Raw genomic sequence first — 288,358 nt, forward strand, 5'->3', positions numbered from 1 at the left:
TCTTTAATTTCTCTTTCATGTCTCTTTGTCTTTTGTGGAGATGCCGGCGTTGGACTGGGGTAAACACAGTAAGAAGTTTAACAACACCAGGTTAAAGTCCAACAGGTTTATTTGTGTGGCTTTTGCTACCAAATAAACCTGTTGGACTTTAACCTGGTGTTGTTAAACTTCTTTCTTTGTCTTTTGCCATTATTACTTCCTTAATCACTTTGCTCACTTTAAAGATCATTCTTTTCTTGTGTAAGAAGTAATATATTTTTATGCCACCTTTTATTTTCTTGTTGTACTTCCCCTTACAAGACGTTTCAATCCCATGCAGCATCTTCCAGTTCTGGCAAGGCTCTTCAGACCTGAGAGCAAACTTTAACCCAACCCATTTCTGCACAGATGCTTGTCTGACCTGCTGTTTCCAGCATTTTCTGTTTTCCTTTCAGATTCCAGGATCCTTTTTGTTTTGCAGTGAAGATTGGTGCAATCCCTGTTTGTTTTTTACAGGACCAAACCATCAACTAATGTTACTCTTCTCAACTTGTAGTCATCAGTAGAGATATATAGAGATATACAGCATCAATATCTAACTCCACTTTATCCTCCTCTCTTCCAGAAGATTGAAACATCTCCAATGTTGATGGAATTGCTAGAATGATGTGAATGAGCCTTGATGATGCAGACGAGTAACAGTGTGTGTGTGTGATTAATTATTCATTATAGACTGGGTTGGGTGGGGGGGCGATCGGAACGAATCGGCGGAGCTGCTGGTTGTTCCGCCGGACGGATTAAAGGGTCGGGCAGGAAACGGAGTTTTCCGCTGAGGAGCGTTTGGATTATCGATCGGAGATTGTTTTCTGTTTCTGAAAGGAAAGGGGGCTTGTTATCGATGCGCAGGGGTTTCAGGTATTGATCGTGATTAGCGGGACCGCTCCACACCAGTGTAAATGGATGTAATGATGATCGATGATAACGGTGTGACTGAGTGAGCCTCTCGCCTGCGGGATGGCGCCTGTCACAGGGTGGGCCTGGGCCAGGGGGAGGGGGCCTCTCACCTGTCCAGCCTCCCTCCCTCTCTCATTCCAATCATCGTCCTGTTGGAGTTGGGTCGCTGCATTCTTGCTGAGTCCCGAGTCCTTCATGTTTTGTTTGCTTCCGATTCATGAATGGACATACCTTATAATCATAGAATCCCCCAACGGTGCGGAAGGAGGCCATTCGGCCCATCGAGTCTGCACAATCCCACCCAGGGCCCTATCCCCGCAACCCCACATAGTTACCCTGCTAATCCCTCCAACCTACACATCCCAGGATGCTGTGGGTCAATTTAGCACGGCCAGTGCACCTAACCCGCACATCTTTCGGACTGTGGGAGGAAACCGGAGCACCTGGAGAAAACCCAGGCAGCTCCTAATCAGTCCCAGTTTTTAAAAAAAATCACCCTTTCATGTTTTATATGCCTGTGGAAGACTTTTTGGAATCCCCCTTTTTCTCTCCATTTCAGGATCACAGAATCATAGAAACCCTACAGTGCAAAAAGAGGCCATCTGGCCCATCGAGTCTGCACTGACCACAATCCCACCCAGGCCCTACCCCCACATCCCTACACATTTACCTGCTAATCCCTCTAACCTACACATCTCAGGACACTAAGGGGCAATTTTAGCATGGCCAATCAACCTAAACTGCACATCTTTGGACTGTGGGAGGAAACCCACGCAGATACGAGGAGAATGTGCAAACTCCACACAAACAGTGACTCAAGCTGGGAATCAAACCCAGGTCCCTGGAGCTGTGAAGCAGCAGTGCTAACCACTCTGCTACCGTGCCGCCCAACCACTGTGCTACCGTGCCACCCAAGGATGCTGTGGCTTTGGTTGCCTTACCTTTCCCCTTTGTGGGAATGTATCACGACTGTACCTGAACTATCTCCTCTTTCAAAGCCTTAATTTGATTCCATCTAATCTCTTACTATTTATTACTCTATCAAGAAGAAGAAAGATCAAAGAACAGGAACAGGCCCATCGGCCCACCAAGCCTGCATTGATACATGAGGCTTTTCTAAACTAAAGAACTTTTGCCCCTATACGGTCCATGTCCCTCTATTCCCTGCCTATTCATGTATCTGTCAAAATGCCTCTTAAATGTTGCTATTGTATCTGCATCAACCACTTCCTCTGGCAGCACGTTCCAGGCACTTACCACCCTCTGTGTTTAAACAAAAAAAGAAGTGCCGCTCAGATGTCCTTTAAACTTTTCACCCTTTTACCTTAAACCTATGTCCCCTAGTAATTGACATTTCTACCCTGAGAAAAAGACTCCAACTATCCATGCCTTTCATAATTTTGTAAACTTCTGTCAAGTCACCCCTCACAGCCTCTGACATTCAAGTGAAAACAAACCAAGTTTGTCCACTCTCTCCTCCATAAGTAATACTCTCCAAACCAGGCAAGATCCTGGTAAACCTTTTCAGTACCCTCTCCAAAGCCTCCATGTCCTTCTGGTAGCGTGGCAGCCAGAGCTGTATGCAGTATTCCAAATGTGGCCAAACTAAAGTTCTATACAGTTGCAACATGACTTGTTAATTTTTATACTCTGTGCCCCGCCCAATAAAGGCAAGCATGTCATATGCCTCTTGACCACCTTATCCACTTATGTTGCCACTTTCAGGGAACTGTGGACCTGGACCTAGATCCCTCTGTATGTTAATGTTTCTAAGGGTTCTGCCATTTACTGTATACTTCCCTCCTGCATTTGTCCAGATTAAATTCCATATGCCATTTCTCTACCCAACTCTCCAGCCTATCTATATCCTGCTGTATCCTCTGGCAATCCTCCTCGCTCTCCGCAGCTCCCTCAATCTTTGTGTCATCCACAAACTTACGATTAGACCACCTACATTCTGCTCCAAATCATTTATATATTACAAACAACAGGGGTCCCAGCACTGATCCCTGCGGAACATCACAGATCTCCAGTCAGAAAAATACCCTTCCACCGTTACTCTCTTTTTTATGACCAAGCCAGTTCTGCATTCATCTTACCAGCTCACCGTGGATCCCATGTGCCTTTACCTGCTGTATCAGCCTGCCATGAGGGACTTGTCAAAGGCCTTGCTAAAGTCCATGTCGACACCATCCACTGCCCTCATCCGTCATCTTTGTCACTTCCTCAAAAATCTTAATCAAGGTTGTGAGACGTCCCCCACACAAATTATGCTGCCTATCGCTAATAAGTCCATATTTTTCCAAATTGAGTAAATCCTGTCCCTAAGAATCTTCTCCAGTAATTTCCTTACCACTGATGTAAGCAAGACTCACCGGCCTGTAATTTCCTAGATTATCCCTGTCGCTCTCCTTGAACAAAGGAACCAAATTGGCTATTCTCTAGTCCTCTGGCACCTCTTCTGTGACTAAAGCGGATACAAAGATTTCATACAAGGCCTCAGCAATTTCCTCCCTTGCTCCCTCAGTATTCTGGGATAGATCCCAACAGATCCTGGGGAATTGTCTAATGCTTTTCAAAACACCCAGCATCTTTTTTATATTGACATGCCCTAGAATATCAACATACCCCTCTCTAAACTCACCAGCCACCATGTCCTTCTCCTTTGTGAATACCAATACAAGGTATTCGTTAAGGACCTCCCCCGCTTCCTTTGGCTCCATACATAAGTTATCTCCTTTGTCCTTGAATACAGCATGGATTCATGTCTGCAGCTGTAGAAATTCCTGTTCTGCTAACTATAGAACCCCCCTATCATTATTGCTTTCCCAATCTTCCTGCTGCCACCTTGTACAGCTGAGCCCAGTTGCGTTGCCATGGACTTGGCTCTGCCTACACACCCCAGAGGAACCATCACTTGAGTATTCAGAATTGAATCCTGATCGGAGAACAAGTTGCACTTGGGGGGGGGGGATTCCTGCACTATCTGCCTCATCCCCTCAATTGTCCATTGGCCACTTATTCCCTCTCTGCCTGCTGCAGGGTGACCACATCCAAAAACGTACTGTTCATGTAGTTCTCAGCATCACGGTGTGACACCAACTAGTGCTGATGTACTTGTTTAGCTGACGATACTTCTTGCACATGTAGTTGTCCAGGACATGAGAAGCGTTCTGGAATTCCCATGTGTTATAGGATGTGCATTCCGGAGGACTGAGGTTTCCCGCCATGCCTCCATTTGTTGACAAATCATGAGGAACGAACATAGACCCAGGATTGTCATAGTTTACACAAAGGGATAAGTTGGAGGAAACATTTTGACTCAATGCATTGCACAAGCAATGTGGAGTCACAGACTGCATTATTTAAAAGTAAACTGAATAAGAGAATGTAGAAGGATAAGGGTGGGGAAGGGATTAGAGTAGAAGGCCAGTTAATGAAGAGCTAGCAGCAGCATAGGCAAAATAGCAATAAACACTAATGAAAGGTCTTTTTAAAGATCACCAGTCAGCCTTCCATCTGCTCTGTCCCTAAACTCCTTCAACTATCTGCTCCTCAATACCAAACTCTCTGAAAAGCCGATCACTTACTTGCTGCTCTCTCTCTAACTCCTGCCGACTCCCTGTTGCTGCTTCTATCTGTTGGTCTCTGGCACTGTTTTTCCTTCGGGCTCACTATCTCTGACTTCCGCTGATTGTCTATTTTACCTGTTGATCTATGGATTGTTCTCCCTCAGGCTTGCTGTCTCTGACTAACCGCTGCCACTTTTATCTGTTGGTCTCAGATATTGTTTATCTCCCAAGCTTGTTTGTCCACTGACTTCCCGCTGTCTATTTTATCTATCGGTTTCCAGCACTGTGTTCTCTCAGGGTCTCTCCCTGACCTTTCCCTTCAGAGAAGAACTTTGGGTTTATTTTAAATAAAATGTTAATTTGAAGTGCTGTACTGTAATCTATAAACTGGAAGGTTGGCAAAAAAACAGCAACAACCTGAATTTAGAAGGAAATTCTTCAATATTGTGTATGCAATGTATTTCATTTGGTCTGTTTTTCTTCCCCTGAAGTTCCAGGATTTAAGATGGCAGAGACAGGAGAAGTAAATCCAATGTTTCTGCAGCAACTGCTGGAGTTGGGTATCTCTGAAGAGAAAGCCAAGGAGGTGGGTGAAAAGATTTATAGAATTTACAGCACAGGAAAAGGCTATTTTGCCTATGCTGCTGCTAGGCTCTTCAGTAACTGACTTTCTAATCTAATCCCTTCCCCGCCCTCATCCTTCTACATTCTTTCTTTTTAAATACTTGTTCAGTTTACTTTTAAATAATGTAGTCTATGACTCAACATTGATTGTGCAATGCATTGAGTCAAAATATTTCCTCCAACTTATCCCTTTGTGTAAACTATGACAATCCTGCCTCCTGATTTGCCAATCAATCAAAACTAACTTTCTCTATATATCCTCACAAACTTCTTTTAGATCCCTTTGGCTTCACAATGATAGTGATTATTTTTTGCATTTTGATCATCAGGCTTTTGTTCATCCGCTCTAACATCTCCACCTGTGACTCAGTGTCATATTTTGCTTTATTAAAGTTTTTTTTGTTAAAGTTTTATTTATTAGTGTCACAAGTAAGGCTTACATTAACACTGCAATGAAGTTACTGTGAAAATCCCCTAGTCGCCACACTCCCGCGCCTGTTCAGGTACACTAAGGGAGAATTTAGCTTGGCCAATGCACCTAACCAGCACTTCTTTCAGACTGTGGGAGGAAACCGGAGCACTCTGAGGAAACCCACGCAGACACGGGGAGAACATGCAGACTCCACACAGACAGGGACCCAAGGCTGGAATTGAACCTGGGTCCATGACGCTGTGAGGCAGCAGTGCTAACCACCGTGCCGCCACTAAGCTGTTGTGTAGTGTCTTGGGATGTTCTATTATGTCAAAAGCATTATAGAAATACCCATTGCTGTTTTAAAGCCTTCCATCTTAACTATGAACGTTTCATTTTGATAAACTTTGTACTCTTTTATTTTCAGGGTTCTAATGTCTATTCTATCGTGGAGTGTCCAGAATATTTTCAATCCTCTCACTGTATCCTAATTAATGTCAATGACAAGTTAGTTATCGCCTCCTTTATTTTCATGTTCTGTGTCGTGATTTAAAAGCTCCACAATCACTGTGCTTTGTCCTGTCTTCTTTCATTTGTAATTTTCAAATTGCGTTGTAGATGTATTTTCGGCTAACCTTGTTTTGAAGGCCACCTATTGAGTTTGACAAAATCATCATGATGACGCTGTTGATACCTGAAGTAACCAAACTAGTTTCACATTTTGGTTATCCATTTTCTATATAACATCATTTTTTAATGTAATCAGTAAGGTTTTGTTCAGTAAAATAATCTGGATTTAGTGTCCCGCAGTTTTTTTTGGCATGGTGGCACTGCTGCCTCACAGTGCCAGGGACCCGGGTTCGATTCCCGGCTTGGGTCACTGTCTTTGTGGAGTCTGCACATTCTCCCCATGTCTGTGTGGGTTTCCTCCCACAGTCTGAAAGATGTGCTGGTTAGGGTGCATTGACCCGAACAGGCGCCGAAGTGTGGTGACTAGGGGAATTTCACAGTAACTTCATTGCAGTGTTAATGTAAGTCTTAATTGTGACACTAATAAATAAACCTTTACTTTATTTAAATGAGTTTTCATCTATTCTCACTTGAGTTGTTTGACAAAGAGGAAGGGAGAGAGTTATATCCCGGGGTGAATGAAAATGCTCACCCTATGTTATCTTGACCCTCATTAGGGCTAGCCAATTAATAAGTTATACTAACCGAATCAGTGAAGTCTTAGCACCCAGAATATGGTGGCTGGAGAAAGACGCAAGAGAAGAATGGCAAGAAAATACTACTGTTGTGTTGGCTAGAGGAGCAGAATAATTGTGTGATGTTGTCACTTTTGTGAGAGTTGAAAGCATCATAGAATCCTACACTACAGAAGGAGGCCATTTGGCCCATTGAGTCTGCACCGACCACAATCCCACACTGGTCCTATCCCCATACATTTACTCTGGCTAGTCCCCCCGACATTAAGGGGCAATTTAGCATGGCCAATTCACCTAACCCGCACATCTTTGGACTGTGGGAGGAAATCCACGGGGAGAATGTGCAAACTCCACACAGACAGTGACCCAAGCCAGGAATCGAACCCGGGTCCCTAGCACTGTGAGGCAGCAGTGCTAACCACTGTGCCACAATGCCGCCGAAAGGGATGAGATTGTTTTTCTTATTTCTTTCTGATCAGGATGAGTGAAAGAGGGTTTATGAGTTTCAGCATGGTTCCGTTTTGCAATCTTGCCTTTTGAGTTAGAAGTTTTTGGCTTCAAAGGTGCTCCCTGATTTAGGTGCATTATCTGGACTGACTTTCCAATGCAGCACTAAGGAAGTTCTGCATCGTTGGATGTGTCATCTCACACATGAAACATTAAATCAAGGCCCTGTCAGTCAGATCAAGTGGGTGTAAAGATCCCACGGCTTTGTTCAAAGAACAACATGGAAGTTTCTCCCACTATCTTGGCCAACATTTCTTCCTCTACCAACACTGCAGACTAATTGGCCATTCATCTCTTTGTGGAACTGTACAATTGGGCTGCTCTATTAATAATGTTAACTCCACTTCAAAAATAATTAATTGGCTGTGAAGCACTTGGGGTTGCCCTGAGGGTGCAGTAAGGTGCTATATAAATGACAACTCTTTATTTCAATAAAACTGTTTAATTGATTTCCTTCTCTCCCATCCAGCCAAGTGGCCGACCGTTGTTTAGTTAAGTTGGTTTGATAGTTTTGGAGGAATGTCGTGCGTGGACAGAATTTCTAGTATTTCTGCAGCACTGTAGTTTTATGGTTGATCAAAGTGGTTCTTTATATAATCTTAACCCCATCATGAAACTGTTTTGTGTGCTCATTGTGTCTGCGATGCTGAGATTTTTCTTTGTGGCATAGTAGCTAATTTTGTCTCCTCTCTTCTTGCTCACAGGCTTTGATTAAAACTGGGAATCAGTCCAGCGATTCTGCTGCTCTGTTTTACTTCAGTGAACTTGAAGTAAGGACTATATTTATGATGTTTCTCACAAAAGCATTGACCAGAGATAAGTCTGTGCAGCAAGTAAAAACATATAAATTCATGCTTTTTTAAAACATGCTAAATGTTATTTTCCCATCTAAGAACAAATGGATGAGCTTTGGCATATTTTAACTTGAGCCATTCCCAGCATGGAAAACATTTTTTAACACTCTATACTGATCCAGCGTTCACACTCGCGGATTTCTTAGAATCAGTGCGCTGCGGCCTCAGCCTTGTATGCTAGTGGAGGAACCAAAGCAAGGGACAACTACCAGATCAGCTCTCAGAGAATGGGATCACTGTTAATACAGTCCCATTGCAGCGAGTGCCTGAGCCAGCAGCATAAAAGATGTGGGAAATCAAGCAAGTACATTCATGCAAAAAGAGCCGATCCTAAAAGAGTTTAAATTGGTGCTCAAAGCCCAAATGTTTGGTTTTGAAATGTGAATGGACAGCAAGTTTAATGTGCTTAAACTGTGAAATTGGCAGTCATTGTCATAGTGTAATTGTCTTTATGGGGATTATTTGGAGCAGAAAGGGTCGAGGAACAAAAAAACAATGCGGAACAGCAATCCTAATTCAAAGCAACATTTTAGAAACCTTTAATGAAACTATTTTGTGATTTTAAAAAAAAAAGAATGATCAAAAACTAAACAGCCTTTGGTGGTGCAACCATTCTTTTATTCTAAAGCCTGTGTTCCCATTGGAAAGGTGAATTATATTTGGTTCCATTGATACTTGTGTTTGATATGCATGATATCCCTTTCTGAAGTTCTCTGCTATCCTCTTCATTTCATGCCGTAATATTAATTGCTGTTTCACATTTGCTGCTACTGAGGTATTCTAACCAGTGGGAGGTTCTGAGAGCTTCTACCCTGCTTGTGTAAATGCTGAGTCTCAAGCGAGTTCCGCAGCTACATGCATTACATTCCAGCACAGACTGAGACCTATTTACCTTTGCCGTTGGATTTTGTTTCATGTGACTTTAATCTGGGCTTTTCCATGATTTTTAGACTGTTTTCTGATTTCACCTCCACCAACCCACCACGTGAAGTCTCCCAGTCACTTGTTGAAGATTGTTTGCGTATGACACTCCTAATTTTTCCGTTTACAGTCTTTTATGACACCCATTGTGTTCCCGTTCCCTGTTCCACCTCAATTGGAACATACAATACAGATTAAGACAAATAAATGTCTGACTTGCTCTTACAAATTTGGATCTGAGCCCCAGGTGTCATGCCAGGTTCAGTGACGTTGGTCTTCCGCCATCAGTGAATGTTATGCTTCTGACTTGCCTCCTATCAGTTCTACAATAGTGTGATCTGAGGGAATAATTGTGATGCCACCAAGTGCCCTTGTGTACTACTCCAGCTTTCTGACAAACAGACTGATTTAATGGTTTATTGCAACAAACCCAAATATGAACCATTAAGCTGATTTATTTCGCAAGCAGCAAGTGAATGTAGAGGGTAGTTGAAAAAATCCTATTTTTCTTCAACTTAATTTCAGTCCCTCCTGGTGACCATGAGACATAGGAGCAGAAATAGGCCATTCAGCCCAATTAATCAACTCCTTTATTCTTCCTACCAAAGTGCATAACCTCACATTTCCTATATTATATTCCATCTGCCAAGTTCTTGCCCATTCATCTAACCTGTCTATATCTCTGTGTAGACTCTTTGGGGAGAATTTTCCCATCTGGTGGGCAGGGGGGGTGGCGGATCATGCAGCGGTCAGTTGACCTCGGGCGGGATTTTCTGGTTTGGGGGTGAGCGCAGCCGGAACATCCCGCCCTTTGTGTCATCCTCACCACTTGCCTTCCCACTTATTTTTGTGTGACAGAAAATAATAATAAATGATCACACGGTCCTATAGATAGTAGACTAAGTAGCACTTCCTTTTCACAGAATCACAGGATACTACAGTGCAGAAGAGGCCCTTCGGCCCATCAAGTCTTCACTGACACATGAAAGGCCCTGACCTGCCCACGTAATCCTACTTGCCAGCAGTTGGCCCATAGCCTTGAATGTTACGGTGTGTCAAGTACACATCCAGGTACTTTTTAAAGGATGTGAGGCATCCCGCCTCCACCACTCTCCCAGGCAGTGCATTCCAGACGGTCACCACCCTCTGGGTAAAAAGGTTTTTCCTCAAATCCCCCCTAAACCTCCCACCCCTCACTTTTGGCCAACCCTTTCACTTGCTTGGCACAAAATTTGCTGTTGACTCTTTCCTGAGTCTTTTTCTTTTAGATTTCACTAGCTGATCAAGAACATGTCCCAAACAAAATCAACCTTTGACCCCAAGCTCCCTTGGTCTCTCAACCAACCAGCCACAGAGTCTGGTGACCTCTTGGATGTGAGACTCGGCTGGATCCCCATACTGTGAAATCTGTCTTGTGTGGAAATGTCTACCAGAAATGGAGTCATGATTTATCTGTTGCCCACATTATTGAGGATAACAGCTTCAGTAACTGGCTCATTTTATCTGAGACAGCTATTCAAACTGCTTCAGCCTATCCTTCAGTAACAAGGTAGAGTTTCTTTGCCAACTAATACTTAATCTCCCCAATATGACTTCATATTAACATATTGTTACAGTCAAAACAAAATATTCCTTTTAGTTCAAGTTGTCAACAATCTCTAATTGTGATAATTTCACTGCTCGTGGAAAATGAAAGCCAAGATTAGCAATACTGATTTTCTTTTTCCCATTTTAATTTTCAGATGTTTTCTGGATTCGAGGTTGGTGAGTCTGTGAGCTGTGTATATAAGATGGTGTTCGTGGTGAACATGGAATTGACTATGGGAATTGGAAAGGTACAGAACTCTTTACCGTCTCATCCCAAAAGAAAGGCATAGTCCACGTTAACATGAACCCTTGGTTAATGTTCCGAAACGGAAAATCTTAAAAGATGTAGATGTTTTGAATGTAAATTTTAAAATATCTTCAATCCTTGAGAGGACATCTCGGAAATTAACATCGGATTCTGCTCACCTGGGAATCAAAGTGACAGATGTGATGCTTGATCCATTGTATTTGCCACACATATTGTCTAGGGAATGTGAGTCTGGCTGCAAATGAAATGGAACTCTTATCTGTAGTCAACTCACAGACAAAACGCTGGCCATTCGAGGTTAGAAGAATTACATTCTGGTTGAAATAAAAGATTTTGAACCATTTTATTTATTAGATAGAATTTGAATACCAGCCTGATTTAATACGTTTTTACGATGTGGAATTGTGATTGTGTTGAATAATTTCTGTCACCATATCTCCTTGTGAAACTCTTTTTTTTTTCCTATCGAAAGATGAAGTTACCCTTTAGCAAAGCTTAAAAAAGCCTGAATGGATTTTTAAAATTTTCCTCTCCCATTTTGTTTTCTCCATTTTTTTTTTTAATCCACTGGACACTATCAAAGTTGAAAAGAAACTCAATGCTGAAATACAAATGCATCTATAAAGAGATGATGCACTAATGTTTTGCTTGAAATCCTTGTCATAGTTTGTAGTCATTTATCAGGTTGGGAAGATGACCTGCTATTCCAGTCAAACCTTCCAGTAGACATTCAGGAATGCACATGACCAACTTCCTCCCGGGAGCACTACCTTCAAGATATCTTTGTAGACTTCTACGTCATCAAGAAGGCATGTGGAATCCTTGCCTTTAATAGCCGAAGCATAGAATACAAGAGCAGGGAAGTCATGCTGGAACTGTATAAAACGCTGCTTAGGCCACAACTGGAATACTGTGTGCTGTTATAGGAAGGGTGTGAATGAACTGGAAAGAGTGCAGAGGAGATTTACCAGGATGCTGCCTGGGCTGGAGGGTCTGAGCTATGAGGAAAGATTGGATAAGATGGGGCTGTTTTCCTTGGAGCAGTGAAGTTTGAGAGGGGAACTGATAGAGGTGGATATGATTATATGGGACATAGATAAGGTGGATAGGACACCCAGGGGATGTAGATTTAAGGTAAGAGGTAGAAGGCGAAGAGGGGAATTGAGGAGAAACCGATTCATGCAGAGAGTGGCGGGAGTCTGGAACTCACTGCCTGAAAGGGTGGTTGAGTCAGAAACTCTTGTAACATTTAAGAAGTATTTAGGTATTCACTTCTGCTGCCATAACCTACAGGGTGACGGACCAAGTGCTGGAAAATGGGATTAGTTTAGTAAGATCTTTGTTGACCATGTGGACATGATGGGCCAAATGGCGGCCTCCTGTGCTGTGGACATCTATGAATCACAGTTTTTGTTCCATTTTAATGAAAATAGAGGGATTGTACAGCTGTGCACCAAATGTATTATTACTGTTTTCAGAATGACGTGTGATACATCCATTTAATAAAAATGTTGCTTTAGTTTATGTACATTTAAATTATATTTTTAAAATTTCCAAACTCCCAAAGGGTGAATATAATTGAGGTGAAAATGGATAAAGCTGGCATCAGATGTCTCAGCTTTTAAATAATTGTATACTGTTTTTGAAAGAAACATTGATTTCTTCCTATTTGAAATTGTAGGGAATGTGGTATTTGCATATTTTTGACGAATGGTCAAAAGATGGGATGGAACTAAATGGCACAAAATTTAGGAAGAAATTTCACAGAAAAAACACACAGGCTTGGTTTTGGACTCCCAAAATTTGAAAATCTATAGTATTAGATTTAAATTTTAATAATGATTGTTGCGAGTAACCATGTTAAATACTGAACAGAAATAAGGCACAACCCATCCTTCTAACAATGCAGCTGTCTAGATACAGTAATGGTTAGTGAATGCTGTCGTGTGGAGTGACACTGTTGGCTTTATGTTAAAGTGAATGAATTATGGGCCTTTGTGAAATAGTTTATTCCGACCACAATGTTTGGCTACTTCCTTGACCAAAGTGAATTGAAAGCTCGCATTGCTGAGATAAGGAACCCACCTACATGAAAAGATTTGCTCTACGGTTTACACAGTAACAGTTTCTGGCAAGTATTCAAGGCCACGTGATCATGTTTTGGAGTTTTAAAACTGGTTGGATGGCTTCGATCATCTATTCTGCTGATAAGTAATATAGATTAAGAATATAAAAACAGAAAATGCTGGAAGGATCTGTGGAGAAACACAATTAACGTTTCGAGTCCATGTGACCTTTCTGCAGAACTACAAACAAAAAGTTTATGTTTTTATTTCCTATTTCCAGCATCTGCAGTATTTTGCTTTCATTTTAGAGCAAGAACATCTTTGCTCTGAGGTTAGCGAACAGTTGGATTATTTTTTTTGTTCCCTGGGTACGGACAATGCTGGCAAAGTTTCATTTATTGCCCAACCCTAGTTCCCCTGAATGCCACAGTGCTTGTGATGGTGGTACTCCCACAATGATGATAGATAGGATGCAGTAAACCGGAACTGGTTAGGGTCCCTGATTACTGTGCAGGAACTGATGCTAAAGCTGCACCATTGTGGACATCTGGTGAAGGTGGCATTGTTTCCTCATGGTCTGGTAAAACTATGTAGGCTCATGCATAAATAATAACACTTGTTGTTATTTCTTATTGCCGCTGGTCAAAGTCCTAACAATTGTGGGAGTACCTTCACCACATGGATTGTGGCGATTCAGAAGCACGCACCACTATGTTTTCAAGGGCATTTAGGGATTTGCTGATAAACGTTGGCCCTGAAAGCAACATGCACTCCCTGAATACTCATTCTAAAATAACTTCTGAAGGACAACTACTGTCATGAATTGGGGTGCTGAGAAAATGTTGGAGGCAAGAGGAGAAGATTAGTTAAAAACATAAGCTTTTTGGCCCGAAAGGTAATTAATTGGTTAGAATTCTAAGCTTGTTTTCAATCTAGGCCAATCTCATGGAACTGGTTCACTCAAGGTGTGTATAATTCTGCAGGTTGCTGCACAGGTGGCCCATGCTGCTGTGGGCTTGTATCAGATGATGTTGGAGGAGTCAGACAATTGGCAACAGATGTTGACAACCTGGGACAATGATGGGTGAGTAGTGCTGAAAACGAATACAGGCCTGTGTCACAAATAAATGGGTGGAAATTACTCCTTGTCCCTAATTGCTCACCGTAGGAGCAATTTACCTAGTGCCACTCACCCATGGCCCTGAACTTTCTTCCTCTTCAGATAATAATCCAGTTCCTTAACTTTAATTGTTTTGATGAATCATTAACTAGAATTGTGCTGCCAGGTTTCTCGAGAGTTTCAATCAGGATGCAAAGAACAAAATTTGTTTGTAAAGTGAAATGTACGCTTGTTGTTTGGGATGCACAAAATATTACTAACTTTTAAGGCCTGGTTTACAGTAAATTTAAATGGGGACCCCCCTCCACTGTTAACATTCGTCCTTGTTTGTCACTAGAGGGCGCTTTGAAATAATGGAAACCAAATTTTGCAATACAGTACCAGGAAAAGGCAGATGGCAGGCATCAGTCTCAATTGTTGATGGGAACCTGACTGTAGTCAAGTCAAACCTCCATGCCATATTGTGTACAATTTTTAAATTAAGTTCATATTATAGCATAAATGTGTTTCTTGTGGCCTTTTTCATAAGGTGATTACTAAATTCAGCACCTTGTTATGACTGATTTCCAGGGACAATGAGCTGGCAACCTTGCATTGTGATCTGTAGCATTACAGCTGCTGTTCCTTGCCAGTCCAGAGAGAAGCAGTTGTTTTTCCCTTCCCCGTTTGTAATTTTGAGCATAGCTATATTTCAGTGACCTGTTAACTGTCTCAAACTGAAGAGATGTTATTGCTATATTGTAATTTTCTTTGCTTGCGAGGAAGGAAATCTGATTTACTAACACTATGATATGTTGATATCACAGCATCAACCACACAAATATAGCTTGCTTTCTAGCAATGGGAGTGATGCGTGAGTGGGACATGAGGTTATTGAAAAATAGGAGATCTGACTTTCTCCATAGAGGCCTAATAAAATTGCATTGTCAGACATTATACATGTCGAAACCATGTTCCTGAAATTTCACTAGTGTTGTTAATTTATGCAGAATTGGCAGAATTGTTTTTCTTCTGAAAGAGGAATTTTACTCCAATTGTTATTGAAATAAATACTGCTAAAGTATCTTTATGTTTTTGAGAGATGCCCTGGAGCTGCAGAAAACAAAAAATTAACCTCGCACTTGTCTTGCTGGGCTTGTTTATATCCTAATTGCTCGATAGTAAATTGAGACAAATGTGAGCAGTATAACATCTGGGAACTTAGAACTTTTATTTTCTACTTGAGGTTTTTCTTTACGCTCAAGTGATGTTTATTCTTTCCATGGATGGCTATATAAGCCAGAATTTGAATTTTGTTTTGCTGTAAGCTCTGTGTATAAAATGAACGAGTGACAACATAAAGTAAAGTTTATTTATTAGTCACAAGGCTTACATTAACACTGCAATGAAGTTACTGTGAAATTCCCCTTGTTGCCACACTCCAGTGCCTGTTCGGGTCAATGCACCTAACCAGCATGTCTTTCAGATTGTGGGAGGAAACCAGAGCACGCGGAGGAAGCCCACGCAGACACGGGGAGAACGTGCACACTCCGCACAAAGTGACCCAAGCTGGGAATCAAACTCTGGTCTCTGGCACTGTGAGGCAACAGTGTTAACCACTGTGCCACCGTGCTGCCCTATAAAAAAGGAGCTTGACACTGGCCAAAAGGCCCAGGACACGCTGCCACGCTTGGCCCTCGCCAAAAGGCCAAGGATGCGCTGCCATGCTTGAACTTAGCCAAATGGCTGAGATGCGATCTGACGTATTGGCTTTAGTATTACTGAAAATAGTAGGAAAAGAGCAAAGGTATAGAAGTGACTATCATTGCATCTGGACAAAATTTATTTTTCCTTTCCAGGTCACTTCCTTTCAAGGCTGTGGGCCAAATGCTGGCAAGTGGGATTATGTGGGCAGATCAGGACCTTTCATGCATTGGTGCAGACTCGATGGGCCAAAGGGCCTCTTCCGCACTGTAGGATTCTGTGATTCTTGCTTTTAGCTCCTTGTATAAATTTGTTCTGTTTTTTCAGAGGTAAGAAGATTGTGTTGAAGGGGCAGAATGCTGAACACATCTTGGAGTTACAAGAACAGGCTTGTCGACTGAAGCTGCCAAACTATCTAGTAGTGGATGCTGGAAAGACCCAGGTAAACAATATTGCTTCTTTCATTGGGTTATACACTAAACCTTCTCCCCACTTGGAGTCATAAATATTAACTTTAGGGTTATACACAGAAATTTCTTAGTGCAGTTATTCTGTCAGTTCTAATTCATAATGCGGAATGTTTCCATGTGCTAGTGGCTCTCCATGTCACCCAAGTGGCTATTCTAGATGTATGGGTTTGGACAGGGAACGTTGGATGCCGACTTAACCATAGGTTGCAAAAGAGCTCAGCTCCAGTCTAAACATAAAGTATCCAGAGGGTCATCAGCAATTAAGTAGGATCTATGGCTTGCCGCTCTTAAATTCTGGGAAATTAGATACTAAATGCGGGGCTGCACAACAAATAACTACTTCAGTATAAACCTGGAACTTTGCTGATCACTGTATCTCCGTACTGCATCACACACTGCATTTACACACTGATCAATCACTGTAGACACCGACTACTGAACCAGACAGACCCCAATAAATTTTAAATTTGATTACCAGCCTTGTATTGGAATAATGGGTTTCAACTAGGATGGCTGTTACATATGGTACAAATATCATAGGATTCGAAGAGGAATTCAGCAAGAGTTATTTTGGCTATCCTACAACCTCTGCTCAAGTTTGCTTCTGTAGTCCGAGTAAGTCCAGAGTTAAGGCTCAGCTGTGACATTATTTTCTCTGCCAGTGAAAAGGTTTGCTGATACTTACTATCTAGGCAAATATAAAAAATGGTCACTCTGGTGAGGTACCAGAGAGATTCGGGACACTAAAATCCTAGTTTATTTGGGAAGGGAGAAAATTGTAAGTAGAAAGCATTTTTAGCACCTTGGTATGAACCTACAATTAATAATGTTCTTGTTTTCTCAAAGCAGATTGCAGCTGGATCACACACAGTCCTAGCAATTATGGGTGAGGAGACACTAGTCAATCAGGTTACTGGAAATCTTCAGCTCTTGTGACACAAGCAACCAGTATTGGCTTTTATAAAGGAGTTAACTGTTGGAAGCAGTAATGAACTAAAATATACAGTATGATATGCACTGGATGCCTACTGGGTATAAACATACCAAATTTGTGCTGACATACAATTGTATTTCTGATTTTAAGTATTTTTATTACTGCTGTGTTTGCTTCAAAGTTCAAAGGTTAAAATGCTACCTCCCCAACAACATGGTAACGACTATTAGTTTAATGATAATCTCTGTGTCTGGGTGTGCATCAGTCCTTGACAAGACGTCCAATGGAATGCCACATGGGGCCAAGGCACATTTGTAAGTGATGGAGAAGAAACTGACTGGGATTGTCCTTTAACAATAGTCAATAACAGATTAATGACACAGCTTTCCAGTCGTCTGGATATATGATCTTCATGATCCCTTCATGCTGGAACTGGATGCATTATGAGCAGTGGTCCAACGATGTGTGAGAAGAAATGAATTATATAAAATGACCCAAATGAATGGCTTTCTCCCAAAATATAGACACTTGAGTCCAAATTCTGCTTATCTGGGAGCGTAAGCAAGGAATGCAGTGTTTATTGACCAATGGCTATATACTCTAGTCCAGTTATTACACAAATTAGCTGTGCCATTCAGGTCAGATTCTTAAATTCTGCCATGAGATATTATCTGGTGAGGTTGGCCAAGAATTGAATGTATGAAATCAGATTAGAGCTGAGGCCGTTGTTTGATACTGACAAGTTCAATAATATAACTTTGTATTAGATTTATTTCTTTGAAACTGTACGTACTTGACAAAGTGTAAGTTACAAATTAAAGCCTATTTGAGTGGTTTTACTTTATTAACCTGTACTTTGTTCTGATGGGGAAGACACTGACAAGAGATAAGAATGCAGGCAATGCCATATTATAACCTGTTTTACACATTTGCTTATCACAAATCATTGGGGCAGAGATTGGATTATGTGTCAGTTTTTTGAAATTTTAGGCAAAATTTCCAACTGCACTGGTCCAAGCAGCTGTGCTCCAACCCAGTGGGGTTAAGTTGCAACTTTGGGAGCAGTTACAAGTCATCCATCATTTTCATAACTTTGAGACTGGTAAAGTACTAATCTAAATACTTTGAAACTATTTTGGAATCCCACTCAGATCAAATAACAGAAAAAGGATGATCTTGGTAATGACTTGTCACTTTGTAGCAGTAGTATCCATTGCGTGATTAAGTACTGATTTAAAGGAGAGATTCCATGACAAAGTAAAACTGCTTTAGGAGCTTGCCTGCAGTTTCTCACAGCCAGATCTCAATTTTGTCACTGCAGCTAAGATAAATCAGTGAGTAAAATATGAAATTAAATGGCTTCATCTAGTAAAATGAATAAAAAATTGTGAATAATTAATTCAAGCTATGTTGCTAGAAGTGACTAAAACATCTACTTACCTCGGTTAGAAAATTGTGTAGCATCGTTGGGAAGAAAATGCAAGTGAGGGGAGAGTTTGTGGTATTTTTACCTTAAGTTTGGATCAAGAAGGAAGTCCTTGTTGCAAACAAGAGCTTTATGACTGAATAATGTAAAGCTCTCTGTACTCTGATACTTTTATCTTTGATGCAGTATGTGACTGTTTAGTACTATAAGGGAACAAGTACTGGCAAGAATTTAAACCTAGGACTGGCTGGTGTGAACTGGTCTTGCACCTGGAATTGCATTTACTTGTGTTTATGCAATAGCTGTGGTGTACTGTACCTTTTGTTAGTGGCGATTTCTCTTGCCTAGCTATTGTACGTTATCAAGAGTAATACTTCTACCACAAATAATGTTTCTAATGGAAACAATATCAGTGGAAGGATCTGCTGGCCATGTCTATTCATGTTTGGGCAGTCTTCTGTGACTCACTCAAAGCTCTAAAGCTCAGTTGCCATGGTACTATTGTGGAGTTCAGACTCAGCTATTGTGCTCCAGTGTCATGCAAAGCTCGACAATGTGAAGCTGGCAAAACTGGTTGCACTGTGTGCTGCAGTCCTAACACTTATTGCACCTTCGGACTCTTCTCGCAATCATATTGAGAGACTGGAACAGAGAACCATTCTTTTTTTCTGCAGATGAGAATGGGGTGGGCATGGAGGTGAAATCTGATAGTCCAGATAACACCCTGCATTTCCAGAATCCCAAGAGTGGAGTATCTTCCTATTCCTTGCAGTTTGATGCACCTACAAAGAAGGGAGATGAGAATCTTAGCATTAAATTTTATTTGGCTGTACACATTTAAATAGATATTGTATGTCTACTTTTCATTAAGTCTGCAAAACCAATTTCTGAGAGAATTGATAAAACAGTACTCGGAGAAATTCCAAATATGTAGCGTTGTTTGAAAAACACTGCAGCAAGAAACGACCCATAGAAAAAAAAACATAAGTAGAGAGGATAGAATGGTTAACTATAGAATCAACTTTTTTTTAGATGTAGCATATTCCAATCGTTATTAATTGATTTGCTACATAATCATTGCTTTATTATTTAAAAGTCACATAGCCAGGAAATTGCAAAACACATTGCAACATCAGGGAGTGGTAAGAACGGAATTTGATTTTCCCATTCTCAGCCTTTAGAACGTATTGGTTAGGACATCAGCCAAAAACTCGGATTTCAAGCTTGCAATACCCAAACTATTCCATGTTCCATAGTGTGTCAGGAAACCTATGCCTCAAGAGGGTGTAAATGCGAACTGAACAAACGCTGAACAGCAAATACTCATGTCTGATATACACTTTCAGTTCCTTATGAACAAACGTTTGGTGTGAAACTAGATAGAAAGCATAATGGTAAGTTTTTAAAAAAACACATTTATTATGAGTCAGAGGTTTACAGCATAGAAACAGGCCCTTCGGCCCAACTTGTCTATGCCGCCCTTTTTTTAAACCCCGAAGCTAGTCCTAATTGCATTTAGAGTCATAGAGGTTATTAGCTAAAATCTATAAATGGTTTTATTGAAAATAGTCATTTAGGGCACAGGAGACTATTTGCCTCATCAAGAAAACATTTTGCATTAAAATATTTTTACATGTGATTCGATCGGCTATTCTGGCTTTTGAGTCTCCTGCCTCAGCTTTGGTCGGCATTGCTTCACCAATATTACCGCAGTGAAGTTATATTTTGCCAAGAGAATTCCATGTTTTTGAAGTCATTGGGTCAGATGAATTACAAAACGTGTGAAAGAACTTCCTGATAATTTTTGGTGCCAATTTCTGTAGCATCATGGGGCCTGTCTGCAACTATTTTTTTACACTGTGGAACAGTCGTATCTATTATGTTTTCCAGTACTCAAGACAGCAAATGATTACTGGAAATAGAATGATACACCAATGCATTGGGAACATTAATTTGTAAAAGACAACAGTGAGTTCATTGCAACAGTAAATTCCCCTTTGAAGTCTGCTACTGTCTGGGGAATACACTGGTGTAGTTATATGCCATTCTAGAGAGGCAAGTGGGACTTTAAACATACACTCAATTTTCAGTGAACATCTATTTCTCCTCAGAATTGGATCTATAGCTCATTTAAATGGTTAAACGAAATTATTTATTTTCCTTTAAGATTCCGTAAAATCAAATTACCGTTTTGATACTATATTATTCTAATCAAGCCTACAGTACGTAAATGTTGTGGGATATCATGACAGGTTAGCCCATTTGCTCAGTATGGTGTGACTACTATAAAATCTTCTTTCCCCAGGGGCTCAAGTTGTCTAGATAATAAAAGCAGTAAATTCTAGAAACACTCAGCAGGACTGGCAGCAGCTGGAGCGCATCTTTCATTAGCACTTCCTCTCTGTGAAGGATGGGGGCCAGGTAAGTTGCCAGCCACTGATTAAAAAATATTCCTCCTGTAAGAAAAACTTACACTGAAAGATCATAGACCAGAAACATTAACTTTCTCGCTCCACAGATGCTGCTAAGCATTTCCAGCACTCATTTTGCTTTTGTACTTTGACAATAATTTGGTAACCGGGATTGTTCTGAGCCTAAGAACTTTAAATTTGAAGTTTATTAGTATCACATTAACACTGCAATGAAGTTACTGTGAAAATCCCCTGGTCGTCACACTCTGGTGCTTGTTCAGGTACAGAGGGAGAATTTAGTATGCCCAATGCGCCTAACCACATTTTTTTGGACTGTGGGCGGAAACCCATGTAGACACAGGGAGAACATGCACCCTACACACAGCCTTAGAGTAACTGTTTTCCGAAATAACTTGGTTTCCAACTATTGGACTGCATCTTCCGGATTTGAAAGCTTGTTGCTCAATCTAGTTTAAAAGCAAGGTATAGTTCCTAAATCCTGGAGGTTTCTGCTCCTTTTGCTACGAATGGGGTCAGCCAGCCATCCATCCAACCAACAGCTCATGTCAAGTCATGTATTCTTCCTGTAGCAAAACGCACAACCAGTATTGAAAAAAAAAATCCTGAGGTGACAAATAAGGAGTGAACCTGAACTCAGTCTAATGGAATAATCTTCTCGGGAGGCTATCAAACGCATCCCCCCCCCCTCCCTAATTTCTACCTTTATACGCGCCAAATATCTTTCCCAATTTATTATTTTGCTAACCCCGTCCTTTTATTATGCAGTAGGTCGAATAATAGGAGAGTACATATATTGAATGCGTGCCAGAGAACTTGAGGCTAGACCCAGTGGATTTTCAGAAAAGTGACAAAGAATCAATCACGTAAACGGAAGGCTGACTGAAGAGCATGTTTTTTTGGCAGAGGAGGGGGAAGGGAGGTTGCTGGAAGCCTGGCTTTGGGTGTTTTTTTTTGGGGGGGGGGGGGGGAAAGGGAGGTTGTTGGCAGCCGGGCTTTTGGGTGTTGGTCAAAAATTAGATCACTCGATGAATGAACCAAGCGGACATGACGAACTTCTGGAACCTTCTCTCTTCCACCTCCCCTCCCCCACTAACCTCAATGAAAGAGAAAAAGAAACCACCCAAGTTTGACCCTTTTTTTTTAACAAAAAAGGTTACGGACTAAAATAATCCAACACGGGGGGGGGGGGGGGGGGAACCCTACAGACCAGATAGGAACAGTGGTAGTGGCTCAGGCTCCTTCTCGAAAGATCGACTTGAGGTGGGGCGCCCGCCATTTTGTCCGGGGAAAATAAAGAGATTAAAAAACATTCCACCCGCGCTTATCAACCGACTTCTCGACGCTAATCCAACATAATATGCATGATTTCAGAGGTGCATTTTCTTTTAATCGAACCATTTCAGTACCATGCAATAAAAAAAGCCAACAAAAGCGCCATGAAATCTACGGTCCGCGCTACCCACAAAGCGACATCGATCAGGTTTTTTATTTTATTTTTTTCTCTCAAAAAAAGTTTGACAATCCACAACAAGTAAAAGCGCTCAAAAAATTCCGTCGGTGACTTGAGAGAGGAAAAAAACAAGGTTTTGTTTCGGTTACGGAAAAATCCAGCAGACAGACGTGTCGTTAACCATGTCCTTCCCGCCGCACTCCCTCGCCGTCTCTGTGTCCCGGCTCAAGCTTCCACACCATCCCATCGCTCGAGCGAGCTGCACCTCCCCCCCTCCCTCCCTCCCTCGGAGAAAAGACAGGCGTGGCCTGATTGACAGGCCGGCTCCCCTTTGACTGACGTTTCGGTCGGCCAATCGGAGCGGGAGAGAGGGGACGATTGATTTCGAATGTTCCAATGGAGGAGGAAGGGGGCGGGACTCGTCTGGGTCTGAAAGCTCCGCCCCCCTCCCCGCCACACACACACACACACACACACTCTTGGGTGGGGGGGGGAAAGGGGAAGCTAACCCCGCCCACCATGACCAGCCCCTGCGCCTCCATACACACACACACACTCACTCTCCCTGGAGGCGCGGGGGGGGGGATGGGATGCTAGCCCCGCCCACCGCGGCCAACCCGTGCGCGCGGGCATGGTGGACCCCGTGTCTTTTGTCAGGGCGGCCCGCCATTTCCCAGCGTCTTGGAGGTGGGGGGGAGGGGCAGCAGCGGCGGCGGAGGAGGAGACGCTCAGACAGTGGGGCCAGTGCTGCTGAGTAGGAGACGGCCCAGCTGCAAACAGAGTCAATTGTCACCCTTATAACCAATGTTTACCTGAGGTGAAGAAAAGTCCCAAAATAACAACAAAACCTTACCCTGCCTGTCTTCCCATCGGGCCACCTTTTTTTTTGGAAACTCTATTTGGTAATTCGTGAGCTTTATCAACAAACTCCCCTTTTCTCCCAGCACAATCTCCCCACCCCCCCCCGCATCCTTTTGCATTTCCCCACCCCTTGCAACGTCAGGCTCGGTCGGTGTGCTCAGGAAAGCCCCAGGCTCTGTTTTAGGCCTGGTTTGATTTTTTTGAGGAAAAAAAATAAGCAACACAAAAAAATAAACACACAAGAAAAGAGTGGGAGTGAAAAAAAAGGATCACTAGAAGAGGGGAGAAGGCAGCCCTATTCAGAAACGATTATTGAGAGAAAAACCGGTGAGTTTTCCTGTTTATAATCGGGTTGCCAGGGAGTTTTGATGGTTTTATTGGTGTTGGTGATGGTGTTTACATGATGAACACTGCGCACTTTGAAAACCTGGGATCATTTATAAACCGATTTTCAAGCATCCTTTTTCCATATGCACCTTTGGATAATTGCATTTGAGAGATGAGCAAGTAGGCAGATACGTGGGATTTCTGTAGACTTCTTCCACCTCATGTAACTTGTTCATCTCTGGCATTTTCTTCATTAGAATAACATGACAAGGAAAAAAGCCAGAGAGGTTGGGCCCCATGGTAGCACTGCAGCTGGGAGGCATTATCCAATCCTTGAGTTGGTGCTCAGCTATTTCTCTCTCCTTCAAAAAATCATCTGCATTCAACGTACTTGATTACCATAATGCTAAAAAAGCCTAAGCACTATATTATCAAAGTATTATGATGCAAATATATATACAGAATTAGCTAAGCATTTTTCAACACATTGGATCATCATGAAAACATATTTCTTAAGTTATGTTGTGTCACAGTCATTAGAAAATGAGATGGAATCTTTTGGATTTTGCTATTCTATAATGCCCAAATAAGATTCTGGCATACAATTGTTGGTCTCCAGCTTGCAAAATCAGTGATGCCCCAGTAGGAAAGTGGCAGTTATGAAGATTTCCGCTCGTAGGTTTTGTTGTGTTTGGGGCATCTATAGGAATCGATTATTATTGATTGTTTTGAAGGTATTAAGCAAAATATTTTTTTACGGAAAATCTTGGTGAAAAAATGTAGCTCAAGAGGACTTGGCCTCTACCACATGGTCCAGGGATGAATTGTGTTGTAGATGATGTTGTTTGCTTTAGTCTGCCTAGGTTAAATTTCATCGTAGAGCTTCACTATGAATTCAAAGTTAGTTTTCACTGGGATTCATCACAGGCTTTAAGAAGCCATATTGGGACGATAGCACATATGTTTGGTTGTGGAGAAAATGAAAGTGCTTTCGTTAAGCTAGGCGGATGAGATCTCAGATCATAAATTCATAGCCTGAGTTTTAATGGAATTGAAATGTTTTAATATTTAATACCAGAACATTTTCTGTTTATTCGTCCAACTTCTAAAACTTATAACATTATGTTTTAGTTAGTCAAACACCCTTTATTTTTGTTTATCACTATAAGTTTGGGAATGATTAACCCTTTAAAACTAAAAAAAACTTCGCCCGAGAATCATAGTAACATTATAAATGTAATTTATGACGTGATGGTAGCCCTATACCTTCCTTTATACCTATGTTTCTATGAGGCTTCACAATAAATTGCTGTAAATTCAACGCTTCACCGCATCACCAGGAAGCCAGATCTTGTGTCTTAAAAGAACGATCTCCAGACCAATAAGCCAGATTGCCAGCCCAACTTTGTATCTAAAATACTGCTTTAAACACAGATCTTGTTTTAAGTAGTGAACTGCATAATAACTTCATTTTCTTCCCGTGTAAAATAATCCTGATAATCCATACCCCTAAACTCTGACCCAGTTATTTACCCTTAAATCTGCACAGAGGTAACTTGTGCTGTGGGTGTGTGTGTGTGTGAGCGAGAAGGGGTGGGGGAAGGGTTGGTAGTCTGCTCTTACTGTGTGTTGGTTTTGTCTGAAGGTTTTTTAAGGTTGGTCTTCGAATGGTTATTTGAAAGTTATTTGATTTTAATATCGAATTTTTGGAAATTCTTTCAGTAATAATCGAAAGGTAAGAATGTGGATTAACACGAGAGGTTTAACGTGGAACCGTGCTTATTTTTACAGTGAATATCATCAAGATCTGTCAAAGATTTCGATTAATTGTTTTTTGTGCATTAACTTCCAAAGCTATATCTGATGTATTGTTTTATTTAAAGTAATTTAATCCATATTAGCGGTCGGGAATGCATAAAATCGATAATCAGGTCTTTGCGTTTAATCACAGAATTCAAAAAGACAGAAAACAGGTTAGTGTTGTGATCTTATGGTAGAACTAGTTTTAAGTTCGGGAGAATCCTGCTTTGTACTGGGACAAGCTTGCTAAATTCGGCGTTAGCGGAAATTGAGTCTGAGGCTTTGAAGTTGGGGCAAGGCCCGGTATGTCTGGGAAGCCAGGAGTGCACTTCAGGGGCCTCAGTCAGATATTTGGCGCGGAACAGTCGATACAACACTTGGATTGGTCTTCTGTTTCCTTGGATAAGGGGGGTAAAAGTGGTTTTGTTGCGTTTATTTTGCTATATAGAGGTCAGTGGTGAATTCTCCCATATTGTATTTTTAATGAGAAAGGGGGGAGGGGTAGAGCGACCACGTACTGCATACTGAAATAGAAATGCTCCCTACATTGAATAAAATAATTTGCCTGCTTCTGGTGCATTTTAACTGTCTTAGAACTATATTGAAGTTTTAAGATGACTAAACTGAAACTGGTGATTAATTTTCATAAGGACGAGTCCGAGAATTCCTGTACAAGGGGAGTGGGGGAGGGGACTGATTTTTAAATCCAGCTTCATCAGTCCCAGCTCTTCGATAGATCCAAACACTGGCTTTATCAATAATGTTTTTATTTGCTGATTGAAGATTTTGAGAAGGGGGGATTTTAAAGACGTAAATGATTCATACTTTTGGAGTTAAATGATCTTTTTAAAATAGCTACTCTGTGGTTTGCACTCTAAGGCTCTTCCAACCTGGGTTGTGAAGCCAGAAGCTTTCAATCCGAGCAAGATTACGAGATTTAGTAATAAGGTTCCTGTTCGATACGAGCAATGGTACAGATCGTTCAGAGTCCCTAATGGATCAAATGCTAATATCAATCATTAGTTGTCCCACATTTATGATTTGGATAAATGATTTACGTTTTGGTCAGAATTATTACAAACCTCGCTGTTCATTCACTTCATGATTTTTTTTCCAAAAATGTTGAGTGTTCGTGAAATTTTAGCCCTTTTGATCCTGAACCAAGTTTAAAAAATGAATTTGGAAGGTAGATTTGGGTCTGATATGACTCAGTTAGATACTGTAAGCTTTAAAATTATAGATTGCACATGTTAACATTTTGCAAACCAGCGATTGATCATTTATTAGTGATGTATTACATTATGGAAGATGAGAAAGTGCAAAAGAGACTCCAGTGAATGGCTTTGTGGCTACGGGACAATCCCTGTAGTTACTTCAATTGTGTTGCAGTTTAGGATGTGGGGGAGGGGAAGCAGCGCCTGTGTAGAATGCCACTTCATTGATACACTGTAGTGAAGGTTGCGATGCATTTCTTCCAGTCACGGGTTGAATTTGCTCTCGGGACTAAAATATTTTGGCAGATTTGCATAGTTTAGGCAATGTTTTACAGTGGTCGGAAATCGATTTGAATGTGTAATTAATCACTATTGGTGAAATATTTTGAATGTGTTTCTGATCACATTTCCTTTGTGGGTTGTTAACGCTTAAAGTGAACGTGTGACGTGTCTATATATATATATATATATACACACACACACTAAATAAAATGTAATATATTTTAACAAAGTTCCACAAGTAAATAGCTGCGTGGAGGAAACTGGCTAATGCCTTCAGTGAAATTTGATCTTGCATGAAGTTCCCAAGAATATTAATGAACAGGCAGATGGTCGAGCTGTATTCGTCTGAGCGAAGACTTTGTTTGAATTTTGGGCACGCCAATAAAAAATGTTGCATCTCCCGAACATCAAACCTCAAAGAAAAATACATCTTCGCCATTTCAATGTGGAACAATGCAGTAAAATGGCACAGTGCAAATTAAACGTTAGGTTTTTTTTGTTTAACTTTAGTGAGCAGACTGACGCATTGGACCTGAGGAAGTGGCTTTATGCATTTTGGGGGATGCGATTCGCAGATCAAGGCAGATTGCATAGCAGATATATTCTGAACGAAAAGCATTTCAATTTTATGCAAAAAGGGCAAGAGATTATAATGGGTCATCGTTTTAAAACGATAGGCTACCAGATACATATGTTTTTGTGGGGCAACGATTCATTATCGGTAGCGGCCTACATCAAGCCTGGGGCTGGACTGGTGGATTACCCCAGATTGGGTTACGCGGATGTTGGCTATCGAAGCTTATACAGTTTGCGCCAATATTTCCATTAAGAGAACAGTTAAATGTTATAGATTTTGTTTGAAATCAGCATTATACAAGCTGATTATAGTGTTAAAGATCTTGCCTTTTATGATTAAGTTTTGTAAAGGTTTCATTATAGACTAAACATTGAAGAGTGAGAGCTGGATATTACACAACATCATTGTACTGTAATAAACCCTGGTAGGCCTTTTGTGAAAATGGCTGCTGTTGCCTGTGATCTGGCTGCATAGGTGGTTTCTCTGTCCTGCAGCTGGCCTTCATTAAGTAAAGGACTCTGCTAAGAACCCTTTGTTTTTTTACTTGCATGGTTGTATGGTATTCTTGAAATAAAATATGTAGATTTAGGAGGAAAAGTCTCCTCGTTGTGAAGTTTTTTAAATTTAGTATTGGTCAAGAAACTCAATATTACCTTGTACCTTATTAATTGTATTTTATTGGAAATGTAATGGAGGTTGAGGAGTTACGTGCTGCAAGTGCTTTCATTCTTCTAAGTGTGAATATTGTGTGCAAATCCAAACAGTAGTTACTCTGAGATTCGAAATAGTGAAGCCTTTTGTCTTGCATGGAACGGAGTTTGGTGGAGGGTAAGGGAGGGGGTATAAAACAAATGGAAATTGAATATTCTGAAATTATACTGCAGTGTTATCCCCACAGCTGGCTCTTAATTGCTTTTACATATTGTAATAACTGAAATTGCAGCAAAAGGATCATTACCATTGTGGATCGTTTTTCCTTATGCGTGGAGCATTTCCGATTGACTGCTAATTGAATGGATAAAGTCTGGGGCGCAGTTTGAAAGGCTAGCAGCGTTTGCTCAGAGGCAGGACCAGTACCTCCACAACTAATATGTAACCTAAACACAAGGCAGCCATTTTCCTAATTTCAAATCACAAAAGATCACTGCGAGATTACCTTTTTATTGCAAATAAGACGCACACTCTATAGAAACTTTGTATAATTTTAATTGTAGGATTAAGCTTAAAAAAGGTATTGCAAGTAAATTATTGACTATTGCGCTTAATAAAGATGATGGCACTCATGGAAATGTTTCTAATGGGAAATAATGTTGACTCCCTGGGCAATAGTTTGAGAAATGACTTTGTAATGGGTTGAAAGACATTTCGTATGAGTTTAGTCTTGTATCATGGCGTGCTGACAGACCGCAGTTGTTGTAACGTTAGGTAATTGGTTCAAGTTGCATTTCCTTCATTTCTCTACATGCATTCATGGCGAGATATGCGAACGAAGTTCTTTGGCCCCGTTTTCTTCAGGAGTTGGAGTGATTGCAGTACGGATTACCCCTTTAGCAAGCAATGGACAGCTTGCCTTTTATTTTACACGTTTCAATAAACGTAAAAAGAAAGCAATAATCTTCCATAGCGAAATCATTGATTTCATTTTCTGATTAGGGGATTCTGGCAGATAATTTTGAAATATATCTTGTTTAAACATGGGTTCGACTGATACTGGCAGACCGGAAATCGTTGTTGGAACACTTGGAAGGCTTACTCCACGTATTCAAATAAGATCCGCAAACCTCTCCTTTTTTGGAGAACTTTATACCCGACCATGTTTGTCTCGGTCAGACGTTTCGGGGCCCATCTGTTGCAAAGTGTATAAGAGTATCTTTAAAATCGCAGTCTTTATAAAAAGTCGCTCCCTGGCTGCCCTGTTGCAGCTGGGAGAGTCATTTTAAGGTTTGTTGTTGTCAGAGGTGCGTGTGTGTGTCGCCTATGGCGGATTGCCCGCCACCACCCACCATCCGTGCTTGTCCAATATATTTGTTAGAAATACCTTACCCGATGTGTCTCAGGCATTTTGAGAAACGAAGCTGACACGGTCAGAAGGGAGAGGAGGAGGAAGAGAAAACTCCTCCATTTCCAAGGCCTGCTAAATTAAATCGGCATGTCTCGAATATCACTGGCTGCTATCCTATAATGTATCTAATTAGCTACAAGAGTAGGGAGATATTCAAAGGACAACAGGGGGAAAAGCTCTGGGCAGCCATGAATCAGGGACGCCATTTTTGACAGGGAAGTGTGCACGTACCCAGAATAGTTACAAAAAAATAAAATCCGGTCTGACATTTTTTTAAAGAAAGAGTGGGGGAGGGGAGGAGAGTGGGTGGTGGTGAACGCTGTTCATGCTTTGGATTTGCCAGTGCGATTGCAAGTCTAATGTGACATTGCAACCAAGGCAAGGAATGCAGGGCGTGCGATTGCTCAAACAGCCTGTGCCTGGAGGTGGATTAATGTGCTCCAAGAGATTGCATCATCCCCGCTCCCACTGGGGCCTCTCAAACCTTTTCCAGCTGTAAAGTAGCCAAAAATAAACCAATTATGAAACTGCACAAACACAGGCTGCTGATTCTATTGTAAGCGTTCTTGCAGCACGTAACAATGCATAAAGAAGTCGTTGCAGTCAGTGGTGCCCCCCATGACTTATTATTTTTATCCATTTTTCTTTTAAGAAGCCATCACTTTAAATAGTGGTCAGATTTATCTGCATATAAAATATTTGCCAGGAACCAATTAAAGATATACCGAGGTATCACTTGTGTGTAATTCACCCTGATGCAGTTAGGCTGAGTGCGCATTCACACGCTATCTATCGAAGTCGAAGGGAATCGCTCCAGTTTGGAGAGACAATGCTTTTGTCTCTTGCACTTCCCAAACACAGGCTGACTTGGTGGAGAATCATTAACACACTGACAGCATAATGTTAGCGTGGTGACGTTCCGACACATGCGCACACCAGCAGTTAATTTTGTTACCATTAAAAGTATTTCTTAAATCCTTCCTGAGAGGGAGTGAGTAACAATGTGTGGGTGGGGGAGGGGAGATATTTTTTAAAAAATCCTTTGCATGCCTTGAAATGCAGAAAACCATATTTAAGCAGTATGGTTTGACATCGTCTGAAGCCCCAAGTATGGGGATTGTTGTCATTGACTCCAGGGCCTTTTCAGCGTGGAAACCACTTAAAGCATGCCGTTGTGAGTACATCCTGAAAGGGTGCAGCAAAGTGTTAAAAATAAAATGAATTCCTAAAAAAAATGTTTCCACCTCTGCCGTTGTGCACCATCCGCACTGCTAAAATGAGTAGCAGTTGGGATGATTTCAGGCCCCTCGAGTTGCAGTGTAAATGAATACTGTGAGATGGGAGGAGTCCACCTCGAATCATCCTGTATTTAATTTTTTTTCTGTTCCCCTGTTGTAGAATGTGCTAAGTTTGGATTCTAACACGGAAGAGGTTTAGGTGCTTAAGGGTGTTTATTTAACAACTAGTTTATTTACAGTACATAGTGGGTCACAAGGAAGGTACATCTCCCATCCAGGCTGCCTGTCTGCTAACTAGAGTGTCTAGCATATTACTGCCTGATGTCATTGCACGGTAAGGAGTCTTAACAACACCAGGTTAAAGTCCAACAGGCTTATTTGGTAGCAAAGGCCACTAGCTTTCGGAGCGCTGCTCCTTCGTCAGGTGAGTGGGAGATCTGCTCAAGATCTCCCACTTACCTGACGAAGGAGCAGCGCTCCGAAAGCTAGTGGCGTTTGCTACCAAATAAACCTGTTGGACTTTAACCTGGTGTTGTTAGACTCCTTACTGTGCTTACCCCAGTCCAACGCCGGCATCTCCACATGATGTCATTGCAACATCCTTATGTACCTCAGATTAGCATAGCCATTCAGTTAACCGTTTCTACTACATCTTCCCCCCCCCAAAAAAAAATATTTTAGAACTATTTACATTACATTTGTCACAATCTTTACAGTGCCTAAGGAATCATTTATCTAATCGGGTCTGCACTGGTTCTCCAAAAGAGCATTATATCTAGTCCCACCCCCCTGTCTTATCCCCGTAAACTTGCACATTATTTTCAAATAGCAACTCAATTCCCTTTTGAGTACTTCGATCAAACCTACCTCCTCTCAGAAAGTCTGTTCCAGACTCCAACCACCCTCTGGGTGAAAAAATCATTCCTCCCATCACTTTTACTCCTTTTGCCAATTATTTTGAATTTGTGCCCTCCAGCTCTTGACACACTCTTGAGAGGGAACAGTTTCTCACTATTTAATGAATTCATGCTGGCTTTCCTTAATTATCCAGCACTTATTTAAGTGGCTATTAATTTTGCCTCAAATTATAGTTTCCAGAAGTTTCCCTACCACTGAAGTCAAGCTGACTGGTCTGCAGTTGCTGGCTTTATCTTTGCACCCCTTTTTGCACAAGGGTGTAGAACATTTGCAATTCTTCAGTCCTCTGGCACCACATGTATCTAAGGAAGACTGGAGAATTATCACTAGAGCCTCTGCAATTTCCACCTCCACTTCCTCAGTACGCTTGGCTGCATCTCAGCCGGTCCTGGTACCTTGTCTATTTTAAGTAAAGAAGGCCTTTCTAACACCACCTTCTCCAATTGTAAATTGTTCAAGTATACCAGTTAGCTCCGCTCTTACTTTGGCCTGGGTGGCATTTTCTTCCTTTGTAAAGCCAGATGTAAAATACCTGTTTAATATCTCTGCTGTATCTCCTCCCTCCATATGCAAGTCCCCTTTTTTTAAATCACAAATTGGCCCTACTGTTTTATACCCTTTTATTATTTATATACTCATGGAAGACTTTGGAATTCCCTTTTATGTTAGTTGTTTTTGAATCATTTACACTAACCCCCTCCCCCATTCTGCAGCTCTAGGTTGAGTCTCAGGGGCACCATCACCATTCTTCCCAAGTGTTCCCTGGTGACTGCTCCACGGGGTCGGAGATCTGGCATTGGGTTCTGGGGTGGACCAACATGTCTAGTATTTTGAGTGTCTTCAGTCCACATCTCATGCAAGTTGGAACCTTGCGGTCTGGTGGGTGTGAAGGTGATGAGGGCTTGTCTGTTTCTTTGGACTGTCATGATGTGGAGATGCCGGCGTTGGACTGGGGTGAACACAGTAAGAAGTCTCACAACACCAGGTTAAAGTCCAACAGGTTTATTTGGTAGCAAATAAAATAAGCTTTCGGAGCGCTGCTCCTTCATCAGATGGAGTGGAAATGTGCTCTCAAACAGTGTCTCTGTGCACTGTTTGAGAGCACATTTCCATTCCATCTGACGAAGGAGCAGCGCTCCGAAAGCTTATGGTACTTGCTACCAAATAAACCTGTTGGACTTTAACCTGGTGTTGTGAGACTTCTTACTCTTTGGACTGTACCAATGGTATCTGGACCAAATACCAGTGTGGGTGCTCTGCACTAGTGAGAATGATGCCTTCGGTCTTTTGGTCCCTGATCCAAATTTGCTTGCCTAGACTTAAAGGTGGCAGAGCTTTCACTTTTTGTCTGGTATTGTACCATTGGTTTGTTTTTACCTGAGGTTTAATTCCTTCACTTGTGCTGTGTTATGGCCAGTGAAGGTGATGTGAAGCTGCAGGCTCAAAAGCAATAGAGGGTATAGCACCCTCCTAGGTATGAACTGGTTCCCTGGAAGCAGAGAAATATATTTGTTTTTCAACTTCTCCAGCCCTTGAAGTTTCACATCACGTCTTCCAACAGTGATATCTGTAAGATTCTGAGGCTTGGAAACAGGAAGGGTAGTGACTGTTGTTGCACTGCTGACATTGCTGCCTGTTTCCAGTAACGCTGTTGCCGAGATGCCTGACAAAATATCGTGCCAACCCGGAATTGTGGTTGTCTTGGACTGTGTGTGTTCGTCATATGGCACCAACAATGGACTGCTACCATGTTGTATAATGCGCTAAGTCTGGATTATAACAAGGAAGAGCTGTGGGTGTATCAGGGTATTTACTTGAAAATTAATTAATTTATGCTGTCTAAAGTATGTATGTAGTGGGTCACAGGAAAGGCACATCTCCCCTCGGAACTGCCTGTCTGCTGCCTGGAGCTTATAGCACATGGCTGCCTGATGTTGGTGCTACATCATCATGTACATCATAGATTAGTATATTGATTCTCTTCTCCCAGTGGAAGTATTTTACCCTCTTGCTAATTGTCTTTCAGTGTTTTCAACAATTTCCATTATTGCAGTTGTGGAAACTGGAAAAATTGTACAACTATGTCCACGTAAAAATCACTTGCTTGTTTTTAATCAAAAATCTTGCAGTATGGTATATGGTAAACCTGTATCAACTGCTGGTTTGCTGCCAGCAGAACTATTGTGTCCAGTTCTGGGCGCCACACTTTAAGAAGCATGTGAAAACATTAGAGAGGGTGCAGAAAAGTTTCACAAGAATGGTTTCAGGGATGAGCAACTTCAGTTGGGTAGATAGATTGGGAGAGGATGTTCAAAATCATACAGGAACTGGACAGAGTGAATAGGGAGAAACTGTTCCAATGGTGAAGGGTTCAGAGCTAGAGGACATAAATTTAAAGTGATTGGCAAAAGAAGCAATGGTAGCATGAGGAAAAATGTTTACCCAGTGAGAGGTTAGGATCCGGGCAACACTTACATGGTGGATGCAAATTTCAATCAAGGCCTCCAAAAGAGATTTAGCCAATTATCTGAAGATAAAAGAATTGCAGGACCACAGGAAAAAAGGGGTGGGGGGAATGGGACTGGGTGAATTTGGCGGGGACACTCACACCCAAATGACGACCTCCTGTGCTGCAACTATTCTATGATAATAGATTGGCAAAGTTGAAAAGAAAGTAAGATAAGAAAATAAATTTGGGTCTTGTTTGCAACACTCAGCCTAGGTTTCAAAATCTGTACTTTGTAGCTGTAAGGAAGACAGACCAACACAAGAAAGTTCATTGATTTGAGGATCTGGAAAGGAATGAATCTGTGGTAATGTTGGGATATGTCTTGATTGCAAAATATAACTCGGAGAAAGAACGAGAACCTATTGCACTATTGAAGCTTCAAAGGAATGAGAGAGAAAGGATATACTGGCACTGGAGGGGTGCAGAGGAGATTCACTAGGTTGATTCCAGAGTTGAGAGGGTTGGCTTATAAGGAGAGATTGAGTAGATTGGGGCTGTACTCATTGGAATTCAGAAGAATGAGGGGAGATCTTATAGAAACATATAAGATTATGAACAGAATAGATAAGATAGAAGCAGAGAAGTTGGTTCCACTGGCAGGTAAAACTAGAACTGGGGGGGGGGCATTGACTCAAAATAAGGGGGAGCTGATTTAGGACTGAGTTGAGGAGGAACTTCTTCACCCAAAGGGTTGTGAATCTGTGGAATTCCCTGCCCAGTGAAGCAGTTGAGGCTACCTCATTGAATGTTTTTACGGCAAGGATAGATAAATTTTTGAACAGTAAAGGAATTAAGGGTTATGGTGAGGGGACGGGTAAGTGGAGCTGATTCCACAAAAAGATCAGCCATGATCTTATCGAATAGTGGAGCAGGCTCGAGGGGCCAGATAGCCTACTCCTGCTCCTAGTTCTTATGTTCTTATGAGAGAGGGAATTTCAATGGGGCACTGGTCATCGAATTTAAAAAAGGCAAAGATTTTGACAGAGGTTAGAAGCTAGAAATGGGAGAAGGATAATCTGTTAGAAGCTGATTTCTACTTACTCCCTTTCCATGAACATGAGATAGATGTTGCAATAGTTTCCAGACCCTGCTGGAGTAATATTCAGCAGTTGTTCTGTGGCTCCATATTGCATTCAAAGTTAATATATTTTGGAATTATTGTGGTTAAAGTTAGTTTCAGAATTTAAAAAGCTCTGTATTTTTATGTATTACTCATGTCATTCCTGGTGATGTATGTTATTTGGGCATTGCTGTAACTTTAAGAAAATGTATCACTACATCGAATGGACTAAGATGCTTCAAGCTTTATACTTCAATTCAGCATTGAAGTTTTGTTTGTTAGGAGGCAAAATAATAATTGGGCTGAACCCTGTTCCAGTTTCATCAGCTGTGAACACAAGAATGCATGAAAACGTAATAAATTGGAGCGGGTATAGACTACACGGTCCATTGAACCTGCTCCTCCATTCATTGAGATCATGGTTGATCTTGGGCTTCAGCTCCATTTCCCCACCCACCTCCCATTAGAACATACAAAATAGGAGGAGAAGCAGGCCACTCGGGGCCCTCGATCTTGCTCTGCTCTTCAATAAGATCATGGCTAATCTGGTTGTGTTTCAAATTACATCCTCATCTGTCCCCAAGGGAATTGATCTACCTCCACCTTAAAAGTATTGAATGATTCTATCTCCCCCACCTTCTGAGGCAGAGAGTTTCAAATTCACAAAACCCTCAGAGAAAAAAAAACTGCCCATCTCTGTCCTAAAAGGGCAGCCCCTAAATTTAAAATATTGCTCTCTGGCCCTGGACTCATCCACTAGAGTCATCCTTTCCATTGTCCACCTTGTCAATGCCATTCAGGATACTTCAATTAAGTCACTCCTGGCTCTTTAAAATTCCAGTGGAAACAAGCGCAGTCAGTCTAACGTTTCCTGAAAAGACAACCTGCTCATTCCAGGTATCCATCTCGTAAATCTCCCCTCCGAGACATTTACATCCTCAAATATGGAGACCAAAATATACACACAACATTCGCGATTTGATCTCACCAATGCCCTATATAACTGAAACATAACATCCTACTTTTATGTTCAATTCTTCATATTCCCCATTTTCCTTAATTCCCTGAGAAACCAAAACAGTCTGCCCCCTAAGGTAAAACATTTCAAAGACCACAACCCTTTGAGTGAAGTAATTCTCCTCATCTCTGTCCGAAATAATCATCCCCTTATCTGTGGGACTGTGCCCCATGTTTTAGATTCCCAAAAAACAAAAACAATTTCTTAGCTTCCACCCTTTTAAGCCTCTTGAGAACTTTGTAGATTTTGATGAGATTGCCTCTCATTCTTCTAAATTCCAGAGAATATAAGCCCAATTTACTCAACCTCTCATCATAAGAGAACCCCTAGATCCTAGAGACCAATTTTGTGAATCTTCGCAGTACCACCCCAATGCAAGCATATCCTTTCTTAAATGTGTAAAATAAAACTGCACACAGGACTTTCGATGCGGCCTCACCAAAAGCCTGTGCAACTGTAGCAAGACTTCTTTTTTCTTGTACTTCAATCCCCTTGTAATAAGGGCAGCATGCCATTTGCCTTCCTAATTGGTTGCTGCACCTTCATCTAACATTCTGCGTTCCTTTTACCAGCACACCCAAATCTCTAAACATCAACACTTAGAATTTTCTCACCTTTTAAAAAATATTCTGCATTTTTTTCTTGTCACCAAAGTGAATACTTCATATTTCCTCCTGTTGTACTCCATCTGCAGTCTTGATACCCAATCATTTAACCTATCTATATCTCTTTGCAGCCTCTTTGTGTCCTCCCCACAGCTTATCTTTCCACTTAGCTTGGTATCATCAGCAAACTTGGATACATTATTCTCTGTCTCTTCATCTAAGTCATAATATAGATTGTAAATAGCTGAGGCCCAGCACTGATCCTTGCGGCACTCCACTAATCACTGTTTGGCAACTTGAAAAAGCCCAGTAAATGTGCCCGGTCTCTGTTTTTTACCGGTTCATCAATTCATTAGTTATTACACTCAACTCTGTGGCGGTATGTGTGGATTTAAAAGTAGTAAACTTCTGAACACAAAACATCTTTTTATATTCTATTTTTCATAGAAAATGTTTTAAATGTGTTGGATACAGTTTGATAGGTCTGCAGAAGTCTTTGTAGACAAACATAGATTAACTGTAAGATTCGTAGAATGATTTAGAAATATACAGTAAAGGTTACAAGCTGTCTGTATGCTTGCTGATACACAAGTCTCTGTCCAACACTTGACTGATGCTGGATGTGGGTCATAATTCTCTTTCATCACTGTTTAGGTACTGCACTTAATACCACAAGAAAATACAGCTGTTAAATTACCTCTCTTCAAACAAATTGTTCCATTGGTTGCTGTCAAGAGAACTCTGGAGCACCAACTGAAAGTCTTTATTCTATTTGTTTGTGCCATGTGATGTACAGGTCTTGTGCAATCTGAAGATAAATCTGATTGACTCGCTGAGGCTATCCACTTAGAAATTGCCATTGTGGGGTCCTGAGGTTTGCTGCCTGTACTTCATCCAGTACACTTCAGATTGCAGCTGGCTACATAAGACATTTCTGATATTAGCGTGGACTCACATAGTAGAAAAGCAGCTTGAAATTTCAACCCACAGCCTTGCTGAGAAGACCTGTTCATTATATCATAGAATCTGTACAGTGCAGAAGGAGGCCATTTGAGTCTGCACCAACTCTCCGGAAGAGCATCTTACCCAGGCCCAACCTCCTGCCCCATCTCCATAACCCCATAATCATCCAACCAACACATTTTTGGGCACTGTAAGAGGCAACTTAGCACGGCCAATTCACCTAACCCTGTACATTTTTGGACTGTGAGAAGAAACCGGAGCACCTGGAGGAAATTCCACACAGACATGGGGAGAATGTGCAAACTCCACACAGATAGTCCACCCAATGCTGGAATTGAACCTGTGTCCCTGACGCTATGAGGCAGCAGTGCTAACCACTGTGCCTCCATGCCACCCATGTACTATATGTATGTATAAAAATTGGATTTTTGCCAGGTTTAGTGAATTCAGTAACTTTGCGTTGCAGTTGCTGTGGTATATGTGAGATCAGATATTAGCTACACAAATAGTTTTCTGAAGTCCATATAAATGTAGTTACAGTGAAATCGCAATGAGCTTAACTCAGATGACACAAAATTTGGTTATTTCAAAGTCGTCAATGATTCCAGCTGACAGAACAGCAAATCCAATGATTTGTCAGCTCCACACTGGTAACTCCGGATTATCCAAACTTGTCTAAGGTTGTCATTGACCGTGTCGATCAATCAGGGTGGAGTCAGACCACACAAGCTCAAAATCCTGGAGTGCTGGGCAAGACATTTGACATCAATATATGTCAAAGGACGTGCAAAGCCTTCAAGTATGGCTAAATCAGAAATTGGCTCCATTAAGAAAAAGGGGGAGTAGGCTGAGGCCGACAGTCTAATGAGGAGGCACTTTTCACTCATCTGTGGGCATGGAAATTTCAGTAGAGAGAACCATGGAAACTTATGAGGAGGTAGACGATGCCGTATGCTGCAGGACAGGAAAGATAGATGATGTAATTGTAGGTGCAGTGCATTCTTCAACTGTGACGTCAGAGGAGGCCGATGACCCTGATGAGTCCACAAATGCCTGAGCAGAAGAAGTTTTTCCAGAGTTAACTGCTGACATTTTTCAATGCAAAGCTTTGTTTTTTGACAAGGTCAGGCCATTGTAAGGCATGAACAAATTGAATAAAGACTCTTTTGCACATTTACCGCTTTACTATGTTTTGGCATTTAAACCTGTTGTTTTTGACATAGACCACGTTTGTGGGCATATTGGATTACATAGAGATACATTCATATGGGAATGAGGCCTCCTTGGCTATCAGGAAGCTCCGCTTAACATGAGTTTGTGGACGGATCCTCGAGAATTTGATTCATTCTGAGTTATTTTATGATAGGTGTGTAGTTGTGTGGCGCTAGAGGAAACTGTGGGGTTAATGGATAAATCAAGAATTTTCCTTGTCCTCCACGTGATGGTTAACCCTGGATTTGAACATATGCAGATAGGGACAGAGTTCTGCTATTGATGCTGTATAAAATAATATTGCAGCCCCACGTCATTAACCAATAGTATTCTTTACTCACATTTTCAACTAAAAAAGATTGTTGATGCGTAGGAACTAAAGATTTTGTATTTTTCGACACAAACTGGGTACTTTGCTCCTCCATCCACTCTTCAATTTTGAAGAGGTCCACCACCTTGGTCATGTCTCTCCTGATTATTTTAGATGATGGAGTTGCCATAGAAGGCTATCTTTTATTACCTGGTTAACTTTGTATTGAGTTCAGTAGAACCACTTGTTACATAGCGAGCCATTTGGCCCAAGTCCATGCATGTACTTAAGCTCCTTGAACAATTGAAACCTCCTCCCATCTGTCCTCATCCAAATCTACCATTGTAACTCAACAATTTATTTACTTCTCCCTCATTTGCATGTCTAGCTTCCCCAGTTATACTATTTGCTTCAACCACTCCCTGTACGTTGCAGCTTGCTAAACCATATTAGTTAATTCCATCATTGGTTGTAGGTATTGGGGAACATTGAGGTTCAGTGACAAAGAGGTTCCAACTCTTATTTGTTTTTTTTCAGCAACATCTGCCATTATTAGTTTATTATTTACCAAACCAAGGAGCTGCATGTGTGTAACAGAAGTTATCTTGTTACCATTGTTGGGAGCAGAGACCTGACAAAACTGAAGGTGTACAGAATTTTGTAACCTCGCCTTAGGAGGTGATTAATTATTTTACAAATTTTTAAGAGCTTGCCGCTCTTTACAATGAATACTTCACAATTTCTACAATCCAATCTGCTGTAGTAGTCACTATATCACATCAGTTTGTTGAATTTTTTTTGATCTTGTTAATTTTAAATCAGTTTCATTCCCAAAATGTCAAATAGTTGTGTATAAAGTAAAAGCAGCATAAATAGAAATCTTATGCAACATTATTCTGACTAAAATTTTTCAAATTTTGTGTTGTTGAAAGCTTAATCCTACCTTTAACATTCAGATGAGGAAAGACCCAGTGTTTTATTACCACTGTGCTTATATCAGAGTTTCAGGTGAACAGCAAGTGTACAATTTCATTTGACCATCTTCATATGGTGTTAAGTAACACAATTGGAAACAAATCAAAATATCAGATTGGATACTTATTTCTTGTTTTCTCTTTCCCTCTTCCCCCAGTTAATATATTACAATGCACATATTAGGAAGAGTTTAGGGAAGTGTCTGGTGTTAATACACATCCTTTCAGTGTTTAGCGTGTAAGATAATTTCTGTAGTGAAGGATCATCCCAATGGTATGTTCTCCCTTGTAGGGAGTATGTCTGTGAGCATTTACCAGGAATCTGAATTTCACCAGGATTTACTTTGCCAAACTGTCTTTCGACCAGCTGCTGGATTGCTGCAGCAATCATCATTTCTAAAAATAGGGTCACATACTCTGCCTGAGAGAGGATGCTTTGGGTTTCATTTTATTTTGCTGGTAAATGGAAACATTACTTTGTGGAAGGCACTGAAGTTCCCAAAGTAAAATGTGAATGGATTGTTCACTATATATTGTTTAGCTGCGGTCTTAAATATTATTTTACCCTTCTTTAAATATTGGGATCGGTTGATATGTTTTAAATTCTGCTTGGGCCTCAGTTCAGTATGAATTTTTTCTTCAAATTTTAGATATGATTTCTCCCTTCCCCTTTAAAATATATATTACCCTCTTCACATCACCATCGGTACAATTGGGTGTGTGGCAAACAAAATATAGTGTGAAATCTGTGTCTCTGGGGTGTTGCTTTAAACTATCTGCTGGAGATGTAGGAGAGTGGAAAGGATTTGTTTTGGTGCCTAGTGAGGATTAGGTGTAGCATGGCCTGGCATTTTGCTTTGTGGGACATTGCTTAGCATCAAGTTAATGCCTTGATCAAATTCACCTAACAAGTAAATGACTGACCATTAATTTGAAGTGCACAATATTGCTTTGAGTATGGAAAACTGAAAGTGATCTCTGGCTACCTGTAGCATGGCTGGTATCTGTTAAAATGAATGAATTTCATTCATTGTTAAGAAAGTCATTGTGAGTAGGTTGGTCACACATGTCCAATGCAAAGTCGCGAGTTTTTCAATAAAATAATATGTACCAGTTGTGCTTTTACTCCTGCCCTAATGGTTAGCAAACTGTTGGAAAATAATGTTTTATGGAATTGCCTTGGTTGATTAAACTACTTCTTATTGACATTTTTTTCTGAAGGGTATGACCTGTTCATTTTCCATTTGTATCAATTGCCTGGGCGGCACGATGGCATAATGGTTAGCATTGCTGCCTCACAGCACAGGGACCCGGGTTCGATTCCCAGCTTGGGTCACTGTCTATTGGAATTTACACGTTCTTCCCGTGTCTGCTTGGTTAGGTGCATTGGCCATGCTAAATTCTCCCCCAGTGTACCCGAACAAGTGCTGGAGTGTGGCCACTAAGGGATTTTCACAGTAACTTCATTGCATGTAAGCCTACTTGTGACACTAATAAATAAACTTTAAAAAGAATTGACCGATTTCAGATATTGTTTATTGAATAGATGCACATACATACACACACAACACAACTCTTAAGAGAAATTTATAATTGCTTTGAGAAATTTTCACTAAAGAGTTTAAAGTACCAGAAGTTTAGAGTAGCAAAAACAAACCTGTGGCTCATAAAAGTAAAATCTTTGTTCTCTTTGGAATGGGTCAATTTCGGGAGCTCCCATTTCCAAAAGCATCAACAGTCATGCCATTTCATATTAAGCTTGAAATCCTGAATAAGATCTCTATGAGGATGCCTTCAAAAGTAAAATAAGCAGCCTTCTTTAATTAAGATGGGAATGCAGCCAGTCACAATCAAAAATTGAATAAATTGGTTTAAATCATATAATATGGGCCACATCAGTTAATTTGTTCTATTCTTGGGGTGGGGAGGGAAAGTAGAAGAATTGGTATGGTGATGAGTTTGTTTTTCATACTGAGGAAGCTACGGTTGGCAGTACAATACAGACATTTATTTCATGCAAGCAAAAATGCATACCAGTGGTATCCATTTGGGTACAATTATCATTCTGTAACAGGTATATAGACTTGCTATATAATTCCAGTTATCTGAGAGAATAGTCATCAGCTGGATGCAAAGTGCATAGACCACCAAGTAGTTTAGGAAGTGGGCATAGTTCAGTGATGCATGACTTGGTTTGCTTTTGTCCTCACGGACATTTGTTATCATCACAAAGGCTCCCTATGTGAAGATTTGACACAGATTGTCCTTGTCCAGTTCAAAGTTTTTTTCAAAGTGTCCCATCTACAACTTAGTTTATGGCCTGAAGTGTCAGAGAAGATAGGTTATTTATATGCCTATCTTTTATCCATTCTTCACACTGGTCAGTTAGCAAGGAAAAGTCTAAAGAGTCAGTCAATAAGGAAAAGTCTAAAGAATTAAGAAATGTTGGCCATACTGGATGTCTTGAGGAGAGACACGCTATTGGTGAGTGTATTCACCCAGTTTTGCCAATGCATTTCAACGATTAAAAACATGGAGACATTTCCAATTCATATTCTGGAATACATAATCTAAAAGATTTTCCTAGTTCTGTACATTCGCTGCTCAGCATTAAATGTTGAACTTCATGTTGCGGTAGAAAAATGTTTATTTCAATTTCTAAGGCTTTTTGCAATTCGAGACTGCTTAGATGCTGAGTCTGAGGGGTCACATATAAAGTCTCAAACAGGGGCTATATGGTAGTGGGGATTGGTTGTGCTGTAATCAGGAGTACAACTATGACTGACCTTTTCTGAGGTCAGTTGTAATGATGGCTGGAATCAGATGTATTCTATCAACACTGGTTGACTTGTCAAAGTGACCATTCTTAATATGGGATCCTAGAGCATCAATGTCAGCAGGTTATACAGCTCGTTGATCATTGTGGCAAGGCCTGCTCGAACTTCACTTGTCCACATGCAAATTTTGATCTGGAGTCAGAAGATTAATCAAAAATTTGACCAATTACCTGCTCCCTAACTAGGGAACTTGACCATTTTTCTGCTCCCTGACTGGGAGGGGTACAGCTCTGTTCTATTGTCATAGAGCCATTTCTGGCACAGAAGGAGGCCAGTTGATCTATTGAGTCCATCCATGCTGGTTGTATGAAACAATTCAGTCAGTCCTGTTCCCCTGCTGTACCCTGGGAACCCGTTAAGCTTTTTTTTTCAACTACCCATCCAATTTCCTTTTGAAATCATTGACTGTCTCTTAGCCTCGTGGGCAGTGAGTTCCAGACCATTACCACTATCCAATAAAAAGTTCATGGTCACAGTCCTCCTGCATCTCTTGCCCAAAATCTTTAATATCTTTACCCAAGTCTTTGTACCATCAATTAAAGGAAACAGCTTTTCCTTATCTACCTTATCCAAACCTGTCATACCCTTGTGTATCTCAATCAAATCTCCCCTCAATTTCCTATGCTCCGAGAACAACGCCAGCTTCAGCCTAACTTTGAAGCCAAAATTCCCCATCCCTGGAATCAGTCAAGTAAATCTCTTGAACAATTGCACAAGAACCCTTGTATTCTTCCTAAAGTGTAATAACTAGAATTGAATACACTGCTCTAGTTGTAACCTAACCAGAACTTTATATAAAGGTTCAGCATAACTTCTGTGCTTTTTTACTCGATGCGTTTTTTATGAAGCCCAAGATCCCATGTGCTTTGTTAGCCACTCTCTCAGTATGGCCTGCCAACTTCAAAGATCAGTGCGCATGCACCCACAGGTCCCTCTTTTCCTACAGTAGGGAAACAAATGACATCGGCAAAGCGTACCATGTGACTCAAATATTCCCAGATGCTTCATGTGCAACAAATCATTATGATGTTAAACCAAGGTGCTGTTTGTCTGTCTAAAATGTACCATAGCAATTATTTTGAGTAGTGCAGGGAATTTTTGTATTTCCCTGGCTAACATTCATTGCACAACTGTCAATGCTCAAACAGAATAGCTGGTCATTTGTTTCATTTGTGAGGCCTTCCTGTGCTGGAGATGATTGCCACATTCCACAGTGAAAGCGTTTCAAAAATGATCCTGTAGCATGGACTGTATTGGGGTCACGATGAATGCTTATGAGAGCAGTTATGTTTGATTGTGGGGAGTAGAGAGTACTGAGTGGGATACCCCTGGGTACAATGTTGGGACAAGTATCATTTCTAATTAATGTAAATGACTTGGATTGATCTGATTGGATTTACTATTGTCACATGTATTGGTATACAATGAAAAGTATTGTTTCTTGCTTGCCATATAGACAAAGCACACCATTCATAGAGTACATTGGGGAGAAGAAAAGGAGAGGTGCAGAATGTAGTGTTACAGTCATAGCTAGGGTGTAGAGAAAGATCAACTTAATATAAGGTAGGTTCATTCAGAAGTCTGATGGCAGCAGGGAAGAAGCTGTTCTTGAGTCGCATGGTTTGTGATCTCAGACTTTTGTATCTTTTTCCCGATGGAAGAAGGTGGAAGAAAGGATGTCCGGGGTGCGCGGAGTCCTTGACTTTGCTGGCTGTGTAGACAGAGTCAGTGATTGGAAGGCTGGTTTGCGTGATGGACTGGGCTACATTCACAGTCCTTTGTAGTTTCTTGTGGTCTTGGTTAGAGCAGGAGCTGTGTTACATCCAGAAAGGATGCTTTCTACGGTGCATCTGTAAAAATTGCTGAGTCAAACTTTATGAAAATTGGTCAAATTTGCAGCAGGTACCAAACAAGAACATGTTGTGGTTTTAGAGAAGACAGCTCATAAAATGAAGTATCAGTTGAATACAATATATAAATCAACAACAATGGCAGACAAGCATCACATAACTTCATTGCAGTTAATGCAAGTCTACTTGTGACATGAATAAAATAAACTTAAACTAGAAAGCAAAAATGGGAGAAACACATACTTAGTGATTGATGTTGAGCTAACTATGGAACAGAGATACCTAGAAGACTAAGATATAGGCAAAACTATACTTTGAGCTTAGTGGTGAGAGACTGCATTCAAAAAAGTACTTCACTGGCTGTAAAGTGCTTCGAGAGGTCCTGTGGTTGTGAAAGGTGCAAAACAAATGAAGTTTCCCTTATATAAGGGTGACGTTTCAGCTCCAAGGATTGTGCATTGAAGAGCCATGAAGTTGAACCCTATTGTCAGTGATTGACTTAATCAACACCTCTAAAGCAGATTATTTGGTCATTAAGACATTACTGCTTTTGGGAGCTTGCTGTGCACAAATTGGCTGTCGCATTTCTGACATTACAACACTTCAAAAGTACTTCATTGGCTGTTAGTTGTTTTAGAATATCCTGAGGTCATGAAAGCTGTAAATACAAAGTCTTCTTTCACTTGAGACCATGAATGGCGCTATTTAAATGTAAATCTGTTCTACTTTTATCTTGCTTACTTTGTAGTGAAATGACTACTGTCGAATAGATGGCACACCAACATTGTGCACAATGATTCCATAAAGAGCAATGAGATGTAGTTCAGTTCACCTGTTTTTGGTGGTGCTGGTTGAGCGAAGAATATTGACAATGCTAGGGAGACCACCTCATCTTTGAATAGTACTGTGGAATCGTTAGCATTCCCAGAACTGACACATGGGCCCTATATATTGTGCCTCATACAGAGGATAATGCCCTTGAGTACAGTGCTCAGTCTAAACTGCATGAAGTGTCAACCCAATCTACATGCTCAAATTCAGCAAGGGCGATAAATAAGCTTTGCCCCTTGTGAGATAAACAGTACATAGATTAAACCTATAACCTGTTCTGGAGAAGGGTCATTTAGACTCGAAACATTAACTCTGTTCCTCTCTCAACAGATGCTGCCAGACCTGCTGAGTTTATCTAGTTTTTCTGTTTTTATAACCTATAACCTCTCTTGTTGGTAGTCTGGAGCTGCTCGTTGTCTGTACCAGCAGATTCCTGGGGAGGTCCCTGTTGATTTTAATAATTGTTTAAATATTATTGTTAGGTACTGATGAAAACTGTCAGGGCGGTGAATCATTAATGATAATCAGGGATGATTCAGCACCAACCATGCATCTCATTCAACATTCTTTACATAGGATCACATAGAATCCCTGGTGCAGAAGGAATGATTGGGCCCATCAAGCTTGCACCAACAACAAGCCCACCAGGCCCTATCCCCGCAATCCCACGTGTTTACCCGTCTTATCTCCCTGACACTAAGGGGCAATTTAGCGTGACCAATCCGCCTAACCTGCACATCTTTGGAGTGTGGGAGGAAACCGGAACACCCAAAGGAAACCCATGCAGACACGGGGAGAATATGCAAACTCAGAACAGACAGTGACCTAAGCCGGGAATCGAACCCGGGTCCCTGGCGCTGTGAGACAGCAGTGCTAAGCACTGCGCCACCGTGCCACCCCTGTTAGGTGAAGAATTTTTCTCAGAGAGGGTGTTTTCCGATGCTAAAGCCTTCAGATGTCGAGCAAGATGCACGATTTAACCCAAAGCACCCAGGGAACATTGCACTTTCGAAATAGAAAAATGACTTGCATGTATCTCGAGCCTTTCACAACCTCGACATCCTAATCTGTTTTCCATCCAATCAGGTTCTTTTTGGCACGAGTCACCAATGAGAAATGTGGCAGCCAATTTGTATACACCAGACTGTCACAAACAGCATTGTGATAATGTGATAAAGCATCCCTGAAGAGGTCAAACATTCAATTCATAGTCCCTGTCCTGCGACTGACCAAAATGGAGAAGGTTCATTTGGAAGGCTCCAAACATATTGAGAGACTTAGGGCGGCATTTTATGGCCGCGTTCGCCCTGAAACCGGAAAATCCCGCCCGAGGTCAACGGACCTTTCCGTGCTCTGCCCCTCACCTGGTCCGATTCCCATAGTGGACGGAATGGGAAAATTTACCCCTTAGTCGGGAATAAGCAGGATTGAAGTTGAGGCTTTGGAAAGAACACACTAACCTCTAAAAACTCAACTGCCATACCCTTCAAGTACCTCCTTCCCTGCATATGGCAGAGTCTGCAGATTGTGCAGTGGGTTTATCAGCCATTTCAGAAGCCATTGAATAGGAATGAAAGCAGTTTATTCATGATCCTGGGAGACTGCCTAAGAATGACCAGATAATTTGTTCTTCAGTGGTGTTGATTGAGAAATAAATATTGGCCAGGATAGTGGAGGGAACTTGCCTGCTCTCCTTCAGAATAGCACCAATGGACCTTTGATGTCCACCTTGGAAAGCAGATGGTTTAATATTGCGTCAGAAAAACAGCATCTCTCTTGGCACTGTCTGGAGTTTCAGCCTAGACTTTGTGATCCAATCTCTGTTGTGGGACTTGAACCCACAGCCTTGTGATTCAGGAACAAGAGTACGACTGACTGAACTATGGTTGACACCTAAAAATACGCAATCCTTTTCACAGAGTTGCTACAGACATTGTTGATCTATTATTACCAAATTAGACTATCCAAGTAGCTGATACGTTTCTGCAATAGGGCAAACTGTACATTTGAAATTGAATTTTCATGAGTAGTTGTCCTTAAGTGAGTACATTATATTACTGATATCGTGAAATAAGATTTTCGCAGGTAAAGGGAAGACTTCTTGTGGCCAAAGTGGCACCAATACATTTTCAGAGTTTGTGTTCAAATGGCAAATGGTTCTTTATATTGCTCAATTCTGTAGTCAATTTTATTAATTCCAAATTACCCCCTGAATTAATGTGAAAAAAGCCCATAAACCAGTTTAATTTGAATATAGTGACTTAAATGTTTTCTTTGGTTACTCTTGGAGAAATTTACCATATGTGGGTGATTGGGATCATAGCAGGATAGTCAGTTAAATGGGCGTGACTATGGTCCAGTCACAGGTAACTGCATTTAGAGTGATCAGTGATAGACATGTTTGGCTTCACTAGTTGTACTGCAATAAAATGTACAAAAAAAAGTCTTAATATCTGTACCGGTTGGTGGAGGAGAGAATAATAGTTGTTAATGGTGGTTCAGTTTTGGACCTCATGTTGTGGAAAATTCTGAGTGCTGAAGTGGGAGCACCAGTTTCTTTTGGGCGGCATGGTGGCACAGTGGTTAGCACTGCTGTCTCACAGCGCTAGGGATCTGGGTTCGAATCCGGCTTGGTTCACTGTTTGCGGAATTGGCACGTTCTCCTGTGTCTCTGTGGTTTTCCTCTGGGTGCTCTGGTTTCCTCCTACAGTCCAAAAGACTTGCTGGTTAGGTGCATTGACCAGGCTAAATTCTCCCTCAGTGTATCCGAACAGGCACCAGAGTGTGGCAACTAGGGGATTTTCACAGTAACTTCATTGCAGCGTTAATGTAAGCTTACTTGTGACACTGATGAATAAACTTCAAACTTGCTTTTCACCTAGCAGCATACTAATTATGCATTCTGAGATTTGCTGTGGAACCATGGGAGCAATAAGCACAGGACCCTAGACAAAAGAAACACTCGGGGCATTTTACAGCTGAGATGAGTGTTTGAAAGCAAAGTAATCATCTTCAAACAGGAATTTGCCATAGCTAACTATTTGAGAAATGTACTGAATGCTATCTGTATTTAATTTTCTACTAAATTATAGAACTTGCACAATTTCATCACTTGTCTTAAACTATTGAAAAACTAATCTTTCAATGAGAATATTCCAAATTCATTGATCCAGCAGAAACTTCTAAGTTGTAGTTTCCCAACAGGCATAACATAAGGAAAATAATTTGGTTCTGGTAAGCTCTTGGGAGCATTCTGAAAATGGATCATTAAACTGTATTTTGCATTAACTCCCAGGCTGCGATGGCAACTGCTTCCCATGAAGCTGATTACACTAGTTCCAATTATCAAATTCAGTCAGAAAGCTACTCAGTTTTAGGTTTCTAAATGTGGCCTGATCAACAATGCTGTCAGCTTCAAGATAACTGCAGCATTAATGTTTTTGGTCACTGCCATTGACCGAGGGTGAAAGTACACACTTTGCAATATTTTCAGGTAGTGTGAATTGTTATTGGCTCTAGTACAGCAAGTTCACACCAGAGTCTTCAGCACTAAAATCTAAGCTGGCATTTTGGTGCAAAACTGGTGGGGGGTGGTGGGGTGGGGTGGGGGTGTGAAAGAGATACACTGTTGGAGATGCTGACTTGAGATGAGGTGTTAAACTGAGGACCTATCCATCCACTCTGGTAAATAGCAAATGTTTTGAAGACAAGCAGGGAAATTGTGTCTATTCTTCTCTCCAATATTCATCCCTCAATCAACATCAGTAAAACAGATTCCCTTGTCATTATCTCATTACTGTTTGTGGGAGCTTGCAGCAGGGACTGCACTTCAGGAGCTATAAAGCACTCAGGGACATCTTGATGTAATGAAATGTGTTATATAAATGCAAGTCTTTTGTTACTTCTAGCAAAGTACTTGTTTCCTTGTACTGCACAGAGAGCCCCACACTGACAACACAGCTTTTTTGAACTATATGGGAGGCATCCAGGATGGTAGGTAAAGGGAATTTCCAGTAACTAAGAACATACTGAGAAAGCAATAGTGTTCTCTAGCTTGGATCAGTGCAGGATACAACTTTGGATAATATTTGAAAATGGGGTCCTGCTATATTAATAAACACTATGAAACAGATGGGTTCAGATCATTTATAAAATTTGCAGCTTAATACAGCCTTATTGGGGATGGGAAAATGAGCTGTAGTCCAGAAGCCAGTGTTGAGTGTAGTGAGGTACTGAGGAGGGTATCAAGGTCGCAGGAGTGTACCGGCAGACAAGAAGGTGGGTTGAAGTGTGTCTACTTCAATGCAAGGAGCACCCGGAATAAGGTAGGTGAACTTGGAGCATGGATTGGTACTTGGGACTACGATGTTGTGGCCATTACGGAGATATGGTTAGAACAGGGACAGGAATGGTTGTTGGAAGTTCTGGAGTATAGATGTTTCAGTAAGAGTAGGGAAGGTGGTAAAAGAGGTGGAGGAGTAGCATTGTTAATCAAGGATAGTTTAACGGCTGCAAAAAGGCAGTTCGAGGGGGATCTGCCTACTGAGGTAATATGGGCTGAAGTTAGAAATAGGAAAGGAGTGGTCATGTTGTTAGGGGTTTTCTATAGGCCCCCAAATTGTAATAGAGATGTGAAGGAAGAAATTGCAAAGCAGATTATGGATAGGTGTGGAGGTCACAGGGTAGTTGTCATGGGTGACTTTAACTTTCCAAATATTGATTGGAACCTTTATAGGTCGAATAGTTCGGATGGGGCAGTTTTTGTACAATGTGTGCAGGAGGGTTTCCTGACACAATATGTGGATAGGCCGACAAGAGGTGGGGCCACATTGGACTTGGTACTGGGTAATGAGCCGGGCCAGGTGTTAGATTTGTTTGGGGGGGAGCACTTTGGAGATAGTGACCACAATTCGGTGTCTTTCGTTATTGCAGTGGAGAGGGATAGGGCCATACAGCAGGGCAAGGTTTATAATTGGGAGAGGAGTAATTATGATGCAATTAGGCAAGAATTAGGGAGCATAAGATGGGAACAGAAACTGTCAGGGAAAGACACAAATGAAAAGTGGAGCTTGTTCAAGGAACAAATACTGCGTGCCCTTGATAGGTATGTCCCTGTCAGGCAGGGAGGAAATGACGGAGTGAAGGAACCATGGTTCACAAAAGAGGTTGAATGTCTTGTGAAGAGGAAAAAGGAAGCATATGTAAGGATGAGAAAACAAGATTCAGTTGGGTCGCTTGAGGGTTACAAGGTAGCAAGGAATGAGCTAAAAAAAAGGGCTTAGGAGAGCTAGCATGAGAAATCCTTGGCGGGTCGGATCAAGGAAAACCCCAAGGCTTTTTACTCTTATGTGAGAAATAAAAGAATGACCAGGGTGAGGTTAGGGCCGGTCCAGGATAGTAGTGGGAACTTGTGCATGGAGTCAGAAGAGATAGGAGAGGTGATGAATGAATATGTTTCTTCAGTGTTCACCAAGGAGAGGGGCCATGTTTTTGAGGATGAGAGTGTGATACAGGCTGATAGGCTGGAGGAGGTAGATGTTCTGAGGGAAGATGTATTAGCAATTTTGAAAAACCTGAGGGTCGATAAGTCCCCTGGGCCAGATGGGATATATCCTAGGATTCTTTGGGAGGCAAGGGACGAGATTGTAGAGCCTTTGGTTTTGATCTTTGGGTCCTCACTGTCCACGGGGATAGTGCCAGAGGACTGGAGAGTGGCGAATGTTGTTCCTCTGTTCAAGAAAGGAAATAGGAATGACCCTGGTAATTATAGGCCAGTTAGTCTTACTTCGGTGGTCGGTAAGTTAATGGAAAAGGTCCTGAGGGATAGGATTTATGACCATTTGGAAAGATGCAGCTTAATCCAGGATAGTCAACACGGATTCGTGAAGGGTAAGCTTGCCTCACAAATTTGATTGAATTCTTTGAGGAGGTAACTAAGTGTGTAGATGAAGATAGAGCAGTTGATGTCATATACATGGATTTTAGTAAGGCGTTTGATAAGGTTCCCCATGTTCGGCTCATGAAGAAAGTAAGGAGGTGTGGGATAGAGGGAAATTTGGTCGATTGGATAAGTAACTGGCTATCTTATAGAAGACAGAGGGTGGTGGTGGATGGGAAATTTTCAGACTGGAGACCAGTTACCAGCGGTGTACCACAGGGATCAGTGCTGGGTCCTCTGCTATTTGTGATTTTTATCAATGATAAAATGATAAAATTAATGATAAATGGGCGGCACGGTAGCACAGTGGTTAGCACTGCTGCTTCACAGCTCCAGGGACCTGGTTTCGATTCCCAGCTTGGGTCACTGTCTGTGTGGAGTTTGCACATTCTCCTTGTGGCTGCGAGGGTTTCCTCCGGGTGCTCCGGTTTCCTCCCACAGTCCAAAAATATGCGGGTTAGGTTGATTGGCCATGCTAAAATTGCCCTTGGTGTCCTGAGATGCGTAGGTTAGAGGGACTAGCGGGTAAATATGTCGGGATATGGGGGTAGGGCCTGGGTGGGATTGTGGTCGGTGCAGGCTTGATGGGCCAAATGGCCTCTTTCTGCACTGTAGGGTTTCTATGATTTCTATGACTTGGAGGAGGGGGCTGAAGGGTGGGTAAAGGGTGGTAAATTTGCTGATGACACCAAGATTGGTGGAGTAGTGGATGAGGTGGAGGGCTGTTGTAGACTGCAAAGAGACATTGATAGGATGCAGAGCTGGGCCGAAAAATGGCAGATGGAGTTTAACCCTGATAAGTGCGAGGTGATTCATTTTGGTAGGACAAATTTGAATGTGGATTACAGGGTCAACGGCAGGGTTCTGAGGAATGTGGAGGAACAGAGAGATCTTGGGGTTCATATCCACAGATCTCTGAAGGTTGCCACTCAAGTGGATAGAGCCGTGAAGAAGGCCAATAGTGTGTTAGCGTTTATTAACAGGGGGTTTGAGTTTAAGAGCCATAGGGTTATGCTGCAACTGTACAGGACCTTGGTGAGACCACATTTGGAATATTGTGTGCAGTTCTGGTCACCTCACTATAATGATGTGGAAGCATTGAAGAGAGTGCGGAGGAGATTTACCAGGATGCTGCCTGGTTTGGAGGGTAGGTCTTATGAGGAAAGGTTGAGGGAGCTAGGGCTTTTCTCTTTGGAGCGGAGGAGGTTTATAAGATGATGAAGGGGATAGATAGAGTGGACGTTCAGATACTATTTCCTCGGATGGAAGTAGCTGTTACTAGGGGGCATAACTATAAGGTTCATGGTGGGAGATATAGGAGGGATGTCCGAGGTAGGTTCTTCACTCAGAGAGTGGTTGGGGTGTGGAATGGACTGCCTGCTGTGAGAGTGGAGTCGGACACTTTAGGAACTTTCAAGCGGTTATTGGATAGGCACATGGAGCACACCAGGATGATAGCTTGATCTTGGTTTCGGACAAAGCTCGGCACAACATCGAGGGCCGAAGGGCCTGTACTGTGCTGTACTGTCCTATGTTCTATTGGATGGAGAAAGCTTGGTTTTGGGGCCTATATTTCTAAGCATTAGTTGGTTTGTCTGGATTCTTCACAGATGGGGAATCAGATATAATTGTGATTTATGTTTTGATTGTTTGGCTCTTGGAAGCACAGCTGAACCAAACTTTGCTTTCTTCCTCCAGGGGCAGAAACTCGCTGGCATATGGTAAGGTTTCAACTCTCAAGAGTTAACAATTCAATGTCTTGGTGTTAGGCCTACAGCTATATCGCTGTTATTGTGTGGAATGTCATCTATTTATTGCTATTTAAATAGTATCTTCAAACCAGCAATGTCAGTTTTTCAGAATTTGTGTGCCAATTATTTCAACCTTTATTCCTCCTCAAGTGTGGGATTTGGTCTGTCCCGTATTAGCATTTAGGTTGGTAAAAAGCTAAAAGGTTATTCTTTCGCAAATTCCCATCTGGGGTTTGAACCTTGCTGTGAACAAGGTAATGTGTAAATGACCTATGTTTTCTTGCAAAAAGACAATTGTCCCGTTAACACTCATATCCACACATAAAATTATTGAACTTTATGGCTACCTTATCTTGGTTGGCTTGTCTTGGGTAACCTGTTATATTGGAAATAATATCAGAGTTTAATTTATCCCAAGGTCACACTCATGAAATTCCGTTGCTACACATGTTTCCTATTGAGAAGATGCAGGCAGGGCATTTTAGCTTTCTTCATAGAACAGTCTTAAGGAATTATTTGCTTTTTAACCTAACCCATCAGTAAATAAAGGTTAGTGTATTGGGTAATAGGATTCTTGCTAGCAAGGAATAGTAGAAAAGTTAAGAGGCCATTTTAACAACTTCAGGAGCCTATATTCAGCTGGGGATTTCTAGCATAAAATGATACAAGTATGGCAGCTACCTGGAATACCACAGGGCTTTTACTGTCTTGATTTCACAACTTTGGCTGACAAGTACTTCAGTGTTACAAAACTGCAAACTGGTCAGCACAACCATCTTCAGTATCCCAATCCAGATTCTGCATTGCCCTGTTACAGGCTTGTTTCTGGGTCAAATTAAGATAAATGTTAGATTACCTACTGTTGCCTGTGGCCTGTCCTATTTCCACTCCTCGAGGGCCTCTCAATTCCTTTTAGATCTTATGCTGTACTTAAAACTTCAGATTGATGGAGAGATTATTGATGGGCAGACTGAAACTAGGGGGAACAGCTTTAAGAATAAGAGGTCTCCCTTTTAAGATGGAGATGAGGATTTTTTTCTCTCTCTCAGTGGGTTGTTAATATGTGGAATTCTCTTCCCCAGAAAGTGGTGGGGGCTGGGTCATTGAATTTATTCAAAGCGAGTTAAATTATTTTTTGATAGACAAAGGAGTCAGGGGCTATGGGGGGCAAACAAGGAAATGGAATTGCAACCATAAGTAGATCAGCTACGATCTTATCGAATGGTAGAGCCGGATTGAAGGGCCAAATGGTCTATCCCTGCTCTTAGGTTTGTTGGTTAAAGGTGCCTGTCCTTATTCGATAACTCTAGTTTCTCATTTAGAAACTGAAGTTGCATAAATAATATTAATTTGGTGCATAACCTGGGATCCCAGGACCTTGGGCAGTGTGTGTGATGTTATCAGATTTCTGTCCAGCATCAAAACTACTTCAGAAAATGTTGGAAAATCTCAGCAGGTCCAACAGCATCTGTGGAGAGAGAACAGAGCTAATGTTGCAAGTCTGGATGAACCTTTGAAATATTAGCTCTGTTCTCTCTCCACAGATGCTGTCAGACTTGCTGAGATTTTCCAGGATTTCTGTTTTTGTTTCAGATTCCAGCATCCACAGTAATTTGCTTTTATCAAAACTATTTATTTGACTAAAACAGATGTTATTTTTGTTGCTGTTTTCAGTGTAAAAATAGGCATTTTCTGGAATGATAGCAATGTTTCCTTTGGTTAGTTGACATTGTGATAGGGCAGAACATCTTCAGGAGTGTCAATATTGACAAGATTGGCAAAAACAAAAGTTTTGAAATCATTCATCTGAAGATAATAGAACCACTTCTATCTAATTAATAAAACAATAGTAGTTCGAGTTAGTGTAGTTGAGAGGAATGTTTGTGGTGTACCTTCTCTGGTGAGGCAAAAAATACCGCATTAGTCATCTGACCTTCATTTGTGGATTTGTACTGCTATCCAAGGCATAGCCACTCTTGCCATCGACCTATCTTCTGTGGTCACCTTTTGTAGCTATTGTCATGATAATGATTCAATTCAGAACTAATACATTTTATCTGTTGAATGAGTTCCTACTGCTGATTATTTCCTGCTAATCTGTAGCAGTGATTGTGAAGTGTCAGCTGATGAATGCTGGTAAGATAGAAACATACCAGGAGAGGTCTTTCTCTACCATTGTGTTGTGGCTTCTACCTGACTTGAACTGTTTGTTAAAATGGACTAACCTACACACACATTTTTGTAAAATCAAAACATTGGCTCTATTCTCTCTCCACACATGTTGTTAGACCTGTTGAGATTTTCCAGCATTTTCTGTTTTTGTTTTACATATTTTTGTATGTGTTCAGCATATGCACTGATTAGGTTACTGAACTGAAACTATAATGTTTTGGCGGCTGATATTCACGCTTCAAACTTGTAGAAAAGCTGTAGAGTTGGGATGTGGTTAAGGGTAGTTTTATTTATGGAATGCATTATAATTGACCAAGGAACAGAATAAAATATTTAAAATTTGTGACAATTTGCACTGTTTTAGCTTTAAATTGCACCTCGGGTAAAAATAGTATTTGAGTTTAAGCTATCCAATTTAATGTAGACTTTAAGGCATGCATCTAAAAATGGTTTAGAATTCCTGGGCGCTTATGTTTGTAGGAAATTGTTATCTGATACCTAATTCAGGCAAGCTATGTAGTGCTCAAGTAAATTGTTGTTGGAAGGCTGACCAGCCTGTTCGGCTTATTAAACTTCGTCAGCATGCCACGAGAGCTGCGATTGTTCCAATTTGCTAAACCACTAGCTTGATGGGTACAGCGATCTTGTGTAGACAAGAGAGTGAAGCTTACAATGCTGTGTGCCATCGCCTCAACTGGTTTAAAGGGTAGCCTGTTGCTTTCCATGTGTTTAGACACCTAGGTGATCAGAAGAAAAGTATCTAAGTCATATTATGCTGGATACTCGTCAGGAACAAGTAAATTTCTTGAGTAGCTTTTAATGCAACTTACTTAACTGGAAACATTTATGTGCTATTTGCATTGCGCACACATTGCTATTTCTAGAAGTTTAATCAGATTTTTATTTACTTGCGGGACTAAAAATATTTATGAATGGGGATCTCATTTACTGCAGTGTTTTTTTTAAACTGCATTAATATAATGCATTGCTCATTCTCAGGACAACTCGAAGCACTTTATAGCCAGTGAATATCCAGTCAGTCTTTATCCTTTTCCGCTATCCACGTCCATTTCTCTCAAGTGCCCAACTTTCTTTTGAAATTATTGATGGTCTCCATTTCTGCCACCCTGCTAGGCAGAACGTTCCAGGTCATGACCACCTGCTGTGTTCAAAAAAAATTCTTCCTGACATAGCCCCTGCATCTCTTGCGCGAAACGTTAAAACTGTGTCCCCAATCCAGATTTATAGTGCAAAATAATTATGACCAAAATTTAAATTCTCTGTCTGAAGCCATTATGTTGATTAGAGGATGAAAACGTGGGCTTATATAATGGGTATCAAGGATCAAGTCTCTGAACTATACCACTCCATTTTCCATACCATAAATCACTGCAGTTATGCTTGTGAATGTGAAAGCCATTTTGCGAGGAAGAAGGAGGAGAGGGAATTTGAACTACATTTTGCAATTTTAAAGGGGATACAGGAACAGAGAGCTGGGGCTCATAAACACAAACTGTTGGAAATGCTGAACAAGTTGCTAAAAACTCCTCTGCATTATAAATAGTGGCACAGACTATAAAAACAAGGAAGTTGTGCTAAACCTGTATAAATCACTGGTTAGACCTTAGCTGGAGTATTATGTTCAGTTCTGGGCACCATGCTTTGGGAAGGCTTTGGAGAAGATGCAGAGAAGATTGAATAGAATGGGTTCCAGGAATGAAGGACTTCAGTTTTATTGAAATACTGGTGAAGGTGGGGTTGTTCTGCTTAGAGCTGAGAGATTAAAGAGTTTTTAATAGAGGCTTTGTTTGGAAATAGAATCCCCTTGTTTACCACATGGGTGAATGGTTAACACCCCAAATGTCCGAGCAACACCAGGCATACCTAAAAATGAAGTGTCAACCTGGTGAAGCTACAACACAGGAGTACTTGCATGCCAAACAGCATAAGCAGCAAGTAACAGGCAGAGCTAAGCGATCCCACAACCAACGAATCAGATCCAAGATCTGCAGTCCTGTTACATCCAGCCGTGAACGGTGGTGGATAATTAAACAACTCACTGGAGGAGGAGGCTCCACAAGTATCCCCATCCTCAATGATGGAGGAGCCCAGCAAATCAGTGTAAAAGATAAGCCTGAAGCAATCTTCAGCCAGAAGTGCTGAGTGGATGATGCATCTCGGCTTCCTCCAGTGGTCCCCAGCACCACATATGTCAGTCTTCAGTCATTTGATTCACTCCATGTGCTGAAAGCACTGAATGCTGCAAAAGCTATGGGCTCTGACAATATTCTGGCAATGGAACTGAAGCCTTGTGCTCCAGAACTTGCCATACCCCAAGCCACGCTGTTCCAGTATAGTTACAACACTGACATTTACCCGGCAATATGGAAAATTGCCCAGGTATGTCCTTTACACAAAAAGCAGGTCTAATTCAACTGGGCCAATTACCACCCCATCGATCTACTCTGATCATCAGCAAAGGGGTCTTCAATAGCGCCATCAAGTGGTACTTATTCAGTAATAATCTGTTCATGGACACTTAGTTTGGGTTCCGCAAGGGTCACTCGCCCCTTGATCTCATTACAGCCTTGGTTCAAACATGGACAAACGAGCTGAACGCCAGAGGTGAGGTGAGAGTGATTGCCCTTGACGTCAAGGCAGCATTTGACTGAGTAGCGCATCAAGGAGCCCTAGCAAAACTGGAGTTAATGGGAATCAGGGGGAAAACCCTCTGCTGGTTGGAGTCATACCTGGCACAAAGGAAGATGATTGAGGTCAATCATCTCAGCTCCAGGACGTCACTGCAGGAGTTCCTCAGGGTAGTGTCCTAGGCCCAACCATCTTCAGCTGCTTCATCAATGAACTTCCTTCCATCATAAGATCAGAAGTAGGGATGTTCACTGATGACTGCACAATGTTTAGTGCCATTCGCAACTCCTCAGATATTGAAGGCATGTCCAAATGCAGCAAGACCTGGACAATATCCAGGCTTGGGCTGATAAGTGGCAAGTAACATTTGTGCCACACAAGTGCCAGACAATGACCACCTCCAACAAGACAGGATCTAACCATTGTCCCTTGACATTCAATGGCATCACCATCACTGAATCCCCTATTATCGACACCCTGAGGGCTACAGTTGATCAGAAACTGAACTGGACTAGACATATGAATACCGTGGCTAAAAGCAGGTCCTGCAGTGAGTAACTCACCTCCTGACTCCCCAAAGACTGTCCATCATTTTACAAGGCACAAGTCCAGAGTGTAATGGAATACTCTCCAGTTGCTTGGATGAATGCAGCTCCAACAACATTGAAGAAGCTCGACACCATCCAGGACAAAGCAGCTCACTTGATTGTTACCCCTTCCACAAACATTCAATCCCTCCACCACTGATGAACGGTGGCAGCCATATGTACCATCTACAAGTTGCACTGCAGGAACTCAACAATTCTCCTGAGACAGCACCTTCCAAGCCCACGACCACTACCATCTGGAAGGACAAAGGCAGCAGACACATGGGAACAGCACCATCTGAAAGTTTCCCTCCTAGCCAATCACCATCCTGATTTGGAAATATATTACCTTTCCTTCACTGTTGCTGGGTTGAAATTCTGGAACTCCTTCCCTAACAGCCTTGTATGTACCTACACCCCAGGGACTGCAGTGATTTAAGAAAGCAGCTCATCACCTCCTTCTCAAGGGCAACTGGGGGTGGGCAATAAATGCTGGGCCGACCAGTGATGCCCACAGCCTGTAATGCATTCTTAAAAAGGGGGCTTGAGGCTATAATCTTCCAACTCAGTTACAAGTGTTACCATTGTAGTCAGGCTGACCGGCATTTGTAGTTTAGGTGAGGTGTTAAATTGAGTGCCATAGGATGTAACAATCGTGTGATACAATCTGAAGAAAAGCAGGGAGTATTCTGTTCTGGGCAACCCAACATCATAAACAGATTATCTGGCCGTTATCACATTGTTGTTTGTGGATCATATTAGGTGCAATTTGACTGTTTTATAACAGTGAGCACATTTTAAGAGTATCAAACCTTTTGGGTATATTAAGTTCATGGAGGTGTTGTAAAGTCCAGAAATCACTTGGTGAAGGATAATACTGGAGTCTGTCTTTACTTCATATTTAGAGTGAAATATTACAAGCTGATATCTCCCAAATCAATCTCACATATTTTCAGTAAATGCCTCCTTACTGTATATGAAGTCAAGTGAAACCCCAATTTATTCTTCCATGGGATGTGGGTGTCACTGACAAAACCAGCATTTGGTGCCCGTTGCTAATTGCCCTTGAACTGAGTGGCTTGCTAGGCCATTTTAGAGGGTAGTTAAGAGTCAACCACATTGCTGGAGTCACATGCAGACCAGATCAGGTATGGACCGCAGATTATTTCCTTAAAGGGTATTAGTGAGGATGATGGGTTTTTAATACCAGTCAGTGATAGCTGTCATGGTTACCATTATTGACACTTTTTTTTAATATTCCAGATTAAAAAAAAAAAGTATTTAAATTCCACCAGCTACCAGAGTGAGATTTGAACCCATGTTCCTGAGCTTGGGTCTTTCCATTCCAAAACCAATTACAATAAATCTAAAAAACTGAGGGAAAAATTAAAGGGGCAACTCCTTAAAGGGATGTGGCCTTAAATAAAAATACTCCAGTGATATTACCACTATGCCACCATCTGCCCCCTAGGCAGTGGTTAGCACTGCTGTCGCACAGCGCCAGTGAACCGGGTTCGATTCCCGGCTCGGGTCACTGTCTGTGTGGAGTTTGCATGTTCTCCCTGTGTCTGCATGGGTTTCCTCCGGGTGTTCCTTCCGCCTGTATATCATAGAATCTCTACAGTGCAGAAGAGGCCATTCAGACAGAGTATCTTTATCATGGATAATCCATCCAGTATATACATCTTTCCTCCCACACTCCAAAGATGTGCGGGTTAGGTGGATTGGCCATGCTAAATTGCCCCTTTGTGTTAGGGGGACTGGCTAGGGTAAATGCGTGGGGTTACGGGGATAGGGCCTGGGTGAGATTGTGGTTGGTGCAGACTCAATGGGCTGAATGGCCTCCTGCACTGGAGGATTCTATGAGCTTAGGACACTAGAGGGCAACTTAACATGGCCAATCCACCTACTTTGCACATCTTTGGATATAATTAGACACAATTGATGGATAATTAATAGAAGGTGCTGAAACATAGAAGCCATTACCCTTTTCCCATCCATCTCTTTCCTCTCTCTCCTGCACCAGGGAATTGCAGAAACATGGGGTTTTGCTCAAGAGGTTCAATGGTTTCTTAAGGTTAATGATCAAATATTTTATAAATGTCTCAATAAAATCATTTGTTAGCTACGTTAACAGGAAGCAAAACACATCTCCATTTTTGCATTTTCAAAGTACCTTTAGGCTATATGGTCACTGATCGTTTTAAAAATTATTAAGTCTCATTAATTTGACAGGATCTGAACTTGATCGCCAGGAACTTTTACCTGTTAGAACTGACAGGAGCTGAGTCAATTTTTCAAAAATAAAATTTACCCTTTGGCAAGTTGACATCGCCATGATTAAGCATGCTCATTCTTAATATATAGGAGTATTAATGGCACTGTTGGCATACCAATACATCACATGGACTGTAGCAGTTCAAGGTGGCAGCTCACCACCACCTTCTCAAGGACCATTAGGGATGGACAATAAATGCTGGCCTAGCCAGTGATGCCCACATCCCATGAATGAATAAATAAAAAGGGTTGAAATAGCAGTGTATCATTAATAGCATCCCTGCAGTTTGGACATAGAGCATTCAATACTCATTACTTTGAGGAAAACCACAACACAAAATCAAATGTTGTACACAATAGTCTAAAAATATCTGATTAGTGAATATGAACAGGCAAATTATTCCCATGTTTAACTGACACAAATGATTGATTCTGTTCCAGGTTGCATTTTCCTTCCCACCGCTTTCTCAGTATGAACCAGACTTTATGAAAATGTTTCCAACCCATAGGTGAGGTTAAAACCCTTCATCCTATCTATCACCAAGACTCCCACAACATTGCTACTTCCAATACTTCAGCCCCTCCATGCCTCCAAAAATAACTGCACTTAATTTCATTAAAGTCCTCCTTTATGACCTTTCATGTTCTATTCTCTGTGTATCAAATTCTTGTTAAGTTCTGCTGGCTCTTGGCTTCATGTCCTAGAACGCATCAAATTCAAAACTCTGATCTTCAGATCCATCGTGGCCTTGTCCTATGGAATCTTGTATTCTTCATGGTAAATTCAGTTCTCCTGTGCTGCAGACTGTGACGATTTGTGCATTCCCCCCATCCGCTCACCGCATCTGTAGTGGCAAAATCTTTGGCCTCCTTGACTCTATGGAATTTCTTGCACAAACCTCTCTCGCCTGCTCTTCCCTCTTTAAAAAACCTTCTCAAAAAACATTTCCTTGAACGAGCTTTCCTTGCACCCCTTCTGAATCTTTCATTCCACTCCACAGCTTATTCTGTTTACCTTGATCTTTGTAAAGTGCTTGGCATAGCTCGTATATTAATAGCATTAGATTATTCACATACTATCTGTTCTGAAACAATGACGGGACACAGTCTCGGTAATACATTTCCATAGATGTGTGGGTTAGGTGGATTGGCCATGCTAAATTGCCCTTTTGTGTCAGGGGGACTAGCTAGGGTAAATGCATGGGGTTATGGGGATAGGGCCTGGGTGGGATTATGTCCGGTGCAGACTCGATTGTACCAATGGCGGCCTCCTGCACTGTAGGATTCTATGATTCTATGACATTACAAAAGTACCATATCATATTGTTCAGTGGGGTAAAAATGATTGCAGAAGATCTATTCTTGTTTGTGGCATTTGGGGCTTGGAGCTGGAACCCTCTTTCCTTTAATTTTTTGTCATCCTGAGACTAATGACATTGGTGTCCAAAAAAATTACAATTCAACGGGTCACCATTTTGGACCCTTGGCCAAATTACCATTTTTAAATGCAAGCCTAGGTGGTGATTGTTGGAAGGCTATTTAGTTACTTGATTTGATTTATTATTGTCACATGTATTATTAGTATACAGTGAAAAGTATTGTTTCTTGTACGCTATACAGACAAAGCATTCTGTACATACGGAGGGAAAGGAGAGAGTGCAGAATGTAGTATTATAGTCATAGCTAGGGTGTAGAGAAAGATCAACTTAATGCGAGGTAGGTCCATTCAAAAGTCTGATGGCAGCAGGGAAGAAGCTGTTTTTGAGTCGGTTGGTACGTGTCCTCAGACTTTTGTATCTTTTTCCCGATGGAAGAAGGTGGAAGAGAGTATGTCCGGGTTGCGGGGGCTCTTGATTATGTTGGCTGCTTTTCCGAGGCAGTGGGAAGTGTAGACAGTGTCAATGGATGAGAGGCTGGTTTGAGTGATGGACTGGGCTTCGTTCACGACCCCTTGTAGTTTATTGCGGTTATAGAACGGGAGCCATACCAAGCTGTGTTATAACCAGAAAGAATGCTTCCTATGGTGCATCTGTAGAAGTTGGTTAGAGTTGTAGCGGACATGCCAAATTTCCTTAGTCTCCTGAGAAAGTAGAGGCGTTTGTGGGCTTTTCTTAACTATAGCATCTGTATGGAGGGACCAGGACAGGTTGTTGGTGATCTGGACACCTAAAAACCTGAAGCTCTTGACCATTTCTACTTCGCTCCCATTGATGTAAACAGGAGTATGCCATCCTCTACGCTTCCTGAAGTTGATGACTATCTCCTTTTTGTTGACATTGAGGGAGAGATTATTGTCGTTGCTCCAGTTCACCAGATTCTCTATCTCTTTACTGTACTGTGTCTCATTGTTTGAGATCCGACCCCCAATAGTGGTATAATCAACTTGAAAATCGAGTTGGAGGAGAATTTGGCCATTTAGGCAAAGGTATATAAGAAGTATCTTAAGGGGCTAAGGACACAGCCTTGCAGAGCACTGTTGTTGAGGATGATCGCAGAGGAGGTGTTGTTGCCTATTCTTACTGATTGTGGCCTGTGGGTTAGGAAGTTCAGAATCCAGTTGCAGAGGGAGGAGCCGAGCCCCAGACCACATAGTTTGGAGATGAGTCTCGTGGAAATAATGGTGTTAAAGGCTGAGCTGTAGTCTATGAATAGGAGTCTGACATAGGTGTCCTTGTTATCTAGGTGTTCCAGGGTTGAGTGTAGGGTCAGGGAGATGGCGTCTGCTGTGGACCTGTTCCGGCAATAGGTGGATTGTAGTGGACCCAGGCAGTCTGGGAGGCAGGAATTGATTCGTGCCTTGACTAACCTTTTGAAGCACTTCATACTGATGGATGTCAGAGCCACTGGACGATAGTCAGTAAGGCACGCTGCCTGGCCTTTCTTTGCTCCCGGGATGATGGTGTCTTCATGAAGCAAGTAGGGACCTCAGATTGGTGTAAAGAGAGGTTGAAGATGTCTGCGAATACCCCCACCAGCTGGTCTGCGCTGGACCTGGGTACCCCATCATGGCCTGTTGCTTTCTGTGGGTTGACTTTACCGGGGCATAACAATTGAATGTAATCCTGTCACTGCTTTATTTCTTATGTACATGTGTATTTTCCAATATGGATTGTGATTATCTGCTAGGAGAATCACTCCGAGAGTGCTGAGCTCAATACGCACCCTTACTGACCATCATATTTGAAATGGTCAAACTCTGCACAGTTTCAGTTGAACCTGAAGCTTTGAGGTTGCATGGCCTAGTTATAGTCTACATGTACCAAATAGCCTACCAAGAATTTCTTTGCTGGGTTCTAACAAAACAAATTTTGGGCTCCATTGCTTTTGAGCTGAAAGCAGTGAAGTTTAAAGTTCCATCAAATTGCAAAGGGACTACCTTAAAGAAGTTAAAGCTTCTTGTAACATTTATGAGCTACTAAACGTAATGATTCCATGTGCAGTTTGAGAGCAGGATCTAGTGGTGGAACTTCATACACATCAATGTTTCCATTTTGAATGAGCGTCACTCTTCACCTTTCACTTTATGACTGGGCTGTTTTGTAAGGCAATCTTTATAACCATATAGGGATAGTAAATGGTATCTTTGATGGTACCTTCTCTTTGAGCATTGTCCCAGTTAAAATTATCACTAAGCTATTTGGTTGTGTGTTAATACAGTAGCTAATCTTCAATGATGGTACATTATTGATTTGACAAAGTAATTTATCATTTTATGGTCCTGATCCAAGACAGTTCATAACCTTGATGTCCTATTTGGCCCTCAGCTTCTAACTCAAGATCCTCTCCATTGTCAGTACCCGCTATGCCCACTTTTCTAACATCTCCTTAGTCCCCTCAGCTCATCTGCTGAATCCATGTCTGTGCCTTTGTTACCTCTGGACTTGACTATTCCAGTGCTCCACTGGCTGGATTCCCAGCTTCCACTCATCATAAACGAACTCATCCTTAATTCTGCAACTAGTATCCTAACTCACAACAAGTCCTGTTGATCTATGACCTCTGTGCTCACTGACCTATTTTGCACCTGCTTCAGCAACACCTCAAAGTTTAAACTTGTCATCCTTGTTTTCAAATCCCTCTATGTCTTGCCCGCTCCCCATTTCTGTAACCTTCCTTTGCCCTTCAAACTTTGTAAATGTCCACACTCCTCCAATTCTGCCATCTATAGCATCTCTGGTTATCTTTGTTCCAGTAATTATGGCTATGCCTTCAAGTGCTTATATTTTAAGCTCTGAATTCCCTGCCTATTCCTATGAACCGGGGTCACAGTCTGAGGATTTGGGGTAGACCATTTAGGACAGAGATGAGGAGACATTTCTTCACCCAAAGAGTGATGAGCCTGTGGAATTCATTCCCACAGGATGTAGTTGATGCCAAAACATTGAATGTATTCAAGAGGCGACTGGATATAGCACTTGGGGCGAATGGGATCAAAGGTTATGGGGAGAAAGCAGGATTCGACTATTGAGTTGGACGATCAGCCATGATCGTGATAGATGGCAGAGCAGGCTCGAAGGGCCAAATGGCCTCCACCTGATCCTATCTTCTATGTTTGCTTTCCACTTCTCTACCTGTTTTTCTCCTCATTTAAGACATGTCTATGTATGTGGCTCAAATTTTGGTGTCAAATTTTGTTTCATAAAGCTCCTGTGAAGCACCTTGAGGTGCTTTACTATGTTAGAGGTGCTACATAAATGCAAGTTGTTGTTGGTATTTTGTGGTGGTGTGGGAGTGAGTGGAGGAGAACATTAACTAAGTGGTCCTGTTCTGCTGGAGGAACAGGTGGTTGGTTGTGTTTTTGTGGTTATAATGATCAAAATGCTAGGTTAACGATTGATGTCTATTGGAATAGAGGAGTTCCCAAAGGATTTTGAGACTATATTGCCATTCTCTGTTTTTGGCTCACATACTGAAACTGTTGCTTGGATACTGCTATTCTTTGCCTCAGTTCCATTCAATCTGTATTTTGTTGCACTTTCATTCCAATGTTGCTCAGTTCATTACATAATAGGCGCTCTTTCTTCTTATTCAGCCATTAAACATTTAGAATAGATTCTTTTCCCAACTGCCGTCATTCCGTTTTAATATTCTGACATTGCCCCACCGTCATCATTACCCTGCCACAGTCTTTATGAAGTGTACCTGAAGGGAAATTCTAAGTTTCTACTGTCAATTTATCTGTATCTCGGTCTGCGGCAGAGAGACCTCAAAGTACTTTCTGCTGAGCTGCTCCTTTGACCTGTGTATCACTGCTTGTAACAGTGGACCTGAAAAGAGCTTGCTGTTGAACTGTGCCTTCCTCATCTGTATCATTATGCCTGCATAATTCCATACTATGCATATTAAATAAGGAATTTGCTTGAAAATGTTACTCCTACAACAGTGATGTAGAGCAATATTTTGATATTGAATGTCAAGGCTTGTGGATTTTAAAATCAATGTACTGCAGTAGGATCTGGACCAGAAGCAGCAGCTGTTGTTTTGTCACAATCGTACGTGATGAGCATAAGGTTCGTAGATTAGATCTGAGATTAAAAGGGGCTGTGTAAATGAGAGCCATAAAGATCAACCCCTCTATAAACTGGTGCTAGTCCAGTGTGCGTGTTAGAGACAACATTTAGAAGCGTGTGCACATAGTCAGAAAATTGTTAACTTGGTAAGAAAGCGGTAGGTGATATCATTTACAAATTTATCAAACAGGTTTCAGAATTGAATAACCAGATCGATGCCTCCAGCTCCTCTTCCTGTCATAGTTTGATCAGCCCATGGAGGCTCCTCTGTTCGCCCCACTTGAAGGCTGTCAATCACTTCCGTAGCAGAAGTAGTGATAGTGAAGCATTTTTCTGGAGGCTTATTTGTACTCTTGCTGGATTTCCGACAGTCTTTGATAAACTGTTCAGTGCGCTAGTTCAGTCGTGCCCCACCTGGTTATGTTTCCTGTTATGGTTTACTGTCTCTGTACCATGTTTTGCCACCTGATTCTCAATGCAGATTGTTGTGCTTGATATTTCAGTATTTTGTTCTTTTATGACTATAAAAATGTTAGTTTTGCCAGAACATGGAGCAGGAGTTGGCTATTTGGCCCCGCATGCCTATCCCGCCATTCAATAAGATCAAGGCTGATCTGATCTCAACTCCACTTTCCTGTCTGCCCTTTGCTCCCTTGTTAATTAAAAATCGATTTAACTCGGCCTTCAATGTATTCAGCGTACTAGACTCCACGGCTCCCTGGGGAAGAGAATTCCACAGACTAACAACCTTCTGAGAGAAAGAAAAATCTCCTTATTTCAGTCTTAAATGGGAGACTCCTAATTTTTAAACTGTGTCCCTTAGTTCTCGTCTCGCCTATAAAGGGAAACATCCTCTCAGCATCCAACCTATTAAGACCCCTTCGGATTCATATGTTTCGATAAGATCGCCTCCCATTCTTTTCAACTTCAGTGGATACATACTCAACCCCTTCAGCCTAAGAAACAGTCAAGTGAGCCTTCTCTGAACTGCTTCTTATGTATTCATTCGTGGGACATGGGTGTCGCTGGCTGGCCAGAATTTCTTTGCCCATCCCTAGTTGCCCTTGGAGGGCAGTTGAGAGTCAACCACACTGCTGTGACTCTGGAGTCACATGTAGGCCAGGCCAGGTAAGAAAGGCAGGTTTCCTTCCCTGATGGACATTAGTGAACCAGGTGGGTTCTTCCGACAATTGACAATGGTTTCATGGTCACCAGTAGATTCCTAATTCCGGGTATTTTTTATTGAATTCAAATTCCACCATCTGCCATGGCGGGATTCGAACCCAGATCCTCAGAATATTAACTGAGTTTCTGAGTTAATGGTCCAGTGACAATACCACTAGGCCATCGCCTCCCTTCTGATGCAGTTATATCCTTAAGTAAGGAAACCAAAGTACTCCAGATGTGGTCTTAACAATTTCTATTTTCTGATTCAACAAAATATATATTTGAAGAGATTAAGCCAAAGGGAATAAGTACTTAAAATTAAGATTAATATAAAAACTGAATGTCATCCTGTCTTTTGGATAAGGAATAATAGAATGGTCCCAAAACAGGAGGAGACCATTCAGCCTGTTGCTGAGCAAGAGCAGCTCAAATGACTCGGTCAGAATCTTTTTATTTGCCTTGTGTTAAGAAGCACATAGCCTTCTGTGTCTCACATCCAACGGCGACATCTCCACATCTCACTTTGCAACACATTTCATCCAACTATTGCAAAAGAAGTGAAGGATTTTTCAATTTCTTACAAATCCTTCCTTGATTGCTCATTCTATAAACTATTCAATATCTTTGTGCAGATCCTGTGAGAAGCAGATTGTTGTTATCTCCAAAATGAAAGTTTGCCCTGGTGGATAATGCTTTTGTCATTCAGTAACCCTCTCTGTAACCCAAAGACACTGATGCAAATACTGAAGCTTCTGCTGTCATCAGCTTGCTGAACACAAACTAGAGATTTTGGGGTCTTCCTGATGTGTGTGACCACGAAAGTCAGTGATGAATTTATCTGTTGAACTTTGTTGGATGATCTGATCCTGTGCTTCTTTCACCTGAAGTGACCCTCAGGACATTCTGAGCTACATTTTGGAATGGCTGGAATTCTCCAACCTCACTCGCCGCTGAGATTCTCCGGTCCTGCTGCTGTGAATGGAGCTTTGGCTGAGTGGCGAATTTTCTCTTCTCGCTGGCAGCAGTGGCAGTACAAGACCAGAGAATTCTGGCCAATAGCTTTGGTCTTCTCCATAATCAGTGGAGGAAATTCCTGCTCATCCAATACTGAATGTTTTGACAATCACACATGTGCTTGCTGAATTGCATTGGCTCCCAGTCAAGTCATGCCTTGATTTTACGGTCAGACTGCAGAAGGAATGTATAGCCTGCATCAATTTCCAGAAAACCACCCATCACAATTCGGAACTGACCAGACTTGTCCTTGCTAACCTGATAGTTGAAGAAACATTTATTTCAAGCTTGGGAGTGAAGAGAACATTTAACTTGATGCTTGTAGAATCCTAACCCATATATGGTTTCAATTTGTAGTTGTAATGTATTTGAAGTTAGGGTATCAAGTCCTCCATCTTTGGATGTGACCTTGGGCATTGGCTATGTTTGTTCACAAAAGAACAATTCATGCATAAGAACATAAGAACTAGGATCTGTGCACATGGATCTTAAATGAACCTCTAGTTTTCTGGCCAATTCATAACCTCATGGCTGTGATAGAAGATTCTTGAGATGGTAGCTTTCTGTGCATGTTTTTAATGAAGCAGTCAATATTTTTTAGTGATTTTAGTACCTATCATTAGAATTGCCTCGGATTGAAGAAGTGCCATTGTGACAATGCTCTTTTCAAAGTGGGTTTAAGAATGAAATTCTGGGTCTGTCTGCTGTTTGTAGCTGTCAAATTTTAAAAGGAACAAGAATTGGATACTAAACTCTTAACTTAGAAGGTCCTGACCCATTGCCTCCACAGCGTTGCTCTATCACTACGCAGTGTGTGTGTGTGGTGCAGTTCGGTTCACTTAAAAACCTTTCTGACATCAGGAAATAGCTGTTCCTGTATAGGAAATTATGGATATGAACCTGAGTTATGTTACATGGAAATATTCAGTGCATCACCAGACCTGGAAAGATGAAAGCATGTATTAAAGAAGTGCAGTGTACATTGCCAAGTTTAGTTGGAAACTTTAGCTGTCTTTTTCTTTTTGGTCAGGATTCTATTGATCCAGATTCATATGGCACAGAAAGAGACCATTTGGCCCCTTCTCTCTCTGCCAGCTCTTTGAAAGATCATCCAATTAGTCCTCACTGCTATTTGATCAAAAGTACAGTCATGAATTATTAAACAAAATATATGTTTGTAAATGTTATTGTTAAACTCACCCCACCAAATGGTGTCCTGTGGATCAGGCTTTGTTAGTTTCTGTATGAAACATGGAGGGGTTACCACTCCAACTTGCTATTAGACAGATGGAAAAAAAAGACTTGGCTGAATCATTTATATGTCTGCAGTTCAGAGGAGTGCTGAAAATGAATCTGACAGTTGTAAGGATTTGTCTGTCAGTGTTTTCCTATATTTTTGTGTGGGTTCTCACCAATAGAGTATTGGTTGTGCTGTTTCTGACTAAAGCTTGGTGCTATATCCATGTATGAGGGTTTCAACAGCAGATGAACTGAAGGGAGGCAGAGTCGGAGCATGCTACAGAGCAGAACTAGGTGGGTCTTAGTGGTAGTATGGGTTTATAGTTGGAAGCTCATCTTAGTGTCAAATATGGCATCCAGGTTGCACAGTTTAGTTCAGCCTCAAATAGTTGCCATGGAGCAAGATGAAGCCAGTGGCTGGGGAACGGAGTTTGTGGAGAGCACCAAACACAATAGGATTCTCCGGTCCCACTGCAGTGAATGGAGTTTTGGCTGAATGCCAAATTCTCTGTTCTCGTAGGCAGCAGTGGCAGGGCTTACAAGATCAGAGAATTCTGGCCAATAGCTTTGGTCTTCCCCATATTTAGTGGAGGAAATTCCTGCTGGTCCACATTATTGAACTTCTGACAATCACACTTGACTTCCATGCCTTGATTTTAAAATTCTCACTCTTATTTTTAACTCTCACCATGGCTTCACTCCTTCCCCATTTCTGTGATTTCCTCCAGCCCAATAACCCTTTCAGGTATCTGTTTCTCAAACTCTGGTCTCTTGAGCATAACCAGTTTTAGTTGGTCTGCCATCTGCCATCATCTGCCAAGGCCGTAAGATCCAAAATTCCTCTCTCCCTTTCCTTCCTCCTTTAAGATGCTCCTTAAAACTGACCTTTTTCATTAAGCTTTTGGTCATCTGCTCTTTTATCTCGCGATGTGGCTCAGTGTCAAATTTTGTCCTTTGACACTCCTACAAAGCAGCTCTATAAGTTTTATTTTACTAAAGGTGTAAGTATGAGTTGTTATAATTTATTAAGGGCATTGGTCCCCAATAGTAAAGCGAAGTCTCATTTTTCTTGACTTATTTGTAGACGAGAAGCTGTGGATAATTAAATTTTCTGGGTAATTGAGCAGAAACTAGATAATGAATGCACCTGTGCATCCACGTAGGTGGGAAGTTGATCAGTCTGCTCACAGATTTACAGGCCAGGAGATGGAAAATAGAACTCCTTCAGATGTGACAAGTATGACAGCTTGCACTGCAAAATAAATGAAACAGCTGCTGCTTTGGTTTTTTTCTGCTCACATCAGCTTGGAAGATTCCACTTCCTATTGATTATAAGGTGGCTGAGTTTGTAGTGCTCTTTACCTGAAACCAAAAATTTCTGTGAAATGAAGCGACAAAAATAATTTTGATCAGTTGTTTTCATTGATTAAATAAAACATTCTATAGAAGGGCATGTGGTACAAGTGTAGTGTCATTTTTTTAATGCAGTTGAGAAAAGTGTGCATTGTTTTGACTGAATTAAACCCATATCCTTCTAAAGAGCATAAATTGATTTTGTTTACTTTGCTATTTGCAAGTGATTAGGCTAATGTCCTCTCTCAACTAGGCTGGTTTCGTTGGTCTCCATCCTCCCCCAGGACAATATACAGTGACAGATGTGCTGGTGAGTTGGTTGTGTTGGTTTCTGTCAACATAGAGATGCAATAAGTGGACGGGATGTATGGGTAGAACCTTGAAGGCTATGCTACTATTTAATCGAGGCAAAATGATGGATCTGGGCATGTTCCCGGAATGGCTCCAGTCTGAGAGTTAGTTGTAAGCATTATCCAAACTGTTGAACTCCATCACTTGCATTTTGACTTGCTGTCATGTGTTCTATACATTATTCCATACCATGTAGATAATTAAATGTTGTAATTTTATGCCATTCAATGTGATAGTGGTTGGTTCAAACAAAATTAATTCTTTAAATATGTAGAATGTATTTTTGAACTAAAAATGGTGCTTCCTGTAAATTTGGAGGGGTTATTTCCCTGCTCGTCTTTAGTGCATCCCTTTCCCCAACAACATGCAGGGATTTAAAATCTGTACTTCCTCATTCTCCCAACTGAGAGGGATTGCAGGCAACTATTCACACAGCTTTGTAATTAATTGCTAGATGGTGTGCGAGAGAATTTAAGGTGCAATCTCCTTTTCCACCACCTTTCTCCCTTACTGTTTTCTGATTACCTCACTGAAGGATTGAGAGCCTATGTGGGGAGTTGAAGTCATAAACTTGAGTTAAGGTTACAGCCTCAGGCCCCCAAATCTTGGAACATGTTGGCCGATAGCCACGCCACAAGACCCCTAAGCATTTTACCAGTGTCTATAGAGTACTGCTGTTATTTTTTTTACCATCTGTAACTGATGTTGCAGCTTCCTCTAGTGGCAGAAATATGTAGTATTTCTTATTCAATTGACTTCCCATCTGTCAACACTTTTGCAGATTGTTTCTGTAGGTGCTTTCCCTGGACCAGTGGAATTGCAAGTTCTATTTTTCAGTTACCTGCTAATACGCTTAATAAACAGCAGCTCATTTCAATTATGTTTTCCAGACAGTATACTTTGCCTACCAAACAGCAGTGACTACATTTCAAAATAACTCATTGGTTGTGAAGCGTTTTGGGATGTTCAGAGGACATGAGAGGCAATATGTAAATTAAAATTCTTTTTTTTCTTTGCCTAGCTATTAAAAGAGTTAAGTCTGCATGACTACAGTACTGTTACTGATCCTGCAATAGCTTCTCTTAACCTACGCACACTGTTACATCTGGAGACCTTCCAGGATCTATCTTTGCACTTGCTCCGCTCCCGCCTCAATTGCTCATCTGCATTTTGTTCGTCGGCAACATCATCCAAAAACTCATCAACACCTCTCTTGACAAGTCCACTGCCTCTGCTCTTGTCTGACATCTAGTATCAGATAAGCAGACATTTATTCCAGTTAAATATTGGGAAGATCACAGCCATCATCATCAGCCTGTAGGCCCGCCATAAGATCTATTCACTAGCCGCCAGTTCCACCCACCTCTCTGGTCACTATCAGAGGTGGCACAAAACTGTTACAACTCCCTATTTGATCCAGACTTGAGCTCTGACATGCTCTTCACCAGTCCCGTCTACTTTCCTGTCTCGGCAATTCTATTCCTAAAACTCCTAAGCATGCTTTTGTTAACTCCAGACTCGAGTGTTCTCGTATTGTCCCAGTTGGTCACCAATCTTCCATGATCTTGAGCTTATCAAAAACTCTGTTGCCCATATCCTAACTCATTCATCAATCAACCCCTGTAATCACTGACCTACATTGGTTCCTGGTCTGTAAGTACCTTGATTTTAACCATCTCACTCTTTTGTTCAAGTCTTTCCTTGGTCCCGCCCCTCCGTATCTCCGTGACCTCTTAGAGCTGTACAATCCTCCAAGAACTCTGTTCCTTCATTTCTGGCCTATTATGCATCCTGAACTTCCTTTGCCGCACTGTTAACAGCTGCGTAGGGCCAAAACTCTGGAATTCCCTCTCTAAACCTCTATATATCTCTTTCTCTTCTCTAAGACACTCCTTAAAACCTACCCTTTAAGCAAGCAATTGGCCATCTCACTTGACACTCTGTCAAATTTCTTTGTGAGTATCCTTATATGAAGCACCTTGGGACATTTCACTATGATAAAGGTATATAAATGCAAGATGTGATTTGTTGTGTGATGTGAGTTGATCAATGAAAATTTGACCAATTAGCATTCAGCTTCCCAATATTTAAATTAATGTATATTAAAAACAAACTATACCATATTAGGGAAGTATTTGATTCTGAGGAGGCAGCTTAGAAAGTACAAAATTTATTGGACTAAATAAATAAGATGGCTGAAACAGTGGGGAAATTTTATTACAGTGTAAAGTGCAGAAAAAAGGATGAAATAAATAAGGGAAAAATAATTTGTGTTTATGTGGCTTGTGTTCAGGATCCCACAAAACATTTCGCATCTAATTATTTACCTTCCAAGTGTTGCAGCATCCCATTTACTCATGGCAAGCTCCAGTGTATAGAAAAATAGATGAATTATGCATTAATTAATATTTTTAATGGTTTTGGTTGTGGCAAGAAATGTTGACCAGGACACTCAGACCTCTCTGGTTTTCTTTAAATAGTACCACAAGTATTTTTTTTGCACTGATGCAAACAGACAGGTGTACTCCATGAGTAGTGTTGAAGTAGCTGAGGATTAAGTTAAAAGACATTCAAGGGTCTTCATCGAATGGATGCTCACCACAATCAGTCACTCCAGTACATTATGAGGAACAACATTCAAAACACAAACTGGAATGTTGAAGTATATAAAACAATCGGAGTAGTAGACCAATCAATGAAATAATATTTGATTTTCTGCTCAGCTACACTTTGCTGCACCATCCCCATATCCTTTGATTCCCACCCATTTCCAAAAATCTATTGATCTCTCTCTTGAACATACTCGATGCCTGAGCATCCCCATCTCTACTCAAAGATTCACACCCCTTTGAATGAAGAAATAGGTCCTCATCTCAGCCCTACATGACTGATCCCTTATTCTGAGACTGTGACCCCTAGTTGTAGATTGTCCAGCTGGGGAAAACACCATAGCAACATCTATCCTGTTAAGCCCCTTTCAGCATTTTATATACTTCAGTGCAATCAACTCTTATTCTTCTAAACTCTAGGGAATAGAGGCCTAGTCTATGCAATCCCCTCATCATAGGTGTCAATTAGGTAGCCTTTGCTGCACTCTATCAAAGGCAAGTATGTGCTTCCTGAAGTAAAAGAGACTAAAACTGTATCCAGTACTCCAGGTGTAGTCTTGCAGGAAATCTTATTTACTCTTGTACTCCAATTCTTTTGTAATAAATGTGAACATGCCATGTGTTAAAACTATAAAATGCTCCGGCATGCCTTGAATATTGCATTGAGTTCTGGTCACACATTGAAAGACATTCAAGTCACGGAGACGTTTTAGAGAAGATTAAAGACATTTTGAGCATGAACCTGATCCCTAAGGGGTCAGGGGTGGTGGGGGGTGGGGGAGGGTGGTGAGGAATGGCATTTTAGCCTTGAAAGAGATGCCTGAGAAGGTGACCTGACAGTCATAGCAAAAATAGCATAGAAAAGGCAAATCTGGAAAATTGCCACAAACCTAAAGCATGAGAGTTGGACAGGGAAGGACAAGTTCAAACTAGTAAAAAGCAAATTTCAGATTTTGTGAAGGAGTTCATGACATCAAAGTATGATCAACACATAAGAGTTATCAAAGCAAAAATCTTTGAATCTTTTGAGAAGTTATGTCAAGATCCAAAGATGTGTGGATTAGGTTGATTGGACATGCTAAATTAACCCTTAGTGTCCCAGGATGTGATAGGTTAGAGGGATTAGCAGGGTAACTAAGCGGGGATAGACCCGAGGTGGGATTATTGTCGGTGCAGACTCGATGGGCCAAATGGCCTCCTTCTGCACTGCAGGGTTTCTATGATTTTATGATAATAAGAACTTGCACACTCTTTCTGGTTAGAGTGGTTACGTTTCTTGACTTAAATAAGGAAAATAATGATGTAAAATGAATTGAATTTTTTTATCACGAACGTGAAAATTTAATCAATTGTGTATATTTGTGCATACACTTGTGTTGAGTAGAGAAATTGGAGAACTTCATGTTTCTTGAGCTGTTTTCTGCTTAGACTGTATTTGGTCACCACAGTTGCCTCATAATACAGTTATTGGGGTAACATCATTCAATTGTCAGATACTCCTGGCTTTAAATACTTCATTAGTCTAGAAAGATCTTTAATGCATCACAAAGTACCACGTTTGGCCATTTAACAGCATATAAGAAAATTGTGTGGGATTATTTTGAGGGAATGATCGGTGAAAAATTTAATTTGCTCCGTTTGCATCAAGTTAAAGTCTATAACTTGACATTTGTGCCACGAACACTGTTGGAACTTGCACAACCATTTGATTTGTTTCTAAAATTTTAGATAACACATTGTTCAGGGTGTCTTAGCAACAGAAAACTGTATATAAAACAATAAAACCTGCTCCGTACAGTAGTCCAATTTGATATATTGAGCATTGTTGATAGACAAGCCATTGTAACCACTGTTATGTTACTACATCAGTTTTGGTGTTTCTCAGTGCACCAGCTAACAGTAGAACACGCACTATCTGTGATGCTGTCTGTGTAAGAGAACTGGACAAACTCTTCTTGCTCCAAAATTTATATTTAGATTTTCAAAAAGCCTTTGTAAATCAGCTATAAAAATGTGAGAGCTGAAAAATGGAGTGCTACAATGTGACTGTATATGCTGTTTGTAATTAATGTTGTAGTTCTGTTCTGTGTCATTGTTATTTTGCTCAAAAATGCTAGTTGGCGTTAACTTGCACACCTCACTGTACAGTGCCTGAATAACATGACTGAGAATTTGATCTGTGTAAAATCTTTAATTTATATTAATTTTACTTTGTTTTCAATCTCCCTCTCTTTTGCAGTTTCCCTCATGTCCATGATCTACACACAACACTGTGGCTGCTGGGCCTCGGTGTGGTCAGGCACTGTGCTTCGGACTCCGTGATAAACACAACTTGGTGTTGGACGTCATGAGCATAGTAATTCCACTGGGAGTTACTACACCAGATACTTCATACTCTGATATGGCTGCTGGTTCAGAGTGAGTACTATACAGACATCAGAGGATGCTAGTTTTGGTGGGGTGGGTGGTTTGAAGGGGATGGTGGGGAACTTCATTTTTTTGTTGTGAGGGAAGAGATGAATATTTGCCAATGGGCGTGCTTTAAAGCAGTATCCTCAGACAGGCCCTACAGTAGCACTATATTTAACACCCTGAAGAACATATTGTGGGACTTTAAACTGGAATATTTCTTTTCATGCAGACCCAAATGTTTTCTGTAACCACCATGATGTTTTACTTGTGTTGTATCATGTAAATCAAATAATTTGTAATACGTTATTTGATTTCTCTTAACTTCTGCTTTTCCCCATTGACCAATCTTCTCCCCACAACCCAAAACAGCCTTTCCTGCTTAACTTATGTAGTTTCTATTTATCTGAATATTTACCTATTTAAAGATATTGACAAGTTGGCAGCTGAATAACACAGCCATGCTTTAGGCCCAGGACTATCTGTTAGCAACACTACAATAAGTCAACCAGTATATATTAGAAGTAATAGTGCAAACATGCAATATACTATCCAGAACCAACTCTGCTCTCACCAGCCTTCCCTCCTGGCCTCAACTCCAAGAGCAGCTCTGTCTGCTGCAGATGCTGGACTTCGGCATCCCCTAATGACAGGAACCTAACCTCTAACATTGCTATTTCAACTGGAACTTTTTGTCCACCTCAACATCCTACTTCATCCAAGCGGTGCACTCCATTCCCGAGCCCGATTTCCTGCTTAGTTGCATAAACCGTTTCCCCATGTCCCAGTCCTTGTCCAACTAATTCACATGCTGACCCATATCTTGGGTTTCTCTTTAATTAAAACAAATAAGATCTACTAGTATACATTTCTTTACAGCTAAATTGAATGTACAGTACCTTTTTATTCACTATAAAGGAAGATTGGCAGTTAGAATCTGAGGTTGTAACATATTGGTTTGGGGGGGTAGGAGGAACGGTATGTAGTAATCAGCGAGAGGTTTCCTTGCCCATGTTTGACCTGATGTCATGAGACTTCCTGTGTCGATGTTGAGGACTCCAGGGCCATTCCCAACTGGCTGCGTACCACTGTGCCGTCAGCTCTGCTGGGTCTGTCCTGCTGGTGGACAGGACATCCCCAGGGTTGGTGATGGTGATGTCCGGTATATTATCTGTAAGTTATGATTCCCTGAGTATGACAATGTCAGGCTTTTGCTTGACCAGTCCATGAGACAGCTCTCCCAATATTGGCACAAACATCCAGTTGTTAGTGAGGAGGACATTGCAGGGCCATCAGGGCTGAGTTTGCCATTGTTGTTTCCAGTACCTGGTTTGATGGCAGGATGTCCATTCAGTTTCATTCCTTATTGATTTTAGTGGTTTGTTACAACTGAGTGGCATTTAAGAGTCAACCACATTGCTCTGGGTCTGGACCATATAGGCCAGACCATGTAAGGATGGCAGATTCACTTCCCTAAAGCACATTAGTGAACCAAATGGGTTTCTACGCCGATCATCTTTGGATTATTAGTCAGGTGAAAATACCACTATGCCACTGCCTCCCCATAGTGATGGAAAGAGCTATCAACAATGTTAGCAAGTGGCACATGCTCAGCAATAACGAGCTCACTGATGCTCAGTTGGGGTTCCCTAGGGCCGTTTGGCTTCTAACTTCATTACAGCGTTGGTTCAAACCTGGAAAAAGAGCTGAACTCTAGAGGTGAGGCAAAAGTGACTGCTTTTGACATCAAGGCAGCATTTGATCGAGTGTGGCATCAAGGAGCCTGAACAAAACTGGAATCAGTGGGAATTGGGGAAAACTCTCTGCTGGTTAGAATCATACCGAGCACAAAAGAAAATGTTTATGGTTGTCGGAGGTTAATCACCTAAGTTCCAGGGCATTGCTGCAGGAGTTCCTCAGGGTAGCGTCCTAGGTACAACCATCTGCAGCTGCTTCATCAATAAACTTCCTTCCATCATGAGGTCAGAAGTAGGGAAGTTTGCTGATGATTGCACAATTTTCAGCACCATTCCTGACTCCTCAGATACTGAAGCAGTCTATTTTCAAATGCAGCAAGACCTGGGCAATATCCAGGCTGTGGCTGACAAGTGGCAAGCAAGTAACATTCACGCCACACCAGTGGCAGGCAATCTAAACAAGAGAGAATCTAACCACCGTCCCATGATGTTCAATGACATTGCCATCACTGAATCGCCCACTATCAACATACCATTGACCAGAAACTGAACTGGACTGACCATAGAAATACTGTGACTACAAGAGCAGGTCAGAAGCCAGAAATCTTGCAGCGAGTAATTCACCTCCTGACTCCACAAAGCCTCTCCACCACCTACAAGGCTCAAGTCAGGAGTGTGATGGAATACTCTGCACTTGCCTGGATGAGTGCAGCTCCAACAACACTCAAGAAGCTCAACAGCATCCAGGACAAAGCAGCCTGCTTGATTGGCACCCCATCCACAAACTTTCACTCCCTTCACCACTGACGCACAGTGGCAGCAGTGTATACCATCTGCAAGATGCAAGGCAGGAACTCATCAAAGCTCCTGAAACAGCACCTTCCAAACCCACGAACACTTACCATCTAAAAGGACAAGGGCAGCAGACACATGGGAATACCACCATCTGGAAATTCCCCTCCAAGCCACTCACCATCCTGACTTGGAAGTATATCGCCATTCTTTCACTGTCACTGGGTCAGAATCTCGGAACTCCCTCCTAACAGCACTGTGAGTGTACCTACACCACATGGACTGTAGCGGTTCAAGAATGCAACTGGGTAGCTAACCACAAGGTGTCATGATGGCACAGTGGTTAGCACTGCTGCCTCACAGCACCAGGGACCTGGGTTCGATTCCCAGCTTGGGTCACTGTCTGTGCGGAGTCTGCACGCACTCCCCATGTGGGTTTCCTCCGGGTGTTCCGGTTTCCTCCCACAGTCCGAAAGACGTGCTGGTTAGGTGGATTGGCCATGCTAAGTTTTCCCTCAGCGTACCCGAACAGTCGCTGGAGTGCGGCGACCAGGGGATTTTCACAGTAACTTCATTGCAATGTTAATGTAAGCCTACTTGTGACAATAATAAATAAACTTTAAATATCACCTCCTCTCGGGGAATTAGGGATGGGCAATAAATGCTGACCCAGCCAGTAATGTCCACCCCTATGAATGAATAAAGGAAAAGTAATATAACTGTTCAAAACTAGATGCTGTACTTAAATCTATGAAAAACATCTGTACATCTGAACCTTTTCCTCATCTTTCATCTTTTATATTCAGCTTTTGTGTGAACAGAAGGTTTTTGAACACACATTCTTTCCTTCAAAAATTATAGGTTGCATCGGTAATTAATGCACTTTTCCCTGTGCAACCTGAATCTGAAAATAACCCAACTGATGGGATTTAAATATGCAAGCTGTAAAGGTCCTTTCTGATAGGAAGCAGTAATGACCAACAGCAAAAAGTTTGAATTGCACAAAAAGATCCACAGCTTGTCAGCAGTGGTTAGCACTGCTGCCTCACAGTGCCAGGGACCCAGGTTCTATTCTGATCTCTGGTGACTGCCTGTGTGGAGTTTACATGTTCTCCCCATGTCTGCTTGGGTTTCCTCCGGGTGCTCCGGTTTCCTCCCACAGTCCGAAGATGTGTGGGTTAGGTTGATTGGCCATGCCAAATCTCCCCTTGGTGTCAGAGGATTAGCAGGGTAAATATGTGGAGTTACGAGGATAGGGCCTGGGTGGGATTGTTGTGGGTGTAGGCTCGATGGGCGGAATGGCCTCCTGCACTCTTGGGATTCTGTGATTCTTGTCTTGGAAAAACTCTCCCACCAAACAGAACCAAAATAAAAATTCTCATCATCTTGTCAACTGTTTTGAATTTCCTCTAGGTAGAAAATGAAAACTTGGCTGTTGATCACCTTGTATTGAAACAATTTGGTATGGCTGTTTTAGGTGGGAGAGAATATTGCCTATATTTACAATAACTGAAGTCTGTGTTTCTTCTCAGCTTCGTTTTTCCCCCAATGGTCCTGACTAAATCCAGTTTAATAAATACAAACAGCGCTCAGATATTGGTGGGTATGGCACATCTTCTTGTATTCACCGTGGCAAACTCTGTACCTGAAGCAATGATCATTTTATCCCCTATTAATATTGGTTGTATTCAAATATATTATCTAGTGCTTCAAAGAAAGGAGTGGCTGTTCTCACTGCAAAGTAAATATGCCAGGATCTTGTTTAAATTGGGGGAAATAGTTTTAACTTGAATCAGTACTGAAGATACAAAAGATACAAAAGTCTGAGGTCACGTACCAACCAACTCAAGAACAGCTTCTTCTCTGCTGCTGTCAGAATGGACTTGCCTTGCATTAAGTTGATTTTTCTCTACATCCTAGCTATGACTGTAATACTACATTCTGCACTCTCTCGTTTCCTTCTCTATGAACGGTATGTTTTGTCTGTACAGCGCACAAGAAACAATAGTTTTCACTGTATGTTAATACATGTGACAATAATAAATCAAATCAAAAAGTTTAGATTTACTTTTAATCAGGGACTTGGACTAAATTGGTATAAGGTGTCCAATTACAGTCAGTGTCAAGTGCTTGTATGTGAGAGATTTATAAGAATGGTATTCTGGCTACATTGTTCAGCAGTCAGTCTCATGTGGCTTCAGTGTTTTGTATTTGGGGTGAATAGTGGTGTTTGTATTTGGGGTACCGATTTGACAATCTTGGTTTGCTAGTACTCAGTTAGTTTGTACTCTGTGACCCAAGAGTTGCTTGGCCAGGCTTGTTATTTTGCCTTTGCGTGCAAAACCTTGGCAGAGTTCCTGACTCTCATCTGGTGCCCTTTCATCTGGAGAGCAGTGTTTGAAATCTCAGTTTTTGGATTTTTCCTTGCGTATGTGCATCATCCAAAAATGTTTTCTGGAAACTTTTCAGTGAATTTTATGTTGACTGTTATTGTGTTGTGCAACTTATAGAATCACAAGATCTTTAGAGCACAGAAGAAGACCATTTGATACGTTGTTTCTGTGCTGGCTCTCTGAAGGAGCAATTCACTTATTCCCTTCTCCCTGTTGCCCTGCGCATTAGAAACATGGGAAATAGGAACACGAGTATGTCATTTGGTCCTTCGGGCCTGCTCCGCCATTCAGTATGATCATGGCTGATCCTCCATCTCAATGGCCATACTCCCGCTCTCTTCCCATATCGTTAATGTCTTTCGTGTCTAGAAATCTATTTCCTTCTTAAATATATTCAGTGACTTGGCCTCAGTTATCTGTGGTAGAGAATTGCACAGGTTCACCACCCTTTAAGTAAGAAATTTATCCTCCTCCCTCTCCTAAATGGTCTATCCTATTTCCTGAGATTGTGACCCCCATGTTCTAGACCCTCCAGCCAGAGGGAACAACATTTCTGCTTCTGGTCTGTCCATCCTTATCAGAAGTTTATAAATTTCAATGAGATTCCCCCCCTCATTCTTCTAAATTCCAGTGAATACTGGAAAAGACGGTAGGCTTAGTCGACTCAAATCTCTCCTCATTCAACAATTCTGCCATCTCAGGAAAGTCTGGTGAACCTTCACTGCACTGCCTCTATGGCAAGTATATCCTTTCTTAGGTAAGGAGTCCAAAACTGCAGAGTACTCCAGGTGTGGTCTCACCAAGGCCCTGTACGGTTGCAGTAAGACATCCTTCTTCTGTACTCAAATCCTCTTGCAATGTTTTTCAGATAATCATCCAATTCCCTCTTGAATGTCTCGATTGAATTTGTCTCCACCATACTCCCAGGCAGTGCATTCCAGATGCTAACCACGCACTGTGTGAAAACGGTTTTCCTCATGTCACCATTGCTTCTTTTGTCAATTTCCTTAAATCTGCAATCTTAACTCTTGTATACAAATATCTGCTTTTATGTTTGAAAGAAGAATCCCATATTTTTTCACGGGGCTGATGGAATAGAATTTACAAGAATATTTACTTTGTGGTGGTATGTCGTTTGCGTAAGTAGACCCTGTGACAATGTACATGAAATAATAGGAAGCAAGTTTGCAACATTTATTTGAACTGTTAATTATTGCTCCCTTTTGATGGTGCTCCTCAGTCTGCTTTGAGGCATGCTATACAGTAGGTACATGAGAGGGCCTATTACCAGGTCAGAAACTGTGCTACTGTAGAACAATACATTGGAATGTGCTCGAGTTCAGCTTCAGGGACCTGTCGTCTTTTCTGTATTTACCTGCCTGAGTCCTAAAAGCACTCTGTGGGGACAATAGCAGTTCTTGAGGAAATCTTGTGAGAGGGAGAAACATAAGATTGGGATCGGCTCAAACAACAGCCTGGAGTGGGAGAGGAAGACTGGGGAGGGGGGGGGGGGGGGGAGGGGGGGGGGGGGGGGGGGGAGGGGGGGGGGGGAGGGGGGGGGGGGCGGGTTGCCTGCTTGCTGCTTCATTTTAGAGAATCAGCTGGTGTGCATTAGTCAGGCTGAGTAATAGCTTTGGACTCCAGGAATTGACACAAGAGAATTTTGGCTGTTAATTCCACCTGATTAATTATGCCAGGCTTGGGTCTTGTCCGTTAATTCCCTGCCACGGGGGAATCTACCAGTTCTTTGTTGATGACAACAAACCTCATTTAAATATCAGTATCTGCATGGCTGTAATAATTAAATGCTCGGCACTTGATGGACTGTTGCACATCTGCACAGGTTAGATAGAACAGTGCCTGAGACTCTTCTAAACTTTGGAGAGTACAAGCTCAACTTATTCAGCCTCCCATCATAAGGCAGTTCTCTCATCCAGCAACTAATCTAGTGAAGTTTTGCTGTACTGCCTCCAATGACTCCATGAATCCTTATCTTCTATATTAACCGTTTGTGTGGCACTATATTGAAAACCTTTTGGAAGTCCAAGTATGCCACAGCTACTGGCTCCCCTTTATCTATTCTGCTAGCTGCATCCTCAAAAATCAAATAAAGTTGTCAGATACGATTTCCCTTCATAAAATCCAGGTTAACTGTCTGATCATACTATGCTTTCCTAAGTGCATTGGTTAAGATCCCCTTAATAGATTCCAGTAATTTTGTAACAATTTGATGTCAGGCCTGTAATTTCATGTTTTCTTTATTTTTCCTTTCTTGAATAGCAGTGTGACATTTGCTAACTTTGCTATTCATTGAGATTGTTCTAAAATCAAGGGAATTTTGGAAACCATAACCAGTGCATCCACTATCTATCTCTGCAGCTACCTCTTTTGAAATCCTAGGATGTATGCCATGAGGCGTTGGGGATTAGTTGGCATTTTAATTTCCTAAGCTTCTTATAGAATTTCTACAGTGCAGAAGGAAGCCATTTGGCCTATCAAGCTTGCACCGACAACAATCCCACCCAGACTCTATCCCCATAATTCCATATATTTACCCTGCTAATCCCTTTGACACTAAGGGTCAATTTAATATGGCCAATCAATCTAATCCACACACCTTTGGAGTGTGGGAGGAAACCGGAGCACCCGGAGGAAACCCACGCAGACGGGGGTGGGGGTGGGGAGAAGAACATGCAAACTCCACACAGACAGTGACCCAAGGCCGGAATTGAACCTGGGTCCCTGGCATTGTGAGGCAGCAGTGCTAATCACTGTGCCACTGATATTAATTACTTTAGGTTTGTCACTTTAATTCACCCCTTGGTTATCCTTAGTACTGGTACGCGATTGTGTCTTCCACTGTGAAGACAGACACAAAATATTTGTCAAAATCTCACCATTTCCATATTCCCCATGACAATGTCTTCTGCCTGCTTCGAAGTTACCAATGTTACTTTGGCTATGTTTTTCCTTTTTATCCGCTTATGAAAACAGATTGTAAAAGTTTTTACATTCTTGACTAGATTACTCCTGTTCTACCTTTTCCCTTTCAATGGACTTTTTGGTGACCCGTTGCTGGTTTCTAAAACTTTTCAATCATTAAACTTACAAACAGCTCATCAGGACCATGCCTGGCTTCTGTGGTGCTAATCAGTCAAACCCATTCCTATCCCAGTAGCACTGCAAGTTATTTTTCTTCAAGTTGCTTACTTTGCAACTTATTCTTCGCAACATTGTGAGCCTCTTTCATGATGATCTTTTGTTCTTTTAATGGAACGTATTTTTGTTGAACATTTTGGGTCATTTCTTCAAATGTTTCCCGCTGTTTGCTTATCTCCATATCTTTTAGTTTATTCAATCAGCCTTAACCAGTTCTCCCCTAATATATGCATATGGCCTTTTCTAAATTTAAGATACTTGTTTTTGACTGTAATGTGCCTCTTTCAAACTTAATATGGAATTCAGTTGTATGAAGAACCTCAATGTTTTGTTTGCTTTAATGTTCTTACTTTCTAAGAATTATTTAACCTTAATTCTCCTGCCAAAATGCTCCACCAGGCACCTATCAATAATGAAACTTGTTTCCCATCTTCATGCTTATTCTGCAAGATTGTTAACACTTTATTATAATTTATTGTAATCTTCATCGGTCCCAATTTGGTGTTTGTTGCAAATTTTGAAATTGTACCTGTTTCTTGAGCCCAAATTATTTTTGCAAATGACGAACGATATTAGCCCTAACATTGATACCTGTGTAACACCACCACGGCGATGGTCAAGAGCTTCAAGTTTCACCAACAACCTATCCTGATCCCTCTGTGCCGACACTATAGTTAAGAAAGTCCACCAATGTCTCTACTTTCTCAGAAGGCTAAGGAAATTCAGCATGTCCACTACGACTCTCACCAATTTTTACAGATGCACCATCGAAAGCATCCTTTCCAGATGTATCACAACTTGGTATGGCTCCTGTTCTGACCCAAGACTGCAAGAAACTACAAAGGGTTGTGAACGTAGCCCAGCCCATCACGCAAAACAGCCTCCCATCTATTGACTCCCGCTGCCAGGGGAAAGGAGCCAGCATAATCAAGGAGCCCATGCACCCCGGACATACTCTCTTCCACCTTCTTCTGTCGGAAAAAGATTCAAAAGCCTGACAACATGTACCAACCGACTTGAACAGATTCTCCCCTGCTGCCATCAGACTTTTGAATGGTTCTGTCATATATTAAGCTGATCTTTCTCTTCACACTACTGTATCTGCAACACTATTCTGCACCTTATCATTTCCTTCTCCCCTATGTACTCTGGATGGCATGTTTTGTCTGTACAGCATGCAAGAAACAGTACTTTTCAATGTATCCCAATACGTGTGACAATAATAAATAAAATTGAATCAAATTCCACCTTTGGCCATCCTGATTAACCATCTGTAATCTCAAGCCTTTTTTGCTACTTATTCCCTGGCTCCATGTGCTCTGAACATAGTCATGAATCTGCTAGGCAATATCTTAGTGAGGAACTTTTGAAAATAAGCCCTAATTGAAGGCCTCTTGAACATCCAAGTATATTACATGTACTATTTACTATTTACTCTTTCTGATACTACCTCGTAGATTCGATAAAATTGGTCATGTATGATCTTACCTTTTGAAATCTGTGCTATTTTGTATTATATTATATATTGTAATTTTAAAATTGACTGGTAAGGCAGCAATCATTATTGACCAATGAAAACCCTGTACATTTTTGTATTTAGTCGTTCAAGGGATGTGGGCGTCACAGGCTAGGTCAGCATGTGCCTGAGCACCAGTGCCCCAGAGGCTTAGCCTTTCATGCCAGCTCACTGCTGACAGCTGTTGTCTCCCGGATCAAGATCTTCCCAGTGGGACAGGTGAGCATGCATTGCCAGTAACCATCAAGATGCCTGTCATTGGAGGGCCATCTTCCAGTTTTCTGCCTCTCCCTCAAGTTGTGTGCCCCCTTCTTCTGCAAGGAGAATTATGAATGGAAGTAGTAGATTGTGTCGTGAGAAGAGCAATATTTGTGGAGGATGGCGGTGAGGAATAAGTATGACATGGCACAAGATGAGAATGAGGATTGGCTGTCAAGATGGTGATTGTAGGATGTTCCTAGAAAGAATGGAATGAGTACAGTTGCAGGGTGTGTAGTTCTGAGGAGTGCCAGGAGAACGCTGAGCAAGTCAGAGGGGATCTGGCACCTGTAAGTGTTATGCTACTCACCATTCCCACTTCCCTGAGGTCCTTGATCCACTTGTGCACTGTTTGCAGGCTGGAGGGTCTATACTCCTGTTGATTTCCTTGGCCTCTTCATGCACATTTACTCGGTTTGAGACTTGCTCCCATCCTTGGGGGAATATAAGCTCACTTCAGTCTTTCAGATCCTGCAGCAGGGCCTCCAGAGAAGAATGAGGTTCCCAGGAAGGTCGGGAGCATGGGGATAGCCTTTCCAGTACCCCCTCCCTGTGGTTCCTGCAACCTCAGGAATCCATATGCAGTTCAGCCATTCTGGACTTTTCAATGGGGAATGTTTCCTTTGACAGATTTGGTGTTTCACCCAAGCCAACTATCCACCCTCGCTGATTGGGCAGGAAACCTGGAAGCAGAAAGCTAATGCTGGCGTTCAGTTAAAGAGCCATGATTAAGCCCACAGCAGATTCCAGCGGGTTCCTGACCTGCCATATGTTCCTCTGTTTCAACTGGGACTATCGTTTGAAAACTCTGCCCTTTGAGTTTGTATTTTGTGAGATTTGATACTGGAGTTTAGATCGATTTGTGTTGGTGAGTATCTGCTTCTGTAACTAATACTTTGCTGAAGACAAGTCCATTAGGCAGACACGCTGGTTGTTATTACAACATCAATTGCCCAGATAAGACCCAGAGCTTCCTGTTTTCACTATTTCTATAACAAGTCTTTTGACAAATCGTGTTAGATAAGATCCTATTATTGGGTTTGGCAACCTTGTGACTGGAGCTTCTTTTTTTGACAATTTCTGTAAATTAGTGTGATACAGAACTAAATCAAATTTTACACTTTTCTCTCCCTACTGTGCCTGCCAATGAAAGCCAGATCAAGGGCAAGGGGGAACAGGCAAGAAAGTGGAATTGAGACCAGGATAAGATCAGCCATGATCATGTTAAATGGCGGAGCGGGGTCAAGAGCTGGATTGCCCACTCCCGTCCCGAATTCCTATGTTCCTATAACTGGGCTTTTTACTTTCCTGGAGTTTTCATGCATTCTTGATCATGGAACTAGATTCTCACAAGATGTTGGTGACATCAGTGGGATGGTGGGATGATATTAACCTATGAATTTAACAAGTGTTCACCATTCAAAGACTCGATAAGAATTGAGAAGCAGCATGAATGGTGCAACAAGGGAAAGTAAAGAAGTAAGATTTTCACAGTAACTTCATTGCAGTGTTAATGTAAGCCTGCTTGTGACTAATAAATAAACTTTAACTAAACCAGCACCACTTGAAATTTCAGAAAGAACTTGCATTGATGTAGTTCCAGTCAGGACATCACGTCACAACCAGCCATTAAGGTGTTTTTTTTTAAACTCCATCCTTTTGTATAGCGTGCAAGAAACAATACTTTTCGTTGTATATTAACTAATACATGCGACAGTAATAAATCAAATCAAATCAAACTTTAAAGTTACAAAGCCAATACTCAGACAGAGTGGACCTGGCGAACCCAAATCCATTCCTTACTTGCTCCAAAATACAAATTCAAAATCCAATTGAATCCAACTCATGGTCCCCACAAGAGAGATAAATAAGATCCAAGCTGACAAGATGAGGCATTGCACCCCATGTTGGGCTTGATCTTAGCCCAGGGTCTGAGAAATTGCTGTAATTTTACTGGAGACGGGGCAAAACATTTGTGCACAACAAGGTCTCAGACAGCACTGCTACAGGTGAATTTACATTGTTTTAGTGAGATAGATTGAGGGCTAAATATCATTCGGGACACTGAACTCCCCTATTCGTTTTCAAATGTGCCACTGGATATTGTACTTCCACCTGAGAGGTCAGGCCAGATCTTTAACATCTCAAATGCTGTACCTCCGACAGTGCAGCTTTCCCCCAGTACTGCAGTGGAATGAGCTGCGATTTTATGTTCATGTCCTGGAGTGGCACTTGACCCACAACCATCTCCCTGATTCTTTAAGACGCAAGGATGTGCGTGAAGAAATACTGAATAATCATTTTCCTTCAACCCTGTTTAGAATAACATAATGCTTAGTTTATGGACGGCACAGTGGTTAGCACTGCTGCCTCACAGCGCCAGGGACCCAGTTTCAATTCTGGCCTCGGGTGACTGTGTGGAGTTTGCACCTTCTCCCTGTGCCCGCATGGGTTTCCTCCGGGTGCTCCGGTTTACTTCCACAGTTCAAAGATTTGCGGGTTAGGTTCATTGGCCATGCTAAATAGCTTGTTGTCAGGGAGATTAGTGGGGTAAATACGTAGAGTTACGGGAATAGGGCCTGGTTGGGATTGTTGTTGGTGCAGACTCGATGGACCGAATGCTCTCCTTCTGCCCTGTATGGATTCTATGAATTCACATGAAACAAAACCTTCATAACCCTGTGTCATTCTCAGATGTCTTAATTTGCCAAATTGCCCTGCCCTGTTCTACTGCACCTGATGATACAGGCTAATAAATGAGTTGCTGCCACCTACTGGCAGAGTGAAAGAGACATCATTTGAATAGAAGACCAGTATTCTTAATTTCCAGATTTATCTGATATTTCTGCCCAGTACCTGTAAAGATGAGTTAGCTGGTTTATGGGTAAACAACCTGGCTGATTGTGACCTGAATCTGACTAGCAGTACACTGTTCTGATTAGAGAAGCCCTGTTTGTGAACAGAATTCCCACTCACCTGAAGAAGGGGCTTAAGGCTCCGAAAGCTTGTGGCTTTTGCTACCAAATAAACCTGTTGGACTTTAACCTGGTCTTGTTAAACTTCTTACTCTGATTAGAGAATAGCATGAACGGGGAATTTCACAGTAACTACATTGCAGTGTTAATGTAAGCCTTACTTGTGACTAATAAATAAACTTTTTTAAAAAAAAGAATGGTCAGAAAACATGGAATGTCCACATTTCAAGAGTCTTAAGTTGGATATGTAAACTGTAGGAAATAGATTAATGCAGTGTGTTTTTTTATGAAGTGCTGTACTTAACTTTGGTCTTTCTTCTGTACAGTCCCTGGCGAAAAGAATGATTAACTCCCTAAATAGCCAGGAGAATAAATGCCTAGGGCTTAAGATGGATGAGGCAAGATCAAAGGGTTTGTCTTGGCTGAGTTTGCATTTAGGAGACAGTCACTTTTTAGACAATGCATTTTTGTAAAGACTTCTTCCCTATTTGAAATACCTCACCTGGGGAAATTGGGAACCTGCCACATGGGCAATCACAGACACATGAGGAAATAATTCAGAGGGCATGAGGGAAGGTTAAGCCTATACTCTCCTGACAGTTAGAAGTCAGCCTCGTAGGAGGAACCTTTTGCTAAAGTCTCCCATGAAGGCCTCAATTAACCTGTTGAATAGGCCTGGTAGGCAACATTGAACTTCATGTTTTACATGTCAAAGCTTTACATAGATCCCATGTTCAAGGCAGATACCTACCATATTTTTATATATAATGGGGAAATCTGAGTTTTGATGCAACAAAATTGAGGAATTACTGGAGGCTGGGAATGAGAACACTCGCCTAAATCCAGCACTCAGTGTTATCAAGCAGGGCTGCAATCAGTCGCTGCTAAATTTCCACACATCCTTTGGCCAGTCCATCTGTCAGCATGGTATGATATCAGTTCAGATTATAGTTAGCAGCAATTTGTATTTACATAGTGCCGTTAACACAGTAAAATGTCATGAGGCGCATCATATAGAGTGGTGCCTTAATGGAGGAGAGAGGGGCAAAAATGTTTAGGGTGGCGATCCCAAATCTTGGGGCCTTGCCTTCTAAAGGTATGACTGCCAATGGATGGCAAAATGAAATTGTGAGTACTGAAGAGACCAAAGTTAGAAGAATGCAAAATTTTTGCAGGACGTTACTGGAGAAGGAGGTGCAAGATCATGTGTGCAGTTCTGCTCATCATATTACAGGAGGGGCATAATTGCTCCAGAGAGAGTACAGAGGAGGTTTGCAAGAATGTTGCCAGGACTTGAAAATTGCAGCTCTGAGGAAAGATTGGATAGGCTAGTTCCTTAGAACAGAGGAGACTGAGGGCTGAGCTAATTGAGTTATACAAACTTATGAGGGAATTAGATAGGGTGGACAGGAAAGACCTGTTTCCCCGAGCCGAGGGGTCAATTACCAGAGGGCATAGATTTAAGGTAGTTGTTAGAAGGATGAGAGGGGACATGAGGAAAATACTTTTCACCAAGGGAGTGGTGGGTATCTGGAATTCACCGTCTGAACCGGTGGTTGAGACTGAAATGCTCAACTCACTTCAGCACTTCGGGATCTGCAGCCGAATTGCTGTAACTTGCAAGCTTACGGACCGGATGTTGGAAAGTGGGACTAAAATGAGCAGCTTGTTTCTTTTTCTCTGATTCTTATGGCAGACACTATGGGCCGAATGACTTATATAACTTTTTATAATTTTTACATGGTTCTATGGAGTGGTTTTTAACACAAGAATGAGAATTTAAAATCTATGGGTTACTTGATCAGGATCCAAGGTGGTTAGCAAGCACAGAGACGATGAGTGAAAGGCAGATAGTGCAGGTCAGGATACAGGCAACAGACCTTTGGATGAGTTCAAGTTTGTGGAATCTGGAGTGAACAGAAACATTCAGCAGTAGATGGGATGAAACAGCTGCAAAGATGGGCAAGATTAAGGAAACTGAAACAGGCAGTCTTGGTGAAGCAGAGATTATGGGATGTTGCTCAGGGTCAAATAGGATTGACAAGATTGTAAAGTTTTTTTTCAGAATTAGACCGTAGTCAGGGAGGGGGTATGGAATTGTTGGCTTGGGAGCAACGTTTGGGATGGGTGGAGAGGGTCAGTGAAAGACATTTTCTGTCTCTTTGTTTGGGTAAACATTTGGTTATCCAATTATGGATGTCAGGTAAGCAGCGTAGCAAATTAGATGCAGTGGAGTGAGCAAGAGAAATGTTGACTGGGATAGAGCTCGTGTTGTCAAACATATGTGGAACCCCATGATGTGCTTTCGGATGCTGCCTCCTGGTGGGGGTATGGTACTAGGGGGGGGGCGGGGGGCAGCATGTAGACAAGAAATAGGATTAAGACATCAGTGTATTCATCTGGATAGGTAAATACTAGGAAGTCCTGTAATGATGCTTAAACTTGACGTTTAAGCTTAAACTTCTCCAAATATCCTTGCCTGCGTAGCTGGAGGGAAGGGGATTATTGAACATTGGTCGGAATTTTACCACCCAGCCCGCCCACGGGAATTGGAGCGGGCGAGGGGCAGACAATGGGAAGATCCGTTGACCTCGGTTGGCATTTTACGTTTTCGGAATGAGCGATGCCGTAAAATCCCGCCCATTGTGTTTTGACATATTTTGCCTAACATCTTGGACTTGGATAAAGTGGGGTCCGATACAGGGGAGAGGATAGGGAGTGACTTCGTATCAGATGAACATAAACTCTATCTGATTCCAGCATCTGCAGTATTTTGCCTTTATAAACTCTATCTGTATGTATTATTCAGTAGATTATTTTGGAGACCATTTAACTGAGTGAATGATTTCCGCAAATGTCAGATAGGTAAAAAGCCTAGCCTCCTGCTCAGTTCTTGTGAACTTGCACTTAATAGATTTGAGCTGTCGACTTCTGCTTTGATGTGCTGCAACTCGTGTATGTGCAGAATTTGTGCTCTACTCTTGGGATTCATATCGTAATGTGCAGAGGGAGGGAAAGAGGTTTGTTTTCTGTTTAAATTAGTTTGCTTTTAGTGGTAGTTACTAATGGGTCGCACATTCAACATGCAGAAGCAGCAGCTTTCCAGTGTTACTGTTTTCTCTAATCTGAGTTGTGGGGTGAATGAGAATTAAAAGCATGTGAAAAGGTTCATTGAAACATGACATCATAATCAGGGAGAAAAATGCCACATTTTATTTTGTTGTTGGTGACCTCTGCTGGTGTGATATAGAATAGAATTTTCCCAGTATTTGGCATTGTGGAGGAGTACTCTTGTTTCTGCCTTATTGTGCACTTAACAGGAGAGGGGAGAGTGATGCCACTGTACCTTTAAGAAATATATATTTTAAAAATCATGGTCTCTGCAGTTTGTAAGTCAGCCTTCGTTGCAGCACTCGCTGCCTGCTTTTATTGCTGCTTAAATGGTTTGAATGGGGTTTTGTTTACTTTTACTCTGGGTCTAATGGACTTTCTGGGAGTTTATGACCTTTTGAATTGTTTGGGGAAGAATGATTGACAGGTCAGGTGACAAGAGTTCTTACTTTCAGTTTTGGGCTGCCGGTGTTTTACTTCAGGCTGGATGCAGTGTTCTGTCTCTCTCTCTCTGATGTTTTGGGGAGGAGTTCTGGCTTCAAGTTTGTCTGTGTGTGTCAAGAAAGCTGCAGAATCCAACTAAGGGACCAAGTTCCAGCATCACGTGAGCATTCTTATTTTCAGTGCTAAACCTGTGGTAGGTGTTTGTTTACAGGATTTGTTTGGTTGGAACAGTATTAGCTGTGAAGGTTTATACAATGTCATGTTTTCTTTCTCTTTGTAATTGGCATTAGTTATTGTTATATGTCAGCTGTACTTTTAAATAAACTTTGTTTGATAAAAGCTCCCTAGTGGGTCATTTGAATCATACCTGAAGTGAAGCATCTCATGCTTACCCTAGCCAAATTCAAAGTGCAAAACTTATGATCCAGGCGGAATTCATAAAACACTTTGAAGTTTCTGACCTGGATTATAACAGGAGTATTGAAAGTCTATAATAATATTTGACTGTCAGCCTCCTCCCCATTGCAGTGAAAATGTGTGTATTTTTATAGTTCCCATCAAAACCTCAGGATGTCAGAAAGCACTTTAAAGTCATTAAAGTATTTGAAGTGTCGTCATTGTTGTAGGAAAACTATGGCAATGAAACAGATACCCTGTTATTAGCAATGTTAGTTGAGTGATCAATATTGACCAGGAGACAGAGGAGAGCTTCCCTGTTTTTCCTTGAATAGTGCTATGGATTAATTTCACATGCACCTAAATTAAGTTTTCTTTAATGTCTCATTTACAAGATGGCATATCTGATGCACTGAGGTGTGAGTCCAGATCGTTCTCAAGTCTACAACCTTTGAATGCTAACACCGAGGCAGGAGAAATATTTTAACATATAAGTAAGGGGTACAGTAGCATAGTGGTTATGTTACTGGACTAGTAAGCCAGAAGCCTGAGCTAATGATCAGAAGATGAGTTCAAATCCCACCACAACAGCTGGGAAATTTAAATTAATTGAATCCAATCAGTTTTGAATTTAAAAAAACTAGTCACAACATTAGTGTGTGGTAAGATAAAACCCATTTGGTTCACTAATGTCCTTTAGGGAAGGAAATCTGCCATTCTTACCCAGTCTGACCCACACCGGTGGTTGACTCTGAGCTATTGTCTGAAATTGCCTAGAAACCCGCTCAGTTGTATTCAAGAAGGCGACTTAACCACCACCTCGAGGGCAGTCAGGCGTGGAAAATAAGTGCCAGTCTTATTAGCTGGGGGAAAACTCCATTTGATGTCCATAGGATTAAGTATTGGTAAGAAAAATGAAACTTCATGAGAATTGTAAGCAAATGATTTTTTGATTTTTTTTTTGTAGCCCAGAGTCGGTGGAAGCTAGTCCTGCAGTTGCTGAGAAGAACAGCTACCCAAATCACAACTATGGGAGCGCACAACATCACGGGTATAGAGGTCTGCCATATGCAGTAAGTATACAAGTTCTATTTCACTCAACACTATATATATCCTGTCTGGTTGTGCTAACAGGTTGTAATTGATTCGATAAAAAGAAAAAAAAATTGCAGATGCATGAAAGGACATCGCTTCTCAAACAGCCAGGTGAGTATTTATGTTCCAGAGCTCGACGTGTGAAGTAGTTAATCCTAGTTGGACAAGATTAAGGGGTGTGAATTGGGGAAAGGTAGTAAATGAGATTATAAAGTACTTAAAAGGGAGGAAATGAGGAGTAGGAATTAAGGGGAAATGAGGAGTAGGAGTTAAGGGGAGCATCTCAGACTGGTTAGTATTGCGTCGCAGTGTCCCACAGGATTCTGCTTTGTTTAAGTTCATTTAATAGTGTAACAAGTCTGATCGAAGACAGAGGGTGGTGGTGGATGGAAAATTTTCGGACTGGAGGCAGGTTGCTAGCGGAGTGCCACAGGGATCAGTGCTTGGTCCTCTGCTCTTTGTGATTTTTATTAATGACTTAGAGGAGGGGGCTGAAGGGTGGATCAGTAAATTTGCTGATGACACCAAGATTGGTGGAGTAGTGGATGAGGTGGAGAGCTGTTGTAGGCTGCAAAGAGACATAGATAGGATGCAAAGCTGGGCTGAAAAATGGCAAATGGAGTTTAACCCTGATAAATGTGATGTGATTCATTTTGGTAGGACTAATTTAAATGTGGATTACAGGGTCAAAGGTAGGGTTCTGAAGACTGTGGAGGAACAGAGAGATCTTGGGGTCCATATCCACAGATCTCTAAAGGTTGCCACTCAAGTGGATAGAGCTGTGAAGAAGGCCTATAGTGTGTTAGCTTTTATTAACAGGGGGTTGGAGTTTAAGAGCCGTGGGGTTATGCTGCAACTGTACAGGACCTTGGTGAGACCACATTTGGAATATTGTGTGCAGTTCTGGTCACCTCACTATAAGAAGGATGTGGAAGTGCTGGAAAGAGTGCAGAGGAGATTTACCAGGATGTTGCCTGGTTTGGAGGGTAGGTCTTATGAGGAAAGGTTGAGGGAGCTAGGGCTGTTCTCTTTGGAGCGGAGGAGGCTGAGGGGAGACTTAATAGAGGTTTATAAAATGATGAAGGGGATAGATAGAGTGGACGTTCAAAGACTATTTCCTCGGGTGGATGGAGCTATTACAAGGGGGCATAACTATAGGGTTCATGGTGGGAGATATAGGAAGGATATCAGAGGTAGGTTCTTTACGCAGAGAGTGGTTGGGGTGTGGAATGGACTGCCTGCAGTGATAGTGGAGTCAGACACTTTAGGAACATTTAAGCGGTTATTGGATAGGCACATGGAGCACACCAGGATGATAGGGAGTGGGATAGCTTGATCTTGGTTTCAGATAAAGCTCGGCACAACATCATGGGCCGAAGGGCCTGTTCTGTGCTGTACTGTTCTATGTTCTAAGTAGGCTTACATTAACATTGCAATGAAGTTACGGTGAAAATTCCCTCGTCCCCACACTCCGGCGCCTGTTCGGGTACACTGAGGGAGAATTTAACATGGCCAATGCACCTAAGCAGCATGTCTTTCAGACTGTGGGAAGAAACCAGAGTACCCGGAGGAAACCCACGCAGACATGGGGAGAACATGCAGACTCCGCACAGACAGTGACCCAAGCCGGGAATCGAACCCGGGTCCCTGGTGCTATGAGGCAGCAGTGCCAACCACTGTGCCACCAGGCTGCCCTACTTCTGGCTACTGTGTAGATCAATGATTTGGATAGGGACAGAGAAAGTGGAGTATTTAAATTAGAGAATGCTACTGAAGTTGGGGACATTATAAGTAATTTTGCAGATCAATGTAAATTGCAAGGGGGTATTTATAAAGTGAAATGGGCAAAAAAAGGTGTCTGATCAAGTTCAGTGCAAAATGGTACGTTTTGATAAAAGAAAAATGATAATTATACTTTGAATGGGAGGAAAGCTGAATGACATGGAGAAGCAAAAGGATTTAGCAGGTTCAGGTTCACAAATGGACACAGTCATTAAAAGAAGTATAGCAGTATATCGGCATCATAATGGAGGTTTATGTTATAAAAGTTGAGATGTTAATAGTGAGTCAATATAAGACTGCATACAGCCATTTTATGATTCTGTGAAAACTTAGGAAGACTAGTTGAAGTCGTGCAGTTTTGGGCTTCACACGGGAAGAATTAACGAGGAAATGACTCAGATTCACCAGGATGCTGTTGTGGAAAAGAAAATATAACGACAGATTGATCAGCTGGGGTTGCTTTCATTAGAATGGTGGAGATTATGAAGTGATTTGATAGAAGTTCTTAAAACTATGAAGGAATGGGTGAGCGTAGAAAGAAAGGAAGAGAATTTCCAGTGATTGAGAAGTCTAGAACAAGGGGACGTGGTAATAAGATTAACTGAGAGAGATTTAGGATAGACAGCAGGACAATGTATTTTTACACACAATGGTTACGAGGTTGAGCACCGCGACAGTTAATGTTAGAAGCAAAGGTCAGGTCAGCAATTAAGTTGGAAAGCTGAAATAAAAACAGAAAATGCTGGTAAATCTCAGTGGGTTTAACAGCATCTGTGGAGAGAGAACAGAGCCAGCGTTTCGAGTTTGGATGACGCTTTGTCAGAGCTGTGAGCATCTGCAGTAATTTGCTTTTATCTTACGTCGGAAAACAAAATAAAGGAATATGAAGTCAGAGTGGGTACATGAAATTAGAACTACTGCTTGTGTGAAAGATAAACACCAGAGAGACGGGAACAGGCCATTCAGCCCAAACTATGTTGCATTTTCTATGTAATGCTATGTCACCCTGATGTATTGTCTTCTAAAATTGGAGACAGTCTATAGAGCCCAGTTGACATTCATTTTCTGTGGCCTGAAGGCTAGAGGATGCACACTGGTGAGGTTGATGTTAAATGCGATAGAAATCACGTTTGCCATCCTGCATTACTGTTCTGACCAATCTGGAGCTGCCTCTCTTTTCTATCTTTCCATGTTATCAGGTCTATATTGTGGAATTCCACACTCTTTACAGATGTGAATTTAATACATAATTGCCAAAGCAAATCTTCAACACACTCATAGTCCAAGATCTAGTAAAGAAAATACTCAAATGTGCTGTCAAATTTTCATAGTATGTTGTAATTACTAAAATTCCCATATGTTCTATTGTGAACTTAAATGAGCAACAGCACCACTAATGGCAAGGTGATTAGCTGAACCTTGCAGTCCAGAAAGGTCTGAGGTGCATTTGGGTTCTTAGTCCAGAGAATACGGGTTCAAATCCCAAATGGTAGGTTAAGACTTTTGAAAAGTCTGAAGTAAAAAGCAGCATCCCAACTCTGATGGTTGTCTTGTAGTCTCTGTCAGAGAGTGCAGATTAGGACAGCATTAATGGTTGTAATGGTGCTCCTGGCATGTGCGAATGATCTCTTGAAATTCAACATCAAGGCTCACGGATGTTGGCACTATGGAACTGTACCCCAGCAAGGTGAGGTAACTGGCATGAAGCAAATAAATAAAATAAACCATTTAGCCATATGTGAACACAACTGCTTTCCTGTGAAAATATACAGTACTATAATATTGAAACCTACATTTTAACGCTTCCCATTTATGAACTGCTGTACTGGACACATGCAACCTCAGCAGACCTAGGAAAAGTATTTTAGTAACTTGATTCAAAACTTGTTGAAACTACACATGACTTAACAGTGCTATCCATTAGAATTGTATGTTTACAAAGGACTGTGGCTCTGCCCAGGTGCCAGCTCAAAGTAAATATTTAATTATTTTTATTTTATTTATTTATTAGTCACAAGTTACATTACATTAACACTGCAACGAAGCTACTGTGAAAATTCCCTAGTCACCACATTCCGGTGCCTGTTTGGGTACACTGAGGAAGAATTTAGTATGGCCAAAGCACCTAGCCAGCACGTCTTCCGGACAGCGGGAGAAAACCGGAACACCCGGTGAAAACCCATGCAGACATGGGGAGAACGTGCTCACTCCGCACAGACAGTGACCGGAGCCGGGAATTGAACCTGGGTTCCTGGCGCTGTGAGGCAGCAGGGCTAACCACTGTGCCACCATGCCGCCCAATTAGTATGGGCCCTATGTGCATGGAAACTTTAATGCAAGTGCTAATGTCATGCAACCCAGGAACCAGAGGAACTAAGAACTCAGAGTTGATTTTAAAACTGGAATCGGCTAATAAATCGTGTAACTTTGGGGATGAATAATGACAAATGGTTGAGGAAATTATAGCAGATTAACATTAGGGAGAACAATTGCAGAAACTAAATTAAGGGTCCATCTGTAAAATTATTCAGTCTAAAATACAGCATTGTGATGAATAGTGGTCATGGTTGTATTGGGGATTAACCAAAGACAGATATTTGAATTTTAGTTAACGATAAATTTTATGAAAAGCGAATCTCTATTTAGGTTCGCATCTAAAAACCTGGTTTAATTATTTTGTAATTCAAGATTTACTGCTTCTTTTCCTGAAGAACATACTCAATGAATTTATTGCATTACACCAAATATCTTGCCATTCGAACCAAAGCACAATTGTAATGTTGTAATCACTTAGGAAAGCATCAAAACCTCACACTATCTGTACCCCACACACTTGTTTTTTTTTCAAGAGTACATTAATATAGATACGGTTGAATGAAATACTCAGCATCACAAGTATTTGCACCTTATATTTAATATTTCAAGTCACAGAAGGAAATAACATAAAAGAGCACCATTTGGCCCATTGTGCTTCTGGCAGCTTTTTGAATGGACTTTTCAATTCGTCCTACTCCCTGCTCTTTCCCCATAACCATCAGATAATTTATTTTTCTTTTTAAGTATTTACCCAGTTCCATTTTGCAGAAGAGTAGATGCAACCAACTGGGCCAAGCTGACACTTGAATTGCATCTTATAATCCTTAGTAATAGAAGAATGATCACAGGGAAGTGGCTGTATCTATACTGACATTTATTATATCATCCTGTTTAATGCTAGGTATTCCATGTGTCTTTCAGTAGTTCATTTTGATCTTTGTTTAATGTGTAAATTTTAAGGAACTGTGAGGGGGGGGAAACATCGAGGTGTGTTAGTTGTACCAAGTTGAAGTGTATGAAATCATACCGAATGGAATTGTTGGACATATTTTCTTTGAAATTCACTAAGAAAGTAGACCTTTGTGCTCTCTCCTTAAGTGCATATCCTGCCCCAACCCACCCCATTTCTCGCAGAGGAATTGGTAAAGACGCAGAAAAAGAACAGTATTGCTTGTCTTGTTTTCTGAGCTATTTGGTATGATACATAATAATAAAAGCAAAATACCGCGGCTGCTGGAATCTGAAACAAAAATAGAACCTGCTAGAAACTCTCAGCAGATCTGACAGCATCTGTGGAGAGAGAATAGAGCCAATGGTTTCGAGTCAGGATCTTCCTGACCAGCAAAGAGGCCACATAAATAGTGCAAGATCAGGAATGCACTACAAATTGGAATTTGTAGTCAAAAATCCTAAATAGTTTACTTTCCCGTTTTCATTCCTGCCCCTTATTGGGAAATGAAAATCCAGCCCTCTTACTCTCTACAGATGCTGCCAGATCTGCAAAGTATTCCCAGCTTTTTCTGTTATTGTTAAATTATTTACTTGTCACTGGCTATGTCTATGTAACAATGCTACTGTGCCACAAACAGTTGACTGATTTCTAGTCCACGATGTTTTACATCTTCAGGATCTGTTTTTATTAGTTCCATACTTGGGACAATATTAAGAACATTCTTAATTGCTACTGAAAATATGCTATGCTGCATGGTTTTGATGGCTGCTTTTGTCATGAAACGAAATGCTTTTTACTCGTATCTGAAGATTGTGCTTGCATCTCAAGACCCCAGAATGCTTTGTACCTGATCATGCAGTTTGGTCTTGTTAAAGGAAAGATAGCCGTGGCTCTTAATTTTTTCCAGCTAAAGTGCTATATTCATATAAAGATGAGCCTGTCTCACATTCAAGATCATTTTAATGCTGCATTCCAAACATTTCACCTGTACAATCTGTTAGCTTTTATAACTAGTCAACTCTAGCATACTTGGTAATGAGGCACCTGCAAGTTTTACCACAGGATAATTTCCGACTGGTGAGTTCTCCTCTTGGCTGAGATACTATTTTCAGGAATACTCGGGGAGGAGTTTAAATGTTTTCACATGTCTCTTAGCATCAAATTACAAACAGCCATTGCACTCATTGTTGAGTCATTGCCTACTCTCAGGTGGTATAAGGGAATAGGGGCCCAAATGAGCAGTTCCTTTAAACTTGCCGGGAATGGAAATCTCAAAGGAAAAAATTAAAAACAGGTGCTGTGTTGTAGCTAGAACTGGAAATACTTGGGAATGAAGAGTAATTCAGTCAAGCTGCTTTCAGAGTTGCTGATTGTTAACTGTGTAAAGTGTGGATGTAACTGCCTTCCAAGGGATGGGGTTTGATTGTAATATATTGAACATATCTTCCTATCCAACTTCAGCAGACCAAGACAGAACCTCCTGTACTTTACCATCTAATTTGGAACCACAGAATTCTTCGATTCAAATTGAGGAATGTTTCAAACTAGTCTTCAAAGTGAAGACTAGTTACAGGGAGTGAAATCCTTCCCAACCTCATTGTGTTGGATTATACTGCACTCTGGATAAGATAGCTGACTTTAGGAATGGTTAATGTGAAGTTCTAAGTTTGATAGTTGTTTCTTAAGTGAGTGAGGAAGTGTCAACACACATTGTAAAGAAAATTGCAAATGATTGTATATTGACTAATGTATGCAAATAAGAAGTTGGTTAATATTGTTACTGTAATAAGATTTTTTATTCACTGAAATAAAAAGCCAACTGTTGCAAACTAGTTGTCTCAATGCTTCTTCATGTATTTTTAAATCTGTGTCACTTTACATGTCCTCATGGCCTTTATTATTGTGTTCTAAGGACCACAACTATGGTGCTCCACCTCCTCCAACACCCCCAGCCTCACCACCTCCACAGACCATCATTGCCCGAGTAGAGTTGAATAGACTACGTTGCCAGCGATACGATGATAATTCTGAGGATAGTGAAAGTTCGTCTGAGGATGAGAACATTCCCTGGTGTCATTGTAGTTTAACTCAGGATGGTTTTATTATCGCTTGTGAGAACTGCAGGTATGAAGTGGCACTGAACGTTGGGGTTTTTTTTTGTATGGGTGGGGATAGATCATTGGTTTGGCATAAACTGCATGGTGTTAATTCACTGATGGGACACCTCCCTATAAAGAAGATTATCAGTAAAAGCCAGTTTGACAGCAGTTTCATTAGTGTTTGCAATTAGTTGTTTTACGTTTGCAAACAGTATTCAGCATGATCCATGGAATATGTTCAGGGTTATTTTTGGTTTTAAAAAAATTTTTTTTTAATCCCTAAATTGGAATACTTCTTAATGAAAAACCATAGCAGTACTAAATGGTCATTTTTTTCAATTTACTTTTTCTGGGTAAAATAGGACTAGATATCTGGGCAGTCTGCCCTAATCCTTTGAGAGAAGCTAAATCAATACCGGTTTAAATTCTTCATTACAGGTTTGGTCCTCAGTAATTCATTGTGTTGTAATCTGTGTTGATATTCACAGGGGACTGGATAGGCGGAAGGTCATCAGACTCCAGCGCAGGAAGCAGGAGAATGTGTCTGGTAAGGGGAAGAATTTTGCAGACATTTCTTTCTGTTTTCATTTTATTATTAGCTACAATGGAGTACGATTATGGTGATTTGTCAGTAATGTTAATGTCTTTTCGCTTCTGCTGTATTTGGATTTTTATTTTAAAAGACGGTTAGTAATCTCTAAAAGACTTGCTAGGAAGTATTGCTGGGGCACCATTGTGTGGTAAAAGTTGAGCTAAATCAGTGGATCTTAGCAATAGTGTCAATCCTTTGCACTGCTGAGGGTATTTAACTCTTTCACAATAACACTTAGAATCGTACATTTTATTAAAAAAAACTTGTTCCCATTCCAAGCAATTTTATACAGTTCTGAAGCTTATTGAATATATTCTTTTTTTCCAATATTTAACTGTTGTTCACCTCGAAAGCTTGTTTCTCTGTCACAATTGTTAATCATTCAATTTGGACGACATCACAGATGAGCAAAAATGCATTGATCCAGCCTGTAAACTGTGGCACCTTTCATATGTCAAAAAAAGTTGATAAAGCCTAATGAATAAACGCTCCGCTAAGTGTAGTGTCGCACATGCTACAAGATCTTGAGTTTGAGATCTTCTCCGTATAATTATAACTGATCTCAAGAAGGACAACAGTCGGGGCATTATAGTTGCCCTTGATGTCCTTGAGCAGGAAAGGATTACAAATTAGCCAGTGCTGTTGTAGATATGCATGTGCTCTAAAGTCGGAGTCCATAATGGACATCTGAAGTTAGAGGCAGCAGATTGCAGGATAATTGAAAATAAGGAGCATACCTCTCAATCTGTAAATTGAGGGATACAAATCTAAAACGTATCCAGAGACAATGTATAGCACCAAAATATTCAAGTATTGTAATACATAAATTTTTGTACTGATTGATGGTTTTCAAAAATCCAAAGGTGTTTTTACTTTGAGTGCATTTAATAGGTGAAAAAAAGGAAATTAAACACATGCGATATTTCCTGGGTGCCTCAACTCCTGTAACTTCAAAAGGAAGCATGATGGTTGAAATAGTACCAGGAACAACTTCAAGTTTGGCTAACCCATTTCAATATCGGGAAAGGGTTGAAATGGACTTGTAAAATCAGGAGCAGTTGGATTAAATTGGAACAGTTGAGAGGTATGATCAAGTGATTGACATGAGGGTAATTTTCAGTGAATTCAGATTGACAACATAATTTGCTTTGTTACTCGTGAAATTAGAAGCCCCAGAATTGGAGTGTTGGGCGTATTATCTGTTTATTGCCTTGCCTTCAGTTATTTTGTGTAATAAATCCATAAGATATGTATTCTCCCTTCTACTTTAGGAAGAATAACTCCATTGCTATTAGAGTGAAGGTATAACAGGTTAATGTGCACTTGAGGCCAAAAGCGCAAATTAAAGTTGTCGGAATTAAAAGGGATTCGTACCCAGTGGTTATAGCAAGCCCTTTTTGGGACACATTGGAGATCAACACATTACAATGTCGAGGCATTAATTTACAGTTTTAAACAGATCTATCCATACAATCAAGTTTCTGCCCCTGCCAGAGTCCTGAAACAGCTCTTATAAGAGTCACAAGTAACATCCTATATAATTGTGACAAAGGTAACCTATCCCTCCACATCTTTTTCAACCTATCTGCAGCCTTTGACATGAGTTGACCACACCATTTTCCTTCAACACCACTCCACTATCATCCAGCTGGGTGGAACTGCTCTCGCCTGTTTCTGTTCTTATCTATTTAATTGTAACCAGAGTATCACTTGCAGTGGCTTCTCTTCACACTCCTGCACTGCGACATCTGGTGTCTCCCTGGGTCCTTACCACCCCTCCCCCCCTTCCTATTTCTCAGTTGCATGCAACCCCCTGGAGACATTATCTGACTGCATATTTGACATTCAATACTGGATGAGCAGAAGTTTCCCCAAATTCCATCCCCTAGTCCAAGTATTTTTAATCTTGGTATCGTACATGATCTCGGGTTGAGCCTCTGATCACATAGTTGCACTGTCACGAGGACCTTGTTTTCAAATGCCTCCAAGACTTCATTCCTACCTATTTCAGTAATCTCCTCCAATGGCACAACCCTCCAGAATATCTGCGCACACCTTATTCTGGTCTCTGGAGTATTCCCCGATTATAATAGCTCCATCATTGATAGCCGTGCCTTCAGTTGCGGAGACTCTAAGCTCTGAAACTCCTTCCTTACATCTCTCCAAGTCTCTACCTCATTTTCCTCCTTTAAGATATTCCTTAACACTGAGCCCTTTTATAATGCTCATGTGAAGTGGCTTGGGATGTTTTATTATGTTAAGATGCAATACAAAGTTAAGTAGTTGGTAAGCTACAGGACAGAGTAGCATGTGTAATCTTACTTCTTATTCAGCTTCTTTAGATAAATGGGTGTTAGGCCCATGCCAGCATTATGTCCATTCATACAAACCAATATGTTTTCTCCTTGTTCTTCTGCTCTACTGTTTATTGAAATCCTCATTCATTTATTCTCCAAAGTACCTTATTCCCCAAAGTACCAGTCATCAAAGTACCAGTGGGTGGCATGATGGCACAGTTAGCACTGTTGCCTCACAGCGCCAGGGACCCGAGTTCAATTCCTGTCTGTGCGGAGTCTGCACGTTCTCCCCATGTCTCTGTGGGTTTCCTTCGGGTGCTGTGGTTTCCTCCCACAGTCTGAAAGACATGTTGGTTAGGTGCATTGGCCATGCTAAATTCTCCCTCGGTGCACCCAAACAGGTGCCGGACTGTGGCGATTAGGGGATTTTCACAGTAACTTCATTGCAGTGTTACTGCAAGCCTACTTGTTACAATGTTATGGTTCAGGTCAGAAACTCCAAAGTGTTTTATGAAGCCCGCCTTGATCATGAGTTTTGTATCTTCAATTTGGCTAAGATAAGCATGATAGGCTTCCCTTCAGGTATGATTCAAATGACCCACTAGGGAGCTTTTGTCAAACAAAGTTTATTTAAGAATATAGTCAACATATAAATTTTCTCACATCATGTAATAGGCATAATTGCTCATAACAAATATTCTCAACTCTGCATTTTTCAGCTCTTCACAGTTTGGCTTATATTTACTTTTGCACTTGGTATAACAATTGGCAAACTACAATTTATTCTTATACATATTGTTGCTAAGTACTTGATATTGAAATAGAGAAGAGAAAGCTTATTATATCAGCTTATCAAGGGAACTTTTGCATTTGTGACAGCTGATCCAACTCACTGGTATAATGTCTATCTTGTACTGTTGCTGCACTGTATTACTGAATATTTGGGGGTGAATTTCCTTTGAGTCCCTTCATGTCCGGTTAAGGCAATGAGGCAGACAAATCTCCCAGGAAATTCACTCGATTTACTTAACTCCGTTCTGAGTGAATTCACCTTTTCCCTGAACTCACAGGTGGAGATAGCAGTGCAACTGAGAGCGGGGACGAGGAAGTCTCACCCTCAACAGTGTCATACACCGCAACACAACACACACCCACCAGCATCACGCTCACAGTCAACCGAGTGAAGAGAACAAAGGCAAAGAAGAGAAAGAGAAGCACAGAGAAAGCAAGAAATGCCCCCAAAGCCAAAAAAATAAAGGTAGGTGTTTCAAAAAGAACTTCTGCACATGGAGTGCAAATTCAGAGTTTTGGGAGAGTTTTATTTTTCTAAGGCTTCAAAATAGTTATTACTGCAACTTGAACATTTGAAAATGGAATACATATCTTCAGAGAGCAGCACAAAATGTAATTTTTATATTTACTTGAAGCATAAGTTTTTAAATTGACGTTATGGAAATGTAATGTTGTGGCTAAAACAGAGACCTGGCCAGAGAAGGGCAGGAATGTGTATTAAACATTCTTGGATACAAAGTGTTCAAGAAAGATAGGAAAGGGAGGGAGGGAGGGGTGGCAATATTGATGGAAAAAAACATTGCTGAAGGAAAATGGGATGTCCCAGAGGAGTCAAGGACCAAATCTATTTGACTATAGATAAGGATCAAAAATGGTATACTATTGCTCATTGTAGCCCACAAGCCACCAACGAGTGCTTAAGACGCAGAGGAACAAATTTGCAAGGAAATTATAGTGAATTATGGAGCAGATACAATTGGGAGGGGCTCAAACTATCTGAACGTAGACTGGGATAGTAATGATATGAAGGGCAGGGAGGGGCAAGAGTTCCTAGAGTGAGTTCAGGAAAATTTTCTGCAGGATGTTTTCAGTCGGATGAGAAAGGTTCTTGAGAATGTGGCAGGCCAAGTGGGATCAAGCGTCAGTAGGGGAACATTTAAGGAACAATAATCATTGTGTCATAAGTTTTAGGTTGGCTAATGGAAAAGGACAAGGAGCAATTCAGAGTTAAGAGTAATTAACTGGGGAAAGAGTAATTAACTGGATCTCACCCAAATACATTGGAATCAAAGGTTGGCAGGCTAAATTGTAATTGAAAAATGGCTGCCTTTAAAGAAGAGAGATCTCGGGTGCAGTCGAGGTATATTCCATGAAGGGGAAAGGTAGAGTAAACGAAACCAGAACACCCTGGATGGCAGAAGGTATAGGGATTAAGATGAAGAAGAAAAGTGTGCTCATGAGAGGCGGATAATACAACCGAGAATGAGGTTGAATACAGAAGGTTAAAAGGTTAATCAAAAAAAGCAAAGAAGAGATTCAAAGGTAGTATGAAAAGGGCAGCTAACACAAAAGGGAATCCAACAGCCAATCACAGGCATGGAAGTAGTAAGAGGATGTTAAAAGGAGTGGGACCAAAACATGGAGGCAGGGGGCATGGCTGAGGTAATAAATGAATACTTTCATTGGGGCAAGAGTGGATCTGGGCCAGATAGACTGGAATAAAAGGTTAGCAGAAAAACTAGCTGAACAACGGGCTACCGTCAAAAAATAAATGGTTTGGACACAGTCAAGATACACATTCTCTCAAAAGGGAAAGGTAGGGCAAACAAATCCAGAGCTCTTTAGATGAAAAAGGCAACAGAAATTAAGATAAGGAAGAAAAAAGATATATGTGACAGATGTTTTAAGGGGATACAGGGGCAGAGGGACCTGGGTGTATATGTGCTTAGATCATTGAAGGTGGAAGAACAGGTGGAGAAAGCAGTTAAAGCATATAGCATCCCGAGCTTTATTAGAAACATAGAAAATAAGAGTGGGAGTAGACCATTCAACCCTTTGATCCTGCTTTGCCATTCAATATATCATGGCAGATCCTCGACAGGGTCATTGAGTACAAGAGCAAGGAGGTTATGCCAAACTTATACAAGACACTAGACCTTAACTGGACTATTGTACAGAGCTCTGGGCACCACATTACAGGAATCATGCAAATGCATTGGAGAGAGTGCAGAAGATGTTTACAAGAATGGTACCAGGGATGAGAAACTTCAGTTATGAGGATAGATTGGGACTTTCAGAGAAGAAGGCTAAGAGGAGATTTGATAGAGATGTTCAAAATTCTGAGGGCGCTGGCCAAAGTAAATAGGGAGAAATTGTTCCTGCTTGTAAAAGCACCAAGAACAACAGGACATAAAATTAAAGTGATTGGCTGCCTCCTGCGCTGTAATGATTCTATGAACAGGCCAAGAATGGATCTCACCCAAATACATTGGAATCAAAGGTTGGCAGGCTAAATTGTAATTGAAAAATGGCTGCCTTTAAAGAAGAGAGATCTCGGGTGCAGTCGAGGTATATTCCATGAAGGAGAAAGGTAGAGTAAACGAAACCAGAACACCCTGGATGGCAGAAGGTATAGGAATTAAGATGAAGAAGAAAAGTGTGCTCATGAGAGGCAGATAATACAACCGAGAATGAGGTTGAATACAGAAGGTTAAAAGGTTAATCAAAAAAAGCAAAGAAGAGATTCAAAGGTAGTATGAAAAGGGCAGCTAACACAAAAGGGAATCCAACAGCCAATCACAGGCATGGAAGTAGTAAGAGGGTGTTAAAAGGAGGAGTGGGACCAAAACATGGAGGCAAGGGGCATGGCTGAGGTAATAAATGAATACTTTGTATCTGTCTTTACCAAGGAAGAAGATGCTGGCAGGTCATGTTAATAGAGGATTTAATTCAGATGCTAGAAGGGTTTAGAATTGATAAAAAAGAAGTAATGGATAGACTGTCTGTACTTAAATCTGAGAAGGCAGGAATGGGTGAAATGCATCCGAGAATATTGAGGAAATTGAGAGTGGAAATTGCAGAAGCATTGGCCATAATATTCCAAGGTTCCTTAGACTCAGGGATGGTCCCAACAATTGGAGAATTGCAAAATGTCACACCTTTGTTAAAAAAAAGGTGGAATGTTAACCCTAGCAACCGCAGGCCAGTCTAACCTCAATAGTGAGGAAACATTGAGAAATGATTATTTGGGATAAAATTAGTCCACTTGGGCAAATGTATGTGAGTTAATGAAAGCCAGCACAGATGTATTAAGGGTAAATTGTGTTTAACTAACTTCTTTGATAAGGTTAACGCTGTTGATGTGGTGTGCATGGCTCCTTCAACCGCACCTTCCAAACTCGCAACCTCTACCACCTGACCATTTCTGGGTCAAAATCCTGGAACTCCCTAATATACCTTTGGGTGTTCCCACAGCACATGGACTGCAGCAGTTCAAGAAGGCAGCACACCACCACCTTCTCAAGGGCAATGAGGAATGGACAATAAATGCTGGCATAGCCAGCGATGCCCGTATCCCATGAACAAATAAAGTACATGGATTTCTAAAAGGCATTTGATAAAGAGCAACAAAGTTAGAGCTCATGGAATAAAAGGGACAGTAGAAATATGAATAAATTCAGAGTGACAGAAAGAGAGAGTAATGGTTACTGGATGTATTTGGGACTGGAGGAAGGTTTATAGTGTGGAGTTGCTCAGGGAACAGCATTACGATCTTTGCTCTTTATTATATAGACCTAGATCTTGGTGTGCAAGACATCATTTCCAAAGTTGCTGACAATACAAAACTTGGAAGTATTATGAACTGTGAGGGGGATAGTGTTGAATTTTAAAAGGGACATAGACAGGTTGGTAAAATGGTCCAATAAGTGACAGATGAAATATGAAGTGATTAATTTTGGAAGAACGCAGAGAGACAATATAAACTAAAGGAGCAGGGGGTCCTTTTTTAAAATTCATTCAAGGGATGCAGGTGTCACTGGCTGGGCCAGCATTTGTTGCCCTTCCCTAATTGCTCTTCAACTGGGTGGCTTGCTAGGGCATTTAATAGTTAACTACATTGCGGTGAATCTGGAGTCACATGTAGGCCAGACCATGTAAGGATGGCAGATTTTCTTACCTAAGGGACATCAGTGAATCAGAGTTTTACAACAATCAACAGATTTTTTATTGAATTCAAATTTCACCATCTGCCATGATAGGATTCGACCTGGGTCCCCATAGCATTGCCCTAGGTCTCTGTGTTGTTAGTCTGGTGACAGTACCACTACACCTGGTACTGGAGGGTATAGATATATAAATCATTGAAGTTGGCCTGAAAGTTTGAGTGCGTTTAATAAAGCATACAGCATCCGTGGCTTTATTAATAGGGCATAAGAGTACAAAAACAAGGAAGTTATGTTAAACTTATATAAAACAGAGGCTTGGCCTCAATTGGAGTATTGACTGCATCCAATTCTGGACACCCCACTTCAGGTAGGATATGAAGGCATTAGTGAGAGTGCAGAAAAGATTCACAAGATGGTTCCCGAGATGAGGAACATCAGTTATGTGGATAGATTGGAGACGTTGGGGCAGTTTCCTTGGAGAAGAGAAGCTTGAGAAGAGATTTGATAATGGTATTCAAAATTTATGAGTGGTCTGGATAGTGTGGATAGGGGAAAACGTTTCCTTACTAGTGGAAGAATCAATAGCAAGAGAGTACAGATTTAAGGTAATTGGCAAAAGGAGCAGTGACGACATGAGGAAAACCTTTTCATGCATCGAATGGTTAGGATCTTTAATACATTGCGTGAAAGAGATTCAAGAGAATATTGGATTATTACCTGAAAAGGAAGAATGTGCAGGGTTACGGGGAGAATGCAGGGGAGTGGCACTAGGTGAATTGCTCCTTAGGAGAGCCTGCATAGACACAACAGATGAATGGCCTCCTCCTGTGATTCTGCCTGTAAAGCCCTTGACAGTTCCCAAGGAGATTCCAGGGGATTGGCAAGATTTTGTGCAGCTGGGGCCAAGCCTGCTGTGTTTCACAATTCTGAGTTCTATGTTTTGTTCTATATTTGATGACTGATTAGCATGTAATTTTTGTAACTGTATGCTGACAAAGAAACACGTCTGTAATGATAGCTTTTCCTTTAAAAGTGGAGGCAAGGTGTCTGCTCTGTGTCAGATTTGCAGGGGATTTCCCCCATGTAGCAACATTTGAAAATCCATCACTTACAAAGCAAATTTGGAACATTAAATTTAATAGAAAAGTGCAGGATGCATTGTCAGCAGATTTATCTTGTACCGTGCAGTGGAGAGAAATACCTATTCTAGATTTGCCATAATATATTGTATCTGCATACACTGGGCAGGGAAGATTGGTGGTGTGGGTGGGGGTTTGGGTGGGATGTTATTTTCAGCAGATTTTCCCTGCGGATTGAAGACATGAAAGAAATGATTATTCTGCCTCTTCTCCCAGGTGCCATTGGAGAAAACACAATTCACTGGAGCAAACCAGAAACAAAGCTTTGGTATATAGTTATTTTGTTAAATTCCATTAAGAAGCTGTTTAAGAGAACTTGATTTGTTCACTCTCGATTTTATCTAAAAGTGGCTATGATTATTTCTCCATGAAGGAGCTTGTACCCTATAAATGCAGCTATCTTTATATCTCCATGGCGAGTTTAGTTGGGAGAGGAGTTGAGGCCTAATATGGATGAACTCCCATGAAAACACAGGTTCGTGGTTGATTCCCCAAGGTTTGCTTTTATTTTGAAAAGCATTCCTGGGTTTGAGGGGGTTAAATGACATTGGATAATTAATGAGCACAGGCAGAGCTGATTACGTGGTTCCACAATAACTTTTCTATGATTTTGTTGTTCGCAGGCCTTTCGAGAAGGGTCCAGAAGATCCATGAGGATGAAGGTATGGATTGAGAGGGAGTTTTACAGTGTGAGATTTATTTCACAATGGCTGATCTTGGCTAAGTAAACATTTCTGCTGTAATTTTCAGATTTGGGATTGAGGGCAGGATTTTCCGGGCACGCTCATCCCAAGGCCGGGAAATCCCGCCCGAGGTCAATGGACCTTTGCACGGTCTGTGTCCTGGCCGCTACGATTACCGTGGTGGGCAGGACGGGAAAATTCCACCCAGAATCTCCATTCGAGCTCTCCTGGGCTGGAACTTCCCATTCGCTGCTATTGCACACAATTCTTAAATTGCTGGTTGATCTGTAAATATCTAATTTGCATAGTTTTTATTTTGTTGGCTTCAGATGTAACATCATTTCTTCTAAAATTCCATTTAGCCACTGACAATCCCCTCTGTCCCGAGCTTTGATAGGCCATGACAGTCCTTTGTTGCTTTTTAATTAGATTGAAGCGGTTGTCCAAATCTACAGTGAAGTTCTATTTTGTTTTGGAAAGCTTTCCTAAATGTGAGTTGATCTGTAATTATACTTCTTTTTGTTTCGCAAAAGGTCTATACTCCCATCAATAATTAAACGCATCTTCTTCAGGCTTCACAACTGTGCAAGCTCAGAATCTTCAGTCTTTGTTTCATTTGATAATCAACAGACTTTTAAAGCCTAAAGCTTGGAGGTTAATCATTACTTATTGGTTGACTTTTCTTACTTTATTTTTTTTCTTCAAGCTCTCCCAAAATTGTTTTTTCCATGTATTTTTAATCTGATTTTTTCTGAGCGTTTTTCAACAAAATATTGATAATGTTAGAATGCCCAGTGAGTGGGAAGATCCTGTGCTGCTTGGCTTTTGCCAAGGCAGGTTTTGAGCCAGCCGCTCAGAGATGTATAAAAATGACTTGTCTGCCTGCTTTCTTCCTGTCACTGGGGGCGTTAAGTGAAGTGGGAAGCTTGCCTGAGCTCAGTTGCTTCATTGACTTACGTGGGTGAGATCAGACTGTGGGAATCACAAGTCTGACTTCTAGTTCCTTCACTTTCTTGCGCAGCATTTATTATTGATGCAATCTTGGTTATTGATGCAATGTTCACCCAAGTCCCAAATGTTTGGAGTCTTTAACATGAATGTGTAAATGCAAGCACATCTGCCAAGCACGACAAGATTCAAAATGGAATGATTGATATTGGACAAGAAGATTTATAAATCTTTTTATAAAGGTTTAGCTGTTCCAAACAAAATAATTTATACTCAACATAAACCAGTTCAATTTGGTCATAGCCATTATTTTTAATCTTCTGTCTTGAAATTTGAGGTGCTGAAATAGAAAAAATAAAGAGAAGATTTGATTAAAAAGTTTGGACAGAGTGAACGAAGAACTGTTTCCTCCAGTTAAGGAGTCAGTGAGAAAGGCCTTCGATTTAAAATTGTCATTAAGACAATGAGAAGAGAGATTGGGAAAAAGATATTTATGTAGAGTTTACACAGCTGAAAACTATACCAAAAGGGTAATTGAAGTTGAGATTTGCATTTCCTTCAGAGAAAATTGGATCGAAATTTAATGAAGAGGATGACGTAAGTTTATGAGGAGAGAGAGAGGTAGATAGGCTGTTGGGTTAATTATGGATTATTCTAGCAAAGAGCTGGCAAAGATACAGTGGGAAAGTTGGTATCCACTGTGCTGTAAACTTTGGTGGTTTAACCTCATTCCCTCGGTCAGAAATCAGATCAGTTGAGGCTGGTAGATTTTTCAGTGATAGACCAGGGGCTGGATTCTCCAACCTCCCTTGCAGCTGGGATTCTCCCGTCCCGCTGCAGTGAACGGAGATTTGGCAGGGCATGAATAGCCGGAGAATTCCAGCCTATGTTTCCTTTAGGAAGTATTCCATGTTGTAGAGTGGAAATGTTCACATTGGGATGGGGGAGGAGAATTTAACATTGTCATTTTTCTGAGAAACTCTACTCGCACTTTAAGTGGAGTAATATTCTGGAACCAGATGTAAAAATACTGGGAGAGTTTGAAGGATCTACATTATTCTTGACAATGATGTTTCCATTTGGGAAGCAAACTTAATTTGTTCAATGTTGCTGATTTTTACATTTAGAACTCATTATCAGAAGCTCACGCGTTGGATGAAAATACAGCAGAGGGTTGGGAGAACCGGATACGCCTTTGGACAGATCAGTACGAGGAATCCTTTGCAAATCAATACAGTGCCGATGTACAGAACCTTTTAGAATTATATCGGTTAACCATGAAAGACTCTGTGGGAAAAAATGTGGTGCTGGACACTATTAATAAAACTGAACTGGCCTGTAACAACACAATTCTCGGCTCTCAGATGCAGGTAAGTGCTAACATCTCAATTGTGTTCAACTATATGCAGGTGGATGGTGTCAATGAACACAAATAAGCGAACACTTACTGAGACTTTGGGGTGGTTTTGTTAGAAGGTGTTAGCTTCACTCTAAATAAATGTAAAACAGGAAAGATTGGCTCCAATTGCATCCGTTATCAACAACCTTTCTGGAATAGAACAGTCAGAAGAGTCTTGACTTAAAATGTCTACTGCAAATTCAGGAATATAGTCAAGAGTGGATCTACTAGATAGTCTTCGTGCTGTGCATTTTAACCTGTAATTATGTCTTTAATTTTCTAAAATAAAATGTAGCTATTTAGTCTATTTAAAGTTATTTTTTTCTCAGTTGTAACTTATGTTGTAAAGTCAATTAAACCAGCGGGCTATTCCACATTAGTAGTAAAATAGTAGCCTTATTATCTATGTATTTTTCTTCCTGTTGATAGCTGCAGCTTGGTAAAGTCACAAGAGTTCAGCGGCATCGCAAAATCTTGCGAGCAGCTAGAGACCTAACACCGGACATACTTATTATCGAATACCGTGGCAAAGTGATGCTAAGGCAGCAGTTTGAAGTTAATGGACATTTCTTTAAAAGGTAGGACTGTATTGAGTCTGAGCCTCTGGTTGCCACAATAATGGTAGCTTTTGTGGTTTTGACCTTCCCAAAATGGAGACGCTTTGGAGGGATGTCAAGTCAATTTAAGCTGAAAAAGTAGTTTCTTTCTGAGGTCAAGGGTGAACCACATCCCCACAACTCACCACTCATGTTGATAGCATTATAGTGGCTAATGCACTACCTAGTATGATTTATTCTCTGGCCTGTGTTGATTAATTTTTCAGTAAGAGGAATGGAAATGCATTACACTTAGCTTTAGTACTTTGATTAATTCTGCATCTTGCTCCTGATCTTCATGTGGCTGACACTGTGAATGTGTTGATGCTGGATCAGACTAGAATCATAGAATCCCTGCAGTGCAGAAAGAGGCCAGTTGGCCCAGTGAGCTTGCACTGACAACAATCCCACCCGGACCCATCCCCGTAACCCCACATATTTACCCTGCTAATCTCCCTGACACTAAGGGGCCAAACAACCTAATCCACACATCTTTGGAGTGTGGGAGGAAACTGGAACACCTGGAGGAAACCCATGCAGACACGGGGACATCGTGCAAGCTCCACACAGTTACCCAAAGCCGGAATTTGAACCCAGGTTCCTGGCGTTGTGAGGCAGCAGTGCTAACCACTGTGCCACCGACTGTTTTTTTTCCTGTTCCTCTATAGCCTATGGTTGATATTGTGATAGTGGTTACTCATTAAGACAATTATGGATGCTGGAAATCTGAAATAAGAACAAAAATTGCTGGAAAAACTCAGCAGGTCAAGCAACATCTGTGGAGCGAAATAAAGTTAATGTCTTAGGTTGAGTGACCTTTCATCAGGGTTACTTGACCTGAAACATTAACTTTGTTTTTCCACACAGATGCTAACTGACCTGCTGAGTTTTTCCAACAGTTCCTGGTTTTAATGCATTTATTAAGCGCACATGAAAAAAGGACTAGTGGGAAAATAACTTCCAACTCAGAGTTAAGGAATCTTATTTGTCACCTTTGTGCATTACAGACCCTACCCCTTTGTGCTCTTCTACTCAAAATTCAATGAAGTGGAGATGTGTGTTGATGCTAGAACGTTTGGGAATGATGCACGGTTTATTAGGAGGTCCTGTGCTCCCAATGCGGAGGTCAGTTTTTTCTAATTTTAAGTGTGTTTCTACCAGTTTAATTATATATATTATGATAATTAATTGAAATTATTTTTCAAGAAGTGATTAAAAATTAACTATGCCTATCATGGTGCTGTGATTGTGAAGAAAAATGTTTATTTGCATTGCTATACAAATACCTTCTTAAATATACACATTGTTATGATGTGTTACTGTTTCTTCACAATATTTGCAGGGTGCATTTGCAGGACATCCCTCCAAATATTGAGACATTAAACTATGAGGCAGCCCGATATAAAGATTATTTTGCCCATAATCGATCTACTGAACCCAAATTGAACATATTAAACTTCTAAAATAATAATGTTAGCATTTAATGAATATATTCATTTATTATCTGAATGAATTGAATCCCTAAAACCCATTTATTAAGTTGAGAAAAAATAAGAATTCTTTGACTGAGGGGTACAGGTTGGCTTGACTACTGAGAATGGATGTGTCAATTTACTGGGGCAAATTTGGCTAGAATCAGCACAGAGAATGAACACCTCATACAGTGGTTAAAGTACAGCATCAAGATAACCAATACCAACTTATGTACAATGTTGGCAATTTGCACTCGACCTGACTACACTATACTGTCATGATATCCCGAACAGATGCCAAAAAACCATTCACACGTTTTTCACTAATGTAACTCTGAGAATTTTCTAGTTTATTTGGACAATTGTAGAAGCCTAGACCTTTAAATAGACAGCTTTGACATTTGTATTAGAATGATTAAGTTAAAAATTCTTTGCTGTGGTGTGGAGCAGATTTCCACAGGACTTCCTGACCTAAGCACCTTGCTGTCTTTCCTTGCTTCCCCAAAATGTGAGACAATGAAGCAGCTATGTTGTGTACCTACAAAAATATACCTTTCCCCACTCCTTATTTGGGTTTCCCTCTGCCTCGGAAAAGCAGCCAGCATAATCAAGGACCCCACGCACCCCGAACATACTCTCTTCCACCTTCTTCCATCGGGAAAAAGATACAAAAGTCTGAGATCACTTACCAACTTACTCAAGAACAGCTTCTTCCCTGCTGCCTTCAGACTTTTGAATGGACCTACCTTATATTAAGCTGATCTTTCTCGACACCCTAGCGATGATTGTAACACCCTCTTCTTTCCTTCTCCCCTATGTACTCAATGTATGGTATGCTTTGTTTGCATATTGCTGTATCACTGTATCCCAATACATGTGACAAAAATAAATCAAATCAGATTCTCTTTCTCGGTTCCCCCCTGGAGAACTTGAATAGACTTTGCAAGTGCCACTGTATCTGCTGGAGGAGACAAAAGAATAGGCCACAATTTTCCTCTAGAGTTGAGCTTGTCCCTATGACAGCACAGCCAATTATTTCCTATAAAGGATGTCAACTGATGTAGTAGGAGGTCTGTACTAGTCCATGGGAGTGTTACAGGTTTTGAGCCTGCAGGTCTTTGGTATGGTAATGTTAGTCACATTCATAAGCAATCTGAGTGTTTTGGATTCTTGGCGGTTGCCATATCCCCAGCATCCAATTATGCAGTATCTTGTACAATTGAGCCGAAGGGCCTGTTTCCGTGCTGTCTGCCTCTCTGACTCTAATTCGAGATGAACAATATATGTTGACCTTGCCAGGGACGTCCACTTCCTACAAAAAAAAGTATTTAAAAAAAAAATGTGTCCTGGGGTGTAACAGAAAGAACCTCCAGTGATCCAAACTGATATTGTGGCTTTCACGTTTGATAAAACATGCTTTTGCCAATGTTTCTGATGGCAGACTGAAATCCTGTAGTTAGATGGGGCCCGCTGCAAATTGTTAAGCTATTTTATTTTGCAGACAACAAACCTGAATAATAGATGAAAAACATCTTGGTTTAATTAACTTCAATGGAAGAAAACATTAAGCAAAACAATCTTCTTCAGCAGTCTTGATTAACTTTTCATGAGCAACCTTTGAATGGATCAGCTCAGGGCCTGAGATGAATAAACTTGCACTTTTGCTAAGGCCAGGCTTTCTCCCCAGACCTAATTAGTTGGCTGGCTGACTGCTCCATGTCTCTTTTTCACATCGTTTTGGGTGTTTACAAGAAGTAGGAGGGCAGGACCTGCAATTCCTTCTCCATTCAGTAGGCTGCTCAAGTCGAAACAATTAACCCCACCTTTCGAAAGCATATTCACGGCAGGCACTTTATGCTGAGCTCACACATATAGAAACATCCCCACATTAGGTGCCAATGTTCACTGGAATCTCTAAATCTCAATGTGTACTGTTATGTGTATCTAACCCTTTGACAGCCTCATTTAATTCAGTGTTGGCATTTTTTATCATAAATTGTTCTAAGATTCTGCAGAAACAGCATAATCAGAATGCCAAAATCATCAAAGTAAGATCTTTCCAAATCTGCCGAATTTGGTTGAAGTTAAAAGCAAATTACTGCTGATGCTGGAATCTGAAACCAAAAAAGGAAATGCTGGAAAATCTCAGCGGGTCTGGCAGCATCTGTAAGGAGAGAAAAGAGCTGATGTTTCGAGTCCAGATGACCCTTTTGTTGATTGGTTTTATATCTGTGTCACAGAATAAGCCAAGAAATCTGCTTGTGTTTATATTATACATTCCTCTTTTATTTTTAAAAGAGGGTAATTTCTGAATCCTTTTTCTAAACTCAAAAGCATTCATTCTGTGGCTGTCTTTCCATAGTTTAAGAGGCCATAATTCCTGAATTATCCTTGCTGCTCCTTTCGTTCCTTCCCAATGCATCAGTGTCCTTTCCTCCCAGTAAACATTCCATAAAATCCGAGATGTGCAACATTTCTTTCAATATTAAAATAATATGTTTTGAAATAAATATTTCCTTCACCATTGAAGTTACTCTGATGTCCTCCCCTAACTCTTTCATCCTGCCATTCCTCATTATTTAGGTTTACTTGAAATATAATTTTACTAAGTTGTAAAATACAATAGTTTATAATTTTTGATTGTATATTTTTGCCCCTGCATTTGGGTTCATTTGCTGTAAGATACTGTTCTTAACTAGTGCATGCACAGATTGTACATTTTTTAAATGCTGCAGTCACGTAAGTTTAGTTAGTGTTCCGTTCAGCTAGAATTAGAGCCCTTATTTATATTGTCCTACGTTGGCAACCCTTTGGCACAATTCTGCTAGCTAAAAAAAGACTCTACAAAACCGCGATGGCAGCAAGTGAGATAAATTGGGTTTGACCTATTTAAGAATCATAAAAGAAAAAGAAGCTAGCTACAACTTGCATACTATTTCCCCTAGGTACGGCACATGATCGCTGATGGGATGATCCACCTTTGTATATACGCCATCACAAACATCCCAAAGGACAGTGAGGTGACCATTGGCTTTGACTATGAATACAGCAGCTGGTAAGTCAGATCAGCTTTCTTACAGGAGTTATCAAAGTGCATGATACTATTATTTTCTGAACCAACCACTGTTATAGAACAAAAATTTAGTGGTTACATTTTTGCCTTTTTAGCAGGACGAGCTAATGATGGATGGTGCAAATGGGGGTTCAAGACTACATTATTTAAATCAAATAAGGGAGAGATTGGATTGGTCGGGCAAGGGGTGGGATGGGCAAGGGGTGGGATAGGCAGGACACAAGGCAAGAGGGCGAGGGGAAGGAAAAAGGAAACACTTAGCAGAATCTTCTTTGTGAGGGACAGAGAATTTGCCAGGCTGGAGAAGGACTGGGACAGGGAAGCGTAGACATATAAAAGTCTTTCCGGATGGGGATAACTCTCTAAAGTAGGGGATGTTTTGGTTAAATTGTTAGGGATGGCTCAATGGCCAAAAAAGGGATGCAGGGGATTGGGGTCAGAGAGGTAATGATGATTCTTTGTTGGTACCTGCTGGTCTCGACTGTACTTGCCCTGGACTTCCTCAGATCTACCTGACCATCTAAATTCTGCAAACCTTCCTGGGGCTCGGAATTCTCTCTCGGATGGGAAGTATTCTCGGGCAGGGTGAATATTCATTTGAATATCTGCATGTTCTGACTCGTGCATTTCATTACCTGCGAGCAGCACACCTGTTTTTACACGGTGTAAACTGAATATGTTGAATGTCCGAGGCAGCAGAACAGCTGCTATTTGAGAGCAGGATGAGTTAGCAATCAGAGTTAGTACTTAGTTGGCATCTCCGATTTACACAGGAGCTCTTTTACACCTTCACATGCAAATAGGAGTCGCGTACTCTTCCTGTGCGTTTCACATCTTAGTCAAACTATGCAAATGGGGAAAGCTGGTTGAATATACTGTCTAGTCTTCATTTAATAAAGTTTGTATTATTCACTTCATTGCAGTAAATATAAAGTAGACTGTGCCTGCCACAAGGGGAACCAGAATTGTCCAGTACAGAAACATAACCAGGGATCAATGGAGCCCCCAGTAGGTGCGGAGACACGACGGAGAAAAGCCAGGCGGAAAGAATGGGAGATGGAGTCGGAGCTCAATCAGGCCTCTGATGAAAACAGCAACCAGCAGCAAGAGGAGCCAGCAGAACCCAAAGACGAACCGGAGTTACCTGCACAAAACCCAGCAAGTGACAGTGAGGTATGCATGCACACACATTAATGGAAGACAACTTCCATACTGGAGTTTACTCCAGATACATGTGAAACACGTGATATGTTAATTTATATCTTTGCCTACACGTACCCTGCATCCAAATCATAGAATCCCTACAGTGCAGAAGGAGGCCATTCAGCCCATCGAGTTTACACCGACCACAATCCCACCCAAGTCCCGTAACCACACATATTTACCCTGCTAATTCCCATGACACTAAAGGGCAATTTAGCATGGTCAGTCAACCTAACCCACACATCTTTGGACTGTGGGAGGAAACCAGAGCACCCAGAGGAAACCCACGCAAACACAGGGAGAATGTGCAAACTCCACACACAGTGACCTGAGCCTGGAATTGAGCCCTGTCCCCTGGCGCTGTGAGGCAGCAGGGCTAACCACTGTGCCACCGTGCTGCTCAGTGGTAAACTAAATCATGTTTGCTTTTTTACTTAAATTAAAAGAGCAATGTGAGTAGCCAGGGCAGTATAATGCACCATCAGTGTTCGAAAGAGTGAAAGATATTTTCACATTAAGATAAAATATTTTGAGAAAGAAAAAAAATTAAAAACATTAAAGCAGAATAAATTTGATGTACATAAGTTTTCTAACTGGTTCATGTGCTGAAGCTAATGTTGAGTTACATCAGATTAGGTATTAACTATGTAGTTTCTTCTGGCATTCGATTAATGAGCCAGAAAGTTACAATGCTATCTTTTTATTTCTCATTTATATGTAACCATCTGACACTACAGATTTTAACAGGATTGCTGTCAAAGATTATTTGGCTCCAAGCTCTTGAACATGCACTGGCTATTACACAACCACCAGCTCCTCAAACCCTAACCACTTTCTTTGCATCATACAACGAATGTAGTGAAGGTGGCACAGTGCAAGGAAGTCGGGGAAGCAAGATGCACATATCAGAATTGCGCCAATACTAAAATAACTAGAACTCTTTTTGTTACATTAAGGTCAACACCTTTGTGACATGATTATCACAGAATCCCGTTTCAAAATTGGAACATAATTTGGGGGGCACGGTGGCACAGTGGTTAGCGTGGTTACAGCGCCAGGGACCCTGGTTCAATTCCAGTCTGGGGTGACTGTGTGGAGTTTGCATGTCCTCCCAGTATCTGCGTGGGTTTACTCCAGGTGTTTTGGTTTCCTCTCACACTCCAAAGATGTGCGGGTTAGGTTGATTGGCCATGCTAAATTGACCCTTAGAGACAGGGTGACTAGCAGGGTAAATATGTGGGGTTGCGGCGATGGCGCCTGGGTGGGATTGTTGTTGGTGCAGACTTGGTGGGCCGAATGGCTTCCTTCTGCACTGTAGAGATTCTATGAATAACATTCTCATGTTTTCAGCTTACAATTGTTTTGAACTGAACCAGTTGAGTTGCACTGGCCAATTTACTGCGACTAGGACAATAACATCCTATCAGATGGAGGCATCACATAAATACATTGCTTGTACCAATGATCCACTCAGCTAACGTATATACATAATAAAACTAGATCATAATCCATTTTTATTAATATTAGTTGATGTCCTACTCTCTCCACTGGTCATGGAAGGCTTCAAGTGCATCTGTGAACACTGCATCGTCTCTCTCCAGGATCAGTTGGGCATTACAAGGTTGGAAATGAGAGGCAAGTAGTCTGAGCAAAATTGCCCACAAATCCATAAGGCTGTTCTCCAATCTGCCTGCCCCTTGTGCACCAAAAATCAGGAGCATTGGACTAAAATTCAACTAAAAGCTGGGGAGCGGTCCTCTTAAATAATGAAAGAAGGCCTGCAACTTCTGACATTGCTATTAAACATAAACATTGAGCTCAACAATAGGCAAGGAGTCTGGATATCTGTAAAGTGGACAGCAAGATGCTTTGCCAATCCAAGTCTGGAGGAAAATGAGTGAAAGAAAATAGAGCAAATGCAGCAATAAATGATTGGACAACCCTTCATGCAGAATGGAATTCCCTTTCTGAGAAGGCTGAAGTCGTAAGCCTGATTCCTGAGGAACATTATTCCATTCAAATCGTATAACCCCAAGTGTTTGAGCCTTGGCACTCCTAAGTCAGGGCAGTGTTTAGCACCTGAATGACTTTGATTCTACATCCAGGCAGCTAATACATTCATCCAGTATGTCCGTGAATCTTATGAATTTATTTGAATATCTATTGCCCCAAATGCATCTAAGGATATATTGCACAGCAAGAATCCCCTTCTCTGACAGCCATTGAAGTTGCTAATGCACAAATAGGGATTGTGGGGGAGCAGATCAGATAGAATGGCTGCTACCTCAGCTTCTTCTGCAGGCAGCAAAGTTCTAGACTGTTAGAAAGTTAGAGTAAAATATAGATGTATGGACACCTTTATTTCATGATAAAGCGTTCTCTGTTATAATTCGGGCCGTGCATCTGATGAAAGAAGCCGGCACTATTTTGCTGGAACCTCCGTATTTAGGGTATCTCTACAGGGTCTGACTATGGAAATGTGCAACCCGGGTGTGAACATGCAATTGCCTAACCATTTTCCCTAACTTAGAGACTGAGAACTCATTGCCCCCTTCTTTCCCAGAAGAAGTCAATGAAGTGATCTGGATCTTAGCAATAAATTCAGTGGGAGGGATCAGTGTGACAAACCTCAATATAGTGGTTGCCAGTTGATTTATGACCAGCACCCCATTTGAACTTGCTTGTCAGGGCAACCCTTCTGTATTTTTCCATGACAAAGTAGTAAAACCCTTTAATTTAGAGAAAAATATGTAATATGATGTTCATAGAATCTTAGAATCCTACAGTGTAGAAAGAGGCCATTTGACCTCCTGAGTCTGCACCGTCTACAATCCCACCCAGGCCCTATCCCCATAACCTTATGCATTTACCCTATGCATGACACTAAGGCAATTTAGCACGGCCAATCAACCTAACCCGCACATCTTTGGACTGTGGGAGGAAACCAGAGCACCCAGAGGAAACCCACGCAGACATGGGGAGAATGTGCAAACTCCACTCGGACAGTGACCCAAGCCAGGAATCGAACACGGGTCCCTGGTGCTGTGATGCAGTCGTGCTAACCACTGTGCCACAGTGCTGCCCCTACTATGTTGCAATAACTGTGTTACCCCAATCATAACCTTAATTATATCTTTATGAATTTATTTGAATATCTCTTGCCCCTCATGCAGCTAAAACACAATGGCAGAATTTTCTGCATCATTAGTTGCTGTAACCAACTTTCCCGCACTGCACAGTGTACTGTTCCAATCTGATGCATCAAAAGGTCGCATTTCTATCAAGCAAAGATTGTAAGAAAGCTGCTATCCTTATCCATCATTTTTCAACCCTATTTTGCTCAGTGAGAATTGTTTTTGTTTTACATTTTTTCAGCAACTCCTGTGATATTCCATACCAACTCAAAAAAAAACATTTGCCAAACAATGGGTCTGGATGAAGGCATGTTGCTCGATGTTGAAACACCTTCAGAATGATTGAACTAACATTCAACATTTAGAGCAAATTTTTTTAAAAAATCCAACAATACCAATAGGGGCGGCACGGTAGCACAGTGGTTAGCACTGCTGCCTCACAGCGCCAGGGACCCGGGTTCGATTTCCGGCTTGGGTCACTGTCAGTGTGGAGTTTGCACATTCTCCCCGTGTCTGTGTGGGTTTCCTCCGGGTGCTCCGGTTTCCTCCCACAGTCCAAAGATGTGCGGGTTAGGTGGATTGGCCATGCTAAATTGCCCCTTAGCGTCAGGGGGACTAGCTCGGGTAAATGCATAGGGTAATGGGGTTATGGGGATAGGATATGGGTGGGATTGTGGTCGGTGCAGACTCGATGGGCCGAATGGCCTTCTTCTGCGCTGGAGGGATTCTATGATCCTACCACATATCTGAACAATATTGGGAACACAATATTTATGGATTCAACATCAGAAAAATCAGCAATCTGATTAATTATGCAGAAATTGGTCATATAAATCTGATAATATGTTATTCTAGTGGGCATATGTACCCTGTGGAGGGAAATAGCAAAATCTGTTGTTTTATCCTGAGTGTTAGAGCACACAACACAAGAGTTTGCAACAGAAAGCAGTTTTTCTGGGGTTTGAAAAGAATGCCCAAGTCAATAGCAATACACTATAAAGTTAATCCTCACTTGTCTAAGTGTGAGCAATTACATTGATTTTGTTCATACATCTACCATTGGTGAAAAAAGGAAATAGTTGGCTTCAAGTAAAGCTTAATTTTGCAGGTGGTTGAAATGTTTTATGATGTCACAAGGAAGGGCTGTGACATAAGTGACGTCATTGTGGGCAGTGAAATATTAGTTTATGTTTCACAGGTGGCATTGAGCAACATCATGTCAATGCTGCCATTGTGGTGCTGTCATAGCCATAGTTTTTACATCCAACACTACTCACTGTATTGACTTCTTTTTCTTTAAACAGGAAGGGCCCGGGGAAGGAGAGCGAATAAAAGTAGAAGAAGAAAACGAGGAGTCGGAAATGGATGAACAGCTCCGTGCATTAGCACAAAGTAAACTGGTAAGGGACAGAGTCATAATGTGGAGATGAAGAATCTCTTAGCTGCTAGATGTCATGCACACTGTTAGTATGGACTTAGCAGTCCAATGCAGCAGAACATTGGCCACAGGAAAAATAGGCGTGGGGAGGAAAATAGTGCCCTTGTGTTTTGAAGCTACGTGTGAGGAAAGTGTTGGAAGTAATGATGCTTTCCCAAATATGATAGCCATCACCCATGGGGAAAGAAATGATCAGGGTGCCTGTACAGAGAGATGCATTTGGGAGAGAGAAAAATGGACATGTACAGTGGAGACAGTCATTGAATGGAGGAAGAGGAAAATAGATGTATTTGCAGGGATGAAGCAACTTGTCAATAGGGAAAAACAGCAGGGATTTCAGTTGTGAAAACCAAAGGTGATGATCCATAACGTTGCTGGAAAGGTTTTCTGTGAGGATTGTCCTTTTGAATAGCTTCAGCTGGTTAGCAGAGCAGGTTAATGGGTGGGTGTGTTTTCTCAGCCGAAATAATCTCTGGGGGAAGGGAGTAGAGCACTTGCACAGGGCAGTGCTGTTTGGGAGAGAACCACAAAGTGCCGATAGATGAGGGATCTTACCCTCTTTATATGTTGGTATGCACGAGCAATCTGAGTGTTGGGCAGCTTTAATCGGGCAGTAATGTATATAGATTAAGTATCCATGTTGGCACTGACAATGGGATATGCATTTTACTGTGGTAAGCTGGCTAGATGGTTATTTTTATGAATGGGTCAATTTCAAAATAGATTTTAATACTGGTTGTTAGTGAATTGATCTCAGCTGAGTAAGCAAAAACAGGGCTGTCATCCAAATTGCCACTAATCTACCAAGTAGAACTGATGCTTATTTTTCCAGCTCATTGGAAAACCCAGAACCTTACAACTTGGGCATATAGAGATGATCCTATGAACCCATTTATCTTTTTATTTGTTCTTAACATATGTGCCACACTGGGGCTATATTAATTACCTATTCCTAGTTGCCTTGAGGAAGTGGTCACCTCAGAGACATTAAAAATCGGCCATGTATTGTTAGACTTGAGTTGCGCCCTTTTTCCTAAAGGATGCGACTGTGATGATGCATAAGCTGGTTATTTGTTTCCCCTGATGTTAAACCGTACAAAGCCAGATTTGTTGAATTCGGTTTCACTACTTCTGAACCTTTGAACTCTCAATCTGTGATCTGCAAGTCCAGAACCACACCATCATGCTGCAATACCATGGTTGTATTCAGCAAGCAATGTCATCTCTCCCTGCCTACCCCCTTTTTAATCCCTCACTTGTATTTAACATAATCCAGCCCAACTCTTCTTTATTCATGTTATGTGTGGCTTGCATAATAATTCAGTCCATTCTGCTCTTGCCAATAGAACCTTGAACTGCTGTTAGCATGTAATAACACTTCCTTCTGCTGCATGAATGGATGACACATGATTGTCTGTTTGAGAAGTAAATACATCTTGCCCCTCTGTTATTATACTGTTACATTGCAATCATGTTGTACTGTTCTATGTGATTATGAATTGTCCCAACAGGATCTCATTCTAGTTTCTAGCTGAACTTATCTGCCTAGTTCAGAGGCAATGCAGATGCTAATGCAGATATGGAAAATCCGGAAATACTCAACAGATCAGGAGACAAGCGGTTTTGAAATAGATCTGTCTAGTTGCTGATTTTCTTTCCAGAGAACTCTCTTTCCCAGTTAAGAACATTTTTAAAAAGTTGAGTTTTGATAGTGTAAATAGAGAGAAACTTTTTCCACAGGCAGGAGGGTTGGTAACCAAAGGACATAGGTTTAAGGTAATTGGCAAAAATCCAAGGAGAAGATCATTTTTTTTGCAGCGTGTTATGATTTGGAATGCACCACGTGAAAGGGTCCAGTAGTAACTTTCAAAAGAAAATTGGATGTTTGCTTGTTAAAGAGAAATCTGTAGGATGATGGGGGAAAGAACAAGGAAGTCAAGCTGATTAATTGGCACGGACACAATGAACCTGACCAGCTGCCTTCAGTGCTGTGTGATTCTATGAATTTATTTTCTATTCCTCTCGTAGATTTCCTCGTGCCAGTCATTATTCCCTACAGTGAACCTATGAGTAGCTAACCTATTGTTAAATCTCAACTGATTGCCTCTCCATTCCATCCTTTGGGAAAGCATCTTCTACTGATAGTGTGACTAAAGTTGGAAACTCACCAAATGGGGAATTGCCCTCCAAGGTCTATTCAACTCTATCCTGGCAAAGGTATTAATTAGGTTCAGTAATATCAGGCAGGATAGGTACAGATCATTAAAGCATCATTAGTTCCTTTGTAAACTTGTGTGTTGTATCTAAACCTGAGGAAGATTAACAATCATATCTCAACTCCTGTGTACAGGAGTGATTTGCCTTGGGCAAGCAGCATCTGTTCAATATTGTGTATATGAAGATCTGTTACGTTCCAACAGGGTACATCAGTATATAATAAAATTGGAATGATATACCTTTAAAACTGATGACCATATATGCTGATCTGATACATCCCATAACACAAATAATATATAAAAGATTGATAGTTATTTCTTGGTTAAAAAAAACTCTTCTGTCATTTCACACCATGAAAACTCAGATCCAGTATCACGATTTAAACATCCCTATTGGTCATATAACAGTGCTCTAAAGTTGCACGTTGTTGTGCCAACACAAGATCCAATCTGCATGTCTTAATTCAATAAGCGAAAGTGTACAGAAGGATGTAATGCACAAGGATCGAGCAACTAACTATTGTAGTTTTAATCCCAGTTTATGGTTTATTTGAATGGTACAGTTTTATAAGATATTGTCAACAACCAATGTATTCCCCATATGTTAGGTTAGGGTTTTTAACCAGGCTGATTTGAAATGCCTGTTTGAAGACCATTCCTTTTTTGCATGGTCTTCCTACACTTGACCCTATCACCATTTCCTTTCCCGTCCCCCTTAATAAATACTGCTCTGACCATACAATCTTGTGCTTGTAACCTTTACTGTACATGTCAAGTGAGAAACGTTTGATTTTTTGATGAATTCGAACATGATAGTTTCAAGAGAGCTCATCAAGATCTCAAGAGCTCATCTAGGTTGCAAAATCCAACAGAGAGCCCAGAATTCGATGTCCAGTACAATCTTGTATCTCTTAAAATCTTGAAGTATTGAGAATTTGATCTGGATGGAGAATTTACCAGCTGAGAGCACCAGCATGGACAGAACACAGCGTGCTTGCCACCTGGGAGCGCCGGTGTGGAAGGAACACAACGCGCTTGCCACTTGGGAGCACCAGTGTCGATGGATATGGCGCATTAACCTCTTGAGAACCTGCATGGAAAGAAGAGGGAGCTTTTACTCCTCGGGAGCTTGTCGTGTTTTGGAATTAGCACAGTGTTACTGTTTAAAGTCTGAAATATACCATCCTTTAGGGCAGCTAAACAAAATAAACCCAGCAATTCAGTGGGTGTGCATGCTGTTTCAGGTTGGGAGGGGGAGGAAATATTTTTACCTGCTTTGAGAGTACTTTGTCTTTGTTGCAGCCACGGTAACCAGCATTGATCTAGACAAATGTAGTGGCATAGTGATCGAAAGTAATAACGAAAGGAAAGTAGAAAGAATGCAAAGTATTGCAGCAGTAATCTCGGGTGCTCATGATGGTTCTATCAAGACAAACGGTTTGCCCATTGAGAGGTATGGGAAGAAATAAGTTGTTGAGGGTAAGATTTTGATCCTCTGAGTGGTTTGTTTATGCTTTTTTGTTTTCTTTGACGCTCATTGTTCACAGTCGCGGGAGCAGCGGAAGATGGAAGCCATCATGCAGGTATTTGAGAACTTAGAGAAGAGAAAGAAAAGGCGTGAACAGGTGGTTGAGCGCGGTGCTAGTCAGCCTGGTGTCGATGTCAACCCGGAGACCCCAACCACAGATGTGGAAGAGGTGAAACTGGAGCCTGCAGCAGAAGAACCGCCGCCCAGTGGGGCAAAAACGCCACAGCTTGCCGGGGTAAACACACGGCGAACTTCACAGCTAGGGGTAAGCAGAGAATTTAAATGGCAAGTGGGCAAAGAAGCATGAGAAAAGCTATTAGTGTTGCTGCTGCAACATTGAGCAGAGAAGGTTAGGAATTTCTTGGTGCTAATTGTCTAGTAGTGAAGTTCTGTGCTTCCGTGGGTATGGGTTTTGCTCAGATACCTGCAGTTTGGGAGTGGACAAGGTAACTTTGCTCCATGATTTGTGGTTTGGAGTTTAGCCTATTGAAATTGAAGATGCTTGGTAAGATGATCAGTGGGCTTTGCTTCTCACCTTTTCACCAGAAGTAAGGCAGTAATTTCATCATCAATCTTTCTGCTCCTATTTCGTATGTTCATAATTCGAGAGAATACAGTCCCATACTGAAAGGGAGTGAAACATTTTGCCAAGCTATCATGATGTGACATGTTTCTTGCAACAAATTCTTGAGGGAAAAGGAAATGGTTGAGGAAACACTCCACTTCTCTGTGGAAAAATATATTTCTTCATCTCACATCTTGCACCCACTGCTCGATTTGAGCTGGCACCTGGTGGAAAATGGCCCAATGTCGGCTCACTTCATGGCGTGTGAAGGATGATTGTTTGAAAATTGGCCTACAAAGCGAGGGTATCTGTTTAATTAAAACAAGCATCTAAAATACAATAACTTGGAGAAGTTTGCTACCTGGTTCACCTTCAGGGAAACTTTCTGATTAATGGTTAAAGTGCAATTCCAAACCTTTCAATACCATGTAGGAGAGGCGATGGCCTAGTGGTATTATTGTAGACTATTAATCCATAAACTCAGCTAACGTTCTGGGGAACCGAGTTCGAATCCCTCCACGGCAGATGGTGGAATTTGAATTCAATTAAAAAATATATCTGGAATTAAGAATCTACTGATGGCCATGAAACCATTGTCGATTGTTGGAAAAACCCATCTTGGTTCACTAATGTCCTTTAGGGAAGGAAATCTGCTGTCCTTACCCGGTTTGGCCTACACATGACTCCAGAGCCACAGCAAAGTGGTTACTCTGAACTGCCCTCCAAGGGCAACAAGGGATGGGCAACAAATGCTGTAAGAAGTTTAACAACACCAGGTTAAAGTCCAACAGCTTTATTTGGTAACAAAAGCCTTTGGTGGCTTTTGCTACCAAATAAACCTGTTGGACTTTAACCTGGTGTTGTTAAACTTCTTACTGTGTTTACCCCAGTCCAACGCTGGCATCTCCACATCACAACAAATGCTGGCCAGCCAATGATGCCCATGTCCCACAAATGAATAAAAAAGTGTCAAAAGGATCAAGTAGAGATCTAATTGAGTCATGTTTGTAGCTGGTGATGTTCAGAAACACTTGTCAGGGGCACTATTTAGAAATTAGGGGTATGAGGAGACTTTTTTTCTCTCAGAGGGATGTGTGACTTTGGAACTCTTCCTCAGAAGGTGGTGGAGGCAGGGGCACTGAATATTTTTAAGGTAGAGTAGATTGGTTCTTGCTAGGCAAGGGAATCAAACGTTTTAGGGGGCTGATGGGAATGTGGAATTCGAAACACAACCAAGTCAGCCATGATCTTATTGAATGGTGGAGCAGGCTCTAGAGGCTGAATGGCCTACTTTCTGCTCCTATTTCGTATGATCATAATTCGAGAGAATACAGTCCCAATCCACTACATCTTTCCTAACGGGGCAATACCACTATCTCAGAAATCACACCATGGCACTCCCTCAAAGGCAAGTATGCATATAATTCCAGAATGGTCTACTTGAGGCTTTTTTCCCACCTGTTTGATGCTGTGTCACTACAAAGCTGAAAAAGGAAATCTTTTTATTCAGAGCTTCCATCGCACTGAGGCGGCTCCAGAGCAATCCACATCCAGCATCCTGCTTTGAAAACTCTGCTCACATTGCGACAGCTGTGGCAAAGTACACCTCGACAGCTAAGACAGTGCACAACAACCCAACTGTGTACCAGGTTTTGTTGAAATCCGCCTGTTAGTTATGAGATGCATTGTTTACAGGCAAACAGACTAATGGGCAAAAGCGTTACCTCCGCCCATCCTCCATGAAGGATGTAAAAATGAAAGTTTATTATGCATTGAAGTAATCATTGAGAGTCTTTGTGCTGTAGCTGTTCATCTTGAAAGGCAGCTCAAAAGCAAATTTGATTTTTGACTTTGAGAGCTTACACTGCAGTTGAAAACTTGATTGCGTATTTGTCACTAGTAATGCAGACAAATTATTCTTCAGAATTTATCTTTTCCAATCTGCATACAGGACTTCAAAAAGAAAAAGTTTAAAGTAGCATTTGGTTTGTGCAGTATCCATTAACTGCCACTGGGGGTAGCTGTTGCATGTTTCTGCCGCATGCTGGTTGACGGCAGCTTATAACCTCTGTTCTAGGATTGATTTTGAGTCTCAGCATCTGGGAAGATGGTGCGTTTGATCATTTGCATGGGCAACACCACTACTTCTGCATTAACATACACTCATGGTTGGGGGGGGTGGAATCTAAGTTTACTTGCATCTACTAAAGAAACTGGATAAAATGAAAAGATTTCTTTGTAACATCCGTTGAGACTGACCTACATCTGGGCAAACAACTTGTGAGATTACACAACAAACGACACCAGCTAGGAATCCACCCCCCCGCCCCCCCCACTGGCCCATCCTGAACCGTAAAACCTGTAATAAAAGCAAAATACTGCAGATGGTGGAAACCTGAAATAAGAACAGAAAATGCTGGATAAACTCAGCAGGTCTGGCAACCACCTGTGGAAAGAGAAACACAGATAATGTTTTGAGTCCATATGACCCATCTACACTCTGGACTCGAAACATTAACTCTTGTTTTTCACGCGAGGGTTGTAACGGGATTTGTGGCGGCAAGATTTATTGGATAAACATATGGATGACATTGGAATAGTGTAGATTAGAGGGGCTTTAGATTGGTTTCACTGGTCAGCGCAACATCGAGGGCCGAAGGGCCTGTACTGCGCTGTAATGTTCTATGTTCTATAAGATCTCAGTTTGAGATCTTCCCCAAACTCTCTCTCCCCCCCCCTTGCTGGTGATGTAACCAACGTGTCACCATCAATTTGAATACATTTAAATATTCTTCATGGCATAGCACCATTGCTTCCAGGTTGTCAGCATCTCCCCCCTGCCGGCGGGAATCACTACTTGGTTCCCAGAAATGGAAACCTGCCTTGATGACTACGCCGGGGTCTCGGAAGTGAGTATGGCCCCGGGGTAGTAAGGTTCATGGCTGAGCAGTGCCCTGGTACTGCCAGGTTGGCACTGCCAGGAGCAGGGCCACCAGAGAAACCCATTGGGCAGACCCAAATATTGAGTGGGGGGGGGGGAGGGTTCCTCTTGTCTCCCGAGGGTCCCGATATTTGTGTCCTTTACTTTGCCTTGCTGCAAGAATGCTGGTGCAAAACGCACCCCCCTGCTTCTTTTTGACAAAATGTCAGAAAATCTGAATGAAAATCTTGTGTGTTTCTGGGGAGAAACATGCCAGTTTTCAGTCAGAACCTGACACTTTGCCAATTTTTTAAAAACTTTCCTTCGCCTTCGTGTTCTCCCGGATGAGGGATATTTGAAGTAAAGTTTTAAAGTTTATTTATTGGTGTCACAAGTAAGGTTTACATTAACATTGCAATGAAGTTACTGTGAAATTCCCCTAGTCACCACATTCCGGCGTCTGTTTGGGTCAATGCACCCTGACCAGCACGTCTTTCAGACCGTGGGAGGAAACCGGAGCACCCGGAGGAAACCCACGCAGACACGGGGAGAACGTGCAAATTCCACAAGCCGGGAATCGAACCTGGATTCCTGGCGCTGTGAGGCCCATTTGTGCAAAAGAACTAGTTGATGTGTCCAACACACAGGTTCCTGGTCAGCTGTACTTCTATTCCCATATCATCCATCTTAGACCCTTTTGAATACAATTGTAAACTCCGAGAAAATAATGGGATTTCTGTTCACGTTGATTGTTTTCTTCCCCGATCCCATTTATCTGTGTTAGGTTCAAATCCAAATCACAGAAATGAAGTTACTATTTCTCAGTTGGCTTACACTAAATTAGCATTTGAACTTTGGCCATGTAACACAGTAAATTGAACCGGTTCGGACAAAAGCAGTATAGGGGACATGGAGTCTGAGTTGCTAATTTACTGCAGTGCAATAGGGAAGAAATAAATGAGATGACATGACTTTACCGGACTGCTCTTCGATTGGTGGTGTGGGCCTGGGTAAGGTGCTCTTTCAGAGAGACAGTGTAGACTCGATGGGCTGAATGGCCTCTTTCTGCACTGTAGGGATTCCATGCTTGGCAGTAATTGGTACAATGTCTCGATTCAACAATTTCAATTTTTTAAATGAGATTGATTAGAGGTTAATTTTTGGATTATAGAATGTACACAGTTTACTTGAAGAACCTTTGTTTAATGATCTCACGTCTTTAATATAGGAGCAAGTTCCAGAGAAGCCTGCTAAACCTCCCACATCAAAACCAACAAAGCCCAGACCCAAAAATCGGTTCTCACGCTATCGCTCCAGTTCAGCACAGCGACTACGTCGACAGCGACAAGCAAGCAGCCAGTCAGAACCAGCACCAGTTGTAGCAGTGGAGGAGGGAGCAACAGGGGCTGTTGTGACAGACTCCACATCTACGGAAGGCGTGGCAAGTGTAGGAGCCCCAGGAGTTGAGATTACATCAGGATCTGCAATTGCCTCCCAACCAAATCGAACCAACCTCAAGTACCCTAAAACTAAAAGAGTAAGTGTGCGTGCAAATGGGACCCAGCTGATCTTCCTTCAACTATCGCTGATATGAGAAATCTAAACTGGACTGCTTGATCATGATGTAAGAGACCCCAGAGATTCATGATTTCCAGATATAGAGAAAACTACATTCCCTTATTTCTGACAGTTACACACATTTAAATGAATCGCAAAGCACTGCCACCACCCCCAAAACCAACTGTATTACAACAGCAAATATCTATGATTTGGTTCAAGAACTCTTCATTATGAGCCCAATGAGCCTGGCGTTGAAGAAATTTGGTTACCAAATTGATTTGTGGCAATTATATGGGATTTATCTGAGTGGTATTTATTTAATCATCTGATCAGCATTAATACCTAAGCTCTGTCATAGTGTTTTACTAAGAGTGCAGGCAATTGTCTTTGTGTTGGATGGAGTTTTTGAGGGTTCCGATGGGGTTATTGTTGTAAATTCTCCTTCAACTTTCTTGTGTTTTACCCATGACCCTGGATCCTTGGTGGAGACTATAGTTAACCAGTGGAATCCCAGTCTGGGTGTAAGTTTCCAACCTTCCTGACATTTCCTGGTGGTGAGGTTTACATTAAATGATGTGGCCTCCGTACTGTTATGATGGAAAATGTGTTACCCTTTCTCACCCATAATAAACATTGGTGCCACAGGTTCTTCCTACTTTAAATTCACTTAAACTTTCAGCATTTCTTTAGTCCTAGCTGTGACTGAAGAATCCTTTCATGTTAGTCATTGGAGCTTCCTTTATGTTTCTCAAGATCAGAGTTCCTTTTTTCTGCCTGACACTTGCAACCAAAAACCACTTGTGTTTTTTAACATACTTGAAATTTCCATTGGTTATAGATCAACCCAGAATATATCTTATAGTAAATATCTTTGCCATAAGATAGTTTGAATTGAGCACCACTTGCAGTTTTATCATCTATTTGCACTTAATGGGCTGAATTTTACAGGTAGGTGGAGTGGACGGACTGCTTATCCCCCTGCAAGGAAAATCAGTTCTGAACAGACCAACTTTTAAAAAGCTTTCCCTGCAGCAATAACACGCTGTGGGCAGGCTAAATAGGCTGAGGATTGGACTTCCACCTCTCAGTGGACAGGGTTTTGGAGGACAGGGTAGGGTGGTTCCGATGCAGACAGCTTACCCCTGATCGATGTTCTCGCTCAATGTCCTCCGCTCCCCTTGCTTTTTAAGGCCCTTTTCAAGAATCCCTTTCAAAAATGGCCTTCACACACTGGCCAGCGTTTCATGGCAGTGGAGGAGTTTTATGGGCAGTGAGAATCCAGACAGTGCAGAAGGAGGCCATTTGGCTCATCGGGTCTGTACCAACAGCAATCCCACCCATGCCCTCACCCCATAACCCCACGTTTTTACCCTGCTAATCCCCCTGACACTGAGGGGCAATATAGCATGGCCAATCAGCCTAACCCGCACATCTTTGGAGTGTGGGAGGAAACCCACGCAGACACAGGGAGAACGTGCAGACTCCACACAGATGGCCACCCGAGACCAGAATCGAACCCGGGTCCCTCGTGCTTTGAGGCAGCAGTGCTAACCACTGTGCCACCATGCCGTGGATTGAGGCCCTTAATTGCCAATTAATTGGGTAGTTAAGGCCTCAATAAGCCTAAGGGCGAGCAGCCTAAGGGGTGACTGCTTCCCTCCACATGGGAAACAGGTAAGGGATGGGTGGGAAGGAGGTGGGCTGGACAAATCTATTTTACGTACCCCTTACCGGAAACAGCAACAAGATGCAGAATCCATCCCCGTGTAAATCTCTATCGAGTGAAATCTTACAATTCTTTCTTGCAGGTTACGACAAAAAGTTAAGAAAGTTGATGATCTTAAGGCTAACAGAACTTCCTGCTATTGAACTGGAATCAGATGCTATCAGTGCTTATCAGTTTAAATATAGTGTTGACAGGATTTATGGCAAAATCTGGGCAATCCAGGAACTTAAACATTTGCATGGAATTGCTGTGACTTGCTAACTTTTTCCCATCTTTTGGTTCAGTATTTGGTTACAGAGTGGTTAAATGACAAGATTGAACGATCGGACTGCCCATATGACCGACCATTACGCATCACAACGGATCCTACTGTATTGGCAACAACATTGAACATGCTGCCAGGCCTGAGCCACAGCCCCCACATTTGCACAACCCCTAAACACTACATCCGCTTTGGTTCTCCCTTCACCCCTGAAAGACGAAGACAGAGAGTTGTGTGCGACGGCAACTATGGATCTTGCAAAAAGGTAAGCATGTACGCCATCTTTGCATCTTACACAACTTGGAAACATAGGACGTTCAGGAAGGAGGCCATTTGCCCACTTGTGTCCACACTGGAAACTTAACATGGGACCTGTTGTGCCACATGAATTGTAGTACCAGGGAGCTTTATAAATGTTGGATATGAAGTTAAAATATTAGATGTTAGATTGTAAAACTTTGAAGATTAGCTACTTATAAACTGCTGGCCAGTGGAAAAACACTGTATTCCGGGATCCTTCCTGGCACCACTGAGTATTTGAACCAGTTATCTTGGCCTCCACTTGTCCTGGTAATATGCCTGTTTTGCCAGGGCGAGTCAGTTTTCTACCCTTTTATGGAATTCCAGAGTTGCCATCCGATTTTTCATTGCAATCTTTGCTTCTTCTCCCAGTGCCCAAATTGAGTAAGCAGGTCGTAGTACTTTCTGGTGGAATCTGTCATCCACAGGTCCGGGAGATGTAGGATCACAAATGGGAGAATTCCTCCGATTGTCCGAATCCTTGTAGGTGTTTGGGTGAGCACAAAACGCATGTGGTGACGCATGTCAAGGCCTTTAATGGCTAGTGGGCACCACAGGACAATAGCTGTCCTATTGATGAAGATCGTGCAAGTTAGTCAACATTGTCCACATGTTCATTTAGTTTTGACTGGATTGTATGTTAAGTATCAATGGTAAAAGGCTTGAGAGACTTCACTCAGTTTGTAATATTTTGCTGGGCTATTGCAAATCTATTAATAGAAAATTAACCAGAACTAAATACAGTCATTCACATTATGCAAAATGTTTCATTTTAAAAAAGGAGTTCTCATTTGGTTCAACATTTTTAATTAAGATCTGGTTGGATTTACAGTGATCCATCTTTAAATTTCTTTGCTTGTGAGTTCGAGTTCAAGATTGCCACAACAGGATGGGGAGCTCCCTAAGAAATTGTATTAACTTTTGAAAATTGCAACGTAAAATTAGAGATCCATGGAATAAACGTGGAATCATGTTGCCTTTTTTTGTCGCTGACAGAGTGTTTGACATAATCATAAATCCAGTACTGGTTCATCATACTGCTCATCAGGCCTTGTGAAAAGGCTTGGCATTGTCAGGTTCTGAAGAAATACGTTAACAAATGAATTTGTTTGCCAGCCTGTGTGCTGGAATCTCACCCCTGCCATTTTTGCTTTGTATGTTTATCAGTGATTGGTATAAAGTCATAAGGGGCGATCTTATCAAAAAGATTTTAAGTGCCAAACGAGCATGAAAATGGGAGAGTTCCAGACCCGTTTTTTCGGCGAGAGAAAAAAATCAAATCTTGTGACACTTCGAAAAACAAATGAGGCAAAGTGTGATTCTCGCCAGTAGGGGGACTGGATGGAGTCTATTCATGCCGAGAAGCCAGCTGCTGACTGCTATTGCACATGCTCCTGTTCTCTCCCCGCTCCATCCAACCCCAGGACGATCGCTGCGATCCCTGATTGTGAACTGTGCAGCTCCCTATGCGCTGCCTCCCTACAGACCCCACCCTCTTCAGGTCCCAATCCCTCCCCTTAGGCCCTGACCGGTGGCCACTGCCAGGGTGCCAGGAGGCTGGCACTGCCCAAGGGGCACTAGCCGCCCCTGCCTCCAACCACCCAGGGGGTCTCAATGGCCTGCGGTTGCACAGGCAAGGCCATCACGTCACGTCCCCGTTGGTGGGGGACCACACTTGATTCTCACTGGTGAGGACCTCCTCCGTTAAGGCATGTGAGCCCAAATGATTGCATCCCGGGCTCACTAATCATGTTCAAATAACCTTATAAATACATAAATGACGTGAGGCTGATTATGCTGGCGATTCAGTGCCGGTGTCATCGCGAGACTCACCGGCTCACCAAGCCAATCGACTGGCGTGACGAGCCGGTATGATCGCCCCACAGAGTTTTACAGCACGGAGAGGGGCCCTTCGGCCCATCGTGATATGCTTTCAATTTTATTTATGTTTCTATATGGTGCATGTATCTTAATAATGTCATGTTTGCACAGAAAGTAGTGTGATTAGAAATGCGCAGAATTGTTAATCTATGTTGAATAATTAATCTGTTAATTCTCTTCAGCGGTGGATAAAACAGGCAATGGATGAGGCTATGGTACAAACTCCCCATGAACCAGATAAAGAACAAGAAACGCCACCCTTATACCAAAGCAGTGACAGCAACAACGTTCCTGACATACCTGACAGTGTCATTGCTTCTACAGGTAGGTGGAAAATATAAATATTTTTTCACCATACAGCGCAAAGCCAGTCAGCATACATTCCACACAGTTCAGGCATCTAATTATCAATCTGTCTATCTGCCTGTTGTTGCCAGGAGATATAAGTAAGTACCCAAGGAAGACCTCTTCATGATTTTTCCTTCTTCACCTGCAAGGAAATGGTTGGAATTAAGAACTGAATGGTGGACCAAGGTGTGACCCCAGACCAACATCACAACCATCAAATAGTCATTCTTCATATGCCGATCAGTTATTATTGGCGAGGCTATCTGATTACATTAGGCATTAAAACAGTATGGAGGCGATTCTGCCCAAAAAAATTCTAAGTGTGAAAACGAGTAAATCACGCTGTTTTTTTCAGCAGGTGTTTCAAAATGAATCTCCCACACTGTACACTGCTGAGTGCACTAGTGCGAATCACTCCAAAACTATTTGCGCTGAGCGGGCCACTGTTCATCCTCTTTTAAATATTGCCCACAGTTCTACATGGTCAATATTTTTAATCAGTTGATCTTCCCAGACTCCATCCTGATTGCCTCAAAGTTCAATTTTATTCCCAATCTATTACTTTGGTTTCTATTTGAATATTTCCCGATCATTATCTTAAACATTACTCTATCGTAATCATTACTTCCTAGATGTTCTGTCACACTTAACTTATTTATTTTAGTTCATTTCTCATTACTAGCAGAGCTTATTCTCGTTAGAATTCTTACGTATTAGGTCAGATGGAGTCTTGAATTCACTGTAAATACTCGACTTCCATGATAATTCTGTGTTTGTATCATTTCATATATTTTGCCTACATATTGTTCCTTCCACTTCCTTTTAATTATTTGGTGTTCTGTAGTGTGAGCAGTTCCTTCCTATGTATTGTCTTAATTTAAATGGGTTCTGTGTGGTTATATTTTTCGTGATACTGCCATCCTGTTGTTTCTGATGAACAGTATTATCTCAAAATCCTCCTTTCAACTCCAAATGTAAGAAATCCAGCGATATCTGGATGTGTTGAAGAGTCCATGATAGGTCAGATTGCTAACATGGGATAAACGCAACTAGTCGCTTACACTGAATCGAATGGGTCCTTCTGTTTTTACTAACTTGTCTGAATAATATTCATCCAATTTAAGATTGCTCAAAACATTAAATTAGTTTTATTAAAATATTAATGGGCAGCACGATAGCACAGTGGTTAGCACTGCTGCCTCACAGCTCCAGGGATCTGGGTTCAAATCCCGACTTGGGTCACTGTCTGTGTGGAGTTTGCACGTTCTCCCCATGGCTGCGTGGGTTTCCTCCGGGTGCTCCGGTTTCCTCCCACACTCCAAAGATGTGCAGGTTAGGTGCATTGGCCTTGCTAAATTGCCCCTTAGTGTCCCGGGATGCGTAGGTTAGAGGGATCAGTGGGGTAAATATCTGGGGTTACAGGAGTAGGGCCTAGGTGGGATTGTGGTCAGTGCAGACTTGATGAGCCGAATGGTCTTGTTCTGCACTGTAGGGTTCTATGATTTCTATGTAAAGGGCATCATTTTGAAAATTACTGAGGTCAACTTACAAGAGCAACATTTAAGAAGCATTTGGATAAATACATGGATGGGAAAGGATTAGAGGGGTATGGGCCAAATGGGGGCAGTTAGGACTAGCTGGGAGGGCACCATGGTCAGCATGGACCAGTTGGGTCAAAGGGCCTGTTTCCATGCTGTATTTCTCTATGACTCTATATCTTTGTAAACCTCAATCCAAAATACACTAGAACAGAACAGAGTCTGATTTTGTTTTAATAAGCAGGCAAGTGGCAAGCATGTTAATCTGCATTCTATATATCTGTAAAAATACACTGGATCTTTATAGAAATAACTCAGAACTATTGATAGACCCTGCACTGGGAAAGCAGATTTTGCTGTCTTAAAAAACGTGCACAGGCTACTTAACTTGTTTAAAATGTACCTGTTTGCGGTTTGATTGTCTGATAACTTCTCTGTATTGTAGAGTTGATAACGCCTCTGAAGAAGCGAAAGGCCCGGTATCTGTCAGACGTGAGTGTGGCTGATTTGCCTGGACCTTGTAGTCCACTATCAGCGCCTGCATCTGTCACAGATACGGTTATGTCCAGTCCAACGGTAATGACGCCTTGCACCTTGTTTCCTGGAGAAGAGGAGAAGAAAAATGGATATAACGTAATTTACTCTCCCCTTCACTCCCATGCTGCTAGCCGATGTAATACCCCACTACAGTTTGAGGTAAATATATCTATAAAGGGACTGTCATCTACACTTACGATGCAAATTAATTTTTTGGTGTATCTCAGTAAATAAAACCATTCAACGTTTTAAAAATTCATTCATGAGACATGGATGTCACTGGCTGAGCCAGCATTTGTTGCCCATTCCTAACTGTCCTTGAACAGAGTGGTTTGCTAGGCCACCTCAGGGGACATTTAAGCGTCCACCACATTGCGGTGGCTCTGGAGTCATATGTAGGCCAGACCAGGTAAGGGTAACAGATTTCCTTCCCGGAAGGCCATTAGTGAACCAGATGGGTTTTTACAACAATCAATAATGGGTTCATGGTCATTATTGGATTTATAATTCCAGGTTCTTGTTGAATTCAAATTTCACCATCTGCCAGAGTGGGATTCGAACCCTGGTCCCCAGAGGATTACCTTGGGTCTCTGGATTACTAGTACAGTGACAATATCACTTCACCACTGCCTGTCCTTGTTTGACAGAATTATGCATTTAAAAAAAATAATTGATATGCAAGTAGATGGACCAGGGTTTAATGCGAGCTGAACAAACATACACTTTGGCACCAGCAATACCCACCTCTTTGCTTTCAAAATAGAAGATCTTTAATATATTGATTCTTACTGGGTTTTTTTTATTGGATTGCTCAGGCATGAGAAGAGTTATTTGTTGCATATCATGAAGATTCATTTTGACGTGCAAGTAGTTTCAAAGCCTAGAGACTGTATGCTACATATAGTTATGCAATACATTCATACATGCATGAATGTATTTGTCTTAGAACTGAGCTAGCAGTATGACAGCAAACATTTGTGTTTCGATTTGTGTCTAGGGTGAAGCCTAGCTCATATATACATGCAATTGCGGTAGCACTCCCAAGTGCTTGGGCACTAATAGTGCAAAACAAATGTGTCTTTGTCTTTTAGCTGTGTTCTTATTCTTGACAACAGTAAACACCTGTCTTAATTAATTAACAGTTTAGACACATCTGACAAATGCATTGCAGAGAGGAAAGTTGATCATAAACAACAAAACAACCTTTTGGATTATTTGTCCTAATAGTCAAAATGAATTGAATCAAATAAGGGAGAAAAAAATCAAATGTTTTGCTGCCCTTTATCTTATGATGTGGATCTAAATATAGGAGTTTAACCATTGGAACAGTTTTGAAATACTTTAATGTCAACAAGAATGTCCTGACGATGTTGGAATTTTTAGGTGTTGGACATTAAATTCTAAAACGCACTGGGGGCAGATTTCAATTTTTCTTTATTGATAACATTGGTTTGTAATTTTTTGACAATAGTAAATAACAAATATTCCCCCTGTTGCTTCATTCAGGGGATGGTTCAATCTATAAACTGCATAGATCAATCTGGAAATACTTGGCATTTAAAAGAAACTCAAAATGTTAAGCTGTCGAGACTGTGTGACATGTTTCTAAGATTTAAAAAGCTGCGGTTGCTTTCCCAACAAAATCGCACATCCATGCAGTTCCTTTAGCTGCACATCTGCCATCCCCACCCAAGAAAAAGCTGTGCCCCGTTGTTCAACCAGTGTTCAAAGCTTTACTGACTGACACAGATTAGGCTATTCAAGATGAATGTGAGTTTTCTGAAGTATGAATTCTAAATTGCATCAATAAAAGGAAATGGTGATAGACTAAACCTTCCGTTCACTTTAGTATTGGGAGTATATGACGTTAGCATTACTCTTGCATAATAATACAAACGTTTATATTTTTTGTAATGCGGTTGTTGTACCTTTACTCCATGTATCAGGATCTTTGGAGGTAAACAAGAATTGGGAGTTAGAAGTCAATTTGACAAAACCTGATGTGTGGGCTTGCAATGTATTTCTTCAATTTGATTAATCTTTCAGAATTTCTTCCCCAACCTAGCCCCAATTTACTTTTTGACACGCCATTTGCTCCCACCTGCATGCCTGGTGGTCCAAAGGCATAGCGTCACTTACCTAGTTGATTAATTTACTTCAATGTCTCCCTGTGGGGAGGAAACTCGAAGCTTCATTGGACATGTCTCCAGTTGATGTGACCAAGATCTGGGATGTGGTGTGTGCAGGATTACAGGTGTGAATGGATGTTACTTGCTCTGCTGCTGTTTCAAGTCACATGGCCACCTCAATTACCAGAAGATTTTCAGCCAGCTCCTAATATATATGAGAGAATAATTTTCTATCAATATCTTGACAATCAACATTATAAGCTGGCATATAGAAAAGGAGCAAAGAACAGTTTTTAGTGTAAAGTAATGCTAAACTATACCTTAAAACGGAATTGTTTTATTATTTCAGAAATGTTTCCTCTAATATTAACAGGCTTTTTGATCCACTGTATGATTTTTAGAATTTAAGTTTTCATTTTTGTTCAAATGAACATAACACCTCCCCAATTATAATCTGACATTAAAGCTGTTATGAGCTTTTTTCCTAATTTCTAACCATTACACACTAACTGACATTTCAAATTCTGGAACAGTGGGAAGAGGTCTCTGAGAATATAGTTCAAGATGCAAGGAAGCTGATATGCAGCATATGAAAAATTAAGATAGTTCTCAGTTTGAGTGATCATCTTCTCCATATCCTCGTAGGAAGAAATAATTTCTGCTGAGCAAGTCCTTTCGCATCCTCAGCACAACGCAATGTTTGTGCTACATATCCAATGAATGATTTTTAAGCATAGTCATTGTTTATGCAGGTGAATGTGGGAACCAGTTTGTACACAAAATGTTACAAATGACCATGTTAATCAGTCTCGGTGGTTTTTGTTGAAGCATAGGTGTTGACCTCTGCAGGTGTTGCTTTGAGACCTATTATATCTACCTAAAGAGATGAACACGGTCTTGGTTTTAATGCATCCTCTGAAAGACAACCTATCATTTCCTCAGTCCAATACTGCTTCATACTACACTGCCAGTATTTGCCTGTAGTGGCTTGAACACACCAAGTTCTGACTTGAAGACAAGAATGCTATCCCTGACATGAGCTTGGCTGAAGTGTGGCTGGAGGCCTACGAATTGTGCTGTTCCATTCCTTAGTGCTTTGTAATAAACTAAAGAAGGACTCTGCATCCACAAAGCAATTCTCCTATGTTGAGTTGTAGCCTGTAACTGGAAAATACTCTCAAAAATTAATTGGAAATCATAGGGTCATTATGTTCCTAAACCTTCCCCCTTTTTTAGTAAAGCAAATTGTAACAATCTGTTGGTATGTAAGGCATGATAGAAAATTGGCAGCAAATGTTATTTCCTGATCTCAGTGACAAGGAGCTGTGGCCAGTTATCCTCCCATACTGGATAGACCCTGCCAATTTCAAATGTCTCCCAAGCAATTTGTAACAAATGCCATTGGCAAAAGCTTGAGAATAGAAATGATCCAATTTCTCCCTTTTATCTCTTGAAGAAGTTGATTTCTTGCCAAAATATATTTTCGCTTATGCATCATTCATTTGTGAGCTTTGGCATTACAGTTCTGTTCAGTATATCTAGCAACGAAAGAGGGGAAAACAGTCAGGTTTCCCACCCATGATTGCTTCGCAGTGAGCCAAGAAGTCTGCTAGTACTCACTATCTAGGTTCACACACTACAGTGTGCTCCTGATACAGCATGATCCACCCATGTTCTTAGGAAAAGATTTGCATAAAATGAACCTCAGAATTCATGTCATCAAAATCTTTCAAATTCCATGTAGTAATTAACTTTGCAAGCTGATGTAGAATAGTTAGATTAATTCCCATGTAAAATGTCATTGGCTGTTGATGTGCTCCAAGAATCTCAATTCCAGAAATCAACACAAGACTGTCCTCGGATTTGCCACTAATTGGTACTTGAGTATTTGGTACTTAGAATGTTCAATTTTTAATATTTGGCATATTAAAATTTACAGTCCGGTGGGCACTAATCTGAAGGAGCTACTATCTTCATTAACTAATGTTAAGAGTTGTTTTTTCTAAGCAACGCATAATGAGGAGATGATCACTGCAGGTAGACTTTTTTCTCCTTTAGGATGTCTTTCCTCATTCCGATAGCACAGGTTATGTGTTATCTCTCCACTAATGGCTTTTGATTTCCAGGTTGCCAGTTGTGGCTGTTCCTATTTCTGGCATGAACCACCGAACATGATTTTCCATCAGGTCCCTATTAAGGTTTACTCAATGTGCCTCCAACTTTGTTACAGCCTCTAATTTTAATGACGGTACATAATATATTTATGGTATATGTAACACACACCATGTATATGATAGTTATGTGTGTATTTTTCTGTGAGGATCTAATACAATGCAGACTCAGTTCACAGTTTCATTTTGCTTTGAAAAAGTTTGAGTTAAAAAAAAATCACGGTGTCAAACTTGTGGAGTTTGTATTTTACAACTGGTTTCAGAGAATTTTGGTTTAAACTTTTCTTGACAGTGTAACTCCATTATTTCTATTTGCTGAGTAGACCCTTGATCTTTGTTGATATTTCGATTTTGAAAATTGTTCCATGGGGTATATTTGCTTAGGTTCTCACATGGGCCAACCAAAATACTTTACAAACTTCACCTAATATTCTTGCAGCGTGTGGGTTTTTATCATAAATCAGTTAGTGCTGACAGAACATTTTAAGCTTTATAAATCAAAATGGTCTTCAAAATACTCTTTTGATAGTGCTATGAGGTCAAAATAAAGAGAACATACAAGACCAATTGAACTAGTTTGGAACATTTTGTCTTATTATTATTACTTAAGTTATTGCTATGTTTGTCTGTACAATGTTTGTGTTAATTACCTTTATTCTGCAGTTTGAGAAAGATGAAGCAATGTGTTAGTACCTGGAACATCCTGGCAGGGAGATAGCATTCAATTTCTATAACATGTATATTGGACTAGTATGGATCTTAATATTCAGGTGCACCTCATCTTGAAAACATTATCCCATCCGCTGAAAAGTTTATTGGGGAAGAATGTTGAAGGATCAAATGTTTCTCTGATCTGTGCCTCCTTTTAGAAATTAATTGCATTCTTTAAGGAGCAGAGCTATGTGGATATTAAAAGTTCCAGCCTTTGTCTTTACAATGTTGCCTCTTCCAGTTCCATTTGATATTGCTTCTTGTTTCTTCAAATACTATAAGCATCAATTTGAATTAGTTCTGTACTAATAAAGGGCACACTCTTGAGGCTGGAAAACATTTTGTAAGTGTGTTACTGCATTGCAAAGTGAGCCAGCCAAAACATATCACTAATGGCTGTAAAAAGAATGGTATGATTGAAACGGTAACAGGTCTTATTTTACAGAATATGTTTATAATTGCCTCAGACAACTCAAGATATTAATGAAGGACATTATAGTGATGTCTGAGCCTGAGAAAAATTCTTGGCACTGTGGCTTTCCCAGTGTATAACCGAGCCTGGGAACATATGGCTTTAATCTGGCAATTGTGCACATCCAGCTTCTGACATGCTTGCCACAACAGACTCTATGGGGTCTGCACATTGACACATTGCCATTTTTAATCTTCTAATGCTTCCTCATAGACCAAGAAACACTCCAGTTTAGTTTTGCATTGTCATTTTATTTTAATAAAGCCTAACATTAAGCCACAAGTTATTGTTTTATTCTTGTTGTGCTTTGGTTTACAAACAAACATGGAGAAAAGGGTTTTATTTTGAGCTCTAATGGAAAAGCAGTAAAAATGAAGCAGTATCTTCCTCATTAAGCGGCTGCATGTGGCAGAGATGGGAGAGTTGAACTTGATTACCGATGGCTATTTAAATTTTGTTTTCTACTAAAGCACACACTTGCATGATGATTTGGATGGTGCCATTTTGACCAGCTGCCCTTATTATTTTGCTGAGAGGCTGTTTTCACGGCAGTTGTCTTTATCCCTTGAGCTCTAAATTCTGTCTTTAAGCTTGTGTGTTTGTGCTCAATGCCCTATATGTCAACTCTCGCCATCTTTTTGGTTGCTCCACTATATATAGCAAGTTGCTGCTGTCAAACTATATCTTGGCACAGCAGTGGATCAGCAACTGCAAGTCTACCAACGACTGTGATGTATGGAAGTGAGTATAGAGGATGTGGAGTCAAGCCCTTCAGGCTTGGGCACCAGTCACAACTCTACTTTCGTAACCTCTGAAATGAATTGTTGTTTCTGTAATTCCTTCACCAGGAGGGAAGGTTCAGCTAAGTAAAACTGGCTGATCTTTTTGTTTGGTGAACGGTGTGAGAGTAAGGACTTAATAAGAAATAATATTCATTAATGTTCAGATTTTAAATCATTTTTAACTGATCTAGCGTTTTATTTTTAAATGGGAGTGTTTTAGATTCTAAAAATTGGTCCTTTTTAGAATTTAGCTGTGTAGTGCACATTGCCAAACTGTGCAGTCAGTGGTATAATTATTTGTGCATTTAACATTATCTAGTCATTTGAATTTGTGTAAAATACAATTTTTTTCCCCTCGAGTTTGTTTGTAACTAAATCAGTTTTACAATAAAAGACTGTGGCTTTCTCTTGCTTTTGCTTACCCAACTTGTGAGTAGAGTTCTAATAACATGCTTTTCCCTTCTCTTAGAACATTTCCTCTCCTGAGAGTTCCCCAGTGCATAGGCCTGAGCCGTTTTCACCGGAGGTAGTTATCCCAGTATCTCACTTAGACTAGAAAAGCTGAAATAAGCCCTTGTGACATCTTTCTCTCTCTGTTTTTCTGTGATTCCTACCCAGTCTTTTTACTGCATGATTCTCATTGTGATCCATCCAGTTGAATTTATGCATGTCTGATTTAAGTCGTTAATCTTGCCAAAATTTGATTCAGAATTGAGAATAAAATAGCAAGAATCACCGTTTGGGGGTGGGGGGGGGGAAGAGAGAGAGAGAGAGAGAGTGAGACAAGGTTTGGGGTCACGAATCTGTCTGTGTATCTGTTGAGAAAACAAAGCAAAGCACACAAACCCATCCAAACTTAAAATAGGGATTATGAAACCAGAGTATAAAATAGCTTTTGGCAAAATTATTGTACAAATTGACGAGACATCGCATTTGGTAAGGGCTAGTCAAGCCATTGAAATTGTTACAACATGGTTCTTATCAATACTTCTGGCCTGTTGGATTCATTAGAAGTTTCTCATAAAGATTTATCTCTTGATTCATGCCCTGTTACAGGGGTCTCTTGTACATATTGAACGAAAAATTTGGAATGGAATTTAAAAAACATAATCATTCATTGCTATTGAAAAACTTATGCTGGAACTGTATTCCCTGAAATGACCCTTAGTGTAGGCCAAGTATGGCTGTAGTAGTGCTGATACTGGTGAAATCCACTGCAAACAATTATTTCCACCTCAGTTGAATTTGACTTGTGGAATTATTTATTAAAGCTTCATTAAAACAAATTCTATTTCAATATGTTTTGTCCTGTATCTCCTCCACTCATGGTTGATTAGCTTCACTTGGCTAAGATGAGAGGTCACACGACACCAGGTTATAGTCCAACAGGTTTACTTGAAATCACAAGCTTTTGCAGCGCTGCTCCTTCGTCAGATAAAGGAGCAGCGCTGCAAAAGCTTGTGATTTCAAATAAACCTGTTGGACTATAACCTGGTGTTGTGTGACCTCTCATCCTGTTCACCCCAGTCCAACACCAGCATCTCCACATCACTTGGCTAAGATATCTCATTGATATTTCTCTATATCACAGCGATTTTCAGATGTCATGTGAAAATGACATATGTAGTCATCTACATATTGAATCATCCAGAATCTCAGGACCTTTACACTGCAGATGTCGAGGCTATTCGGCCCATTAAGTCTGCACTGGCTCTCTGAAAGCGCAATCTATATAGTCCCACTCACCTGCCTTATCCCATAAGAATTTCCTGCTTATGTCTCACTATACATAAATATGATTTAATGGTTCATGTAAGAGAAAAGAAATGACCAGGTTTAATTAGAAATATTTTTTAAATGCCCACTCCTGAAATTTAGTTTCCATGTGTTATACAAGTAGGGATATTCCTGATGATTGCCATGATGGGGTTTTATAGCTCCTTTTTGTAAAATGTAGCAGCCTTCTTTCTTGTAATATGATGGTTTGCACCATGGTGGTCAACTCTTTTAACCATCACCTGGTGTGGCTCAGGAACCTGCTGTCTGCCATATTTGCTGCCTAGGAAGATTATGGGCTGAGAAGGCGTACTGTTTGCTGGCCCCTGATTTCTCTGGGCTATCCTCTTGGCCAGCTCTTTCAATGCCCTTCTACACAGTCTGCCTCCAAAGATCATAGCCGTCAGCGACTATCTCCGAGTTCAGTGTCAATTTCTGTTATCTTCATATCTTGCTTGCAGTTGTCCTGTATTGGAGGAATGTACAGAAGGTCTCTGCCCTTCATGGGAACATAGGTCTCATCTTAGGTGAAGAGCAGCAGTAAGCCATTTGGCACTTCAAGTCTGATCCACCATTCAGTGAGATCACGGCTGATCTGGTTGTGATCTCAACTGCACTTTCCTGCCTGACCTCATAACCCGTGATACCCTCATCTATCAAAAATCTGACTCTGCTTTGAATAGACCCAGCCTCCATTGCTCCCTGGGGAAGAGAATTCCTCATACTAACAGCCCTCTGAGAAAAAAGGTTTCTCCTCAACTCAGCCTTAAAAGGGAGGCCTTTTCTTAAACTGCCCTAGTTCTAGTCTCCCCATGAGTGGAAATTTACTCCTGATATCTACCCTGTCAAGTCCTCTGAGAATCTTGAGATCATCTCTGTAAACTCCAATGAGAATAGGCCCAACTTGTTCAACTTTTCTTCATAGGATAAGCCCTTCATCCCAGGAATGAGTCAAGTGAGCTTTCTGTGAACTACTTCTAATGCAATTATATACTTTTTCAAATAAAGAGACCAGAACTGTACAAAGTATTCCGGATGAAATTTTTTCACAGAGGTTTGAGAGTGTCTGGAACGACTAGCCAGAGGTAGTAGTAGAGGTGGTTACACTTTTGTCTTTTTAAAAGCATTTAGACAGTCACATGGGTAAGATTGGTATAGAGGGATATGGGCCAAATGAGGGCAATTGGAACTGGCCTAATGGGGAAAACTGGGCAGCATGGACAAGTTGGGCCAAAGGCCTGTTTCCATGCTGTAAACCACTATGACTATATGGTCTTAGCAATGCCCTGTACAGCTACAGTAAAACTTCCCTACTTTTATATTCCATTCCCCTTGCAATAAACACCAGCATTACATTTGCCTTCCTAATCACTTGTTGTACCTGCATACTAACTTTGTGATTCATGTTCCAAGACCTCTCTGTAACTGAGTTCTGCAATTCTCTTCATTTAAATAATAAGCCACTTTTCCATTCACCCTGTCAAAGTAAACAAGTTCACATTTTCCTACATTATACTTCCTCTGCCAATATCCCTTTGCAGACTCCCTACTTCCTCTTGACAACCTACCTTTGGGCTTACCTTGGTGTCATCAGCAAATTTAGTTACCGTACATTCGCTCCCTTCATCTAAATCATTGGTGTAGATTGTAAATGGTTGGGGCCCAGCACTGATCCGTGTGGCACTTAGCTAATTACAGCTTGCCAACCCAAAAATGACCCATTTATCCCCACTCTCTCCTCCTTGTTAGTTAACCAATCCTTTATCCATGCTAATATGTTAACACCTACATCATGTGCTCTTATTTGGTGCAGTAACCTTTGATGTGGTATCTTATGAAATGCCTTTTCAAAATCGAAGTATATCACGTCTACAGGTCCACCTTTATCCACCTTGCTTGTTATTTCCTCAAAACACTTCACTAAATTAATTAAACATCCGACGTGTTCCTCAGTATGGAATATTAGTGCAGCTTCGTCAACGTGGAGCAACTCCCTGATGAGTACTTGGCACACCTTTGTCTTGGATTGCAGGCGAGCAAAGCTGAACAACTATCTATCAGTTCTGGTATGAAAGTGGATACCCTTTGTAGATGTGTGCCTGCGTGGGTTACCTCTAGGCGCTCTGCTTTCCTCCCACTGTCCAAAGGTGTGAGGGTTAGGTGAATTAGCCATAATAAATGTGTGGGGTTGCGGGGATAGGGCGGAGAGCAAGGCCTGGGTGCGATGCTTTTTTTGGAGAGTTGGTGCAGACTCGATAGGCTGAATGACCTTTCTACGGTAGGGATTCTATGGCTCTCAGTGAAACTGGAGTGTCCTGCCCAGGGCATAAGTCTGGGTAAATGTTACAGAGACCCCGGGTTGCCAAAATGTCAGGGTCCCCCCCCTTGATCTTCCACAATAGGAATGCAAAGCAAATCGTTTGGCAGTAGCTTGGTTGCAAAAAGATGTCACATTTATGCATCTGCCCCCTTTGGGTTCCGCTCCAGGTTTTTTGTCAGGGTTTACTCCCTTATCCTCCAATTCTCCTGATGTATCCACAAGGCTATTCATCCACCGATGGCAGTTTGGTTTGTTCGTGGTAGACATGCCAAATGTGCAAGTCTCTCCCTGTCATTGCCCAGCCTTTCCATCAGAAAATCCTCTGTTGTGCCTCCTCATGGTGACATACAGGAACGAGGTTCCACGTGGTCCCAGACTAAAACTCCAGAGGAACTCGGAGGAGGCTTGGCCTCAGACTTGTAGAATGGCAGTGACATATTACCACCGAAAAGTTGCAGTGGCTTTTAAAATATGAGATATCTAATTATCTTAAAACCTTAATTGCTAACGTTTATAATGAATCTGGTTGAGCAGTCCAAATTCATTAAATGAGTGTTCTATATTTACAGGTTGTCCTCAATTAATATTCCTGTATTTACCCAACAGTAATAGTTCTTGGATTAATTCTGTAGTGCCAGGCCCCTTCACCATCCCAGCCACTTTTGCTCCACAGTACCTTTCTTGGCTGAAGCAGCTTTGGTATAATTTTCCTATCGTACATCGTAGTTGCTTGGCAGCACAGAGCATGTGCCTCGTTTGGTATTTGCTGCTGTCATCCTATAAACTAGTAATATAAATTAAAACCAAGTGGCACATAGTATTCAGGGTCACCCAGAACAACCCCTTTGTGCACTGCTTTAAGCTAGGCAAGTCAAACAGACCTCCAAGAAAGTGAAGTAAATTTACACTGGATAGTAAATGGAATATTACAAAGCTCCGCAAAGCAAAGTGCAGAAAATCTACGTTAATATAGTGAGTTTGAAAATTGATGTGAACAGACTTGAATAGACAAGCAACTGATCCAAAGATCCTCAGAGACCAAGTCCTCTGTTTAGTGTGTTTTTGCTCAGCGCAATTTGTCTATGCTGTTTGTAGATGGAGTACTCCAGCTCCATAAGCCATTTAAACACAGTGACATGACCTTGGTAACACTGACTGAAACTATTAATTTTTCACACGGTTATACCATGCTGCTAAAAATTATCAACCAGGAACAGAATTTGCCTCCATCCATACAGAAATATTTTGGAGTTGAGGATTCAGTAGTAACCTCACCTAATTAAACCCCATTGTTTATTTCCTCCATTCCTGTAGCTTTCACACACAAAAAAAAATGAATGGTTATGTTAAAATATTCCATATAGTGTGATATTCTGCAGTTTTTAAGCAACATTTTCACAATCTGACACTCGAGCAAAGACGCTACTGGTCTCACTTGTGTAGTGATAAATCTGGTACTTAATCTTTGATGCACAGACAGATTCTCTGTTCTTGAAATGGGTGTTAGTTAATTAACATGCTGCTTTGTGAATGAGAATTGGGCTCAGCTGTCTCAATTCTCAGCTGTCACCTACATTAATTGATCTTTTTCTGTGTGTGAGGTGTAACCATTTTGATTGTAAAAGTCAATCCTACTGCCTGCCTAACATTTAAAATGTTAACCATTCACCAACGGATGCAGTGCTTACTGCAGACCAATCATTTTCACAGATGAGACACAAGGGGTTTGTTGCAGAGGGGACAACAATAATGAGTAATAATGAAACAACAGGAGATTTTTGTAGCTGGACTATTTTATACTTTAGGCTGTTACTTGAGAAATAACTGCAAGTCAGGAAAATACATTTTTTTGTTTTTTGAATATAAGATTTAAACATGGTTCAGCAATTTGACTAGCAGCCATTTTCAGGACCTATAACTGGTTTAAAAGTACAGATTCCACATGAAGCGAATTAATTTTTTTTAAGGTGCCTTTATGTTTCGAAATGGCCTAATTTAATCTTGCTCTGTTGATAGTAGAAGACCCAGTTTTTCTTGGCTCTTCGAAGCTGTTGCCACATTCACTGGCTCTGTCCCTACTCAGCACTGGACAAAAATCTGAATAGAGGAGAGTAGTAATGATTGACCAGTATTTGCAGCACTTTCTTGAAATTGGTGCTCCAGTCTGAAGGTGATAAATTACCTGGTGACAAGTGCCTTGCTTCAGCCCCCAGACGCTGAATGAGCAGCAAGGTTCCTGGAAAGTGCATGTTCAACCAGAAAGCTTTCTGTTCTCATGATATATTTCTCATTTGTTTTGAGCACTCTTAACACGTCAGCTCCACCCTAAAAATTATATTGTCACAAATGTTTACATTTTATATTTTTATTTGTATTTGCAAATCTGTTCAGGAACAGTGCATGATTGAGTCCAGTTTCTGAATAAATACTTGGTAAAAGTTGATCTTGATCCGAGGATTGTGTTGCAGTCTCTGTATCGTTTTAAAGTAAGTTACGCGTTCCCAATTCTGCTGAAGAGGTAACAGAACAACCAGTTGTAGAGGTAGTATTAGCTAGTCTCCTTTCCTCCTACCCTTTTGGATTCAAGCTTCTGAAGTAAGTGGCGTAAATGCTGATACTTCCACTGTGTCTGGTACTTGGCTTGAGACCAGGAGACCAAATTAAACCTTGTTGAGCAAGCAGTCAGGGTACTTGCATTCTAGTTGGAAAAGTGTCATATTTGTGCCCAAGGAATGCCAATTCCTCAGATTAGCTTGCATGTGCTGGAGTTAGCTTTGGCAACTGAAGCTAACCGGGCAGCTGCACACTACGTTATTTGAACCTTTTATTTTTATACGTCTGAAGTTCATTTGACTTTGCTTCTGAAGGAAAATTAAGTTAAATCTGGAGGAAACAGCAAAGAATTTTTGTTCTTTGAAGTCCAGGTGCTTCAGTACACACCAGACACAGGTGTTCATAGTTATTTTTAATATAAAATAGTATTCCTTCCCAGTGGACTGATGGTGGCTGCTAGTTAAGTCTAAAGGAATTTGGTTTATGGCAGGGCTTAACATTTTTCTATATGATCTAGCTGTTTTCATCACTCTTAATTTCCCTGTGGAATTCGAGACGTATGTTAAAGTATCGAGGCTACCTTACTTTTAGTACATTGCAGAAATGACAATTTTGAAATAGTGTTCCCTGTTCTTTCAGTAATTCAAAGAGGCACATGGTTGTGAAGCCATGGCTAAGTGGGGTGGGGGACTACTCTAGTCTGAAACATTGACAAGTAGCAATGATGAAATAAAAGATTTAGGGTATCAGAGAGAGATGATTTACAGCTGGGAAAATAAACTCCACTGTGATAGTTGCAGGGTCACGTGCTTTGTACATTCAAGCTCGTGACCTCTTGCTCTGTGTTATGGCTTCTGACAGTCACAAAGCCAGGCTCGGGGTTGAGAATAAATCAGGAGTGATCACTGGAGTGAGGACACAGATGTTTATGTTCTGTAATTAAATGTTACTCCGAGCATTCAGTGACTTAATTGTAACGCTGGGAAGAAAATGTCATTGACTTTGCTGAGTTTCTACCTATCTGTCAGAAACTATAGGCAAAAGCATAGCTGCTATAAAATTAGTAAATTAAATTAAAATTAAATTCTCTCAGTTTTATCATTTGTTGTCCTTAACACTGGTACAAAAATTATCAAGTGATTCAAGGCCCCTGGTATGGGTTGAAATGTTACATTTAAGCAGATGATTATTTCAGTGGATTATTTATCAGTGAAACATAGAAACCCCTTGTGTCTGATTCTGTGAATGACATGCATTAAAACTGCCGTTACACTAACATAATGGAGGTGACTAGCAAAGCATCAAATTACATATTTTCTGAATAAGGAATGTACCGAGGCATTTATATAATTTTTGTGTGATGCTCTTTATCAATGTAGCATTGACAGCATTAAGATGTATTGTATACACAAAGCTTTTCAGAGTGTTTCTAGACGCTAGGTTGGAAAACGATGGAACAAAAGATCCGAGCCTGACGACGGGAGCAGTTGACTGATTGTGCCACTTCTGTTACGACCCCAGCCATCTAAATTTGAAGGCTTCACACTAATTACAATGCAGATCTAGCAGCGCATGCTGGCCCACAACATGCGTATCAGGGGGTTTTCAATTTCAGTATGTTTTAATTTTAAAGGGTTTTGGGTTCTTGCTTAACCAGTTTAGGAAAATGTTTAAGTTTCTTGAGCTAAAAGCCTTGATTTTTTTCAGTGAAATTTGGCTAGCGATTGTGATTCAAAGAAATCAGTGGAAATCTTTTATACATTTAAAATATTTTTATAATTTTCTTTATTTTCACCTTTAAGGGCAGTTTGGATCTGTTCACAGTCATTCAATAATTAGAAGAGGTGGTTCTTACCTCTTAGGGTCACCTCTAAGATTCTTACCCTTAAGGGGATTTTCACAGTAACTTCATTGTGATGTTAATGTAAGCCTACTTGTGACTAATAAACTTTACTCCCATTCTTTACAAAATGTAAAGTTTAAAGGTCCACTGTATAAACGCTACTTTCTTGATAATTAGCCTTTCAGTGAAAAATCTTACTTTTTCTGATGCCCCATGGTAAAGATAGTTATTATTTGAGCACTAATATACAATAGCCTCCTAGATCACCAGATTATCAATTTTTCTCCTGCTATGTTGAAGTCTTATGGCATCTACCAACCTATGTTGATTTTCCTTCTAAAAGCATTGTGTTTGGTGCACAATAATTCGATGCATGGGAGGTGGGCAGCATTCTGATCAGTAAAGCATTGACCCACAGGAATGAATCTAACACCATCAAGTATTATACATCCAAAAAAACATTATCACCGTAAGTTGAAGAACCCCATGACTTTCCTGTTGAATGTTGAGGGTGTGACTGACAGTAGTGCTGGGGTTTTGTTTTTTCGTTTTTCAATAAAAAAAAATACTTCCCTCCAGCTCCGAGTAGTTTCAGAGACTCATTTTGGTGATCTACAGAGTGTAGGCCCAAAACACAATACCCAATCTTTCACTTGTTGCTTTGACATCAGTCTATTTGCTAGTTCAACTGAAGATTCAATTTCAGTTCAAGTATTTTGCAAAGGAGAAGAGAAAGTTTTGTTCAGTTTAATGTGTGCACATATTTGTGTAAATGTTAAATAAAGTAGACATCAACGAGGATGGGGTTTGTGGAATATAGAAAAGTACCATTTTCAAACAGCAAACTCTTAAAGAGCTTTGTCTGGTAGATATTTAATCCAGATGTTGTGGAAGAATTTGGTAGAGTTATGGAGTAGAATGCTGCCTAAAACCACAACTGCCTACATTTAAAATAAAATCTTAAAATACTCAGCACTTTGGTGACGGGTAGAGATGGGCAGTCTCTACTATAAATTTATCCGGAAGTTAGCGAGAGAAATGTTCCAAATCAAGGTGTGTTCAAGATTATAAATGGATTATATACCCAGGCTAAAGATTTAATATGGATTTAACATGTTTCTTTATAATCTATTGATCAGGAACATATTAAAATTACTATGCTGGTATTTAAACAGAAGCAGAGTTCAGTCAACTGTCTCGCGCGAAACTAAAGTTTCTTTTCAATCCCCTCATCAGGCTCTCTCGTTTTAATTGTCACTAACAAATAGTTCCTGCTTCTGTCATTTCAGCCGCCTCTGAGAGCGGATAATGACCAGTCCAGGACTGGCTTCTCAGATATCTCCCTTCATCCTGACCCGGACACTACCACGCTCCGGGTTACAGCGGTCACTGATGGGCCGTTGTCAGACTGTGCTGCTCAACCTCCTTGTTCTGCATTAACATTCCCCAGTGAAACTGAAACTGGGCTTACAGGGAGGAACGGTGATGGTCTCTCATCCTTGAAAAACACAGAACAAACCTTCAGGACAGAGTTTAATTTAATATACGCCTGTTCGCCTTTGAACTCCAATCTCCGAGACCTCACTCCAACACACAGGCTAGAGGGACCATACAGAGGGCTAGAGAACAGAGCCAATTACATCAGCGAGAGGAAATCTTCACATTCAGAGCGAGGATTTGGAGAATCTGTGTACATGAGTCCTTCTGGGGACTCTTGCTTTAACAGGCAAAGCCAAGGACTCTTATCGGAGACACTGCAAGGAGGCATGTCCCCTCAAGCAGACCGGCAGCCTTTGTATTTTGAAGGAAGTACAACACCTCAGCAAAACCCACCACAGAAGAAGAAGGCAAGTAACCAAATTAGTTATGTCTTGATTATTATGCTAAAATGCTATGGATGGTAGTTCACATCAGATCTTTTTTTGTGTGGGGGATATGTTTAAACTAGTTGCAATAGTCATTTCAAGACTGGACCAGAGGGTCTGATGTTTACAAAGGTTAAAAAAGAGAAACTAGATAAATTGAAAAGTAGTTACCTTGCACAGCAAAATTTGTTTTTTTTAGAAGCCTGAAGATTGTAAGAGGAAGGAGACTGAGTGAAGGAGAATTCCAATGTTTTGAGGTACTGGGAAAGAGGAAGTAAATTAGAGTTGGAAATGTTGGACTAAACCTTTTGCGCTCACGAGCCCATGATCTTTGTCCTATTCACTATAAGGTGTGAAAAACCATAGCCCGGCAAGCACAAGTCCTGGTTTTAATGTTGCAATAGAGAGGAAGATTTAATTTCCACTTGTGGAAGAACAAGAGAGTAACATTAGAATCATAGAATCCTACAGTGCAGAAGGAGGCCGCTCGGCCCATCCAGTCTGCTCTGATCACAATCCCACCCAGGCCATATCCTCATAACCTCAGTACCCTATGCATTTACCCTAGCTAGTCCCCTGACACTAAGGGGCAATTTAGTATGGCCAATCCACCTAACCCGCACATCTTTGGACTGTGGGAGGAAACCGGAGCACCCGGAGGAAACCCACGCAGACTCGGGGAGAATGTGCAAACTCCACACAGACAGTGACCCAAGCCGGGAATTGAACCCGGGTCCCTGGCGCTGTGAGGCAGCAGTGCTAACCACTGTGCCACCATGCCGCCCCAAAATAGCATTTTAAAACATTTTACAAAAGAAGCTAAAAGAGAACGGACAAAGTGGTTCTTTATGGCTGATTTTTAAAAAAGCTTTAAGAAACCTCAATGATGTAACTCGTTCATTAAAGTTAAAACGTTCTGAACCACAAGGCATTTCCCACCATACATCAGAGTAAATAACATTATTATTAAGCATGGTAGCGTTGCATGCTTCACCAGCAATGAACATATTTGGGCTTACTGGACAAGTAAGAGAGAAAGCACCTCAATGTGTATTAGTCTGTTAAATCAAACCCTCTTCTTGCTTTGAAATTTAATTCTGAAGGAAGCAACAAAATGTGAAACCTTTTCCATGTAATCAGAGAATCCTATGTGCAGAAGGAGGCCATTCAGCCCATTGAGTCTGCACTGACCATAATCCCACCCAGGCTCTATCCCTATAATCCCATGCATTTACCCTAGCTAGTCCCCCTGACACTCAGAGGTAATTCAGCATGGCCAATCCATCTAACTCGCACATCTTTGGACTGTGGGAGGAAACTGGAGCACCCGGAGGAAACCCACGCAGACACGGGGAGAACGAGCAAACTCCACACAGACAGTGACCCAAATCGGGAATCGAACCCAGGTCCCTGGCGCTGTGAGGCAGCAGTGCTAGCCACTGTGCCACCGTGCCACCCATATTACATATTAAATGCTAAATATTAATGACCATGTAGTAATGGTTGACTTTCAGTAATGACTTGCATATGTACCATTTACTGAATGGCTCTCTTGTATACAGAAGCATATACCAACATGTCTGGTATGAACGGTCATTCATTGTCAATATTCAAATAAGCATTCCTTTTACATTCAAGTGTGAGGTAAAGTAATTTTATCAGATCAAGGTCATTTCTCCTATTTCATCAAGTACCCCACCCCATCCTCACACTTTTCTGCTCTTTCTGCTCCCCATCTGCCCTCTTTAGATCAGCAGATCCATCAAACCTGCCCAAACCTTAATGATGACTGAAGTACCTTGAGTGGACAGTGTGGCCTCAGAGCTGCATTATCGCTTGAGAGAGGCAAGAATAAGTGGTAGGGGTGGGTGAAACCAGGTCAATAAGGAAATCGATAATCTGGAATGTTCCTCTGACCACCTCAAGTGATCGTAACCAGTCTATGAGATCACTTTTTCAGCCAAGTGCTTATGTAAACCTTCCATCTGACTTGATTTCTGCTTCAGTCAACAGCTAGTCCAGCTCACTCTGGCAGAGACAGCCAACATCCACCACACCAGCAGATGCTATAAAAACAGAAAATGTTGGAAATGCTAAACAGGTCTGGCAGCATCTGTGGAGAGAGAAACAGTTAATGTTTCAGGTCTGTGACCTTTCATCTAAACTGAGTATTTCCAGCATTTTCTGTTTTTATTTCAGAGCTTCAGCGCCCACAATATTTTGCTTTTATATTTCAGATGTACCCTATCACAGGGAGGAAGGAGGGAAAGTGAGTATTTCCACAGAAGTAATATTGGGCCAAATCTTGCTGGAAAAATAACCTTGTATTACCAATGCACATCTTAAATGATGTGCAAAAGCCAAATCCATCTCTTTCCCTGGCCACTGAGACTAAACCAGTCCATTCACAAATATTTCGTCCTATTTGACCATGAGGTGAGTTTCCAACCCCATATCTTCTTCATTGCCAAGACCACCTCCTTCTACTTCCATAACATCGCTTGTCGCGATCCCAACTTCAGCTCATCTGTTGCTGAAACCCTGTGCTTACTCCCAGGCCAACTATACTTTGATTTTAAAAATTCTCATCATTGTTTACGAATTCCTCCATGGTGTTGGGCCTCCCTTTCTCTATCTACTTCTAGCCACACAGCCTTCCAAGATTTCCGAGCTTTCCAATTAATTCCAATTTAATTACTCCTCCATTGGTGGTCATGCCTTAACCACCAAAGTCCTAAATTTTGGAATTTCCTCTATCCCTTCAGCTTTCTTTACTGCTTTAACATGCTATCTCTCTGACCACGCTTTGGCTAACCCATCTTAATATCTCCGTACATGTCCCGGTGTCATTTTGTTTGGTAATGGTCCTGTGAAGCACATCTGGATCTTTTACCACGTTGAAGGTGCTATATAAATGCAGTTTGGTTTTATATGCCACAAGAGGCCCTGATCTGACCAGTTTTGGCCCAGTATCTTATCAGCCCTTTATTGTCACGCAATTGATTTATAGCTTTTACCTTAAGTAGAGGAAGAAGGGTAGGGCATACTATGTGATCTAAGAATAAACAACAAATCATGATAATAGCACAGTACATCACACTAAAAAGGAAGAGTATGAGTACCTTTACACGTATGAAAAATAATAAATAATAATTCAGTGACACATATTGTTGTGCACTTTCTCAGGAAGGAGGAATTCACTTAGTATTTTACAGCCTGGAGTACTTAGTGCAAGAATGTGCTATTGCTGGTAAATGCTATGTCTCTTGAAAACATGATGAAGTTATTACAGTCACCCATTCATCTGTCAGGAACTACTTGCCATTCCAGTGGCTATGATACAGTTCTGAATGTACCCAGTAAAGCAACAAAAAAGAATGTGGAATTCTCCTGGAACCGAACCCTTCCATGGCCATCTGAGAATGAATATGTTATTTGTGCTGATTTTGGCTGTTTCAAGGAGAGGAAATTGTAGGGCTACATGATGTTTTTTTATTATATGCTTGCATCTGACAGACTAACCTCCTGGGCCTCATACATGCACCATCTCCAGCTAAATGATACCATCAGACAAGAGATACACATAGAATAGAAGTTCATAGAATCCCTACAGTGCAGAAGGGGGCCATTCGGCCCATCGAGTCTGCACCGACAACAATCCCACGCAAGCCCTATTTCTTTAACCCCACATATTTACCCTGCTAATCCCCCTACACCAGGGTCAATTTAGCATGGCCAATCAACCTAACTCTCACATCTTTGGACTGTGGGAGGAAACCGGAGCACCCGGAGGAAACCCACGCAGACACGGGGAGAATGTACAAACTCTACACAGACAGTGACCCAAGGCCAGAATTGAACCCGGGTCCCTGGCACTGTGAGGCAGCAGTGCTAACCACTGTGCCCCCCCCCCCCCCCCCCCCCCCCTCAAACGTCTTGGAAAAAGATACAGAGAAGATCAATAATGCGTGTCCCCAATTTAAAGGGGATTTGCTGTAAGGAAAGTTCAAGAAGAGTTTGAGCTTTGCAGTCTGGCAGAGGGGTGTAAGGAGAGTCACAGGATCTCTTTAAAATGCAGTAAATATTAAATGAAACAGATTGGGCACATTTATAATATATTTCCGAGTGAGGAATATCGTGCTGAGGGGATGATTGGAAATTCATGAGAAATGCATTTTTAAAATGTCCAGGAAGAACAAGTTTATTGAGAGTGTTTGAAGAACTACACGGGAGCAATGGGACAAATGCCCCCCCCGCACCCCCACCATCCCACTGCTATAATTCCCATGATTCTGTAATTTCCCAGGTAAAGTAAAGGGAGCAAAAACGTTGAGTTTGTTCAGAATATAGCTGGATGCACTTAGTAAGTTGGGATATTAGACAGAGGGGCTTCAATGGACAGAGTGATCTTTTATTGTCTCTGGCTTTTTTATGTTTCTTGTGGCAATATATATCCCCAGGCCATTGTCAGTGCTGCTGAAGACCATTTACTAGCTGCTGCACGAGTGGCCTGGCGTGACTGCCCTTGATTGTTTCCCTTTTCCGTGGGGAATGTTTTTAGCACTCCCAGATCGTAATCGCAGATATCATCAGTAAGTTACTGTGTTGTAAAGTAGGAACTTGAACCTGTACCTTACTAGGTTCACTCAGAATGTGCCAAATGATTTTTTAAATGCACGCTGTGGCATTTGTGGTATGCAAAATAAATTTTAATTTGAGGAAAACTGATCTGTCCTTATAATAGTATCTTATGGTGTGCTTGGTATTATCTCAAAGTGTTTCATGTTTAGGGGATTATTTTGAAGTGCAGGAATTATTAATGCCAGAAAATGGGGTGAGATCTTGAAAACAACAATATAACCAGCCAATCTGTTACTGATGGTAATGGGTTGCAGGAGGATTGTTGGGGAATACATCTCTGGGTAGTGCCAGTAAACCTTCAACATCCACCTGAAGCACCAACATGGACAGCTGGGATCTTGATTTAAAGTTTCATTCAATAAATGGCATCTTTGACAAAGTACAAAGTATCTCAGCACTGCACTGGACTGTCAGCTTTGATCATTCCTGGAATGGGACTTGAACTTCTTCCCACCCTATGCAGAGCCTTCTGATTCAAAGATGAGTGCTAAACCAAGGTGAAATGCATGGGACTCAGACTCTTGATTCTAATGCCTAATGCAGCCTGTAAAGCATGTAATGTTTCCTACACCTAGACATTTAAGATGTTATTCCAGTGGTTGAGATGATGTGCTTAGATATCCAAATAAACCTTTCCCCTACACTGTGGAAATGTGCTTGAAGTTTAAAAAAAGGGATTATTGGGTCTCATCTTGTGTTTGTTTTCAAGGTATCCTTGCTGGAATATCGAAAACGACAGCAGGAGGCAAGAGAAAGTAGCTGCAAATCGGACAGCCTAAGCTCAGATCCTTCCAAAACTCCCAACTCCATGGGCACTCCAACTAGGCGAGGTAGCGATGGCTCTTCTGCACAAACTGCAACCAACGGTGATTCCACTGCCATGTCTCGATCATCACAGAGATCATCATCACCCTCGAGTGGTTTTTCATCACCAGTGCACCCATCAATGCCTCAGGTTGAAGATGTCAGTCCAACGGATTCTGCCAGCTGCAAGAATACAACTCTGTCTACAGCGGCCAGCAACAGAAGCCGAGACAGCATGAGCACGAGGTGGTGAGTAAACTGGTTAACTGAAGTCAACGTTACTGCTATCAGAAGGATGATTTAGTGATTGCATTTTAAATTTGCTAAAGGTCCAAATGAATGCTGGTCTGTAGCTTGTAAAATTTACACATGATCATTTTCTTTATGAGACCATTCCAGTGGAAAATGTGCTTATTTCTCAAGTGCAATTAGCGATGGGCAATAAATGCTGACCTAGCCTGCAACATCCACATCCCATAAAAAAATAATTTTAAAAAAGCATTCGTTTTTTGAGGTTCACTAAATTACTTTTCTAACTCTATTTTTCTCACATCTTCCCCTGAAGACCAGAGTTGGAGTAAAGGTGTCTAACTGCAATTAGAAAGCACCTTGGTGAGATCGCACCTAGAGTAGTGTGTGCAGTTTTGGTCTCCTTGCCATCTAGTGGGTGCAACAAAGATTCACCAGGCTAATTCCTGGGTTGGAGGATTGTCCTGTGAGGAACGATTAGGTAAACGGGGCCTTTATTCTCTGGAGTTTAGAAGAATGGGAAGCGATCTCATTCAAACATACAAAATTCTTACAGGGTTCGACAGTGTACATGCAGGAAGGGACGTTTTCCTCTGACTGGGAGAGGGTCTAGAACCAGGGACATCATCTTAGAATAAGGGGCAGGCCATTTCAGATTGTGATGAGGAATTTCTTCACTCAGAGGGCGATGAATCTTTGGAATTCTCTGCCCTGGGCGTGGATGTGGATGCTCAGTTGTTGAGTATGTTGAAGACCCGAGATCAGTAGATTTCTATATATTAAAAACTTCAAGGGATCTGGGGATTGTGCAGGAGAATGGTATTGAAGTTAGAAGATGAGCCATGATCTCATTGAATGCCAGCACAGGCATGAAAGGCTGAATGGCCTACTCCTATTTATTTTCTTCAGGCAATGACGCAGCATGGTTGAACTTGTCTTTCCTTCGCCAAAGGGCAAAGAGACCAATTAGAATTCTATTTATTCTTAGAGAAACTAACTCAGCACAAATCAGAGATCCAGACTGGAACCTTCTGGCCTGTTATGGTTAAAAAAAATGCGCCATAAAATGTTTGGCTGCAGCTGTAATAATCGCTGTCTCTCCACAGTGCAGGGGGTTAGGGAACTGCTGCTTATAATGAAACGTGACACAGGGTGGAACCATTACCTATATTTTTTTATCTCATTGTTTCCTAAATATGCAGTTTCTAACTCGGTCAGTTTGATTGTTAATGACGAGCACATAAGGGAAGAGATAAAATTAGGTCATAACTAATTTGGAAATGTCTGCACTCATTTTTTTGCACACTAATTCATTTTGGGTTTGTAAGGAGGAGGCCATGACTGACACGCCTACTTTAATTTTTTGAAGAGATGACCAAAGAAGAATGCCTATGGATGTTATTTATATAGATTTCCAGAAGGCCTTTCCTAAAGTCTCTCAAAGTTGAAGCTCATGTAATTGAAGGCAAACTACTGACATGGTTAGGAAATTTGCTGAATGGCAAGAGAATAAACCTGTTGGACTTTAACCTGGTGTTGTTAAACTTCTTACTGTGAATGGCAAGAGACAGAGAGTAGGGGTAATAGGTAGGCACTCTAATTGGCAGAATGCAACTCGTGGTGTCCCTCAAGGATCTATGTTGAGGCCTTGACTATCATATTTATTAATGACTTAGATGAAGGGACAGTAAGTCATATATTCAAGTTTGCCAATAACACAAAAATATATGGCATTATAAGCAGAGTAGATGGAAGCATAAAATTACAAAGATGCTAATAAAGTGAATGAGCAAATGAATTTCAGTCCATCCAAATGTGAGGTCCTCTACTTAGGACCTAAAGAGGGGAGAACAGGGTACTTTCTAAATGGTGAATAGCTAGAAACAGTTGAGGTCCAAAGAGACTTGAAGGTTCAGGTACATAGATGATTAAAATATCATGAATAAGTTCAGAACATAAGCCAAAAGGCTAATGGTACGCTGACCTTTCTATCCAGAGGACTACATTGCAAGGGCATAGATTGTATGCCATAGCTACAGACATACAAAGCCATAGTTCGATCAAACCAGATGTACTGAGGGTAGTTCTGGGCACCACATCATGGTAAGGAAATATTGACCCTTGAGGGAGTCAGCATTGATTTCCCAAAATAATAACTGTGCTCCAAGGGTTAAGTTAGAAGGGAAGATTATGTAAACTTAAGGTTTGATTTGCTGGAGTTTAGAAGATTGTAGGCTGATTGCAATGAAATTTTAAGGATTTTAAGGAACAGATAGGATAGATAGAGAAGCTATTTCCACTGGTTGAGGGTGTATAGGACAAAGGGATACACTCTAAGACTTAAAGCTAGGCCTTTCAGGAGTGAAAATAAGAAATACTTCCTCACAGGGTGGTAGAAGTTTAAAACACCCTTCTACAAACGACAGTTGATGCTAAATCCAATTAATTTTAAATCTGCGACTGATTGATCTTTGTTAAGTAACGGTATTAAGTTAGGGATGTGGGTCAAGGGAAGGGTATATGGAGTTAGATCGCATATCAGCCATGATTTCAACAGTGGCAGAACAGGCTAGGGGCCCCATTGGCCTACTGTTTGTGTTTCTAAAATAAGTTAGATATAATGTTAAACATTTGCTATGAAAAAAGAGCCAGTAATGTATAATCATTCATATTTCCAGCTATTAATTATCCAGTCAATTCATGAGTAGAATATCACACCTCATAGTCACAAAGTACACAGTTCATTCCCAATGAGGTTGATTTGGTTAAGCAGATTAACATTGTCTATTCAGTAAAAGTTTGGATGTAAGACATTCTTTTCCTTCTACATGCCAAGTCACCCCCTTTTGGAATGAGGGGAAAGTCATCACAACATGCAGAATGGCCGGCACGGTGGTACAGTGGTTAGCACTGCTGCCTCATGGCGCCAGAGACCCTAGTCTGATTCCCAGCTTGGGTGACTGTCTGTGTAGAGTCTGCACGTTCTCCCTGTATCTGCATGGGTTTCCTCCGGGTGCTCCGGTTTCCTCCCACAGCCCGAAAGACGTGCTGATTAGGTGCATTGGCCGTGCTAAATTCTCCCTCAGTGTCCCTGAACAGGCACCAGAGTGTGGTGACTAAGGGATTTTCACAGTAACTTCATTGCCGTGTTAATGCAAGCCTACTTGTGACACTAATAAATAAACTTTCAGAATGGGATCAGGTAGCTGGACCTCCAAACAGAGGATAGGGAAAAGGAAAGGAAAATGATTTGGAAAAGAAGCATTTTTTTTTGTGCATGTCCTTTTGCATTTCAGGATGGTTCCTACATCGGTAGAACGATTACGAGAGAATCCGGGCATGTTGGAACGTGTTCTCAGGAGGGCGGAAATTGGAACTATGAAGCGAACAGGAGATGATAGAAGTACATTGGACCGTGTTCTACGGAGAATAGAAACTGGTGCAGTGGACTCTGGCAGGGAGAAGGATGCAGGTGTGAAATGAATGGATTCAAATTCATGTTCTGATATCCCAAAATCTATTTTGGTGGATGAAGGTCAAAACTTGTTCCACACCCGAGTGTTGAACTGCATAGGGCTACACCTTTTTAATTGTGCCTTTGAGTATTTTGCCTCTGCTAAATTATAAAGATTTGTTTTTTTTCCAAAAGCATAGCCACATAATTTGAATTTTATCTTTGCCATCAGTACCAGCACTCCAGCTTGTTAGCATAGGTGAATAAACATCTCCCTGCAGCAAAGCACTGTGATCTCAGTGTATTCACAAGAAATGCCATTAATAGGCTCATGTGAATTCTTCCAAATTAGAATCCCTACTCTAGAGAAGGAGGCCATTCGGCCCATCGAGCCTGTACCGACCACAATCCCACCCAGGCCCTATTCCTGTAACAGCACACGTTTATCCTGCTAATCCCTCACACACTAGGGTCAATTTAGCATGGCCAATCAACCTAACCCGCACATCTTTGGACTGTGGGAGGAAACCGGAGCACCCGGAGGAAACCCACGCAGACAAGGGGAGAATGTGCAAACTCCACGCAGACAGTGACCGAGGCCAGAATTGAACCCTGGCGCTGTGAGGCAGCAGTGCTAACCACCATGCCACCCTTCAGGTTTCCCTAAATGCAAAATTGTGCCAAATTTTGGGAAATTTTGTGCTGTGATTTATGAGCACTGGGTACTTCACAGAATCATAGAAACCCCACAGTGCAGAAAGAGGCCATTTGGCCCATCGCGTCTGCACCGATCACAATCCCACCCTGGCCCCACTCCCATATCCCTACATATTTACCTGCTAATCCCTCTAACCTACGCATCTCAGGACACTAAGGGGCAATTTTAGCATGGCCAGTCAACCAGCACATCTTTGGACTGTGGGAGGAAACCGGAGTACCCGGAGGAAACCCACGTAGACACAAGGATAATGTGCAAACTCCACACAGTGACCCAAGCCGGGAATCAAACCCAGGCCCTGGAGCTGTGAAGCAGCAGTGCTAACCACTGTGCTACCGTGCCGCCCGTACTTGATTGATATCAGCCCAAATGTTGTCACCGAACTTTTAATATTAACTTGTCAGAATAATTGTTGCTGGTTTTGATTACGGGACAAAACTCTCATTGCTCATGAAGGAGCTATTTGTTTTATTTTGTTTCTTTCTTATAAGAGAAGTATAAAATAAATACTTTGGCGAGGAGGCTGTGAACAATATGTTGCCTGGGATTTCTAATCTATTGAAGATCCACGAGCGAGACGGTATGACGTGAGCTGAATGCAGAACTTAATTACTGAGGGGGTTTTGAACCTAGTTCTTAGCACATCTTAGTATCTCTTTTTCTGGGGAGAGGAGGACTAAAAATAATGCTGACCTCTAAAACCCTGCTCACGCTGAGTGGCCACATTGCCACAAATTGAATGAAGCTCTCTGCCGAGGACTTTCTAATTTTATGTAATTGTAAATAATTGATCCTGTCACCCATGCTTCTCAAGTTAACATCCCTGATTGTAAAATCTTTAATGGCAAAACTGCCTTAAGGCTGACCTATTCTATATATAATATTTTTATTCTTTTTTATTTGTTCATGGGATGTGGAAAGTGCCAGCAAGATTAGCATTTATTGATCACTAGATGCCCTGGAGAAGGTGGTGGTGAGCCACCTTCTTGAACTGCCAGTCTGTTTTTATGTTGTTCATTCATGGGATGTAGCAACACTGACAATTATTGACTCTCCTAATTGTCCTTAAGAAGGCGATGTTGGTCGGTACACCCGCAGTGTTGTTAGGGAGAGGGTTCCAGGATGACTTAACACTATTTGGCCTTTCCTTCATAGTTGTTGGGTCAAAGCGCTAGAACTCCCTCTCAAACAGCAATGTGGGTATAGCTACGCAAAGCGTGCCGAGCTCACCATCACCTTCTCAAAGGTGACTAGGGATGGACAGTAAATGCTGATCTTACCAGTGACACACATCCCAAGTGCAATTTTTTTTAAATTGACCTAGCAACAGTGAAAGAAATAACTTCAAGTCAGGTTGATGTATGACTTGGAGAGGAACTTGCAGATAGCGGTGATCCCAGGTGCATGTTGCCCTTGTTCTTCTAGATGATAGAGCCACAAGTTTGTAAAATCCTGTTTTGGTGAATTGCTTTAAAGCATCTTGTAGATGGTATACGCAGCTATCGCTGTATGTCAATGGTGGGGGTGAGTGAATATTTAAGATATTGGATGGGGTGCCAGTCGAGTGGGCTGCTTTGTCCTGGATGTTGTTAAGCTTCTTGAGTGTTGTTGGAGCTGTACTCATCTAGGCAAGTGGTGAATAATCTGTCATACTCCTGACTTATGCCTTGTAGATGGTGGACAGATATTGGGGAGTCAGGAGACGAGTTACTCCAGAATTCTCAGCCTCCGACCTGCTCTTACAACCACAGTATTTATGCGACTTGTCCAGTTTAGTTTCTGGTCAGTGTAACTGTCCCTGCTCAGGAGGTTGATGCTGAGGGATTCAGCTATAGAAATGTCAAGAGGAGATGCTTAGATTCTCTCTCGTAAGTTATAGCTGCCACTTGTGTGATGCAAATGTTAGTTGCCACCTATCAAACTAAGCCTGAATGTTGTCCAAATCTAGTTATTTGTGGGCATGGACTGCATCATTATTCAGGAGATGCAAATAGATCTGAACACTGAATTCATCAGTGAACATCCCCACTTCTTGTCCACGTTTGTCTCAAAGCTGTCATGATATCACGAGCCAAGTGACAGAACTCAAACTAAGCATCAGTGAGCAGATTATTCTTGAGTGGGTGCTGCTTGATAGCGTTGCAGTCAACACCTTCCATCAGCTCACTTATAATTGAGTGTAGACTGAAGAGACGGTGATTGAGCGGATTGGTGTGTTTTGCTTCTTGTGAATGCATCATACCTGGGAATTTAACACTTCATCAGATCGATGCCAGTAGCTATACTGGCGCAGTATGGATAGAGGTGCAGCTGGTTCTGGTGCTTAGGTCTTCAATGTAAATAATATAGAAATTCCAATAGTCCAGAGAAAGTGAGATTGACAATGTGGTGAGCCTGATTCCTTTTGCTGCTGTTTCTGTTTTTGTTGTGCAGCTGAAGGGTGGAATCTCTGCCCCTGTGCACAGCCTGTATTAATTGACTACTCCATTTAAGGTGGATAGCAACTGTGCCGGTGGGGAGATATGCAAAGAAACGGGTGAATGTTAAAATTAATTTCAATTCTTTTGGTGTTGGATTTTGTTGAATGGACCTTTACAGGCCAGCAATTGGCATTTCAGAGCCATGAGTATCACATATGAGTCTGAAGGTGATGCCCGCCATGCCCCACACATAAAGCCAGTAAAGATTGGTATTGTTACAGTGCCCAGAGCACTGTTTCATAAAGCATGGAATGAGAAGGGCATTTGGGTCTTTCAGCAGTTTGTTGTTAACTTGTATGCTTTCTATTGAGACAAACAGTATAATTGTTAGCCCCTTGTGACATTTCTGTTAATAATGCCTTTTCAGATGCTGCAAATGGTGATGGAGCGGAGATACACGGCCCAGCACGCACCAAGGTCTCTCCTATTCATAGTCCGCAGAGATATGGTCACAGTCCCTCCAGATATAATCATCAGGTAAATAAGCCTTTCAATGCTTAACCAATTCTTACAAATTGTGTAATTGAACCAAAAAGGGTTGCAGAATGGAAGGAAGCTACTTAACTCATTGGGGGCGATTTTACCATCGCATTGCGCACGTTTTTGGGTGCGACACAGTAGTAAGGTGGGGCGCAAAGCACTTAGCGCGAACCAGCGCCATTTTACGAGCAGCGAATTTCCAATGCAGTCAGCCTCTCGCCGGAAATGGGCAAGAGGCAGGTTAATGTATTTAAATTTATTTTAATGCTGTTTTACATCTGCTTAGCGAGCCAGGCTCACCCGCCTTTATGACCTCGCCGGGAAAGGTTCTCGGTGGCGAGGAATAGACATGTTCCCCATGAACAGGGAGTAGTCGACTTGGCCTCGCCGGTGGAACTGGAGGCCATTGAGGCCCCCTAGGGAGTCTGAGGGCATGGGGGTGGTGCCCCTTGGGCAGTGCCAGTCTGGCACCTGGGTAATGCCCATCAGGCACCTGGGCAATGCCCACCAGTCAGTGCCAGTAGGGTGGGCAAATGGGGAGGGGCCAGTGGGGGAGGGGCCCCGCTGCCATTCTGCAGGGATCAGTCGGGGGAGGGTCAGAGAGGGAGCCCACTGCCACTCTGCAGGGATCCGTTGGGAGGGAGAGGGAGCCCACTGCCACTCTGCAGGGATCCGTTGGGAGAGGGAGGGAGAGGGAGCCCAGTGTCACTCTGCAGGGATCGGTGGGGGAAGGAAGGAAGAGGGAGTCACTCTGCAGGGATTGGTAAGGGAGGGAGAGGGGGCTTACTGCCACTCTGCAGCGATCCGTGGGGGAGGGCAGCGGGTCCTTGATCGGTGGGGGAGGGCGGGGCCTACAATCGGTCTGGGCAGCGGTGGGGGGTCGGCGGAGTCTATATCTTGGGCCACAGGCCCCCGCAATTGTGGGGGGGGGGGAGCTGCTTCTGGCTCTCTCTTTTCCGTCAGACCCCTGCTACTGCTAATGCGCATGTGCAGCATCAGAGGCCTACACATGCACATTACCTCCCTCTGCAGGCTTTTGGGTGCGCTAAGCCCCGCCTACAGGCTTCTGCAGCGAGCAACAGGCTTGCTCAGAATTTTGCAGGCAGAGTGCGTATGGAAGGCCTGAAAACACGCTTATTGCTGATCCAAAGAAAGCAGCCCACAAAGATCTTGTGATCTCCTTAGTATTGATTTTCCCTTTCCTGATGTCAGTTTCAATTTGATGCCAAGTCAAGGGGCTCTGCAGGCTTGCAATAACAGTGAGCCACATCCGATAGAGTAACCAGGCAATCACACTGAAGCATTCTCACAGACAGCAAGCCAGGACAGAAAATGCACTAAATTTATTTTAATTTTAATTAAAATTTATCAGAGAGGATTAAATTATTTGGACATGCACATTGGATTAAGGCAGAAGCTGAAATATAAACACAAATCATATTAACAAAATTAAAGGAGAAATTTGACATGCCATAAATAAAACTAGTTTTTCAGGAACAGTGATGCTATTCATTAGCACACTGTTTAAAAAACCCGGTTTCCACTTACTAAAAAAAAACTTTTTCAAGGGTTTTTACAGCAAGACTACAAGTGTAAAGGACAAGTTATCGTCAGTTTGGTGGTTTCTACATTGCAGTCACAGGGCCCTTCAATAGTACACAGTATGGATAAGAATAAACTCACTGATAGCAACCTCTGGATTTCCTGGATTAACTGATTTAACGTGTAAACTTCTAAAGTTTCACCAGTATCACCATCATGATCCTGAGGATCCGTGACAGCCCACATAATGTACTCCACATGCATCACAGTGTTTCTTTGCAGTGCCACCTCTGTTTATTCAACGGATTAAGTACTCACCTGATGAAGGGGCAGCACTCCGAAAGCTCGTGCTACCAAATAAACCTGTTGGACTTGCGAGACTTCTTACTGTGCCCACCCCGGTCCAACGCTGGCATCTCCACATCATCTTAACTGATTAAGACAGTGGACAGTGTTGTCATTCTTGCAAGAGTTAAAGTCTGCTTATTCACCTTCACACAAATGTCAATTATAGAATGTGTCATTCAATTAACAATCGCGGCCAGGAAGCTTTAGACCAGATGTTTCTTCAACTCCAGTCTCTGAAATGGGAAAACTCCCTCCCTTATTTACAGGCACACAAGGTAGGCACAAAGGTAGGCACAGAAGTAGACCGTACAACCCATCGAGCCTGCTCCACCATTCAGTATGATCATGGCTGATCTTGAATGTCAACTTCACTTTCTCACCAACTCTTTATCTTCACCTCAGTCCTAATTGATCAACCCCTTATCCCGAGACTGTGCCCCCGTCTCTTAGACTCTCCAGCTAGGGAAAACAGTCTCTCAGGCTACTCTGTCAAGCTCCCTCAGAATCATGTATATTTCAATGTTTCGTGCCTCATTCTTCTAAGTTCCAGATAATAAACGCCCAACAAACTCAGCCTTTCATTTTAAGACAACACTCTGTCCCACTAGATGGGTTCCATAGTGAACCTTAGCTGTAATATCTCCAATGTCACTATATCCTTCGTTAAATATGGAAACCAAAATGGCACAAAGTATTCCAAATGTGGACCAACCATGGGCGGAATTCTTCCATAACCCCGCCAGTGGGTTCAATGGCAGGTGGCAGAGTGGGAATTCGATGGGAGTCCAAAAATCAGTTTCATGGCAGTGTAAATTTACCACCGGATTTTCCACTGGTGCCCGCCTTGGCAGATCGGGAAATCTGCTGGTGGCCAGTGTGAAACTGATTTGCATCCCGCTATTGAGATACAGATGAAGGCCCGACTGAAACCTCCCCCCACATCAATTCTCCATGATATTAGCGGGAAAACGCACCAGACCAGAAGTCGGGACTTACCTGGGGCTGTCTCCGGAGTTCGGGATGGAGGCTGCCAGTGACCCCGAACACCACCGCAGTGGGTGGGGGAGAATATTTATTAAGTGGATCTTCCAGCTTCAGTGCCATCAGGGAGGTCCACCTTCCAGCCTCCAGAGTGTTCCTGGAGAGCCATCTTCTTTCTTCAATTGTGGGTCAGTGATGTTAGACACATATACAATATGGCACCCAGATATGATGGCAGGACTCATGTCATCATGCCTTCTCCGCCACAGAATTTGGTGTTAAACCCCTGGCTGCATAATTAATGAGGTTGAGATAAGATATGGCGTGATTTTCCACCACCATCTTCAGCAGGATACATGCTACGTTCCTGACCCCCATGGGACTTAGACCCAGATAGGAGAATTCCACCCTTTATTTCTGTACTCCAAGCTCCTTTCATTAAAGGCCATCATGCTATTATCTTCCTTGTTGCTTGCTGTACCTGCATGTTAACTTTGTGTTCTTTGTACAAACACGCCTAAAGTCTCTCTCAATATCAATATTTATAAGTTTTACACCTTTTAACAAATATTCTGTTTTTCTTTCCGACTATCAAACTCACACTTCCCCACATAATACCCCATCTGCCGCTATGTTTCCCACTTAATTAACCTGTCTCTAATTCTTTGCAATCTCTCTATGTTCTCCTCACAGCATACATTTGTACAGTCAGCAAACTTGGAGACATTGCTCTATCTCTGTCGAAATCAGTAAAGCTGATATATCACTCCCAACTTCACAATCTTGTGTATTAATCTTTTTAATGATTATCTGTGGCCTTTTGGAAATCCAGGTATACTACATCTACTGGTTCCTCTTTATCTACCCTACTAGTTGCATTCTCAAATACTTTAATAAATTTGTCAAACAGGATTTTCCTTTTTGTAAGACAATGTTGACTTCTAATCATTCCATGCTTTTCTAACTGCATTGTTAAGACTTCAGTAATAATATTACCTTTGTGGTTCTGCTTTTTAATTTAGCCCCTAGCTGCTCATACTCCCTCAGCAAAATCACTTTTTTAGTCCCACTTATTTCATTGGCATGACATGCATCGCGACAACTAGATCCCTCCCACTCCAAGTTTTGATGTGGAGATGCCGGCATTGGACTGGGGTGGGCACTGTAAGAAGTCTCATAGCACCAGGTTAAAGTCCAACAGGGTTATTTGGTATCACGAGCTTTCGGAGCGCTGCTCCTTCATCAGGTGATCCAAGTTTCTACGTTATGTGTTGATCTTGCTTTCCCTTAAATACAGCATCTACACTTAGTAACCCCTCAGCAACATTATAATCATGTTGTTTTCTTTGTGTAACCCAAAGGTGAAGCCCTTAATTCAAGCACTTAGCAGCCAACCCAACCTTCGGGACTCATGCTCTTGGCTGCAGAGAACCATATATATCTCCTTAACTATATTGTCCCGTACAATAATCACACTTTTTTATACTATCCAGTCTTGAATGGCTGCCTGCACCATGATGCTGTGGGTTAGTTTACACATACACCTGCAGTCCCTGCTCTCATGTACACACGCTGCAAGAACCTCTAACATGCTGTACAATCGCAGTGGCTGGGACTCCTCTACAACTACCTTCTAGGTTCCCATACCTGCCTTGCTGGCAGTCAAACCCACATGGATCAAATGAGAAGTACCTCACCGAAGGTGTGAGACTGCCTCCTGGAACAAAATTTCCAGCTAACTTTCTGATGCATTGCAGTGTGGTACTCAGGGCAAATGTGATTGTCATGGATCATGCTCGTATCCACCAGCTTCCATGTACTGCAGCTGCAACACATCAGATGCCTGCCATCTTTATTGTGTCTTATTTAACTAACCAGATTTCAAGTTCAGGAATACCACTCTGCTGTTATCTGTAGCTATATTATGCAGTTTAACTGCTTAAGCTATAATTTTAATGCAATACTTGTATCCTTATATCTCCCCAGTAGTGCTTTAAACTACCCCACCCCTGCCACCCTCCCCTCTCATTTAGAGACAGAAAATATTAAACTCACCACCAACGAACTAATTGCTCACCAAATAAATGCCCTTAAACATTCATCAACTACTGGAAGCAGCACCTCCTTCTCCCTGTGTACTGAATTGCCAAGTTAGCACTTGTTCCTGGTTGTACCCGGGCCTTGTCGTTTCCACTCTCTGCTCCTAGACATTTGTGATTTGCAGAGTAGTGAATTGCATCAAGCATCATACTCCAGTTGTTCCATTTCTACCCAGTGGTTTTCGGTCCTTGGATTCTTGAACAGCCTGTATAAAAGTAATTCCACTGTTTATGGGGCGCCATGGTGGCACAGTGATTAGCACTGTTGCCTCACAGCGCCAGGGACCCAAGTTCGGTTCCCGGCTTGGGTCACTGTCTGTGTGGAGTTTGCACGTTCTCCCTGTGTCTGTGTGGGTTTCCTCCGGGTGCTCCGGTTTCCTCCCACAGTCCAAAGATGTGCGGGTTAGGTGGATTGGCCATGCTAAAAAAATTGCCCCTTAGAGTCCTGAGATGCGTAGGTTAGAGGGATTAGCGGGTAAATATGTGGGGGTAGGGCCTGGGTGGGATTGTGGTCGGTGCAGACTCGATGGGCCGAATGGCCTCCTTCTGCACTGTAGGGTTTCTATGTTCTAGTATCAGGGGGACTAGCTAGGGTAAATGCATGGAGTTATGGGGGTAGGGCTTGGGTGGGATTGTGGTCGTGCAGACTCGATGGGCCGAATGGCCTCCTTCTGCACTGTAGGATTCTATGATCTATGACCTATACTCACAATAGCCCATTTCTTTTCCACTGCAACAAGGATTTTTAATTTTAAAATTATTGAAAAATATACAAAGTGTTTCAAGCAAGGAGTGTGTATTTGAAAATACACTTCATGTTCTGGCATTTCTCAGAGCAATGAATTTCATTATTGTTAGCTCAGGAGAGTCTGTCACTCTGTCTTGACAGGCCTGCCTCGGGTGTCACATTGAAACAGCTTTCCCTTAAATGAATTGTGGCCCTCCTGAAAATTATTGAGGTGGCAGCCAATGCAGTAGCTGACGCAAGTTATTTCTCCTACTTCTGATGCATTAAAATAACTGTTCAAATGCAGTCTAGGAATATATATTTTATGTGGAAGCTACTATTCAGTGATAAGATGAATCTGAACAAAGAATATGAGTGGTTAATGTGACAATCCAAAGGGATGCATTTTCTGTCTAAATGTATGCTTTTAAATTATACACGGAGTAGAATGTGTTGTTACATTTAAAATATTTATAAATATTCTCTAAAATGAATGGATTTTGATCAGCTTTTACAGGCACAGTCTGAAGGGCACCCCTCTGAACCTCATGTACTTCCGCAACAAGGCATGTCCCCCTACAGAACGCACAGCTCCTCGAGTGTTCCCGTGACTCACACACAAGGACACATCTACAGATCTTCATCCCATACCCTGGGGCAAAGTGGATCCCAGAGTCAGCTAGATTCCAGCCTCACGACTGCTCCCCTCTCCACTCTCTACTCAAGCCCAGTTCATTCGGCATCTGTTGATACCTCTGTGGTCCAGTATGTAGGGAATTCTGGATACTATAGTGGTCAGCAGCATTCTGGGAGTGTTTTGCATACATTGAATAGCACTCAACAAAAGACTAATTCTGGAAGTACACCTTCTACAGCTGCTAGCCCACTACAAAGCACCACAAAAAGTATAACAACTGACTCCACTCTTACCCAGAACCTGAGCACCATAAATTCTACTGTTTCACAGACTGCAAGGCCGTCACAGTCGGGTTCATGGACCTTAAGCTCAGCAAATTCGGGGCAACCACTTCACTCTGGAGCGAAGATTACCACAGCATCAAGTTCTCAGCACTACCGAAATTCTGGGATAACCCAGTACCAACCTCCACAGGTCCAAGGTGCAAATGTAAGAACACAATCAAGCACGTACTAGACTATGGAGATACTGTATGATCATGTTGGAGATGTTTACCTGGATGCATAACTCCTCAATGTGTGTCTATATAGGCCACCAGCATATGTACCTATTGTGGCAGAAACAACTTTGAAGTATGGACCTCATGTTCTGGAGATGGTTGGGCCTAAACCAGCATTTACTAGAACCCCCTTCATACTGTACAAAATCCTGTATAAAAACAAAAATAAGAGTTAAGAATTGTGTACCTATTGGTAAGGTACATTTTAAGCTTATAATTCAGATAAATATTGTTTAGGCTTTTTTCCTCCAGTTTATTTTAAATAAACTAGTCATGTGCAGTAAGACTTTTTTTTAAATCAAAAAGAAAGCATTTGTAGCGTCCAAACTATAAGGCACAAGGGAAGGAATGATCGGGTGGGGAGAGTTTCTGTCGACAACCATTCCACGTGCCAGCTTCTGACATGCATACTGTAATATCCTGGAGTAGAAGATTTTATTTATCTAATTTTATATATAACCATTCTAGGCTAGCTATTACCTTACCCACACAGCGGAGTTTAATCCACGGTGCTGCAGAGTTTTTATTTTACACCTGATGCTGTGAGTCCCCTGGTGTTGAGGCGCGGGAGTGGGAAAAAAAATATTGTATTTCAGTGACTGTTACAATCTCAAAAGTTTTTTTTAAAAATTTGAAATCTTAAATTCAGGTGTTTGTTCAACTGAAGGGAGGAGTGGTCTCCATTTTGAAAGATGTAACATGTGACAAATACAAGTTTAAACAAGTGATGCAGTCTTGCTGCATATTGTATAATGAAAGTTTAATACTGTTCTTTTATTCAGAACACTCTGTATATACCACAACTACTTGTTATCCTCAGAGGATTTAGTTGCCTGACTTTGCATTATGTACATTGATATTTTTTTTTTGTGTATAATTTCTCTGCACCTTTTATCCTCCTTATTTTCTTTTTTTTTTCAACAACAGCTTTCAATCTCTCACTGGGCGTCTCCGTGTGCAGTCTTTTTTTTTTCGATGTGCGATGTGCATGAGGCGAGTTTGTTCCTGAATGTCGCTGTTGACTGAGTTGCACATCATTTACAATCAAGGAGAAATTTTAAAAAAAAATAAAAATAAAACGGTAGCCTTGCTTTCTAAACATGTACAGTCAACCCCTCCTGTGGAGTGTACAAAAATAAAACAGTTCATTTCTGCACAATTCTCTCTCCATATTTTTATATCTGCACATGTATTACCTGAGAGCATGGCTGAGATTAGAAACCCAGCGTGTGGAATATTGTTCACGAAACTCTATTCCTGTAACTTTGTTACGTTGTGATCATGATGTGGAGATGCCGGCGTTGGACTGGGGTGGGTGGACACAGTAAGAAGCCTCACAACATCAGCTTAAAGTCCAACAGGTTTATTTGGTATCACGAGCTTTAGGAGCGCTGCTCCTTCATCAGGTGAGTCGCCCGAGGAAGGGGCAGCGCTCCAAAAGCTCATCCTACCAAATAAACATGTTGGACTTTAACCTGGTGTTGTGAGACTTCTTACTGTTACATTATGGTGTCATCCTGCTTCCCTCTTGGAGTGGTAGCAGTAAGTCTGCTGCAGTTTCTACACTTGAGTTTGTGCAACACAGTGCAATATATGTAGTATATCAGCAGCTTGTCCAAATTGAGTGGTTTTGTTTCCACAATCAACTTAAGATGAAGGTGAACTTTTAAAAGAAAGAGAAGTACTTACCCGCGGATCGCTATACGTTTAATTTTTAAAATTAATTTCAGTGATGCTTTGACTGGGGTGTGTTTTATAGATTGAATAATGACATACCGTAATTTGTAGAAACGATTTAAACATAAAATCTTAACTAAATATTGATAAAAGTATTTTGCAGTAGCTTTGCAGACTTGATAGTTTGTTTACATCTAACTTGTGTCTGACATTCTGTGTCCTTGTCACAAATATGTTTGTATGACAATGATTTGGTATGTTACATAGTCTGATCCTATATATTGCAGGTCTCAGTGTAGAGACAAGGTTTATATATGAATTTTTTTGATCAGGGAATTAAAGTCAGTCAAAGTTTCCTTATGAATCGTGAACTTCCATGGATAAGCTGTAGGCAGTCGTATATTTTGCATCATGTGAATTTTGATTCATCATTATTACTAATTTTGTTTTAGATTGAATTTATGTTAATCTACAAATGGTGAAATACTTTCCATGCATATTTGTTCTTCAAAATAAGACAGTGTTGTCATCTCGTGCTTTGGGTTGAATCACAAAGGGAGACAGACCCCTGTTTGAAAAATATATGTCTTTGCACTGTCATTTATATTTAATGATCTCCTTTCCATTGTGTATGAAATGTACCATTTTCCTCTCCCTTTCCTCGCATAATTCTGACTGCAGAAGTGGAAAAGGTTTCTTTTCTCTGTTTCGCACTTTTATCTTTGCTATAAATCAGTGCATTAACGAAAATAATATTGCATTTATACTTAACAAAATGTTTCAAAACTACTTCACATTAACCACCGCAGGAGCTATTTAGTTTCATGGTTAACAGTTGTAGCCATTTTAGGAGCGTAATGTCAGCTAATGTCATTAGCATCTCAGTTTTGACTCACATTTGCTGATTGGTTCAGTTTCAGTTGACAATCTTTCCCTCCAGTCGATGGTAATTCTCAACGTAAACCTTGATTAAACCTCATATACTGTTCCCACTTACCCATACGCATGACAAGTAGCAAAAACTGAACTGTAACATCTTATGACTTTCAAAAGTATGAAAGCTGCTTAAAGCATATGATACGCGCTGGCCTCCAATGGAATGTGACATTGATGAACTAGTATGTCCAGGTGATTCTTCCAGGTTCAGATAGATGTTTGTGCTCCATTTCAGCCAAGAAGCACTTGAACTTTAGCTCAAATAATGAACTAAGTATAAGCGGGGAGCTCCAGGAAAATGCAACAACTGAGCAAAGTTTTACCTCGTAAGATCCTCTGGGGTTCACACCCCCCTCCCCCGCCCCCCCAAGCTCTTCTCAAAATTATTCCAGCGGTAACCGACACTGTTTATGAAGTTTAGAGTAATTTTTACACTGAAAGCAATCATGTTTGACTTTACTACTTTGTTTGACTTCATCCCTGACTATTAAAGCTTTCATTACCATTACTGAGAGGAGAATGTGTCAACTGAGAAACCTCTTGGACCTTTTGTTGAAGAGGGTCTGACTCAAATTGCTGAGTGACAAGGACTGATGGGCACCCATGGTCTCCTTGGCCACGGGAGGGGTGGCACGGTGGCAGGGGCGGCACGGTGTGGTTAACACTGCTGCCTCACAGTGCCAGGGACCCGGGTTCGATTCCCGGCTTGGGTCACCGTCTGTGCGGAGTCTGCATGTTCTCCCCTGTGTCTGCGTGGGTTTCCTCCGGGTGCTCCGGTTTCCACCCGCAGTCCAAAAATGTGCTGGTTAGGTGTGTTGGGCCATGCTAAATTCTCCCTCAGTGTACCCGAACAGGCACCGGAGTGTGGTGATTAGGAGATTTTAACAGTAACTTCATTGCATTATTAGTGTAAGCCTATTTGTGACTAATAATTTAACTTTAACTTTGGAAGTTGAGAATCTGTTAAGCTGTTGAAGACACTTGTTTTCTAACTAAGCAGTGCCTGAAAGTTTTCAGTTAAATATCTGGCTCCTGTTCTCTTCAAAGATGAGGCTACAATTTTGCTATAATTAGCTAAAAAAACAGATTCCCTGTGCAAATTTAAGATACAGAATTAAATTTCCAGAACACCAGTTTGGAGCCTTTTCAAGAATGACACCTGGTTTGGAGGGAGCCCTAACTCGAAGGGGGGGAGGGTTCCAAGAACAGAAGGTTTAAAAAATCAGGGTTATATGAGGGGAGCAGTGACACAGGATAGTGAGGGGGAACTTGACTGTTATGGTGTGACAGGTCAGGGCAGGAAACATAAGCAAAAATATGCAACATAGAAGCAAATCCAGAGTTGGAAACAACTAAAAAAAACTATGTGCTTTATCTGAATGCATGAAGCATTTTTTTTATTCATTCGTGGGACATGGGCGTCGCCAGCATTTATTGTCCATCCTAGTTGCCTGAGGGCAGTTGAGAGTCAACCACATTGATGTGGCTCTGGAGTCACATGTAGGCCAGTCCAAGTAAGGATGGCAGATTTCCTTCCCTCAAGGACATTAGTGAACCAGATGGGACAGATGATTTGCCACAAGATAGATGAGTTGATAGCACAGATTGCAAGATGTGAGTATGATGTATTAGCTATTACAGAAACGTGGTTGCGGGGTGACCAGGGCTGGGTGTTCGACATTCCAAGTATACTTGTTGTGTCCTTGTGTAAAGTGTTTCTTCATAATTTCTTGAGATAATTGGCTGTGTTTTTCCTAGTTGTCCTCTAGCACTTTCCACTGATGCCACTACTGAGGAGACCTGCTGAAGAAGTTCCAGTAACTATAGGGGAGCCATGGTTTTGGACTGGATGTTGAGGTGTCTGCCTCTGGGAGGTCACACTCACACCTTGGTTACTGGCATACTCAATCAGTGTTGTATGTCCCCACGGGATAATGCTAAATTCAGATGAGTTTTGAGTAAGGAAATATCATCTTTATATTTAAAGTTTAGACGGCGACCTCAATGGAGTGCGAGAGTTTGGTGAGCTAATGGAAATTTAAAATATATTTCTAAAAATGTACCATTGTTTGGCTTTAACTGCAAGTACTGATAAATTTGATAAATATCATCCAGGGACCTACGCAGGGAGATAGAAGCTATCAACTGGCAGCAGCTGAAATGGTTAATTGAGGAAATTGGCTTGAACTGGTCTTTGTTGTACCTGGGTTCAGCCAGATCCTTTGTTCAGAACATATAAATTCAGACATTCTTAATGCAGCCAGCATTGGAGTGCAACCTCGACGGAATGTGATAGTTTGATGTGAGGAGGGGAGATATGAGCTATTCCTTTGCCTTGTCTAACTTTATCACCCTGTAGGAATTGTTTCTTGCTTTATTTCAGGGGAAGAAGTGAGCTGTTCAGTGAGTACCTGGTAAGTGGTCAAATTCCATTCTATTCCGAAGGTTTAAAATAGTGCAGCAATTTATGATTAAGATTAATAAATATATAAGATGTAAAATAATTGAATAAACTGATTAAATCACGTAAGTATGGCAGGACAGGTGATATGTCATGGCTGCAGCATGCAAGAGCTTCTGGGTACCAGTATGATCCAAGGCAAGCATGTCTGCAGTAAGTGTCTGCAGCTTGAGAAGTTTTGGCTCAGTCATTGAACAGGAGGCCGAGCTGCAGACACTGTAACACATCCAGAAGGGTGAGAGTTACACGGGCACTTTGTACTAGGAGGTGATCACATCCCTTAGGATAGGGGCTTCTGATTTAGAAGGTTGGCAGTAAAAGGAGGGTGTGACTGGAGCTAAGGCAGGGAAAGGGACCCTAGAGGGCTGGAGTGTCAGCAGCAGCAATTGTCTCAACAGGTTTGAGGTTCAGCTTGTTCGGATGAGATTGGGGACTGCAGGGTGAATAGCTGACTTTGGTACAGGAAGCCATTCAAGTGGGCAGAGAACAAAGGAATGTAGTGGTAATAGGGGACAGACAGTTTGGTGAGGGGGATGGACACTGTTTTCTGCAGCAAAGAGAGAGTCCAGACAGTTGTGTTGCCTGGTTCCGGTGTTTGGGAAATTTGCTCAGGGCTGGAGAGAAACTTGCGATTGGAGGGGGTGGGTCCAGTGGCTGTGTTCCATGTAGGTACCAACAACATTGGCAAGGTGAGTAAGGAGGTTCTGCACAAGCAGTATGAGGAGCTAGACAACAAGTTGAGAAGCAGAAGCTCAAAGGAAATTCTGAATTATTACATGAGCCGTGTGCAAATTGCCATAGGGCAAATGAGATTAGGGGAAATAAACGTGTGGTTCAAACACCAGTGCAGGAAAGGTGGATTCTGGTTCGCGGGGCCATTGGCATCATATTGAGGAATGTGAGATCTGTACCACTGGGTCGGTCTGCATCTGAACCGTGCTGGGGCTGGTGTTCTAGCGAGCCGCTTAACTAGGGAAATAGGGTTTTAAATTTAATAGTGGGGGTAACGGATCAAAGAGAAAAGGCAAGAGAGAAGGGTACTAATATGGGTAATGATAGACAGACTGTGAAAGGAAGGGACAGACAGTGCAATCTTAGAGTAACTCAACAGACAAGGGGAGACACTACAAAAATAAAAGGACAAAACTACCCCGGAAGGGTAGGGGGTTTTAGTTAAATCGGGCACCTCCTGTTCGAAACAAAAGGGTGAACTGATAGCACATTAAAAATTAGTAAGTACAATCTGATAGCCATTACAGAGACATGGCTTTGATATGATTTATTACTGTCACGTATTGGTATACAGTGAAAAGTATTGTTTCTTGTGTGCTAGACAAAGCATACCGCCTGTAGACTTTTGTATCTTTTTCCTGACGGAAGAAGGTGGAAGAGAGAATGTCCGGGGTGGGTGGGGTCCTTGATTATGCCGGCTGCTTTTCTGAGGCAGCAGAAGTGTAGATGGAGTCAATGGATTGGAGGCTGGTTTGCGTGATGGACTGGGCTACATTCACAACCCTTTATAGTTTCTTGTGGTCTTGGTCAGAGCAGGAGCCATACCAAGCTGTGATACAACCCGAAAGAATGCTTTCTATGGTGCATCTGTAAAAATTAGTGAGAGTTGTAGTAGACGTGTCGAATTTCTGTAGCCTGCTGAGAAAGTAGAGGCGTTGGTAGGCTTTCTTAACTATAGTGTTGACGTGGAGGGACCAGGACAGGTTGTTGGTGACTTGGACACCTCGGAACTTGAAGTTCTCAACCATTTCCACTTCATCCTCATTGATGGCTACAGAATTACATAGATTGGGGTCTGAATATTGAAGGACACATAACATTTAGGAAGGACAGGAAGTTAGGAAAAGGTGGAGAAGTGTCTTTGTTAATTAATGATGGTATTAGCAAATTAGAGAGGAATTAGAGACCTAATTTCAGGAAACCAGGATGTAGAAGCGGTTTGAGATGAGAAATGATAAAGGCAAGAAGTCATTTGTGGGAGTGGTATACAGCTCCCCGTATTGTAACTACACGGTAGTACAGAGTATGAAAGAAGAGATAATGGGAGCTTGTCAGAAAGATACAGTGATAACCAAGGGGGCTTAAAATCTACATATAGGCCTTGGATGGCAGGGGCTCAACCCAACCGAGATAATTCTTAGAACAGCACATTCTAGGGCTGACCAGAGAGCGGGCTATAGTAGGCTTGGTATTGTAGAATCATACAATCTTTATGCTACAGAAGGAGGCCATCCGGCCCATCGAGTCTGTACTGACCACAATCCCACCCAGGCCCTATTCCCGTAACCCCACACTTTTACCCTGCTACTCCCTCTGACACTAGGGTCAATTTAGCACGACCAATCAACCTAACCCGCACATCTTTGGACTGTGTGAGGAAACCAGAGCACCCGGAGGAAACGCACGCAGACACGGGAAGAAAGTGCAAACTCCACACAGACAGTGACGCAAGACCGGAATTGAACCCGGGTCCCTGGCGCTGTGAGGCAGCAGTGCTAACCACTGTGCCACCATGCACCCGTAATTATAAAGGCAAAAAATGTAGTTGATAACCTCATACTGAAGGCACAACTACGTGGCAGCGATCATAATATTGAATTTTGCATTCAATTTCAGGGAGGGATGGGGGCATCATAAATATGGGAAATTAAGAGGGCATGAATATGGAGCTAGCTAAAGAGAACTAGCGATACGTCAATAGCGATGCAGTGGCAGACATTTACAGAAATATTACATTCCAATATAGGTATATTCTAATGAGAAAGAAAAATTCCAAGGAGAGAACTCACCATCCATGGTTAACTGGGCGGGTATGTGGGCAGCATGGTGGCACTGCTGCTTCACAGCGCCAGGGACCCAGATTTGATTCCCAGCTTGGATCACTGTCTGTGTGGAGTCTGCATGTTCTCTCCCTATCTGCGTGGGTTTCCTCTGGGTGCTCCGGTTTCCTCCCACAGTCTGGAAGATGTGCTGATTAGGTGCATTGGCCATGCTAAATTCTCACTCAGTGTACCCAAACAGGTGCCGGAGTGTGGCGACTAGGTGATTTTCACAGTGACTCCATTACACTATTAATGTACGCCTACTTGTGACACAAAAACACTTACCACCCATCTTTGGCACAGTGGTTAGCACTGCTGTTTCACAGTGCCAAGGTTCCAGGTTCAATTCCGGCCTTGGGTCACTGTCCGTGTGGAGTTTGCACATTCTCCCCGTGTCTGCCTGGATTTCCTCCGGGTGCTCCGGTTTCCTCCCACACTCCAAAGATGTGCGGGTTATGTTGATTGGCCATGTTAAATTGATCCTAGTATCAGGGGGATTAGCAGAGTAAACGCATGGGGCTACGGGAATAGGGCTTGGGTGAGATTGTGGCTGGTACAGACTCGATGGACCAAAGGGCCTCCTTCCGTACTGCAGGAATTCTATGATTCTATGATCTTTGCATAATTATACAAGTAAGTCAGAAGATTAGGCAAGAACAGCAAAGAGTGACAAAAAGAATAATGAGGGAAAAATAGAGTACAAGAGAAAGGTAGCTAGAAATATGAAGACAGATAGTAAGAGTTTCTATTCATATTTAAACAAGAAAGGAGTTAACAAAGTGAGCTTTGGTCCTATAGAAAGTGCCTTGTGAACTGATAATGGAAAGAAGGGATGAATTGAACAGGTATTTTGCATCAGAATTCACTATGGAGGGTAGAAATAACATCCAAGAAGTAGCTGTAAATCAGGAAATGAAGGGGAAAATCGATCACCAGGAAAGTGTTATTGAGCAAATTATTGGGGCTGTGGGCTGACAAATCCCCGTGTGTGGATGGACTTCATCTTAGGGTTTTGAACGAAGTGGCTTGGGAGATAATTGATGCTTTGGTTCCAAAATTCCCCAGATTCGGGGAAGGTTCCATTGGAAAATGGCAAATCCTTGAAGTCAAAAAGAGAAGGAAGCAAAGCAAGATAGTTAGAAGCTTTTTCCCAGGGTAGAAGAGTCAATTACTAGGGGGCACAGGTTTAAGGTGCGAGGGGCAAGGTTTAAAAGAGATGTACGAGGCAGATTTTTTACACAGAGAGTAGTGGGTGCCTGGAACGCGTTGCCGGGGGAGGTAGTGGAAGCGGATTCGGTCGTGACTTTTAAGGGGCGTCTTGACAAGTACATGAATAGGATGGGAATAGAGGGATATGGTCCCTGGAACAATAGGGGGTTTTAGTTAAGTCGGGCAGCATGGTCGGTTGCAGGCTTGGAGAGCCGAAGGGCTTGTTCCTGTGCTGTAATTTTCTTTGTTCTTTAGTTTCTTGAACAAAGAAGAACAAAGACCAGTTTGCCTAACATCTGTCATGGGGAAAAGGTTAGAAGCGATTGTTAAAGCTGTTATAGCAGGACACTTGGAAAAATTCAAGGCAATCAGGCAGAGTCAACACGGTTTTGTGAGAGGAATGTCAATGTTTAAACAATTTATTGAAATTCTTTGAAGGAGTCAGGTGTGCTGTGGATAAAGGGGAACTGGTAGATGTACTGAGATTTCCAGAAGGCATTTGATAATGTGCCACATCAAAGGTTATTGTGGAAAATAGAAGATTGTAATGTTGGGGGTGGATCAGTTTGCATGGATAAAAGATTAGCTGACAGGAGACAGAGTTGGTATAAATGGGTCTTTTTCTGGTTGGCTGTTGGATGTAACGAGTGGTGTGCCACAGGAATCAGTGCTGGGCTCTCAATTTTTTTACCGTTTATGCCAATGACTTGGATGAAGGGACCAAAGAAATGGTTGCGATATTTGCTGATGATACAAAGATAGAAAAGTAAATTGTGAAGATGACAACAAAGAGGCTACAAAGGGAAATCAATTAAGAGAGTGGACAAAGTTCTGGCAAAAACGAGAATAATGTGGGAAAATGTGAAGGTGTCCTCTTTGGCAAGAAGAATGTAATAGAAACTTATTGGGCGGGATTTTCCGGCCGCGATCGCCCCAAAACTGGAAAATCCCACCCGAGGTTAATGGATTTTTGCATAGTCTGGAAAATTCCCCAATTATCTGGATGGTGAGAGATTGCAGCGCTCTGAGATTCTGAGGAATCTGGGTGTCCTGGTGCGTGAATCACAATACAGGTACAACAAGTAATTAGGAAAGCTAATAGAATACTCTCATTTATTTTGAGGGGAATTGATTGTAAAAGTAGAGAGGTTATACTTTTTTACAGGACACTGGTGGGAACGCATCTGGAACACTACAGTATTGATCTCCTCATTTAAGGAAAGATGTCAGTGCATTGAAACCAATTCAGAGAAGATTTACTAGACTAATACTTGGAAAGGATGAGTTGTCTTGTGAGGAAAGGTTGGTCAGGTTAGACTTGTATCCACTGGAGTTTAGAAGAGGAAGAGATGACTTGATTGAAACCTTTAAGATCCTGAGGGGTCTTGACAGGTTGATGTGGGGAGGATGTTCCTTCATGTGGAAGAATCTAGATTTATGGGTCAGTTTAAAAATAAGGGGTGCTTGTTTAAGACAGAAATGAGGAGAAATCTTTTCTCTGAAGGCCTTGAGTCTTTGACGTTCTCTACCTCAAAAGCCAGTGGAAACTGAGTCTTTAAATACTTTTAAGGATTTTTTATTAAGAAGGGGGTGAAAGGTTATTGGGGCAGATAGGAATGTGGGGTTGAGGTTACAGTCGGATCAGCATGACCTTATTGAATGGGGGAGCAGGCTCAAAGGGCTGAGTGGCCTACTCCTGCTCCTGATGTGTACATATGAATTTCTTTCAAAGATAAATATTCTGTAAAGAAATAACTTGTGAAATAGACCATCCAAGGAGATAAGATGTTATACATTTTTAGAGAGGAAAACATTTTGTAATGGCATGTCCGTTGAAATAATAGAGGGGAAGTGATGTACAAAGTCTGACTTGGAATGCTTACCCTTCTAGACATTATCATGGTTCTAGGGAAATTGAGGGCAGGGATTAGTTCAAGCATATCTACTCATCATCCTGGATAAACATAGTTTCTTTGGGTTTAACTGATTGCCTTAGAAAATCAGAGAGAATCTCCAGATTTTGTTTCCCCTGAAGTTTGCTGCCATCTTTTTTATCTCTTTGCCTCTGTTGGGATTTCCCATTGCTATCAGTTAGAGGGGATATTCTATCATACAATGAATGATCTTTACTCACTTTTTCATCTGTTTGTAATTGTGAGGAAGACCAGAATCTACGTAGTTAATCAAGTGGACTAACATTGGAATTCTTACCCTAAATACCATCAATGACAAAACTCATTCAGCTATTACCCTGCCCTTTGCAGTTCCCTCACCTCTCTCTATCCCCCAACTTTCAGAAAAACTAAAAACCCTTCTCAACTGTCTCATAACTTCTCAATGGCCAATGCTGTATCCTTATTGTAAAGTACTGAAATATCTTGCATATAACCTGCGCAATCTAAATGCAATTTGTTTAAAAATATATCTATTTGGATAGGGCAATAATAAGATGTCAGCGTTCACATTCCTCTTATTAGCTTAAATAACATTCTCTGTCCAACTCTTTCATGTTTGTGAGACTTTGTTCACTTTTAGAAATCTCTTGATTTGAGATTCATATATCACTGAATCCTAATGAGTCAGAAATACTCAGAGAAATACAGTCGATTCTCAAATCCTGGTGTTAAAACTGGAGTCTGAAACAAGGCATTTTTAGAATGCACCACACTTCAATTTCCACTGAATAAAAAACTTACCTAGACAATTCAGCTAGGCACCGCATTGGTGTGGCACCTAATTAGTTAGCCTGCCTCACAGCGCCAGGGACCCGGTTCAATTCCCGGCTTGGGTCACTGTCTGTGTAGAGTCTGCACGTTCTCCCCGTGTCTGTGTGGGCTTCCTCCGGGAGCTCTAGTTTCCTCCCACAGACTGAAAGACGTGCTGGTTAGGTGGACTGGCCATGCTAAATTCTCCCTCAGTGTTCCCAAACAGGGTGCCGGTGTGTGGCGATGAGAGGATTTTCACAGTAACTTCATTGCAGTGTTAACGTAAGACTAATTGTGACACTAATAAATAAACTAAACTTTTTCCACTTATGCACTGGTCTACTCCAGTGCTCAGAGCAACTCTTGATCCCACCTGACTGGGCTTCACCTGAAATCCGGCAAGATCCGAAATCCAGTTTTGACACACTGTCCCTGTAGCCACAATCACCACGATATTTAAATCTGGGGATGCTGAGAAGAATTGCAAGACTGATACTAGCTTCAGGGGAATGATGTAAGAAGGAGGATCAGAAAAGCATGAGCTTTTCAACCTTCAGATGATTTAGAAGTAATGTCTTCGAAGTATAAGGTAGTAAGAAAATTAACATAAATACAAAACCCTACCTCAAATTATATGAGTGCACCAAGACAAGGAAGCACGGGTTAATGGTAATTATTTTTTAAAGAAACGTTGGACTAATATTCGGAAGTTCTTCAGAAAGTAATTATTGTGGATTGAATTTTCAAATTCTGTAAATCGCAGTCTGGTGACACTCCATATCTTGTGGCATTTAAGGTTATAGAACCATACATTGCACAACACAGAAGGAAGGCTTTCAGCTTGTGCTAATTTTTATATTCCATTTCCCTTTCTCCATATCTTAATATTCATTTTCAAATTATCCAATTTATTTTAAATGATTTTATAGTCTGCTTCCATAGTCATTTGCAGTAATGCATTTCATTGCATATTCTAAAAGCATTGTGATTTTTTTTTAAAATCCTCCCCTTCAGCCTTTTAGTAATAATCCTGTCTATGCCCTTTTTACTGTGCCTCCAATCAATGGAAGCAATCTTTCACCATTTATCCTTCTGCAACCTTTCATGATCTTGAAAGCCTTGATTTGATCTCTTCTATTCCAGCGGAGGAAGAAAATAAACATTTACCCATATCTGTAATCTCTAACTCTCGATATTCTATTGAATTTAGACTAGCTTTCCCATGGCTCTAATATCCTTCAAGTAATTGGAACCAGAACAAGTTGCTGCATTACTTCAAAGAGCTCTGCATTTCCTTGTTGGAGTGGAAATTAGTGCCCAAAAGTTGGGTGAGATATTAAATTTTTTAATTTAAGGAAGAGGTGGACTGATTTTAATTAGTAAGGGTTTGAAGGGTGTATGGGCAAAGTTGAGGCAAAGGCGAGATTAGCCATGATCATATTAAATGACGGAGAAGGGTCAAGGGGCTGAATTGCCTATTCCTGCTCCTAGTTCTTATGGATATTATGGAATATCCTCCCTGAAACTTCTCTCACTTCTGTTCTTTGGGAGTGGGTTTAAACTGGGATCGGCAGGGGAACAGGAATGAGGGCAAATTCAGGGAGCAGGAGATGGAGAATTAGTGAGTGACTCTGAAAGACAGAAAGAGCACAGGTTAAACAGTGTACAAACACAGGAATTTGTCAGTGGTAAAAGGTATTTATGTAAATATAAGGAATATAGCAAATAAAGCCAATTAGCTAAGATATACACATGGCAGCAGCAAAAATGGCAGCTCAACATCCCTGGGATATAGAGTTTTCAGGCAGGATAGGGAGGGTGATTAAAAAAAGGTGGGGATGTAGCATTATTGGTTAAAGAATTAATTGCAGCTGTGAGAAGGGATGATGTACCAAATGAAGCATCAAAGGAGGCCATATGAGTTTGGCTCAGAAATAAAAAAGGGGCAGCCACATTTCCAAGAGCGTACTATAGACCCACAAATAATGGAAGGGAGTTGGCCGAGCGGATATGTAGACAGATTTCTGAGTGCCAGAACAATAGGGCAGTAATCGTTGATGACTTCACCTACCCTCATATCAACTGGGGTACGAACAGTGCGAAGGGCAAGGAGGGTGCAAAATTCTTGAACGGCTTTCAAGAGAACTTTATTAGCCACCATCTAAAAGCCCAATGAGAATGGGCACAATTCTAGATTTGGTCTTGGGGAATGAAGCATGGTCAGTGGATGAAGTAGCAGTGGGGTCAATTTTGGAGATAGTGACCAGAATATAGTTAGACTTAGCATCATTATGGAAAATGGCAAACAGGAATAAAAGTTCTAAGTTGGGAAAGGCATATTTTACAAAGCTGAAAGATGAACTGGCAAAAGTGGGCTGGATACAGCTATTAGAATGAAAAACTGTGTCAAATCAGTGGAGGTATTCAAAGGCAAAATTCTGCAGGCACAGTGTAGACATATCCCCACAAATAAAAGGGGTGGCACTGCCAAATCTAGAACCCCCTGGTTACCCAGAAGCATACAGGCCATGATAAAGCAGAAAACAAATGTGTATGACAGTCACAAAGTAGTTAATACTGTGGAAAGCCTAGAGGAGTGTAGAAAGTGCAGGTGTGAAGTTAAAATGAAAATTAGGAAAGCAAAGAGAGGATACAAAATATACTGGCTGTTAAAATCAAAGAAAATCCTAAGATATTTTAGCAATACACCATCAGAGATGCACATAGTAACTTGTGGGTTTATTTGGAAGATGTGGGCAGAGTTCTCAATGAGTACTTTGTCTTGGTTGTTAAGAACCTCACTGATGTTTAATGTGATGGTATTCCAAATCCCAAAAGGGAAACTTGGAACACCCGTTATTTTTCAATTTTGTATAATGTGAAGAAACTCAGTGAGGAAAGTTTCAATTTTGCATTCGTTCAAATAGAAAATGTTTATTAAACTATAAAACACACAAGAAAGACAACCATATAGAACAAAAATTACACTTAACCACAATAATGGCTAAACACACAGTTGACTTAAATTAACCCTGTTGCAAATCTCTCTACTGTTCTTAACTGGACGGCATGGTGGCCCAGTGGTTAGCATTGCTGCCTTGCAGCGCCAGGGACCCGGGTTCAATTCCTGGCTTGGGTCACTGTCTGTGTGGAGACTGTACGTTCTTACCATGTCTGCGTGGGTTTCCTCTGGATGCTCCAGTTTCCTCCCACAGTCCAAAAGACTTGCAGGTTAGGTGTATCGGGCATGCTAAATTCTCCCTCAGCGTACCCGAACAGGCGCTGGAGTTTGGCGACGAGGGGATCTTCATAGTAACTTCATTGCAGTGTTAATGTAGGCCTACTAATAAATAAACTTTAACTCCGAGAATATACCTCCCCAAAACATCCCACGAGCCAAATCCAGCAATAATTACCATGTGACCTGTAACTTTCTTTTGGGAAATTTTCTTCTGGCTTAGAGTAGAAAATGCCTCGGGTTTAAACAGTAGTTTCCATGCAACAACTTGGGGGGAAAAAGCTCAGCTTCCAGTTGGTGTGGCTGTGATCTTTTTCACCCATCAGCTGTTCTCCTCCTACAGGACTAACCCTGTCCCTGGTCTACTATTTATTCCTTTTGATCTTGTCTTATCTGAACAACTTGTCTTAGAAATCCCTTACTAACATTTCTTACATGAGCTCCTCCCTTTTAGCATATAAGTTCATCATTCATTCTTATTTCTCTTTTTGAACTTCTACCTTTTGTATCTTTAACTCCTGCAATTCTATGTCCTATTGTTCTCCACTTCATTTAGGTAAATATCTGTTTATCCTGTTACTATGCTGATCTGCATATCAAAGCCTTCAGCACAGCTGAATCCTTATCAGTTTCCTTTTATCCAATTCTTCCATCTTCATTTTTATCCTAGTTTTTTGACACTGTCTTCACTACAGTGAGGGATAATGTCGTCATTCTAATTTAAGAGGAAGAGTATGAAATATTCAATATGATAAGCATAGTGAGAATGAAGGGACTGCATCCTTGGATGTGGATAAATCACCAGGGCCAGATAGATTGTATCCCACAACGTTGAAGGAAGCAGGGAGGAAATAGTGGATGTGCGGAGGATCATTTCCCAATCCTCACTAAATAGAGGTGAGGTACCAGAGGATAAGAGGTCTGCAAATGTTGTACTATTATTTAAAAAGTGTGCGAGGGATAGGCCAGAAACCAATAGACCAGTCAGTGTGACTTCAGTGGTGAGAAAATTATTGGAAACAATCCTGAGACGCAGGATAAACCGTCACTTATAAAGGCATAAATTGATCAGGGATCGTCAGCATGGTTTTGCTAGCTGAAGATTGTGCATTATTAATTTAATGGATTTTGAGAGAAAGTAACATGGAGGATTGATGAGGGTAGTGCGGTGGATATTGTCTACATGGATTTTAGTAAGGTGTTTGGTCCCACATGGTAGACTGGTCAGAAAAGAGATCTCATGGGATACAGGGATGGTGGCAATTTGGATCCAAAATTGGCTCAGTGACAGGAAACAAAGGGTGATGGATGTTTTTTGTGAATGGAAAATGGTTTCCACTTATGCTCCACACGGCTCAGGGGTTCTTGCTGTTTGTTGTATATATTAATGATTTAGACTTAAATGTGGGAGGCATGATTGGGAAACTTGCGGTTGACACAAACATTGGCCATGCAGTTGCGAGTGAAGAGGATAGCTAAAGGGAATGAAAATTCTAAGTCAACTTTTTTTTAAAAATCACGTTGTCAAATTGAGGACATCTCGTGCCACTTTACTTTAAACGTAGTTCCATATGTAGGCTAACAAGACCACCCAAATAGCAATCAGAATGGTTTTGTGATTGACTCAAGAACAACAAAAGTATTATTTTTGAAAGTTATTTATTAAAAAATCAATAATCTTTCTTTATATTAAATATTTTTGCTAAATTTCACTCCCCATTTAGGAATTTGTCACAGTACCCAAACAATACAAAAGGTTGATAAATTGTATAAAAACATGAGTATATAAAATAGACTACAGGCAGTCCCCGGGTTACGAACGCCCGTACTTGCGTACTGACCTCCATAAAGCCTATTATTTTAAAAAATAGAGTTACATACAATGGTTTGTACTAACGAACGGGCGGACTACATTGCGCGACGTTCAAAACACTGCGCGTTTTCAGCAGTTCATTTCCATTTATTATTATTACTGTATTATTATATTTAAGATGTTTTAGGTAAAATATATACTAAGACAAACATTTGACTAATTGACGCTAGATGTGAACCGTACGTAACTGTTCCGACTTGCATACAAATTCGACTTACAGACAGACTTAAAAACGGAACTCGTTCGTAACCCGGGGACTGCCTGTATAGTACATAACTAATCTAGTTACAGTATAAAACAGTCAATACATGTCTAGTTACTGGAAACATTGAAACCAAAATACATTCCTGCCTGAGCTGCAAACCTGGAATAAAGTAATTCATTATTTCGATACCTTTATTAGGAGTATTTTAAAATTTAATCTAAATTAGACCTGACGATGTATCAAGGCTACAGAATTATTTTGCTACTGGTTGAGCACAACTCAAAACAGGTACCATTTTATGCCCAGTATAAAGAAAGGGGCTGTTTTAGAAAAGGGTTAGTTTAATTTTTAGATGAAAAAATAATCTGCTACAAATCAACCGTAACATTTCATTGTGCAGGAGACTCAGCTGTGTGAGCAGGAGATTCTGCTGTGTGTGGACAAGTTTTTAAACGTTGCAGGGTTGCATCTAATCAGTTTGTTCAGCAACATTTGTCGTGTCCATCTCTGGGATAATAGGTGCAGACTTACTTTACTGAAATCCATTACACTTGAAAGTTCAAAGTAAATAAAACTTTTTTTTTGCCTTATTTCAAAAGCACTCACTGTTTTGTAAACTAACCAGGAGACTTGGAATTGAGTCTACATTTGATCTTCAAATTAATCCCAAAGAAGATTTCTAATAAAAATTTAGAAACGAAGATTGAGAATAAATGAGGAAAATCACTTCACGGTCTGTTCATCTGATAGATCAACATGCACTCAAAGCAGTAGGAATACTGGATGTTCTTTCACGTGGCAGCTTTCCGTACATGCTCAAAAGTGTAGTGATTTGTTTGTTCTATTGATGCATATTGGTTCTGGAACTTAGCACAGAAAATAGCTGACTGAGAGATTAACTTTTTTTGGGGGGGGTGGGAGAGACAGTAAATTATCTCGTGTTTCTTCACCCTGAGCTTCTATATCTTATCATTGAGAGAATGAAATGATAGACAATTACTGAAGCCTTATAACTAACTTTCCAGAATTAGCTGAAATTCAGGTGCATGGTCAACAGAACTACTTCAACCAATTTCCAGATATTTGCAAAGACAATATTTGAATATTCATCTTAATATCATCTGTACAATGCAGTCTCTATCGTCCTTGTCAAATATATTCATATTAACGTTTTTACTTCTGGATCCTATAAAGAATCTTGTCATTTCTTTAATAGTGCACAGCCAAGGATGGGATGGGAGGAGTAAATGCCTGAACTGACTAGGGTTCAGCCAACCCAGCTGTATGCACGGCACTCTTTTTCTGGCTGAGAGCGATACACGATCCGGTAACCACAATCCATCTGGACAGGCTTACATTTCTTAGGCCACGAGGTTGGTCTCATTGGTCTGCACAGAGAGAAAAACAGCCTCTTTAAATGAGTTCTCAATCAATCCATGTATCCTAAATAACATTAAATTAAAAGCAAGATAACAGACTTAAGACAATTGCTGAAATTTGTTTAAAGTTTCACTGATCAAAGAAAATAAGTATTACAACGTCAGTAAGTCTTCATTGTGTTAGCCCGCAATTTAGCTACAAATATATAGTTATCTCTAAAGGGGCGGCACGGTGGTACTGCTGCCTCAGAGCACCAGGGACCCGGGTTCAATTCCAGCCTCGGGTGACTGTGTGGAGTTTGCACATTCTCCCAGTGTTTGTGTGGGTTTCCTCCGGTTTCCTCCCACAGTCCAAAGATGTGCAGCTTAGATTGATTGGCCGTGCTAAATTGTGTTCCATGATGTGTAGATTAGATGGGTAAATACATGGGCGTTACAGGGTTAGGGTCTGGGTGGGATGCTATGTTGGAGACTCAGTGCAGACTCAATGGGCCGAATGGCCTGCTTCTGCACATTAGGGATTTTATGATTCTGTAAGTAGAAAGTAGACACCAAGTGGAGGAAATAACCTTGATTAAAAGGTATGCAAGCCAAGCCATAGCTAGAGAATTGGAGAACTGCACTTCGGGTGAAAGGATTTTTTTGTTTGGTTAGGAAGGAAATTTCAAAGAGTAGGGATGAAAGCTGTGCTTTATTGACAAAACGCCAGAGGGAGGATTGGGCGGAGCTGTAAAATCCTGGCCTACGGCTAAATCTGAGAAAAGAAATGAGAATGGGATTTTCAGCAGTGGGGCTGAGGTGGAAGATGGCTATATATACTGGATGTGGGATGTCAAACTCAGCTTGGAATTGTGCAGTATGCCAACAATAACTAGCTTTGCATCATCCGGTTTAACCCAATTGAGTGGCCTGGGATGGGAATGGAGCAGAGTTTATAGCGAGCGTCAACGATTATAGTGTTGGTCCACAAATCGAATTAAATGTGCAAAGTACGCTTCCAGAATCACTTCTCTGGTCAGCTTTTATATCCAATATTCCAAAAGGTTTTCTCCCTCTGAACATTTGCGTTTAGGAAAATAAAATTCAAGAATGTAAGAAATATTCTAACTGCCACTTCCACAGCTGGAGAGAGAAAGTCAACTCGGGTTCTGGGGATAAAGGCATTACTGGCTGAAATGCATCTGTTGCCTTGAAAGGCTGCCACTTTATTCTTTATCGTGGCTACTTCAGAGAACAGTTAAGAGTCAGCCATGGGACTTGAGCACATCGGCCAGACCAGGTAAGAAATATTGGTTTCTTTCTCTAAAAGGGCATTAAAGAAGCTGTTCGTTTTTTTTAAACAACAGATAAGTTTTTTTTATAAAATAGAATCCCTCCTATGCAGAAGGAGGCCATTTGGCCCATCCAGCCTCCATTGACAACAATCCCACCCAAGGCCCTATCCCTGTAACCCCATATATTTATCCTGCTAATCTCCCTGACACTAAGGGGCAATTTAGCATGGCCAATCAACCTAACCTGTACCTCTTTGGACTGTGGGAGGAAACCCACACAGACATGGGGAGAATGTTTGTGTGAAGTTTGCACAGTCATTCAAGGCCGAAATTGAACCCAGGACCCTGGCGCTGGGAGAAAGCAGTGCTAACCGCTGTGCTACCCTGCTACCCTACTTCATGGTCATTTCATTGATATGTTTTTCAAATTCTCAGACTGCCATTCTCGAGATTACTAAGCCAGTGAGAATCCCTATGCTACCATACCCCACTTCAATATATAGAAGTAGAGATAACTGAACAAATTCAAGTTTGATGTTCTCAGTTTTAATCTTGCATTGCTGTTTGCAGAACTGAATGAAATTGGAAAATATTGGGGGAAAAAAAGACCAAAATGCAGAACTGCCAGGGAATTGGGAAAATTAAAATGGGGAGGGATGTATATGAGGGCGGCATGGTGGTTAGCACTGCTGCCTCACAGCACCAGGGACCCAGTTTCAATTCCTGGCTTGGGTCACTGTCTGTGGAGTCTGCACGTTCTCCCCGTGTCTGCGTGGGTTTCCTCTGTGTGCTCTGGTTTTCTCCCACAGTCCGAAAGATGTGCTGGTTAGGTGCATTGGCCGTGCTAAATTCTCCCTCAGTGTACCCGAACAGGTGCCGGAGTGTGGTGACTAGGGGATTTACACAGTAACTTCATTGCAGCATTAATGCAAGCCTACTTGTGACACAAATAAATATACTTTAAATCTTAAAATATCATTTGGAAAGAAGCTGGGACATTCGAAAATGGAAAAGAACAAAATAGTCAACAAAAGTTAAATACACTCACGTGACACAGAAGTAACCTCCCTCTATACAGTAACACTTGTCACAGCCTCTTTGAAACTTCTGACCTGGTTTGAAAATCTTGTCCTTGTGTTTGCATTTTCCTGCAAGCAGAGAATATTGACGTTAACATTAAAGTTGGTTAATCAACCTGCACTGGTCAAGATTAAACCCATTGAGGAAAAGTTACACAGTATTGGCCTTACCTAGTTGTATATGTTCATAGGTATAGAGTACAAGAGCAAGAGGGTTATGCTGAATTTATATGAGGCACCAGTTGGACTTCAGGTGGAATATTATGCACAGTTCTGGACACCACACTATAGGAAGGATGTAAATGCATTGGAAAAAAGTTTACAAAGGTGGTCCCAGGAATGAAGAACTTCAATTCTGAGGCTCGAATGAAGAGATTGGGACTGTTCTCTTTGGAGAGAAGGAGGCTAAGAAGAGATTTGATGGAGATGTTGAAAATCATGACGTAGCTGGACAGAATAGAGATACTGTTCCCGCTTGTAGAAGGATCGAGACCAAAAGGGCGCTGATTTAGTAATTTGCAAATGTGATGTGCAGATTATTTTCCCCCCACACAGCGAGTGGTTTGGGGTCTGGAATGCACCGCCTGGAAGTGTGGCGGAGGCAGATTCAGTAGAGGCAGTCAAGAGAGCATTACATGAGTATTTGAATAGAAACAATGTGCAAGGGTAGAGGAAAAGGCAGGAGGATGGCACTAAATCATGATGCTCATTTGGAGAGCGGGTGCAGACACGATGGGCCGAATGGCTGCCTTCTGCACCATAACAATTATGTGATTGTTGAGAATGGTTCTCCAGGACCACCCATTTTGCACCCTGCTATAATCCAGGGTGGCAAAGTAAATGTACAGTACAGGAGTAACACAAGTTCAGGTTTTGGAGCACTAACAGCAGTGGTGTTTTCTCCCTGCTATAGACTCCCCCCACCTGGAGAAGTGAGTCTTTATAACTTGGATATTTGCCCTTTTCATTAGGAAAATGGGATAAAACATTTTCCTTGGTTGAATCAGTGTCAGGATAGCTAATTTATTTGGAGTTCACCCCGTGCTGCACAACAACAGGATTCAGCTGGTGTGGGGTGGGTGACATCATAAAGCCTCTTGAGTAACCTTAAGAAGAAGGTGATTCTTCCACATTTTAACAAGTCATTATCACGTGACTAAACACAGGAATACAGCATAGGATTTGACAGCACCTTGCCTTTCTGTCCTCCTCCCAGCACGGATGAAGTGTTAAATTTAAGTTTAAGTTTATTTATTGGTGTCACAAGTAGGCCGACATTAACACTGCAATGAAGTTACTGTGAAAATCCCCAAGTCGCCACACTCCAGTGCCTGTTTGGGTACACTGAGGATGCATTTAGCATGGTCAATGCACCTAACCAGCACGCCTTTCGGATTGAGAGAGGAAACCTATGCAGACACGGAGAGAACGTGTAGACTCCGCACAGACAGTGACCCAAGCCAGGAATTGAACCCGGGCTCTGACGAAGGATCATTTAGACTCGAAACATTGGCTCTACTTTCTCTCCACAGATGCTGTCAGACCTGCTGAGATTTTCCAGCATTTTTCTGGTTTTGTTTCAGATTCCAGCATCCGCAGTAATTTGCGTTTATAACTGAACCCGGGTCCCTGGCGCTGTGAGGCAGCAGTGCTAACCACTGTGTCACCGTGTCGTCCATTCTGCATGTTGTGATGACTTTCCCCTCATTCTTAAAAGGGGTGACTTGGCATGTAGAAGGAAAAAAAATCTTACATCCAAGCTTCTACTGAATAGACAATGTTAATCTGCTCAACCAAATCAACCTAATTGGAGATGAACGGTGTACTTTATGAGGTGTGATATTCTACACATGCTAATCACTGTGGCACAGTGCAGCCTCCAGAGAGGGCTGTGTTGAATGTGTGGAAAACTAGTTGGAATGGTCTAGGGAATTGGAAAAAAAAATCACAATCTCAATATTTTAACTCCCACATTTGCAGAGAGCTGGACCACTCTCATTATGGAAAGTTTGCAATGTGATTGCATTACTGAGCTGAAGAAGGATTTCTGCCTGCCTTCTAGCAGTGAGGCACATTATATTCACATGTGCAAGATCAACATGGTTTCAATCAACCGTGAGATCATTCCCCACTCCGAGTGGAACTCCTCCTATGGGAGCCGTTTCTTAATCGCACCTCATCATTCAGTGAAAGTTGGGTGATTCAAATCCTAATCTTGGCAATGTGAATCAGCACTGAATATACAGCAGCCTGCGGGGCCTCATTCTTACAATTAATTGTGTGTTTTTAAATACAGTCTTACCATGCCACTGTTTTCAGTCCCACTGTCTCTGCACCCACTATTCCTAAACTAAAGATTGTTTACTTCTGAAATGGCAAAGACGTGATTAGAGCAAGCACACACACACACACACACACACACACACTTTAGTGTGGGGTGAAATGGCAAACTAGAAATGACTGAATCTGAAATGAAGGGAATCAGTGCTGAGATGCACAGCATGAGGTGAGTTACTATATTTCAGCCAGTAAGAAGTCTCACAATACCACATCGTCTTGGGTGGCACGGTGGCACAATGGTTAGTTAGCACTGCTGCCTCACAGCGCCAGAGCGCCAGGTTCAATTCCGGCCTCCGTTCACTGTCTGTGCGGAGTTTGCACGTTCTCCCCGTGTCTGCGTTGGTTCGTTCTGGTGCTCTGGTTTCCTCCCACAATCCAAAGATGTACGGGTTAGGTTGATTGGCCATGCTAAATTGCCCCTTAGTGGGATTAGCGCAGGGTAAATATGTGGGGTTACAGGAATAGGGCCTGGGTGGGATTCTGGTTGGTGCAGACTCGATGGGCCGAATGGCCTCCTTCTGCACTGCAGGGATTCTATGATCTATGAGCCGTGAGCTCTAACTTGTCCTTGGAGATGGACAATGCATTTCCTACTTCATTATTTGGAGGTTAAATATATTTGTAATCTCTTGAGTACACGCGTCCAATATTCATAATTTCCAATGTGTACAGTCAGTGTAATTCGATGTGTGTGTTATCTGTGTCTGGCCTCTAACACACATTCCGGTAAAGATAAATCCTCTCACGTTCCTTCGGGGACTAGAGGGGACCTTAATGCACCAATTCCACTCCAATGAGGTGCTCTCAGCTCAAGATACTTTAGTTTTACGGTACAAAGACATGCACTTGTGCTTACTAACCTGACCTGACGAGCAAGACAATGTCTAGACCATCCGTATAGAACCATAGAAATGCCCAGCTCCCAAGGGGTGCAATGTTGATAGAAACTGAGCACACCCATTGCCCGAGATGGGGTCAGCTACGAGATCAACAATGACCCAACAGGCAGGGAAACGTCCTTGTTACACTGGACAAACCTTCCCATCATAAACTCCATACATTCCTCCCGCTCTGTGCTTCAGCCCAAGTCAATACTTCAAGCCTGACAATATACAGAGCTTGCCCCGTGCAATATGCACACACAGCCGCATCTTCCTTACCTAGACCCCGATAGACCGCTGCCTCCGAGTGGCTGGACGCCCAGAGCAGGATTAAGCCCGTGCAGAGCACTGCAAAGACGGCCAGCCGATGCCAGGAAGAGCCTGAGGACAACATGGTGTAGATTCAGCTGAGAGAGACTGGACTGAGCGGCAGGCCAGTGTATCTGGCTTTATATAGAGGCACCTATATGGGGGCAGCCCCCCCCCCCCCCCTTCAAGGTACTCCGATCTCTTGTAAGAATCGGTGCCAGGAAAAGTCATTTCCTCCCTGGTGTGTTTTGCTGGAGCTTGCACTGGCTGCTTTAATAATTGCAAACACGCCCAAGCCTGCAGCTGTCTCCCTCCGCACAGCGCCAGCTTCCCAAAGGCCAAATATTGATTCAGTTTCACATTGCCTGGAATCTGCAACATTTCCCGCCACTGCCAGCCAGAAGCGTCGCCGCCTCCATGGCAACAAGCTCCGCCCCTTCTCCCCAGCAACACAAACAATGAAACCCAGGGACCAATCACCCCTTTGCTCACAGAATTAAGTGGATTGGCCATGCTAACTTGCCCCTTAGTGTCCCAAGATGTGTGGGTTAGGTGGATTGGCCATGCTAACTTGCCCCTTAGTGTCCCAAGATGTGTGGGTTAGGTGGATTGGCCATGCTAACTTGCCCCTTAGTGTCCCAAGATGTGTGGGTTAGGTGGATTGGCCATGCTAACTTGCCCCTTAGTGTCCCAAGATGTGTGGGTTAGGTGGATTGGCCATGCTAACTTGCCCCTTAGTGTCCCAAGATGTGTGGGTTAGGTGGATTGGCCATGCTAACATGCCCCTTAGTGTCCTAAGATGGTTACACGGTTGCCTCACAGCTCCAGGGATCTGGGTTCGATTCCCAGTTTGGGTCACTGTCTGTGTGGAGTTTGCATGCGCTCCCCGGGTCTGCGTGGGTTTCCTCTGGGTGCTCCGGTTTCCTCCCACAGTCCAAAGATGTGCAAGTTAGTTGATTGGCCATGCTAAATTGCCCCTTAGTGTCCCAGAATGTGTATGTTAAAGGGATTAGCAGTGTAAATATGTGGGGTTTTGAGGATAGGGCCTGGGTGGGATTGTTGTTGGTGCAGATTCAGATGGGCTGAATGGCCTCCTTCTGAACTGTAGGCTTTCTATGATTCGATGTACAGGTTTAGGGGTATTAGAGGGGCAAGTGTTAACTGTGACAGGGTTACAGGATAGGGCCTGGGTAAGGTTAAAAACAAGGTGGGTTTGTGCAGACCGGATGGGCTGAATGGCCACCTTGTAGGGATTCTATGAAAGGCACAGGGGGAGGTCATTCAGCCCATCATGTCTGCACTGGCTCTCCGAATGAGCAACTCACCCAGTCCCATTCCCCCGCCTTCTCCCGGTAACCCCGCACATTCCTTCTTTTCAGATAACAGCCTAAATCCCTTTTGAATGCTTCAGTTGAACCTGCCCCCACCATCAATGGCTGCCTGAAAAACTATTTTCTCATATGACATCAGACAGTCAGCATGGCTTTGTGAGTGGAAAATCATGTCTCACAAATTTGATTGAGTATTTTGAAGGGGTAACCAAAAAAGTAGATGAGGGCAGTGCAGTTGATGTTGTCTAGATGGACTTTAGCAAGGCCTTTGACAAGGTACCGCATGGTAGTTGTTGCATAAGGTTAAATCTCACAGGATCCAGGGTGAGGTATCTAAATGGATACAAAATTGGCTTTTTGACAGAATAAGAAGTTTAACAACACCAGGTTAAAGTCCAACAGGTTTATTTGGTAGCAAAAGCCACACAAGTTTTCGGAGCCTTAAGCTTGACAGAAGCCAGAGGGTGGTTGTAGAGGGTTGTTTTTCAAACTGGAGGCCTGTGACCAGTGGTGTGCCTCAGGGATCAGTGCTGGGTCCACTGTTATTCGTTATTTGTCATTTATATTAATGATTTGGATGAGAATATAGGAGGCATGGTTAGTAAGTTTGCAGATGACACCAAGATTGGTGGCATAGTGGACAGTGAAGAAAGTTATCTCCAATTGCAACGGGATCTTGATCAATTGGGCCAGTGGGCTGACGAATGGCAGATGGAGTTTAATTTAGACAAAAGCGAGGTAATGCATTTTGGTAGATTGAACCAGGGCAGGACTTACTCAGTTAATGGTAGGACATTGGGGAGAGTTACAGAACTAAGAGATCTAGGGGTACATGTTCAGAGCTCCTTGAAAGTGGAGTCACAGGTGGACAGAGTGGTGAAGAAGGCATTTGGCATGCTTGGTTTCATCGGTCAGAACATTGAATACAGGAGTTGGGACGTCTTGTTGAAGTTGTACAAGACATTGGTAAGGCCACACTTGGAATACTGTGTGCAGTTCTGGTCACCCTATTATAGAAAGCATATTATTAAACTATAAAGAGTGCAGAAGAGATTTACTAGGATGCTACCGGGACTTGATGGTTTGAGTTATAGGAGAGGCTGGGTAGACTGGGACTTTTTTCTCTGGAGCATAGGAGGCTGAGGGGTGATCTTATAGAGGTCTATAAAATAATGACGGGCACAGATCAGCTAGATAGTCAATATCTTTTCCCAAAGGTAGGGGAGTCTAAAACTAGAGATCATAGGTTTAAGCTGAGAGGGAAGAGATACAAAAGTGTCCAGAGGGGCAATTTTTTCACTCAGAGGATGGAGAGTGACTGGAACAAGCTGCCAGAGGTAGTAGTAGACACGGGTACAATTTTGTCTTTTAAAAAGCATTTGGATAGTTACATGGATAAGATGGGTATAGAGGGTTATGGATCAAATGCAGGCAATTGGGATTAGCTTAGGGGTTTAAAAAAAAGGGCGTCATGGACAAGTTGGGCAGAAGGGCCTGTTTCCATGCTGTAAACCTCTATGACTCTATAACAATTGCTTCTTTTACTAGTTATTTTAAATCGGTGTCCCCCTCCTTCAGGGAGATGATGGTGTAGTGGTATTGTCACTGGATTAGTCATCCAGAAACCCAGTGAAATACCCTGGGGATTCCATGCTAAGTGATAGAATTTGAATTCAATAAAAATCTGGAATTAAAATGATGAAACAATTGTCATTTGTTATAAAAACCCAGCTGGTTCTCTCATGTTCTTCAGGGAAGTATATCTGCCATCCTACATGTGACTCCAGGTCCACAGTAATGTGGTCGACTGTTAAATGGGTTAACAAGTCATTCAGTTCAAGGGAAATTAGGGATGGGCAATAAATACCAGCCTAACCAGCGACACCCACATCCCATGAATGAATTAGAAAAAAACGAGTGGGAATGGCTTCTCTCTCCCTATCTATTCTGACAAGACCTTTCATGATTTTGAATACCTCTATTAAATCTCCTTCAAAAGAACACCAAATTTGCAAATCAGAATAATGTCTGTAATCCCTAATCTTGGTGTCCCTTATACATGAAGCAACAGGTAGCTAATTTAAAAGGGAGTTTAAAAGTCTTCTATCAGTATATAAATAGTAAAAGGAGGAGGAGGCTAAAGTTTATTTATTAGTCACAAGTAAGGCTTACATGAACACTGCAATGAAGTTACTGTGAAATTCCCCTAGTCGCCACAGCTGTTCGGGTCAATGCACTTAACCAGCACGTCTTTCAGACTGTGGGAGGAAACCTGAGCACCCGGAGGAAACCCATGCAGACACGGGGAGAATGTGCAAACTCCACACAGACAGTGACCCAAGCTGGGAATCGAACCCGGGTCCCTGGCGCTGTGAAGCAGCAGTGCTAACCACCCCTTGGGTAAAATCCTAATAGGGGTTCAGGAGCAGAATCTGGTAACATGGTTTCACAGTCGCAGGGAAGTCTTGTTTAATACCTTAAGTACTGTATATTGTCTTTGTGCCTTTACTTGAGGCGCGATATATTTCCATTAGAAACAGTTCAGAAAAGGTTCACTTGGCTGATTCCTGGGATGGAGGGGCTCTCTTATGAGAAATGGTTCAATAGGTTAGGCCCAAACTCATTGAAGTTTAGACAATCTTATTGAAACACACAAGATTCTCGTGGGGCTTGACAGGGTAGATGCTGAGAGGCTGTTTCCCCTCCTGGGGGGAGTCTAGAACCGGGGACAGATTATAAAAATGAAGGGTGTCCTATTTAAGATGAAAACCACTTCCACAGAGAGCAGTGAAGGTGAAGTCATTGAATATATTCAACCCTGAGCTACACAGATTTTTGATCCACAAGGGAGCAGAGGGTAATGGGGGACAGACAAGAAAGTAGAGTTAAAAGAATAATCAGACCTTGAGCTTATTGAATGGCAGAGCAGGGTCAATGGGCCAAATAACCTACTCCTGCTCCTATCTCTAATGATCTTAATAGAATCACAGACTTTGATCAGTCCATTAAAAATATTGTCGTGTCCAGGGAATAATTACCATTTTTTCTCTTCCTCTTTTCCTCTATCTCATTCTTACTGATGCATTGTTTCTGATTGCTTGTATTGTTGGTATTAACCCTTCTTGTCTTGTCTATTGCGGCACAGTTCTGTATGTTAGTGGAGTTTCTGAAGAATTCCGAGTGGCGAGTATTGCATTACATTCCTGACTTTTACCTTGTAGATGGTGGACAAGCTTTGGGGAGTCAGGAGTGAGTTATTCCCCACAGAATTGCCAGCCTCTGACCTGTCGCACACCCATAATCTTTCATATGACTGGTCCATTTCAGTCTCTGGTCAATGGTAACCCCCGGTATGTTAATAGTGGGGGATTCAGTGATGGTAATGATACTGAATGTCAAGGATTGGATTCTCTCTTGTTGAAGATGGTCTGGCACAAATGTTACTTGTCACCTATCAGCCCAAGCCTGAATGTTGTCCAGGTCTTGCTGCATTTGGAACAATCTGCTTCCAGTCATCTCATCCTCTTGTTCCTGATTTTCCAACCGGTGGAAATGTTCATCCACTATTTATCCTCTCAAAATATTTCACCATTTTGAAAACTTCAATTGCATTCCCCTTTAACCACTTACATGCCAGTGGAAAAAATATAATTTTTTTTACACCTTCACAATGACAAACTCTCACTCATGATATGATTCGGGTAAGTTTTTACTGTACACTTTCCATGACTCTAACATCCTTTCCCAGAATATGGTGACCCAAACTGCGTGCAATACTCCAACTATGGCCTAACCAATATCTTGTACAAATTCAACATCATTTGAAGTTACATTTATTTTTCTTCATGGCTTTTTTAACCTATCATTCTGAATGTTCCTAAGAGAACCCACAGCTGCACTGAAGCCCTTTATCAGGTGCTCCGCAGTGGACTGCAGATCTGTGAAGCAGTCAAATGGCACTGCCCAGATGCAGCCAATGAAACCCTCCGCTGCCAATTACCCCCTCCGCGGCTGGCGTGCTCCTCCACGGCGATCATTCCTTGCAGGCTGAATACTTCCCATTGATTCCAATAATTGTCATGGTTCAAAATTCCTAGTCATGCTACAAAGGGCTTCCTTTGGCTCATGTACAAAATCCAGGACCGAGCTGTGGAATGAATTCATGAAGAAAGAGAGAGAATGGTTGAAGGGAAGGAAGTCTCTGGCCTAAACCAACCTGTTAACTCAGCACTCTGACAAGGAAGGCGGTCATGTTGTGGACCTGGCTCTATGCCAGTGTGAGAACCTGAATTAAGCAATGGTGACCTTAGCAGCCATTAGTGCTGACAAGTTGCATGTTTTTAACTGCTTAAGCTCCATCGTATCCTTGCATTCACTTGACAATCCCTAAACTTCAACTCTTGGCCCTGACTCTCATGAATTCGCCAGGGCGGTTACATACTTCAGATTAGACAGATAGTAATTGTGCCCGTGTAGGTTTCTCACTGGCCTGATTTGGAAATTGCTAAACATTATGATCAATTTTTCTACACTGTTGCGCACCCAGATGACCATACAGAAGAAAATCCATCACTGAAACAAAGTTATTCTTTGAGCAGGCTTTAATTTGTACCTGTTCACTTCAGATGTTTTAGCTACCACCCTGCACTTGCCTTGCCACACACCAAGCAGACAAAACAACACATAGGTAACCCGCTTCAGGAACTTCCTGACGTCCTTTTTGTCAATGATAAGACATAACTTGATTGATGCCATCCAGGAAGACTTTTCTGCCAATACTCCCTGGCTTTTATTTTGTGGAGGGACATTTGGGGAGGCGGTGGCCTAATGGCATTATCCCTATACTATTAATCCAGAAACTCAGCCAATATTCTGGGACCCAGGTTCGAATCCCACCACAGCAGATGGTGGAATTTAAATTCAATAAAAATAACTGGAATTAAGAATCTACTGATGACCGTGAAACCATTGTCAATTGTCAGAAAAACCCACCTGGCTCACTGATGTCTTTTAGGGAAGGAAATCTGCCGTCCTTATCTGTAAAAAGTAAAATTTATTTGTTAGTCACAAGTAGGCTTACATTCACACTGCAATGAAGCTACTGTGAAAATGCCCCAGCCGCCACACTCTAGTGCCTGTTCGGGTACGCTGAGGGAGAATTTAGCATGGCGAATGCACCTAACCAGCACGTCTTTGGACTGTGGGAGGAAACTGGAGCACCCAAGGAAACCCACGCAGACACTGGGAGAACGTGCAAACTCCACACACACAGTGACCCAAGCCAGGAATTGAACCCGGGTCCGTGGCGCTGAGAGGCAGCAGTGCTAACCACTGTGCCATTCTGCCACCCTGGTCTGGCCCACATGTGACTTCAGAGCCACAGCAATGTGGTTGACTCTCAACTGCCCTGAGGCAAATAGGGATGGGCAATAAATGCTGGCCAGCCAGTGACGCCCATGTCCCATGGATACATTTTTAAAATATCAGTTTTGCAATGAGTCGAGCCTTCGGGAAGTCTTGGGTAACTATGTATTTCCCTTCTGTACAAAGGCTGAATTGAAATATTCAGCAAGACTGAGTGATAAGCTGCCCTGGAACTTTGACTTCCTGACCTTGCATTAACAGGTGAACACCTGAAATGTAACATTCTAGAAGTTGTTAAACACCTTTGAGAACAAATAAACGTTCGGAGGATAACTTCACCAATTATCCAGGAAATATCTCCATGGTAAGTGTAGTATGGTGCACAAAGATAGTATTACACTGTGGTGGACTTTGATCAGGAGGGCAAACAGGTAAGCATTGTAAGTGGCTACATTCCTGCACAGTGCACGGCGGTGAACAGCATGTCTCAATTCTCACTGAAAACACTCAGACATCCTCCTACCGGCCACAGGATGAGAGAACAGGAACAGTCTGTGCTCGTTCACACATAGACAAAATAAACGGAGAAACTCGAGAGCCACAAAAATCCCAGCTATTTCTTCTCACAAAGGCCACCTCGCTTTCCAAAAAAAGTTGTTTTCCAAAAAGATAAAATTAGAAACATTTCCAGGCAAATTCATTCTACTGACTCATGCCAGGGTGTTTCTTTAATCACAGACAATCCCTCAAATAAGACTTTTACTCCCGAGCTCGCTATGGGGGTGCATCTGACAGGGTACCTTGTTATTCCATATATGCAGTCGCAAAGGCTGTGGGGTTGAAAGGAGACAACAGGGAAGATTTGAAAACACAGTGAATCATCCTCATGAGTAAGATGTTCAAAACCTGCTTGTCATTGTGGCTTTGTGAGCTAATGGAGCAAAGTAGCCTCATCATTGTACATGCTGAGGATAATGTCGATGATGGTGTTAAACTCAAAACAAAAACAGAAAATGCTGGAAAATCTCAGCAGGTCTGACAGCATTTGTGGAGATAGAATAGAGCCAACGTTTCGAATCTAGATGAGCCTTTGTCAGAGCTTCGTCAGGCGTTGGCTCTATTCTCTCTCCACAGATGCTGTCAGATCTGCTGAGATTTTCCAGCATTTTCTGTTTTTGTTTCAGATTCCAGCATCCGCTGTATTTTGTCTTTATCTTAGTGTTAAGCTCAAGGCTGATTTGATGAATGGATAACACCAATGAGTGAATTATACCAACTTCCATCACCAGTAAAATATAAACACTATATTTAATAATTTTTTTCTTAAACAGGATGACACAAGAGGTTTCTATTTATTTATGGGTAAATAATATCTAGTTCAAAGTCTTAGGTGCAGACTCTTCCAGGCCTGGTCAAAGATCGACGACATCCAAATGGTCATTCCATTTGTCTCTTTTTAAATACAGGCAGGTCCTGCTACGTTTTTCCACTTCTGCTTGGTTACAAGTCACAATCGGTTTATTGCGTTAGTGACTTTTAGTCAGTTGCAAAAAATTTCAAGTTTTTAAAGTTTATTTATTAGTGTCACAAGCAGGCCTACATTGACACTGCAATGAAATTACTGTGAAAATCCCCCAGTTGCCTCACTCTGGTACCTGTTCAGGTACACTGAGGGAGAATTTAGCATGGCCAATGCGCGGATACGATGGAGTGTGGGAGGAAACTGGAACAGCCCAGAGGAAACCCACACAGACACGGGGAGAATGAGCAGACTCCGCACAGACAATGATCCAACGCCAGGAATCGAACCCAGGTCTCTGGCACTGTGAGACAACAGTGCTAACCACTGTGCCGCCCCAAGGGATTAGAGTGTGGGGGTAATGTTGATACCATTGTGTAAGGATTTGTGAGACCATACCTAGAGTGGTCAGCATGGTGGCACAGTGGTTAGCACTGCTACCTCCCAGTGCTAGGGACCCATGTTCGATTCCAGCCTCGGGTGACTCTGTGGAGTTTGCACCTTCTCTCCAGGTCTGCGTGGGTTTCTTTCGGGTGCTGTGGTTTCTTCCCACACTCCAAAGCTTTGCAGGTTAGGTTGATTGACCATGCTAACTTGCCCCTAAGTGCCACAAATATGCGTAGGTTAGATGGATTAACCATGGTAAATGTGTGGGTTGCGGGGATGGGGCAGAGAGAAGGGCATGGTGGGATGCTCCTTCGGAGAGTTGGGCCAATTGGCCTCTTTCTGCACTGTAGAGATTCTATGATTCTATGGATGCTGTGTACAATTCTGGCCTCTCTAGCTAAGGAAGGGTATGTTTATTTTATAGGGAGTGCAAAGTATCTTTATTGGACTGACTGATGGGTTGAGGATGTTTCCCCTGGCTGGGACATCTGGAACTAAAGGTCATAATCCCAGCAAGAGAGTTTGGCCATTGAGAATCAAAAACCTGGGAAATTTCTACACAAAGAAAGGGGACATGAGGAAAAACGTTTTTGCAGAAAGGGTGTTGGGCGCCTGGAATTCCGAGCTGGTGGTGGAGGCAGAGACCCTAAACTTTTAAAAGGCACCTGGATCTGCACCTTACGTGCTGTAAATTACATGACTACGGAGCAGGCGCAGGAAGGTGGGATTAGAAAGAGTACCCCAGGCTGGCATGGACAAGATAAATAGCCCCCTCCTGCACTGCAACTTTTGTATGGTTCAATGGTTCTCAAAGGTTGCAAGCCATTTGGAATTCTGTACCTGAGGGAGCTCAGCTGTTGAGTATATACAGGACAAAAATCAATTGACTTTCGGATATTATGGGGATCGAGAGAAATGGGGATAGCGTGGGAGGTGGAGTTGAGGTAGATCAGTCACGATTTTATTGAATGACAGCAGACTCGAAGTACAGTTTGTCCTCCCTCCTTCTGTTCCTATTTTTTATTGTCCCATGTGATGTTCTGATAGGGTTGCTAAACTTCCCAGAGTGGCCCGAGAACCTACTGGAATCGGTATTAATCTCCCCCAGTGACCAAAGAAAGTCATCCTGGACATTTAAAAATAACATTACAATCAAATGGAACTGATTTAGCGACCACTAAGAGAGGGAAGAAACTAGAACTGGTGTCATGAGGCATAGCCACCTGGTCACACCACGTCAGGTGTCGCGCTGCCCAATCAAATACAAAACTTGAATTTTAGCGGGCTGTGCTGGGGTTGGTGGGGTTTGAATTTCATTGAGGGATTGAGCAGCGAGCATTCACAGAATCCCTACAGTGCGGAAGGAGGCTATTCAGCCAGTCGTGTTTGCAATGACTCTCCGACAGAGCATCTTACTCCAGCTCTATCCCCATATCCCCAGCTATTTACCCCACTAATCCCCCTAACCTACACATTTTTGGACACTAAGGGACAATTTAACACGGCCAATCCACCTAACCCGCACATCTTTGGAGTGTGGGAGGAAACCGGAGCACCCGGAGGAAACCCACGCAGACACGGGGAGAATGTGCAGATGCCGCACAGTAAGTGACTCAAGTTGGGAATCAGACCCAGGTCCCTGGCGCTGTGAGGCAGCAATGCTAATCACTGTGCCACCGTGCCACCCTGAAAGTCAGTGTGGGGTTTTCCCCTCTCGCGCTCCCTGGGAACCCACTTACATCACACTGCTGACTTTCAGCTACATGGCTTCCTCTGACTTCCCCAGAGTGCGTTCAGTCAGAGTTGGCAATCCCAGGTTCCAATGAAGGGTCTCCACCTCAGACAGTCATCTACATTTGCTCTTTTAGAGTCTGCAGACCATTCATACTCTGCTTTTCAGCAAGTTCAGCTTTCATTTCCACATTCTTTCCTCTTACCTGCACATCCGCTATTCAACCATTCCATCTGCAAATATTTCACTTCACTGACAAAATGATCTCTATTCCTGCGTTGTGTAGCTACAGAATAAAGAGTACATTTTTTGGTTCCAAGTGGTTTTTATGGTCCACTTCTTTCTGTGCGAGAAGTTTGTGGGTTGCTATTTTGGAATGCTTAAGTGCAGTCATGGCGAGTGGGTTGCCATGGCTACTGTATACATGTGTCTAAATTCCATTTACTTTCAATTAGCAATAGCTCTTTGGATGGTTGCTCTGCTGGGATTATTTGTCACATCCATGGGATAAATTCCAAATCTGCTCTGTATGCTGTCTGCATGGTGCTGTGTATTTCTTGTAGAATCCCTGTAGTGCAGAAGGAGGCCATTTGGCCCATCAGGTCTGCACTGACTCTCCAATAGAGCATCTTACCCAGGCCCATCCCACACCCTATCACCGTAACCCCATGCTTTTACTCCACTAATCTCCCTAATCTACACATCTTGGGGCACTAAGGGACAATTTAGCATGGCCAATCCACCTAATCTTTGGGCTGTACTGTATATTGTACTTGCTGGTACCAGATTGCCCACTACAGGCATTGCTATTTGGCCTGGGCTTGCAAAATCCTACTAACTGTCCTGGCTTGAGACAATTCAAACCTCTTTAACCTGTGATTATCTCTCTCTCCACTCGCATTGTCTGTTCCTGTAAAGACTTGTTACCTGCATTCCAACCATTATCTTGCAATTGAGTCTTTGTCTATATATGCCATGTTTGTGAAACCTGCCTCTCCATTCACCTGATGAAGGAGCAGTGCTCCGAAAGCTCGTGATTCCAAATAAACCTGTTTGACTTTAACCTGGTGTTGTAAGACTTCTTACAAAGCATTCTTTCTGGTTGTATCACAGCTTGGAATGACTCCTGCTCTGCCCAAGTCCGCAAGGAACTACAAAAGGTCGTGAATGTAGCCCAATCCATCACACAAACCAGCCTCCCATCCATTGACTCTGTCTACACTTCCCGCTGCCTCGGCGAAGCAGCCAGCATAATTAAGGACCCCACGCACCCCCGACATTCTCTCTTCCACCTTCTTCCTTATGAAAAACGATACAAAAGTCTGAGGTCTCGTAACCAACCAACTCAAGAACAGCTTCTTCCCTGCTGCTGTCAGACTTTTGAATGGACTTATCTTGCATTAAGTTGATCTTTCTCTACACTCTAGCTATGACTGTAACACTACATTCTGCAATCTCTTGTTTCCTTCTCTATGAACAGTATGTTTTGTCTGTATAGCGCGCAAGAAACAATACTTTACACTGTATGTGACAATCAAATCAAATCACCCCAGTCCAATGCCGACATCTCACATCAAGGCATTATCAAGTAATAAAGATATTTGTACAAGACCAGACGGAAACAGTAAATGTTTAAAATATAATTGTTAACAATATAAAGACAAATTCATGAGTTAAAGAGACAATAACGCCTTTAAAGTATTTCAGAAAAATATTTTTCACTCTCACTACTCCGGTGTTTCCTTTACTGATTAAATCAGCTCTCCCTCCCCAGTGCAATCACTTCCTGTTAACTGTCCAGAAACATCCCACTGGTTGAAAAGCAGCTTTGTATTTAGTGGACACAAACAGCAACAGGCTTCTGTACCCACAGAACATTCCAGACTCTTTAGTGATGTCTCAGTGAAAGGTCATTTCACACCGCAGTAATCTCTGAGAATGCCGAAGCTACAGGTCAGTCAAATTGACCAACAGGAGTCGCAAATCTTTGACCACAAAGAGTGACTCACTGTCGCTGATGGAGTGCTGGTGGTTTAATCCTTTGGGTAAGATGTTAAACCAGTCCTACCTGACTCACCTTCTGGTTCAGGTGGACGTTGAAGATCCACACTCCTCTCTTCTTAATTTGAAATTGCAATAGAGAACCAAAAAAAAAACAAAGAAAGGTACAGCGCAGGATCAGGCCCTTCGACCCTCCAAACCCGTGCCAATCATGATGCCATAACTAAACTACAAAAAAATCTTCTGCCCTTATTCAGTCCGCATCCCTCTATTTCCTCCCTATTCATGATCCCATTCAGATGCCTCTTAAATGTTGCTAATGTGCTTTCTTCCACCACGACCGCTGGCAGCGCGTTCCAGGCACCCACCACTCTTTGCGTGAAAAACTTACCCCGCACATCTCCCTTAAACTTTCCCCCTCTCACCTTGAACCTGTGCCCCCTTGTAATTGACACTTCCACCCTGGGAAAAAGCCTCTGACTATCCACCCTATCTATCGCTCTCATAATTTTGTAGACCTCGATCCGATCTCCCCTCAGCCTCCGTCTTTCCAGTGGGAAAAATCCTAATTTATTCAACCTCTCCTCATAATCAACACCCTCGAGACCTGACCCCCTGGGGGGAGGTGATGGCCTGGTGGTATTATCACTTGACTATTAATCCAGAAACTCAGCTAATGTTCTGGGGACCCGGGTTCGAATCCCGCAATGGCAGGTGGTGGAATTTGAATTCAATAAAAATGATCTGGAATTAAGAATCTACTGATGACCATGAAACTGTCGTCGATTGTCGGAAAAACCCATCTGGTTCACTAATGTCCTTAAGGGAAGGAAATCTGTCGTCTTTACCCAGTCTGGCCTACATGGAGTCAAGGGCACATGTCACATGGAGTCAAGGGCAACCAAGAATGGACAATAAATGCTGGCCAGCCAGTGGTGCCCATGTCCCATGAATGAATAAAAAAAACCATCTTGGTGAACCTTCTTTGCACCCTCTCCAAAGCTTCCACGGTATTGTGGTGACCGGAACTGTACGCATATATAATCCCTCAGTCCAATACTGATATTTCACTTTGTTGAACTATTTGGAGAAACACTGGAGAAAAAGTGAAAATAAAAATTACAAGGATGTTACCAGAACTGAAAGATTACTGGTATAGGTAAATATTGAACAGGTTGGGGCTTTTTTCTTTAGAAAAGAGAAAGCGTAGAGACCTGAAAGATTATTTTTAAATGACGAAAGTGTTAGACAGGGGGGAAGGTGGAGGGAAGGTTCCTACTTGCGGGGAGAATCCAATACTTGTGGCTGTAAACAGAAAATAGTAACTAAGAAATCCAGTGAGGAAACAAGGAGACAGTTCTTTACTTAGGGAATGATTAACATATGGAACTCATCACCACAGGAAGTGGTTGAGGCAAATAGCTCAGATGCTTTCAGGGGGAAACTAGATGAGTAGATGAGAGAAAAAGCAATGGAAAGGTAAGCTGCAGGGTCGGGATGAGATAAATGGAATATAAACACTGACTGGGCCAAACGGTTTCTATGCGGTGTATTCTCTGTAAATTATCGGCTAATTCAAGATATTTAGAAACAAAAAATTATAAGGGATGGAATGCTTTGAAAAAGAGCAAGGATCTCCCCTGATGTATTTGACATTTCTGATCCTTCGACACTGTTAACACTGGTGATGAGTTCCATATGTTAATCATTCCCTAAGTAAAGAACTGTCTCCTTGTTTCCTCACTGGATTTCTTAGTTACTATTTTCTGTTTACAGCCACAAGTATTGGATTCTCCCCGCAAGTAGGAACCTTCCCTCCACCTTCCCCCCTGTCTAACACTTTCGTCATTTAAAAATCATCTTTCAGGTCTCTCTCTACGCTTTCTCTTTTCTAAAGAAAAAAGCCCCAACCTGTTCAATATTTACCTATACCAGTAATCTTTATCTGCATGGAATATGGTTTTGGTGTTTGCCTCAGTTACAAAATCACTGTGTTACAGTGTCGTTTCATTATATGTGAAGTGTTTCGAGTCATTTCTGTAATGCCTCGGGATTCTGTATAAATCTAGTTCTTCTAATCTGAATTGCCAATTTTTTTCTGGTGGGGCCCCTCCCCAGGAATGTCTTGGCCCTGTAAGGTGCTGTGAGTGTGAACTGATAATGGTGCAATGAGGACAGTTAAAGCTTATTTATTAGTGTCACAAGTAGGCTTATATTAACACTGCAATGAAGTTACTGTGAAAATCCCCTAGTCGCCACACTCTGGCGCCTGTTCTGGTACACTGAGGGAGAATTTAGCATGGCCAATGCACTTAACCAGCTCATCTTTGGACTATGGGAGGAAACCGGAGCACCCGGAGGAAACCCATGCAGACACGGGGAGAATGTGCAGACTCTGCACAGACAGTCACCCAAGCCGGGAATTGAAAGACAGTCACACAAGCTGGGAATTGAAAGACAGTCACACAAGCTGGGAATCAAACCCAAGTCTCTGGCACTGTGAGGCAGCAGTGCCAGCCACCGTGCCACCCCTCGGCATTTCTGACTTCAGTGGATGATGGGATGAACAGTCGTGGTTTTCCTTGTAGGGGAATCTGGAACTGGGGGGGGGTGAAGGGGGGTGGCGGATGGGGAGGCAGGTTGAGAACCAATAAACTTCACTGAGTGCAAAACAGAGGAACTGCAGAAAGTGGAATAGAAATAGAGTCAGATCAGACACAGAGAATGAGAAAAAAGGACAGCAAAAGAAAGATTGCATTAAGTGAGAGGGGAAAAGAAGAGATTGGAAGGAAAAGTAAGAAAATCTGTCAAAATGTTGAATTTAACCTTTTAAAAATCTCTAACCTGTCGGAGTGAAACTCCAGAGTTTAAATGGTTCATTTTTTGGGCTGGGAAGGTTGGTTGGCTTTGAAGGAACATAACTCTCCTCAAAAATTAAAGAAATTAAAGTGTGTTAGCTTTTATTAACAGGGGGTTGGAGTTTAAGAGCCGTGGGGTTATGCTGCAACTGTACAGGACCTTGGTGAGACCACATTTGGAGTATTGTGTGCAGTTCTGGTCACCTCACTATAGGAAGGATGTGGAAGCGCTGGAAAGAGTGCAGAGGAGATTTACCAGGATGCTGCCTGGTTTGGAGGGTAGGTCTTATGAGGAAAGGTTGAGGGAGCTAGGGCTGTTCTCTCTGGAGCGGAGGAGGCTGAGGGGAGACTTAATAGAGGTTTATAAAATGATGAAGGGGATAGATAGAGTGAACGTTCAAAGACTATTTCCTCGGGTGGATGGAGCTATTACAAGGGGGCATAACTATAGGGTTCGTGGTGGGAGATACAGGAAGGATATCAGAGGTAGGTTCTTTACGCAGAGAGTGGTTGGGGTGTGGAATGGACTGCCTGCAGTGATAGTGGAGTCAGACACTTTAGGAACATTTAAGCGGTTATTGGATAGGCACATGGAGCACACCAGGATGATAGGGAGTGGGATAGCTTGATCTTGGTTTCAGATAAAGCTCGGCACAACATCGTGGGCCGAAGGGCCTGTTCTGTGCTGTACTGTTCTAAAGAAGCTGTTTAATAGAAGCTTTAACTTTTTGGGAATTAGTTATTGTGCAAAGGGGGCAATTTCGTGAAACTCGAGGGGAGGTTGAGGACTAGTTGTCGCTTTTCAGAGGCTAAGGACAGAGCCGTGCCAATTGTCTGGCAGGTTGTGGAGATTCTCTTTCCAGCTGCAAGTTTCAATGGCTAATCTCCACTTTATTCAGGGTGAGTGCAGCAAAAGTCAGGCAGCAACATCTGGGCCATTGGAATCAATGTGGGGATATGCAGTTGCAAATCCAGGAAGGGAACACCAGGGGGCATGCAATGTACATATAACGCGAATGGATACAGAGCAGAGCTGATCAGGGGTGACACAATTCTGAAGATTCATTTAGTCCTAAAGTGCCACGAGAGGGGGATCCCAACAGTATTATTGGTTAATTAGTAACATTTTTAAATGACCTCTCCAATCCTGCGTTCTCCCATATATTCAATATAAATTAATCAGATTAGGTCATACGGTCAATAACAGTTTGAAAAGATGCTCTCCTGTATTTACAATCAGGACCCGATGAGAGAGCTTGGGTTAATGAATGGCAATGTGATAATAACAAAAATAAGGTCTTTTCTTGGTGAGTAACCGAGGGCAGCACGGTAGCACAGTGGTTAGCACAGATGCCTCACAGCGCCAGGGACCTGGGTTCGATTCCTGGCTTGGGTCACTGTCTGTGTGGAGTCTGCATGTTCTCCCCGTGTCTGTGTGGGTTTCCTCCGGGTGCTCTGGTTTCCTCCCACAATCTGAAAGAAAGACGTGCTGGTTCGGTGCACTGGCCATGCTGAATTCTCCCTAGTCTGCCCGAACAGGCGCCGGAGTGTGGCGGCTAGGGGATTTTCACAGTAACTTTATTGCAGTGTAAGCCTACTTGTGACACTAATAAATAAACTTTTAAAAATAACTGTGGGATCTATGTTCTTTTAACTTGCAAGTTTAGTCCAATTTATGTCACTGGCTGAACCAGCACCTGCATCTCAGTCCCTGTTCGTCAACTGTCCTGCTGCTTTTAGTGTAAACTGAACTCTTGAGGGCCCTGGACAGGGGTGGATGTGAAGAGGATGCTTCTCTTCATGGTGATGGGGTCAGAGTAAGGGGTCGGCCATTTAAGAGAGAAATGAGGAGGAACTTCTTCTCTCCGAGGGTAGTTAATCTTTGGATTTATCTAGGCTGGAGGGCAGAGGATGGGCCATTGGATTTATTCAAGGTTGGGTTAGGCAGATTCTTGATCCAGTAGGGAGTCATGGGTTATGGAGGGCAGGCAGGAGAGTGGCAGTAAGGCCACGATCGAACTAGCCAGGAACATATTGAATGGCGGAGCAGACTCAAGGGGCTGAGTGGATTCCTCCTACTCCTATATCTTATGTTTTATGGTTACAGGGCTGAAGGCGGTCAATCAGCCCATTGTGTCTGTGCTAGCCCTCTGGAGGAGAGATGAATTACCAGAGTAGAATCATAGAATGATTACAGGGCAGAAGGTGGTCATTCAGCCCATCGTGCCTTTGGTAGCCCTCTGCAGAAGCAATGAATTACTGGAGTAGAATCATAGAATGATTACAGGGCCAAAGGTGGTCATTCACCCCATCATGTCTGTGCTAGCCCTAGCAGACGCAATTCTCCCAGTGCCACTTTCCCTTTACCGAAAAATGTGAAGCCAGCTCCTTACACACTCCTGAACATTGGCTTTTAATGGGCAGTAGACTTGTCCCCAATGGAGCACAACTCCAGCTTTGTCTTTTCATAAGTAGGGATTGTCTTTCTTCTTCCCAAAGAGAAAGTCAGAGTAAAATGGCTGCTTGGAGTAATGCCGGGAGATCCAGCAGAGAGGGGGAGAGGAAGGCTGAACAGGCCAGCTCACTGCAGGCTAGTGGTGCTCCCTGCTGGCCTAGCACTGATGGTTCAAGAGGCTGTAAAATGGGGCTTGGAACGGACTTTCATGCGGAGTCGTGGGACTTCACTCTTTGTCCATGTTTCAGCCAAAGGCTGGAATGAGGTCAGGAGCTGAGTGACCCTGGTAGAACCCAAACTGAGCGACGGTGAGCAGGTTCATGCTGATATCCCGGAGCATTGTGGGATCGGAGGCGATCGCCAATCTAGGGGAGGGTCAAGACCACAAAGGGATTTGAAAACAAGGAAGAGAATTTTGAAATCAAGATGTTGTTTGGCTGGGAGCCGATTTCAGTCAGCGAGCGCAGGGGTGAGAGGGGAAATGGGACTTGCTGCAAGTTAGGAAATGGATAGCAGAGTTTTAGATGGCTTCACGTTTACTGAATGTAAAACATGGAAGAGTCCATTACAATAGTTGAGTCTAGAGGTGGCGAAGGCATGAGTGAGGGTTTCAGCAGCAGGGGAGGTGAGACGGGGTGAAGTCAGGTGACGTTATGGAGGTGGAATAGGCAGTCTTCGTGAAGGCATGGATATGAGATCAGAAGCTCATCACAGGATCAAACATGATGCCAAGTTTGCAAACAGACTGGCGTAATCGCAGACTGTTGCCAGGGAGAGGGATGGAGTCGGTAGCTAGGTAACAGAGTTTATAGGGGGGACTGAAGACAATGGCTTCAGTCTCTCCAACATTTAATTGGAGGAAATTTCTGCTCTTCCAATGCTGGATGTCAGATAAACAGTCTGATTATTTGGCAATAGTGGAGGCATCGAGGGAGGTGGTGGTGAGGTGGACCCGGGTGATCTCAGCATGCTTGTGAAAACTAGCGCCGTACTTTCAGATGGTGCCACCGAGGAGCAGCATATCAGTGAGAAATCGGTGGAGGCCAAAGATAGACCCTTGCAGGACAGCAGCGGGAATGGTGCAGGAGCAGGAAGCGATGCCATTGCAAGTGATTCTCTACCAATAACTGAATAGGTAAGAATGCAACCAGGTCAGAGTGGTCCTATCCAGATGGGCAGCAGGCATTGGAGGAAGATACTGTTGTTAATTATGTCAAAGACTGCAGACAGATCGAGAAGGACGAGGAGCCAAAGTTGACCTTTTTCACACATACAATGTCGCTGAATTGTCCGAGTGCAGCTGGAGACCATTTGGCCCATCGTATCTGCACCAGCTCTCAGCAATTCACCTTGTGCCATCCCCCTGCCTTCGCTCTGTGACCCTGCACATTCTTCCTTTTCAGATAACAAGCTAATTCCCTCCCGAATGCTTCAACTCAACCTGCCTCAACCCATTTTGTTCCTTTGATAAGAGCTGTTTTGATAAAGGGGCAGAGGCAGAAACCTGATTGGAGGGATTCAGACATGGAGTGCCATGAAGGATGGGCACAGAGTTGGGCGGTGACAACAAATTTGTGAATCTTTGAGAGGAAGGGGGGGTTGAAGATAGTTTGGTAGTTTGCAAGGAGGGTGGGGTCAAGGACTGTTTTTTTTGAGCTGGGTGTGGGGGATGACGGCAGACTTAGAGAGACAACACCCAAAGACAGGGAACTATTAATAATATTGGCTAAGATGGGGATCAGAGGGAAATTTGGGTGGTCAGGAGTTTAGTAGGTCCAGAGCCAAGGGAATGAGATGCGGGTCTCATAGACAACATGAGCTTGGAGAGGGCATGAGGAGAGAGAATGGAGAAAGATGTGAGTTCAGGGCTAGTGTAGGCAGGGGAAGCATCGAAGGGTGTTTGGCCAGGTGACTCAGTGGTAAGAAGGGTCCTGTAGGGCCAGCTGAGGGAAAAACGATAAATATTTGAAACAGGAAGATATAGGTCTATGGAGAAGACAGCAGAGCAGTGTGAGTGACAGTATCCTTTTCTATTGGAAACTTAACAAATGGATACTGCAGTGGTGATAATTCAATTGAAGGACATTGAAGCATCAAAACCGTGAGAGCAATGGTCAGCTGGTTTGTGAATAAGGTGGGACCAGTCCGTTAATGCACAGTATTCATCAGAGCACTGATTGTATTGGGGAAGTATTTGCTAACTAGAATGACACATGGGCTTTACATCAAAGGTAAAGCCTTTGCAATAACTGATCATGCAGAAGCGTTCTTTTTCACCTATCCAATGCTGAACCTGTCCTGGGAATATTTGCTGTTGCAAGAGATGGAAAAACAGATATTCCCTCAGCACTGACTCATTTCATTCTGATAGGAAAATATCCCAGCCGGATGTTTACAAAATACCCATAATGATCTAAATGTTTAAAAACTCAATGGAAATCATTAGCTATTAGAATGATGATAAAGGATTTGAAGCATGGAAGATCTTTTTTTAAATAAATACATTTAATTTATTGTTTATTCAGCAGATACCTTGGGTCACTGACTGTGTGGAGTTTGCACGTTCTCCTCGGGTCTGCATTAGTTTCCTCTGGGTGCTCCGGTTTCCTCCCATAGTCCATAGATGTACAGGTTGGGTGGATTGGCCATGCTAAATTGCCACTTAGTGTCCAAAGATATGTTGGTTAGGTGGATTGGTCATGATAAATTGCCCCTTAGTGTCCAAAGATGTGTAGCTTAGGGGGATTGGCCATGCTAAATTGCCCCTTAGTGTCCAAAGATATGTTAGGGGGATTGGTCATGCTAAATTGTCCCTTAGTGTCCAAGGCTGTGTAGGTTAGATGGATTAACCATGGTAAATGCATGTGGGGGTACAAGGATAAGGTGGGGAGAGGGCCTGGGTAAGATACTCTGCCAGAGAGTCGGTGCAGACTCGATGGGCCGAATGCCCTCTTTTGCACTGTAGGGATTCTATGACTGTTCAAAGTGCCAAACAAAATATTTGATTATTGATTTGTCTTAAGTTTTGCATTCTACATAAAATTGAAAGGCATTGACTCAGTAGTACTGAAGTAATATTGGAAAAATGGCTCTCTAGTGGGCAACTCCAATCCTCACGTTCCTGAAGGAAATCCTCTATTGCAGAACAGTTATAAATTCATGTTTCCATATGTCACGGGAATAATTTGTGTGTTCCCTTTCATTGCCTGTGATCAGTATGTTAGTGTGTAAAAGATGGCTGTCTTCTTAACCGCACAATGATTGTCCCAATTTAAATAATCCCAGCAGCAAGCTTTTCATGAGTTTTTTAACAAAATAAACAGTTTATTTATTATCAACTGTTGCCTCGGATGTTATAATGTGACGTTGCACTCACTCGGCTCACACAGACAAAGATTAGATACAGATAAAGGTTAAATTACACAATCACAATTTGTAATTATCTCAGTTTTTTTCAGTGGTAGACCCGCAGTTTCTTAGATGAATTGTAGCGAAGGTCCAGTAAACAAAAGGATTCTCAGTCGGCTGCAAGGCTTCTTGTCATCAGATTTCCAGGAGGTTGGTTCTCAGGTGAACTTGAAGTTGGAACAGGTTGGGAGGGGGGGGGGGGGGGGGGGGTTCGTCTGGAGGAGTCTTGTTGTTTAGTACCTTGGCTGGATGACTTGCAGCTGGTTTGATGGAACTCTGACTGCAGGACAGCATCTGGCTTTTACTTTAAAGGCAGATGGCAAAATGGTTTCCTCACCATGTGACATATGTAAGTTCAAAAACCTTTTTTCAAAAAAGGGAGTGTTGTGTTGATTATGCACCCTGTGATATTGTTTGATATTTTGAAATTCATCCAGTCTAGTTTGGATGAGGGGCCATCATAATACAATGAAAGGTCAAATGGGATCCATTCACATTCATCTAACACACGTTAAGTTTAGATGTTTTTATCCAGGGTGAAACAGAAAGATGAGGCATCTGGAATTTTATGGTTCTTTAGTTGTTGGCCCACCCTTAAACAAAGGAATGTGTGAATTCACAGAGGGAGGTGAATGTGCATACTTAATTAGGTATTTGTTTGCGACTCAGGATTGTCTGGAGCTCAAAATGTCAAAGGGTCACATGATTTGCAGCAGCCATTTTATAATCTGCGTTCAAAATTGTTAAGTATTGACTGAATGTACTGAATAATTTTAATTTTGATTTTATTTATTATTGTTACATATATTGGCATACAGCGAAAAGTGTCATTTCTTGCACGCTATACAGACAAAGCATACTGTACATAGAGAAGGAAAGAAGAGGGTGCAGAATGTAGTGTTACAGTCATAGCTAGGGTGCAGAGAAAGATCAACTTTCTGCAAGGTATGTTGGTTTGCATGATGGACCAGGCTTCATTTATGACCCTTTGTAGTTTCTTGTGGTCTTGGACAGCCATTGACTCTGTCTACACTTCCTGCTGTCTTGGCAAAGCAGCCAGCATAATTAAGGACCCCACACACCTCGGACATTGTCTCTTCCATCTTCTTCCGTTGGGAAAAAGATACAGAAGTACCAACCGGTACTTCTTCAACAGCTTCTTCCCTGCTACCATCAGACTTTTGAATGGACCTACCTTGCATTAAGTTGATCTTTCTCTGCACCCTAGCTATGACTGTAACACTACATTCTGCACTCTCTCGTTTCCTTCTCTATGAATAGTATGCTTTGCCTGCAGAGTGCAAGAAACAATATTTTTCATTGTATGTTAATACATGTGACAATAATAAATCAAATCAAATCAGGAGCCATACCAAGCTGCGATACAACCAGAAAGAATGCTTTCAATGGTGCATCTGTAGAAGTTGGTGAGAGTTGTAGCTGACATGCCAAATTTCTTTGGTCTTCTGAGAAAGTAGAGGCGTTGATGGGCTTTCTTAACTATATTGTTGGTGTGGGGGGACCAGGACAGGTTGTTGGTGATCTGGACATCTAAAAACTAGAAGCTCAGGACCATTTCTACTTCGTCCCCATTGATGTAGACAGACCATTGTCCGCAGCAAACTACCCAGCCTTCAGGAGAACAGTGACCATGACACCACACAACCCTGCCACAGCAACCTCTGCAAGACGTGCCGGATCATCGACACAGATGCCATCATCTCACGTGAGAACACCATCCACCAGGTACACGGTACATACTCTTGCAATTCGGCCAACGTTGTCTACCTGATATGCTGCAAGAAAGGATGTCCCGAGGCATGGTACATTGGGGAAACTATGCAGACGCTGCGACAACGGATGAATGAACACCGCTCGACAATCACCAGGCAAGACTTGTTCTCTTCCTGTTGGGGAGCACTTCAGCGGTCACGGGCATTCGGCCTCTGATATTCGGGTAAGCGTTCTCCAAGGCGGCCTTCGTGACACACGACAGCGCAGAGTCGCTGAGCAGAAACTGATAGCCAAGTTCCGCACACACGAGGACGGCCTCAACCGGGATATTGGGTTCATGTCACACTATTTGTAACTCCCACAGTTGCGTGGACCTGCAGAGTTTCACTGGCTGTCTTGTCTGGAGACAATACACATCTTTTTAGCCTGTCTTGATGCTCTCTCCACTCACATTGTTTTGTTTCTTAAAGACTTGATTAGTTGTAAGTATTCGCATTCCAACCATTATTCATGTAAATTGAGTCTGTGTCTTTATATGCTCTGTTTGTGAACAGAATTCCCACTCACCTGAAGAAGGGGCTTAGAGCTCCGAAAGCTTGTGTGGCTTTTGCTACCAAATAAACCTGTTGGACTTTAACCTGGTGTTGTTAAACTTTTTACTGTGTTTACCCCAGTCCAACGCCGGCATCTCCACATCATGGGTATTTTCACAGTTATAGCAGGGCCAGGACTGTACAAGTGAGTACAAATATTGCCCAACACTTAACTCTAAAATGAGATAATCCAAGAGTATGGTAATAGGACCCGTTTGAAATCAGAACTAGATACTTGTATCTTTCACACATACCCGCAAGTGCACTTCCCCAATCTTTTCAAAGTTGGTCCAAGAAAATACCAGATACAGAAGGCCAGTTGTTAGGATAATAAGTAATTCTACCAGTAAATGAGCATATGGTGCAAGTTATAGATAGATGCACGTAATTCAATCAATGCAACATGTCTTTGCATAATAATGCAAAATAATGAACACGCTATGCTCCCTCACATTAGTGGGACATCCTGCTTGACCTCAATAAAATGATTTTTAATTATTCTCCTGTATTCTAACCATTTGTTTTACTCGTTCATGTGATGTGGGCATCACTGGCTGGACCAGCATTTGTTGCCCATCCTTAATTGCCCTCTGAGTGGCTCGCTAGGCCATTTCAGAAGGCAATAAAGAGTCACCCACATTGCTGTGAGTCTGGAATAGGCCAGACCAGGTAAGGACTACAAATTTCCTCCCCTAAAGAACATCAGTGAACTAGCTGCTCTTTTACAACAATTGACAATAGTTGTCATGCCCACCATTACTGAGACTAGCTTTATAATTCCCGATTTTTATGAATTGAGTTTAGATTCCACCAGCTGCCATGGTGAGATTTGAACCCATTTCCCCAGAGGATTAATCGGGTCCTCTGGATGACTAGTCCAGTTATATTATTACCGCTATATCACCATCTCCTTGCTGGTGAAAGCTTGTTCTAGCAAACAGATATTGGTGTGTGTCTGCCATTGCCTTTAATATTCCTGTGTTCACAGTCAGAGTTGTCTTTGAAGAGTTTTCTTTGTCCTTCCTGGAATGTTGGATATTTGCGAGTTGGCGGGGGAGACAGTTTTCAGCATTCTAGGCACAGTGTCCGTCTAGTCCAGCGAAGTTGATTTTGTGAGAGATTTTCCTCAGTGCTTGTGGAGCTGGCTTTAAGAACAACCAATGTTTGCTTGATGGTCTTCCCATTCAGTCCAGAAGTTGGGACGGACGAATTACTGGTAGAACTTCTCGAGTGCTCTTAAGTCTCACCGATACGAAGTCCAGGTCTCACTGCCGCACAGGAGATCGGTGACAACAACTACTTTGTCCCTGTGGCAGTCTTTGGTGCCAAGCACTCATTACTGCGGTTCGTAGAAGGCTGAACATACCTTGGAGAGTGGTGGCATTGACATTACATTGGGAGGAGCTTGCTACCAATTGTTCAAAATGGCAACAACTTAGCCATCAAGCCTTTGGATCATCCAGACTCAAAACGTTGGCTCTATTCTCTCTCCACAGAGGCTGTCAAACCTGCAGAGATTTTCCAGCATTTTCTGTTTTTGTTTCAGATTCCAGCATCCACAGTATTTTGCATTTATCTTAGAGGTTGGAGCAGTCCTGTCATTTCTTTGTTAGTTAACAACCTGAGTACCTCCAATAAATTTTACTACTTACAAATACACCTTTATCAAAACTAATAAACTTCACTACTTTAATAAAGCATTCTCACACTCAATAAACTTTAATGTAATAATGGACCTCACTTTAACAAAAGATAATTCCCACCAGTTTATTTATTTAGATAAAATAAAAATGAAATACTCCAATTACCTCTCTGATTTCCTGAAATGTCATGCCTTGACCTTTCTTTCTGAATGTGGGGTTTGACCGGCACTGGCTGCTGGTGATGGATAACTGTTTGTAGCCCCAATCCTGGTCTCACTCTAAAGAAGGTTCACCAGGATGTTGCCTGGTCTCGAGGGTGTTGACTGTGAGGAGAGGTTGGATAAATTAGGATTGTTTTCACTGGAAAGACGGAGGCTGAGGGGAGACCTGATAGAGGTCTACAAAATTATGAGGGGCAGAGGCAGGGTGGATATTCAGAGGCTTTTTCCCAGGGTGGAAGTGTCAATTACAAGGGGGCACAGGTTCAAGGTGAGAGGGGAAAGTTTATGGGAGATGTGCGGGGGAGGTTTTTCATGCAGAGAGTAGTGGGTGCCTGGGACGTGCTGCCAGAGGAGGTGGTGGAAACAGGCACATGAGCAACATTTAAGCGCCATCTGGATGGGTACGTGAAATACGTGAAATCAAGCTAAGAGGGGCGAAGTATAACTCAGACATCAGAGGGACGTTTTTTACACAGAGGGTGGTGGGGGCCTGGAATGCGCTGCCAAGTAGGGTGGTGGAGGCAGGCACACTGATGTCGTTTAAGACTTACCTGGATAGTCACATGAGCAGCCTGGGAATGGAGGGATACAAACGATTGGTCTAGTTGGACCAAGGAGCGGCACAGGCTTGGAGGGCCGAAGGGCCTGTTTCCTGTGCTGTACTGTTCTTTGTTCTTTGTGAATAGGGAGGGAATAGAGGGATCTGGACCGAGTAAGGGCAAAAGGGTTCTTTTTAGTTTAGTAAGGGCATCATGATGAACATGGACTTGGAGGGCCGATATTTCTCTACACCTTAGCTATGACTGTAACACTATATTCCACAGTTTCTCCTTTCCTTCTCTGTGAACGGTATGCTTTGTCTGTATAGCGTGCAAGAAACAATACTTTTCACTGTATGCTAATACATGTGACAGTAATAAATCAAATTAAATCAAATCAAAGGCCTGTTCCTGTGCTGTACCTTTCTTTGTTCCTTCCCACTGCTCAATTTGATTTGATTTATTATTGTCACATGTATTAATATACAGTGAAAAATATTGTTTCTTGCGCGCTATACAAAGCATACCATTCATTAACTTGACTCTCACTGTCTCTGCGGTTTAAAGTCCCTCTCTTGGTCTCGCTATTTCGATAAGTATATTACTTCATGTTACCTTCTCACTGATGTTATTTTTCCTTTTTTTTGAGAGCTGTTCAGTTTTCCTTCGTCAATGTTGTTCCTCTGCTTGGCTTAACCATCAGTCTGTACAAAATGGTTCTGTACATCCAGCTCCATCACCTTGCTGTCAATCCTGTAATGTTCAATTCTATCAGACAGGGAACACTGTAAGGGCAACTTGGCGAATGTGATGAACTTTTGATGACATCTTTCAAAGCATACACAACCATGGAATGCAATATTTCATTGAAGAAGTACAAAGAAAGCCACCACGTAGCTCCAGTAGCCGAATAATCCTTTATGTCTCCACAACAACCTGAATGCAAGCTCAGTAACATGTATCAGTCTGACCTAATGGGATTAATTAACTGTAATTGGCTATTGCTAATGAATGAAATGATGTGCAAAACTTATAGAACATAGAACATAGAACATAGAACATTACAGCGCAGAACAGGCCCTTCGGCCCACGATGTTGCACCGACCAGTTAAAAAAAAACTGTGACCCTCCAACCTAAACCAATTTCTTTTCGTCCATGAACCTATCTACGGATCTCTTAAACGCCCCCAAACTAGGCGCATTTACTACTGATGCTGGCAGGGCATTCCAATCCCTCACCACCCTCTGGGTAAAGAACCTACCCCTGACATCGGTTCTATAACTACCCCCCCTCAATTTAAAGCCATGCCCCCTCGTGCTGGATTTCTCCATCAGAGGAAAAAGGCTATCACTATCCACCCTATCTAAACCTCTAATCATCTTATATGTTTCAATAAGATCCCCTCTTAGCCGCCGCCTTTCCAGCGAAAACAATCCCAAATCCCTCAGCCTCTCCTCATAGGATCTCCCCTCCATACCAGGCAACATCCTGGTTTTATATTTAAAAACACATTACTGCCGAGGTTAGTGAAGCTTCAAATCAGCTACGTTTAAATTAAACATTGTGTAACCCAATGAAAACCACAATCAGTATTTACATTTTAAATTAATCTTTTGCTCAGTTGATCTTCCTGTAGTCTAACAACTGCTTATAAAGTTTAAGTTTATTTATTAATATCACAAGTAGGCTTACATTAACACTGCAATGAAGTTACTGTGAAAATCCCCTAGTCGCCACACTCCGGCACCTGTTTGGGTACACTGAGGCAGAATTTAGCATGGCCAATGCATCTAACCTGCACGTCTTTCGGACTGTGGGAGGAAACCCATGCAGTGCGCAGACAGTGACCCGCGGCCGGGAATCAAACCCGGGTCCCTGGCACTATGAGGCAGCAGTGCTAACCACTGTGCCACTGTATGTATTTATATAAGCCATGTTTTGAGGTTTTATCTTTATCTGGTAGAAGTTTTATTCCATCCAATATTTTGATATTTTGTTTCTTATCTCTTGTGCTATTAAAACCTGATGATTTTAGGATATGTTGATGTGGTTTCTAGGACAACTTACCTGAAGCGACAGCTAATTGCCAAATCAGTGAAGATCCTTATTGGTTTTTCTTCAATTACTTCTCTTCTTCCTGATGACAGCATCCTGGTGAAAGGACAATTCGGTGTCTGCTGTTTGCTGTGCTTTGGCTTGTGAAAGGTTCCTTTATACAGCTTTCTCGTTCCTTCCATGTGGATAAGAAAACAAGCTGCTTCATCTCCGTCTTGGCCTGACCTGGACCAAACCTGAACCTTGCTATGAGGTGAGTGGACAGCACAAAGCCATGGGCCGGATTTACGACCCTTCCAACCGGTGCGGATCTTCCAGTCTTGCCTATGGCGACCACTTGTGGCGTGTTTCCCAGAGATGGAGCAGACGAGACATACAAAACGGTGTGGACTTTGGTGAGCTTCTTCAGCATCTAACCTATGTTATTCACTCGCTATTTCTCTGTAATATCTATCAGATCCTAATTATTAATTTCTATCTATCTAATTGTGCCATCAGTCCAAAGATGTGCGGGTTAGGTTGTTTGGCCATGGTAAAAAAATTGCCCTTTAGTGTCCTGAGATGCGTAGGTTAGAGGGATTAGTGGGTAAAATATGTAGGGATATGGGGGTAGGGCCTGGGTGGGATTGTGGTCGGTGCAGACTCGATGGGCCGAATGGCCTCTTTCTGTACTGTAGGGTTTCTATGATTCTAAGTTCATCCATTGCTTCAAATGCTATGTGCATTCTGATACAAAGGCCGGAATCTTTTGGCCGTAAATACCGGTGAGATTCTCTGCTCCCACTGGCAGCGCACCGCGGGTTTCCGCCGGCATGGTTGATGTCAATGGGAATTCCCATTGATAGCGGTGGGACCAGAGAATCCCACCGCTAGCAAACAACGCGCCAGCTCCCCCAGCGGGAAACATGCAGCTGGGAGAATCTCTCCCAAAGCCTTTAAGTTTGGACCTTTTGTTAATTTTGTAGCACCTAGCCTCACGCTGTCTATGCAGAACCTCCTTCCTCACCCTGTCTGTCATTGGAACCTACATAAACTACAACATCTGGATCTTTCCCCCTCCCATGACGCATTCCTCTCCAGCCAGGAGCAGATGTCCTAAACCCTGGCACCGAGCAGGCAACACAGCTCCCTGTGCAACAGATAGCAGGTAACACAGTCAACACAGAACAGTGTTAATCCCCTCACTAAACTGTCCCCTACTATGATAACATTCTCATGCGCTTCCCCGCACTGGAATAGCATCCTGTATCACAGTGCCATGGTCAGTCAGATCATCCCCACTCTCATCCAAACAAGCTGAAGAACCTCAAACCTGTTGGACAATTGCAGAGACTGACACTCCTGCCTTTTCTGCCCCTTTACCTGCCTCAGGTGCGGTCACACCCTCCTGTCCCAGACCACTTTCCAAACCAGAAGATCCTATCCAAAGGGGTGTGACTGCCTCCTGAAACAAAGTGTTCAGGTAACTCTCTCCCTCCCTGATGTGTCTCAGTGTCTGCAGCTCAGCCTCCAGCTCGATGACTCTGAGTCGAAACTTCTCAAGCTGCAAACACTGACTGCCCTGGATATCCATGAGCTCCCACATGCCTTGGTACATCACACCTATCCTGCTATACTCCTGAGATTTAATTAATAACTTAATTATTTCATCCAATTATTTATTTTCTTTTACATATTTATTAATCTTATCACAAACTCCAGAACTATTTTAAACCTTCAGAAATTGGACTGTAATATATAAAAGGGTGCAGGTCACATTAAGAGCTGATCACATGATTTGATGGTGATGTCATAGAGTGTATTTCAGGCTGTTTTACTTTCAGATTTGTATTCTGATGCAGAGCAGAGAGCAGCTCTTCAATAAAACCTGTTGTGTGTTACTTTGAATCGATGTGTGCAAACCAAGTCTTTTCTTTTTCTGTTAAAACCCCCAACCCCTAGGATATAACATAGACCTTGACCACTTACATCGAACAAAGAACAGTGCAGCACAGGAACAGGTCCTTCGGTCCTCCAAGCCTGCGCCCATCATGTCGTCCTATCTGGACCAACTGCTTACATCCCTCTATTCCCCGTTTGTTCATATGATCATCAAGATAAGTTTTAAATGTAGCTAATGTAACTGCCTCAATCATCTCCCTTAGCAATGCATTCCAGGCCCCCACCAACCTCTGTGTAAAAAAATTCTCCCGCACACCTCTACTGAACCTTTCCCCCCTTATATTGAACTTTTATGCTCCCTCGTTATTGTCATTTCTGCCCTGGGAAAAAACTTCCAACCCTATCTATACCTCTCATAATTTTATAAACTTCTATCAGGTCGCCCCTCAGCCTCCATCTTTCCAGGGAGAACAATCCCAATTTATTCAATCTCTCTTCCTAGCTAATACCTTTCATACCAGGCAACATCCTGGTAAACCCTTTTTGTACTCTCTCCAAAGCCTCCACGTCCTTCTGGTAGTGTGGTTATCAGAATTGGACACAGTATTCCAAATGTAGCCTAACCAGCGTTTTATACAACTATATCATAACTTGCCAACTTTTATATTTTTATACTTTTCTTCACCAACTTTTCCACCTGTGCTGCCACTTTTAAGGATCCATGCTCCTGTACTCCCAGATCTCTGTGTGTCTATGCTCCTGATGGTTCTGCCATTTATTTCATAACTCCCACCTGAATTGGATTTACCAAAATGCATCACCTTGCATTTGTCCAGATCGGATAAATCGGACTTATCGGATATTCACCAGATACTCACCAACAGCTCACTTCCTCTTCTGTAGAACAGCAGATACCAATTTCTACAGGGTGAAAAAGTTAGAAAAACAAAAGATTACTGCCCTCCCCTCCTTACCAAACTCCCTCTTCTCACCAAGTTTCCACACTCTGTCCGAAGTCACACTCAGTGTGCAACGTCTGAGATGATATGCTCTGAGCAAAGGGACTAGCTGAGCCCAGGTTCAGCAGAGACCTGTTCAAGCCAGCTTCCTTAATTAATTCTTTCAGTTGCTGCCAGTGGATAGCTTCTATCTCTCCATCTAGGCCCCTGGAAGAAACTTAGTTAAACAATACCTGCAGTTAATTGTTAAACACCAATACAAACAATATTAGAGTTTTAGAAAGATATTTGAAATTTCCCTCCTCACAAAACTTCCACACTGTCCAAAGTCATCCTCGATCAAAAGAGCTGAACTCCAAAGGTGAGATGAGAGTGACTACCTTTGACATCAAGGCCACATTTGACCCAGTGTGACATCAAGTCGTCTTAGTAAATCTGGAGTCAATGGGAATCAGAGGGAAATCTCTCGGCAGGTTGGCACAAAGGAAAATGGTTGTTGGAGGTCAGTCATCCCAGTTCCAGGACATCACTGCAGGAGTTCCTCAGGGTAGTGTCCGAGGCCCAACCATCTTCAGCTGCTTCATCAATGACCTTCCCTCCATTATGAGGTCAGAAGTGGGGATGTTCACTGATGATTGCACAATGTTCAGCACCATTTGTGACTCCACAGATGTCCAAATGCAGCAAGACATGGACAATATTCAGACTTGGGCTATCAAGTGGCAAGTAACATCATGCCATGCAGTGCCAGACAGTGACCATCTCCAACAAGAGAGAATCTAACCATTGTCCCTTGACATCCAATGGCATTACCATCACTGAATCTCCCACCATCAACATCTAAGGGTTACCAGGAACTTAACTGGATTATCCATATAAATACGACTTGCATCTCCCTGACTCCCCAGCATCAGATTTGGGGGCATAGACCAAAAACACAGTGGGCTATCCCTCTCAGAAGTTCCCAAATAAGGGTTTACATGGCAATTGTCCTGAAGTGCTAACTAGGACAATTGTGCTGGGAACCAACTGATATATATACATATTTTCATATGTTTGGACCAAGGCTTTAATGAAATCAGGAGCTGAGAAATTGGTTAAATAGCTTGAGGAGGCATCCATATCAAGCATGGGGCAAACCAGGAGGCAGGTCCCCATGAACTGCCATGATTGTCAATCAATTAAAAGTGATAATCCCTAAAAGGGGCACTACCAACAAACAAGGAGAAACTGTAAAGTTAAAGGAAACTTCACTCAAGAGGACCATGCTCAGACAAATAGATTGCTATCTCATTTTCTTCAACCAATCCTGAGTCTTCAACAATTGAAAGAGTGAATAAGTGCTGCCTTCTTAAAGGGGCAGCTGTAATAAACTGTAATCAAATCCAAAACTTTAAAGGAAATGAACAAATCAAATTAAACAACATTTCCCGGGGATTTGACGCTCTCTGGCGCCCACTGAAGGTCTCCAGCTCCTGGAGAATACTGTTGTCTCCTTGTCCAGGGACTCCCAGGTGCAGACATGGCCGCGAATGACAGGCTGGCACTTAGATTGAACAAGCCACTGGCCATTCCCTTCCACTGAATGTGATAAAGTTCTAAACTGCACTGCGATAACCTGACACCGCGAGTTCTGCTCCTCGGGCACTATAGCAGATAATCCGCAGTAAGCCTCAAGTCTCTTTTATGGGAAATGTCAATGTTTGTATAATTAAATGTTAATGCTTCGGAAATATGCCTGTCTTCCTATTCAGGCAAATTTAAACAGTCGTCTGCGTAAAACAATTTAAATTAACCTTTAGAATCTAATTAGACTTCATGCTTGATAAAGACCCTTAATGAAACTGCAACAGAATGCAAAGAAAAAGATAGCAGAATGACCAAGAGTAGTGAATGTCTCTTTAAGAGAAGAAGATTTCAGTGGATTTCTGAGCTCAACAAAGTGAGAGATGTTGGTGGTGAGTTTAAGAGTGGAAAAACTTAGCCATGCTCACATTGCTCAGTTGTTCCACTGGGTCTTCCAGTGGTTATTTTCCATTTGGAGGAGCAAGGAGAGTTCAGACAGAGAAATAAAGGCAGGTCCACACCTTCATGTAACATATTATATTTTAGCTTTCATTGTTAGTTTATTTATCAGTGTCACAAGTAGGCTTACATTAACACTGCGATGAAGTTACTGTGAAAATCCCCTAGTCGCCACACTCCGGTGATTGTTCGGGTACACTGAGGGAGAATTTAGCATGGCCAGTACACCTAACCAGCATAAAATAAAAGCAAATTACTGCGGATGCTGGAATCTGAAACCAAAAGAGAAAATGCTGGAAAATCTCAGCAGGTCTGGCAGCATCTGTAAGGAGAGAAAAGAGCTGATGTTCTGAGTCCAGATGACCCTTTTGCCAAAGCTGACAAAGCTTTGACAAAGGGTCATCTGGACTCGAAATGTCAGTTCTTTTCAGCCAGACCTGCTGAAATTTTCCAGCATTGTCTCTTTTGGTTTCAGACACCTAACCAACACGTCTTTCGGACTGTGGGAGGAAACCGGAGGAAACCCACGCAGACACAAGGAGAACGTGCAAACTCCACACAGTCACGCAAGCAGGGACCTGGGTTCGACTCCCAGTTTGGGTGACTATCTGTGTGGAGTTTGCACATTCTCCCCGTGTGAACCACCATGCCGCCCTTAGTCTCCTTCTTTGAAAAAAAGATATAATTGTGTTAGGAAGCAGTTCAGGGAAGGTTCACTCGACTCATTCCTGGGATGAGAGGCTTATCTTATGGAGAAAGGGGGGGGCCTATACCCATCAGAGTTTAGGTGAATCAGAGGGGATCTTATTGAAACATTTAAGATCCTGAGGTGATTTGATAGGGTGGATGCCAGGAGGATGTTTCCACTTACGGGAAAGACTAGGACCTGGGGACACAGTCTATGAGATCTACTGTTTTAGCCGGGATCAGGAGAAATGTTTTCTAGAAACAAAGAAACATAGAAACATGGAAAACTACAGCACAAAACAGGCCCTTCGGCCCCACAAGTTGTGCCGAACATATCCCTACCTTTTAGGCCTACCTAGAACCCTCAATCCTATTCAGTCCCATGTACTCATCCAGGAGTCTCTTAAAAGACCCTATTGAGTTCGCCTCCACCACCACTGATGGCAGCCGATTCCACTCGCCCACCACCCTCTGTGTGAAAAACTTCCCCCTAACATTTCCCCTGTACCTACTCCCCAGCACCTTAAACCTGTGTCCTCTCGTAGCAGCCATTTCCACCCTGGGAAAAAGCCTCTGAGAGTCCACCCGATCTATGCATCTCAACATCTTATACACCTCTATTAGGTCTCCTCTCATCCTACATCTCTCCAAGGAGAAAAGACCGAGCTCCCTCAGCCTATCCTCATAAGGCATGCCACTCAATCCAGGCAACATCCTTGTAAATCTCCTCTGCACCCTTTCAATCTTTTCCGCATCCTTCCTGTAATGAGGCGACCAGAACTGAGCACAGTACTCCAAGTGGGGTCTGACGAGGGTCTTCTATAGCTGCATCATTATCCCCGGACTCCTAAACTCAATCCCTTGATTGATAAAGGCTAGCACACCATACGCCTTCTTAACCACCTCCTCCACCTGCGGGGCTGATTTTAGAGTCCTATGGACTTGGACCCCAAGGTCTTTCTGATCCTCTACCGTACTACGAGTCTTTCCCTTTATATTGTACTCCTTCATCCCATTCGACCTGCCAAAATGGACCACGACGCATTTATCTGGGTTGAAGTCCATCTGCCACTTCTCCGCCCAGTCTTGCATCCTATCTATGTCCCTCTGTAACTTCTGACATCCCTCCAGACTATCCACAACCCCACCAACCTTCGTGTCGTCGGCAAACTTACCAACCCATCCCTCCACTTCCTCATCCAGGTCATTTATGAAAATGACAAACAGCAAGGGTCCCAGAACAGATCCCTGGGGCACACCACTGGTGACCAACCTCCATTTAGAAAAAGACCCATCTATACACACTCTCTGCCTCCTTTGGGCAAGCCAGTTCTGGATCCACAGGGCAGCAGCCCCTTGGATCCCATGCCCTCTCACTTTTTCTAGAAGCCTTGCATGGGGGACCTTATTGAACACCTTGCTAAAATCCATATAAACCACATCTACCGCTTTCCCTTCGTCAATGTGTTTAGTCACATTTTCGAAGAACTCCACCAGGCTCGTAAGGCACGATCTGCCTTTGACAAAGCCATGCTGAATATTCTTGAGCATACTAAACCTCTCTAAATGCTCATAAATCTTGTCCCTCAGGATCTTCTCCATCAGCTTACCAACCACTGAGGTTAGTAATTTCCTGGGCTATCCCTATTCCCCTTCTTGAAAATAGGAACCACATCCGCAATCCTCCAATCCTCCGGCACCTCTCCTGTCTCCATCAACGATGCAAAGATCATCGCCAGAGGCTCTGCAATCTCTTCCCTCATCTCCCACAGTAACCTGGGGTACATCCCATCTGGACCCGGTGACTTATCTATCTTGATGCCATTCAAAGATTCCAGCACAACCTCTTTGTTAAAGTTCACATACTCAATCTTTTCAGTCCACCGCAAGCCCGCAGTACATCCACCTAGGTCCTTCTCCTCTGTGAAAACCGAGGCAAAATACTCATTAAGCACCTCTGCCATTTCTACTGATTCCGTACTGATTTTCCCGCCTTCACCTTTTATAGGCCCTATTCCTTCAAGGATTCTCTTCAAGGATCGTTAGTATCTGAAATTCTGTTGCCCGGAGAGCAGTGGAGGCTGGATCAATGAATTTGTTCAAGGCAGAGATGGACAGATCTTTGATAGACTAGAAGGTCAAGGGTTCTGAGTGACAGATGGCAAAGTGGAGTTGAGACAACAACCAGATCATCCATGATCTTATTGAATGGCAGCACAGGCTTGAAGGGCTGAATGGCCCACTTCTGTTCCTAAGTCCTGTGTTCCTATGTTGCATGCTTGAGGCAATGGACCTTCGGCCCAAGTAGCAAGACTGAGGCCAACTGACCCCCCACCCCATCACGCGGTCATTATATAGACACGACCCAATATTGTGATCGCTTTTCCTCTTGCTGTGAAGATGCCACAGCTTTGAAATTCTGTGCAACCACATCCTTTCGAGGCAGTAACACTTACCTCAAATTTTGATACATCGTTGCATTAAACAGGTTATAGAAGCTTTGTTTGTGGAAGACTTTGGTCCTTTTCCGGAGAGAGTGGAGATGATAGCGTCACAGAGAGATAATAATATGTTTACCAGCTATCAGGCTCCCCTAAATTGCAGGCCATGAGTGGTGGCACAGGGGAAGCCATCAGGGCTTCTAACAACCACCCTTGGACTAAAAGAAAAGGACCTTGTTCTGGCGATGTTAAGGTTTACATGAACAAAACAATGCAGGTGAACACCCAGGAAGCTGGCATAATGCCTTCATTTAGTTCCATTATCAGTACCAACAATTATTCTCATTAACTTATCCCTAGAGCTTTCCTGGACCCCCAATGTGAGTGAGGAATCACTAAACAGTGACTACAAGGAAATGCAGCAAGGTTTACATTTCTATTTAAATGCTGGTAGAACAGTACAACTGACACTGGAAAAGAAAGTCTGCAGACAAGACAGAGAGAGTGAGGCATTACAGAACTGCAAATTATTGGCATGTACATAAGAGAGGGGAACACATTCAGCCATCTCGTTGATGGAGCTAAAAATACTCCAGGGTCTCAGGTGTGGTCAGAAGCAGGTCTGGCGCTGTCTCAGTGAAAAGTAAAATAAAAACATCTTGAAAGACTTTTTTTCTTGGTCCCAGTAACAAATAATCAAGGTTTCTGCAGTTGGGCTTAAAGGTCCCTCATTTCCAACAGTCTGAATTGTCACATCTCCTTCTGATAAACCCTATTCTGAATGATTTATCTTGAACCGTGAATCTGGAACTACAGCCAATGTCTTTGATTTGAATTGATTTGATTTGATTTGATTTATTATTGATATTATTATTACCTCTTTAACCTGTGATTATTCCTCTCTCCACTCACATTATCTGTACCTGTAAAACTTGATGGCCTGTAAAGGCTCGCATTCCAACCAATATCTTGCAATTCTGTCTTTGTCTATATATGCCGTGTTTGTCAAACCTACCTCTCCACTCATCTGATGAAGGGGCAGCGCTCTGAAGGCTCGTGATTCCAAATAAACCTGTTGGACTTTAACCTGGTGTTGTGAGACTTCTTACTGTGCTTTATTATTGTCACATGTATTGGGATACAGTGAAAAATATTGTTTCTTGTGCTGTACAGACAAAACATACTGTTCATAAAGTTCATAGGGGAGCAGAAAAGGAGAGAGTGCAGAATGTAGCGTTACAGTTATAGCCAGGGTGTAGAGAAAAATCAACTTAATATAAGGTAGGCCATTCAAAAGTCTGATAGCAGCAGGGAAGAAGCTGTTCTTGAGTCGGTTGGTACATGACCTCAGACTTTTGCATCTTTTTCCCGATGGAAGAAGATGGAAGAGAGAATGTCCAGAGCCCATGGGGTCTTGATTACGCTGGCTGCTTTTCCAAGGCAGCGGGAAGTATAGACAGAGTCAATGGATGGGAGGCTGGTTTGCGTGATGGATTGGGCTACGTTCACAACTCTTTGTAGTTTCTTGCGGTCTTAGACAGAGCAGGAGCCATACCAAGCTGTGATACAACCAGAAAGAATGCTTTCTATGGTGCATCTGTAAATCTTGGCGAGAGTCGTAGCGAACATTTGACATAAATGATGCCCGTGGGAGCTCGGTGGGCAGATAGCAGGAAGGGCTATTACAAACAAAAACAGAAAACGCTGCAAAGCCTCAGCAGGTCTGGCAGCATCTGTGGAGAGAGAACACGGCTAACGGTTCGAGTCTGGATGACTCTTTGTCAGGGTTGAAGACAATAGAAAATAGGCTGAGATTTATACAGTTGTGGGGTGCATTAATTTTGGAAAAGCAGCTTCAAGGCAGATTTTCAGATCAACGCAGCACAGTTATGCCAGTTGTAAACTGCAAAAAATAAGGCAAGGAATTGCAGAGCCCTGTGTTTACACAAAGAGCATTTCTATTACTCCAGGGTATTTTTTTAAGCTGCTGAGTTTATAATGACCCATTGACCCGTGTAAAATGTTTAATTTTGTTCTGCATTTGAGTTGTAAATGTTTCATGTTTCTTGCCATCTGGCGATATCTGGGCTGTTGGGATGGCCACACTCTGTGAATTAAGTTTCAAGCGAAATAGCCAGTGAGAATTAGCAGATGATGAAAGCAGAAATTCTGATCATTCTCTTTCCACTTTATTGGTAATCTTCATTTTATGGGACTCCTTCATGGAGTCCCCTGTTAATCCATTCTGTTTAACAATTTGTGAAGCTCAATAAATCTCTATTTGAGCTGACAAACCATTAAAGAGAAATTATCATTACCCTCAGTTAACAATTTTATTTTATTTTGGTGTAATTTGCAAATCTAATAGAAATGATTAATGCATCCATCTCATTGAGGTTTTTTAAAATCATGATTATATTATATCAACATATGAATCATGAGCAGGAGTAGGCCACTCAGCCCCTCGAGCCTGCTCCCCCATTCAATTAGATCATGGCTGATCTGATTGTAACTTCAACCGCACATTCCTGTCTACCCCCAATAATCTCTCACCCCCTTGTTAATCAAGAATCTGTCTAGCTCAGCCTTAGGAATATTCAAAGACTCTGTTTCAACTGCTTCTTGAGGAAGAGTGTTCAAAAGACTCACAAGCCTCTGTTATTTATTACAAAAGTGGAGTCTCATTCCTTCAAGTACTAATTATTGTTGGAGATGAATGATATACTCGTCATCTTTGTCTTAAATGAATTAATGTCTTTAGTGGTTAGCCTCACAGTGCCAGGGACCCAGGTTCGATTCCCGGCTTGGGTGACTGTCTATGTGGAGTTTGTATATTCTCCCTGTGTCTGCGTGGGTCTCCTCCGAGTGCTCTGTTTCCTCCCATAACCTGAAAGACATGCTGGTTAGGTGCATTGACCATGCTAAATTCTCCCTCAGTGTACCTGAACAGGCGCACGAGTGTGGCGACTCGGGGATTTTCACAGTAACTTCATTGTAATGTTAATGTAAGTCTACTTGTGACACTAATAAATAAACTTTAAAACTTTAACTTAAAAAAACCCTTTATTTTTAAACAGTGACCCCTTGTTCTAGATTCTCTGACAAGGGGAAACATTCTCTTCACATCCACACTGTCCATACCCCGTAGGATCTTAAAGGATTCAATCAAATCACCTCTGATCTGATCAAATGTGATCAGTTTGGGTTCTGCCAGGATGATTGGACAGCAGACCTCATTACAGCCATATATTCAAACATGGACAAAAGAGCTGAATTCCAACGATCAGATGGGAGTAACTGCCCTAAATGTCAAGAAAGCAATTGAGTGAGTGCAGAACGAGGAGCCCCAGCAAAACAAAAGTCAATGAGAATGTCTCCTGGTTGCAGTCATATCGAACACAAAGGAAGATGGGAGTGGTTGTTGGAAGTCAGTCATCTCAGCTTAGGACATCGCTGCAAGAGTTCCTCAGGGTGGTGTCCTAGGCCCAAACATTTCACTTCATTGAACACATTCCCACCAAGATCGGGGATGTTCAGCACCATTTGCAATTCCTCAGATATTGAAGCAATCTCAGTCCTTATGCAGCAAGATCTGGATAATATTCCGGCTTGGGCTAATAAGTAACAAATAACATTTACACCACATGTGTGCCAAGCAATGACTATCTCCAATAAGAGAGAATCTAACCATCTACCCTTGTCCAATAACATTACCATTGCTGAATCTGCTATCATCGATGTTCTGGGGGTTACCATTGAACAGAAGCTTTGCAGGTACATATAGCTAAAGGAACAGGTCAGAGACTAGGAATTATTTGGCATGTAAATCACCTCTGGACTCCCCAAAGCCTGCCCAGCATCTACAAGGTACAAGTCAGGAGTATGATGGAAAACTCTGCACTGATCTGAATGAGTGTGGTTCCAACAAGATTCAAGAAGCTCAACACCCTTCAGGAAGCAGCCTGCTTGATTAGCACCCCCATCCACCATCTTAAATATTCACTCCCAACACAACCGGCGCACAGTAATAGCAATTTGTACCATCCACAGGATCATAGAATCCCTACAGTGCAGAAGGAGGCCATTTGGCCCTTTGAGTCTGCACTGACCAAAGATGTGCGGGTGAGGTTGATTGGCCAGGCTAAAAATTGCCCCTTAGAGTCCTGAGATGCGTAGGTTAGAGGGATTAGCGGGTAAATATGTGGGGGTAGGGCCTGGGTGGGATTGTGGTCGGTGCAGACTCGATGGGCCGAATGGCCTCCTTCTGCACTGTCGGGATTCTATTCTATTCTATGATTTGACCACAATCTCACTCAGGCCCTATCCCCATAACCCCATGCATGTATCCTCGCTAGCCCCCCCTGACACTAAGGGGCAATTTAGCATGGCCAATCCACCTGACTTGCACATCTTTAGATTGTGGGAGGAAACTGGAGAACCCGGAGGAAACCCACACAGACATGGGGGAACCTTGCAAACTCCACACAGACAGTAACCCAAACTGGGAATCGAACCCAGGTCCCTGGTGCTGTGAGGCAGCAGTGCTAACCAATGTGCCACCGTGTTGCTTTGCAACAACTCTCCAAGCCTCCTTTGACAGCACCTTCCAAACCCAGAACCCCTAAAATCCAGCAGAACAGGAGCAGCAGGTACATGGGAACATCATCACCTGCAAGTTTCCCTCCAAGTCACACACCATCCTGACTTGGAGGTATATCACCGTTCCTTGATTAGTGATGGGTCAAAACCCTGAAACTCCCTCTCTGGCAGCACTGTGGGGGTACCTACACAACCTGACCTGCAGTTGTTCAAGAAGGTGGCTCACCACCACCTTCTGAAGGTCAGTTAGGGATGGGCAACAAATGTTGACCTAGCCAGCAATGCTCATATTCCATGAATAAGTGCAAAATTCCTATTATCTCGAGAAGAAGTCATGTGAATTTTTGCTGCACTCCCTCTCAGTCAAGTATGTTGTTCCATTGGCCAGGAGACCAAACTTGCACGCAGTAATCCATTTGTGCCTCAACAATGTCAGAACCAACAGTTATAAACAGTTGCTACACTTCCTGCCACTTGGTGTTTGGATGGTTGGAAAGCAATAGCGACAAGGGCAGGCACCAGAAGACTCATTATCAGAAAAACGGAGACAATTTTAGGTTTTTTAATTTAAAAACAAGAAGGACGTTTTAACAAAAACAGGCAGGTGTTTAATGACAGCAGTGCACGTTTTCCTACTGAGAGGCTTTAGCCCCGATTCAGAGTTCATATGAAACATTATCAACTTCATTGTGTAAAGAGAGGTTTGTATCAGAACACAAAGAAAACAAAGCAAGATTTGCATTTATATAGTGCCTTTCAGGACCTCAGGATATCCGAAAGTGCTTTACAACCAGTTAATAGAAATCATACACCCCCGACAGTGCAGAAAGTGGCCATTCGGCCCATCAGGTCTGCACTGATGCTCCAGCAGAGCATCTTACCCAGATCCACCCGTGCCCCAGCCCTGTAATCCCACGCATTTACCCCCACTAATCCCCTAACCTACACAAGGGGCAATTTAGCATGGACCAAGCCATGTAAGTAATTTTTGATATGTAATTGCTATTGTAATGTCAGAAACAGCAAAGCACAGAATGAAATAGGGAGGAGGGCTCCTTCTGAGTTTGTCCTTGTTCATAGCTTACTTTTTCCTGGCGGTGATTTAAAATTTGTGATATTCTGCTGATATATTTTTAAGAAACTTGTTGCAAGTTTAACGATTACGCAGAAAAAGTCTGAATCCAAATGACAAGGGGAAAACTGGATGCCTAAAAGGATAATTAGCACTGACACCATTAGTACTTTGCAAATGTATCTTGCCTCACTGAATACGTGTTAATGGTCTAGCAATAAAAGGCATATGTGACAAGTGATCCAATAAGTGTGAATCGCAGAGAAAAGAGTGAGCTCTTCATTGGAAAATGAGAAGGCAAATCAGAATATATTTTCTTCAAATAAAATGTTCATCACTTGCGTGTCCGTGTGTATATTTCTCCCCTTTGTTTTGCTCCTTTTAAATTTCTTCATTTTTTCATTTGTCACATTCTTTGATGCTGACACAGGTCTGTGTACCTGTAACTATTCAAGAGGCGGCTAGATATAGCACTTGGGGCGAATGGGATCAAAGGTTACGGGAGGAAAGCAGGATTAGGCTACTGAGTTGGACGATCAGCCACGATCGTGATGAATGGGGGAGCAGGCTCGAAGGGTCGAATGGCCTCCTCCTGCTCCTATCTTCTATGTTTCTATGAAGCGTTAACCCACCTGGTCTCTCCACCCAATCCGCTCGCTGACCATTTCCAGCGTTTTGTATTTGCACTACAGTTAATGTTCAGTTCTGTGCAGCCAATGTTAAGTTAATGTGCAGTTTGGTCCTGGGCGGCACAGTGGCACAGTGGTTAGCACTGCTGCCTCACAGCGCCAGGGACCCGGGTTCGATTCAGGATACTTACAGGATACTGCGAGGTCTGGATAGAGTGGACGTGGAGAGGATGTTTCCACTAATAGGAAAAATTACAACCAGAGGGCACAACCTCAGGCTAAAGGGACGATCCTTTAAAACAGAGATGAGGAGGAATTTCTTCAGCCAGAAAGTGATGAATCTGTGTAAGTGATGAATTCTTGCCGCAGAAGGCTGTGGGGGCCAGGTCATTGAGTGTCTTTAAGACAGAGATAGATAGGTTCTTGATTAATAAGGGGATCAGGGATTATGGGGAAAAGGCAGAAGAATGGGGATGAGAAAAAAATCAGCCATGATTGAATGGTGGAGCAGACACGATGGGCCGAGTGGCCTAATTCTCCTCCTAGGTCTTATGGTCTTATGGCTTGGGTAACTGTCTGTGCGGAGTCTGCACGTTCTCCCCGTGTTTCCGTGGGTTTCCTCTGGGTGCTCCGGTTTCCTCCCGCTGTCTGAAAGAAAGATGTGCTGGTTAGATGCATCGGCCACGCTGAATTCTCCCTCAGTGCACCCGAACAGACACCGGAGTGTGGCGACTGGGGGATTTTCACAGTAACTTCATTGCAGTGTTAATGTAAGCCTACTTGTGACACTAATAAATAAACTTTAAACTTAAACTTAAGAGTGAAAGATGAATCCTTTGCAGCAGTGGTTTTGAATAGTGACGGAGCATTGGTTCTGTCAGCTTTGGTGGTTTGGTCTAACCTCACTCCAATGATGGAGAGAAGTACCAGGGACTTTAAGCCTTTCAGACACAGAAATGGGGGCAGATTTTGGAAAACTATCATTTGTGTTCACATGACTTAATGGGAGTCGTAGAGTCATAGAGGTTTACAGCATGGAAAGAGGCCCTTCAGCCCAACTTGTCTATGCCGCCCTTTTTTTTAACCTCTAAGTTAGTCCCAATTGCCCGCATTTGGCCCATATCCCTCTATACCCATCTTACCCATGTAATTGTCTAAATGCTTTTTAAAAGACAAAATTGTACCTGCCTCTACTACTGCCTCTGGCAGCTTGTTCCAGACACTCATCACCCTCTGTGTGAAAAAGTTGCCCCTCTGGACACTTTTGTATCTCTCCCCTCTCACCTTAAACTTATGCCCTCTTGTTTTAGACTCCCCTACCTTTGGGAAAAGATATTGACTATATACCTTATATATGCCTCTCATTATTTTATAGACCTCTATAAGATCACCCCTCAGCCTTCAACGCTCCAGAGAAAAAAGTCCCAGTCTATCCAGCCTCTCCTGCTTACTCAAACCATCAAGTCCCAGTAGCATCCCAGTAAATCTTTTCTGCACTCTTTCTAGTTTAATAATATCCTTTCTATAATAGGGTGACCAGAATTGTACACAGGGACTAGTTGGTAATTCTGTAGAAATAGTGTGTCACCACACTACTATAGGGCAATTTGGTAAAACATTTCACTTGGTTAGTACATAAACGGCTCATAAAATTCGTGACTCAATGATAAAATTCCAGTGGGTAAAATTCATGTTGCTCCCAACCATCTCAACCTTTCTTCACCATGCCTCCAGCAAGTTTCCCCTTCTGCCAACACAATGTGCGCTCCTGGCCCCACTGTACTAAAATATAACAACATGGTGAAAGTATGTTTGTGCAAACAATATTTTCCTTTCGAATTATACCCGTTCGATTTTAGTTCCAGAGGAAGTAAGTGGAAGGCAATGGCCCTAATGGTATTATCGCTAGATTATTAATCCAGAAACACAGTTAATGTTCTGTGGAGCCAGGTTCGAATCCCGTCACGGCAGATGTTGGAATTTGAATTCAATAAATAATATCTGGAATTAAGAATCTATTGATGGACCATGAAACCATTGTCGATTGTCGTGCAGAAAAAAACCCATCGGGTTTATTAGTGTCCCTTAGGGAAAGAAATCTGCCGTCCTTACCTGGTCTGGTCTACATATGACTCCCGAGCTACAGCAATGTGATTGACTCTCAACTGCTCTCCAAGGGCAACTAGGGATGGGCAATAAATGCTGGTCAGCCAGTGACGCCCATGTCCCATGAATGAATAATAAAAAAGGGAGCGACTGATGGCGTTGATAGAGGAAAAGAGAAACAAATGACCTATAAAACACTGAAATAATAACAGATGTTGCAAATACACAGCAGGTCAGTCAACATCTGTAAAGACAAAAGTTCACTGAAGCATAAGATGGTGATAGTCTGTCTTATTAAGCCTCCACTGTTAGGCCAGGAGAGACGTGTGGTCTATTGTGGATCAGAGTGCTGATATACAACCTGCAATGTTCCTTTATAAGTGTAATGTGCAACAGTTTCACAGGTCAAAGATTCTATTAAATGTACCAATCTAAATTCAGCCAGCTGAGATCTTTCCTCCAGTAACCTCGATAGAGTTCATTTTGAAATATCCCCAGATATTTCTAATCAGAGAATCATACAGTGCAGAAGAGGTCCTTCGGTCCATCATGTGTAAATCACTGGACCTCCCATCGAATCCCATTTACCAGCACTTGGCTGAACAGAATCATAGAGTGCAGAAGAGGCCCTTTGGCTAATGAAACGCACAGTTTGAAATTCCATCGATTGTTTGGGGTGTGAGGATAATTGATGATTGTTGCAGTGAGAGCAGCTCAGTGATTGTCGGCCGGTGAGGCAGGGAGACCCCAACTGTCTCTGAAGCTCTTTCCACGCATCAAGACCTCCTGGTTTTATGGCAAGGCAAAAATGTCAAGCCAATTGATTTGGTGTCTGCAGGAGGAGTGTTATGAATTTTAGGGGCATAGCCCCTTTAAGGCAACAGGTCAGGTGATGCTGGGTGAGGGGTGATCTGCCCCGGACATGTTCTGAGTGGACAGTTGTTGTTTGGAGTGTGGAGCGAGTAAGACGGGCAGCACAGTGGTTAGCACTGTTGCCTCACAGCGCCAGGGACCCGGGTTCAATTCCTGGCTTGGGTCACTGTCTGTGTGGAGTTTACATGTTTTCCTTGTGTCTGCGTGGATTTTCTCCGGGTGCTCCGGTTTCCTCCCACAGTCCAAAGATGTCATGATGTGGAGTTGGACTGGGGTAGGCACAGTAAGTAGTCTCACAACACCAGGTTAAAGTCCAACAGGTTTATTTGGTAGCACGAGCTATCAGAGCGTAGCTCCTTCATCAGGTGAGTGCCCAGTCGGAGCGGCGCTCCGAAAGCTCGTGCTACCAAATAAACTGTTGGACTTGGTGTTGTGAGACTACTTACAGTCCAAAGATGTGCAAGTTAGGTGGATTGGCCATGCCAAATTGCCCCTTAGTGTCAGGGGGACTAGCTAGAATAAATGCATGGAGTTATGGAGATAGGGCCTGGGTGGCATTGTGGTTGGTGCAGACTCGATGGGCTGAATGGCCTCCTTCTGCACTGTAGGATTCTAAGAGTGCAGAAAATGCCTGTGTTCCCAGATGTCTGTCTGTGGAGTGGGTTCTTGAGGATACACCTCAGTAGTAAAGAATCTAACAGAGAGGAAAATAGGAAAAATAAAATTGAGAATTGTCTGAAGACAAATTGGTACTGACACAAGGCACAGCAAGAAAAGAAACAAGGGGAAGAAAGGAGGGGACTAAATGATTGCTGGGTAGAAAAAATATACACTGGCCAATTTTTAGTGGTAAAAGCCTTTTCGCCTTCCATATAGGATGGGTGACTTTCCCTACATGAAGATACTGTTCTGACAGGAGTCTTCAGTCAGCTTAGTGAGTCTGCATCAAATAACCCCAGCCACCTCCTCAACTTGGTATTTTGATTTGAGATCACAGGCAGCAATTATATGGTCCCCTACTACTTAATGGAACTAGACCAGCAACTCAATGGTCTACAAGTTCAAATCCTACCGTAGCAAATTGTGAAATTGAATTCAACAAATCCGTCAGTTTGTGGTTTAGCACCGAAGGAAAGAGATTGAGAAAATTAAACCTGCCACAAAGTGTGGCCTCTGTCTGACTCCCAGTTCCACATTATGTGGCTGGTCTTTAACGTTATCAGGGGCAGCGTGGGATTGGCAGTAAATACCGGTGTTCCCAATCACAGGGACAACAAAACCGTTGCATTGATGGAAGACTTTTATTAAAGGGGAGGCCAGTATCGTGATGAAATCAACATTAAGTGATGGCATAAGAACATTTCCAGATAAGAGAAGCATGAAAAATATAAAATTATTAGTTGAGGAAAAGAATGCTGGACTTTACTCGATCCGTTTTTCCTGATTTGAGCAGTGAAGGGATGGCTGGTGTTCATTTCCAGGTGGGAAAGGAGAATTATGAAGGTGGTAGGTAAATATTAGAACAAAGAACAAAGAAAAGTACAGCACAGGAACAGGCCCTTCGGCCCTCCAAGCCCGTGCCGATCATGATGCCATAACTAAATAAAAACCTTCTGTCCTTACTCAGTCTGTATCCCTCTACTTCCTCCCTATTCATGGACCCATCCAGATAACTCTTAAATGTTGCTAATGTGCCTGCTTCCACCACCTCCTCTGGCAGTGCATTCCAGGCACCCACCACTCTCTGTGTGAAAAACTTCCCCCGCACATCTCCCTTAAACTTTCCCCCTCTCACCTTGAACCTGTGTTGTAATTGACACTTCCACCCTGGGAAAAAGCCTCTGACTATCCACCCTGTCTATGCCTCTCATAATTTTGTAGACCTCTATCAGGTCTCCCCTCAGCCTCCATCTTTCCAGTGAAAACAATCTTGGTTTATTCAACCTCTCCTCATAGCCAATACCCTCAAGACCAGGCAACATCCTGGTGAACCTTCTTTGCACTCTCTCCAATTTGTGTGGGTTGTTGTAGAGAGATCTTGTTCACAACCAATTCGATGGCTGGCCCTGGCAAAATGAGACTCATGTTGCTCCTGTAAGACGGAAAAGGCAAGAGAAGTGATGAGGAGGGGGCGTGGAACATCAGAGATACAAAAGCAAAAGGACTCAAAAACCCTCTGTCTCCTCGTGGTATGAAGTGGTTTCTTTATTTTAACATCATTCCAACTACACAGAAGCTAAAAATTGCATTGCTTATATTTAACATTATTTTGTTAAACTAATATACCTAAAAGATGAAAATTTGCTTGAATTAATGACACAATTATTTCTCCTGAAATGATCAAAAACTCTTGTACATATAGATTTTTTTTTCAAACTACAGACTTATTTTCAGATACAGCACAGTAACTGTGGTAAAAAAAACAAGAGATTTACAGCTTTACCCAGTATCAAGAGGAAATCGTAATAAACATCTAGTCAAATGACCGGTCAGTCAGAGGGCTTATTGGTTCTTAACGCTGGAGTCACAGATTCTTTGATATCGTATAACGTGTGACTATTGTCACATTGAGGGAATTGATTAGTTGCAGTCAATCATTGGTGGGTTAATCAATATTTACAGTCGATGTTATGATATAAATAGGGAAGCCTGAATATGGGAGAGCCAATCCAGTGATATCTTATCCTGACCAAGTCTGGAGAATTCTGGTTCTGCTTGGGAATCTGAATAAGAATGAATTTGGATAGCCCTCTGATACTAAAAAAAAGCTAATTACATTCTCCTCCTGGGTTATTCACTGCCACTCCCTATCACATGAGAGGCAGCATTTCACTTTAAGCCGACGTCTTAGTTTACCTAGTTTCTTTCCTCTTAACACGTTTGAATCTTGCAGTGGTATTTTGCAATGTGCAACAGTCCCTGACTTTCTGCCTTCGCTCCTTCAATCAGGAAGGATATGATGGTTGGGCCATTGTAGCTTTCTAACGTTCTACTTACTCCTTCAGGTACCAGTGATTGATTGGTCTGGGCAATGGGGCTTCTAGTCTCTCCGTTTTAATCTTGAGTTTATAGAGCCTGCATGGCCAATAAGGTCCTCTAAATTCCATCTTTCCTTCTTTGGCAGAGAGAGTAGAAAGGTTGGGAGTTTGGCCGTTGTGCTGCATGTTTGTTCCTTCAATTGTGAGCAAGATATGTAAGAAAGCCTGAGCAATGAAGTCCCTTAAAGCTGCATTGTATCTTGAAGCAAGGACGAACACGACAGACTGGACTGTGAATACTGATGTCCATATGCCAACCTTTAGCCCGCAGAACAGGATGGCAAACTGATTGACACATGTGGTACAACCGGGGCAGTGAGCGCCCAGTGTACTGGGTGAGACTGTTCATAACAGTTGTACCCACTGCTTCCTTACTCACCCAACATCGAGCAGCCCAGCTGAGATCTGACAAAGCAACAATGAGACGCAAGAATCTATTAGCTTAGCAACTGCAGATGATGCTGAACACTGCGAAAGCCTACCCAATGGAACCAATGGAAGCACACTCAATGGACGAGGAGATGACTCAGTATCTATATAACTAGAATTTTGAACCCCTGTGCATTTGAATTGGACTTTTGATGTACCACTAATACCACTTCCTTGACATGTTGATGCAGATTGTCACTGTTAAAGGATCTTGCTGGGTGAGGCGCAATGCAGTGACAGCAAATAATGTGAGTTTGGTGGAAAATAACTTCAAGGACAAAAAAATGATACAGCATTGACCTTTGTTCTTGAAACAAAACTGAAACTATATTTTAATTCACTATACAGTAGAATAAAGCCTTGCTTTCAGATTTGGCTAATTTACTGATCCAGATAATGCTACTTATTATGTTTGCTAGTGCTGCTTTCTTGAGACAAAAAAAATTGAAAGAAAAAGATTAACGAATTATATTGAGGGAATAAGATGGCAATCTCTGCAAAAAAGGTCATTTCTTTACCTTGCTCCTTAGTTCTATAATTGTTACACGACGCGGCGCACAGTGGTTAGCACTGCTGGCTCACAGCACCAGGGACCCGGGTTTGATTCCCGGCTTGGGTCACTGTCTGTGCGGAGTCTACACATTCTCCCCATGTCTGTGTGGGTTTCTGGGTGCTCCTGTTTCCTCCCACAGTCCGAAAGACGTGCTGGTTGGATGCGTTGGCCATGCTAAATTCTCCTTCAGTGTACCCGAACAGGCGCTGGAGTGTGGCGACTAGGGGATTTTCACAGTAACTTCATTACAGTGTTAATGTAAGCCTACTTGTGACATTAATAAATAAACATTAAATGAGTGTTCAGGACTGCACTTAAATAGGTTCAATTCTTTTGGATCTATGTTTGCAGCAGTGAAATAATGGATTAGTCAATGTTTGTAATTTTGAACTTAGACATTATTTTTAAAGAAATGATTGATGGGTTGGTAACAATTCTGTCTAAATGTTTCAGTATATATTTAAAAAAATCAGAACTGTCATCATTTCCTCCCACAGATGAGGAGAATCATGGATATTCACAGATTAATATTTGCTGCAGAGCCTTGTACAGATGCACAGCAGCAGACACCATCATAGTGATACCAAAATAATATGAAAGGCAAACTTTTCAGTGTTCATTTAGTCCGATGGATTTATATTCCACAATTTGGAGAACAATTTTAGTCTATAGTAAACATGCCAAAATGGTGGCTCGTCCAAAGATGTGCAGGTTAGGTTGATTGGCTAGGCTAAATTGACCCTAGTGTCAGGGGGATTAGCAGGGTAAATGTGTGGGGTTACGGAGATAGGGCCTGGGTGGGATTGTGGTCGGTGCAGACTCGATGGGCCAAATGCCCTCCTTCTACACTGTAGTGATTCTATTTCTTTTATGCTTTGTGATACACCTGGAAATTACCTGATGCCACCGTGCCACCCAACAGTGTCCGCTGGGTGGCACAGTGCTTAGCACTGCTGCCTCACAGCGCCAGGGACCCGGGTTCAATTCCTGGCTTGGGTCACTGTCTGTGAGGAGTCTGTACATTCTCCCTGTGTCTGCGTGGGTTTCCTCCGGGTGCTCCGGTTTCCTCCCACAATCCGAGAGACGTGCCGGTTTGGTGCATTGGCCGTGCTAAATTGCCCCTGAGTGTCAGGAGGACTATTTAGGATAAATGCATGGATTTATGGGGATAGGGCCTGGGTGGGATTGTGGTCGGCACTGACTTGATGGGCCGAATGGCCTCCTTCTGCATTGCTGGATTCTAGCTATCAGTATGTGCCTGGAATCATCTGTGAATTCCAGCAGAAGTGTTGAAATCTCATGTTATTGCAGAAATGTTGTCTAACAAATGTAATATTTCCAAATGAACTAGGACAGAGTAACTGGCTGCCTCTTCACTGTAATTGTCAGGGTAGCTGTTTACTTGTGAACACAATCAATAGTGATTCCATTGCAATCGATAGTTCCAGTCGCCAGTGGAACACATGGCAACACATGGCAAATATGATGGTGTCCTGCTCATTAAGTTTCCGTGTCAATTTTATACAGACTGCTAAACTCTAGCTCAATACTGTAGAGGCCATTTGGCCCATCGAGTCTGTACCGACCACAATCCCATCAAGGCCCTATTCTCGTAACCCCTCACATTTATCCTGCTAATCCCCCTGACACTAGGGTCGATTTAGCATGGCCAATCAACCTAACCCGCACATTTTTGGACTGTGGGAGGAAACCCATGCAGACACGGGGAGAATGTGCAGACTCCACACAGACAGTGACCGAGGCCAGAATTGAACCCGGGTCCTTGGCGCTGTGAGGCAGCAGTGCTAACCACTTTGCCAGTGTTGTAGTGCAATGAAGCAGCTGTGTCACACAGGCCTCCATGCCTTCTCAGTAACTTTGAGGGTTTGCGAGACTAAATGTTAGCGACAGCGCAGTGTCCGTCCCAGTAAACACTGGGATTGCAATGCTGCAGTGGTAATTGGATGGGGTGTGGATGAACTTGATTCCTGTACTTGCCTGGGCGTGAGCAGCACACTTGGCAACGTTCACTCAGGAATAATACTTGTTGGACTAAGGCAGCCGAGATGCAAATCCCAAGCCAAATGGGCACACTCGTGCATGTCACTGCGAGTTCAAAGATGTGTCGTTTTGAGTTACTGTCTATCTCACAGACCCAGCTTTCACAAAGTTAAATCCTCACTAAGAATGAGCTTTTCCTCATAGATAAAACCATTGCTCACTACAGTGTAAATTATTATGCACCAGATTAAATATACATTATCAGATTCTGTTTAAGGTCTATTTTTTGTTCATGATTCTAGTTAAGGGGCTTATGAATCTGACCTTTTCATTCCACAATGCCTTGATTGCAAATAAAAACAGTAAACGCTAGAACTACTCAGCAGGCCAGCCAGTGGACTCTGTCTACACTTCCCGCTGCCTCAGGAAAGCAGCCAGCATTATCAAGGACCCCACGCACCCCGGACATTCTCTCTTCCACCTTCATCCGTCAGGAAAAAGATGCAAAGTCCGAGGTCACATATCAACCAACTCAAGAACAGCTTCTTCCATGCTGCCATCAGACTTTTGAATGGACATACCTTATATTAAGTTGATCTTTCTCTTCACCCTAGCTATGACTATAACACTACATTCTGCACAGTGGCACAGTGGTTAGCACTGCTGCCTCACAGCACCAGGGACCCAGGTTCAATTCCTTGGGTCACTGTCTGTGTGGAATTTGCACTTTCTCCCCATGTCTGCGTGGGTTTCCTCCGGGTGCTCCGGTTTCCTCCCACAGTCCAAAGATGTGTGGGCTAGGTTGAATGGTCATGCTAAATTGCCCCTCATGTTGGGGGATTAGCAGGGTAAATGGATGGGGTTATGGGAATCGGTCCTGGGTGGAATCGTGGTCGGTACAGACTTGATGGGCCGAATGGCCTCCCTCTGTACTGTATGGATTCTGTGATTCTCTCCTTTCCTTCTCCCCTATGTACTCTATGAACAGTATATTTTGTCCAAACAGTGCGCAATATTTTCCACAGTGACAATAATAAATCAAATCAAATCAGTATCTGTGGAGAGGAAGAGAGTTAAAGACCAGAACTTTCCGGCTGTTCATGCCGACAGGATCCTCCAGTCCCGCACGGCGGCAAGAGTGTATTTAACAGAAAACCTCATTGACAATGGCAGGACCAGAAGGTTCCACCACCAGCCAATGGTGAGTCATCTCTCGCTGCTGCAAAACACACAGTGGGTTACTCGGTAAATCCTGGCCAACGTTTCACTGCGACCTGAAAGTTAACTTTCCTCATGTGCTGACTGGCCCACTGAGTATTTCCGGCATTTTCTGTTCTGATTTGAGATTTCCACCTTCCTCAGCATTTTGATTTTACCTTCCACACACCAATCCGCGAATGTAAATATAGAGAAGGGTTGGGGATGAATCCTTTCCCCAACCATTTGAGTTTCTAGCCAGTCTTTTTGTACCTACATAGCAGTATTTAGAAATCCTCCAGGCCTCTAGAGGTAGAAGCACAGAACAAAATGAAAATATTTCTCTCTGAGGGCGACGTTATTCTTGAGATAAACCCCCCTTTAGATCAATGTTGTCAACAATAAACTGAGATGGGCCTCATAGGGTGGCACGGTAGCACAGTGGTTAGCACTGCTGCTTCACAGCTCCAGGGTCCCAGGTTCGATGCTCGGGTCACTGTCTGTGTGGAGTTTGCACATTCTCCTCGTGTCTGCGTGGGTTTCCTCCGGGTGCTCCGGTTTCCTCCCACAGTCCAAAGATGTGCGGGTTAGGTTGATTGGCCAGGTTAAAAATTGCCCCTTAGAGTCCTGGGATGCGTAGGTTAGAGGGATTAGCGGGTAAATATGTGGGGATAGGGCCTGGGTGGGATTGTGGTTGGTGCAGACTCGATGGGCCGAATGGCCTCCTTCTGCACTGTAGGGTTTCAATGATTTCTATGAAACTTCCATTATATCTATAAATCAATGGCTGTACCAAGACTTCAAGTGGAGCATTGGACTTGAATTTATGTCAACTGATGGAGTGAATTTTTACTTATGGGTGGGGAACATTTACTGGCCTCCTTTTCCATCAGATTTTAATCTCGAAGGCATCATGTCATGATGGCAGTAATAGTCATTGATAGAAATCTACCCCCACTGCAATGCAACAATATATTCCCAGCTTCTTGCTTCAGAAGCTCCCACAATATGGAGGTAAAGCCCTGTGTGTGTAATGGAGTTTCCCAATCTTGTATTGGAGAGTCAGTGCAGGCTCAATGGGCCAAATGGCCTCCTTCTCCTCTGTAGTGATTCAATGATATTAGCAGTGACCCAGGATAGCCAAATAATTAGGCCCACGCAACGGAAGTAGCCTCGACTGACACGTATTACTCTGAAACAAATTACTAGACATAAATAATCTTACATGGTATTTTGGATTTTAATAAGCAACTGAGGGACACAAATTCCTACTGCTGGCAAACTTCCACTTACAGCATGGTAAGGTACCCTGAGTAGGTGTGCCACAGCTAGCAGTGAATGGAATGAAAAGCACGCTATGATTCGACCTCGTATAATTAAAAATAGAATACATTATGATTCCTGAATACAAGAAAATTCTTCCGAAACAAGAGTAACAACAGTTGAAAATGTCTTCGCACACGTGAATATATCGCTTAGGGATTTTAACTTTGGTCAGTCAATTCATTGTTAACGAGCTTTTGGAAAGACTGACTGATGTGTTAAAGGAGCCAGCATTCTACTTAATAATGTTACACTAACATTTCATGCTTTTTCAGCTTGCTGTTTTTAAATATACAGCAAACAAAATCAAAAGGAAAGTGCTTGGTGATGTATCTTGTAGATATGAAAATATAATTTATTGATTCCACTGATATTTCTCCACGTGAGGATTATATAAAAAGCTTCACCTGCCGCATTTTCCTCAGAATCTTGTCTGGATATTATTCAGCCGAGCCCTCGCTAACTAGAGCAGGACCACTCACCTTTCCTTCAGCAGGCTGGTGTTATTAACAAGTTAGTCAGTGCAGGGGCTCCAAACAGCATGTGGTTTCACAAATGTATGGTTCACTGATTCAAAGATTTTCATGTAGTAAGGTGTGACATCTACACTGTGCTGACTCCCAGGTGCAGGCACCGCTGACGTGTATTTTGTAGTATCTACATCTTGTGAAGATACTAATTCTCAATTCTGAGTATTGTCTCAGACACACACACACATTCAACGATAATTGATATTCACACAGTGTGAACATATTGTCATGCCTAAAACAGTATGGGCGGCACGGTGGCGCAGTGGTTAGCACTGCTGCCTCATCGCGCCAGAGACCCGGGTTCAATTCTGACCTCGGGTCACTGTCTGTGCGGAGTCTGCATGTTCTCCCCGTGTCTGCGTGGGTTTCCTCCGGGTGCTCTGGTTTCCTCCCACAGTCATAAAGATGTGCGGGTTAGGTGGATTGGCCAAGTTAAATTGCCCCTTAGTGTCAGGGGGACTAGCTAGGGTAAATACATGGACTTACGGGGATAGGCCCTGGGTGGGATCGTTGTTGGTGCAGGCATGATGGGCCAAATGGCCTCTTTTTGCACTGTAAGGATTCTATGATTCTATGAATACTCCAGCTCTTATCAGTTCAAAAGTACTTTGATAAACTTTCAGGTGTCTTTATATTTTCACAAGCTCGATTACAGGATAGGAAGAAAGGTATCTTTAAGATGATTGATGAAACCCTTTTGGTCACAGTCTGAAAGAGTTAATAGTCACACAAGTTTAAGAAATCACACAGGCTGAAAAACAAATATCTTCTTCTAAGAGCCTCCACAGACAGACACCAAGGTCACTAGTCTGGCAAAGCACATAAATCAGACATCTGTAACTGGAAAATGGGAGTGATCCACAGGTACAGAAAAAATGCACAATGAAGTTTTCATACTGATTGAAATTATAATGAAGCAAGCATCAAGTGATTGTGATTGGTTTGTGCTAATTACTTGTAATCGATTTTGAAAACTTTAAGTGCCTTTGTATCCTGGAATACGCCACTCTGGCTAGCTACAGGGATGTGAACCATAGCTTCCCAGTCTCCTTGTTATAGCTTGCATTAAAACAGCTGTTTAAGAGAACGCTTTGACAAAGGGTCATCTGGACTGGAAACGTCAGCTCTTTTCTCTCCTTACAGATGCTGCCCAGACCTGCTGAGATTTTCCAGCATTTTTTCTTTTGGTTTCAGATTCCCACATCCGCAGTAATTTACTTTTATTTATTAAGAGAACTCTTACTGGCTACTCGAAGGGTCAAGTTGTGATCAATTAAAAGGCTCACATCAAAGCCCGCAACACAGTCACTTGTAGGACAACCCTGAGGAACCTGTTTGAAATAGGACGTGGATTAATTTAAACCCACCTCGCCTTGTTCACTTTTATGATGTATGGTTATTTATGCACCTCTTAGGGCTACTTTACTTCCTGCATTGACTATGGATCTAGCCTTCGGTGAACTGAGATTGAAGCTTTGCCCTTAAACACATGAATAACTCTAATTTGTGGAGCAGGCTGCTGATAGAAATCTTGAAGTAAATGGATATCCCTTTCTGGCTGTAGCTTTTTTGGCGTTTATGTCACACTATCAGTAACCCCCACAGCTTGCCTGCTGGACTTGCAGAATCTCACTGGCTGTCCTGTCTGGAGACAATACACATCTCTTTAACCTGTGCTTAATGCTCCCTCCACTCACATTGTCTGCATCTTTAAGACCTGGTTGGCTGCAGAGATTCGCATTCTAATCAGTATTCTGTAACTTGATTTTGTGTCTCTGTGCACTGTTTGAGAGCAGATTTCCACTCCACCTGACGAAGGAGCAGCGCTCCGAAAGCTACTGGCATTTGCTACCAAATAAACCTGTTGGACTTTAACTTGGTGTTGTTAGACTCCTTACTGTGTAGCTTTACAGCCAGCAGCCAGTTTGTCAGCTTTCAGCTGGACTAGTCTCAGGTAAAGTGTTTTGCCCCTTTCCAATGTGGATATTCATAATGAAAGAGCTGTTATCCTGGAATTAAAGTCACTTGACTTTCATTACCCGCAAGAAATCTTTCTTGAGTTCTTGGTATATTATATTAGGCAGTTGGTGTAGTCAATGCGGGGAGGCAGTAGCGTAATTATATTGTCACTGGACTAGTAATCCAGGGTATTGCTATGGGAACCCGAGTTTGAATCCCACCACGGCAGATGGTGAAATTTGAATTCAATAAAAATCTGGAATTAAAAGTCTAATGATGACCAGGAAACCATTATCAGTTGTTGTAAAACCCCATCTGGTTCACTAATGTCCTTTAGGGAAGGAATTTTGCCACCCTTGCATGTGACTCCAGACCCACAGCAATGTGCTTGACTCTTAACTGCCCTCAGGGATGGGCAATCGATACTGGCCCAGCCAGCAACACCCACATCCCATGAATGAATGAAAAAAGACATTGTGACTGTTTAAGAACAGTGAGGACTAAATCAGGGTCACGTGCACCATTAACCCACGGCTGTTGACTGCAGGTCAGCTGTATTTGCACACTTCTGGGTCTGACTGTGATGGAGGGTTCAGTGGTCCATGTTGCAGCTCCCATTGCAGCCCGGACAACATGTTGGGTCTTCTAGGCTCAGAGCTGCTCAAGGTCACCGTCGAAAGCCATCTGTGGATTCCTCCAGTGAAAGTCAGCAGCCCTCTACTAGCCCTGCTGTGGCCATTGGGGTAGCACTGTGTAGAAGTTCTAGAACAGGCAATAATACACAGAAGACAGGCACTATGGGAATGCAGAAGGGTAGTGATGGTCAGTCTCAGAGATGGTCAGTTTCAAGTCACAGAATTATAGAATCCTTGCAGTGCAGAAGGAGGATCAGGCCGGCACTGACAACAATCCCACCCAGCCCTATCCCTGCAACCCTTTGCATTTACCCATCTGATCCCCCTGACACCACAAGGCAATTTAACATGACCAATCAACCTAACCAGCACATCTTTGGACTGTGGGAGGAAACCGGAGCACCCGGAGGAAACCCACGCAGACACGAGAACGTGCAGACTCCACACAGACAGTGACCCAAGCCGGGAATCGAACCCAGGTCCCTGGCACTGTGAGGCAGCAGTGCTAACCACTGTGCCACCCTAATGGAGGACTGTCAATGATTAGAGGATTAGGGTTGTGGTTACAGACACCACACTCGGATGGGTTTTTCGTGGGCAACCTGGGCAGAAAGGTCTAGGTGTTTATTTTTCCTTTTCCTCTTCTTCCTTCTCCTTCCCCACCTCGTGCTCCTCAGCTGCGCATCATAAAGCTGGTGGTAATGGCTGTCCCCAGATAATGGTGGGGTCATGCAGCACACTGCAGACTGTGATAAATCTTGACACCCGCTCTGCTGAATACTGGAGGGCTCCTCCAGAGCAGTCCATGCAGCAGATGCATTTTGTCAGTGGACCATGCTACAGCAGCAATAGTCCCTGTCACCCAATCAAGTTTAAAGTTTTAAAGTTTATTTATTAGTGTCACAAGTCGGCTCACATTAACACTGCAATGAAGTTACTGTGAAAATCCCCTAGTCGTCACACTCTGGTGCCTGTTCGGTTACACTGAGGGAGAATTGAGCATGGCCAATGCACCCTAACCAGCACGTCTTTCGGACTGTGGGAGGAAGCCAGAGTACCCGAAGGAAACCCATGCAGACACAGGGAGAACGTGCAGTCTCCACACAAGCAGTGACCCAAGCCAGGAATTGAACCCAGGTCCTGTGAGGCAGCAGTGCTAACCACTGTGCCACTGTGCTGCCCAATAATAGCCACCCTTCCATTTGTTGTGGTGGCTCAGCTGTAGCTGGCACGATGGACTGCCATAAAATAAATGCACCTTGACTGCTGCCAGGACACTGGGCATTATCCTGCCTGATTCGATGCCTATGATCACACACCAGCTGGATATTGAGTGAATGGAACACCTTTCGGTTCCAGTATAATGAAGAGTTGGCATGCTGTGTGCGCAAAGCAATGTCCATGCAGTCAATAGCATCCAGCCCCATGGGAAGTCTGCATGAAGCCATGTATCCACCCTGTCTGCCTGTTTCTGGTAAGAGATAATGAAATTATGGCGAGTCTCACTGTTGTAACTTACTGACTCTCAGAGGGTTCCTCACTGAGACTCAGTTAGGAGAATTGCTCCCTGAGCACCTTGGGCAATTTCATTTCCGGTAGCCTTTCTCCCTCCTTCTCCTCCTCCCTCACCCAGCAGCTTGTCCTGCTTTGTGTGGACTCTGCTTATCCTCTAAGCCATAGCGTATTCCAAGGGGAATAGCCACAAATGCACATATATCTGGGAGTAACTGGTTTGTATAGAAGCCTTGAAGTCAGCAAAAAACTCCTTCAACACCTGCCACAGCGCAGACGATAGTAACTTGAAACAATTATAAAAAGAACCAACACTTGTGGAATCATAACAGTCAGAATAAATCAACTCAGCAACTAACATGTAGTCAGTCATAGAATCATAGAATCCCTACAATGTAGAAGAGACCATTCAGCCCATTGAGTCTGCACTGACTTTCTGACAGAGTAACTTAACCCAGCCCTCTCCCCCACCCTATCCCCATAACCCCACAAAGCATCTTACCCAGGCCCACCCCCGCCTGTAATTCCGTGCATTTACCATGGCTAATCCCCCTAACGCACACATCATGGAACAATTTAGCATGGGCAATCACCCTAACCCGCACATCTTTGGACTGTGGGAGGAAACCGGAGCACCCGGAGGAAACTCACGCAGACACGGGGAGAACGTGCAAACTCCACACAGACAGCCACCCGAGGCCGGGATTGAACCCGGATCCCTGGCGTCGTGAGGCAGCGGTGCTAACTGCTGTGTCACCATGCCGCCCAGTCTGAGTCTGTGGAAATAAAAGCGGCAATTAAAAAATGATCCAGAGTCTAGACTGTAACTCAAAGTCACTTCTTGTAACTTGAAAATATTGGTTAAATTCAGGTTTCTTTTTCTTGAATTCCTGAAGGGGTTGCTCTGTACTAGGGATGCGGAGTATGGAGAAGAGGTATAGATAGGGACGCAGGTTGGACAAGGAGGTAAAGGGGCTGGAGCTAGCCGGGAAACTGCAATCTGTATATAATTCACCTTGGAGCAGTTATGTGCCATTTACTTCTTTGTTAAAATAAAGGAATTAGAAAGAAAACATATTGAATGATCAATTAACATTAACAATGATGCCAGTTCCACTCCTCTGACACACAGACCAGTCGATCTCCAGAACTGCTTCCTCCCAGAACCAAATTATGAATGAATTTTAGCACCAAACATTAAGGCCCAAGTGAGTGCCAATTTGCACAGCAAGGAAGCCAATCTGCAAGTCTAAGTAATAATGTTCTCTCAATACTAGCTTTGGGGGGAGGGGTGGAGTGGATTGGGAAGGGGGGGGTGTGCTATCAAGGAGCACCAATGGTTGTTTTAAGGGTTGTGGGGTATGACTGAAGTCCTTTCAGTCTCTCTGAACCAGGTTAAAATTTGGGCCCTTTCTGGGGTTGGAGGGTCTGGTTCGCTGTGGGTCTAAATTAGGTTTGGGCCAAATGTGTGACACAGCCTCAGAGTAAAGGGACAAGCGACCCTTTAGAACCGAGATGAGGAGGAATGTCTTCAGCCAGAGGGTGGTGAATCTGTGGAATTCATTGCCACAGGTGACTGTGGAGGCCAAGTCATTGGGTGGGATTTTCCGGCTGCATTCACCCCAAGGCCGGAAATTCACGTCCGAGGTCAACGGACCTTTGCTTGGTCCGCCCCCGCCCATTACAATTCCCATGCGGTCGGGACGGAATAATTCCACCCGGTGAGTGTATTTAAGAAGTCTCACAACACCAGGTTAAAGTCCAATAGGTTTATTTGGAATCATGAGCTTTCAGAGCACTGCTCCTTCTTCGGGTGAGTCACCTGATGAAGGGGCAGCGCTCCGAAAGCTCGTGATTCCAAATAAACCTGTTGAACTTTAACCTGGTGTTGTGAGACTTCTTACTGTGTCCACCCCAGTCCAATGCTGGCATCTCCACATCATGAGTGTATTTAAGACTGAGATAGATAGGTTCTTGATTGGTAAGGGGATCAAAAATTACAGTGGGGAATGGGATTGAGAAACATATCAGCCATGATTGAATGGTGGAGCAGACTCGATGGGCCGAATGGCCTAATTCTGCTCCCATCTCTTATGTTGTCAGACAGTAGATTCCACTGGTAATGAAATAGGTTGGAAGAAAGCCAATGAAAGCAATGCAGAGACAGATAGCATTTTCCTGTGTGTTATTCACAGATACACATCGAGATGGTTGTATAACCGGAGCAGATTACAGCAGCATCCCGTATCGCCCAATGCACCTTGGAAGAGGATAAACAAGTCATGTGGAACACAAGCACCAATGATGAACCCTGCCCAGACCAATTCAGTTCTTTTGAGTGATAGGATGACCAGTACCAACCTCGCCCTGAAGAGCAGTTTGAACCCAGGAGCAGACGGAGTTTATAAAGCAGTCTGAGTGTAGTGTTTTCTTTTTTAAAAACTGAAAATGCCTGCACGGTCTGTCCACTGTGTTCCTGATATATAACAGATGATCCTACTCTGAAGCTTTCCGGCATGTAGCAACTTTTTTGTTAAAATTCTTTATACATGTGCCACTATATCCTATCTTACCCTGTATTCAGTAGAATTTACATTATATAATTTCATCATTTTTTTTTTAAACTTTGTACAGAAAAATATCAAATCAACTTTACAGTCTTGTAGTCAAAGTACAACAAAGTACAGAATCTGATACCAACACTGTGCTGTGTACAAAGGTTGTATGCACCTGGTGTCTGCGGAGTCGATCCTGATGGGTGAATACATACTGTTTAATCCAGGGTCCTTGCAGTGTAGTACATCACTCGCTGTTGTGTGGAGAATGTCCCAGTGGAAGGATTTCTCAAAAGCAGCAATTTTGTACATCCTTGCAGAGGAGGGGGCATGGCAGTCTTTGCAGATGTAAATTCTTTTTTTTGTTGTTTTTTTTCCCTTGTGTCATTTTTTTTTCCCGTTTTGTTTCTGCTTTCAGTAAAAAGGTCAGTACTGTTGTGTTGGTGCGGCGCTTAAAGGCTTCTTTAATCTCAGTGATGTTGGCAAGTAATGAGGCGTCTGCAACACTGGGCTTCAATCTGAGGAGCGAGGAGGGAGAAAACCGAATTAAAGATCAGGTTTCACAAACGCTGCAGGAGACAAGCTCAGTGCTTTCATACCAAATTTTGCTGAGAGGCCACAGTTTCATAGCAAAATCCCTACGGTGCAGAATGAGGCCATTCGGCCCAGCGAGTCTGCACCGACCACAATCCCACCCAAGCGCCATCCTCATGCATTTACCCTAGCTAGCCCCCTCTGACACTAAGGGGCAATTTAGCATGGCCAATCCACCTAACCCGCACACCTGTGGGAGGAAACCGGAGCACCCGGAGGAAACCCATGCAGACACGAGGAGAACGTGCAAACTCCACACAGACAGTGACCCGAGATGGGAATTGAACTCAGGGCCCTTGCGCTGTGAGGCAGCAGTGCTAACCACTGTGCCACCGCGCCACTCTTAATGGCGCGCTAATAGTTTCAGATGGGCCTGCTTTTTGATCCACCGAGGCCACCCTCCCATCGTGTTCCCTTGGTGCAATTCTATTAACCCTGGTGTTTGAGTGGTTGGGATTTGGTACTCTCACTGCCGTGACCTGGGTTTGGGTCCCAGTCAGGGAGGCGGGTTCATAGCTCACATCAGAGGGCACAATTACACATGCATAAATCTCTCTGAACTGCACAGTATAACAGAGAGAACTGTCAGTCACCTCCACCCTCGATATTGCACCCCTCCCCCCCCCGCCCCCCCGCCCCCCGCCCCACACACACATGATTGCCATCCCCTTGGTTGATCGCCGGTTGCAGAGTGTGCAACTTCACCCTCCCCACCCGAACCCAGTTGTAGGGTGCACAGCTTACCCCCCACTGCCTCCCCGTAGGCCCCATTTAGCCCCTTCCTCCAACCCTTGGGCCTTGCCCCTTCAGGCTCACCCCCTTGGCACTGCCCGGTGCCCGGTGGGCATTGCCAGTGTGCCTGACTGGCATTACCAAGGTGCCTAGTAGACAGTGCCAGGATTCCAGGCTGGCACTGCCAGGATTCCACGACCCAACGGGTGCTGTCCCCTGCCCCCCTACCCTCAATCTGCCTCGATGGCCTCCAGTCCTACCTGCAAGGCCATCAGGTCAGGTCCCCGCTGATGGGGATGATACGTGATCCTCACCAGTGAGGACCTTCATGATTGCGTCTCGGGCTCACTAATAATATTGAAATCCACATTTAAATGGATCTCGCTGGAAATCTGATCGTGGTAAGATCGCGTGAGGTGAGAAATTAGGCGCGAACCCGATTGTTTTCACCTCTCACACGATCTTACCGGCTCATCACCAGAAACAGACTATCGCACTGCCACATAATATTGTATCATAAATATTTCATTTTTGTACTCTTACCATCGGAATAACTTGCACAGAAGATGGACAATTGAACTCAGAGCCAGAATGTTTAGTCTTACCTCACATCAGATCCTCTGAACAGCAGGAAGCAGAACAAAAAACACTGGTAAAAATTTAAACAGGAATCACAGAAACAAAATCCATTGCAGAAGTCTTAATCTCATACTGAATAAACCAGTGACATTCATGCTTTACATAATCTTCCACACTCATGAAATAAAGTTCTCATTTGCATATCCGGTTCAGAAATTCAATCCAAAATTCTGTTGAATTATGTTTTAATTTTTTTACCGCAGCAAAGTTAATTATGCCGAGGCTCGGGAAGAGACTGGGTAAACGGAGTCTCTGCTGTTATACCCTTCTCATCTTACTGATTTAGTTTCCCCCTAATCTTTCCCTATTGTGTACCATTAACTGGATGGCTGCGATCTCAGCCTCTGCCAAAGCAACTCTGGAGTGTGGCCTTTCTTGGAGGAGGTTTATGGTTTCTCATGGTTCCCATTTTCACTTTCCCCTGACGCCAGACACAGAGCGAACTGCCGCTCCTCAAAATAAGGGAAGCTAAAATTACAAATCTTTTCTGCTACTTAAGAATTTGTCATGAATTTCTTTTCACGACACCCAAGAAGTGTGAACTGCGTAATGAGTCCTAACCACAGTTGCTTCCTTCACTAAAAGGGTACTCCAAAAGAACTGCTTCATGTTTTCATCGTCGGACCTTGTTAGTGTTTCCTGTCAAAGTCTACTAATTTTGGTTCACTCAAAATGAAGGTACGATGATGGAAATTTGAGATATGAGTTCATTAGGACAATGAACCAAGGGCTTTGCAATCGAGCGGCTTAGAGTGTCCGACTGAACAATGTTTTCTTAAATGTAATTGCATGAATTTTTGTGTACATCTAGGTTCTGCGTACACTGAAATCACTGAACTCTGCCTCAAACAATAGTATTATATTTGGTACATAAATTTGACTATTTCCTACATTTGCAGTCCTTCACACCAATCTATCTCAGTGAATTACTAATGCAAATTACCAATTACAAATTAGATGCAGCTTTTTTCTTTGCACTGGTCTTGTGTCCATCGTCGATTTGCTTGCGACTTTCAATTCGATGGGCATAGATTGAATTCGAGCCCAGGTTCCACGACTAAAGAAAACTATGTGCAGAATGTAGTGTTACAGTTATAGCTAGGGTGTAAAGATCAACTTAATGCAAGGTAAGTCCATTCAAAAGTCTGACAGCAGCGAAGAAACTGTTCTTGAGTCGGTTGGTATGTGACCTCAGACTTTTGTACCTTTTTCCCGAAGGAAGAAGGTGGAAGAGAGAATGTCCGGGGTGCGTGGGGTCCTTAATTATGCTGGCTGCTTTGAAGAGGCAGTGGGAAGTGTAGACAGAGTCAATGGATGGGAGGCTGGTTTGAGTGATGGATTGGGCTACACTCACGATCTTTTGTAGTTCCTTGCAGTCTTGGGCAGAGCAGGAGCCATCCCAAGCTGTGATACAAGCAGAAAGAATGCACCACAGAAAGCATGCTTTCTGCTTGTATCACAGCTTGGGATGGCTCCTGCTCTGCCCAAGACCACAAGAAACTACAAAGGGTCGTGAATGCAGTCCAGACTGTCACGCAAACCAGCCTCCCATCCATTGACTCTGTCTACACTTCCCGCTGCCTTGGAAAAGCAGCCAGCAAATCAAGGACCCCACGCACCCAGACATTCTCTCTTCCACCTTCTTCCATATGGGAAAAAGATACAAAAGTCTGAAGTCACGTACCAACTGACTCAAGAACAGCTTCCTCCCTGCCTTTTCCCCTAGGTACTCTATGAACAGTATGTTTTGTCTGTATTGTGCGCAACTCTTCTACTTTCTCAGAAGACTAAGGAAATTTGGCATGTCCGCTACGACTCTCACCAACGTTTACAGATGCACCATAGAAAGCATTCTTTCTGGTTGTATCACAGCTTGGTATGGCTCCTGCTCTGCCCAAAACCGCAAGGAATTACAAAAGGTCGTGAATGTAGCCCAATCCATCACTCAAACCAGCCTCCCATCCATTGACTCTGCCTACACTTCCCGCTGCCTTGGCAAAGCAGCCAGCTTAGTCAAGGACCCCACGCACCCCAGACATTCTCTCTTCCACCTTCTTCCATCGGGAAAAAGATACAAAAGTCTGAGGTCACGTACCAACCGACTCAAGAACAGTTTCTTCCCTGCTGCTGTCAGACTGTTGAATGGACTTACTTTGCATTAAGTTGATCTTTCTCTACACCCTAGCTATGATTGTAACACTACATTCTTCACTCTCTCATTTCCTTCTCTATGAACAGTATGCTTTGTATGTATAGCGTGCAATAAACAATACTTTTTGCTGTATGTTAATACACGTGACAATAATAAATCAAATCAAATCAACTGGTCTCCAATGTATGGGCACCAGTCATTTTTATCTCCATTTATTTGACCCACCAAACATTTTTATCAAAAGTAAACACTTATCTTTGCTGAACAAGATACAACATTGGAAGGAGAAAGAAACAATAAACAGGTATTATTAGACCAGGAAGCATCAGAACAATAGATGGTTGGGCTGGGCAAAAATCCCACTTCGCCCAAGAACACATTTGGAAGCCTCCCCACTACCCCCCCTCATTCCCCCTCCCCCCCACATTCCCCCTCCCCCCCACCTCTCCCACTCCCCCTCCCCCCCCCAATCCATTTTCAGATTTGCGCATCACTTAACATCCCCCACTGAGCTGGAGCTGGCAAAAACAACAGTAACTCACCAGCTTCAGACCTGAGAACGCTGACTGGCCTCTGCACCGAATCAGGCCAGGGGTCTGTTCAAGAGTGCGGGCTGGGAGGAGAGGGCACAGTGGGGGCTAATTCCGAGGCAATCAGTGAGAATGGAAGATTTTTGTCAGCCCCACAAAACTTCCCTTTTCAAACCGTTTGGTGGACCGCTCAACTCCTGGTAAGATGCAGCACACCCTCCATGTGCTCTGAAGCATGAAGATGGCAACTGGCTTGGGCATACCAGTACAGATTAAAGCAGCCTCCTGCCTATCCTAACCGTGACTTTTTGATGCCCATTGAAAGGCCGACCTACACATAGTTGGACAAATGGGTGTCCAAGGTTCGCAACGGGTTTTCCTCCATTGATCACCCACCTGTTTTCAGGAAAGAAACAGGCAGTGTGCAGTTCAAAATCTAAAGTTTACTTATTTATTAAAGTTTATTTATTAATCACAAGTAGGCTTACATCAACACTGCAATGAAGTTACTGTGAAAATCCCCCAGTCGCCACACTCCAGCACCTGTTCGGGTACACTGAGGGAGAATTCAGCATGGCCAATGCATCTAACCACCACATCTTTGGACTGTGGGAGGAAACCGGAGCACCCGAAGGAAACACACGCAGACACGGGGAGAACATATAGACTCCACACAGACAGTGACCCAAGCCAGGAATTGAACCCAGGTCCCTGGCGCTGTGAGGCAGCAGTGCTAAGCACTGTGCCACTGTGCCACCCTCTAGAATCTCCCTCTAGAATGGATTTTCAGTGATCACATTATCACATTACAATTCGACCTAACGTAGTTTGTTACCCTTTGATATCTGTGACCATCAAGACTAATTTAAATGCCAGTGGTCAGGATGGTTCTTTAAGTTGATATGTGACGTTGACATCTAATATGGATTGCCAACGATGTTAGAAGATTCACCCCCGATCTTCTTCTTACATTGAAATCAACATCAATCACACAGCATTTATTCAAGCTGGTTGCTATCTAGGAATGATTGTATTGAAGGCATAACCAGCTAATCTCATTGTTTCTTTGTTGTCACAGTCGGAAGATCTTAATCTGTCAATTGTTCAACCTCAGTACCCCTGCACAATGTCAAAATCTCAAAAAGCCGACACGCGCTGAAAAACCAAGAACTCAAAAATTGCCTGAATGTACATGTTTATGGACAGGCAAGCAAGGGGTGAGAATGCAGCAGGGCTGGGACTGGCCAGAATGTTAGGTATAGGTTTGTTCAACATTGTTGATCAATAGCAACTTGTGCGACCAGCACTCACAATTTCCAATTAACAGGTAAGGCCTATTATCTTGAAGAACCTTCAGAGAGAAAAAAAACAAAATTCATATAGTGAAGCCAAAATGTGACACAGCTTGGCATGGCTCCTGCTCTGCCCAAGACCGGAAGGAACGACAAAAGGTCGTGAATGTAGCCCAATCCATCATGCAAACCAGCCTCCCATCCATTGACTCTGTCTACACTTCCCACTGCCTCGGCAAAGCAACCAGCTTAATTAAGGACCCCACGCACCCCGGACATTCTCTCTTCCATCTTCTTCCTTCGTGAAAAAGATACAAAAGTCTGAGGTCACGGACCAACTGACTCAAGAACAGCTTCTTCCCTGCTGCTGTCAGACCTTTGAATGGACTTACCTCGCATTAAGTTGATCTTTCTCTACACCCTAGCTATGAATGTAACACTACATTCTGCACTCTCTCGTTTCCTTCTCTATGAACGGTATGTTTTGTCTGTATAGCGCTGATGCACCATCAATCGAGCAAAGGCTAGTTTGTATGCAAGAACAAATAGGCTTTTATTAGCAAAAGACTTGGAGTACACCCATGCCGATGAACTGGTCCAGACTGAGGCAGGGGGGGTGGGGAGCAGTCGCCTTTATACCTGGACCGGGGGGGAGGAGTCTCGGGTAGGGCCGGCAGGGATGTGTCCAGGCATGTCACATATACAGGTAATAAGCTAACAGTGGTTTACCACAAGCGCGCAAGAAACAATACTTTTCACTGTAGGTTAATACATGTGACATTAATAAATCAAATCAAATCAAAATTTATTTGGATAGGGCAGCATGGTGGCACAGTGGTTAGCTCTGCTGCCTCACAGCGCCAGGGGCCCAGGTTCAATTCCAGCCTTGGATGCCTGTCTGTGTGTTTGCACGTTCTCGCCTTGTCCGCGTGGGTTTCCTCCGGGTGCTCCAGTTTCCTCCCACACTCCAAAGATGTGCAGGTTAGGTTGATTGGCCATGCTAAATTGCCCCTTAGTGCCCAGGGGATTAATTAGCAGAGTAAATACGTGGGGCTACAAGGATAAGGCCTGGGTGGGATTGTTGTCGGTGTAGGCTCAATGGGTCGAATGTCCTCCTTCTGCACTGAAGAGATTCTATCATTCTATGACAGGTACATTAGAGGGATATGGGCAAAAAGCTGGCAAATGGGACTTGTTCAGCTTAGGAAACTTGGTGGGCCGAAGGGCCTGTTTCCGTGCTGTGTATCTCTATGACTCTATGATTTACGTCTTTCCACTCTCTTGAGGTCTATAGGCATTAGGCCTGTGAATATGGACTGCAACCTATAAATGTGTAAGAGTACGACAAACATGTTATATATTGCAAGGTGTACAGAAAGAATAATAAGGCAGTAATGTTCCTGCTTGCAGTGTAATAAATATTGCAACAGATGAAGTCATGAGTAAACATGCTTAAAGATGATACTCGGTTTGCATCTGGATGCAATGGACTGGTAATTGTATTTCTACTTCTGATACCAAATGTCATCTTGCACTGAAGCAAGTGACCTTTCTCCTCACCTTAACCCAAGAATTAGAATGTCAGCCACTGAATGCTGAGTCATATGTAACCCTTACAAATGAACCAATATCTGAGGAAAGAGTTACTGGGCACTGGAAGCAGTCCAGAGAGGGTTCATTATGTTGATCCCAGGTATTGAGGGATTTTGGAATCATAGAATCCCTACAGTGCAGAAGGAGGCCGTTTGGCCCATCAAGTCTGCACTGACCACAATCCCACCTATCTCCACAACCCCATGCATTCACCTTAGCTAGTCCCCCTGACAGTAAGGGGCAATTTATCATGGCCAATCCGCCTAACCCGCACATCTTTGGACTGTGGGAGGAAAGAGCAGCACCCGGAGGAAACGCACGCAAACACGGGGAGAACATGCGAGCTCCATACAGACAGTGACCCAAGCCGTGAATCGAACCCGTGTCCGTGGTGCTATGAGGCAGCACTGCGAACCAGTGTGCCCCCATGAGGAGACGTTGAGTAGGTCGGGCCTGAACTCATTGGAGTTTAGAAGAATGAGAAAAGACCTTATTGAGAACAAAGAACAATACAATGCAGGAACAGGCCCTTTGGCCCTCTAAGCTTGTGACGATCATGATGCCCTAACTAAACTAAAAAAAAAGTTCTGCCCTTATTCAATCGTTCGGCCCAACTCGTCCATGCCAATCAAGTTTCCTAAACTGAATTAGTCCCTTTGCCAGCTTCCTATTCATGTACCCATCCAGACGCCTCTTAAATGTTGCTAATATGCCTGCTTCCACCACCTCATCTGGCAGTGCGTCCTAGGCACCCACCATGCCCTGTGTGAGGAATTCCTCCACACATCTCTCTTAAACTTTCCCCCTCTCACCTTGAACCTGTGCCCTCTTGTAATTGACACCTCCAGCCTGGGAAAAAGCCTCTGACTATCCACTCTGTCTATGCCTTTCATAATTTTGTAGATCTATTAAATTCTTAGGGAGCTTGACAGGGTAGATGCTGAGAGGTTGGCCGCGATTCTCCCATTGCGACCCGCAACCTTTCTAGCAGGTCGGGGTGGGAGATACGCGTCGCTGGCCTTGTTCCGGGATTTGCGCATGCTCCGGGAATGCATGCGCATCTCCCAGATCCGGCAAACAGTCGCCGGTCAGACCACACTGGAAACTGGCGGGAAGGCAGGTAAGTCATTTAAATCTGTTTCAAATGTATTTTAAATATGTTTTCAATCTAATTATTGGGAACTTTCGGGTTCCGATTGAATCTCCCATCCCACCAGGAGTACTTCATTCCAGCAGGGTTCAGAATAGCTCCCCATGTTCGGGGAACTAGCAGGAGACCCCGCTGGAGTGAAGGGAGGGGGGGCAATCGAGGCCCCCAAGGGGGTTGGGTAGTGGGGGGAGGTGCCCCCTGGGCATGGGCACCCTGGCAGTGCCAGTCTGTGCCACAATACCCAATCAGCTCTTAACAATAAAGTCACAAACTGAACCCTTTGCGACTGTAAATTAGAAGGGCAAAAAGGGGTCACGAAATGTCCTTGGCAGACAGGATTAAGGAGAATCCCAAGGCATTTTATTCATACGTTAGGAACAAAAGGGTTGTCAGGGAAAAAATCGGACCTCTCAGGGACAAAAGTGGGGAATTATGCTTGGAGCCCAAAGAAGTAGGGGAGATCCTAAATGAATACTTTGCGTCGGTATTCACGAAGGAGAGGGATGTGTTGACTGGGAGTGTCTCGGAGGGGAGTGTTGAACCGTTGGAGAAAATCTCCATTACAAGGGAGGAAGTGTTAGGTTTGTTAGAGAATATAAAGACTGACAAATCCCCAGGGCCTGATGGAATCTATCCAAGGCTGCTCAGGGAGGCGAGAGATGAAATCGCTGGGCCTCTGACGCAAATCTTTGTCTCGTCACTGGACGCAGGTGAGGTCCCAGAGGATTGGAGGATAGCTATTGTGGTCCCGTTATTTAAGAAGGGGAGGAAAGATAACCCGGGAAATTATAGTGACGTCCGTGGTGGGGAAGTTGTTGGAGAAGATTCTTAGAGATAGGATGTATGCGCATTTAGAAAGGAATAAACTCATTAACGATAGTCAGCATGGTTTTGTGAGAGGGAGGTCATGCCTCACTAACCTGGTGGAGTTTTTTGAAGAAGTGACCAGAATGGTTGACGAGGGAAGGGCCGTGGATGTCATCTATATGGACAAAGCGTTTGACAAAGTCCCTCATGGTAGGCTGGTGAAAAAGGTTGGATCTCATGGGATAAAGGGGGAGGTGGCTAGATGGGTAAAGAACTGGCTTGGTCACAGAAGACAGAGGTGGTAGTGGAAGGGTCTTTTTCCAGCTGGAGGCCTGTGACTAGTGGTGTTCCGCAGGGCTCTGTATTGGGACCTCTGCTGTTTGTGATTTATATAAACGATCTGGAAGAAAGTGTAACTGGGGTGATCAGTAAGTTTGCGGACGACACAAAATTGGCAGGACTTGCAGATAGTGAGGAGCATTGTCAGAAGCTACAGAAGGCTGGAAATTTGGGCAAAGAAATGGCAGATGGAGTTCAATCCTGATAAATGCGAAGTGACGCATTTTGGTAGAAATAATGTAGAGAAGAGCTATACAATAAATGGCAGAACCATAAAGGGTGTAGATACGCAGAGGGACCTGGGTGTGCAAGTCCACAGATCCTTGAAGGTAACGTCACAGGTGGAGAAGGTGGTGAAGAAGGCATATGGCATGCTTGCCTTTATAGGACGGGGCATAGAGTATAAAAATTGGGGTCTGATGTTGCAGATGTATAGAATCATAGAAACCCTACAGTGCAGAAGGAGGCCATTCGGCCCATCGAATCTGCACCAACCAGGCCCTACCCCCACATATTTACCTGCTAATCCCTCTAACCTACGCATCTCAGGACTCTAAGGGGCAATTTTTAACCTGGCCAATCAACCTAACCCGCACATCTTTGGACTGTGGGAGGAAACCGGAGCACCTGGAGGAAACCCACGCAGACACGAGGAGAATGTGCAAACTCCACACAGACAGTGACCCGAGCCGGGAATCGAACCCGGGACCCTGGAGCTGTGAAGCAGTAGTGCTAACCACTGTGCTACCGTGCCGCATAGAACGTTGGTTCGGCCGCATTTGGAATACTGCGTCCAGTTCTGGTCGCCACACTACCAGAAGGACGTGGAGGCTTTGGAGAGAGTACAGAGGAGGTTTACCAGGATGTTGCCTGGTATGGAGGGGCTTAGTTATGAGGAGAGATTGGGTAAACTGGGGTTGTTCTCCCTGGAAAGACGGAGGATGAGGGGAGACTTAATAGAGGTGTATAAAATTATGAAAGGCATAGTTAGGGTGAACGGTGGGAAGCTTTTCCCCAGGTCGGTGGTGACGTTCACGAGGGGTCATAGGTTCAAGGTGAAGGGGGGGAGGTTTAACACGGATATCAGAAGGACATATTTTACACAGAGGGTGGTGGGGGCCTGGAATGCGCTGCTGGGCAAGGTGATGGAGGCGGACACACTGGGAACGTTTAAGACTTATCTAGATAGCCACATGAACGGAGTGGGAATGGAGGGATACAAAAGAATGGTCTAGTTTGGACCAGGGAGCAGCACGGGCTTGGAGGGCCAAAGGGCCTGTTCCTGTGCTGTATTGTTCTTTGTTCTTTGTAACATAATTTCCCACCCTCCTCATCTTTCCTGACTTGCCTGGAGCCTTTCACATGGTTCAAGCCACCATCCTCCTCCAACATCTCTCCACCGTTGTCCATCTGGGGATAATTGATGGTAGTTTCATGGTCACCATTACTGAGCTCTCACTGCTTGAATTTTTATCAATCAAATGATAGCCAGTGTATCACCTGCAATATCTGCTCTTCCTGCTCCTGTAAAGTTATTTCTGGTGTTCCCCCAAAGATCTATCCTTGGCCCCTCCTACTTCTCATCTACATGCTGCCATTCAGCAAAATCATCTGAAAACACAGGGTGGAATTTTCCCGCCTGTCATGGGGATCAGAGAGGGCGGGACAGGACCATGCAAAGGTCCGTTGACCTTGGGCGGGATTTTCCGGTCTTGGGGCGAACACAGCTGGAAAATCCAACTCACAATGTCAGACTTCAAGCAATACCAGATCTACCGCACCATTGTCCATCTCAACCTCTCCAAATTGTTGGCCTGAATTTTCACAATGACGGAGAGAGCAAAAGTGGTGGAAGAAGCCAACATACAGAAGCCTCACTCCTGAACGTGGCACCTATCATTTTTGCAGGAACCGGAAATGAGCCTGGATCAGGATCTGTGCGTGTGAGTTTCAATTTCAATCTCAATTTCTGGAGCTCTTTCTCCCATGTCTGGTTAGCAGATCCAGGAAATGTCCCAATCCAAGGAACGAAAATTCAGGCTTGTTGTCTGACATCCAGTGCTGGATGAACAGAAATTTCTTTCAATTAGGTATTTTATTTACTCTCAGCATGGCACCTGAGGTCTGCCCATGATGGAAATTGGGTGAGTTTCAAGTAGTTTTAGACTCTGTGTAGTCATGATCTTCGGTCCTTGACACAAACTCTGTTCACTAGCCACTGAATCTATGCCTTTCCCTGGGAACTGTCAGGTCGAACCAGACTATTTGCAACCTCAGTGTCATATTTGTCACTGAGATAATTAATTGGCATTTCAATGACATCATGGCAATGTCAGAGGCCTGCGGGACATGAATCCAAAGCTGGTGGAATTTAAATTCAATGGGTATTAATAAAAATCTGGAATTGAAAGCGAGTCTCAGTAATGGTGACCATAAGACTACCAACAATTGTCACATAAATCAATCTGGTTCACTCATGTCCTTTCGGGAAGTTGGTGGCCTGCGGTATTATTGCGATACGATAAATCCAGAAAATCAGCGAATGTTCTGGGGACCTGGGTTCGAATCCCACCAGAGCAGATGGTAACATTTGAATTCAATTTTTTAAAAAGAGGTATTAAGAATCTACGGATGATCACGAAACAATTATCAGAGAACATGGGGGAAGTTTTTCACGCAGAGAGTGGTGGGTGCCTGGGACGCGCTGCCAGAGGAGGTGGTGGAATCAGGCACTTTAGCAACATTTAAGAGGCTTTTGGATGGGTCCATGAATAGGGAGGGACAAGAGGGATAAGGACTGAGTAAGGGCTGAAGGTGGTTTTTTTTGGTAGGGCATCATGATTGGCAAAGGCTTGAAGGGCCGAATGATCTGTTCCCGTGCGGTACTTTCCTTTGTATTTCTTTGAACTTACTAAAGGGAAACACACTGCACTGGCTGCAGCACTGTTATCGAGTAGAGGGAAACACACTGCACTGGCTGCAGCACTGTTATCGAGTAGAGGGAAACACACTGCACTGGCTGCAGCACTGTTATCGAGTAGAGGGAAACACACTGCACTGGCTGCAGCACTGTTACCGAGTAGAGGGAAACACACTGCACTGGCTGCAGCACTGTTATCGAGTAGAGGGAAACACACTGCACTGGCTGTAGCACTGTTATTGAGCAGAGGGAAACACTGTACTGGCTGCAGCACTGTTATCGAGTCGAGGGAAACACACTGCACTGGCTGCAGCACTGTTATTGAGTAGAGGGAAACACACTGCACTGGCTGCAACACTGTCATTGAGGAGAGGGGAACACACTGCACTGTCTGCAACACTGTCATTGAGGAGAGGGAAACACACTGCACTGGCTGCAACACTGTCATTGAGGAGAGGGGAACACACTGCACTGGCTGCAACACTGTTATTGAATAGAAGGAAACACACTGCACTGGCTGCAACACTGTCATTGAGGAGAGGGGAACACACTGCACTGTCTGCAACACTGTCATTGAGGAGAGGGGAACACACTGCACTGGCTGCAACACTGTCATTGAGGAGAGGGGAACACACTGCACTGGCTGCAACACTGTTATTGAATAGAAGGAAACACACTGCACTGGCTGCAGCACTGTTATTCAGTAGAGCGAAACACACTGCACTGGCTGCAGCACTGTTATTCAGTAGAGGGAAACACACTGCACTGTCTGTAGCACTGTTCTTCAGGAGTGGGAAACACACTGCACTGGCTGCAGCACTGTTATTTAGTAGAGGGGAAAAACACTGCACTGGCTGCAGCATTGTTATTCAGTGCAGGGAGAGACACTTCACCTGCTGCAGCACTGTTATTCTGTGTAGGGAGAGACACTGCATTGGCTGCATCACTGTTACTCAGTGCAGGGAGACACACTGCACTGGCTACAGCACTGTTATTGAATAGAGGGAAACTCAATGTACTGGCTGCAGCACTGTTATTTAGTAGAGGGGAAAAACACTGCACTGGCTACCGCACTGTTATTCAGTGTCGGGAAACACACTGCACTGGCTGCAGCACTGTTATTGAGTCGAAGGAAACACGCTGAACTGGCTGCAGCTCTGTTATTCAGGAGTTGGAAACACACAGCACTGATGGCAGCACTGTTATTGAGCAGAGGGAAACACACTCTACTGGTTTCAGCACTGTTATTCGGTAGAGTGAAACACACAGCACTGGTTGCAACACAGTTATTGAGTAGAGGGTAACACACTGCACTGGCTGCAGCACTGTTATTCAGGAGTGGGGGAAAACACTGCACTGGCTGCAGCACTGTCATTGAGTAGATGGAATCACGGCACTGGCTGTAGCACTGTTATTGCGTCGAGGGAAACACACTGCACTGGCTGCAGCACTGTTATTCAGTGCAGGGAAACACACTGCACTGGCTACAGCACTGTTATTGAATAGAGGGAAACACACTGCACTGGCTGCAGCACTGTTATTCAGTGCCGGGAAACACACTGTCCTGGCTGCAGCACTGTTATTCAGTGCACGGAGAGAAACTGCATTGGCTGCATCACTGTTACTCAGTGCAGGGAGACACACTGCACTGGCTGCAGCACTGTTATTGAGCAGAGGGGAACACACTGCACTGGCTGAAGCACTGTTACTCAGTGCACGGAGAGACACTGCATTGGCTGCATCACTGTTACTCAGTGCAGGGAGACACACTGCACTGGCTGCAGCACTGTTATTGAGCAGAGGGGAACACACTGCACTGGCTGAAGCACTGTTACTCAGTGCACGGAGAGACACTGCATTGGCTGCATCACTGTTACTCAGTGCAGGGAAACACACCACTGGCTGCAGCACTGTTATCGAGTAGAGGGAAACACACTGCACTGGCTGCAGCACTGTTATCGAGCAGAGGGAAACACTGTACTGGCTGCAGCACTGTTATCGAGTCGAGGGAAACACACTGCACTGGCTGCAGCACTGTTATTGAGCAGAGGGAAACACTGTACTGGCTGCAGCACTGTTATCGAGTCGAGGGAAACACACTGCACTGGCTGCTGCACTGTTATTGAGGAGAGGGAAACACACTGTACTGGCTGCAGCACCGTTATTGAGCAGAGGTAAGCACACTGCAATGTCTGAAACACTGTCATTGAGGAGAAGGGAACACACTGCACTGTCTGCAACACTGTCATTGAGGAGAGGGGAACACACTGCACTGGCTGCAGCACTGTTATTGAATAGAGGGAAACACAATGTACTGGCTGCAGCACTGTTATTGAGCAGAGGGGACGTGCCGGATCATCGACACAGATGCCATCATCTCACGTGAGAACACCATCCACCAGGTACACGGTACATACTCTTGCAACTCGGCCAACGTTGTCTACCTGATACGCTGCAAGAAAGGATGTCCCGAGGCATGGTACATTGGGGAAACTATGCAGACGCTGCGACAACGGATGAATGAACACCGCTCGACAATCACCAGGCAAGACTGTTCTCTTCCTGTTGGGGAGCACTTCAGCGGTCACGGGCATTCGGCCTCTGATATTCGGGTAAGCGTTCTCCAAGGCGGCCTTCGCGACACACGACAGCGCAGAGTCGCGGAGCAGAAACTGATAGCCAGGTTCCACACACACAAGGACGGCCTCAACCGGGATATTGGGTTTATGTCACACTATTTCACATAAATATTTCTGCTTTTTTCCTCCTGAGTCTTTATCATGCGATCCTAGAATCAGAATTTATGTCACACTATTTGTAACTCCCACAGTTGCGTGGACCTGCAGAGTTTCACTGGCTGTCTTGTCTGGAGACAATACACATCTTTTTAGCCTGTCTTGATGCTCTCTCCACTCCCATTGTTTTGTTTCTTAAAGACTGGATTAGTTGTAAGTATTCGCATTCCAACCATTATTCATGTAAATTGAGTCTGTGTCTTATAAGTTCTGTTTGTGAACAGAATTCCCACTCACCTGAAGAAGGGGCTCAGAGCCTCGAAAGCTTGTGTGGCTTTTGCTACCAAATAAACCTGTTGGACTTTAACCTGGTGTTGTTAAACTTCTTGCACTGTTATTGAGCAGAGGTAAGCACACTGCACTGTCTGCAACACTGTCATTGAGGAGAGGGGAACACACTGCACTGGCTGCAGCACTGTTATTGAATAGAGGGAAACACAATGTACTGGCTGCAGCACTGTTATAGAGTCATAGAGTCATAGAGGTTTACAGCATGGAAACAGGCCCTTCGGCCCAACTTGTCCATGCTGCCCTTTTTTTAAGCCGCTAAGCTAATCCCAATTGCCCGCATTAGGCCCATATCCCTCTATATCCATCCTACCCATGTAACTATCTAAATGCTTTTTAAAAGACAAAATAGTACCCGCCTCTACTACCACCTCTAGCAGCTTGTTCCAGACACTCACTACCCTTTGTGTGAAAAAATTGCCCCTCTGGACACTTTTGTATCTCTCCCCTCTCACCTTAAACCTATGCTCTCTAGTTTTAGACTCCCCTATCTTTGGGAAAGGATATTGACTATCTAGCTGATCTGTGCCCCTCGTTATTTTATAGACCTCTATAAGGTCACCCCTCAGCCTCCTACGCTCCAGAGAAAAAAGCCCCAGTCTATCCAGCCTCTCCTTATAACTCAATCCATCAAGTCCCAGTAGTATCCTAGTAAATCTTTTCTGCACTCTTTCTAGTTTAATAATATCCTTTCTATAATAGGGTGACCAGAACTGCACACAGTATTCCAAGTGTGGCCTTACCAATGTCTTGTACAACTTCAACAAGACATCCCAACTCCTGTGTTCAATGTTCTGACCGATGAAACCAAGCATGCCGAATGCCTTATTCACCACTCTGTCCACCTGTGACTCCACTTGCAAGAAGTTATGAACATGTACCCCAAGATCTCATTGAATAGAAGGAAACACACTGCACTGGCTGCAGCACTGTTATTCAGTAGAGCGAAACACACTGAACTGGCTGCAGCACTGTTATTCAGTGCCAGGAAGCACACTGCACTGGCTGCAGCACTGTTAAAGAGTCGAAGGAAACACACTCTACTGGTTTCAGCACTGTTATTGAGTCGAAGGAAACACACTGAACTGGCTGCCGCACTGTTATTGAGTAGAGGGAAACACACTGCACTGGCTGCAGCACTGTTATTGAGTAGAGGGAAACACACTGCGCTGTCTGTAGCACTGTTAAAGAGTCGAAGGAAACACACTCTACTGGTTTCAGCACTGTTATTGAGTCGAAGGAAACACACTGAACTGGCTGCCGCACTGTTATTGAGTAGAGGGAAACACACTGCGCTGTCTGTAGCACTGTTCTTCAGGAGTGGGAAACACACTGCACTGGCTGCAGCACTGTTATTTAGTAGAGGGGAAAAACACTGCACTGGCTGCCGCACTGTTATTGACTGGAGGGAAACACACTGCACTCGCTGCAGCACTGCTATTTAGTAGAGGGGAAAAACACTGCACTGGCTGCAGCACTGTTATTCAGTGCAGGGAGAGACACTGCACTGGCTGCAGCACTGTTATTCTGTGCAGGGAGAGACACTGCATTGGCTGCATCACTGTTACTCAGTGCAGGGAGACACACTGCACTGGCTACAGCACTGTTATTGAATAGAGGGAAACACACTGCACTGGTTGCAGCACTGTTATTGAGCAGAGGGAAACACACTGCACTTTCTGAATCACAGTCATTGAGTAGAGGGAAGCACACTGCACTGGCTGCAGCACTGTTATTGAGTAGAGGGAATGCACTGCACTGGCTGCAGCGCTGTTATTGAGCAGAGGGAAGCACACTGCACTGGCTGTAGCACTGTTATTCAGTGCAGGGAGAGACACTGCATTGGCTGCAGCACTGTTATTGAGCAGAGGGGAACACACTGCACTGGCTGCAGCACTGTTATTCAGTGTAGGGAAACAAACTGTACTGGCGGCAGCACTGTTAGTCAGTGCCGGGATGCACACTGCACTGGCTGCCGCACTGTTATTGAGCAGAGGGCAACACACTGCACTGGCTACAGCACTGTTATTCAGTGCCGGGAAACACACTGTTCTGGCTGCAGCACTGTTACTCAGTGCAGGGAAACACACTGCACTGGCTGCAACACTGTTATTGAGTGGATGGAAACACACGGTACTGGCTGCAGCATTGTTGTTCAGTGCAGGGGAACACACTACACTGGCTGCAGCACTGATAATGAGTAGAGGGAAACACATTGCACTGGCTGCAGCACTGTTATTGAGTGGAGGGAAACACACTGCACTGGCTGCCGCACTGTTATTGAGCAGAGGGATACACACTGCACTGTCTGCAACACTGTCATTGAGTAGAGGGGAACGCACTGCACTGGCTGCAGCACTGTTATTGAGCAGAGGGGACCACACTGCACTGGCTGCAGCACTGTTATTCAGTGCCAGGAAACACACTGTACTGGCTGCAGCACTGTTATTCACTGCCGGGAAACACACTGCACTGGCTGCAGCACTATTATTGAGCAGAGGGGAATACACTGCACTGGCTGCAGCACTGTTATTCAGTAGTGGGAAACACACTGTACTGGCTGCAGCACTGTTATTGAGCAGAGGGAATTACACTGAACTGGCAGCAGCACTGTTATTCAGGAGTTGGAAACACACTGCACTGGCTGCAGCACTGTTATTGAGCAGAGGGAAGCATACTGTACTAGTTTCAGCACTGTTATTCAGTAGAGCGAAACACACTGCGCTGGCTGCCGCACTGTTATTCAGTGCCGGGAAACACACTGCACTGGCGGCAGCACTGTTATTGAGTAGAGGGAAACACACTGCACTGGCTGCAGCACGACGATTGAGTCGAGGTAAACACACCACTGGCTGCAGCACTGTTATTGAGTGGAGGAAAACACACTGCACTGGCTGCAGCACTGTTATTGCGCAGAGGGAAATACACTGCACTGGCTGCAGCACTGTTATTCAGTGCCGGGAAACACACTGCACTGGCTGCAGCACTGTTATTGAATAGAGGGAAATAACCTGTACTGGCTGCAGCACTGTTATTGAGTCGAAGGAAACACACTGAACTGGCTGCAGCACTGTTATTGAATAGAGGGAAATAACCTGTACTGGCTGCCGCACTGTTATTGAGTGGGGGGAAACACACTGAACTGGCTGCCGCACTGTTATTGAGTAGAGGGAAACACACTGCACTGGCTGCAGCACTGTTATTGAGCAGAGGGAAACACACTGCGCTGTCTGTAGCACTGTTCTTCAGGAGTGGGAAACACACTGCACTGGCTGCAGCACTGTTATTTAGTAGAGGGGAAAAACACTGCACTGGCTGCCGCACTGTTATTGACTGGAGGGAAACACACTGCACTCGCTGCAGCACTGCTATTTAGTAGAGGGGAAAAACACTGCACTGGCTGCAGCACTGTTATTCAGTGCAGGGAGAGACACTGCACTGGCTGCAGCACTGTTATTGAGCAGAGGGAAACACACTGCGCTGTCTGTAGCACTGTTCTTCAGGAGTGGGAAACACACTGCACTGGCTGCAGCACTGTTATTTAGTAGAGGGGAAAAACACTGCACTGGCTGCCGCACTGTTATTGACTGGAGGGAAACACACTGCACTCGCTGCAGCACTGCTATTTAGTAGAGGGGAAAAACACTGCACTGGCTGCAGCACTGTTATTCAGTGCAGGGAGAGACACTTCACCTGCTGCAGCACTGTTATTCTGTGTAGGGAGAGACACTGCATTGGCTGCATCACTGTTACTCAGTGCAGGGAGACACACTGCACTGGCTGCAGCACTGTTATTGAGTAGAGGGAAACACACTGTACTGGCGGTAGCACTGTTATTGAGTAGAGGGAAAGACATTGCACTGGCTGCAGCCCTGTTATTGAGTGGAGGGAGACACACTGCACTGGCTGCAGCACTGTTATTGAGCAGAGGGAAACACACTGCACTGGCTGCAGCACTGTTATTGAGCAGAGGGAAACACACTGCACTGGCTGCAGCACTGTTATTCAGTGCAGGGAGAGACACTGCACTGGCTGCAGCACTGTTATTCTGTGCAGGGAGAGACACTGCATTGGCTGCATCACTGTTACTCAGTGCAGGGAAACACACTGCACTGGTTGCAGCACTGTTATTGAGCAGAGGGAAACACACTGCACTTTCTGAATCACAGTCATTGAGCAGAGGGAAACACACTGCACTTTCTGAATCACAGTCATTGAGTAGAGGGCAACACACTGCACTGGCTGCAGCACTGTTATTGAGCAGAGGGCAACACACTGCACTGGCTGCAGCACTGTTATTGAGTAGAGGGAATGCACTGCACTGGCTGCAGCGCTGTTATTGAGCAGAGGGGAACACACTGCACTGGCTGCAGCACTGTTATTCAGTGTAGGGAAACAAACTGTACTGGCGGCAGCACTGTTAGTCAGTGCCGGGATGCACACTGCACTGGCTGCCGCACTGTTATTGAGCAGAGGGCAACACACTGCACTGGTTGCAGCACTGTTATTCAGTGCAGGGAGAGACACTGCATTGGCTGCAGCACTGTTATTGAGTAGAGGGAAACACACTGCACTGGCTGCAGCACTGTTATTCAGTGCAGGGAAACACACGGCACTGGATGCAGCACTGTTATTGAGTGGATGGAAACACACGGTACTGGCTGCAGCATTGTTGTTCAGTGCAGGGAAACACACTGCACTGGCTGCAGCACTGATAATGAGTAGAGGGAAACACATTGCACTGGCTGCAGCACTGTTATTGAGTGGAGGGAAACACACTGCACTGGCTGCAGCACTGTTATTGAGTGGAGGGAAACACACTGCACTGGCTGCAGCACTGTTATTGAGCAGAGGGAAACACACTGCACTGGCTGCAGCACTGTTATTGAGCAGAGGGAAACACACTGCACTGGCTGCAGCACTGTTATTGAGCAGAGGGAAACACACTGCACTGGTTGCAGCACAGTTATTGAGCAGAGGGGACCACACTGCACTGGCTGCAGCACTGTTATTCAGTGCCGGAAAACACACTGTACAGGCTGCAGCACTGTTATTCAGTGCCGGAAAACACACTGCACTGGCTGCCGCACTGTTATTGAGTGGGGGGAAACACACGGTACTGGCTGCAGCACTGTTATTCACTGCCGGGAAACACACTGCACTGGATGCAGCACTGTTATTCAGTGCCGGGAATACACTGAACTGGCAGCAGCACTGTTATTGAGCAGAGGGAAGCATACTGTACTAGTTTCAGCACTGTTATTGAGTAGAGCAAAACATACTGCCCTGGCTGCAGCACTGTTATTGGGTGGAGGGAATCACACTGTACTGGCTGCAGCACTGTTATTGAGTCGAGGGAAACACACTGCACTGGTTGCAGAACTGTTATTGAGTAGAGGGAAATACACTGCACTGGCTGCAGCACTGTCATTGAGGAGAGGGGAACGCACTACACTGGCTGCAGCACTGTTATTGAGTAGAGGGAAGCACACTGCACTGGCTGCGGCACTGTTATTCAGTGCAGGGAGACACACTGAACTGGTTGCCGCACTGTTATTGAGTACAGGGAAACACACTGAACTGGCTGCAGCACTGTTATTCACTGCCGGCAAACACACTGTTCTGGCTGCAGCACTGTTATTCAGTGCCGGGAAACACACTGCACTGGCGGCAGCACGACGATTGAGTCGAGGTAAACACACCACTGGCTGCAGCACTGTTATTGAGTGGAGGGAAACACACTGCACTGGCTGCAGCACTGTTATTGAGCAGAGGGGAATACACTGCACTGGCTGCAGCACTGTTATTCAGTGCCGGGAAACACACTGCACTGGCTGCAGCACTGTTATTGAGTAGAGGGAAACACACTGCACTTGTTGTAGCACTGTTGTTCAGTCGAGCGAAAAAACACGGCACTGGCTGCAGCACTGTTATTGAGTAGAGGGAAACACACTGCACTGGCTGCAACACTGTTATTCAGTAGATGGGATCACTGCACTGGCTGCAGCACTGTTATTGAGTAGAGTGAAACACACTGTACTGGCTGCAGCACAGTTATTCAGTGGACGGAAACACACGGTACTAGCTGTAGCACTGTTATTGAGCAGAGGGAAACACACTGCACTGGCTGCCGCACTGTTATTGAGTCGAGGGAAAAACACAGTCCTGGCTGCAGCACTGTTATTCACTGCCGGCAAACTCACTGCACTGGCTGCAGCACTGTTATTGAGTAGAGGGAAACACACTGCACTGGCGGCAGCACTGTTATTGAGTAGAGGGAAACTCACTGCACTGGCTGCAGCACGACAATTGAGTAGAGGGAAAGAACAAAGAACAAAGAACAAAGAACAGTACAGCACAGGAAACAGGCCCTTCGGCCCTCCAAGCCTGTGCCGCTCCTTGGTCCAACTAGACCAATCGTTTGTATCCCTCCATTCCCAGGCTGCTCATGTGACTATCCAGGTAAGTCTTAAACGATGTCAGCGTGCCTGCCTCCACCACCCTACTTGGCAGCGCATTCCAGGCCCCCACCACCCTCTGTGTAAAAAACATCCCTCTAATATCTGAGTTATACTTCGCCCCTCTCACCTTGAGCCCGTGACCCCTCGTGAACGTCACTTCTGATCTGGGAAAAAGCTTCCCACCGTTCACCCTATCTATCCCCTTCATCATCTTGTACACCTCTATTAGATCTCCCCTCATTCTCCGTCTTTCCAGGGAAAACAACCCCAGTTTACCCAATCTCTCCTCATAGCTAAGACCCTCCATACCAGGCAACATCCTGGTAAACCTTCTCTGCACTCTCTCTAACGCCTCCACGTCCTTCTGGTAGTGCAGCGACCAGAACTGGACGCAGTACTCCAAATGTGGCCTAACCAGCGTTCTATACAGCTGCATCATCAGACTCCAGCTTTTATACTCTATACCCCGTCCTATAAAGGCAAGCATACCATATGCCTTCTTCACCACCTTCTCCACCTGTGTTGCCACCTTCAAGGATTTGTGGACTTGCACACCTAGGTCCCTCTGTGTTTCTATACTCCTGATGGCTCTGCCATTTATTGTATAACTCCTCCCTACATTATTTCTTCCAAAATGCATCACTTCGCATTTATCCGGATTAAACTCCATCTGCCACCTCTCCGCCCAATTTTCCAGCCTATCTATATCCGGCTGTATTGCCCGACAATGCTCATCGCTATCCGCAAGTCCACTGTACTGGCTGCAGCACTGTTATTGAGCAGAGGGAATTACACTGAACTGGCAGCAGCACTGTTATTCAGGAGTTGGAAACACACTGCACTGGCTGCAGCACTGTTATTGAGCAGAGGGAAGCATACTGTACTAGTTTCAGCACTGTTATTCAGTAGAGCGAAACACACTGCGCTGGCTGCCGCACTGTTATTAGGTGGAGGGAATCACACTGCACTGTCTGTAGCACTGTTATTCAGAAGAGGGAAACACACTGCACTGTCTGCAGCACTGTTATTGAGTTGAGGGAAACACACTGCACTGGCTGCCGCACTGTTATTGAGCAGAGGGAAACACACTGCACTGGCTGCAGAACTGTTATTGAGTGGAGGAAAACACGCTGCACTGGCTGCAGCACTGTTATTGAGTTGAGGGAAACACACTGCACTGGCTGCCGCACTGTTATTGAGTGGAGGAAAACACGCTGCACTGGCTGCAGCACTGTTATTGAGTTGAGGGAAACACACTGCACTGGCTGCCGCACTGTTATTGAGCAGAGGGAAACACACTCTACTGGTTCCAGCACTGTTATTCAGTAAAGTGAAACACACTGCACTGGCTGTAGCACTGTTGTTCAGGAGTGGGAAACACACTGCACTGGCTGCAGCACTGTTATTGAGTAAATGGAAACACACGGCACTGGCTGCAGTACTGTTGTTGAGTAAAGGGAAACACACTGCACTGTCTGTAGCACTGTTGTTGAGTAGAGGGAAACACACTGCACTGGCTGCAGTACTGTTGTTGAGTAGAGGGGAATACACTGCACTGTCTGTAGCACTGTTGTTGAGTAGAGGGAAACACACTGCACTGGCTGCAGTACTGTTATTGAGTAGAGGGAAACACACTGCACTGTCTGTAGCACTGTTCTTCAGGAGTGGGAAACACACTGCACTGGCTGCAGCACTGTTATTGAGTAGAGGGAAACACACTGCACTGTCTGTAGCACTGTTCTTCAGGAGTGGGAAACACACACCACTGGCTGCAGCACAGTTATTGAGTCGAGGGAAACACACTGCACTGGCTGCAGCACTGTTATTGAGTAGATGGAATCACTGCACTGGCTGCAGCACTGTTATTGAGTAGAGGGAAACACTGCACTGGCTGCAGCACTGTTATTGAGTAGAGGGAAACACACTGCACTCGCTGCAGCACTGTTATTGAGTAGATGGAATCACTGCACTGGCTGCAGCACTGTTATTGAGTAGATGGAATCACTGCACTGGCTGCAGCACTGTTATTGAGTAGAGGGAAACACTGCACTGGCTGCAGCACTGTTATTGAGTAGATGGAATCACTGCACTGGCTGCAGCACTGTTATTGAGTAGAGGGAAACACTGCACTGGCTGCAGCACTGTTATTGAGTAGAGGGAAACACTGCACTGGCTGCAGCACTGTTATTGAGTAGAGGGAAACACTGCACTGGCTGCAGCACTGTTATTGAACAGAGGGAAACACACTGCACTCGCTGCAGCACTGTTATTCAGTAGAGGGAAAAGACACGGCACTGTCTGTAGCAGTGTTCTTCAGGAGTGGGAAACACACTGCACTGACTGTGGCACAGTTATTGAGTCGAGGGAAACACACTGTACTGGCTGCAGCACTGTTATTGAGTAAAGGGAAACACACTGCACTGACTGTAGCACAGTTATTGAGTCGAGGGAAACACACTGTACTGGCTGCAGCACTGTTATTGAGTAGAGGGAAACACACTGCACTGGCTGCCGCACTGTTATTGAGTAGAGGGAAACACACTGCACTGGCTGCCGCACTGTTATTGAGTCGAGGGAAACACTGCACTGGCTGCAGTATTGTTATTGAGTCGAGGGAAACACACTGCACTGGCTGCCGCACTGTTATTGAGTAGATGGAATCACTGCACTGGCTGCAGCACTGTTATTGAGTCGAGGGAAACACTGCACTGGCTGCAGTATTGTTATTGAGTCGAGGGAAACACACTGCACTGGCTGCAGCACTGTTATTGAGTAGATGGAATCACTGCACTGGCTGCAGCACTGTTATTGAGTCGAGGGAAACACACTGCACTGGCTGCAGCACTGTTATTGAACAGAGGGAAACACACTGCACTAGCTGCAGCACTGTTATTGAGCAGAGGGAAAAGACACGGCACTGGCTGCTACACTGTTATTGAGTCGAGGGAAACACACTGCACTGGCTGCAGCACTGTTATTGAGTCGAGGGAAACACACTGCACTGGGTGCAGTATTGTTATTGAGTCGAGGGAAACACACTGAACTGGCTGCAGCACTGTTATTGAGTAGAGGGAAACACTGCACTGGCTGCAGCACTGTTATTGAACAGAGGGAAACACACTGCACTCGCTGCAGCACTGTTATTCAGTAGAGGGAAAAGACACGGCACTGGCTGCAGCACTGTTATTGAGTAGAGGGAAACACACTGAACTGGCTGCTGCACTGTTTTTGAGGAGAGGGAAACACACTGCACTGGCTGCAGCACTGTTATTCAGTAGAGGGGAAAAACACTGCACTGGCTGCAGCACCGTTATTGAGGAGAGGGAAACACACTGCACTGGCTGCAGCACTGTTATTCAGTAGAGGGGAAAAACACTGCACTGGCTGCAGCACTGTTATTGGGTAGATGGAATCACTGCACTGGCTGCAGCACTGTTATTGAGTCGAGGGAAACACAGTGCACTGGCTGGAGCACTGTTATTGAACAGAGGGAAACACACTGCACTAGCTGCAGCACTGTTATTCAGTAGAGGGAAAAGACACGGCACTGGCTGCTACACTGTTATTGAGTCAAGGGAAACACACTGCACTGGCTGCAGCACTGTTATTCAGTAGAGGGAAGAAACACTGCACTGGCTGCAGCACTGTTATTGAGTGGAGGGAAATACACTGCATTGGCTGCAGCACTGTTATTCAGTGCAGGGAGACACACTGAACTGGCTGCAGCACTGTTATTGAACAGAGGGAAAAACACGGCACTGGCTGCAGCACTGTTATTGAGTGGAGGGAAACACACTGCACTGGCTGCAGCACTGTTATTGAGCAGAGGGAATTACACTGCACTGGCTGCAGCACTGTTATTGACTCGAGGGAAACACACTGCACTGGCTGCAGCCTTCTTATTGAGTAGGGGAAAACACAGTGCACTGGCTGGAGCACTGTTATTGAGCAGAGGGAAAACACACTGTACTTGCTGCAGCACTGTTATTGAGTCGAGGGAAACACACTGTACTGGCTGCAGCACTGTTATTGAGTCGAGGGAAACACACTGCACTCGCTGCAGCACTGTTATTCAGTAGAGGGAAAAGACACGGCACTGGCTGCAGCACTGTTATTGAGTAGAGGGAAACACACTGTACTGGCTGCTGCACTGTTATTGAGGATAGGGAAACACACTGCACTGGCTGCAGCACTGTTATTCAGTAGAGGGGAAAAACACTGCACTGGCTGCAGCACTGTTATTG

General features: G+C 42.8%; 3 protein-coding genes across 3 annotated transcripts; 2 read left to right on the forward strand and 1 right to left on the reverse strand.

The window, feature by feature from the left end:
* The first annotated feature begins 604 nt into the window (after nucleotides 1-604).
* On the forward strand, nucleotides 605-18,000 carry LOC144491678 (putative peptidyl-tRNA hydrolase 2). The gene is made up of 7 exons (XM_078209846.1): nucleotides 605-894; nucleotides 4,997-5,091; nucleotides 7,958-8,023; nucleotides 10,771-10,863; nucleotides 13,933-14,033; nucleotides 16,080-16,194; nucleotides 17,072-18,000. Exons 2-7 carry the CDS (start codon nucleotides 5,011-5,013, stop codon nucleotides 17,156-17,158), a joined length of 543 nt encoding a protein of 180 aa, XP_078065972.1. The 5' UTR covers nucleotides 605-894; nucleotides 4,997-5,010; the 3' UTR covers nucleotides 17,159-18,000.
* A 7,218-nt stretch (nucleotides 18,001-25,218) lies between these two features.
* Nucleotides 25,219-178,636, forward strand: setd5 (SET domain containing 5). The gene is made up of 26 exons (XM_078209838.1): nucleotides 25,219-25,387; nucleotides 71,823-71,879; nucleotides 72,811-72,909; nucleotides 76,769-76,947; nucleotides 94,647-94,752; nucleotides 101,737-101,948; nucleotides 102,412-102,470; nucleotides 105,883-106,070; nucleotides 111,533-111,571; nucleotides 113,668-113,910; nucleotides 114,369-114,517; nucleotides 115,543-115,660; nucleotides 118,953-119,062; nucleotides 120,004-120,253; nucleotides 124,722-124,817; nucleotides 128,619-128,864; nucleotides 133,313-133,621; nucleotides 135,655-135,897; nucleotides 137,996-138,137; nucleotides 140,145-140,395; nucleotides 146,971-147,027; nucleotides 156,283-156,840; nucleotides 162,209-162,552; nucleotides 165,849-166,024; nucleotides 169,572-169,681; nucleotides 175,890-178,636. Exons 4-26 carry the CDS (start codon nucleotides 76,877-76,879, stop codon nucleotides 176,532-176,534), a joined length of 4,722 nt encoding a protein of 1,573 aa, XP_078065964.1. The 5' UTR covers nucleotides 25,219-25,387; nucleotides 71,823-71,879; nucleotides 72,811-72,909; nucleotides 76,769-76,876; the 3' UTR covers nucleotides 176,535-178,636.
* A 15,663-nt stretch (nucleotides 178,637-194,299) lies between these two features.
* LOC144485118 (uncharacterized) lies at nucleotides 194,300-201,180 on the reverse strand. Its single transcript, XM_078203379.1, has 3 exons — nucleotides 200,948-201,180; nucleotides 197,417-197,516; nucleotides 194,300-195,103 (listed from the first exon to the last, which is right to left on the reverse strand). The coding sequence occupies exons 1-3, from the start codon at nucleotides 201,060-201,062 to the stop codon at nucleotides 194,983-194,985; spliced, it is 336 nt and encodes a 111-aa protein (XP_078059505.1). The 5' UTR covers nucleotides 201,063-201,180; the 3' UTR covers nucleotides 194,300-194,982.
* Between the last annotated feature and the right edge of the window lie 87,178 nt (nucleotides 201,181-288,358).

The sequence above is a fragment of the Mustelus asterias genome, chromosome 3 (genome assembly GCF_964213995.1).
Source record: "Mustelus asterias chromosome 3, sMusAst1.hap1.1, whole genome shotgun sequence".
NCBI lineage: Eukaryota > Metazoa > Chordata > Chondrichthyes > Carcharhiniformes > Triakidae > Mustelus > Mustelus asterias.

Coding starts and splice junctions, on each gene's coding strand:
- LOC144491678 (XM_078209846.1), top strand. CDS start 5,011: ATGGCAGAGACAGGAGAAGTAAATCCAATGTTTCTGCAGCAACTGCTG. Junction 5,092..7,957: donor CTGAAGAGAAAGCCAAGGAG/GTGGGTGAAAAG, acceptor TCTTGCTCACAG/GCTTTGATTAAAACTGGGAA. Junction 8,024..10,770: donor TTTACTTCAGTGAACTTGAA/GTAAGGACTATA, acceptor TTTAATTTTCAG/ATGTTTTCTGGATTCGAGGT.
- setd5 (XM_078209838.1), top strand. CDS start 76,877: ATGAGCATAGTAATTCCACTGGGAGTTACTACACCAGATACTTCATAC. Junction 106,071..111,532: donor CCAAAGCCAAAAAAATAAAG/GTAGGTGTTTCA, acceptor TGTTGTTCGCAG/GCCTTTCGAGAAGGGTCCAG. Junction 113,911..114,368: donor TTCTCGGCTCTCAGATGCAG/GTAAGTGCTAAC, acceptor TCCTGTTGATAG/CTGCAGCTTGGTAAAGTCAC.
- LOC144485118 (XM_078203379.1), bottom strand. CDS start 201,062: ATGTTGTCCTCAGGCTCTTCCTGGCATCGGCTGGCCGTCTTTGCAGTG. Junction 197,517..200,947: donor AGCGGTCTATCGGGGTCTAG/GTAAGGAAGATG, acceptor CTCTGCTTGCAG/GAAAATGCAAACACAAGGAC. Junction 195,104..197,416: donor GGAGGTTACTTCTGTGTCAC/GTGAGTGTATTT, acceptor CTCTCTGTGCAG/ACCAATGAGACCAACCTCGT.